Source organism: Bos mutus, chromosome 6 (assembly GCF_027580195.1).
Source record: "Bos mutus isolate GX-2022 chromosome 6, NWIPB_WYAK_1.1, whole genome shotgun sequence".
Lineage (NCBI taxonomy): Eukaryota > Metazoa > Chordata > Mammalia > Artiodactyla > Bovidae > Bos > Bos mutus.
In genome coordinates this window covers 41,891,130-42,179,487 of record NC_091622.1, presented here as the reverse complement: position 1 = coordinate 42,179,487, position 288,358 = coordinate 41,891,130, and the positions used below count along the sequence as shown (strand labels likewise).

Below are 288,358 nucleotides of genomic sequence, written 5' to 3'. Positions count from 1 at the left end.
TACCTTTGGCACAAAGTGTGCTATATAAGTATATTAAATTGTCAACTATTTGTTTACTGAAAATCTTTATTCCACTAGACCAGAACTGTTCTATTAGTACAAGCTACAGAAGAATAACTGTAACATTATCTCTGAAAATGGGAGAAGTTTGTTCTAATTAAGTCTACATTTCATTGTTCAGATTTCTTGTAGTTATAGATTTATGAGGAAAGTGAAAGTATTAGTCACTCAGTCTTGTCCAACTCTGTGACCCCATGGACTGTAGCCCACCAGGCTCCTTTGTCCGTGGAATTCTCCAGGCAAGAAAACTGAAGTGGGATGCTGTTTTCTTCTCCAGGGGATCTTCCTGACCCAGGGATCGAACCCAAATCTCCTGCATTGCAGGCAGATTCTTTACCATCTGAACCACAGGGAAGCCCTACAGATTTATAAACAGCTTAAAAAAAAAAAAAGTTAAGAATCAATGGCATCACGTTCTGCCATGTTTTTATACATAAAGACCCCAATTATACTACTTGGTTAATGCCTTCAAAAGTATTTTTGATAACACTTTAAAAGAGTTCCAACAAAAAAACTATTGTTTTCTCTAGGATCCAAGAAAGTTTAATTAAAATGCCAACATGATCAAGCAGGCTAAGAATGTTTTCTCATTATTTCAACTAAGAGTCGGTAAGATTTGATTAATATTATTCTGACCGCATTGGGTTCTGGCAGATCTGTATATTTTCATTTAGTTATTCAACTCTCAAATATCCTATTAATTATCTTTCTTTCTCTCTGCCTCTCTCTTCTTCAATATAACCCTTTTTTCAAATGGCCTCAAGAGTTTTTTCCTTAAAATATTAAGAATTATTTTAAGTGCTACAGTTAATTTTAGTCAAAACTTTAAATACCATTTTGAGTTGATTCATAGCTCAGGTTCTTCATATAAAAGGAATATGCAAATTTTTAAAAATAGAATTTCCATAGTCTTGATAGAATATGTAACTCAGTGTCTACCCGAGAATTAGAATGACTATTTATGTTCTCCAGACTCAGAGAATGAGGGAAACATTGAACTGTGCTGACTTTTTAAAAACAAAGTTGGAATTGTTCAGTAATACTTCATTTGCACGCAGAAAACACAATGCACATTAAAACAGGTACACACTTCTGTGTTGGTTTCAAGGAAGTGAAGGTGAGCCAGTTTATTGTCAAAGCTTACATTCAGTACCCACCCCAACATTACATAAATGAGATGCCACGTCGGAAATAATAAATAAATAGGAGTCTAAAACCCAAAGTTACGACTCCCAAAGAAAGGATAACTCATTTCTTCACATATTTACAATATTAAATCCTTGGCTACATATATAATTCTGAGTAGGTGTGCGAAACGGTTTTCTATGGGGAAATGCCTGGTTAGTAGTCTTTTTCAGCCTGGTAATTGTGCTGGTATTTTTAAATATGTTATGGTACCCAGAGGTTTTGGAAATGGTCATATGTTTTATTCACATATGAATAAATGTGAGTTAGAATTATACTGCAATTTCTGAGGAAACCATAATTCTGAATTGAATGGCTTTTTTGTGTTTTTAAACCTCACCTGCATAAACGTGAATATAAAATGTGAGTTTTAAATGAAGGTCATCTATAATTATATTCTAGCTCTTTCATGTACTTAGTTTCATGTCTGTGTGTGTGTGTTTACACTTCTGGTTCTATGGGGGAAAGGTTTCCCCTCAAATTACAATAATATTGAGAGACAATATATTAAACACAACTACATAAAAGAAATGATTTTTGTATTTGAGTTAGTTTCTTTTTTAATTTTTTCCCCTTATGAATTAGAAGAAGAAAATAAAATATACAGACTCTTTCCCATCTGCCCACTACCATCATGGAAGCTACAACACCTGGACCATATCACCCACCAGGTATGGGTTTGTGTTCCCAGAAGGTAGCATTCTTCACAGCAATTTTATACACAAAATACTTTTCAACTTCATTTATCCAGGCTACGCTAAGTAGAGAATGGAGAGATTGATTATGATTTGAATTATTATACTTTCACATGATAAAAAAAGCTTTAGTCTATCCTGTTCCTTATTGATGACATAAAGAAGGGAACTCTAAGTGATGAAGTATGTCTTTTTTAAGAAATGAAGAATTAAAAGTCTTGAATTATGTTAGTGGCAAGGAAAATTCTTCCTTGCAAAGAATCAAATACAGCATTCTGATTCATTCATTGATGCAAAAGGAAGAATACAGTGTGATACGGTAGTACTGTGATCATTTTATTGCAAAATGGATGAGATCCAGTCACTAACTGTGTTAAATCCTAATTCTCTCTACTGTGCTGTGCCTTCTTTGACTCATGTTTCAGGTTAAAAACAAAATGAAGAAAATACTTTTTTCTATATTGATGACAGTTCTCAGTGAAAAAAATCACATGAAATATTTAGCTAATGTTTGTTACTTAGTGAGTGCTTAGCAAATGATAATTCCTATTTAAAAATCAGGTTTTAAAAAATAACTTTCTGACCATCTCTCAGAAGAAATGTCCTTCTCTTGAAAATTTATACCTTGCTCCCATCTGCAAAATGCTAACAATATACATTACCTTAATAAAATATTTATTATCATTTTTCCATAATTCCTTTTAATTTTACTATTCATTTGCTTTTAAATTTATAATCATAAGAAGCACTCTTTTCTTTCCATTCCAAAATTATGTGTTCAGATTTTTATTTATTCACTAAGCATGTTTTGAAACCAAGTTCCTCTCCTTTAAACATAATTTTTCATCAGATGCACAACTGTTTTTGTTTAAGGAAGAGCTTTGTAGTTTTATGTTACTAGCAACTACTGCATCTCTAAATGGCAGTAGCATTTTTCCTAAACTGTGAATTCATGAGAACATAAGGTTATGTGATTTCATTTTCTTTGCAGATTCCTCGGTTTTGTTTTGAAGAAATTAAAAGCATCGATTGCCCTAAGCCTCCTGAACAATCAACAATTAAGGGACTTCCCCGGTAGTCCAGTGGTTAAGAATTCTCCTTCCATTGCAGGGGATGCAGGTTCCATCGCTGGTCAGGGAACTAAGACCCCACGTGTAACAGGGCACCCTACAACTACTAGAGCTCTGACACTCTAGAGCCAGTGCTCTCCAACTAGAGAAGCCCATGAACAATTTAGTTAAAACTCAGATTTAATAAACATTTTGGAAAGAAAATGAAATTATGTCAAAACCTCAAAGTCAGTTGGAATTAAGAAAGTGAGTAGGAAAAATTCTAAGTGACCAACACTTCCCAACTCTGTTTGCTACAATAAGCCCACCTTAAATATAAAGATGTGTGGGTGCATGCCAAGTAATTTCAGTTTTGTCTGGCTCTGTGCAACCCTATGGACAGTAGCCTCCCAGGCTCTTCTGTCCGTGGGATCCTCCAGGAAGAATACTGGAGTGGGTGGCCATGCCCTCCTCCAGGGGATCTTCCCAATCCAGGCCTCAAACCTGCATCTCTTACATCTCCTGCATTGGCAGGCAGGTTCTTTACCACTAGCACCACTGTAGAAGCCCAAATATAAAGATACATATAGTTTAAAATGTATTTAGATTAAAAGTAAGAGGATGGAGAAAACATATCATAAAAGTAACAATTTGTTCAGGTTGAACTTAAATGCCTCCCTTTGTGATAGTGCTTAATTTTAACTACGTAAATTGCATTCAGGATACATGAGCTCCTTTATCTAATCATAGGCTGCCAAGAATCTGTTTAGACATTCACCTGGGTTAATATGCATATTATTGTTCCTTAGTTTGGAAAATGAAGTTTCAGACAGGATCCATTATCTGTGTGTGCTGGTTTGCCTGAGCAATTGTTTCCCAAATGCATATTAATTGTATTTTTGTTATTTTTAGCTCTAATCTCTCTAGGTCCTTGTGCCCTGAGCCCTCAGATAAAGACAGCTCTAATAAGTTATGGGAAGTTGAGAAATAGGTTCCAAGAGTAAGTGGGTAACTCTCGGAGACCTTGACCATCCTGGGCTAGTGCTCTTCCATTCAGTGAGGGATACTGGGTAGCAAGCAATGAAGGCTTTTCATGTGTCTCCTCACTATTGGCAGTAAATCCCAACCAACACTAGCCCCCAAATGCCTAAAAGTTAGTGGTCCAATGTAGCTCTTTAGGAAGTAGTTCTTCCTTTAGAGCTGTATACTACAACTCCAACGGAGAGCCAACTTTATTAAAATTAATTTTTATTGCAGTATAGTTGATTTGGGCTTCCCAGGAGGCTCAGTGGTAAAGAATCTGCCAGCAATGCAGGAGACATGGGTTCAATCCCTGGGTCAGGAAGATCTCCTGGAGGAGGGAACGGCAACCCAATCCAGTATTCTTGCCTGGAGGATCCCACAAACAGAGGAGCCTGTTGGGCTACAGTCCATAAGGTCTCAAACAGTTGGACACGACTGAAGCAACCGAGCAGGTGCGCATGGCTGACTTCCAAGGCTGTTTTAGTTTCAGGTGTTTTACATATACACACACCCACTCTTTTTTAAATTCTTTCCCCATGTAGAAAAGAAAACTGCGTAAAGCCCCTTGTTCTATACAGTAGGTTCTTATTTGCTATCCATATTGTATATAGTAGCGTGTATATGTCAATCACAGTCTCCCAATTTAGCACCCCACCCCACCCCCAAATTTATTGGTAGCCGTAGGTTTGTTTTCTACCTCTGTGACTCTATTTCTGTTTTGTAAATAGGTTCACCTTTCATATTATGGATCATAGTAAGGCTCTGAGAAGGCATGAAAAGGTTTGTCTAACTTCGTTTAAACCAAAGTTTCCCCAATTATTTTTTAGGTATGGTATTGTCTTTATTGAATCATGATTAGCATAAAATATTAGCTTTAGGTGTACAGCATAGTGACTCGATATTTTTATACACTGTGAAATGATCACTACAGAAAGTCTAGTTACCATCTGTCACGATTCAGACTTGTTAAGAGTGTTGCTAACTATATTCCCTGAGTTTGTGTTACATCCCTGACTTATTTACTTTATACATAGAAGTTTATATTTCATAATCCCCTTCACCTACTTCACCTTTCTCCCCCCCACCCCCCACCATTCCACCCCACGTGGTGACCACCAGTTTGTTCTCTGTATCTATGAGTCTCTTTCTGTTTTGTTTGTTCCTTTGTTCTGCTTAGTTTCCACTTACAAGTGAGATCATATGGTATTCATTTTTTTCTATCTGATTTATTTCACTTAGTATAATACTCACCAGCTTCATCCATGCTGTGGCAAATGGCAAAATTCCATTCTTCTTTATGACTGAGTAATATTCCATCGTGTGTGTGTGTGTGTGTGTGAGAGAGAGAGAGAGAGAGATGTATATAGGTTGCTTCCATAAGTTGGTTCTAGTAAATAGTGCTGCAATGAACATAAGGGTACATAGATCTTATCAAATTAGTGTTTTCATCTTTTTTTTTATAAATATCTAGAAGTTGAATTGCTGGATCATACAGCTTTGTTTTTAGTTTTTTGAGGAAACTCCATACTGCTTTCCAAATTTATTTGAGCATTAAATATTTTAAGCAAAACAGCCATAAAGACTTTTCCCTTTTTACTTTTATCTGTTTTCTGAGTTTTCTGCAATGAGAAACAGTAGAAAAGAAAACAACCAATAGAAAGTGAAATAATTGAAGTTGCCACACTGGTGGTGTAGAATGCCTGTGAGCAGTCGCTGAGATCCTAACTTTCCTCACCACATTTTTTTCCACTTTGAAGCACAACCGCAATCACATTCTCTGACTCACGTTATTGTTTAAAGTGGCACTTCTCAAAGCATGTTCTATACACCATTAGTTTATAGATATGTTAATGAATGCTCCACAAAAAAAAAAAAAGAGAGAGAGAGAGAGAGAAAGCTTTAGGGTCAAAAAACTTAGGATCTATAAAGTTGTGATTGAACTTCTCACAACCTTTAATATTCTAATGCACATTGTACATTCCCAAAAGAGATGAATTTGCTGTGTTTCACCAAATTTGACCATTTTTTATTAGAAATATCTTAGGGGCATTTTTTCTACCAAATATACTTTGGAGAACACTGGTTTAAATTTTTAGCTTAGAAAGTGTTTGACAACACACTTGCCTGGAGAATCTCAGGGACAGGGGAGCCTGGTGGGCTGCCATCCATTGGGTCGCACAGAGTCAGACACGACTGAAGCAACTTAGCAGCAGCAGCTAAGACCCTGACTGAGTTAGCGACAATTTGGAAATCAAAAAGTGAAAGTGAAAGTCACTCAGCTGTGTCTGACTCTTTACAACCCCATGGACTACACAGCCCATGGAATTCTCCAGGCCAGAATACCAAAGTGGGTAGCCGTTCCCTTCTCCAGGGGATCTTCCCAACCCACAGATCGAACCCAGGTCTCATATGTTGCAGGCAGATTCTTTACCAGCTGAGCCACCAGGGAAGGCCAAGAATGCTGGAGTGGGTAGCCTTCTTCAGCAGATCTTCCCGACCCAGGAATCAAACAGGGGCCTCCTGCATTGCAGGCGGATCAAGGGACTTTGTTTTTATATGTCCAGGAAAGATAGATATATTTTTATAATGATGATAATGAATTTTACACACATAATCAAAATATATTTCCCTAACTGTATGAGAAACCGTGTGTATGTATGTGTGTTTTCCTTTCAGTTCATCAACCATTTCTATGCCAATTCTATTTTCAAAACAAGAGTCACACTAAAGATACAAAAACACTTAGGTGAGTCCATGACTTCTGAGGGTTTGTAGTTTTTGGTGTGGCAGCCAGACAAATAAGCACAAATGGTGATAACAAGCGAACAGTATGTCTAGATAGCCATGGGAGCAGAGATAAGGGACCCAGAAGTTTGAATATATTTGCTCCATGAAAGACTTTCTAGAAGAGTAAATTACTGAATTAAGACCCACTTCCAACTACTGCCTTCGTTTGAAGATCTTATAAAGCATGGAATTGCATTCTACAAATTTATTTCTTTTTATGTACCTCTGACAGCAATGGCAATTTCTACAAAATTTGAATTGAAAGCTCTGTTTACCCAGTGATAATGAAATAGTGTCATTAAGATAATAAATGCAACCTCCTAGGCTTTATATAGAACGAGAAATTATCACTAATGAAGACAGAAAAATAGTATTGGCTCCAAGAATGAGGTGGGCCTATCATTCAGATCATCCACGTTGAAGAAATACTGAAAATCTTCTCTTTTTGCTGACTGCAATCTGCTGTTGAATTGAACCTTTGAACCATCGGATCATTAATTTTAAAAAATCGCATTTTGCCAGCCAATTACTCAGCATTCCGTGACATGATCAATGATGTTAAAGGTTTTCAGCTCATTGTATTAATCAATTAAGCACAGAATATAAACAAAAAACAACTGTCAACTGATCTGGTCCATAGCTGATGAACTGCTGTTTAAAACAATTAATAATGAAGTAATGCTGGAAAACTAAGGGCAAAGGCCTAATTGATTTTTCAAAAGTAAGAACACTCTAAATGCTCAATTAGTTAATAATTTGCCTACTAATTGATTTCTTCAAGGTGTCTGACTAGCAAAATTGAGAAAGGTTCTATAATCACTATCCTTCTACAAAAAGCTTGTTCCTAGACATCTAGGAAGGTTAGAAGATCAATTTAGATTCCCATTAATAGTGTAGAAACTTTCTCCAAGGATGAAAAAGCAACTATCAAAAACAAAGAAATCATCAACTAATAAAACTCTAAGGAGCCTTCTATGAAATGAACCAATTTTGTGAAGAACATTAATAAATTAAATAGGGGAAAATAATGAAATGATACAAATATCTATTAGAAATAACAGACATTTACCAAATGCAGAAGGACAAGCTTGAAACTGAGAGACTTGTGATTAAAATGCTGTTAATTGCAAGTAATGAACTAAATAATGAGAAATTAACATATGGGCATACCAAGAATTCCTCAAATTATTTTCTATTCTCTAATTGTATCTTTTCACTGCATGCGGAAGGTTGCAAGATTTTCTGGTAATGGAACCTTATGAACATTGTTTCAGTGATGTAATAGAGATTATAGGCATTAAAAACAATCCAAAAACGCCCTGGGGGGTAGATTACAATGCTAATAGTATGAATAGTAGTAGCTAACATTTACTAAATATTTACTACAGGTCAGCCCTTTTCTAAGCATTTTACATAGACTGGCTAATTTAATAATTGTAAATTCCTGTGAGAAGTTGTCTTTCCAGAGAGTAAGTAGTGTTTCCAGAATTTGAATGTGGACAATCTAGTCACAGGATCCATACTCTTCATGTCCTGTTCTTTATGAAAACATTTACTATTTAAGCAATTGATGTAGATTTTCTTATTTATGCTCCAGCAACTCTATGTGTTAGGTACTATTTTATCTATGTTTTACCAGCTAAGAAATTCTGATTACGCAATTTGCTCAAGGACTACTGGCCCAATATATAGTATCATAGGAACTTACAGGATTACTATGAGAACACATGGTCTTTGGGCACAAATGTGGACAGACAGACCAAGCATCTACCACTAAGTGGCTGAACCTTAGATTTTTTAACTGAGGGGTTTGATTCAAACTCCTTATTGTTCTTCCTCCTCTCATCTTCTCACAATTTTAACACAATGATCTGACTTGAATTCTTTTTCCAAGGTAGTTTGAAAATATTTTTAACAAGCACCAGTCTGTGTAAAAATTATAAAGTAGAAAGATAATTGCACTAGTAAGAATTTATAGGCTTATATGTGTAAATATTCTAAGTTCATTATTGTAAATTATCTTATAGATAGCTAAATAACAATGTTAGCTTAAAATACCAAGCATACATTAGTTATTGAACTAACTGTCAGAATATAATTTCATCCCTAAAACCATTTATCAAGGCAGGGATACAGAGAACCAAGAAGTTGGAAGAAGGAGGCAGATGGGAGTCCACCCTGACTATAGGAGTAGGAGCTGGGACCCAGAGTGCAGATTTTGGTCTTAGCAGCAGCAGGAGCAGCTCCATAGGAACCTGTGATGAGCAGCAGCATCAAGAGGCAAAACCATGTGATCACCAGTTAACCCAAAGAAAGGTTGCAACTTTTTTCCTTCAGCCCTTCCTGTCTCTTGGTTTATCCTCTGAATAAATAAAGATGGAAATATAAGGAAGCCATAAACACATTTTAAAGAATCAATAATATCCATCCTTCTTGATTTATTTTATTCCTGAACAACCCTGTGTTGAAACTGTCTTCTGTGAATACAAAACAGGAATGCTTTTCTTCTTTTATCTTCATTTTTTAAATTTTTTATTGAAATATAGTTGATTACAATATTATGTTAGTTTCAGGTGTACAGCAAAGTAATTCACTTACACATATACATACATGTATTCATTTTTATATTCTTTTCCATTATGTTGTTACAAGATATTGAATATAGTTTCCTGTGCTATACAGCAAGTCCAAGTCCATCCATGTTGCTGCAAATGGCATTATTTCATTTTTTATGGCTGAGTAGTATTCCACTGTATATATGTCCCACATCTTCTTTAACCATTCATTTATCAATGGATACTTAAGCTGCTTCAAAGTAAGAATCCTTAATTAGGGTTTTAAAATTCTAACTCAAAATCCTTTTATTCTCCTTATGTGAAATCAAACATCAGCTTTCATACTGCTTTGTATAGTTAAGAGGATTAATCAACTAATTTATCCAGTGTGCATGGACATAGACCAACATGACTTTTAGTCACCCTCCCTCCCCCTCCACACATACACTCATCAGCTCTCCTTCCCACTTCCTTCCTCACTGCACTGAAGCGACAAGTGCTGCATCCTCGTGTTGCATTTGTCAGCCTTCCCCAACCTCCAGTCCCAGTCACCCAGTTCAAACTCCCAGCTGCACAATTTCTCATCATCTCTGCCCTTCCCCTTCTGTAGCTACCTATAGGTCTTTCTGGTCTGAGTGAAAATCTTGGATCCATTTTTCTTCTTCCCTTTGACCTTACTGCTATGCAGTCAACCATATGCATTGCCTGAGGGGGAGGATTACAAGAATACAGAGAACAAAAAATTATCCTGGTTTTGGAGTTTCAGAATTTGCTCCTGAACCTCATAGTTTAAATAATACACTTGAAATTATATTTTTTTAATTTATGAGTCCAAGGATTTTTTCTTCTCTCTCCAAAAAAAAAAAAAACCCACAGAAATTTGACTTTACGTATAGAAAGTTGCACTTCATAAAGATTGAGTCACAGATTATATGTCTAGCACTAGATTGGAAGACAGGTAGTGGAAGAACCAGAATCCAATCTGGATAGTAGGTGTGGTCTTCTGAAAGAAGAAAATACTCTCAACTGTTGGTATATGTCTGTTAGGAATTGGGGCAGACAAGGGGCTTCCCTGAGAGCTCAGTTGGTAAAGAATCTGCCTGTGATGCAGGAGACCTGGGTTCGATCCCTGGGTTGGGAAGATCCCCTGGAGAAGGCAAAGGCTACCCACACCAGTATTCTGGCCTAGAGAATTCCATGGACTGTATAGTCCATGGGGTCGCAAAGAGTCGGACACGACTGAGCGACTTTCACTTTCACAGCTGGGAAAGTAGAAAGGAGGTATGACAGAAATTACGGATGGGTTTAGTGAGAACCACAGGGAATGGCTACCTATTCCAGTATTCTTGCCTGGAGAATCCCACAGAAAGAAGAACCTGTAACCTCAGGCTACAGTCCATGAGGTCACAAAGAGTCGGACCTGACTGAATAACAAACACCTTCACTTTTCACTAGGGTAAAAGGACCTCAGCCAGTGCAGCACACTTTGGCAATGATACTTATAAAGATGTCACCACCACACCCAGGGGCAGCACCTGTGTGGTAAAGCAGCATCCAAGGAGGTGGCAGGCTATTTCTTGGCAGAGAAGACTTAAGTCAACCCACAGAGATTTCTTCAGCTCTGGGGAGCATATGAAAGCTTCCAAAAGTGTTTCTTGATCTTGAGAGACTTAGCGATTAAACAGCAACAGCAGCAGTTCAGTTCAGTTCAGTTGCTCAGTCGTGTCTGACTCTTTGTGACCCCATGAACTGCAGCATGCCAGGCCTCCTTGTCCATCACTGACTCCCAGAATTTACTCAAACTTATGTCCACTGATTCGGTGATGCCATCCAACCATCTCATCCTCTGTCGTCCCCTTCTCCTCCTGCCTTCAATCTTTCACCTACCGACCTGGGGAGTTCATCTGTCAGTGTCCTTTCTTTTTGCCTTTTCTTTCTTTTTTTTTTTTTTTTTTAATCATAAGTCTCTTGATGGAAGTTTCAAACGTGTATTTTATTCACCCTAACAAACATGGTAACGACATTTAAAAAAAAATGACAACGATATAATAGAGCACAACAACCCCATTTTGCTTATATTAGGAGGCTTCAAGGAAAAAAAAAATGTCTTGTTATCTTTGTGGAAATTCAGAAAATCTGAGACAAAAGCTGTGGATTTTTCCCATAGGCTGTCTGACATAGTGCCGTGCTGTGCAGGACCAAGAAAAACATAATATGCGCTTTTTTTTTTTAAATTTTTTATTCCTTTATTTCTCATGTGTTCCCCATCCTGAACCCTCCTCCCTCCTCCCTCCCCATACCATCCCTCTGGGTCGTCCCAGTGCACCAGCCCCAAGCATCCAGCATCGTGCATTGAACCTGGACTGGCATCTCGTTTCATACATGACATTTCACATGTTTCAATGCCATTCTCCCAAATCTTCCCACCCTCTCCCTCTCCCACAGAGTCCATAAGCCTGTTCTATACATCAGTGTCTCTTTTGCTGTCTCGTATACAGGGTTATCGTTACCATCTTTCTAAATTCCATATATATGCGTTAGTATACTGTATTGGTGTTTTTCCTTCTGGCTTACTTCACTCTGTATAATAGGCTCCAGTTTCATCCACCTCATTAGAACTGATTCAAATGCATTCTTTTTAATGGCTGAGTAATACTCCATTGTGTATATGTACCCCAGCTTTGCCTTTTCATACTATTCATGGGGTTCTCAAGGCAAGAATATTGAAGTGGTTTGCCATTCCCTTCTCCAGTGGACCACATTTTGTCAGAACTCTCCACCATGACCCGTCTGTCTTGGGTGGCCCTACATGGCATGGCTCATAGTTTCATTGAGTTAGACAAGGCTGTGGTCCATGTGATTAGATTGGTTAGTTTTCTGTGATTGTGGTTTTCAGTCTGTAAGCCTCTCTAGATTTGCTAAAATGAATTGGAAGTTTCATCACAATGAATTGAAAAATGGATATATTGACTGAGAATAACATCAATTTGAATACTCTTAATATGTCACAGATAAAAATATTTAGTATTCTCAATAGCAGAAAGATGGAAACAACCCAAGTGTCCACAAATGGACAAACAAAATGTGATAAATATACACAATAGAAGATTATTCAGCCTTAAAAAGAAGGGATTTTTGACACATGCCACATGGAGGAACCTTGAGGGCATTATGCTAAAAGAAATAAGCCAGTCACAAAAGGACAAATGCTGTATGATTCCACTTATATGAATAGTCAGAATAGTCAGATTTATAGAGACAAAAAGCAAACTGGTAGTTGCCAGGACCTAGGAGAACAGGAAAGGGGAATTGTTGTTTAACGGGTACAGAATTCCAGTTTTGCAAGATGACAAGAGCTCTATGGTTGGACCATGGTGATGATCCAACAAAGTGAATGTACTTAATATCACTGAACAGTCACGCAAAAGCAGTTAAGATGATACTTTTTCTATCGTGTTTATTTTACTACAATTTTTAAAAAATTAAGATTAAAACAAAAACAAAACACATCTTATAGAATGACAAGGAACTTCTGTTTGTCTCTACGCACACAACTCCTTCACAGAAATCTTTAAAATATATGCTTCTCTAATTTATGTGACTACCAGGGCTTTATAACTTCCAACTTCACATCAGAGTCTCTTGAATTCAAATCCAATGTTCCCTCCATCAACTCTGATTAATGTACGCTTGAGAATATGTAAAGGAAGTAACATATACACAGTCACACAAACACAAGTATGGTGTGTGCGGTTTTTATTAGGGGACAAAGTAATAAATGCATTTTGCTGAGCATTTTAGTGTTATTTTGGGTTTGTGAATTTTAAACCAATTTATTTTTAAACAAAAAGTATTTTCAGAATGTCTTTGATGACCAGTCATTTCAAGTGTTCTTATAGACTTTGTCCTTTGAAATGGTAAATCAGATTTAATAAGTATTTAAATACTAAATGGTTCATTTCATTGTCTCTAAATGAAGAAAAATTTATCCTTGCCTCCTCCACTAAAAGTGTGTCTGAATTTCATGTGCTACCCACTTTTATTGAAGTCCAATAAAAAATCTACTTATTGCATATATATGAAATAGGAAATAACTGTCATTAAAATTGAAAATTATTTTTGTATTTATACGATATTTATACATCATTAAAAAGAACACAATTTCTAACAAAAAGCTTACATTGCAAATGGTAAAAAGAACATATACTTGTGATTGTATGTTTAAGAGCTTATTTTATCACATTTTGTATTTATCTCATTTTATTTTGTTGTGGATTTAAAAAGAAATAGAACTTTTTGTTTCTCACCATTATACTTGGAAAGGAAGCAGCATTTTATGATAAAGAGCATTGGTATGGGACTTGGACATCCAAGCTTTCCTGCTGTGCCATCTCAGAGCATTATCTCCTTTGAGCTCCTTTTTGCCCACAATGAAGTAAAGAGAGAGTAGTTGGACTTGAATATCGTTCCATCTTTTATATTCCAACACTTCGTGCTTCTGAGGGGCTTCCCATGTGGCTCAGTGGTAAAGAATTCACCTGCAATGCAGGAGACACGGGTTTGATCCCAGGTTGGGAAGATCCCCTGGAGAAGGAAATGGCACCCCACTCCAGTATTCTTGCCTGGAGAATCCCATGGACAGAGGAGTCTGGGAGGCTATAGTCCATGGGGTCACACAGAGTCAACTCGACTGAGCGACCAAACAACAACATGCTTCTGAGACTGATGGGCACATCAACAGCCTGGGCCGCATCCAGCACTCATCATAAGGTAAACTTGTGCTCTCTCCTTTGACCAAGTTGGACTAAATCAGTTCAAGTCAATTTATAATTATTGATGTCCTTCATTAATGAAGACGATTGTAATGACAGGTATGATTTATTCAGCACTCACTATGTGCCAGGCTTCCCTGATGGCTTAGAGGATAAAGCGTCTGCCCACAGTGCGGGAGACCCGGGTTCAATCCCTGGGTAGGGAAGATCCCCTGGAGAAGGAAACGGCACCCCACTCCAGTACTCTTGCCTGGAAAATCCCATGGATGGAGGAGCCTGATAGGCTATAGTCCATGGGGTCGAAAAGAGTCAGACACAACTGAGCAACCTCACTTCACTTCACTTCATGTGCCAGGCTCTGACTGTTATAGATTGTTCCCCCAAACAGCCCCAGTTTCTCTACCCCACCCCATATCCACGCTCTTTGTGATGTGACTTTGGAGCTCTTTGGAGCTCTGGTCCCAAGGTGGAGTCTATCTCCTCCCTCTTGGAATCTGGGTTTGCTTTGTGACATACTTTACCCCACAGACTTCAAGAGGCATAGTGACGTGCCAGCTCTGAGCCTCGACTTCTGTGCTTACTCTTGGATCTCCACTGCCACCAGGAGAACAAGCCCAGGTTACCAGCCAGAAGATGAATGAACACACGAAGCAGAGAGCTGTCCTAGTCAAGGCTCAAAATGTGAGATAGGCCAGCTGATATTAGCACCATTTCCCAATTCACCCACGGCTCACCACAGACGCAGGAGTGAGCCTTGAGGAGTCTGGCTCTCCACTACCACTATGCTGAAATAATAATAGGTTATTACTTTAAGCCACCAATTTTTGGTGTGGTCTGTCTTACAGCATCATTGTGACAATAGATAATTTACTCTGCTGCAAACACTTCATATGGTTTTCTCATTTACTCCTCACAATAGCCTTATATGAGAGAGATAAGGAAACTTAGGCACAGATGGTTTAATTTGCCCAAGATCACAAAACGACTATACTTAACATATTATAAGACATCACCAATTGCAAGAGGCACCATTATTTTATATTCCACTGAGAAACGTGGAGTACAATTTAAAATAAGACACATTCTAGTTTCCAAGATGACAAAACATGAAAAAGTTTTCATGGTTTCATGTTTTGGTAGTTTCTAAGAGAGAAGAATGGAGAAGGCAATGGCACCCCACTCCAGGACTCTTGACTGGAAAATCCCATGGATGGAGGAGACTGGTAGGCTGCAGTCCATGGGGTCGCTAAAAGTCGGACACGACTGAGTGACTTCACTTTGACTTTTCACTTTCATGCATTGGAGAAGGAAATGGCAACCCACTCCAGTATTCTTGCCTAGAGAATCCCAGGGATGGGGGAGCCTGGTGGGCTGCTGTCTATGGGGTTGCACAGAGTCGGACACGACTCAAGCGACTTAGCAGCAAGAGAGAAGAATGAGCAGACGAAATACAGAGGAGTTGAGGGCTCTGAAACTGCTCTAGAAAATGTACAATACCGGGAATAAACACTAAGGTAGGTTATGGTGTTCGGGTGATTATGATGTGAAAATGTAGGCTTATCACTTGTAACAAATACCACTCTGGTGGGAAACAATGAGGTAGAGGCCTTGCATGTGTAGGGAGAGGGGGCATGTGGGAACTTTCTGTACCTTCCCCTCAACTTTTCTGTGACCCTAAAATTGCTCTTAAAATTAATCTATTTAAAAAAAATATGAAAAAGAGGGAATGTATCTTAGAACTGATAAAATAAAGAGGTTGTGGGACTGGGTCTTGGGGCTGGCCATTTTACTTGTTTGAAATAATTTAAGGCACTTGAGTATTCAGCTGATAATTTGTACAAGGTAGCCACCTTTTGTAGCTCTCTAGAATGGCAGATGTTGTGTAAGGAGCCTGAGCCTCTGAAAAATCCTTTATTAGTGCTCTGGGATTTAAATCTTTTCTCTGCCCAGTTCTGTGAACTGTATTGTGATCCTTTTGCTCCAACCAGGACTTCTATTCTTTGCTGTATACTTCATTGCTTGCATTATTTCATTAACATTTCTTCCTTCTAAAGCCCTCTCTGGTTGATCTTCTAAAAATTTCTCCAATTTATCTATGTCTCTTAAAAGAAATTAGATGCTCACTTACTAAATATAGTATTAACGAGACCTAATCACTAGTGCTGAATTAGATTAATTACCTTGCTTGTTTGGAATGTGACATTCATCAATCAATTAATATTCCACATATGTGTCACTGCCCCACTGTATTCCCTAAAATAGATTAGCCTGACTATGGTTTTTAGAGATAGAGAGACCCAGATCAGATATTGCTTCTTTCTGCCACTTGATATTTGTATAACCTTGAACAAGATACTTAACATCTTAAGATCAGTGTCTTCATATAAAAATGTATACAAACACATTGCAGTCTGTATCATTCAGGTTTTGTTCAAAAAAGCAGAATTACCAGAGGGAGATAGAGATAGAGCTGCAGATATAGATATACAGATAGACAGGTGATTTATTTCAGAGATTTGATCTTATACAGTTGTGGGAGCTGATTAGACTATCTAAGTGGGTCTGTTGCTTTTGTACATGCTGCTGTGGCCCAAAGTCTGCAAGTTCAGCAGTTTAGAAAAGGAGATAAGCATAAAATTGGGAAATAAGGACATATAGGAACCATTAAGGCTGAGGGAAATCCACGAGTCCTTCTGGAACCAACACTGGTCTTTCACTGTCTCCAAGCCTCCAGCATCAATGATAGGAATATCCTGCTGGATAAGCCACCTCCTTTATCACTTTTTAAAATGCTGCCTCAATATTCCACTGGCTATATATGATACATATTCTTTCTCCATTCATCCACTAATGGACACATATGTCAGGGACTGTCTGTCCTTCCATGCAGAGATAAGCTGTTGCTAGCACTGCCTCCTTGCCGGGGGCAGCAGGGACTTCCCAGATGGCTCAGTGGTAAAGAACTCACCAGTCAATGCAGGAGATGGGGGGCTTGATCCCAGGGTAGGAAAGATCCCCTGGAGAAGGAAATGTCAACCCACTCCAGTACCCTTGCCTAGGTAATCCCATGAACACAGGAGCCTGGTGGGCTACAGTCCATGGGATCTAAAAAGAGTCCAACATGACTTAGAGACTAAAGAACAACAAACAACAAGCTCCCACTGCCAAACCAATGAAAGAATGACCACCAAAATACTCTGATTTCCCACCATTCTTTCTCATACAAAATAAAGATAAGACAGTGTAGGATTGGAAGTTACACTGTCATATGAGTGTGTAGTATTACAACTGCCCCTGAAGAATGTGAGGGTATTTAAACTGTTCTCTGCACAAAAAAACTTGATCTTTCATAAACACCTCATTTATGAAAGAAATAGAGGTTCTCCCAAATGTGTCATATTACCCATACATACAAGCTGAGAAGCTGAAAGAAATTTTCAACACTTGAGCTAAGTATACACCTATCAGCAAAATTGAAGGAAGTGATATGGCAGTTGTCAGAGGTTCTGCAAATTTGACCTATTCCCACATCAAAGAATAAACCCATGTAACCTCTGCAATGTGTATGACCTACAACAGTACTGGGTGCCCTGAATTTAGTGTTGCCAGATTTAGCAAGTAAAATACACAGAGTGCCCAGTTGAATTTGAGTTCAGATAAACAGCAAATAATAGCGAATTTTTTAGTTATAAATATGTGCCAAATATTACATACAAATCCCTTTTTAATATAAATATGTTCCATGCAGCATGGGGACATATTTATACTAAAATTATTTCTGTTTATCTGAAATTCAAACTTAATTTGGCATCCTGTATTTTACTGGTAACTCTACATGTGCTGGCTGCCAGAGTATAAAAATATGACTGCTACTATACTTTTACCTTCCAAATTACACACAAAAATTCTCTTTTGGCAAATCAAAACCAAAATAAGCACATTACCTCAAATCAGTTAGGATGACCACCATCAAGAGAACAGAAAACAACAAATATTGGTAATGATAGAGACAAATTGGAATCCTCAAACTCTGCTGCTGCTGCCTCTGCTGCTGCTAAATCGCTTCAGTCATGTCTGACTCTGTGCGACCCCATGAATGGCAGCCCACCAGGCTCCGCCATCCCTGGGATTCTCCAGGCAAGAACACTGGAGTGGGCTGCCATTTCCTTCTCCAATGCACGAAAGTGAAAAGTGAAAGTGAAGTCGCTCAGTCATGTCCGACTCTTCACAACCCCATGGACTGCAGCCTACCAGGCTCCTCCGTTCATGGGATTTTCCAGGCAAGGGTACTGGAGTGGGGTGCCATTGCTTTCTCCGCAAACTCTGCTAGAAATGTAAAATGGTACAAACTACTACAGAAGCAGTACAGAGATTACTCAAAAAAATTAAAAATAGAACTACCACATGATCTAGCAATCGCACTTTTGGATATATAACAAAAAAAGTCAAAAGCAAGTTCCCAAAGAAATGTTTGCACATTTGTGTTTGTTGCAGCACTACTCACAAGAGCCAAAAGGTAGACAAGCAACTCAAATGTCCTTTGATATGTGAGTGGATAACCTGTCTTATATACACACAATGGAACATTATGCAGCCTTAAAAAGATTCTATCACATACTACAACATGGATAAACCTTGAGGACATTAAGCTACGTGATATACTCTGGTCACAGAAGAACAAATACTGTATGAGTCCACTCATATGAGATGTCTCAAGTAGTCAAAGTTATATAAATAGAAAGTAGAAAAGTAATTGCCAAGGACTGGGGGAGGGGAGGAGGGTTAGTGTTTAAAAGGAATAGAATTTCAGTTTCACAAGAAAAGGAGTTCTAGAGAGCTGTTGTACAACAACATGAATGTACAGACGTTCCCCAACTTAATGATGGTTTGACTTAGGATTTCTCAACTTTACAATGGTGCCAAAGTGATATGCATCCAACAGAAACCATACTTCGAATTTGGACTTTGACCTTTCCCCTGGACTGGCAATAGGCACTACATTCCTATCTCACAATACCCCGCAGCAGCAACCACTGGATCATGAGAATAAACAAGCAATATGCTTACAACCATACTGTATCCATACAATCATTGTTTTCCACTTTCAGTACAATAACAGTTTCGATAAAGTACATGAGATATTCAGCACATTTTTATTATAAAATAGGCTTTGTGTTAGATGATTTTGTCCAACTATAGTCTAAGGTAAGTGTCTGAGCACTTTTAAAGCAGACTAATAATAATAATAATAAGCTAATAATAGAATGTTCACTAGGTTAGGTGTATTAAATGCATTTTCAATTTAGATTAGGGTTTACGGGGATGTTAAGCCCATCATAAGTGGCGGAAGATCTGTACTTACCACTGTTGAACTGTACACTTAAAAAAAGCTTAAGATGGGCAGTGCACTCAGAGGTCTGTCTCTTGCTTCATATCTTGCTTCAACAGTGCTTGGTCAGAACAGACACAGGGATGCCCCCTGCTCCAGCCTCCGACCACCCTCCAACTTTTTTCTAGCCGCAACATTTGAAATCAGCCGCTCAGCTGTCCAAGATCACTGGGACCAGCCAACACCATTTTTTGAGCTTAACTCCTTATTACTGATCAACCATGAGCCCCCAAATTCATCAGAATTATTCCACCAAGGTGAGGCCACTGTCAACATTCATTTGAGGGCCTTCTACACCTACCTCTCTCTGGGCTTCTATTTCAACCACGATGATGTGACTCTGGAGGGTGTGGACCACTTTTTTGTGCAAATTGGCCAAGGAGAAGTTCAAGGGCATGGAGCTTCTCTTGAAAATACAAGACCAGCGCAGCAGCTGTGCCCTCTTTCTGGACATGCAAAAGCCATCTCAAGATAAGTGGGGTAAAACCCAGGACACCATGGAAGCCATCCTTCTCATGGAGAAGACCCCGAACCAGGCCTTTTGAATCTGCATGGCCTACGCTCTGCCCGCACAGACCCCCACCTCTGTGACTTCCTGGAGAGGCACTTCCTAGACAAGGAGGTGAAATTGATGAGTTACCACCTGACCAACCTCCACAGGCTGGCTGCTCCCCAGGCTGGAGTGGGTGAATATCTCTTTGAAAGCACCCTCAAGCACGATCAGGAACCCCTGGGGCCCTGTGGCCTTTGAGGAGCCCCACTAATATCAGAGCTTGTGCCTAAACCCCTCTCTGCTGCCACTGGGCAGCTATTTAACACACTGGAAACCTCTCTCAAGCCTTGGAGCAAATGGAAACAATAAAGATGGTTAATTTAATGTTATGTATTTATACTCACAATTACAGATAAGATAAAATTAATATGTAAATCTATTATGACCCATGCAAGGCTACATACCAGAAAGGAAATTCTGGAAACATAGCTCCAACTTAGCCAGTTTAACACAAAACAAATTCTCCACACAATGCGCTCTTACATTTGGAAAATTGAATTAGATAATGCATTTGAAACCACTTAGGTGGTTATATATGTAGGTATATGTTAGTACCTAATCTTTATTGTAGAGTATGTACATTTTCTTATACAGCAATTTTCTGGCCTCATATTGTTGCTATGTCACATATTATTCTCATTTGAAAACCCCTCATCAGTTCTTTCCAATAGCACAATTTTAAGCTCACCTTCCCTTTCTAGGACAGGGTGCTGTCCACCACCAAACTTAGTAAAAAAATGTGACTGAGCAAAACTATGTGTTCTGGGACAAATTGTTCTATGACTCAGAATTAAAGTCACTATGAGACTCCATGGATGGAATGGGAAGCCCTGCCTTTGAGAATAGGAAAATGGATTTTCTGTTGTGTGTCACTTCAGGAGAGCATTAGATGTCAAAGGATCCCAGATACTAAGAAACAAAACTGCCTATACCAGAAATAGAATGTGAGAGAATATCAGAGAAGTCAACAGGCCCTTCACAAAGTGTCTGCAGTGCAAGCCATCAGTGGAAATTATGAGGCCAAGAGAAAGGAAAGGGGCTGATAGAGGAGAACCATGGCCTGGGGATGAGAGTGTTATGGTCAGGCATGTACAGCTCCGGGCTCTCTACTCAGTGCTATGTGGTGACCTAAATGGGAAGAAAATTCAAGGAGGGGCTATATGTGTTAATATATGTATAGCTGATTCACTTTGCTGTACAATAGAAACTAACAGTGTTGTACAGCAACTAAATTTCAATAAAAATTAATTTAAAAATAAAATTACCTTTCTCTATGAAATAATGGCAATAGCCATTCCTTTTAAAACATCATCCCAATGTAGCCTTTCAATTAAAAAATAATAATAGCACTTTCCAGGAAAACACACACGCACAAACATACACATACCTTGAAAACATTATGGAAAAATTATACACCAGATGGTTAAAATGATTGTGTGAAGATACTGGGGATACTCAGTTTCAACTTTTATATATTTCTGTATTGTTTGAAGAGTTTTTATAACAATTATGTATTGCTGTTGTAGTTGGAAAAATAAAGATTTATAAAATCTTTTTGTAAAAGAAGGCACAACTACCTTACAAAATTGGCAAGTACACCGTTACAGTGAAAGATTTTAAAATATCTTTTTCAATGATTGATTGTAAAGAGAATCAGGATTTGTCACCTCAAAATATGACACTTTGACATAAGAATTATTTTGTTCTGAAGGCTTTTGAGTTTCTTCAATCACTCGTATGTCTAAAAGCAGAGCTTCCCAAAAGAGCTCAAGTGTCATAAACACCCTTCCTAGAGTAACTCTTAGTCGTCTCTCCTTAGAGAAAGTGACGACCACACCCAGACTGACATGTTACAAGCTGTCATGTTTCTATTCATTTTCCAGGGTGCATTTATCCTGCCAAAAAATCATTTGCCTTTCCATAAGTGCCCTTTCTCCCCCTCCCTTTTCCCCTACTAAGTTAGGTACGTAGACCCCAAATTTTAATCACCCTTTTAAGTTATTCATCTCTGAAAGCTCCCAAATATATGTATAATGTAGTGGTGCATGCTCAGTCATGCCCAACTCTTTGCGACCCTGTGGATGATAGCCCACCAGGCTTCTCTGTCCATGGAATTCTCCAGGCAAGAATACTGGAATGGGTTGCTATTTCCTCCTCCGGAGGATCTTCCCAACCCAAGGATCAACTGTCATCTCTTGTGTCTTCTTCATTGGCAGGCAGATTCTTTACCACTGAGCTACCAGGGAACAGGTATAATGCACATGTTAATTAATTTCTTTTTCTCTTGTTAATCTGTGTTTTGTTAGTCTAATTTACAGAGCCCCAGCCAAGGAACCAAGATGGGTAGAAGGAAAAGACTATGTCCTCCCCCACAATACCTAAAGTAGGCAAAACAAAACAGAACAAAATAAAAAATTGCATGAGTATAGGACATTTAAACAACACAATTAGCAAGCTGGACCTAATGGATACATGTAAAACTTTGTACTTAACAATTGAAGACATGAAATGCTTATACAAATTCCCAGGCACCAAATCATAAAATATATATATATATATTTTTTTAATGAACAACACCATACAAGATGCATTAGTTGACAAGAATGTAATTAAGATAAAACCCACAATGACAAAAAGAAATAAAAATGGAAATGAATAAACATTTAAACATACTGCTTCCAATGATCAAAAGTTGAAGTATACAGCTAAAGTGGTTTTTAGAGGGAATTTATAGCCCAACTCGGAGAAGGCAATGGCACCCCACTCCAGTACTCTTGTCTAGAAAATTCCACGGGCGAGGAGCCTGGTAGGCTGCAGTCCAGGGGGTCGCTAAGAGTCAGACACGACTGAGCGACTTCACTTTCACTTTTCACTTGCATGCATTGGAGAAGGAAATGGCAACCCACTCCAGTGTTCTTGCCTGGAGAATCCCAGGGACGGGGGAGCCTGGTGGGCTGCCAACTATAGGGTCGCACAGAGTCGGACACGACTGAAGCGACATAGCGATAGCAATAGCCCAACTGCAAGTCTATTAGAAAAACAAAGAACTTGAAAAAGTAGGTTTTAAGCATCTAAAATAAGAAAGGAAAGACAAAACTACAATAAACCCAAAAGAATTTTTTAAAAAAGAAAATATGCTGTACACCTGAAACTAACACAATGTTTTAAATCAACTATATGCCAAAAAAAAAAGTTAAAAAGAAAAGAAAATATCAAAGATAGCAGAAGGAATTAGTAAAATAGAAAAATATATAATAGTGGCATTCAACTCAGCCAAAAGTAAGCTATATGAAAAGATTAACTAAAAGGATAAACCACTGGAAAGATTGTCCAGGAAAAAGAGAAAGGATAAATAATTCTAGAAATTTAAAAGGGGACACAACCACAGATGCATTATGGATGAAAACACCACAAGGTTTTAAAAACTCTTGACCAACAAATTTTAAGACAAGTGAGAAGATAAATTTTAGAAAATATTGAATTATCAGACAGAGCTGACTGAAAAAGAAATAGAAGATCTAAATGATCCTAAATCCAATAAATAAAATCACTCATTTAAAATCTTTTCACAAAGAAGTACTATGTCAGTTTTACAGTAAACATCTATCAAATTTTTACTTCAATCTTACACAAAATCTGTGAAAGAATGAAAGAAGTGGGAGCAATTTCCAAATCATTTTGTGAGGCTAAATGACTGACACAAATACTGCCGCTGCTGCTGCTGCTAAGTTGCTTCAGTCCTGTCCGACTCTGTGTGACCTCATAAATGGCAGCCCACCAGCCTCCCCCATCCCTGGGATTCTCCAGGCAAGAACACTGGAGTGGGTTGCCATTTCCTTCTCCAACGCATGCAAGTGAAAAGTGAAAGTAAAGTCACTCAGTCTCGTCCGACTCTTAGCAACCCTATGGACTGCAGCCCACCAGTCTCCTCTGTCCATGGGATTTTCCAGGCAAGAGTACTGGAGTGGGGTGCCATTGCCTTCTCCTAGGCATGGACAATTCAAGAAAGGTAAATTCTAGACAAGTCTCACATACAAACACATATGCAAAAATCCCAAACAAAATGATGGCAAATCAAATACAGCAATGAATTTTTTTTTTTTTTTTTAAAAAGACATCATTGTTGCAGGAAGGGAGACCCCTTCCAGGGCCCGAAACTGGGCTCTGGTCTAACACTCAGAAATGAATCATCCGAGGAGACACATGTGCTGACAAAGCAAGAGATTTTATTGGGAAAGGGCACCCGGGTGGAAAGCAGTAGGGTAAAGGAACCCAGGAGAACTGGTCTGCCGCATGGCTCACAGTGTCGGGTTTTATGGCGATGGGATTAGTTTCCGGGTGGTCTTTGGCCAATCATTCTAATTCAGAGTCTTTCCTGGTGGCGCACGCATTGCTCAGCCAAGATTGATGCTAGTGAGAGGGATTCTGGGAAGTGGACGGACACCGGGTGTCTCCTTTTGACCTTTCCCGAACTCTTGGAGTTGGTGGTGGCTTATTAGTTCTGTATTCCTTATCAGGATCTCCTGTCATAAAACAACTCATGCAAATGATTACTGTGGTGCCTGGCCAGGGTAGGCGGTTTCAATCACTGTGCTTCCCCTAACATCATGACCAAGGTGGGTTTTTTTTTGGACAAGAGTTTGGTTGAATTTCAGAAAATCTTGTCAGGAATTATTTCTGATGAGATGGTGGGCTGGGCAGGTAGGCAGGTAATAAGGGTCACCAACTGATGCTTCCTCCAAAACCAACTGAAAATTCAAGATAACAGATTTTTAAAATCATTTTCCAAGCCTCAAAGGACTAGATGGAAAGTGAGTAACACTCCAACCAGAAACTAAGAGAAAGTGGGCACCCACTGAGCAATGGAACTTGAGCTAGCCTTACATCTGAGAGCATTCACTTAATCCTAGAAAATGAATCCTTGATTTATCACAGCCTTGCAAGTGTAGGAAACAAGGCCCAGTTCAGTTCAGTCGCTCAGTCATGTTTGACTCTTTGCGACCCCATGAATCGCAGCACGCCAGGCCTCCCTGTCCATCACCAACTCCTGGAGTTCACTCAGACTCATGTCCATTGAGTCAGTGATGCCATCCAGCCATGTCATCCTCTGTCATCTCCTTCTCCTCCTGCCCCCAATCCCTCCCACCACCAGAGTCTTTTCCAATGAGTCAACTCTTCACATGAGGTGGCCAAAGTACTGGAGTTTCAGCTTCAGCATCATTCCTTCCACAGAAATCCCAGGGCTGATCTCCTTCAGAATGGACTGGTTGGATCTCCTTGTAATCCAAGGGACTCTTAAGAGCCTTCTCCAACAGCATAGTTCAAAAGCATCAATTCTTTGGTGCTCAGCCTTCTTCACAGTCCAACTCTCACATCCATACATGACCACAGGAAAAACCATAGCCTTGACTAGACGGACCTTTGTTGGCAAAGTAATATCTCTGCTTTTGAATATGCTATCTAGGTTGGTCATAACTTTCCTTCCAAGGACTAAGCGTCTTTTAATTTCATGGCTATAGTCACCATCTGCAGTGATTTTGGAGCCCCAAAAAATAAAATCTGTCACTGTTTCCACTGTTTCCCCATCTATTTCCCATGAAGTGATGGGTCCGGATGCCATGATCTTCATTTTCTGAATGTTGAGCTTTAAGTCAACTTTTGCACTCTCCACTTTCACTTTCATCAAGCAGCTTTTTAGTTCCTCTTCACTTTCTGCCATAAGGGTGGTGTCATCTGCACATCTGAGGTTATTGATATTTCTCCCAGCAATCTTGATTCCAGCTTGTGCTTCTTCCAGTCCAGCATTTCTCATGATGTACTCTGCATATAAGTTAAATAAGCAGGGTGACAATATACAGCCTTGCTGTACTCCTTTTCCTATTTGGAACCAGTCTGTTGTTCCATATCCAGTTCTAACTGTTGCTTCCTGACCTGCATACAGATTTCTCAAGAGGCAGGTCAGGTGGTCTGGTATTCTCATCTCTTTAAGAATTTTCCACAGTTTATTGTGATCCACACGGTCAAAGGCTCTGGCATAGTCAATAAAGCAAGGGCCACCCAAAGTAAGGAGAATGGTAAGAAATACTCTCTCCCAAAGCTGGAAGCCCAAAAGGCCTCATCTTGAATCATAAGCTAGAAATAAAACTTTCATTCCATATCCTTAGGGATCTACAAGAAAAACTGCCTGTCTGAAGTCTACCTCTAAAAGGGAAACACACTCCTGACAGGTTTAACCATAACCAGTTCTGACATTGGTCTGCACCCCAAGATGTTTATAAATGGGCAGTCCAAAAATCCTCAAAGAATTTCACTTGCTTATTTTACTTATTTGTTATTTTAAGATTTTTTTTGAAATGAGCCATCTTAAAAGTCTTTATTGAATTTGTTACAGTATTGTTTCTGTTATTTATGTTCATTTTTTTTTTTTGCCACAAGACATGTGGAATCTTAGCTTTCAGACCAGGGATTGAACCCCCACAACCGTCACCCCACCCACATTGGAAGGCAAAGTCTCAATCTCTGGGAAGTCCCAAGAGTTTTGTTTAAAATCACCCTGGAAAAGGACAGAAGGGGCTGACATAGTGTTAGAGGGAAAGGACTTCATGGTGATTTCCATAATCAAAGGCTAGAAGGGAAATCTGGAAGGAGAAGAAAATATTTACATGAGCCAGAGATAAAAGAGGAAGAGTCCGAAAGGGAGAGTTTGAAAGGTGAAATCTACAAGCATCTGAGACGGAAGTGTAATAGCAATAGATGGGAGTTGGAAAAAGGGGGTTATTAACTATTGTTGGAGACAAGTGCTATAGAAAAGAAAATCACAGACTAAGAATTTTAATACAACATGCAACTACACTTAAGAATTATATTACTAGAAGGAAGAAGAGGTCTCATCACCCTGTGACTAGAGACTACCACATATCTATAGCTCAACATATAAAAAAGGTTTTCATTTACATCTGAAAACCCCTTCCAACATTGCCCTGGGGTCAGCAGGGAGAGGAAGGGTCTCTTGCTGGTCAGACACAGCAAATGAGACACTTTGATGTCCAGCAAGGGAGATAAAGATGGACTTTGAAAGGTCTTTATCTGCCATAAGTATTTATCTGGTAAAATATTTAGGCTTCCTAAGGAAAAACCCCGTGAACAGAGAAGCCTGGTGGGCTACAATCCCTGGGGTCACAAAGAGTCAGACACAGCTAAGCATCAAGGGATCACAGCTACTTGTGCAGAGATGTATAAAATCAAGGATTTTTTTTGATAACTGAGATTTTGCTTTTAACCATTAGAGCATGCGGCAAGAATTCCTGTTGAACGTGGAGGGGGTGAGTTCCACATCATACACCCTCTCAGGATAAATGAACCCGCCAGTTTTTACTTGGATGTTTATCAGGCTATAAATCTGCCTTTCCAAAGCTTGTAATTGCTCATTATCTCTAAATGTCCCTTGAGGGTGGTGAACACAGTCGAGCCAAGAAAAGAAGACCTTCCTACTGGAGGCCACAGAACAACCAAGTGGATTTCTAGTTTGCAGCAGTAATCCTGAGGTTATTTGCCCATCATTTTCTGAATCCTTGAGACTATGTTGTGGCCTCCCCTCGGAAAGAGGCAAAGGCTGCAAGATGCTCACCTTTTCCCATTTTAAATACGAGGCCAGCACCAAGTGTTTAAAAACTCAGAGTCCTTTTCTGCTTTCCAAATCTTAAGTTCTATCTGTGATTTAAAGAAATTCACCTCTTTTTTTGAGGTCATTTTGACATAGAAAAGATTTCGAGTTCACAGTTCTCTGGCTTATGGTGTTTGAGAGATTTATGAGATATATGGGTACACAGTCCACCCAGGTGCAAAACACTTTTAGTCCAGAATTCCGTAACACAGATCCAGTCTCCAGATGAAAAGACTCTATTGCTGCGGAACACGTGATTGACTTGACGGCACACATCCACGCAGAAAGGATCACACTTAGAACAAGGCTTTGTAAATGACTCTTCCATGGTCTCCCCCTTGGTGGGAAACAGAATATGAGGTGGTAACTTGTATCATTCAGGATGATTTCAGCAAGCTGAGTACCCCAGAGGAGAGAATTGCAGCTCACACATCCATCCTGATCAGGGGAAATTTGCAAGCCACTTCCGTATATCTTCACTGAGAAATGACTTGGTCTTTCTCAGTTTCCTTTCCCTACCTTGTCAGAGCACTGCGGGTAGGGAAAAAATTAGCTTGATATTTTATATATTTAGGATTTCACATACATACAGAAACCATATCCTATAATATGAGAACCTTGAATGAAGTTTACAATCCCCAGCAATAAACCTACTTCTAGAGCAAGTTATATTTTTTAACTTTTAGTGGTGTATAGTTGACTTATTAATACAACAGCATATTAGTTTCAGGTGTACAGTAAAGTGAATCAATTATACATAGCTGGTTCCTTTTAAGAAACCACTCAAAACCACTCTCTTTTAGATATTTTCCCCATATAGATCAACACAGAGCATTGAGTAGAGTTCCCTGTGCTATATAGTAAGTTTTTATTAGTTATTTATTTTATATACAGTAGGGTATATATGTCAATCCCAGTCTCCCAATTTATCCTTCCCTCTCTGCCCTCTGGTAACCATAAATTTGTTTTCTGCATCTGTGATTCTATTTCTCTTTTATCAGTTCAGTTCAGTTCAGTCACTCGGTCGTGTCCGACTTTTTGCAACCCCATGGACTATAGCAGGCCAGGCTTCCCTGTCCATCACCAACTCCTGGAGCTTGCTCAAACTCATGTCCATCCGGTCGGTGATGCCATCCAACCATGTCATCCTCTGTCATCCTCTTGTCCTCGTGTCTCCAATCTTTCCCATCATCACGTTCTTTTCAAATGAGTCCGTTCTTCTCATCAGATGGCCGAAGTATTGGAGTTTCAGCATCACCATCAGTCCTTCCAATGAACATTGAGGACTGATTTCCTTTAGGATTGACTGGTTGGATCTCCTTGCAGTCCAAGGGACTCTCAAGAGTCTTCTCCAACACCACAGTTCAAAAGCATCAATTCTTGGGCATGCAGCTTTCTTTATAGTCCAACTCTCACATCCATACATGACTACTGGAAAAACCATAGCTTTGACTAGACAGACCATTGTTGGCAAAGTAATGTCTCTGCTTTTGAATATGTTGTCTAGGTTGGTCATAGCTTTTCTTCCAAGGAGCAAATGTTTTTAATTTCATGGCTGCAGTCACCATCTGTGGTGATTTTGGAGCCCAAGAAAATAAAGTCTGTCACTGTTTCCATTGTTTCTCCATCTATTTGCCATTAAGTGATGGGACTGGATGCCATGATCTTAGTTTTCTGAATGTTGAGCTTCAAGCCAACTTTTTCACCTCTCCTCTTTCACTTTCCAGAGAAGGCAACGGCAACCCACTCCAGTACCCTTGCCTGGAAAATCCCATGAACGGAGGAGCCTGGTAGGCTGCAGTCCATGGGGTTGTGAAGAGTCAGACATGACTGAGCGACTTCACTTTCACTTTTCACTTTCATGCATTGGAGAAGGAAATGGCAACCCACTCCACTGTTCTTGCCTGGAGAATCCCAGGGATGGAAGAGCCTTGTGGGCTGCCATCTGTGGGGTCACAGAGAGTCTACAGAAGCGACTTAGCAGCAGCAGCAGCTTTCACTTTCATCAAGAGGCTCTTTAGTTCTTTACTTTTTGCCATAAGGGTGGTGTCATCTGTCTATCTCCAGTTATTGACATTTCTCCTGGCAATCTTGATTCCAGTTTGTGCTTCATACAGCCCAGCATTTATCATGATGCACTCTACGTATAAGTTAAATAAGCAGGGTAACAACATACAGCCTTGACATACTCCTTTCCTGATATGGAACCAGTCTGTTTTTCCACGTCTGGTTCTAACTGTTTTCTTGACCTGCATATAGATTTCTCAGGAGGCAGGTCAGGTGGTCTGGTATTCCCATCTCTTTCAGAATTTCCCACAGTTTGTTGTGATTCCCACAGTCAAAGGCTTTGGCATAGTCTATAAAGCAGAAGTAGATATTTCTCTGGAACTCTCTCGCCTTTTTGATGATCCAACGGATGTTGCCAGTTTGATCTTTGGTTCCTCTGCCTTCTAAATCCAGCTTGAACTCTGGAAGTTCACAGTTCATGTACTGTTGAAGCCTGGCTTGGAGAATTTTGAGCATTACTTTACTAGTGTATGAGATGAGTGCAATTGTGCAGTAGTTTAAGCATTCTTTGGGATTGGAATGAAAACTGACCTTTTCCAGTCCTGTGGCCACTGCTAAGTTTTCCAAATTTGCTGGCATATTGAGCACAGCACTTTCACAGCATCATCCTTTAGGATTTGAAATAGATCAACTGAAATTCCATCACATCTACTAGCTTTGTTTGTAGTGACTCTTCCTAAGGCCCACTTGACTTCTACTTCTAGGATGTCTGGCTCTAGGTGAATGATCACACCATTGTGGCTATCTGGGTCATGAAGATCTTTTTTGTATAGTTCTTTTGTGTATTCTTGCCACTTCTTAGTATCTTCTGCTTCTGTTAGGTCCATACCATTTCTGTCCTTTATTGTGCCCATCTTTGGTATCTCCAGTTTTCTTGAAGAGATTTCTAGTCTTTCCCGTTCTATTGTTTTCCTCTATTTCTTTGCATTGATCACTGAGGAAGGTTTTCTTATCTCTCTATTCTTTGGAAATCTGCATTCAAATGGGTATATCTTTCCTTTTTCTCCTTTGCCTTTTGAGTCTTTTCTTTTCTCAGCTATGTGTAAGGCCTCCTCAGACAACAACCATTTTGCCTTTCTGCATTTCTTTTCCTTGGGGATGGTCTTGATCACTGTCTCCTGTCCAATGTCACGAAACTCTGTCCATAGTTCTTCAAGCAGTCTATCAGATGTGTTTAATAAATAATTTCATTTGAACCATTCTTTTTAGATTCCTAATCTAAGTGGTATCAAGTGATACTTGTCTTTCTTGATCTAACTTACTTCATTCAGTATGACAATCTCTAGGTAGGTCTATCCCTGTTATAGAGCAAGTTATTTTTTATACTAATATCATCTGGAAAGTTCCAGCTGATCCACAGAGGAGATACAGAACAAGCAGGACATGCACGTAACCCCTAGGATAGAAAAATCATAGACATTTTCTGAGTGAATAGAGATCTCCCCCACCACACCCAATGGGACCCTTTGTTGCAACTGTACTGGCTTCCCTGCTTTATCAGTGTTGTAAGTGGTAGAAATGGGACAGAGCACACAATGAGATCATACTTTGGGGGGAAATAGAGCACTCTGTTGTTGTTGTTGTTCTATTATCCCCCAGTGAGTCACTTAGTGGAATAACTGGATGAGGACAAGGAGCAGGGAATGAGACTTTGGGAAGCTTATCTGGGTACAGACAGAGTTTGTGAACAGGGAGGACTACATGGCCGGCTGTGTGAACGTAGCCTTGTTCCAATTTGTAGATTAGGCATTTAGGTGTCAGAGAACAAAATAAAGGTGACAGTGTAGAAGGATGATATTCTGGGATGGAAGAGTATTTGAAGCTGGATCTCCTCAAGCTTGTCCTTTTAAATACTACAATTGGCTAATTCAAGAAATACAAGCTTCCTGGGTGTTATATAATTCTCATTACTTAAACTTTAATGCTGTGAACCTAATATCTTAAATGACACATAACTGTACATGATTATTTCTTAAAATCATAAAACTATAGTATTTAAATAGCCATTTCAAATTAGTTAAAAGATTGTCACTCTACTGGGCCATATTCTCCCATTTATTATTAGTATGAAAAGTGAAGTCGCTCAGTCGTGTCCAACTCTTTGCGACCCCATGGACTGTAGCCTACCAGGCTCCTTCCTCCATGGGATTCTCCAGGCAAGAGTACTCGAGTGGGTTGCCATTTCCTTCTCCGGGGGATCTTCCGAACCCAGGGATCGAACCCAGGTCTCCCTCATTCCAGGCAGATGCTTTAACCTCTGAGCCACCAGAGAAGCCCTTATCACTAGTATCAGATCAGATCAGATCAAATCAGTCGCTCAGTCATGTCCAACTCTTTGCGACCCCATGAATTGCAGCACGCCAGGCCTCCCTGTCCATCACCAACTCCTGGAGTTCACTCAGACTCACGTCCATCGAGTCAGTGATGCCATCCAGCCATCTCATCCTCTGTCGACCCCTTCTCCTCCTGCCCACAATCCCTCCCAGCATCAGAGTCTTTTCCAATGAGTCAACTCTTCGCATGAGGTGGCCAAAGTACTGGAGTTTCAGCTTTAGCATCATTTCTTCCAAAGAAATCCCAGGGCTGATCTCCTTCAGAATGGACTGGTTGGATCTCCTTGCAGTCCAAAGGACTCTCAAGAGTCTTCTCCAACACCACAGTTCAAAAGCATCAATTCTTCAGTGCTCAGCCTTCTTCACAGTCCAACTCTCACATCCATACATGACCACAGGAAAAACCATAGCCTTGACTAGACGAACCTTTGTTGGCAAAGTAATGTCTCTGCTTTTGAATATGCTATCTAGGTTGGTCATAACTTTCCTTCCAAGGAGTAAGCATCTTTTAATTTCATGGCTGCAGTCACCCTAGGCACAGCTTCCATCTCTACATGAAAATACCAATACTAATCCTAAAAGTCTGATTTTCTTCAACACCTCTGTGCATGTGTGCTAAGTAACTGCAGTCATGTCAGACTCTATGCAACCCTATGAACTGTAGTACACCAGGCTCCTCTGGCCACAAGATTCTCCAGGCAAGAATACTGGAGTGAGTTGCCATGCCCTCCTCGTCCCAATCCAGGGATCGATCCTGTGTTGCTTAAGTCTCCTGCATTTGCAGGAGGAGTTCAAGGTCTTCCCTGGTAGCTCAGACGGTAAAGCGTCTGCCTGCAATGCAGGAGACCTGGGCTCAATTCCTGGATTGGGAAGATCCCCTGAGAAGGAAATGGCAACCCACTCCGGTACTCTTGCCTGGAAAATTTCATGGATGAAGGAGCCTGGTAGGTAGTCCATGGGATTGTAGAGTTGGATACAACTGAGTGACTTCGTGGTTCTTTACCACTAGCAGCACCTGGGAACTCTAAATCTTCTCAAGTCGGAAAAACATTATTACACTACAGAAAACAGTGATCATACCAAGTAAAACATGACTAAAAGAGATTTATGCCAGAGGATGTTATTTGTTACTCTGATGGGATTTGCTAAGCACAATTTTTACTTGTTACATCAATGATTTCATAACTTCTATGATCGGTTAGCTCACTTTCACAGATTCAAATAATGTACATAATCTAATTCTTCAGTCTACCAACAGTTTCTGTGTTTGAATTAGTACACTTCAAGTTAAGTAAAATGTCTGTCTTCTTTCAACCTTAGAGACTTTGCAATTGATGGGATCCTAAGAAGTCGAACTTTAAATATTTTGGATCTGATGGTTCTTGCATTTTTTCATTCTTAAAACCATAAAATTTTTTAAAGTTTTAATATACATATATTCCCTGGTAGCTCAGCTGGTAAAGAATCTGCGTGCAATGAAGGAGACCCTGGTTCCATTCCTGGGTCAGGAAGATCCCCTGAAGGGCTAGGCTACCCATTCTAGTATTCTTGGGCTTCCCTGGTGGCTCAGATGGTAAAGATTCTGCCTGCAATGCGGGAGACCTGGATTTGATCCCTGGGTTGGAAAGATCCCCTGGAGAAGAGAAAGGCAACCCACTCCAGTATTCTTGCTTGGAGAATCCCCCTGGACAGAGTAGCCTGGAGGGCTACAGTATATTTGGGTCATATGACATGACTGAGCGACTAAGCATATTACTTATACATCATATGATTATATATTATGTATTGCTGATATAAACATATACATACACAATTTGAGTATTTCATGTCTGCTTTAAGATCACAACTTTACTCATATTCCCTTTGACTCAGAAAATACATTTATCTGAAGCATTTGCATTTTTTGTAATGTTCTATCCTCTTGAACAATATAACAAATTAGTCAATAACTCCAACATGATTGAATAAGACTCAACACTTTAAGTTACATTTTCTCTTTTGTACAAAATTATATACTAATGGTTTTTCAGATTTAATGGGTGTCAGTTGACCAGAGCCATTATCCTTTTTGGTGCTCAAATTGTCTCAAGTACACTTTAAATTGGTTCCTGTGGTCTTTTGACATAACACCATTAATCTTCGAAGGCTTCCTAGCTTTCTGGCACAACTAGTGCACCAGCTTCTCACAGAACCCTCCAGCACAGACGTGGAATCAACCTTTCATTCCAAGAGGCCCGACGTTCCTTGGCATCAGAGCACATCACAGAACGACATTGCTTCTGGGCCATGTCAGTGGACAGGGCTCAAAATGACATTTCCCCCACAGAATGGCATGAGTTCTTTTTTCCAGCTTTATGGAGGTGACCTGTTCACAGATTTCCAGTGCACAATGCAGTATTGTTAACTGTATCTAAACTGCACTCACCATGTCATACATTAGATCTCCAGAACTGATTCATCCTGAGTCACTGAAACTTCATAATCTTAAACAGTAATCTCCCCTTTTCCCCTTTCACCTCACTCCTGGCCACCATCACTCTACTCTCTGCTTCCATGAAACTGACTATTTTGGATGCCACAAGTAAGTCTGATTGTGCAAGTATTTGTCTTTCTGTGTTGGACTTATTTCTGTTAACATAATGTCCTCCAGGTTCATTGATGTTCATGCAAATGGCAGGATTCTCTCCTTTTTTTAAGGCTGTATAATATAACATTGTACATAGAAAGGCATATAGACATTTGCACTCTCATATTCATTGCCTATGACACACAATAGCCAAGATATACAAACAAATGTCCACTGATGGATGAATGCATAAATAAAATGAATAGTTTAAATAGGAATTCTATGCCATTAGAAAGATTAATACAAATTCATGCCTTTCACTATGGATGAAAAGGACAGACTTTTGCAGATAGCTAAAAGTCTCTGCCACTTTGATGGCTGGATGGCATCACTGACTCGATGGACGTGAGTCTGGGTAACTCCAGGAGCTGGTGATGGACAGGGAGGCCTGGCGTGCTGTGATTCATGGGGTCGCAAAGAGTCGGACACGACTGAGCGACTGAACTGAACTGAAAAGTCTCTGCCACAGTCCAAGCATCTGAACAATTATGAGGGAAATCATAGCTACTATGTAACTTTTCTCAAATTTAAAATAAATGATTCTTTAAGTGGGGAAATACTATATCCAAATATTGTTCTAATAGTATGAAAATAAAGGTAAGTAAATATTTCTGAAATGCTTTAATTTATATTTCTTTTACTAAACCACAGTCTATCTTTCTGAAATGTTTATTGAACTATCCCTTAGATAATGTTCAAACTCTTTTCAGCTTAGTGGAAATTAAGCATCAACTGCAAAGATTCCTCACAAAATGGATTTCTTTCATAACTATTGAAACCAGTAAAACTAAAAAATATTTTAAAAGTTCATGTTGACTGAAACAATAATTTCTTTTAATTGGCTTTATATGGGTAATATAATGTCAATTATTTAGAAAACTTTTATAGCCTATCATTTCCATGTAAATTAGGTGAGCCATTTCACAAACTAAATATATTATACAAGTAAAAGAAGCAACAATGCCAAGATATGACAATGGAAATTGGTGACTGAGTACATCAATTCCCTAGGAGCCTTAAACATGCCATTTCAATCTAATTTCTGTTTCTGCAGCAACAAAAGTAAGTCCAAAAAGGAGTAAATCAAGAAAGGCTTAGGAATTTCCCTGGCTATCCAGTGTCTGGGACTCTGCACTCCCAAAGCAGGGGCCTTGGTTTGATCCCTGATCAGGGAACTAGATCCCATATGCCACGGTTAGACAAATAAATAAATATTTTGAAAGAGAGAGAGAGAGAAGGCTTAAAGATTTAATCCAGTAATGTGGTAAACTAAATCAAAGCACTGATTCTTTGACACCCTTCCCATAGATAGTTCAGTCCTGGTGGCTAACGGCTGTTTGACCAATAAAATTTGAGGAAAGTGACAATGTGCTGATTTGTAGACCTGGAACTTGGCAGTTTCTACTTCCTGGTCTCTCAGAACTCTCATTTGTATAGCCTTTACCTACCCTGCAAGAAGCCTGATGCCTCTAACGGAAAAATTATGAAGATAGGCCCTGAGGCTACGTGGAGAGAGCAAATCAGCTGAGCCCAGACTTCCAGCTGTCCCTAACAAGGCTCCAGATGTGAGTAAAACCCTCCTTGGACTGTCTTGTCCAGACCAGACTAGCCTCCAAGTGAGCCCAATTGGACCATACAGGGTAGAATTACTCAGCTGAACCCTGTCCAAACTCCTGACCCACAGATCATGAGCATAATAAACTGATTGTTTTTACAAACCACCAAGTTTGGAACATTTGTTACACAGAAATAGATGAGGAGAAAAAGTAGATACAGTCTTAGGTATTTAAAATGGGAACTCTGCTTGTACTGTGCAAGCTACGTATCCTATAAAACCTCTTGTTGCAAATACTGGCTAAAACTTTCCCCAAAGTATTTTAAATGTGTAGCTAAGCTCCCAAGCGAATAAGAACACATTCGTAAGTGAAGGCGCCCACAATGAATCTGGACTAGTAAGTAACACTAAAGTTGGCAACTGCCCAAGGAAAGTGGTTCTAAAAAGCAAGAACCTTGGTTTTAATGGCTGAGAGAAAGTTTTGGGCCATCACAAAATGGAGAATTAGAGTAGAGAGGCTGATTAAGCCAGGAGTCCAACAGGTTGTGCCTTGAATAAGAGACTGAATAGAAAAATGTCAGTCCTGCAAAGGGATATTATTGGGAAACTATTTTTGGCCTTCAGGGAAGGAAGAAACTAAGAAGATATTTATTCTGAGAATCTGTTAACAAAAGCAGTCCTCAAACGGATTTGGGATTCCAATTCAAAACTACCTGCCTGTTCCAAAACAGCTAAGAAATTAAAGTGGTCTGAAATTGGAAACAGTCCTAGGTATCTAATTAAAATACAGGCTAGTCTCCTCTGAAGAATAGATTCCTGTCATGATCAAGTTTGAATTTCTATAGGTAAGGAAAGTAATGGGCTTGGAGCTGACCTGTGCCAACTCACAAAAGCCAAGTATGTGCATTTCTTCCCAAGTCTGCATTCAACAGTACCAGGTTGATAGCCTGAAATTGGCTAGGGGTGTGGAGATTATTCATACCACAGAAATTAGCAAACACCACAAATTGGGGCTCTTTTTTTTTTCATAAGTGAGCCACTTCATCAGCATAAAACTAGATTAAGGCTCCATAAACATGAGTTATTAGAAATATCACAACAAACCACAAACAGGAATCAGTAGAAAACAGCACAATTCACCTCCTAAAAGCTTCATATGATTGAACTGTAAGATAAAAAATATAAAATAAGAGTCTTTCAGATGCTTACAGGAAAGAGATTCACAGACATAGGCAAAAAATGAGAGATTATAAAAAGTGATTAACAGACTTTAAAAAGGTTTCACATATCTTTGTAAAGTATATTTATTGTGATTACTAATCATTTTTAGTATGATATAAAGATATAAGTGACTTTTATAAATTAAACTGTATCTTGAGAATTTGCTGAACTTATTTACTAGCTCTAGAAACTTCTTGATAGATTCCTTTGGACTTTGCACTTATAAGTTACCACCTACATGATTATGACATCGGACAAATTTCTTTTCTGATTTATATGCCTTTTGCCTTTAGACTAATACTTTCAGTACAATGTTGAATCAAAATAGTAAGTAAATATTCTCATCTTATTTCCAGTCTTAAGATGCTGCGTATGGGTATTTATTCTTTTACTATTAGTGATGTCAAGAGATTTTGTTGTAGATTGCCTTCTATCAGATTGAGGGAGTTCATTCCAAATTTTCTGAGATAGTTTTAGCATGAAATGGTACGATTTTCATTAAATTTTTCCCTATACCTAAGGACATGATTATACAGCTTTTCTCTTTTGTTAATGATGAATTTAATTGATTTTTTTGTGTTAAATCAGTCATGTACTCGGGTCATGCTATCTTGTACTTTTATATATTGTTAGATTCACTTTGCTAGTAATTTGTTGAGGATTTTCCTGTCTTTGTACCTGATAGGTGTGCTTCGTTGCTCAGTTGTGTCTGGCTCTTTGCCACCCCCTAGAGTGTAGCCCACCAGTTTCCTCTGTCCATGGGGATTCTCCAGGCAAGAATACTGAAGCGGGTTGCCATTTCCTCCTCCAGGGGTACATGACAAATACTGGCATATAATTTTCTTTCTTATAATGACTTTGTGCAGCTTTGGCGTCATGGTAATGCTGACTTAATAAAATGAGTAAGGAAGTATAAGTGAGCCACTTCAGCATTTAGCAGCTGAATTGTGCTGTTTTCTACTGATTCCTATTTGTGGTTTGTTGTGATATTTCTAATAACTCATGTTTATGGGGACTTTATCTAGTTTTGTGCTGATGAAGTGGCTCACTTATAAAAAAAAAAATTGATGAAGCACAAGCTGGAATCAAGATTGCCAGGAGAAATATCAATAATCTCAGATATACAAATGACACCACCTTTATGGCAGAAAGTGAAGAAGAACTAAAGAGCCTCTTAATGAAAGTGAAAGAGGAGAGTGAAAAAGTTGGCTTAAAACTCAACAAGCAAAAAACTAAGATCATGGCATCGGGTCCCATCACTTCATAGCAGATAGGTAGGGAAAAAATGGAAGCAGTGACATTTTATTTTCTTGGGCTCCAAAATCACTGCAGATGGTGACTACAACCATGAAATTAAAAGATTCATGCTCCTTGGAAGGAAAGCTATGACCAACCTAGACAGCATATTAAAAAGCAGAGACATTACTTTTTCAACAAAGGTCTATCTAGTCAAAGCTATGGTTTTTCCAGTAGTCATATATGGATGTGAGAGTTGGACTATAAAGAAAGCTACATGCCCAAGAATTGGTGCTTTTGAACTGTGGTGTTGGAGAAGACTCTTGAGAGTCCCTTGGACTGCAAGGAGATCAAACTAGCCCATCCTAAAGGAAAACAGTCCTGAATATCCATTGGGAGGACTGATGCCGAAGGTGAAGCTCCAATACTTTGGCCACATGGTGTGACAAGCTGACTCATTAGAAAACACCCTGATGCTGGGAAAGATTGAAGGCAGAAGGAGAAGCAGACGACAGAGGCGAAGATGGTTGGATGGGAGCACTGACTCAATAGACATGAGTTTGAGCAAGCTCTGGGAGTCGGTGATGGACAGGGAAGCCTGGTGTGCTGCAGTCCATGGGGTCACAAAGAGTCGGACACAACTGAGCGACTGAACTGACTTAACTGAAGGAAGTACTCCCTCATTTTCTTTACTGAAAGTTTTTTTATAAGATTGGATTTATTTCTTAAACCCTTGATCACATTTGCCAATGAAGCCATCTGAACTGGAACCTGTGGTAATATGGAATTTGTCTATTTTGCCTGGGCTGTTCAGTTTATTGGCAAAAAATTATTCATAATATTCCTTTATTTTTGTTTCAGTGTCTGTATCCTTGTACTGGTATCTTGTGTTTTCTCTCTTTTACTCTTGGTTATTCGAGCTAGAGGTTTATCAATTATATCAGTTTTTTTTTTATTCAAAGAACCAACTTTTGGCTTCATTGGGTTTTCAGTTCAGTTCAGTTCAGTTCAGTTGCTCAGTCATGTCCAACTCTTTGCAACCCCATGAATCGCAGCACGCCAGGCCTCCCTGTCCATCACCAACTCCTGGAGTTCACTCAGACTCAAGTCCATCGAGTCAGTGATGCCATCCAACCATCTCATCCTCTATCGTCCCCTTCTCCTCCTGCCCCCAATCCCTCCCAGCATCAGAGTCTTTTCCAATGAGTCAGCTCTTCGCATGAGGTGGCCAAAGTACTGGAGTTTCAGCTTTAACATCATTTCTTCCAAAGAAATCCCAGGGCTGATCTTCTTCAGAATGGACTGGTTGGATCTCCTTGCAGTCCAAGGGATTCTCAAGAGTCTTCTCCAGCACCACAGTTCAAAAGCATCAATTCTTCGGTGCTCAGCCTTCTTCACAGTCCAACTCTCACATCCATACATGACCACTGGAAAAACCTTGAATAGACAGACCTTTGTTGGCAAAGTAATGTCTCTGCTTTTGAATATGCTATCTAGGTTGGTCATAACTTTCCTTCCAAGGAGTAAGCGTCTTTTAATTTCATGGCTGCAGTCACCATCCGCAGTGATTTTGGAGCCCAAAAAATAAAGTCTGACACTGTTTCCCCATCTATTTCCCATGAAGTGATGGGACCAGATGCCATGATCTTCGTTTTCTGAATGCTGAGCTTTAAGCCAACTTTTTCACTTTCACACTCACTGGGTTTTAACTTTTTTAAATTAACTTTTACTCTTTAGTATTTGTTTTCTTCTCTTTTAGGTTTAACTTGTTCTTTTTCTTGGTTGCTAAGAGGGTGCTTAAAACATTGATTTTAAAACTTTCTATTTTCCTAATAACTATACATATCACTATGAGTACTGTACTGACTACATGTCATCAATTTTGGTATGCTTTTTTCTCTTTCATTCCATTCAAAATATTTTCTAATTTCTTTCATGAGTTAGTCTTTGATGCATAGGCTGAATTTCCATATATTTAGGGTTTTTCTGGATGTCTTTATTATTATTTGCCCACATAAATATCACTTTAATGCTTTTCATTTCCTTGTGATTTTCAGATTTCTACAAGATACCATTTATCTTCCATCTAAATAATGTCACTTAACATTTCCTATAGTGCAGGTCTGTCTACAATGCATTTTTTTACATTTTGTTTAACCAAAATTTTCTTATTTAGCCTTCCCTTTGAAGGAGATATTCACTGAATATAGACTTGTAGGTTCAAAATCTGTCAATGTTTAAAAATGCCCTTGTCTTCTGTCTGGCAAAAGTTTCTGTTGGCTCTTATCTAACATGGAGTGGGTTTTCCGTGCTCTTCTCCAGGGGATCTTCCTGACTCAGGGATTGAACTCATGTCTCTTACATCTCCTGCATTGGCAAGTGGTTTCTTTACCACTAGCGCCACCTGGGAAGCCCAATTCAGTCCATAGCAGTCTCTAAATCTTCAGATGGAAATCAAACCTTGGAAAGCTGGGTTCATGATGCCAGAGTAAATCACTTGGGTAAAACAAATGCACCTGGCTTACCTGTAGACTTGACGGTTTATTGCAACTAAACTACAACTAGTTATACGAATCATTGTTTTAATTTGCTGTTTGTTTCCAAATTGTTTATGCTTAGTGTTTCCCTGCTGCCCTATAACTTTGTCAGTGTTATTAGCTGTACTACTTACGTCCTGTCTATTTTGTAAGAATGTTTGCCCTTATCATACTCAATGTGTAATCAGACCTCCAAGGATTGGTGATGGCTAAACATCTTGAGAAAACAGATCACATTTATGATTTTTACAGAATGATTGTAATAATGTGGTTCTAGGTATAGGAAGAAGCAAAAAGGGAAAATATCTGCTGGGTCATAATTGACTAATAAGACAGAGGGTCCAGAGAACCTTTAATTGGCAACAGGGCTTGATCCAGAAATTGGCACCTGGAGTGGCATATCAACAAGAATTTTTGCTTGGTCTGGGGAGAGACTCTCAGCACCGAGGGACAAAAATTAGTCATGAAATATCTCCCAAACACTGGTCGAATTTTGGACCAAGAAAAGGAACTGAGAAATAAAATATTGCCCAGCATATCAGTAAGCAAAGGACGTTACAGTCAGCAATGGCAGCCCTCCAGTGTTCCGCTGGTGAGCCCTGGGGCAACCCTTGAAGGAAACAAAGAATACCTGCCATTTGGCAGCCATCAGACTACAGCTACTCTCAGCAGTAAGTCTTGAGGAGACTCAGGATATGAAAACACAGGATACAGCCCTGAAGAGCTGAGGCACATACCAAAGGAATGATTGGAGTGAGCCCAGACTCGCACTCGTATCTTCCCACATATAGAAAAGTGCTAAATTCCTTTATCTGGGATATTGTTTTCTTTTATTAAAAGTAATATTTTGTTCCTACTACCTGTGCTTTGTTGCAAAACTCCTATATATTTTAGGTCTCCTCTTGCCTCCTCAAAGCAGTTTTCTCAGGGGTTACTTGCTGCTTCCTGGGCTTAAAGTCCTCAGTGGTGGTGGTGGTTTAGTCACTAATTTGTATCCAACTCTCTGCGATCCCATGGACTGTAGCCCGCTAGGCTTCTCTGTCCATGTGATTTTTCATGCAAGAATACCAGAGTGGGTTGCCATTTCCTTCTACCAAGGATCTTCACAACCCAGGGATTGAACCCATGTCTCCTGCATTGCAGGCAGTCTCCTGCATAATATGTCTTCCAAATAAAACATAAGTCTCAAAAAGAAATGCAGAAACTAATAGAAGACACACACTGTTGCTAAGTCACTTCAGTTGTGTCCGACTCTGTGCGACCCCATAGACGGCAGCCCACCAGGCTCCCCCGTCCCTGGGATTCTCCAGACAAGAACACTGGAGTGGGTTGCCATTTCCTTCTCCAGTGCATGAAAGGGAAAAGTGAAAGTGAAGTTGCTCAATCATGTCCGACTCTTAGTGACCCCATGGACTGAAGCCTACCAGGCTCCTCCATCCATGGCATTTTCCAGGCAAAAGTACTGGAGTGGGGTGCCATTGCCTTCTCCAAATAGAAGACACACACACTCACACACAAATACCCTAATACAGATGTCAGAGTAGATAATTTTAGTTATATAAAAGGTAAGACAATAAGCATCCACTATGTATGCTCTTGACTGGAAAATCCCATGGACGGTGGAGCCTGGTGGGCTGCAGTTCATGCAGTCGCACAGAGTCGGACACGACTGAGTGACTTCACGTTCACTTTTCACTTTCGAGCATTGGAGAAGGAAATGGCAACCCACTCCAGTGTACTTGCCTGGAGAATCCCAGGGACGGGGGAGCCTGGTGGGCTGCCATCTATGGGGTCGCACAGAGTCAGACACGACTGAAGCAACTTAGCAGCAGCAGCAGCATGTATGCTCTAATAACTTAAAAGTGGATTGAGGATCTTTCAGAGCCTGTAACCTAGAAAAGCATACCTGCTCTATTTACATCAACATATTTTTGTGAAGACGAAAAATAATTAGCTAATGGTGGCTCCGATGGTAAAGAGTCTGCCTGCAATGCAGGAGACTGGGGTTTGATCCCTAGGTTGGGAGGATCCCCTGGAGAAGTGAATGGCTATTCACTCCAGTATTCTTACCTGGAGAATCCTGTGGACAGAGGAGCCTGGCAGGCTACAGTCCATGGGGTCACAGAGTTGGACAGGACTGAGCGACTCAGCACACACACACACAGAACACATCTAACATTGTATGTCTTCCTTTATCCCCCATACTCCAGCAAGAAGCACTAATTTGTAACTGGACATTCTTCTATGCCTCTTAGAAGGGAGAAAAAAAAGAAAGAAAAATTAATTTCATGGTCCACAAGATTTATTGCACAGAAAATTTGAGTCAAATTGTAAGCTTACAAAATTATAATAAGGTTCATAACCCTACTATTATCCTGAGTTATTGCCCTGAGCCTCAAATTTTATTTTTTAAAAATCTGTGAGGTAGGAGGAATATTTTTAGGAATAATCTTACTTTGTTTATAATTTTTAAATATGTATATTGTACATATCCTAACTTTACCTGTTGATTTGTAAATTAGTCATTTATACTTTCCAAAATGTGCAGGTCCTAAGGGCTGACCTTAACACTTTGATCTTTGTGAACCTCTGAATGTATCATTTTCAATAGAGATTTTCTTTTAAATAAATGCATGATTTTCTATTATGAACAAGTAATGCCAATGTCCAAAAATGACAAGAAGAAAAAAAACTCAATGCATCTATTTAAAGCCAAGTCTGAGAATATGTCATTTCAAAGTCATTTCAAGTAGCTAGTAACTGCAATTCTAAAATTAAGTAAATTTACATAGTCTAACACATTTTCCCTCTTTAAGAGTTATACAAAGAAACTGACTCTTTGGAAAATGTCATGCTTTGAACAATCATTTAAATTAATGTCCCATAAATCACAATCTTATTTAGCATATTAGTTCAGATAATTAGTTTACATACACATTGAAACAATAAAATGTTCTGAGTTATATAATTGTTCATAATTAGAATATTAAATTACTGCCCTAGTTTTTAAATTTTCAAACAAATTGTCTCATCATTATTTGGTATTTATTTAGCTTATGTTTTTATTGCTAAACTTGAGTTTCTACTTGGCAAGCTCAAATATAATTTGTTTAATGGAGTGAAGAAGATAAAACATTTAGGTAAATGTCAGTATAGCTGAATATGTAAATTTTAGAAATAGATGCAAAAGATTTGACTCCTTTCTGACAGCACCCTAAAATATAAAAAGGAAAATATATACATATACACATACATACATATCATTTTAAAAGGCTTATCCATGCCGAACACAGACTTATTACAGTTTTGTTTGAATTTGACTTTATGGTAATTCTATATCATTTGTCTCTGACAGTCATATCACCAGGGAAGAATTAATCTATCTGAGTTGCTGTCTGTTTCTCTTCTTTCTCTCCTCTATCTGCTGCTATTATTCTTTCTCCTCTCTTACTTTCCACTTTCTTTTTATCCTTTTCTTTCCTAATGCCAAAAAAGCTTATTTAATTAAGCCACAACTACTATGCCTGACCTCCTAGAATTCCATAATTAAAAGCTTTATCTTCACAGACATAATGTGTCTTAGAACATATGGTAGATCTAATCTAGAATGTTTCTAGCATTCAATAAGAATAATCAAATAACAGAATTAGTCATATTTCAACTTTATTATAAGAATTAAATACTGAAAATATGGAGATGTCATTTTTAGGGTGCATTTTAAGGCTCTACATGAAACCTTTAGAAAGCAATTTGATTCACTTCTCAGAAGGTAGCTATTATGGGTTCAGTTGTGTCCTCCCTCAAATTCATATATTGAAGTCCTAACTCACAGTCCCTCAAAATGTGACCTTATCTGAAGATAGGGTCTTTATAGAGGTGCTCTAGTTAAATGACATTAGGATGAGCCCTATTCTAACATAACTGATAAAAAGGGGAAATTTGGAGACACATGCCACATTCACAGGGAACCCCTATGAATATCAACACAGAGATCAGGGTGATGCACCTATAAGCTAAAGAACCCTAGAGATTGCCAAGCAAACCACCAGAAGCTCGAGGACAGATATGGAACTGATTCTTCCTCAAAACTCCCAGAAGGAAAAAACCTTGCCAAAGCCTTGATCCTGAGATTCTGGCCTACAGAACCATGAGACAATAAATGTCTGTTATTTAAGCCTCAGTTTGTGGTATTTTGTCATGGTAGCCCTAGAAAACTAATATAGTATCTAACTTTTGTTATTTCCACTTGGTAACTTTGTAGCTTCTAATTTTGATTTGTTTTCATTTGCATTGAAGATTCATTATACCAGAAAAGAAAAAAATCAGAATGTTAGGAAAAGTGAAAGCGTTAGTCGCTCAAGTGAAAGTGTTAGTCACTCAGTTGTCTCTGACTCTTTGCGACCCCATGGGGCCTGCCAGGCTTCTCTATCCATGGAATTCTCCAGGCAAGAATACTGGAGTGGGTTTGCCATGCCCTCCTCTAGGGGATCTTCCGAACCCAGGGGTTGAACCTGGGTCTCCTGCATTGCAGGGAAATTCTTCACCATCAAATGAATCTCAATTCACAGTTGGATTATCAAATATATCCTACGTTCAGACTGGAAAGGCTCAACAATCCATGCATTATAGAAAACATTCTCCTACATTATTATAGCAGCTGGTATTACTGATGTTTCGGCATTGTAGTGTCAAAAACACACAGGTTCAGAACTTTAAAACAAGACTTGCCCCAGGTTGCAAGGTTGATGTAACATCCAAAACTTAGTTAATGTAATACAGCCTATCAATATAATTAAAGACAAAAACCAAGCAGGCATCTCCATAGACATAGAAAAGTCATTTCACAAAAATCAGCCATTTCTCATAAGGAGAAACCAACAAACTAGGAATAGAGGGTAACTCCCTTAACTAAGTAAAGGGTACCTACAATAAAATCACAACTAACATCATACTTAATGATGGTATATCAAATCATCACACTTACAATTCCTAATTTCAAACTTATTATGAAACTGTAGTGATCAAGACAATGTGATAATGTCACAGTAGACATGTATGTTCTTGGAATAGAATAGAAAGTCAAAATAAATGGACACCTATATTAGTGGTCAATTGATTTCTAATAAGGGTGCCAAGACAATTCAATGGATATTGAACTGGATACCCAAATGTAAATGAATGAGGTTGGAACCATTCTTCACACCATATAGAAAAATTAACTCAAAGTGGATCACAATCCTAAAGGTAAGAGCTAAAACTATAATATTACTAAAATATAATGTAGGACCTTGAGTTAGGAAAAGCCTTCTTAAATATGACATCAAAATCACAAGCAATGAAAAAAGAAATAAATTAGACTGCATTACTCAGGATTCTCTGGAGAAATATAACTGACAAGATATATACACATATAGAAAGATATTTCTATACATACATAGAAAGAGAAAAACATTGGCTCATGAAATTATAAAGACTAAGAAGTATAAAGATTTTCAGTCAGCAATCCAGAGAATCTGGAGAATAGATGAGTTAAGTTCCAATAGCTCATATGCTTGAGACCCCAGAACAATGCTGTTTTGGTTTGAGTCCAAAGGCAGAGAAAGATTAATGGGCCAGCACAAACAGTTAGGCAAGAGGAGTTCCTTTTACTCAAAGGAGGGTGAGGTTTTTGTTCTATTTAGGTCTTCAACTGATTAGATGAGGCCCACTCACAGTAAAGCTTTTCCCTGATAGCTCAGTTGGTAAAGAATCCGATTGCAACGCAGGAGACCCTGGTTTGATTCCTGGGTCAGCAAGATCTGCTGGAGAAGGGATAGGCTACCCACTCCAGTATTCTTGGGCTTCCCTTTTGCCTCGGCTGGTAAAGAATCTGCCTGCAAATGTGGGAGACCTGGGTTTGATCCCTGGGATGGGAAGATCCCCTGGAGAAGGGAAAGGCTACCCACTTCAGTATTCTGGCCTGGAGAATTCCATGGACTGTCCATGGGATCACAAAGAGTCGGGTGTGACTGAGCAACTTTCAATTTCACTCACAGTAAAGAGGGTAATCTGCTTTTATCAGTCTCAGAATGTTTGACCAAATATCTGGGCAACCCCTCCACCATGACCTAGTTAAGTTGATATGGTATTAACCATCACATATACTTTTTTGAAATTAAAAATTTTTGTGCTATAAACATTAAATTAAGGAAGCAAAAGATGAGAGAAATCAAAGAAAATTAAAGAAAATATTTGCAAATCATATCTCTGATAAAGGTGTTTAAATCCATAAAGAACTCTATTAATGCAATAATAAAAAACAAGATTAAAAATAGGCAAAGTATCTGAACAGATAGTTTTCCAAATTAGATATACAAGTGTCCAGTTAGCTCATGAAAAGATGATCAACAATATTAGCCATTAGGGAAAATGCAAATCAAAACTACAATGTGATATTTTATAGCTACTTTTGTTGTTGTTCAGTTGCTAAGTCATGTCCATTGCTTTTGCAACCCCCATGTCAGACTCTTCTGTCCATGGGATTCCCCATGCAAGAATACTGGAGTGGAGTGCCATTTCCTTCTCCAAGGCATCTTCCTGACCCAGAAAACAAACCTGCATCGCCTGCATTGGCAAGTGGGTTCTTTACCAGTGAATCATTTACACCTGCTGCTGCTACTGCTGCTAAGTCGCTTCAGTTGTGTCTGACTCTGTGCGACCCCATAGACGGCAGCCCACCAGGCTCCCCCGTCCCTGGGATTCTTCAGGCAAGAACACTGGAGTGGGTTGCCATTTCCTTCTCTCATGCATGAAAGTGAAAAGTGAAAGTGAAGTCGCTCAGTCATGTCCTGCTAGGATGGCTATAAAAAAGTAAAAGTAAAACAATAAAAATAAAAACAAGAGTTGGAGAGGATGTGAAGAATTTGGAACTTTCATAAATTGCTATGAAAGTGAAAGTTGCTCAGTCGTGTCCAACTCCTTACAACCCCATGGACCATACAGTCCATGGAATTCTCCAGGTCAGAATACTGGAGTGGGTAGCCTTTCCCTTCTCCAGGGGATCTTCCCAACCCAGGGATCAAACCCAGGTCTCCCACATTGCAGGCAGACTCTTTACCAGCTGAGCCACAATGGAAGCACTCATGGGAGCGCAAAATGATGCAGTTTGGCATTCCTCAAAATATAAATATGAAGTTATACCAGGTGACCCAGAAATTCCATTCCTAAATACATTCACACAAATGTCTATGGCAGCATTATTCATGAGAGCAATAAATGGAAAACAACTCTAATTTACATCAACTGATGAATGGATAAATGAAATAAATGCATCTATATGATAAAAGAGTATTCAGAAATAAAAAGGACCAGAATACTGACACATGCTACAATAGAGGAATCTTGAAAATGTATGTTAAGTGAAAAGAATCAGTCTCAAAAGACACTTATTGCACAATTCTATTTATATGAGATGTTCAGAACAGGCAAATTTATAGACAGAAAGTAGACCAATGATTGCCTAGGGCAGAGGTGGGTTGGAAGGGAATGGGAAGTGATTGCTATAGGGAAGGAATTTCTTTCTAGGAAGACAAAAACGTTCCAAAATTGATTCTGGGAATAGTTTCCCAACTCTGTGAACATAATAAAAGCCACTTAGTTTTGCACATTAAATGTATGAATTGTATGATCTGTAAATTATATCTCAATAAAGCTGTTAAAAATTAAAATAAAATTTTAAAACATTTGTGATTGATTTGTCCCATTTCCAAGAATAGCATTGAAGAAGGAAAATGCTTATCCATGACCATCTCCTAGTTTTTGAACACACCAAAATTATAAACTTTTTTTTAGTACCTTAGTATGTCCAAGACCCTCTTCAACATCTGTCTTATACTCCACAAGAGAGAGGGTCTCTGAGATACTCTGATGCGTATCAGGGAAAGGGAAAGTTAATCATATCCCCCCAAATTATCTGATTTCAAAAGGACGATTTTAACATAGATTTGCAAGAAGTCACAGGATTTGTCCAGGGGAGTAAAATTGTTACTCTTTTTGTTATTTGAGATTTTCAAGTATTCTACTTGTAACTCTGTTGTTTATGAGAGTTCTGATAACCCTGTCAATCTCCCCGCTGGAGGTGTACAGATACACATATTTCACCGTATATTCTTTTTTTCTATATATTCTTTAACTGTAAATATGTCTTTCAAAGCACTGTCGTTTCTCACTATCATTTTAAATGTAACTTGAGGAAATTGGGCATGGCAAGAGGTGGTAGGGGGGAATGTTTCTGTAGGGAGCAGCAAACTTCAAACACAAGCAAGGTAAAGACACATCATGACATCTCCAGGGGTTTTCTAAAGTAGTTGTAGGGGGCTCCTCTGGTGGTGCAGCGGATAGGAATCCACCTGCCAATGCAGGAGACACAGGTTTGATCCCTGATCCAGAAAGATCCCTCATGCTGCAGAGGAACTAAGCCCTTGCACCCCAACTACTGAACCTGTGGCTCCAGAGTCTGGGAGCTGCAACTTCTGAGCCCATGTGCCACAGCCACTGAAGCCCATATACGCTAGAGCCCATGCCCTGCAACAAGAGAAGCCACTGCAATAAGAAGCCTGCACACCGCAACTAGAGAGTAGCCCCTACTCTCCACAACCAGAGAAAAGCCCATGAGGCAAAGGAGACCCAGCACAGCCAAACACAGATAAATAAAATGAAGTTTTTAAGAATTAAGATTGAAAAAATAAATAAAGTAGTTCTGAGGTTAATTCTGCTTCATCAACAGGTAGGTCTTTGAAAGCTGGGGTAACCACCTGGCAGCCTTTCTTCGAGGCTAGAGCTATGTGCTACAGAGAAGTGAAATGTGGGCGTTCCCTCCAGTATTGGCCTTAGATCGGGGCAGTAGGGCCCTTGCCCTATGTTTCATGGTTTAGAAGATGACTATAAAACACTCAAACCCCTAAAAGAATGAAAGAGAACGTGGGTCCTGCCTCACTTAGAACCAGAGTCTTACTACTGCTTAGATGCTCAGCAGCCTCTCTTGTGAGTAACACTGCTCAGGGCCCAGGAAAACACTTTTCTGTACTTCTTCCTTTGTGTTCTTGATGGTAGGGATAAGGATGAAAATTTGCGATTGTAAAGCTGATGATATTGAAGACAGACAATGCTTCAGTGTGCAGGAAGGATTTCCTCTCAGGGAATCAAATTAATCTATCAGATTCTTCCTCTCAGTGTGAATGCCATAGATACTCCCATAGCAAAGTACCATTTCCAATCGGTGTTCCAATATGTGCTTCAGGAAGTACCCAGGAATTAATTAGCATAGTATTTGCAACATTGCACAAGGCAGCTGATGGACATTTTGTAATAGTAATTAATACTGCTCTCAAAATTGCATTATATAATTTGAGACTCAAATGTGTGAAGCTTGACAACTTTATATTAAAAATTTGATAGACAGTGAACATAAGGAATGTGAATAGTTTCATTTTTATAAATGTATTTAACATGATTATATTTTCAAAAATTAATACATTTCAACTTTAGTAATTTTGAGTTAAAATATTGATGCTTATTGTTATTTGAATTTGTATTTTGGTTTTAAATAATTTAAGCCTAAAGTAACTTTTTGAAAACTTATGAAAATTATTTAAAATATTTGATACTTATTTTTTATTAATAAGAAAATATATTGAAATATATCCATTTTGGATATAACGAAAAAGTGAAAGTCACTCAGTCGTGTCTGACTCTTTGCGACCCCACGGACTATATCCAGGCCAGAATACTGGAGTGAGTAGCCTATCCCTTCTCCAGAGGACTTTCCCAACTGAGGAATCAAAGCGGGGTCTCCTGCACTGCAGGTGGATTCTTTACCAACTGAACTATCAGGGTACAATAGAATTATTTAATCTTTTATTTAACTGCTATTAACAGACTATAACTCAAGGGAGAAATAATTATTATAATAACATAATTATTGATATTGCTGAAATGGAGGCAAAAGAAAGAAATTTCATGGAAGAAGTTTATAATAATTTGTAAGTTTTAATTTATTCAGTCATCCGAAATCACCATTCAATCAGCATAACACCTAGACACATACAATTAATAGTTAAATTGAGTTGTTTTCAGTCTGTGGCTAAAATCACATAAAAACTATAGTTTTACACATATATTTGCTTCTTATTAGAAAAGTGTATTTGTTGAGATAGGCATTTAGAATATGTTTTACATAATATAGCTGGTTGGCTTAATTTAGGACTTTTAAATCTTTAAACCTATGGTCGGAGAAGGCAATGGCACCCCACTCCAGTACTCTTGCCTGGAAAATCCCATGGATGGAGGAGCCTGGTAGGCTGCAATCCATGGGGTCGCTAGGAGTTGGACACGACTGAGGGACTTCACTTTCACTTTTCACTTTCATGCATTGGAGAAGGAAATGGCAACCCACTCCAGAATTCTTGCCTGGAGAATCCCAGGGATGGGGGAGCCTGGTGGGCTGCCGTCTATGGGGTCGCACAGAGTCGGACATGATTGAACCTATGGTAAGTAGAACTAAAATTGTGCCTCTGGACCAGGATCCCAAAATGTTAGGGGCAAAACAATTCCCTTCTAAAGTTTGGAGGTCATAAAAGTTATTTTTTATTTGCATATTGTTTTGGTGGTGGTTGTAACATGTGTGTGTGTGTGCTTAGTCGCTCAGTCGTGTCTGACTCTTTGTGACCCGTGGACTGTAGCCCGCCAGGCTCCTCTGTCCATGCAATTCTTCAGGCAAGAATACTGGAGTGGGTTGCCATGCCCTTCTCCAGGGAATCCTCCCAACCCACTGACTGAACCCAGGTCTCCCATATTGCAGGTTGATTCTTTACCGTCTGAGCCATTAAGGGAAGCCAAGTAGTGGTAACATAATTTTCCTCACTTTCCATGACCTTCTTGCTCATTACACAGAGCAGACTTTCGATGAAATTTATGCATCCACAGGCATGATCAGCTACACTATATAGTTCTGGGAGTTCATAGGGCCGAGCTGACCCAGGGCAAGGCAGGTATATCTCTGGAATTTTTACTGACATAGACCTTGGCTGCAGACATGTGTCAAATTGGAGTTCAGAGTTGGCCAACCCACTCACATGCTGAAAATGAACTTGGAATGACAATGCACGTTTGACAGGGGCCACAACCTGCCTGCCAGTTGTTGGAGGGAAATAGTGGGAATACATGCTGAGGCCCATCTGGTGATGATTTCATATAGTCTGAGGCCCATAGTCCCTTGAATTGCATTTCCCATGTTCACCATGTTAGTTGGAAGTGCTTCACGCCTTTTATAGTTTTTTTTTGTTGTTTGTTTGTTTGCAAAGTTACTTTGTTTCCTATGGTTGCTGTCATAAATTTGCAATAAACTGTGTCTACAGCAGAAATTTCTCTCTTATGGCTCTGGAGGCCAGCAGTTAGAAATCAGTTGCACTGGGTCAAAATCAAAGTGTCTTCAGGGCCCTTTTCCCTCCAGAAGTTAGAGGGGAGAATCTGTTCTTGTCTCTTTCGGTTTCTGGTACCTGCCAGTACGCCTTGTCTTGAACCACATCACCAGCTTTATGGCCAGCATCTTCAATGCCCTCTCTGCTTTGATCACACAGCTTTGCTCTGTGTGTAATAAAATCTCCACCTGCCTCCTTCTTCCAAGGGTACACATGATTGTATTTAGAGTCCACCTGGATAACCTAGGATTCTCTCCTCACCTCAAGATTCTTCATATCATCCCATTGGCACAGACTTTGCTACAATAAGTAACATTTACAGGTTTCAGGAATCAAGACCCGATATCTTTGAGGAAAACATTTTTAACCAACAACAAGTCACAGTCCTTTCTTAATATCATGGTTTCTCTATTCTACTTTATCAGAGTTTTTAGGGTAGTATGAGGTACATAGTTAAAAATTATCTTTGGGTCTATGTACATATTTATGGAAAATTTACCATTAAAATGAAAATCTTGGTCTTGGACTATGTTACAAGAAACTCCAGCAAGTATTCTTGGAGTTTTGTTTTTTTCCCCCTACACTAAGGCACTTGCTTTTTGACAAGAAAATTCTGGCCACTCAGAGAACAGGTACGTGATAACTAGGACATGGGAGTGTCCAACCTACTAGGGAACATTAGTCAAGTCAGTTTGTAGGTGGATAAGGAATCCTACCTACCTTCCCAATGGTTTCTGCATAAGATTTGGTCTGGTTTCTCTGAGTTACATGCAGCAAAATTTGGGTAGTATGCACATATATCAGAAGAGCCAGGCCTAGATCAATCATCTTCTCCTTCTTCTGTTGTCTTATCTCTGCCTATGGGTGCCACTAGCTTGAATGCCTGGGTGAGGACAGGAATGAAGGTCTGGGAATTCATGGAAAGACCACGTGGGAATAGCCAGACGTCCAAAAGGTAGACAAAGCTGGCCTCAGACATCCAGGCAGCATTATAAATCAGTGTCCATTTCATTCAATTATTCAGTGTTGGTTTGTTTGGGCTGATAAAACACATTCTGTAGTAACTGTACTTACCACTATAACACCAATAAATTTCCCAATATTTTAAATCAGATTTTGAAATATTAATATAAAACATATTTTTCCAAGTATCCAAAGTTGAAGTACTAGTTGTAGAAAATAAAAGAGATTCAAAAATGAGTTATTTAACCAAAAAGAAAGTTGGTTTAATTCAACACGCCCCTTTCCCCACCTTTCATTCTAAAATCTGGACTTTCTGCTATGAGGTAAGATGGTTTTCTCTTTTTTTTTCATTAATACACATAGTGTTAAAATTTACCATCTTTATGTAGACAAGATTTTAAAGCATCATTTTTTCATTCCTTGTGTGACCCTGACTTTCAGTCAAACCTTTTATCCATTAGTTACTGTATGGTTTATTTTTAGCTGCCAAAAGTTAAATTTATCATGTTTGAGTTTAAAATTCTGTGAGAAAAATAGAATACTGTTTTAAAAACAGTTTATTTACTATTGATTTTGTGTCAGAGAAACAGCATCTTACCATGTGTATACCTCAATTCACATCCCAGTTTAACACTTCAAAGCTAAATTATTTTTGTTTGTTTAGTTTTGGGGATTTTTCTAATACCCAGTGTAGTCAAGAAGTCCCACTCCCTTTTAGATCTGCCTTGTAATCCGCAGAGGAGGAGACCCCATGACCCTCAGAAGGTTGAGATTTTGTGGCATTCAGCAAGGGATGGGGAAAGAACTTATTGTCACAAGCGCTTTTAAACTTCAAAAGACCATTTGAAAGGACTGTTGGCATATATTTGGAGAACTGTATAATACTTATTAAGTAAAACAGGATCTGTAAAGGGATTATAGTATTTGCCCACTGAAATAAAATATTGAAGATTTAGGAGTTGCATGACTGTTCAGGGAGCAAATAATTAGGGATCTCTTTATTCTTTGTGCTTTTTAAATTTTAGAATATGTGACACCAAGTTTTTTGATTATAGAGTGGTTGATTTTCTCTTGAGTGTTATCTGTTGAGTTTCACTTCTGCCATGTTAATTGTAACCTACTTAAAAGTCTTTGAACCCAAAGGCTTCCAACATGGAATATTAAAACCAACAAATGCAGGAGTACTCAAACAATGTATAACTGAAATCTGATTCATGTGATACATTAGGTACTCAAATACTACATTAAATAGGGTCCATGATAATACTTAGGGTCTTAGAATAAAAAATAATCTGGCTTCCCTCTTGAGGAGTCCAACTCCTGGTTAAAAATCAATGTGTGATTTTTCAGTTCTCATCATAGCCAATTATAAAGGTCCTACCTGGCAGGTCTCGTGGGGGAGAGCTGCCTGCCCCACTCCAGACTCGGTGCACAGCCAGTGCACTGCCATCTTTCAAAGGAGTTACAGTCAAAAACACAGGCACCCTCTGGTTGGTCATGCTCTTATGTTTATCTGCATTCTTAGACCAGGCTCCTATATTCCTAGGCTTCTTTGTTTGAAGCCTTGGGCTGAGGTCCTTTTAGGGTGCCTCTTCCAAGGTCTTCTTATGGAGTGAAAAGGAAGCCTTGAAGCCATTTTATTTACTCTTAGTATTCAGTAATTTCCCCCCTGAGGTTTATAAAAACGATAGAGCCTTTTTGTTCAGGGCTTCCTTAACAGTAGTCCCTTCCACTCGGCTCTGGACCATTGCACCAATTCGTAGGGAAAATGGAACAGGAGAAGTTGGCAATTTCTCTGATTTTAGCCTCTTTGCTTACATTATCTCAGAAACTAGTTAAAGACAACTCTTTTATCTTTCCTTGCTGCCTTAAATTGGTTACTCTGATACCCACAAGCTCAGCTCTCTTTTTCCCAGCTCAATTGAGCTTCTGATATCTTGGGGCATTCGGGTTATTATATAACATAAGCAACATTATTAAATCAACTTGAACATCCTTTACTCGAGTTTGTCAAGGGTGAGTCTTCCCAATAAATAAACTAGAATGGACACTGAGCAAGAGCTTATGATGAGCAAACCTGGGCACATAGTCTATGGAGTTGAGATTTCTTCAGTTAGGTTCAGTTCAGTCGCTCAGTCATGTCTGACTCTTTGCAACCCCATGAACCACAGCACACCAGTCCTCCCTGTCCATCACCAACTCCCCAAGTCTACCCAAACCCATGTCCATCGAGTCGGTGATGCCATCCAACCATCTCATCCTCTGTCATCCCCTTCTCCTCCTGCCCTCAATCTTTCCCAGCATCAGGGTCTTTTCAAATGAGTCAGCTCTTGGCATCAGGTGGCCAAAGTATTGGAGTTTCAGCTTCAGCATCAGTCCTTCCAATGAATATTCAGGACTGATTTCCTTTAGGATGGACTGGTTGGATCTCCTTGCAGTCCAAGGGACTCTCAAGAGTCTTCTCCAACACCACAATTCAAAAGCATCAATTCTTCGGTGCTCAGCTTTCTTTATTGTCCAACTCTCACATCCATACATGACTACTGGAAAAACCATAGCCTTGACTAGACAGACCTTTGTTGGCAAAGTAATGTCTCTGCTTTTTAATATGCTATCTAGGTTGGTCATAACTTTCCTTCCAAGGAGTAAGCGTCTTTTAATTTCATGGCTGCAATCACCATCTACAGTGATTTTGGAGCCCAGAAAAATAAAGTCAGTGAGATTTCCTAGTGTGGCTTTATTACTTATCTTGCAATACTATGGATCAAACACATTTGTATTCAAATATAAATACTAAGACATATTTCTTGTAGTCACAGAATCTTACCTTCTCTGCCACACATTAATATGAATATGTCAGAATGGTTTTGGTCTCAAGTAAAATAAAACACAGGGATGTCCCTAACTGTCCAATGGTTAAGACTCTGTGTTCCATTGCAGGGAGTGCCAGTTCAATCCGCATGCTGCCTTTGTAGTGCAGGCAAAACACACACAAAGTGACCAAAGTAATAAGGAAATTTTTTAACTGCTGTAAATGACAGACCATCACATTTGCAGCCTGGAATATACAAGCCTGGACTAAAAGTTCAGACAAACTAAGAGTAAAAGCATGACTGAGTTCTTGACTGCAACTCCCTTCACAGAGTGCAATGGCCATGCATCAAGTCTAGTGTGTGGAGGGCAGCTCTCCCCCTCTGAGACTCACTAAGTGGGACCTTTGTAATTGGCTATGAGAAGGCAATGGCACCCCACTCCAGTACTCTTGCCTGGAAAATCGCATGGACGGAGGAGCCTGGTAGGCTGCAGTCCATGGGGCCGCTAAGAGTCGGACATGACTGAGTGACTTACTTTCACTTTTCACTTTCATGCATTGGAGAAGGAAATGGCAACCCACTCCAGTGTTCTTGCCTGGAGAATCCCAGGGACGGGGCAGCCTAGTGGGCTGCCGTCTATGGGGTCACACAGAGTCGGACACGACTGAGGTGACTTAGCAGCAGTAGCAGCAGGCATGAAAAATCACACATTGATTTTTAACCAGGAGCTAGGCTTCTGGTCTGTCATTTAGAGTAGTTATGGTTTGATTAAAATGTCATCAGTCTATATCTCAGTCTTACTGTGATTCCTTTACTCTTTCTTTCTCTGTATATCCTTCTGATCGGCACAGAATCTTTACTAAGGAAACAATATGGCTTCCAGAGTTCTAGACTTTGTATCTATGGGTCATTTCATCCAAAGGAAAAGAAAGTCTTAGTTTTCCCAGCATTCTCTCTCTTTAATTATACTAGCTTTGGTCATATGCCAATTCCTGAGCCAATCTTGGTGGCGAGGGCAGTGCATTATTCCAACTGTCTTGGTCAAGGTGATGTGCTCTATTCTTAAAGCTGATGGATGGAGTTATCATCTTTCCTAAAACTGCACAGAATCCCAAACAGAAATCAGGAGTTACTGAGAAGAGGTGAATGGGTACTGGAGAGGCAGCTGTAACTATCAAATAAATCGGGTAATAAAGAATTGACTGCACTTTGTAATTTGGTCCAGAAATTAGCATAATAATCACAAACTCTCTGACTACTTCTAGCTTGCTTAATTAGTACAATGCATTTTGCACAACCACTATTTCAGAACCATATTTAAAGTAATGTACATCTTTAAAGCTGTACATTTAAAGTAATGTACAACTCTTTTTAAAGAAAATGCCTTTGCCATCAACAAATTACAAAGCACGTCATCATTGTAATTATTTTCTGGGGGAAAAATCTTTAAATTGTTAAAGTATTATTGGATAAATTAATGTAAATAGGATTATAGCAACTTCAAAAGTATCTCAGTTGCTTCCACTGCTAAAAATAAGTTGGTGATGAGCGATGACTTGAAATACTCAATAGACGACAGTGTCAATTGTATGTGGATTTATCTATGTACAGAGTTGAACAAAAATAAGTAGCATATGATGTTTGCAGTATGTAAGGCAAGAAAAATTAAAGGAACAGCCTCAAGACCTCCATAATGTCTTTATTCAGATCAGATCAGTCGCTCAGTCGTGTCCGACTCTTTGCAACCCCATGAATCGCAGCACGCCAGGCCTCCCTGTCCATCACCAACTCCCGGAGTTCACTCAGACTCACGTCCATCAAGTCAGCGATGCCATCCAGCCATCTCATCCTCTGTCATCCCCTTCTCCTCCTGCCCCCAATCCCTCCCCGAATCAGAGTCTTTTCCAATGAGTCAACTGTTTGCATGAGGTGGCCAAAGTACTGGAGTTTCAGCTTTAGCATCATTCCTTCCAAAGAAATCCCAGGGCTGATCTCCTTCAGAATGGACTAGTTGGATCTCCTTGCAGTCCAAGGGACTCTCAAGAGTCTTCTCCAACACCACAGTTCAAAAGCATCAATTCTTCGGTGCTCAGCCTTCTTCACAGTCCAACTCTCACATCCATACATGACCACTGGAAAAACCTTGACTAGACAGACCTTTGTTGGCAAAGTAATGTCTCTGCTTTTGAATATGCTATCTAGGTTGGTCATAACTTTCCTTCCAAGGACTAAGCGTCTTTTAATTTCATGGCTGCAGTCACCATCTGCAGTGATTTTGGAGCCCCCCAAAATAAAGTCTGACACTGTTTCCACTGTTTGCCCATCTATTTGCCATAAAGTGATGGGACCAGATGCCATGACCTTAGTTTTCTGAATGTTGAGCTCTAAGCCAACTTTTTCACTCTCCTCTTTCACTTTCATCAAGAGGCTCTTTAGTTCCTTTTCACTTTCTGCCATAAGGGTGGTGTCATCTGCATATCTGAGGTTATTGATATTTCTCCCAGCAATCTTGATTCCAGCTTGTGCTTCTTCCAGCCCAGCGTTTCTCATGGTGTACTCTGCATAGAAGTTAAATAAGCAGGATAACAATATACAGCCTTGACGTACTCCTTTTCCTATTTGGAACCAGTCTGTTGTTCCATGTCCAGTTCTAACTGTTGCTTCCTGACCTGCATATAGGTTTCTCAAGAGGCAGGACAGGTGGTCTGGTATTCCCATCTCTTTAAGAATTTTCCACAGTTTATTGTGATCCACACAGTCAAAGGCTTTGGCATAGTCAATAAAGCAGAAATAGATGTTTTTCTGGAACTCTCTTGCTTTTTCCATGATCCAGCGGATATTGGCAATTTGATCTCTGGTTCCTCTGCCTTCTCTAAAACCAGCTTGAACATCTGGAAGTTCATGGTTCACGTATTGCTGAAGCCTGGCTTGGAGAATTTTGAGCATTACTTTACTAGAGTGTGAGATGAGTGCAATTGTGCAGTAGTTTGAGCATTCTTTGGCATTACCTTTCTTTGGGATTGGAATGAAAACTGACCTTTTCCATTCCTGTGGCCACTGCTGAGTTTTCCAAATTTGCTGGCATATTGAGTGCAACACTTTCACAGGAAAGATACAAGCATCTGAATGCAGAGTTCCAAAGAATAGCAAGAAGAGATAAGAAGAAAGTCTTCCTCAGCAATCAATGCAAAGAAATAGAGGAAAACAACAGAATGGGAAAGACTAGAGATCTCTTCAAGAAAATTAGAGATACCAAGGGAACATTTCATGCAAAGATGGGCTCGATAAAGGACAGAAATAGTATGGACCTAACAGAAACAGAAGATATTAAGAAGAGGTGGCAGGAATACACAGAAGAACTATACAAAAAAGATCTTCACGACCAAGATAATCACGATGGTGTGATTACTCACCTAGGGCCTTAGAAAGCATCATGAAGAGATTAGATTTACCTAAATTTATAAAAGCCACACAGAGGAGGTAACACTTGAACTAGGTCTTAAAGTATGGGTAAGACTTTTGCAGTAAGAAGGGAGAAGGAAGGCAGGGCATTCTAAGAAAAAAGACAAATGCAGGCAAAGAAAAGGGAAAGTCTGAAATTTCTGCAGCAAAGGGTCCTTGGAGATTTCTGAACACTGAATTATGTTGGAATCTGAAAAAGACAGGTCGGTTCAGTCTCTCAGTCATGGCCAACTTTGTGACCCCATGGACTGCAGCACGCCAGGCTTTACTGTTCATCACCAGCACCCAGAGCTAACTCAAACTCAGGTGATGCCATCCAACCGTCTCATCCTCTGTCATCCCCTTCTCCTACCTTCAATCTTTCCCAGCATCAGGGTCTTTTCCAGTGTCAGTTTGCATCCGGTGGTCAAAGAATTGGAGTTTCAGCTTCAGCATCAGTCCTTACAATGAATATTTAGGACTGATTTCCTTTAGGATGGACTGGTTGGATCTCCTTGCAGCCCAAGGGACTCTCAAGAGTTTTCTCCAACACCAGAGTTCAAAAGCATCAATTGTTCAGTGCTTAGCTTTCTTCATAGTCCAACTCTCACATCTATATATGACTATCGAAATATTATTACTAGCTTTCACTAGATGGACCTTTTTTGGCAAGGTCTCTGCTTTTGAATATGCTATCTAGGTTGGTCACAACTTCTCTTCCAAAGAGTAAGCATCTTTTAATTTCATGGCTACAGTCACCATTTGCAGTGATTTTGGAGCCCCCAAAAATAAAGTCTCTCACTGTTTCCATTGTTTCCTCATCTATTTGCTATGAAGTGATGGGACTGGATGCCATGATCTTAGTTTTCTGAATGTTGAGTTTTAAGCCAGCTTTTTCACTCTCCTCTTTCACTTTCATCAAGAGGCTTTTTAGTTCTTCTTTGCTTTCTGCTTAAGGGTGGTGTTATCTGCATATCTGAGGTTATTGATATTTCTCCCAGCTATCTTGATTCCAGCTTGTGCTTCTTCCAGCCCAGCATTTCGCATGACATACTCTGCATATAAGTTAAATAAGCAGGATAACAATATACAGCCTTGACGTACTCCTTTTCCTGTTTGGAACCAGTCTGTTGTTCCATGTTCAGTTCTAACTGTTGCCTCCTGACCTGCATATAGGTTTCTCAAGAGGTAGGTCAGGTGGTCTGGTATTCCCATCTCTTTAAGAATTTTCCACAGTTTATTGTGATCCACACAGTCAAAGGCTTTGGCATAGTCAATAAAGCAGTAGATGTTTTTCTGGAACTCTCTTGCTTTTTCAATGATCCAGCAGATGTTGGCAATTTGATCTCTGGCTCCTCTGCCTTTTCTAAATCCAGCTTGAACATCTGGAAGTTCACAGTTCAGGTACTGCTGAAGCCTGGCTTGGAGAATTTTGAGCATTACTTTATTGGAGTGTGAGATGAGTGCAACTGTGTGGTAGTTTGAGCATTCTTTGGCATTGCCTTTCTTTGGGATTGGAATGAAAACTGACCTTTTCCATTCCTGTGGCCACTGCTGAGTTTTCCAAATTTGCTGGCATATTGAGTGCAGCACTCTCACAGCATCATCTTTTAATATTTGAAATAGCTCAACTGGAATTCCATCACCTTCATTAGCTTTGTTCGTAGTGATGCTTTCTAAGGCCCACTTGACTTCACGTTCCAGGGTGTCTGGCTCTAGGTGAGTGATCATACCATCGTGATTTTCTGGGTCCTGAAGATCTTTTTTGTACAAGAAAAAAAAAGACATCAAGTGTCAAAACATTAAGGCTTGAGACTTGATTTTACATGCAGTGAGTGTCAATAAAGTGTTTAAGAAGGAAATGGTACAATTGGTTTTGCTTTTAAGGATGACCCCAGTGGAGTGTGACTGTCAACTGTAGTAAGAATGGAGACCAGCCAGGGCCAATTTTTAAAATTTAGGTGAGAGATCACCCAGTTCTGCATTAAGTCCATGGAAGAGTTCAGCAAAGGGAGATTAGAATGCAGAGATGCTTCTGAATTTACAGCTAATAAGACTTGGTGAATGAACGAAAAAGGAACATTGAGTAGAAAAAAAAGAACACTAGATTTGCAGCGTAGGAGACCTGAGTTGACTTCAGGTTCTGCCATTAGTATTTTTTGACCTCATAAATTATTTTACCCTGATTACTTATAAGTTAGATATAACCATACCTCTCAATGGTTTATTGTGATTAAATATAATATTTATAAATCTCCTCCATATCATTAGTTTTATTATGATTATTAATCATAGTATGAGACAGAAGGAAATTCTGGGATGCCTTCTAGGTTTTTGACAGAAGAATGGATGATAAGGTCAGGAACTTAAAAAGTGATAGAACAAGTTCTTGAAAATAAGACTGAATTGTTTCCATTCTCTGTAGGACTCCAGGTTGAGGTGCCCAGGCATAGTTATTAACATGGGCCAGAAACTTGGGAAAGAAAGCATGAGATTTAAAATACTGTTTCTAAAATTTATCAGTGTGTATATAATGTTTGAAGTGGAAGTAATGGATAAAGCTTGTCAAAGAAAGAAGAAATAGCTAGAAAGAAGTATTTTGTGAACTAAGCTTATGTTATATGACCTTGAGTCCCACCCCCTCCAAAAATTATCTATGAAGTTCTTTAAGAAAGGTCTGTTACTTCAAAACTTCATTTTATATTAGCATAGGCTTGCTTTTGCCTTTAGGGAATCCGGACTCTCAGTTTGGGTAACTACTAGCTAGAAAAAAATGCAAAAGTGGAGCTAAAGCCGTGTTCTGGTAGTTCAGGCCCTTAAGAAGCCAGACTGAGCTGTGTAATGTAAAAAGTTGTCCTAGTTGGGTGCAAAGAGATGAATGCAGAGATAAATAGAGTGCCACGTGGTCTTTTTCTTCAGAGGAAACTCTGTAGTGGTCCTAAGTTGCAAATCAGTTGCCTGACCTGGATATAGCGGCAAAAGACTAATCGAACCATCTAGTATCTGGTTCCCTCTGAAGTCTCCCTCAGGATAGCTGGCACTCTCGCATGAACCATACAGTTTATCCGATTAAGCGAATGATTAGAGGTCTTGGGGCCCAAACGATCTCAACCTATTCTCAAACTTTAAACGGGTAAGAAGCCCGGCTCACTGGCATGGAGTTGGGCATGGAATGCAAGTGCCTAGTGGGCCACTTTTGGTCTTGGAGGACTCTTCTCATCAACTGAGTCCTCTCAATATTCGAAGAGCCTGATATGCCACTGAACTGAAGAAGAGTCTCTCTTTGCCTAGCAAGTCTTATCTCTGGATGTAGGTGATGTGGCCAATGAGGCCTTCTTTCACAGTGAGCTGGCTAGAGCTTTACAATCTTTTGGATAGTTTGGAAACACTAACTCCCCACCCCAAGTCGAATGAAAGGTGGGAAGTCGTTGACTTAGAATGCATCTTGAGATAGGATACAGACAGCCCCCGAAATAGCTCAAGTGAAACTGAGCCTCACAAGAAAGGGACCGAACCCGGTATCAAGGAGATGTCCAAACTGACCTTCATGGCAAGGCAGCAACAACAGCTTCTTCAAAGATGATTATTGGGGGAAGAGGGCGCGCATGCATCAAGTTCGTTCTGTCCATTCAACAAATGGTCGGGGCTATGGGAGGCTCGATATGGCTGCTGGGCCAGCCACTCAGGCGGTCTCCATTCTACTCAGCCAAACTCTCTCCCCACCCACCCACCCTCACACCCAGCCACTCCTCCCTGCCTTCCTTCACTTTCACCGGACATGGTGCCTTTAAGATGACTCTGATTGTAAATAGGCATTGACAGGAAGATTTCTTCAGTCTGACCTGTCATTCCTGTAACCCTGGGGTGGGGAGGGGATTATTTTTGTCCCCAAAGACCTCAGACCTCCTCTTTTTCTGGACCCTCTGAACCCTGGCCACTGGACTTCATTCAACTGCCATTTAGTAAGAGGGTCATTCAAACAGTCTTGGTATGGTAGGTACGCTTTCTGTGTGGGTTGAAGCCTTCCCACCCTCACTGCAAGCTTTAAAAACCAAATAGACAATAACAACAACAACTAAAAGGCAACAGTGTTTGCCACTTGGGGTATACCTTCCGCAGTCTCCAGTGATCAAGACACCCACTTCACTGGGCAAATCCTAGGAGCCTTCTCTTGCAAAATTTTTTGGAACCATCACTCTTCCAATCACCCTCAATCATCAGATCACGTGTACAGAACCGACGGAAAAATTGGACTCCAAGAAGAACAAGGAAAACTTCCATGGGATTGCATGAACTGATAAGTAGGATGATAAAATGTATGACTTTTTGTCTAAAATAGAATTGAATGCGAAATAGGGGCAGGGCGGGAAATTTAGGAGGTTGGGAGGAACATATACACATAACGATACATAAAATAGATAATCAACAAGCACCTACTACATAACACAGGAAATTATACTTTGTATTAACCTATAAGGGAAAAGAATCTGAAAACCCAAAACTAACATGATTCTGTAAATCAACTCTACTTCATTTTTTTTTAAATCCCTTAACCTGAGTGAAAAGTAAGAGAGGGACAGACAGACAGAAGAAAAAGAAAATAGGATCTACTGTTAAATCTTTTGCTTTCCAGATACAAGGAAAAACAAACGACCAAAAGAACACAACTTTTAAATTTTTAATTTTGAAAGATGGACATCCATTTGGTCACTTAATACCCCTGGCAGCAGAATGGAATCATTTATCTTTTTCTCCCTACCTGGTCCTTCCAGATTTCAGAAACTCTCAGTGACGATTCTTATCTCCTTGGCAATAGTTATTTTTATACATTCCTTAAGGGGCCCAAATGATGTTTCCATGAAACGGGGATGCACACTTCTGAATAGGAGATTCTGGTGCTATTTGCTTTCCTTTGTGTGTTGTTCTTAACCTGAAAGCAGGAATGAATCTTGAAGTTTTCCAAGTTGCCTCCAATATCTGGATACAACCCTCTCCATGCACATTTACCATTTTCTCTTACCCTTCTGATTTGGCATCACTGAGAATTCAAAAGGCCCCGTACCTAAAGCCCTGCAAGTAGAAACTAGAGGACCTGGTGAAATTTTCTGAGAGAGCTTCCCTGGTGGCTTACACTGTAAAGAGTCTGACTGCAATGCAGGAGACCTAGGTTTGGTCCCTGGTTCGGGAACATCTCCTGGAGGAGGAAATGGCAATTCACTCCAGTATTCTTGCCTGGAGAATCCTATGGACAGAAGAGCCTGGCGAGTCCCAGTCCATGGGGTCACGAGGAGTCAGACATGACTGAGCAACTCACACTTCACTTTTGGTCTTTTTCATCTGTGAATTTAACACAAAAATGTTTTTCCCTAGGTTAGCACAGTCTATAGAACTTCAGGCACACACTCTCACTTAGGGTTCACACCTAGTATCATGGCTTTGAATACAATGTAAATAGTGATGATTTTCAAATTTTTATTTACAGTCCAAACTTCTACATAAGCTCCAGACTCCTATATCCCACTGCCAAATCAACACCTCACTTGGATGTCAAAGAGGCATCTCAGAGTCAACATATCCAAAACCTCTCTCCTGATTCCTTCCTCCTTCTTCAAACTCTTCTCCTTGCAGTCTTTTCCATTAATAATTCAGAAAATGATAAGTCCATCTTCACAGTGGCTCATACTAAAAAAGCCATCCTTGATTTGTCTTTCTCTCACAATCCATAGCCAATGCCTCAGTAAATATTATTAGTTTGAATTTCAAAATAAATTCAAAATCTGCATGAGAAGTAGAGCTTTGGGAACTATTTAACACCCCACACCATAAATTGCAGAAATCTCAGTAGCCATTAACAATGCACCAGTAACATCCTAACTGAACTCCTTGTGTCTGTCTCTCCTATGACAGCAGCTGCTGCTTTGCTCCAAATGATCCCACTTTCTGATAGCCATGCTCACATGTAATCCCCTTCCCTTGATTGTGAACTGGACCTACCAGAGTGCCCCAACCGCAATAGAAGCAGTGGTATGGAATGTTCCTTCTGTGACTAGGTTACAAAGACTCTGGCTTCCATTTGGCTGAGATTTCTGGCTCTGGCTCTTCGTGCTTGCTTGCTCTGATGGAGAGGACTACCTGGCAAGGAAATGAGGATGGCCTCTGGCCATCAGCCAGTAAGTGACCCAGGCACTCATTCCAACAGCCCATGAGGAACTGAACTCTCCTCACAGCCACTGAATGAGCTTAGAAGTATATCATCACCCAGTTGACCTTGAGATTACTGAAACCCTGGCAACACCTCGACCACAAGCATGGGAGACCCCAAAGCAGAGGCCACAGCTAAGCTGTGTCTAAATTTCTGGCTCCTAGAATCTATGTGATAACAAATGTGTGTTGTTTTAAGTTGCTAAATTTTGAGACAATTTGTTACATAGCTAACAAATCTCAGTGAAGTAAATTTTGAAGGAGCAGCCAAACTGACTATTTGTGAAAATCATATCAAGGTGCTCCACTTAAAATCATTCAATGGCCAGAGATGAATCCACACACCTATGGACACCTTATCTTTGACAACGGAGGAAAAAATATACAATGGAGAAAAGACAATCTCTTTAACAAGTGGTGCTGGCTGTTTACAATAGCCAGGACATGGAAGCAACCTAGATGTCCATCGGCAGACGAATGGATAAGAAAGCTGTGGTACATATACACAATGGAATATTACTCAGCTATTAAAAAGAATGCATTTGAATCCATTCTAATGAGGTGGATAAAACTGGAGCCTATTATACAAAGTAAGTCAGAAAGAAAAACACCAATACAGTATATTAATGCATATATATGGAATTTAGAAAGATGGTAATGATGATCTTATGTGCAAGACAGCAAAGAGACACAAATATAAAGAACAGAATTTTGCACTCTGTGGGAGAAACCAGGGTGGGATGATTTGAGAGAATAGCATTGAAACATGTATATTACCATACGTGAAATAGATGACCAGTCCAAGTACAATGCATGAAACAGGGCACTCTGGGACAACCCAGAGGGATGGGATGGGGAGGGAGGTGGGAGAGGGGTTTGAGAAGGGGGGACACATGCACACCTGTGGCTGATTCATGTCAATGTATGGCAAAAACCACAATATTGTAATTAGCCTCCAATTAAAATAAATTAATAAAAAATTAAATAAAGTGAAAAAATAAATCATTCAATGGCTTCCAATCTCACTTGGCATAAAAGCCAACATCCTGCAATAGCCAATATGATCCTACCTGATCAGGCCTGATCCTACCTGATCCCCCTTCCTTAACAGTCTTAGTTCTCTGACTGTATCTGTGACTGTATCTCCTAGGAGTCTTTCTCTTGTCTTTGCTTCACACTGACCTCCTGGCTATTTTTGAACATGCAATCATCCGCACTATTTCAGAGTATGTGCGTTTGTAGTTTTATCTGCTTGGAAGGCTTTTCAAATATCCACATGCTTCTCTTCTTCAGTCTTTTCAGTCTCTATTCCAAGGTCTCCTTACCAATAAAGCCTTCCCTGATGACCCTACCAAGTATCAACCCTGATGACCCTCCCCTGGCATGTTCTACTTTTTTTCCATACTTAAAAAAAAAAAAATTTTATTGTGGTAAGGTCACATAATACAGAACATAGCATTTTAACCATATTTAACTGTATAGTTCAGTGGTACTAAGTACGTTCACATTGCTGTGCAATTCTCACCACCATCCATCTGAATTTTTCACTTTCCTAAACTGAAACTCTGTCCTCATTAAACACCAAGTCCCCATTCCCATTACCAACCCCTCACCTCTTTACTGTTTGTCTACTTATTTATAACATGTAACCTGTATCTTTTGGGACGATCCCCTGGAGAAGGAAATGGCAACCCACTCCAGTACTCTTGCCTGGGAAATCTCATGGACAGAGGAGCCTGGCGAGCTACAGTCTGTGGGGTTGCAAAGAGTTGGAGATAACTTAGCAACTAAACAATAACAACAGCCTACACCTTGACTTGTATATGAGTATATCGTCCATCTCCCCTTACTAAAATAAAAGCTCCGGGAATAAAAGAACTGATTTATTCACTGCCATATCCCCAGCACTAGAGCAAGGCTTAATGCATAGTTAGCATTCAATTTGTCAAAAAAGCTTCTGGTCCTTTTGCAGTAGAATTGGTACATTTGAAAGTTGTAAATGTTTAATGGGAGAGACACGAGGATGTCTCAGGGCTTTACGCAGGACCTGCCTAGCAAGCAATACATAAATAGCCATAGGAACACGAATTGCTATGAACAACATATCACTCATTAGGATACAAAAAGAAAGTGTTAGTTGCGTCTGACTCTTTGCGATCCCATGGACTATAGCCCACCAGGCTCCTCTGTCCCTGGTATTTCCCAGACAAGAACACTGGAGTGGGTTGCCATTCCCTTTTCCAGGGGAATTCCCAACTCAGGGATCGAACCCATGTCTCCCGCCTTGCAGGCAGATTCTTTACCTCTGCGCCACTATAGGCATTAATTTAATGCTATTACAAGCTAGTAATTTTTCACAAAAAGAAAAAAAAAATCGGTCCCATAATCACAGACTGTACCCCTAACCTTGGCTAATCATCTTGCAAATGCCTGCGATTAGTCACAATGGGTAATGCGAAGGGGACTGCCTGAGGCCCAGGCAGCACCATCCATCACCAGCGCAGGGGATATAACTCACATTTCGTGTCCTACTAATGGCAGGTCAGTTAGCATCAATTTTGTACTTGAAGGGCAATTCAAACCAAATTCCTTAAATGCACCAAAATTTTGATAAGTATTCTCTGCTAATACTAACATTATCTAGCAAAACTTTAACATGGGAAGAATTTGTAGCCGCCGGGAAAGCAACTGAATTAAAAGTATAAAAACAAATCAAGCAAGGCAATCTTGCTAGTTGTTTTGATGGAACGTCAAAATGTAATGGCCATTTAAGGGAACAGCATTTTATCAAAATGTCAGAAAATCTTACTCATTTTTTTTTTTTATGGATACTAACAATTTGATTCAAATTGCCCTTCAATACAAATACCAAATATCAGAAATGGGTCAAAAGGTATTATATTTATCCCTGTGTAGAACTACATTTGCACCTACCACAGGATGTAACATTTTAAGGCTGGAGGGTGAATATAAAAGAGTAAGAAGAACCTCTAAGAATACTCAGCAAGGCAGAAAACGAAGTGAATCAGGGTATCTACAGACATTAAAAATTATAGAAAGGAAGTTTTCAATTGTTGAGAGCAAGAAGAAATGATGGGATGGCCTACTGTTTAAAGAATATAATGTTAACAGGTGATAGAACACTAAAATATTTCTATTCAGTCTCCTTCAAGTTGGAAAGGTCCAATTTAAAGAAAGAAATTATAGCTCAAGATAGTCGAAAAGATAGTAAAAAGGGCACATAGGCACTTCAAGTGAATTTAAGTTTCTAAGACCAAGCAAATTACATTCTCAGAAGTTGAAGCAATTTCTAGATGGAATCTCAGGACCACTCTTTGACATGAAGAAAGGGGTAGAAGCCAGACAGTTGAAGGCAGCTCTATGTTGCTCTGTTTTCTAAAAAATGAGAAATACACACATATATGTATAGACATATATTTTTTAAGTGGTAGACAGAGACACAGATTGTGGGCAAAATCCAAGAGTGGATTTATTAACTACAGCCATTTTAAACCTTTAGAACATAATGCAGTGATAGATGCGCTGTGGCCAGAGTTTATAAACACATGGTCTAAATTGAAGTGATTTGCATTAGTGTTTTGCTTTTTTTTTTTTTTCAGAAGTTTCAGGTTTGCTAGAAAGAGTTTTGGAGGCAGAGAGCTGATCACGGATATAAATGCTGGTTCTACCACTGTCTTCCTGGGGGCTGTGGGGGAATTCTCTTCACTCTCTTTGAGTCTTGTTTACTTATAATACTGCCTCAAAGAGCTATTATGAAGGTCTTCAGGCTATCTACTGCACCTTACATAGATGACTTAGTGTTATGTGTTAGTGCAAATCCTCTATTTCTCTGCTTCTCTATTTCTCTGGAGAGAGACCAGCTATAGCAACTTTCCTTGCCTCTCATCCTGTCCATATTCCCCTTATTTGCGTATATGGGAGAAGGAAGTGGGCCTGTCCAGTTCAGATGCTTCTCTTTTTTCTCTTTTGGAATCAGAATATTGAAGGACACATGCATTCTGGTCGCCTTTTCTGCCAAGAAGAAAGCTTGTTCAGGCAGGTTTGGTTTGTACAAAGGGGAGGCAGGTGATTATCCAACAATGCCAAAATGTTATCCACATGGTGACCAGGTGGGTACCATGACCTATTGTAGAGATTAGAAGCCCTGGTGGCCGCAGATTGAAACACACTCTTTGGTTCAGTTTTTCCAACAATAAAGTTGATATTCTGATCTCCATCCAAGTCTGATTATTGTATCTCTGTCATTGGGGGAAATTTTTAAGGTTGGAGATGGAGAAAAAAGTGTTAGTTATCATCCCACTAGAACCTCAACAAGATGATGACAACAATGGTCACAAAACAAGTCAACTGGGACACTGTCATCCTGAGGAATTTTATACTTGGATCCCTATTCCTTAAATGACAAAATCGCCTGCTGCATTTTAGTGAGGAAATTGTTAAATGTCTGATAACTAGATAAGTAATAATTCTACAATACCAAGGAGGATTGATTAATAATACAGAATAGTTCCTTAGCATTTACGGAACCCTAGAAACTTCACAAGTTCTTCACATGTACCATCTAATTCCTCTCTGCAGTCACATGAAGCAAATATAATACCTCATTTTATAGGTGAAGAAAGGAGAGTTCAATGGTTAAATGATTTGTCTAAGGTCATGCAGTTAACAAGTAAAAAAATAGGATACAAACTTAGATCTAATTCCCGAGTTCATATATGATCCAGGGCTTGGCAAAACCCTACATCCTGCAGGCCAAATTCAGCCAAGACCACTTGTTACATATTGTTTATGACTATTTTTGCACTATAATAACAGAGTTGAGCAGGTGTGACAAAAAACATATGGCCTGTAAAGCAGAAAATATTTACTATCTTCACCTTAATAGAAAGTTTGGGCCTTCTGCTCTAGTATAAACCATTGTGAAACACTCTTTCAATTTAAAATCTTGAAGGTTCCCATCTCATGCCAAAAATATGATGTGAATGTTCCTTCACTTAACACTGGCAGACAAGGTAAAATTTGAGACTTTCTGAGAGATAAGAAAGCCTTCCTCAGTGATCAATGCAAAGAAATAGAGGAAAACAATAGAATGGGAAAGACTAGAGATCTCTTCAAGAAAATTAGAGATACCAAGGGAACATTTCATGCAAAGATGGGCTCGATAAAGGACAGAAATGGTATGGACCTAACAGAAGCAGAAGATATTAAGAAGAGGTGGAAAGAATACACAGAACTGTACAAAAAAGATCTTCATGACCAAGATAATCACAATGGTGTGATCACTCACCTAGAGCCAGACATTCTGGAATGGGAAGTCAAGTGGGCCTTAGAAAGCATCACTATGAACACAGCTAGTGGAGGTGATGGAATTCCAGTTGAACTATTTCAAATCCTGAAAGATGATGCTGTGAAAGTGCTGCACTCAATATGCCAGCAAATTTGGAAAACTCAGCAGTGGCCACAGGACTGGAAAAGGTCAGTTTTCATTCCAATCCCAAAGAAAGGCAAAGCCAAAGAATGCTCAAACTACTGCACAATTGCACTCATCTCACACGCTAGTAGAGTAATGCTCAAAATTCTCCAAGCCAGGCTTCAGCAGTGCATGAACCATGAACTTCTTGATGTTCAAGCTGGTTTTAGAAAAGGCAGAGGAACCAGAGATCAAATTGCCAACATCCGCTGGATCATGGAAAAAGCAAGAGAGTTCCAGAAAAACATCTATTTCTGCTTTATTGACTATGCCAAAGCCTTTATTGTGTGGATCACAATAAACTGTGGAAAATTCTTAAAGAGATGGGAATACCAGACCACCTGACCTGCTTCTTGAGAAATCTGTATGCAGGTCAAGAAGCAACAGTTAGAACTGGACATGGAACAACAGACTGGTTCCAAATAGGAAAAGGAGTACGTCAAGGCTGTATACTGTCACCCTGCTTATTTAACTTCTATGCAGAGTACATCATGAGAAATGCTGGGCTGGAAGAAACACAAGCTGGAATCAAGATTGCTGGGAGAAATATCAATAACCTCAGATATGCAGATGACACCACCCTTATGGCAGAAAGTGAAGAGGAACTAAAGAGCCTCTTGATGAAAATGAAAGTGGAGAGTGAAAAAGTTGGCTTAAAGCTCAACATTCAGAAAACGAAGATCCTGGCATCTGGTCCCATGACTTCATGGCAAATAGATGGGGAAACAGTGGGAACAGTGTCAGACTTTATTTTGGGGGGCTCCAAAATCACTGCAGATGGTGATTGCAGCCATGAAATTAAAAGACGCTTACTCCTTGGAAGGAAAGTTATGACCAACCTAGATAGCATATTCAAAAGCAGAGACATTACTTTGCCAACAAAGGTCTGTTTAGTTAAGGCTATGGTTTTTCCTGTGGTCATTTATGGATGTGAGAGTTGGACTGTGAAGAAAGCTGAGTGCTGAAGAATTGATGCTTTTGAACTGTAGTTTTGGAGAAGACTCTTGAGAGTCCCTTGGACTGCAAGGAGATCCAACCAGTCCATTCTAAAGGAGATCAGCCCTGGGTGTTCTGTGGAAGGAGTGATGCTAAAGCTGAAACTCCAGTACTTTGGCCACCTCATGTGAAGAGTTGATTCATTGGAAAAGACTCTGATGCTGGGAGGGATTGGGGCAGTAGGAGAAGGGGACGACAGAGGATGAGATGGCTGGATGGCATCACTGACTCGATGGATGTGAATTTGAGTGAACTCCGGGAGTTGGTGATGGACAGGGAGGCCTGGTGTGCTGCGATTCATGGGATCACAAAGAGTCAGACACGACTGAGCGACTGAACTGAACTGAACTGAGGTATACTTTTCTATTCAGAAACTTTAATTCAATAAATAATTCAATGGTCCTATAATGTTTTAGCTTTTTCTCCCTAGAGCCTCAGCATTGTTCTTAAATTCCAATAAATCTCTTAACAATATCTCTTGATTATACTAGATTTGACCTTTTCAACAAAGTAAGATAATTCATAAACAGTATAGCTGTTAGGAACAGCTTTCAAGTAGCAGGTAGAGTTTTATCTACTTTATATTATAAAAATTTTCAGATATATACAAAAGTAGAGAGAACAATACACTAACATTCCTTGTATCTATCACCCAGCTTCAAATTACCATCTTCAAGGCTAATTTTATTTCACCTATAAATCCTTCCTCCTCCCCAACTCCCACCAGACCATTTGAAACAAATTGCAGACATCATATCATTTCAGCCACAAATGCTAAAAATGGTTTTCAACACAGAGGCAGGGAAAATATGCTAATAGGATACCAGCACATAGAACCATATAATCCTTATATGGTTATATATATAATTATAATTCTGCTCAAGTTGAGAGTTTATACTAATTCTTTATAGGCACAATGTTTACTACATTTTTTGGTCAAAACAAGATAACATGCTATTCAAACTCCATTAAGGAAAAGAGTTCAGGAACCATGATAGCAGTTTATGTCATATGGCCTCAGGTGATCTCAGTCATTCACCCAGCAGTGAATCTTCAGAGGGTCATCAATAAGACAGAGTCCATGTAATAAATGAACATCAGGGCAAGAAAGAGGTCAATCCTGGTCATGGTATGCCAACAAAAATAATAAATATACTGCCTGCCATATATTCTTGAAAGATCCTGTACCAAGGTTACTGAAACCATTCATTATATATTTTCAAGATTACAATAATGCAACTGTTGCAGTTGGAAGCTGGCTTTTAAGTGTGTAGGGAGAAGCTATACTCTATTGTTTAAAGATGTCAGCACAAGTCAGTCATTTACAAATGTTCTTGAAAGCTACAGGTGTGCTCTTACTCTATGCACAACAGCAGAAAAGAAGTTGGTCAGTGCTGGTTCCTCCTGTGTCCCCAAATACTATTTGTGAGTAGGAAAAGCTAAGTATTTTGTTTACCATATTAATAGAGAACAAGCCTCCATGAAGTTTTGGTAATGTCTCAGTAGGGGAACAAAGTCAGAATTAATCAAGAATTGAGAACTGAAGTTTAGTTCTTTAGGTTTTTCAGTGCAAGAGGATTTGGCAAGAACTGTGTAAGGAGTAAGATATAACAGTCCAGTATTGTTGAAACCAGGAAGGCAAGGATTTCTGAGGTATGACATTGAGAGCATCTTAGAGTACAAATGGTCTGTTGATACTTTCTATTGTAGAATGGATGGGTCTTTTGAAGGTCATGCTAATGAAGGCAATGGAATAGTAAGCCATTTTAAAGTAAACAGCTGTGGGGAGCACAGAGAGTAAGCATTTTAATTTCTCAACATCCAGCTGTGGGTAAAAGTTGGTAGTTCCAGTTCTCAACTTTCATCTTCAAATTAGAAGCATGCATGCGTGCACACTCAGTCATGTCCAACTCTGAGACCCCATGGACTGTAGCCCGCCAGGCCCCCCTATGAATGGAATTTTCCAGGCAAGAGTACTGGAGCAGGTTGCCATTTCCTTCTCCAGGGGATCTTCCCAACCCAGGGATCGAACCTGTGTCTCTTGTGTCTCCGCATTGGCAGGCAGATTCTTTGCCAGCTGAGCCACAGGAGATATAGATAGTAGATAAGCTATGTAATGAGAGATAAATCAAGAATCTCTCTATATACATATTTGTTTTAATATAATGAAGTCCATATAGTGTTTTATCTACCATCTCTTTAAGATGCCAGTAAAGAGCCTCTGAATATGATTCATTAGGCATCTTTCTTCTTTATTTTGGAGTTCTGCCCATCATTTTTTGTCTCTGTGTCTCCAAGGGTGTCACCATCAATATCCTTCATCAGAGGCTTCTTGCCAACTGGGAAGAACATCCAGTATTGACAGAAAAATTTTCAATCTCTGCATCTGTACCTGCTCAAAGTTCAGATGTTAATGGAGATGCATCATCAACTATAACAAAAGGTTGGATCTTTAATTTAATTCTTTCCTTCTAAAGTTTGCTCTTAGTACCGAGAACCCAGAAATGTATTTTTATTCCTTTGTGTTGCACAGCACTTCTGAGATGTCATGGATATTAACACTGTCAAACATTGTGCATAAACACAGCAGATTAAGGCTTAGAACTCGGTGCTTCTATTTAATGTCAAGCCCATATTTCTACACTGAATTTCTGATATCAACAGATGACAAATTACAGACACATTTGAGACATCCTAAATCATTTTGGCATATCAGTTATGAGTGGGAAAAATTTTTTTTTAATTTCCAGGGTCACTTCCTTTAGTTAATGTTCACCGTTATTCAAGATTCATGCAATGTATATTCCACCTACCTTTGAAATGAGAAAATTCCAAACTTTCCTTAAGTTGTTAGCATTTTGGCTTCAAGTCCAATTCATTGGCTTCAAGTCCAATTCAGCTGGAGGATTCAGTCTCTTCAATCATGAGAGAACTAACTCCTGAAGTGGGACTTTTACTGATTTCTGAACCAACTCACTGTACAGCCTCCAGTAAAGAAGGTACTGGTTACTGTGAATGCCTCCCACAGCAGCCCCTTTCAATTGCCTTACCTGACTAAACCAGCTTCTAGCTTGACACTCTTACCCCCATTAACAGATCATACCTTCCCAGTTATTGTGTTCTGTATTTATTCTGTACAACCTCTCAGTGTCCCTAATACTCAGAGCGTGCTTCCAAATCAGTGACTTTTCCTTACTGATTGAATGGTTGGTCTTGACTTTCCTTAAAAGGAAAAAAAAAAAAAAAACAATTCTCCATGTAAGGAGCCACCAACTGTATTCTTTTCTTGTGTAAGGAAACCATTTTTACTTGTAATAAAATCCAAATTCAGCTTACCTCAAATTGTTGATTTGGGAATAATATCTGATGAGGTGAGATAGTCATATCTCAGAGACTTGGGTCTTGTTCTTGGAGATTTCTCATTAATTTCTCCTGCCACTTAATGAGAATGCTGCTCCCTCTTTGACATTTTCTTCCAGGATGGAATACAAGACTCATCCCTTAATTCTTCATAGCACAGCAAAAACCATGTTGAAAGATTAAAAATAATTTACTGAGTACTAAACAGGTATAGAAATACCAAAAGTAACTTGCTACAAAATACTCAATATTCTATTATATAATCTATTTTCTACTAGGGCTTTCTTGTAGAAAGTAGTCCTTTACTCATTCCTAGTCCCTGTCTAGCCCCAGATTTGCCTCAAGGGAACAAAGGTAATTTTCTCTTTGTTTGTCTTGTTAAGTCACTAAGTTGTATCAGACTCTTTTGCAACCCCATGGACTGTATCCCGCCAAACTCTTCTGTCCATGGGATTTCCCAGGTAAGAATACTGGAGTGGATTGCCATTTCCTTCTCCATGAGATCTTCCTGACCCAGGGATTGAACCAGCGTCTCCTGCATTGGCAAGCAGGTTCTTAACTACTGAGCCACAAGGGAAGCCACATTTTCTTCTTACTGCCTGGAAACCTAATTCTAATGCGTGACTAGATTCTTTGTAGACCAAAGCCAAAGAAAGGTGAAATGCTCCTTCACACTTGTCTAAGACCCGTCAAAGACAAAAACTGGACAAGCATGGACATTGATTTTATTCATACTATTGCAATAGGGAGAACAACCAGATCTGAAGATCAGAGCTTCTCATCAGGAGTAGTATGCAAGTATCAGAAGGTTATTTACAGTTGAAATTGTTTTATAGTCAAGGAAAGTCAATCATCTGAACAGGGAAATGTTTCTTGTCTAGTTAGTTTCAGAGGATATATATATATATTTTTTTTAATTGTCAATTTTTTTAGAATATTTTTATTTAATGTATTTACTTGCCTGTGCTGGATCTCAAATGCAGCACAAAGCATCTTCGACCTCCATTGCAGCATGCAGGATATTTAGTGGCAGCATGTGGGATCTAGTTCCCTAACCAAGGATTGAACCCAGGCCTCCTGCACTGGCAATGCAGAATCTTATCCCCTGGACCACCAGGGAAGCAGAGGATACATAGTTTTAATCTTAGCTAATCACTCATGAGACAACGAATGGGAAGTTAGCAAAGGGGGAAAGGTCTGTGTCTGCCTTGTTAGTAAGTCCAGACAATAGGGGAAAGTTGTGTTTGGCCTCGCCATACTTCTTTCCCCTGTTGTTGAAGACAGCCATAGGTTGTCCTTAAATAGTTACATCTGAAAACAAGGAGATGAGGAATGTCCAGCTCTATACCATTGTCAGTCCAGTTTCGATCCTGATGCGTTAAAACTATCAGTTGAAATTCAGCTTCTGCATGAGAAGTCAGTTGAAAGTGGAGTTGTTTTTAACTCTGATAGATCATAATACACTGCTGAATTTTGTTTCCAGATGATGGCTACGCGACAGTGTTAGGACTTAGGACTCTGAACAAGATTCATCACCCAACTGCAAGGCATAAGGTTACAAGCAAAAGGACTGATAATCTTTGCAATATACCTCAAAGCCAAGATCCTGCTTTCCATTTCCTGTCCAGGAGAACATGTCCTATTGGGCATTTGGGTCAACCTTAGAGAGTTGAGTAGCCTTGTCATTCAGTCTAGTGATGGATGACTCTACTCGGTCTGTGACGTTAATCCAAGTGCAGCAGGAAGCGTTGGCCACGAAGCAGGCACCTCACAAGCTAGAAAGGAGAAAGTCAAGTGCTGTGATTGTCCACAACACTGGCCGGTGAGTTTAGGCTTATCTGCAGTGCTTCCATCTGTGGTCCTATCTGGCTTAATGAGAGAGTTCTAACCACCTTTTCAAACTGTGTAATTCCCAGAGTGGGCACAATGACCCTCACAGCACACATAAAGAGAGAATCGATGATGTTTCCTAGGAGTTTTTCTGAATACCCTGTAGTTTCCTCATCTGGACATAACCATTTAAATCTATAGAGGGACACATGATCAACAGGTGGGCTGGTGATTTTGAGTAAGTGGAAGTCCTATAAAAGAGTTCCCGTATAAGGTAATAACACAGGAAAAACTGGGATATGAGGGAAAGGCAGGGGTAGTCTTGCTGACAAATAGTAATATCTCGGGAGGAGTTGCCCACAGACAGCTTGGGGGGATAGAAATTATTAATAATACCTGGGGTTAACCATGGGGTATATCCCTCAGGAAGGCAGAGTCTTGCTTAGAATTAAGCAAAATTTGTAAGCCTGGCTGAAAAGCAGTGGAGGAAAAAATGGTTATTAGGGATAAAAAAAAAAAAGTGTGTTTTTTCCTACATCCTGAGGAATTAAAGCTGCGAAGCTTGGCGACTTCAAGAGAAGCATAAATTACACTGGGAATTAAGTTTCAGTTAGCATCTACTGAGAGGTTGAGGTTGGTGATATGGGCGTAGTTGAAATGCCAATATGATCGTTAAGGGGAAAGTCTCCCTGAGATGTGTTGAAGGGAATGACAATTGGGTGTTCATCCTGGTGTCAGGTGGGGGGATGAGTGGAGAATGTAGGGATAGTTTGAAAAAACTGAGCCGACTTAACAAAGGAGTTTGCCCTTCCTGTGATGAGGATGCAAAGGAGGGAAAGGACAGAGCAAAGAAGGGCAAAGTCATTCATTTGTATTTTTTAAATTATGAAATATGAGCCCAAGATTGTACTAATTGTAGTTTTGTAGCAGTATTGGTAATTAGGAGAATAAAGGCTCCCTTCCACCTGGATTCAGACTCAATCTTTCAGGGCTATCTTTTCTGGAAGACTAGGTCTCCAACCTGAAAGTCATGTAAGAGCTGTGGTGGGATGTCCAGGGGAAAGACAGAACTGACCTGAATGTATTGAATAAATATGAATATGTTTAAGAAGACCTTGGCAGTGTTGAAGTACAGTGGACCCTTGAACAATATGGGGGTTAGGGGTGCCAAACTTCGTGCACTCAAAATTTCCTCATTTAACTTCACATTTGGCCCTCTGTATCCCCACTTCACATATATGGATTCAACCAACCTTGGACTATGTAGTACTGGACTAGGTGTTAATTGAAAAATCCAGATTTCCCTGGTGGTTCCAGAAGTTAAGAATCCACCTGCCAATGCAGGGGACACAGGTTCAATCCCTGGTCTGGGAAGATCCCACATGCCATGGGGCAACTAAGCCCTTGTGCCACAACCTACTGAACCCGTGTGCCACAACTAGAGAAGCCACCGCAACTAGAGAGTAGCCCCTGTTCGCTGCAACAAGAGACAGCCTGCACGCAGTGCTGAAGACCCAGCAGAGCCAAAGAAATAAATAAATGAGGAAAGTCCATTCCGTGCATAAGTGGACCCTCAAAGTTCAAACCTGTGTTGTTCAAGTGTCAACTGCATATTGGATTGAATCAGATTAGAGTCTCCCAAGGTGCAGGATGGGAAAGGGATCTTCCTTGACCTGTTGTAATTACTTCACAAGGGCCCAAGCAGGAAGAGCAAATGATTATCAGAGCTAATAGCAACACTTTGAGCCAGAATCTGAGGAACCATTGAGAACTGAAAACAGTCCATTTACCAATAATAGAGAGACTTGCCAGGGGAAGCTGGCTCTGATTCTTGTTTCTCCTTTACATGTTTACTAGGATTGTGTTTCTGGTGGATGATGCCAGTTGAGATTACCTGCCAATATGAGGGCTGATGCAATCTCATTATGATTTCTGCAGGAGACCTTTAAGATTTCCATTGCTATACAGGGTAATCTTACAAGGGGCTTTCCAGGTGGCTCCAGTGGTAAAGAATCCACCTGCCAATGCAGGAGACACAAGAGACGTGAGTTTGATCCCTGAGTCAGGTAGATCCCCTGGAGGAGGAAATGGTAACCCACTTCAGTATTCTCGACTGGAAAATCCCACGGACAGAGGAGCTTGGCAGGCTGTAGTCCATGGGGTCACAAAGAGCTGGACATGACTGAGCAACTTAGTAAACATCTAGTCTTACAGAGTAGTTGTTGTTCAGTCACTAAGCTGTGTCTGACTCTTTGCTAGCCCTTGGCCTGCAGCACACCAGACTTCCCTATCCTTTACTATCTCCCAGAATTTGTTCAAACTCATGTCCATTGAGTCAGTGATGCCATCCTACCATCTCATCCTCTTTTGCCCCCTTCTACTCCTGCCCTCAATCTTTCCCAACATCAGGGTCATTTCTAATGAGTCAGCTTTACATCAGGTGGCCAAAGTATTGGAACTTCAGCTTCAGCATCAGTCCTTCCAATGAATAATCAGGGTTGATTTCCTTTAGGATTGACTGATTTGATCTCTTTGCTGTCCAAGGGACTCTCAAGAGTCTTCTCCAGCAGCACAATTTGAAAGCACTCAGTCTTACAGAGGCTATGGGCTAGAGTTCAAGTGAGAGACAAAAAGAGACCAAGCTGGTGTCTCCAAAGCTCACTGACTGGATAAAAATCCATCCTGTTTTCAGGTAGCCTTTCCAGCTTCAGGTATCAGCAGTTGTTATGCCTTAAATTCCCTAAATAGAGTTTCTGTGACCAAAGGAAGTTGAGCAAGGCGAACTATGTTGAGGAAGAGTTTTCTTGGAAGCAGTTCCTTAGCATATTGTCAGTCAAGGAGTTTTCCTTAGCTTCACGGGTCTGGCTACTAGTCTGAGGTTCAATTTTGAAAATATTTCTTAGAAAGTCTGGAAATTACAGATTTTTATTGTGCCCTTGTCTTCAGAGTCTGAGGACCTCTTCTTAATGGTTATGTCTTTTGACTGGTCCTATTACAGAATTATTTTTGTAGAAGGCCCCATTTTGGTGTATATCTCAAATTAGGTAAGGACTGGGAATAAGAAATAAAGACTTGATCCCAACTCATAAGTTATTTTTACATAAAGGATGAATTTTATGGAGAAATAATGTTGATTTTCTAAATGAGGATCATCAGATCACCTTTGGTGTAAATGTTCAAAGGAAATTTGAATGATCTCATTGCTTAAATTTATGTCAGGTAGCCTAGAAGAAGCACAGATCATAGGAAGCCTGTAAAAAGAGATGAATCACATTCTATCCTACTTGACATTATATTGGCCCAAGGTCCCTTCAGGTTAAGGGCTCTGGAAGCATTTAACATGCATTTCAAGGATTCATGTTGATTTTTCAGGCAGATACCAAAAGAACTTCTTGGGTTAGACATTCTTCCAAAATGGCTCTAAGTGCTTATAATTACATTTCAAACATCTGCGGCAACAATCAGCTAGTTTTTGCAACACATGGATTGACAGGCAACTGTTCTGATTCAACCTCAGTTTGAGTGGTGAGAACTTGTAGTTAGGAGCCCTATCTGAACTGTCACCATTATGTCTTATCAACTCCAAGCAAATGGCCACCCCTGGATGTTATAGACCACTAAAACTGTCTTAAATAAAAATGTTGGAAGAACTGTTTCCAACATTTGCCAGATTTATTTATTTTTGTCCCCAGGGTTTAACATTTCCATTTTCAACAACTCGAATTGAATTTTCTAAATTAATTATTGTGGAAAGGGAAGGAGGTGGTGACAACTCAGGTTAAGACTTGCTGTGATGGTCCTCGTCTAAAGCAGAGGTCACCGCATCATCCAAATTTATGGTGCCCACAAGCTAAGGTGGCTTTTGCATTTTTTAATGGATGGGGAAAAAAGAATATTCCACAACACACGAAAATTGCATGAAATTCCAATTTCAGTGCCCATAAATAGTTTAATTGAAACATGGTGCTCTTTAATTTGTTATTTATCACTTTTTTTCACCACAATAGTTGTAACAGAGACTATAGAGCTGACCCGGGCTGAGATATTTACCGTCTAGCCCTTACAGAAAACGTTTGCAGACCTTTGCTCTAGTGTTAAGTCGCTCAATTGTGTCTGACTCTTTGTGATTCCATGGACTGAAGCCTGACAGGCTCCTCTGTCCCTGGAATTCTCCAGGCAAGAATACTGGAGTGGTTAGCCACTCCCTTCTCCAGGCCATCGTCCTGTCCCAGGGATCAAACTGATGTCTCCCAAACTGCAGGCAGATTCTTTACTATCTGAACCACCAGGGAAGCCCTTTGCTCTATACTGCTGAAGAAAAAAACTCCTTCTGGAAATCAGCCCTAATATTTATACCTACTTTTGTCCATAGGGAAAAATTTGCAGGAGACTTGTAAAGGACTAGACTAGATATTCATCTTTAAAAGACATCAGTGGGCAAAAGATGGCCCTGATTGAATGATTGATTATAAAGTATTTTTCCACTATGGCTTGATGACAACAGAATCCTTAGAGCACCATCTGGCACGGAATATTTAGCTCTGTCTCCAGAAAACTGAGTTGAGATGCAAAGAATAAAAAATAATAATTCTCTTGATTCCTGCAACAGCTGAAGAGAAGCCAGCTGGAATTTCCATACCTGCTAGGAAAACTCAGAGCAATCTCATAAAAAGTTGTACCACCAACAGTAAAGGATTCTGTTAGCACAGTGGTGGGACTGGGGGTGGAGGATAGAGTGCTGCTGGGTTTGGCAGATAGAACAGTTGATTTTGTGCTTTTAGTCTTGTTTCTTTCCTTTGTATTTAATTTCATGTTCCGGAAGGCAGTTTAAGAAGGGTTAAATTAAAATAGTAGATCTTGCTCCGATAAAATTTTCTTCAAATCTTATTTGTCACTAAGTGACCACTTGGTAGAACAATAATTAAATGACCTTACGGAATTATCACCAATCACTTATTACACCATCAGTTTTTTTTTTTTTTTCAATTTTATTTATTTTTTAACTTTACAATGTTGTATTGGTTTTGCCATATATCAAAATGAATCCGCCACAGGTATACATGTGTTCCCCATCCTGAACCCTCCTCCCTCCTCCCTGCCCATACCTACACCTTCAGTTTTGATACGCCCACCTCTTCAGTAAACAAAGGATGTTACAGCCATCAAGCCTTCAGCCACAGCTCCTCCTCCATGGTGCACCCCGAGGGGAATTCTGGATGTGGAAACGCAGGATACTGGCCTTAGATGGTTAAGATACACATCAAAGGAACAATTCAATGAGCCCAGACTCTTGCATCTTCCAATACTTAGAAAAGCTCTAAAGTCATTAGCTTGAGGTGTCTGTTTTCTGATTAGCAGTAATCTTTTGACATTGGATTACGTATTTGTTTTCCCAGCAAAAACTCTCCTGTATCCTGGTTCCTCTCTTACCTTTTTGGAACAGTTCATCAGAGTTGAGAGGCTACCTTCCTGGGCTATGTGCATGTTAGTCGCTCAGTCGTGTCCAACTCTTTGCAACCCCCTGAAGTGTAACCCACCAGGCTCCTCCGTCCATGGGATTTCCCAGGCAAAAATACTGACGTGGGTTGCCATTTCCTTTTCCAGGGGATCTTCCCAACCCAGGGATTGAACCTGGGTCTCCCACATTGCAGGCAGACTACTATGTGAACTACCAGGGAAGCTCTTCCTGGGCTATAGTTCTCAGTAAAGCCCCAAGTGAAACATGAAAGTGAATGTGAAAGTTGCTCAGTCGTGTCCAACTCTTTGCGACCCCATGGACTACACAGTCCGTGGAATTCTCCAGGTAAGGATACTGGAGTGGGTAGTAGCCTCTCCTTTCTCCAGGGGATCTTCCTCGAACCCAGGACTCCCTCATTGCAGATGGATTCTTTACCAGCTGAATCACAAGGGAAGCCCAAATGAAATATAATTCTCAACTTTTAAATTTTGCATTTTTTTTTTTCAGTACAAGTGACTTTCTCTAGTTACTCTGGTGCCAGCTCTTCTTATTCCTTATCTGCTGCTGCCTCCTCCTCTCCCAATATTTAAAAGCAGACTTTCTTTGCTAATCCCTATTCTTTTCTCACTTTGATCTTTCTATTTAGGAAATCTCATCCTCACCTATGCCTCTAATAAAATTTATAGGCTTTGATTTATGGGCTTCCTTGGTGGCTCCAATGGGAAAGAATCTGCCTGCATTGCAGGGACCCAGGTTCAATCCCTGGATCAGGAAGATCCCTGGAGAAGGGCATGATTATCTATTCCAGTATTCTTACCCAGAGAATTCCATGGACAGGGGAGCCTGGCGAGCTATAGTCCATGGGGTCACAAATAATCAGACATGACTTAGCATTCACACATACATTCTTGCCTGGAGAATTCCATGGATAGAGGTGTCTTGAGGGCTACAGTCCATGAGGCTGCAAAAAATCAGACACCACTGAGTGACTTACACTTTCACTTTCCCTTATATTAAAAAAAAAAAAATCAGTGGGAATGACCTGGCAATCCAATGGTTAGGACTCTATGCTTTAGTTACTAATGGCAAGGGTTCAATCCATTGTCAGGGAACTAAGATTCCCACAAGCCATTTCTTGTGGCAAATATATACATTTGTCTCTCCAGCCCTTGCTGAAAACTCCAGGTGCACATTCAAAGCACCACCTGAATGATTAAAACAAACCTCGGTCTCAACATGTCCCAACAGCACTCGTGATCCTCCCAGTCAAACTGCTCTTCCTCCAGGGTTTCTTGTCTTGGTGAATGGCATCATCACACACTCGGGTAAACCAAAACCTGGAAGGCATCTTTGACATCACCCCTGTCCCTCATATCCCCAACCAAACAACCACAGAAGTGAGTCCTGTGGTTTCTTAATTACAGTGTCATTCATATGCATCCTCTTTTCATCTCCATTCCCAACGTCTTGGCTTAAGCTACCAGAATAATTTCTCACCTCTGGCTAAAGCACCTAATTATTTCCCAGAATCTAGTCTTCTGCAGTTCCCCATTCTCCAAGGGAGTACATAAAACTGCAACTTTTATGGTGTCTTCCCTCCACTTTAAACCCTTCAATGACTTCCAAATGTTACTAAGGTGAAAAACATTCTCTCAATGAACAAAGCCACAGTCCCAGCCAGATTTTACCTTTTCTTACCTCACCAGTGTCATTGGCTGGCTCTCCTCCTTCCATTTGAGGCCCTGCTAGATTTGCCTTTTAACTTTTTCCAAACGTTCCATTTTCTTTCCAGCTGCAGTAGCCTTCCACAGGCAGGTCTCTGTCCTCTCAGTTCAGTTCAGTTCAGTTCAGTCACTCAGTCATGTCCGACTCTTTGTGACTCCATGGACTGCAGCATGCCAGGCCTCCCCGTCCATCACCAGCTCCCGGAGTTTACTCAAACTCATGTCCATTGAGTCGGTGATGCCATCCAACCATCTTATCCTGTCTTCCCCTTCTCATCCTGCCTTCAATCTTTCCCAGCATCAAGGTCTTTTCAAATGAGTCAGTTCTTCGCATCAGGTGGCCAAAGTATTCAGCATCAGTCCTTCCAATGAATATTCAGGACTGATTTCCTTTAGATTGGACTGGTTGGATCTCCTTGCTGTCCAAGGGACTTTCAAGAGTCTTCTCCAACACCACAGTTCAAAAGCATCAGTTCTTTGGCACTCTGCTTTCTTTATAGTCCAACTCTTACATCCATACATGACTACTGGAAAAACCACAGACTTGCCTCTGTTGGCAAGTAATGTCTCTGCTTTTTAATATGCTGTTTAGGTTGATCATAACTTTCCTTCCAAGGAGCAAGCATCTTTTAATTTCATGGCTGCAATCACCATCTGCAATGATTTTGGAGCCCCCCAAAAAAGTCTGTCACTGTTTCCACTGTTTCCTCATTTATTTGCCATGAAGTGATGAGACCAGATGCCATGATCTTAGTTTTCTGAATGTTGAGTTTTAAGCCAACTTTTTCACCCTCCTCTTTCACTTTCATTAAGAGGCTCTTTAGTTCTTCTTTGCTTTCTGCCTTAAGGGTGGTGTCATCTGCATATATGAGGTTATCTCTGCCTATCTCTGTCCTCTGCATATCTCTGTCCTCTGAGTTGCACTAAGTATTACTTAAATGCCTCAAAAGTACCAAAGTCCTTCAGAGACTGAAAGCCTTTGAGCTTCAGAGAGGGACTTCCCTGGTGGCTCAGATGGTAAAGAATCTGCCTGCAATGCGAGAGACCTGGGTTTGATCCCGGGGTCTGAAAGATCCCTTGGAGAAGGGAATGGCCACCCACTCCAGTATTCTTGCCTGGGGAATTCCATGGACAGAGAAGCCTGGCGGGCTACAGTCCATGGGGTTGCAAAGAGTTGGAAGGGACTGAGTGACTAACATTTTCACACACTGAGCCTCAGAAAGGTACTGGTCTTAAGAGCCTGTATCCCTAGGTGTCCAGGAATCTTCTTTGTTCCTATGCAGACTTACTCACCCTTCCCCCAGTGACCTGATCTACATTTGAAGGGATATTAAAAACAGAACTTTTGGTCAGAAGAAAAAGGCCTCCCTTGGGGCAATGGGTACCTGCTTGCTTCATAGTGTTTACACTTACATAATCAAAATTTTTACATTTACAAAATTAAGAGCATTTCTTCAAGAAATTTTTACTGGGAAAAAATAGGACAGACTTTGATAATTTGCAGTCTACTAATGTCAAAAAAAATTGAATGAAAAGTTATATTTACCATATTTGCTCTCAACCTTTAAAATCATCTTGCCTTTTAATTAAAGAGTGAATGGGTGGCAAAGTGGTAAAGAATCCTCCAGCCACTGTAGGAAATGCAAGAGACTTGAACTTGATCCTTGAGTTGGGAAGATCCCCTGGAGTAGGAAACAGCAACTCACTCCAGTATTGTTGCCTGGAGAATCCCATGGACGGAGCAGCCTGGCGGGCTACAGTCCATGGGGTCACAAACAGTGGGACATAACTGAGCACGTGCACACACACACACACACACACACAGGTTTTTAAAAAATCAAATAATAAAAAAAGTATAATGAAATGTAAGTCTCCTCAGCAACAATCCCTTTCCGAGATAAGGTGGCCTTTATAACTGTTTCTTTATATCCTTCTAGAAATATTCCATATACTCATAGTACAAATAGACACACATACACACATTATTTCTAGAAATGAGGACCAATGGCTTCTTCCACAGATCAACAAACAGAGATCTTAGTCTCTTTCCTCAGGTCTTCACTTGAGGTGAAGTGCCGCCCATTTGTAATTTGTTATAATTTGTTGAACCCATTTTTCCATTCAATTTATTAATAGACATATTATTTCCAATTTGCCGTTATAAAAAAGGCACCAAGTTGTATCACTAATTTAGAGCATAATGATTATAGCTAATAATAATGTATCATAGATTTTACAGCCAAGAGACTAAATCTTTAGCATTCTCAGTACAAAAAAAAAAAAAAAGGTAACTATGTGTTGAAGAAGACAGAGGTAGTAGCTAATATTTAGTAATAATCACTTCGCAATTTGTAAATGTAACAAATCAACATGTTGACACAAATGTACACAATGTTATGTGTCAATTATATGTCAATAAACTGGCAGGGGTGGGGAGGGAACAAAAAAAATTTTTTATCAATTTGTATTGCCTTCAACCATGTAGGGAATCGTTGACTTCTCCACACAAGGAAGTTATGAAATGCTATTTTATTTATTTCACGAAATGCTATTTAATTTTTTCCAATTTGATGGCTAAAATTAGTATTTAGATTTTTGTTGGTGGGTTGGTTTGCTTGCATTTCTTTTTTGTGAGGCTGAACATCCTTCCATATTACACCTTTTATTTTTCCTTCTGTGAGATAGCTTTTCTCTATTTTTCTTAAGTAATTGAAGGTTTTCTTACTGATTTGTAAGCTTTGTAAATATAATAAAGAAATTATTCCTCTACCATATACATTGCAAAGCTTTTTAGCAGCTTGACTTTTGATTTTTTTTTTTTTTTTTTTGACTTTTGATTTTTTTTAATAGTATTTGTTCAGGCAGAATTTGTAACCTTATGAGATAAAACTTACCAATTCAAGCTTTGTGTCTTGATGTGGTACATATGTGCACACACATATATACATTTATATGATCATATATATGCATTTAAATACAATGTTTAAAACACTTTATGATTATATTTTTATATATTTAAACCTTTGATCTCTGTTGCAGAAGAGAGGAATTTGGTGATAAGCAGTGAGTAATAATAGCTGGTAATTTTTAAATAGTAATTATCCTTTGCAGAAGGAATTTAAGGACCTTTACAATAGTAATTAAAGGATTATATATTTGTCTTCCCCATCTGACAACAAATGCCTTGAAGGTTTTACCAAAGGCTTTTTTGCACAATGCAGCAAGCCAGACACTGAGAAGCCAAGGTTTGCCTCAAAGCGAGGATTTATTCAGGAGGCAATCAATGGAGGAGAAAGAGAATGCATCTCAAATCTGTCTCCTCAAAGGCAAGGGTCTTGGGGTATTTATGGGATAAAGCTGAGGTGTGGGGAGAGGCGAAGGGTGATTAGAGTTAAGTAAAGGCTGAGCCAAACTTTCTGTACAGGCGCAACTAAGCTACCTGCTTCTCTATGGGTTTTTTTCCCTACCTTTAATAACATATTTGGAGAGAATTCCCTGGTGATCCAGTGGTTAGGACTCCAAGTTTCCACTGTTGGGGGTGTGGGTTCTATTCCTGGTTGGGGAACTAAGACTCCACAAGCCTCAGCACACAGCCAAAAAAAAAAAAAAAAAAGAATGTATTTGGAGAATTCAGCTGATTCTACACCTGTTTCAGAGGTATGTTTTCAATTCAGACCAGGCAGTCAGAGGACTTCATTGTCCCCGCCCCTTCTTCAGGGATGTGTGACACAGACAGGCCAGTCATATCCCTCACTGGGAACCCTGTGTGTGGAGGGGGGATTGTTGTTTTCTGTTGTTATTTTTATCTTTTTGCTAGGATTTTACAATGTGAGGATGATGTAAAGGTGAAGCTGCCTGTGACTCTCCAATTATGAGTAATTCTTGCCAGAGAACGAAGCCAATAAAGTGCTAAGAAATGAAGAGAGAAAACTGGGGACATCATTTCAGCTCCTTGATCCAGCTATGCCTGAAGCAACATTCTAGCTACATGAACGAATATATTTCTTTTTGTGTATAAACTATTTGGAATGGTGTTTCTGTCACTTTCATCTGAAATGGTTTTGACTAACATAAGACTAGTTTTGATAGCATTTCATGGTGCTTTGGCAAAGGATCTATGAATGCCTGACTCTTGACTCCCTCCTTTCAGAGTTTGAGTGCAAGAAGGAAAGGAGGGGAATGAATATGCACACAAAACGAAATAAAAGCAGGAAATATTCTTAGCCAACTGAGTAATGAGTAACCCTGAAAGGCTCAAGCAGGGTGAAATACAGTATGGAATAGAATCACTCTCTCCCCTTAAGATTCTTTGTGTCTTGCATTATTAGTTGCCAGAGAGGCTGTTTTATTACATATGCCCATCAGAAGGGGCTGAGTTTTATATAATGAAGATTAGAGAAGCTAATTAAGTGAATTTAGAATTTATATACAAAGCTTTCACAGCCAAATAGGCTTCATATGAGTGAGTTTCCTGATGGGGAAAGACTGAAGTCAGACTGTTGGGGTTTTTAACATTTATAATCTATATCATCAAACATTCACTTAAGGAGTAAGTGCAAGTATGAGAAATTTCAATGCAGCCAATTGAGCCAAGAGATGAGTTCATAAATATAAGTTTTGCTTGACTTACCATATAGCAAATAAGTTATGGTTATTTGGCAGTCATGAAAAGACAAATTAATCAGTGGAGAAATATTACCTCTTCTTTTGTTCACTCATTCATTATTCATTCAACAAATATTTATGGAGTGCCTATTGCATGTGCGGCACTGTTCAAGGTGCTAGGATACAGTAATAAACAAGGCAAAAGCTTTCCCTTCATGGCAAGTACCTAAAGAAGCATCTTGATTATACTGAACTGAACTTAGAATATACATACATTAATCAGTATGTGTGTGTGCTTAGTTGCTCAGTTCAGTTCAGTTCAGTCGCTCAGTCGTGTTCGACTCTTTGCAACCCGATGAATCGCAGCATGCCAGGCCTCCCTGTCTATCACCAACTCCCGGAGTTCACTCAGACTCACGTTCATCGAGTCAGTGATGTCATCCAGCCATCTCATCCTCTGTCGTCCCCTTCTCCTCCTGCCCCCAATCCCTCCCAGCATCAGAGTCTTTTCCAATGAGCCAACTCTTTGCATGAGGTGGACAAAGTACTGGAGTTTCAGCTTTAGCATCATTCCTTCCAAAGAAATCCCAGGGCTGATCTCCTTCAGAATGGACTGGTTGGATCTCCTTGCAGTCCAAGGGACTCTCAAGAGTCTTCTCCAACACCACAGTTCAAAAGCATCAATTCTTCGGTGCTCAGCCCTCTTCACAGTCCAACTCTCACATCCATACATGACCACAGGAAAAACCATAGCCTTGACTAGATGAACCTTTGTTGGCAAAGTAATGTCTCTGCTTTTGAATATGCTATCTAGGTTGGTCATAACTTTCCTTCCAATGAGTAAGCATCTTTTAATTTCATGGCTGCAGTCACCATCTGCAGTGATTTTGGAGCCCAAAAAAATAAAGTCTGACACTGTTTCCACTGTTTCCCCATCTATTTCCCATGAAGTGATGGGACCGGATGCCATGATCTTCGTTTTCTGAATGTTGAGCTTTAAGCCAACTTTTTCACTCTCCTCTTTCACTTTCATCAAGAGGCTTTTTAGTTCCTCTTCACTTTCTGCCATAAGGGTGGTGTCATCTGCATATCTGAGGTTATTGATATTTCTCCCAGCAATCTTGATTCCAGCTTGTGCTTCTTCCAGCCCAGCGTTTCTCATGATGTACTCTACATAGAAGTTAAATAAGCAGGGTGACAATATACAGCCTTGACGTACTCCTTTTCCTATTTGGAGCCAGTCTGTTGTTCCATGTCCAGTTCTAACTGTCATGTCCAATTCTTTGCGACCCTTTGGCCTGTAGTCCTACAGGCTCCTCTGTCCATCGAATTTTTCAGGCAAGAACACTGGAGTGGGTTGCCATTTCCTTCTCCAGGGGATTGAACTAAGTCTCTCAATTCTCCTGCCTTGCAGGCCGCTTCCGCTGAGCCATCAGGGAGGCCCATTAATCTGTACAGTGAAGGGTATTCACTTGCAAAGGGATGAGGATGACTGAGGTAATTATTGGACAAATAGAACTGTAAAAGCCGGGTAGGATGAAGAAAGTCAGCTGGCTTCCTCCTGAATTTTCTGTATGATTATCTCGATTCTCCATTTTGTCTTCCTAGTAGAAGCATTGTCTGAGTGTTCACAGTGTTTATTTTGGAGGAATTCAGAGCTCCAGAGATGAAAGGAATTGATACGTATATAATTGTAGTGTTATTAAAGATGAAATGCTTTTGTAGCTTATAATGTTTATAATGATATGCTATAATTACATGAAATGTTTTTCCCAGTGATTTCCTTCACACATCACACATCACTTCTTTACATTTCCAATAATACTGGAATGTTAGTGTATGTGTGTGTGTGGGGGGGCAATTATTAGTTTCTCAATTTTGCAAGGTAGGGAAATAGATATTTAGCAAGTGATGTTTAAATCATAACTCTTAACCAGGTTTATAAGAAAGCTTGGTTACAGGTTTATAAGAGAAACCAACTACACCTGCAAAGTTTTCCCAGCTCTCTGGTTCAGGCTTTCATGTGCACAAAGGGTTTGATTTGAGATTCATTTAACCTCCTTAGATTTCAGCTTCATCTGGAATATGAGGCAATGGGCTAGATTCAGGATCAGCTAACCTTCAACAAGTACTTACTATGTGCAAGTCGTATGTTAGGAACTTTCAATGTAATCATAATAATTCATATTAAATTTTAAATTAAATCCTATAACAGGTTAAGAAACCTAGGCCCCAAGAAATTTGGCAGCTTGCTTAAGTCAAAGAACTAATTTGTATCAATAATAATTAATTTAAATCAAAATAATTTAAATTAATTTATTTAAATATAAATTAAAATACATTAATTAAAGTAATTAAAATTTATTAATTTAGATTAATATATTAATCCTATCTCTGACTTAAAAAAATCAATGCTTTTCCCTCTATACTTTCACACTTTCCTCCGTATTTTAGCATTATATACAATTATAGAAAAATGTATATGAGCTTTGATTTATTGATATATAAACTAAAGTATTCCTATTACCCAAAATACACACGAGTAAAATAATTAATATATCTAAATTGAAATTTTAAAGTTTGACTGAGTTTATATAATCAAATTGCTTGACTTACTAGTGTTTGAGGTTTCTGAGTGACATGGGAATCTGTTTTAAAACATATTACAGAAATCCAAACAGCAAGATATTCCATGTGTTATCAACATACAGATTCAGAGACTGAGTCAAAGTAGTGAATTCTTGATTGAGAAATGCATAATTTCAAATATAGATTCTCATTCTGTTCAGCTCCATGAATGGATTTTAATATGTTAACTGACCCTAAGAAGGAAGAAGACTACTATTTTTAAAAAAAATTTTAGATGGAAATTTCATGATTGGTATATCTGCTATTGTGTCTACCATTAATAATTATTAGTTGGTTGATAGATTTTAATCATTATATTGGCACATAGGAATACAATGTATAATAGCATAGCTGATATAACAAGACATACATCATATTTGGGAGATAAATATTTAGGAAATACTGCTATTTGGGAAAGCAATATACATCTCTGGTGTGGACTGTATTTCTAAATTTCCCCAGAGTCTGCTGTTTCCTCTATTATGTACCATGTTTTATGTTATGCACTATGTTTTAAATATTTTAAAACATATAATTCTGCTATAAAAATAATAGGCAAAAAGGAAGGAGAATTGATGACACTAAATAGAGAAGCAAAGACTGTGTGAGACATGGTAGATAGAGAAAAAGAAAGTAGAGTACATGTGGGATGAGCAGATAAATATGATGGGACAAAAGAGAACAAGATGAAAGGATAAATATTTAGAAAAGGATGAAAGATAAATATTTATGATTCACTAAATGTGCATATGGCATATGAGACACTCAATATATATCGGATTGAAAAACAGCTGCTCATTTGTGACATCAGATTTGGCCCCATGTTCCCTCTGTCCAGGAAGCACAAATAAAGTCCATAGCTGCTTATTGGGCGAGTTATAATCATGGCCAGGTATAACTGCCCCTGCATCTCTAACAAAGCAGTGAGATGTTGGTCCCAGACATCTTAAATCTGTTAGGTCACCTTGCTTAAAGTTCAGCTGTGGTCCTTGGAACTACACCAGCAGTGGGGAAAGTTGACGTGTCTGAGTTGGAAGATAGACCGATGGACTAACTCAGTTCATATGTGCATTGTATATGTTGAGGTGATAGGTCTTTCTTCTGTTTGCATCCTAATCCTTGTGGGTTAACCTAGCCCAACTCTTTCCCTGCTTCTCACTGGTCCATGTGTTTTAAATGGATATAATAAACTGTGTGATTTGAGCATCTTAATTTGCACTGTGAGCCTTCCTGTTCCACCACCTCTGTGCTAACCTGCCTGGTCATGTACTTGGAGACTCCTATTACATCAAGGTAATTCCCCACATGGCACTGCTGGCCAATTTTTGCCTCATATTTCTTCTTTATATTTACAACTGATGGTAATTACACTGCAGTGGGTAGAGAATATACCATTTCAGAAAGATATTTGGTCATCTAAAAAGAGCATTTAACTGTCACAGGGATACATTCCAATAATAGTCTGGCTGCAGCAGACAAACAATACAAGAATTCATGGTTTAGCAGGATAAAGTCAGAGCACTTTAAAGCTGGTTCCAGTTCAAATTCTCATTTCAGAAAGACGAGATTTAGTGACTTGCTGAAGGTCACTATTTCTAGTAACTAGTAAGGCAGAACAGGAGCCAATGCTGTCTAAAGACGTTATGGGGTTATTTGAGCTACTGCTGCTTCTAGCTGGGTCCTGGGTAATAACCAAGCATGCATTCCAGCACATGCCATGTAATGACTAAAAATATAAACTACAGCTGTCACAACTAATAGATTAACATTAAATGATGCAAAAATAAACAGAGAATGTCTGTTTATTAACAGGGTTTATAGAGGTGTCACTGAGACATTTCAAGTGCTAAAAATTGCTGTTCTTCCCATGTCAGTTTAATCATGACATTACACATTCCCCTTTGATTCTGGAAGACAGGACATTAGTCAATCTTCTCAACACTCACTAGCTAGTATATTTGAAGAACTGTGTTAGATGTTTGCCACATAAAAATGAGTAAGGTATAAACTATGAGAATCAACACTTCAGACTCCCTTCCATGTGCCAGGCACTGTTGTAGGCACTAGAAAACCAAAACAAGTGTCTTAAACCAGAGAACATTCATAATAAAAATAAGTCCAGAGGTTTGAGAGGCAGCTCAACGATGACCTTGGGGACCTCTGTCTTTCCATTTCCTCCTATTATTTCAGAATTTTCCTTTGTTCCTTTTGCTTGTGGTTTCAAAAGGCCTTGCTTCAGCTCCATGCCTCACGTTCTCACAATACCATTTCCAAAGCAAGAAGGATGAGGGTGGTGAGACAGATCTCTTGTAGGTCTCTATTTATCATCACAAAATTTCTATCCTGAAGTTTCTTGGCAAACTCCCCTCAGAATTGTGTTGAAGAGTAGAACTTTCTGTGAGTTGAAACTCTTTCATAATTTGTGCTACCCAAAATGGTATCCACCAGCCACGTATGGGTAGTGAGCACTTGAATTATGACTAGTGTGACTAAGGAATAGAATTTTTCATTTCATTTAATTTTAATTAATTTGAGTTTAAAATTTAAATACATGTGTCTAATGTCTACCATATTGGACAACACTGCCTTTAACTCTTTCTGGGTAGAACTACAATATGGCCACCAGTAGTTCCCATATTGTGTAGCTTTTTCAGCCTCCAAAGGAGAAAAAGTTGGGGAATGGCTCTTTGGCAGCAACTAACAGAAGAAAGTGAAACTGTTAGTCACTCAGTTGTGTCCAATTCTTTCCCTCCAAGGGACAATGATTGCGTAGCTTTTTCAGCCTCCAAGGGAGAAAAAGTTGAGGAAAGGCTCTTTGGCAGTTACTAACAGAAGAAAGTGAAACTGCTAGTCATTGAGTTGTGTTTGACTTTTTTCGACCCCCATGGACTGTAGCCCACCAGGCTCTTCTGTCCATGGAACTCCCCAGGCAAGAATACTGGAGTGGGTTGCCATTCCCTTCTCCCAAGGATCTTCCCAACCCAGGGATTGAACCCAGGTCTACAGCAGTGCATCCAGATTCTTTACCATCTGAGCCCCCAGGGAAGCCCAGAAACGAACAGAGTCTGCCTTAAAAAGTAAATAAGACAAAGTGTCATAGAGCTGGTATTGTAATGGGGGAGGCTAACATAAAAGTATAAACAAACTTTTAAAGGTAGCTATCTTCAGGTTGGAACAAGCCATGTTATCTAGATTCAGTCTAGATGACTGGTCTAGATTTTAGAGTGATGTAATAGGGAGTAATTGAAGGTGGGAGGGAGTAATTTAAGAAGGGGTGGGAAAAATCTCAAGAAGTTCATCGTCTGGTAGAAAAGGAAGAAGACAGCCATATAAAATTAAATTGTTAATAAATAGGGTGTTATATACATACATAAATCCATGTATTTATTGCATAGTAAATATATGTACATATGTATTTACTCATGTACATAGCTAATACAGAGTCTACACTAGAAGGATAAACAAAGCATCTTTGAATGTTTCCCTGGTATCTCCTACAAGCTTTACATAACATAGCAAGACAGGATTCGCAGCATAGAAGCCTTGGAATGTGGTCCATCTACCACCCTTAAAGCAACAGTTGACACAATACAACTTTACAGGACTATGTGTACAGGAATTATGGTTAATGAGTGATTTCTCAAACAGTTCCTATAGGATGTTCTAAAGTGGGATAATCAACAACACAGTGAAGACTTTGAAAGGACCTATTAAAGTAACTTCAAAAGGTATAATGTTCTTGATGCCTGAGGGGGGATCAGCAGTAGATAGACCTGTCTGACAAGAGACTGTCAGGGCTGGGGTAGCTTAATTAAAGCGAAGATTTTGGTGTGACTGAGGGTTAAAGATGGTAAGTTTCAGACAGTGTCATCCTCAGAGATCTTCGTAACTGGGGAAAGGATCATCTGCCATGTCCTTATGAACCCATGCTGGTACAGAATGATAACCCAGGGTTGTGTGCTTTCCAAGGACTACAGGGTTGAAAGATAGACTTTCTAAAGCCTTTTCAAGTTTTAATATACTATATTATTATTTTGTGACTTGTAGTGATTTTTTTCAAAGACAGTGATTTCTGTGCCAGAATGTTTGAAATCATCCATGTATTAAAACATGTCCTTCATAGTTTTCCTTGGATTCAGGATATTACTTGAGATATCTCTGTGATAATTCTGTGCTTTCTACAGCTTTCTCAACTACAGTGAGGTAAAAAACAGGATATGTATCAAATTGGTGTTAATACGGTAAACAAATTTCAAAACAGACATGCAAATTTATTTCAACCATAGGCTGAAGTAGAGTGTGTGAAGATACAGATTCTGAGTTCACATGACAGTTGTGGCTCTGACAACAGTAACATGGCTAATAAACTTCCATTTAGCCATGAAGTTTTCATCTTTATAGAGAAAACTGATGACAACAATGATGATTTTATTAGGGAATAAGAATTCTTTAAATAAATTCAAAAGAATTTATTTAATTATACCACTTAAGCTTATTTATAGGTTTAAAGCTACTTAATGGTGATGGTGATATCCCACTTTTTCCATCCATCAGTGTCAAGAACTGCACAATTCAACAAGGTAGTCACTAAGCACCTTGGACTTGAAATTTGAATTAAATTAATTAAAGGTAAAGTGAAAAATTCTCTTCTGACCTCACACTAGCTACTTTTCAAGTATTAAATAGCCACCATACTGGACAGTGCAGATCTAGAATATCTTATTTCAGAATGCACTGTTAGCAATAGACACCTTCAGGTTCACATCGTTGGTTTTCAAAAAATGTTGATCAAATGAAGCACTATTCAATTTAATGCAACAGTGTCTGTTAAATAGACATCATTTATTTACTATCGAGAAAGTTTTAGTCATATAAAGAGATTCCTAGAACTGGTGCCTAAGATAGATTCTGTAGGGGCCTTAGTCAGTAATGACCTTAGACTTGGTGAAGAAAAACCCCTTTCTAGCTCTGCATGTTATTTTATTTTTGGCTTTATTTTTATTTTTTAGCTGCACCTGGCAGCATATGCGATCTCACTTCCCCAACCAGGGATTGAACCTGTGCCTCCTGCAGTAGAAGCCAGGAGTCTTAACTGCTGGACCACCAGGCAAGTCCCTGAGTCTGCGTTTTAGAGGGCACCAACCAAGCTCTCCTCCCCAAAGGGTGAAAAATCTCCAGGGCCAAGGGACTTATTCCCTAAGAGCCTGTGTCCCCTTTCTGTCACTAGACCTTGTCCAAGGAGCCCAGGCCCCTGGAATTCAGTGACTGAAAATTCCCAATGCTACTTCCAGGGCCTGTGTGCTAAATCGCTTCAGTCCAGTTCAACTCTTTGCGACCATATGGACTATAGCCCGTCGTGCTCCCCTATCCATGCCATTCTCCAGGCAAGAATACTGGGTTGGGTTGCCATGCCCTCCTACAGGGGATCTTCTCCACCTTGGGATCGAAGCCGCTTCTCTCGCGTCTCCTACATTGCTGGTAGATTCTTTGCCCCTACTGCCACCTGGGAAGCTCTATAAGGACTTGAGCAGGCCTCTTTCCAGAATTTTCCTCTTCAGGGAGGGCCAAACAACTGGTATTTGCATTCCTAGGCCTGAAGGGCTGCCAATACCACTTGAGGGTGTGCATGAAGCTTCGTTGAGAGGTGTACAGAAAGCTCCTCTTGTTCATGAATGGTGCGGGCACAGGAAGTTAAAGTCACATAAGTGTGTAGAGCAAGTGCTGGGACCTACCACTTATGAGGTGTAACTCCAAGGTATTTGAGAGCTCGGTACACACACCTGGCATTCCAGGTTGTTATTAAGGAGTATTTCTCAAGATGGGAGCACAGAATATATATATATATATTTGAAGGTCTGACATACTCCTTGTAAATATTTAAATATAGGGTAGGTGAGCCCCGGTGTTCGGACTGTTAGCGTGGGGTTGGCAGCACTGCCTAGAAGAAAAATAGCTTCCGCTTGAGTTTCTTGGCTGGTTTGCTCGCAATTGATCTAACTGGTTATATCTGAGGTATCTTTGGATACCAGAGGGAAATTTCCTTTGCCAAAGGCTGCCGGTCCATCGAGGCCCCACTGCATCCTTTGCAGTGGTTATAAGTGGAATTGCTGAAGGCCAGAAACGGCTTTGGGGGGTCCTTTTTCTGGGACAGGACCCTGTTCCCAGCTCGGATGTATCTGGGACAAATGAGACTACGGAGTGTCTAGAAGGAGGTTCGAGATGTCTGCAGAGAGGAGGGAAGGCGATTCCTTTGAAGACTGTTAGTTTGGGGGCACTCTCTTCTTTCTTGGGTGCTCCAAAGAAACTGAACCCTGCTCTCCTCCCCTTCCCCAAGCCCAGGACTGGGGCTCGCCAGGCGGAACGCGCGGCTCCCAGGGACACACGGGGCGCCTTTGTCTGGAGGGTTGCGGTGGAAGAGTAGAGAAGCGTGCGAGAGTGGCCACCGTGGCTGGAGTTTGGACTAGAACTTTCTTCCGCCCTCCCTACGGGTACGGTACTCCCGCTGACCCACAACTCCGGCCCAGAAGCCGGGAGCGCCTAGGTACCGGGGGTCCGGCTCCGCGGCGGGCGGCGCAGGTCCCCACGCACGCCCCTCCTTCCCGGAGCCGCGGGCGGCGAGGGGAGCGGAGAAGACAAGGTAGAGGAGGAGGAGGAGGAGGAGGAGGTGGAGGAGGTGGCGGAGGGGAAGGGGCGGGGGCGGCGGGCTGGGAGGAGCCGCCGCGGGCAGTGGCCGGGGGAGGCGGCGGCGACTGAGGAGGAGGTGGAGGAAGCGGCGGCACTCCCGCCCCGCCGTAGAGCGGCGCTGGGACCCACGCGGCCGTGACCCCGCGGCTCCCCGGAGGCCGAGCGCGGCAGCTGCGGACAAAGGAGCATGTCGGCGCCGAGGAGGGCGCGTCCTCCGGCCACCACGAGACTCCGGGCGCCACCGGGCCCGCGCTGCGCTCCAGTCCGCCGGGGCACCAGGGCGGCCCGCTAGGCCAGCGCTGCGTCGCTCGGCCCGCAGGCCCCGGCCGGCCGCCCGGCCCGCAGCATGGAACGGCCCGGGCGCCCGCGGGGCCGCCCGCCGCCGCCCCTTTTGCTGCTGCCGCTGGCGCTGCTCGCGCTGCTGGGCGGCGGGGCCGTGGCACTGCCCCCAGGCTGCAAGCACGACGGGCGGCTCCGAGGGGCCGGGAGGGCGGCCGGCGCCGCCGAGGGCAAGGTGGTGTGCAGCAGCCTGGAGCTCGCGCAGGTCCTGCCCCCGGACACGCTGCCGAACCGCACGGTCACCCTGTGAGTAGCCCGCGGGGCGCCCCTCTGTCCTGGCGCCCGGTCTCTTCCGTCCCAGCGCTTTCCGTCGTGTTGCTTCTCCTTTCTCGCCACTTGGAAGAGGGTCCCGCCGCCACCCCCGCGCCTTTGTGTGCGTGGAGCCGCTGGCGGGGGTGATGCTGGGGAACGAGCGGGCTCGGCCGGAGGCGTTTCTGTGGCTGGCGAGCGGATGTGTGCCGGCGTCGCTCCGCTAGTTTGCAAAGTAAAAGTTTTAGGGTTCCCCCGCGCGGTCCCGGCGCAGTGCTTGTGAGCTAGCTGCGCGGTGCCACGTGAGGATGCAAGTAAACATGCAAGCCGCGGAGTTAAAGCTCATTCATCCGTGCTTGGGCGCAGGAAAACAGCTGGGCTAGAAGGGCCAGCCCTTCAGTTACTTGCAAGTTAAGTTACTCGAACACTAGTTTTCAGGATACTAAAGCCACACAGGGACTTTGAACGCCACTGTGTGTGATCTCCAAACTTCCAGACTGTTTCCTTTGCTTTTGCCGGCTGAGTTTTATTACATTAAAGAGCACCTTGTAAAATAAGAGTTTTTTTTTTAAGGGCCCAGAAATATATTTGAGATGAAATCGTGCACCTTCGACCCCCGGTTTCTTGGGTATGAGAACTTATCTTTAAAGCCGAGAACTTCACATTTGCAAACTGGGTTTGTTGAGCCTTCCAACTCAAGGGATTTTCGGATTGAGTTTCCACCTGGAAAGAAAAATTTTTGGTCTCGTAACTCACTTTGTGCTACGATTCACTGTCCAGTTTTGCCGATTCTAGCTGAACCCTTGGCCCGGTGACTCTTGATTTTATTTTCTGAACGAGGAATTGGTTTGGGACAGTTTAAAAGTGTTTCTAATGGGTATTTTGTCGAACTGAAATATGAGTCCCTCGGCGCCGTGTGCCTCTGTGTTGTTTTGGTTGGTTTCCTAAAAAAGAATCAAGGCTGCCAGTATAAAAACATGAAGGCAAGAGGAACAGCGTGACCTGTGAAAGAACTTAAAATATGGTTTTTAATTTAGCCCAGAAATATGGTTTTTAATTTAACCCAAATTAACCCTAGCAGGATTTATGGGTAAGTACAGATTTCATTACTAACACGTTTGTTCTTCGTTTCCATTTGTTTGAATTAGGAAAGGTTTAACACAGGAAAACTGTGTGTGTTTCTGTTTATGGAGGCCTGAAAAAGGTAAAAGAGTTTTTGTTTTGTTTGATTCCTTTACCAACACTTGACCACTTGGTAGTGGCAGCAGCTGTATTTATTTCTTAGCCAGATTCTTTGAAGTGGAAATCTTGAGTATGGGCCCGTAATTACAGTCTGGAGTCAAGTGGAGAAAACCTTTGTTTTGGAGATATCCTCTGTTACTCTGAAGAAATTAGTCCTATATTTGGCTTCTGAATCAGTGGCACTTAAGCTGATTCAAGTTTAGGTCGATTTTTCCTGAATTGTCAACAATTGTAAATTGTTGATTTCACAGGGAGAAAAAAGTTGATATTGTAGAAAATAACTTTTCAGCATATGATCAAACTATTTCATTGAATGTTAATGAACTGATTAAAATATGTGCCTTTGAAATGTCATTTTAATTCTTTTTTTTGCACCTGAAAGTCCTTTAAAGTAAAAGTAATACAATTTAGTGAATGGGAAGAATTATAATTGAGGATCAGATAAAGTTGATGTTCTGGGTGAAGTTGGTTTCAAGTGTATCAGAATGGGGGTGGGTGGGTGTGTGTGTGTGTGTGGTGTTCTGGGCCAGTTTCCTCATTTTCCTAGAGAATAAATTAGATGGTCATAGTAGATAAGTGACTTGCCCAATTCCTATGATAAATTTATAGCGAGGGGATCCGTGCCCTGGATTCTTGTCCTGCAGTTCACATGCTTTTTCATCTTCATTCCTTGTCTTCATCTTCCTTAGTTCAACACAGGTTTTTTTTTTTTTTATTAAATCATTTCTAGATCATTGGCAGTATGTTGAGGTTTGGACTAGGTGTTATTTTCCTAGGACTGTGGTAGATTAATCAGTAGTTTGATGCCTTAAGACAGCAAATTTCTTCTCTCACCATTCTGGAAGCCAAAAATCCAAAAGCAAGGGTTTTAAGCAGGACCATGTTCCTGCCAAGGCTCTGGAGAATCCTTGCCTCTTTTCAGCTTCTGACTTTCCTTGGCTTGTGGCAGCTCAATTCCACTCTGTTTCTGTCTTCCTGTGGTCTTCCCTGTGGTGTCTTTCAAATATTCTCCTTTCTCTTATGAGACACCAGTCTTTGAATCTAGGGGTCCACTGGGAAGTCCACGAGGCTCTTTTCTCAAGATTCATGACTTGGTTTCATCTGCAGAGAAACCCACAAAAACCAACCCTATTTCCCAGCAGCGTTATTTTCAGAGGTACTAGGAGTAAGAACTTGGACCTTTGGTTTTGGGGCACACTCACTTTTCAATTCATACAGAATATAGACAAAAACATTATCTTTCTTCTCTAGGAACTCACAGAGATTTGAGGAGAAAGTTTCATGAAGTCTCAGGACACTATGGTAAACACTCTAATATCAGGGAACACAATTAGCAAAAGGAACCCATAAGAGGGCAACCGAGGTTCCTCTGGGGCATAATGGGTAGGATCGAGGATCTGAGAACCCATAGCCAATTTGAGAAGTATGAGAAAGATACTGTGGAGGAAATGAGGGGATGAGAGGTGGGCATCCCCGGCAGGCCCAGGATAGTGGAGATGCTTGAGGAATTGTGTGTTTGAAGTTTCTGGAATGTCAAGGACACATGTCTAGTGCTTGGAATGGTGGTGGTGGTGGTAGGGGTTCAGGGAGCTCTAGGAACAAGTCAAGGATAGGCAGGCTCTCTAATTCCTTCGGTGTGGCCAAACGTTTTCAGCTGAGTTGTGATGTGGCTGCCGAGTGGAAAGTTGGGGGTTGAAAGGATGGCAAGGATTGAAGTTTTCTTTCTCTTTAATAATTAAAAATAAGATTATTTCTTCTTAGTGGATTTCTTTCTCAGATCCTTCTGCTGCTGCTAAGTCGCTTCAGTAGTGTGTGACTCTATGAGACCTCATAGACGGCAGCCCACCAGGCTCCCTGGTCCCTGGGATTCTCCAGGCAAGCATACTGGAGTGGGTTGCCATTTCCTTCTCCAATGCATGCATGCATGCTAAGTTGCTTCAGTTGTGTCTGACTCTGTGTGACCCCATGGACAGCAGCCCACCAGGCTCTGTCCATAGGTTTCTCTAGGCAAGAATACAGGAGTGGGTTGCCATTTCCTTCTCCATTAGATTCTTCTACGATCTTAGTGAACAACACTTATTTTCATAGCCATGTTTCTAGAGAGGTTTGGCAGAAATCCTCAGCTTGACCACACTTGTTCCTTGTATCTTATATAGCCTTCTGCATTAAAGGATTACGTTCCATTTATTATTTTACGCACAAACTGAATACAAATTTAACTGCATTAATGCTTTTGTTGGAAATCTATTTCTATGTTTCATGTGAAATGCTCAATATTAAGTTTTAAAAATTCTGATGACATCAGTGGTAGAAAGTTTCACAGATTTAGTCGTGGTCTTCCAATAGTGTTTTCCTGGTGGTGCTACATGGTGATTGTAGATAAAAGGTTTCTTTTAAAAAATTTTATGATTTGTTAAGTAATTTTGGGACAAAATCCAGATGTTTTTCAGACTGTTTAACAGACTAAAATAATGCTCGGGTTTGGTTTTTACTTTTATAAAATGTTAAGTTCTTTTGCTATCAGAGGACTGATAATTGGACATCCCCAGTGTATGCAGCTCAGTGCCAGGTACACAAAAAGAAGTGCTGGTGTTTGGAAACTTCAGTCTGGTTGGAGAGGGAAGATTTGCACCGAAGCAAAGCAGACATCTAGGGAATAATCTCAGAATGTCTGTAATTAAGTAATAAATTCTGTACTGCTGATTGTTTAAATGCTTTAGGAAGCCTGTTAAGAGGAGAGAGCTGTGAGGCTGTGGAGGCCTGGGAGGGTATTAAAATTTTCCTGGAGAGGTTGAGACTTGAGCACGGCCTGAGGGAAGGGAAAGGTTTGGGTTTTGAGCTAGGGGAGAGAGGGCGCTCTGCAGTTGAAATGAGGCGTGGTGATGAACTGGCCCTGCTGAAAAGCAGGGAAGGTTTCAGAACCATTGGTCTGTCTGTGGTGTTTCAAGCACCAGGCTGGTCCAGGTCAGTTAGGAGAGTGTGTCCAGGTGGGAAGGAGGAGGGGCCCAGGCTGAAGTCCCCTGGAGCAGTAGAGGGGCCTGAGAAGGAAGGTGCAGCTGGTGAGGTTGAGGGGCAGCAACTGGGGAGTATTTGGTCAAAGAAGCCAAGGGGAGTTCAGGTTTGAAGACAGGATGGGGGCGCCCCAGTGGAGAGATGCTGCGAGGTCGGGAACAGTAAGAACAAGCTAGACTTGACAGCTTTGGTGCCCTCCGTGGGCCAGAGGCTGCAGGAGGCAGATTGTGGTAGATTAAAGGGAGAACTGTGTGAGGATGGTGGTGTTACCTTGATGAGGAAGAAGTTTGGTGTGAGGAAAGAGAATCTTTGCATCCTGCTGAGTATGGTTGGCAATAGTTGGGGAGAGGGAGAAATGGATGATGGAAGGTGAGATATGATGGGAGCTGGAGCCCAGGTGGGGTGTGAGGCTTTTAGATGGAGGGGGGTTGTTCCATCCCCAAGTGGTGACTGGAGGGAGCTTGGGCAAAATGGTGGGTGGGAGACCACCGAGGAGGGCATGTGGGATGAAGAGGGCTTTGCTGTCCCCTGGCATTTATTTTTTCAAAGACCTAGAGGCAGGGTGAGGGAAGAGGGTGAGGAGATGGCGTGAAGAGGAAGTGAATGAAGAGTGAAGTGGCCCTTTTGGAAAGGACCTGGGGATTGTAGAAGTGTCACCCAGGTGGAGTGGTGTCCGTTTTTGCCTTGTGATCCAATTCAGAGGGAGATGGTCGGCATGTTTTTTTTTTTCTTCTCTTCAGCTGCTTTCAGCTTAGAGATGAGAACAGTGGATATTAGCCAGGCTGCTTCGCCAGGTGAGGACAACAGAGGAGGAGAAGGAGCAGGGAGATTTTAATGAACATCACGGACAGCTGCTGTGGTCTGAATTCATGTGGATCCAGGTTTTTATCTTTGAATGAAAGGTCTTCTCTGTAGCCATATTTTCTCATTCTCAGCACAGCCTTTTTTCCCCGTGCACATCTATTGAGACACTGTTAATATTGTACGCGCAACTCTGAGTGCTAGGGATGGCTCTGAGTGCTAGGGATGGCTAGAATAAGCCATAATTCTTTCATCCAAGGATCAATGCTGCTGCTGCTGCTAAGTCGCTTCAGTCCTGTCTGACTCTTTGCGACCCCATAGACGGCAGCCCACCAGGCTCCCTCGTCCCTGGGATTCTCCAGGCAAGAACACTGGAGTGGGTTGCCATTTCCTTCTCCAATGGTGAAAAGTGAAAGTGAAGTCGCTCAGTCATGTCCGACTGTGGGGAGCGAGCTCCGCCCCTGGCAAAGGTCATGAGGAAGGAGGCTTGACATATGCAAAGGCGGGATCAAGCCTCAGGAGTCTCCCTGGAAATTCTCAAGCAATCTACCCCCAAAACCAGAGTCTGCCTACTTTCTGCTTTGTGCTGTCACCTACACCTCTGACTTTACGGGGGGCTGTCCCCCACTACCTCTCTCTGAAAAAAGAGTTAGCTTACAGCTCCCGTTAATAATTCTTGGGTGTGACAGTGTTTCAACCTACAAACTCCTTTGGAAGTCCTCTAGCCTGCCTGAATAGGTTTTTTCCGGCCACATGTGATTGTTCAGAGCCTCCCAACTGTGAGAGGCAGGAGATGTTCTAAACTGTCTAAACACAGATTCCTTTGAGTAGTTAAAAGATTGATTAGAAATTGTATTGGTGAAGGGTTTTTCACTTGTTGGGCCAATGTTTGCTGCTAAGTCTCCATATCCCTTACCTACTGTGTCCTTGGCGGTGTATTGATTGATATAATGGGTGTATAGAAATGTAAGCAGTTGCCTCAATGTTTGTAATCTTGGACCCTTGAGTTAATTCTTTTCTTGATTGAGCCCACCTCACCTTTGCCCTATAGGAATGCAACTTTCTCCAATGCTTTTTGAGGCTGGCGCCTGACTTTAGAATAATCACCTTTAGAGAAAATAAGTTTCTTAAAATGTTAACAGGCTTCCTGGCCAGAAGATGATGTAAATCACCTAAACTTTTGCATATGATAAGTTTGAAAGCCTGACTTCGATAAGGATCAGGAACTGCTGTCTTTGCATGCCTCTACCCCTTCCCCCATTATCCTCTATGCACAACTTAAGGTATAAAACTGCTTTGGAAAATAAAGTATCTCCTTTTGTTCACCGGAATTTGGTGTCCCCATGTCGTTCTTTCTTTCACCTTCTGGCTGAATTTTTCCTCTGAGGCAGGGAAGCTTGTCAAGCCTACTAATTTTGCCTGGGCTTCTAAGATCCGACCGGGGAGGCCTTAGTGTCTCCTCTCCTTCGGGAGAACGGGAGGACGCCTGCGGCCTTCGTAGGTGACATTAATTCCCTGCTTTGGAATTTTATTCAGTCTCTTTTCTTCACTGAATTTTCCTACTGAGCTATCCTTATTTCAACCGCTTTTCTCCACTAAATTTCCTCACTGAGCTATCCTCATTCTATTACTCTTTATATCCTTAATTAACATTTAATTAAGCAATTGTCTCCTGATCTTCGCCTACGCCGTCTCTCCTTCGAATACCCTGGATCAGCCGGGGCTGGTCCCCGGCATCCGACTTTTAGCGACCCCATGGACTGCAGCCTACCAGGCTCCTCCGTCCATGGGATTTTCCAGGCAAGAGTACTGGAGTGGGGTGCCATTGCCTTCTCTGCGAGGATCAATAATATACCCCAATTCTCTGCTTCACCACAGCATGCGTCTCATTGTCCCCTGAGCAGATTTTTATGTATTTGCTTCCTGTATGCCTCGGCTAAGTTTGCCACTCTTGCCTGACGCCCCTTTCCTGGTAAAAATCTGGGTTCTCATTAATCTAGCCCAATTGCAGTGGCCTCTTTTGTACCTCTTCCAATGCTCTGATCCTTGTCTTCTCTAAACTTGGGAAGTGCTTCTTATCTGTGCTCTTACGTCACTTTATGGGATACTTGATACGTTCCTAAAGCATGTCCTGTCAAAGGAAGGGCTCTGAGACCTCAGTGGGTGGGAATGTAATCACTCTTTATTGATAAGAGTAATGCCAGCAATGATAGGACTGTATGGTGGGAGGTCAGGACAAGCGGAGAGATGTGAATTCAAAATTTTACTCTTTTATAGCCAGTGAAAACATTTCATTAGTTTAGGTCAGCATTTCATGGCTGTTGGGTCCCCGATTCAAGAACAGATATAAATATGGGCATTTACATTTGACCTACATGATCTTATGTGTGTGATAAGCACACATTGCCAACATCCATTGGATCATAGAAAAAGCAAGAGAGTTCCAGAAAAGCATCTACTTCTGCTTTATTGAGTACACCAAAGCCTTTGTGGATCACAACAAACTGTGGAAAATTCTTAAAAGAGATGGGAATACCAGACCACCTTACCTGCCTCCTGAGAAATCTGTATGCAGGTGAAAAAGCAACAGTTAGAACCAGACATCGAACAACAAACTGGTTCCATATTGGAAAAGGAGTATGTCAAGTATATTGTCACCCTGCTTCTTTAACTTCTATGCAGAGTACATCATGGGAAATGCTGGGCTGAATGAAGCACAAGCTGGAATCAAGGTTGCTAGAGAAATATTAATAACCTCAGATATGCAGATAACACCACCCTTATGGAAGAAAACGAAGAAGAGCTAAAGAGCCTCTTGATAAAAGTGAAAGAGAAGAATGAAAAATCTGGCTTAAAACTCAACATTCAAAAAACGAAGATCATGGCTTTCGGTCCCATCACTTCATGGCAAGTAAATGGGGAAACATTGGAAACAGTGAGAGACTTTATTTTTCTGGGCTCCAAAATCACCACAGATGGTGACTGCAGCCATGAAATTAAAACACGTTTTCTCCTTGGAAGAAAATTATGACCAACCTAGACAGCATATTCAAAAGCAGAGACATTACTTTGCAGACAAATGTCCATATAGTCAAAGCTATGATTTTTCCAGTAGTCATGTATGCATGTGAGAGTTGGACTATAAAGAAAGCTGAGCACTGAAGAATTGATGCTGTTGAACTGTGGTGTTGGAGAAGACTCTTGAGAGTCCCTTGGACTGCAAGGAGATCAAACCATTCAATCTTAAAGGAAATCAGTCCTGAATATTCATTGGAAGGACTGATGCGAAAGCTCCAGTACTTCAGCCACCTGATGCGAAGAACTGACTCATTTGAAAAGACCCTGATGCTGGGAAAGATTGAAGGAGGAAGAGAAGGGGACAACAGAGGATGAGATGGTTGGATGGCATCACCACATCGATGGACATGTGTTTGAGTCAATGGACATGAGTTTGAGCAAGGTCTGGGAGTTGGTGATGGACAGGGAAGCCTGATGTGCTGCCGTCCATGGGGTCACAAAGAGTCAGACACCAACTGCGTGACTAACTGAACTGAAACACTCACGTAAAACAGTGTTTCGGCAGGTTGATCAGAAATACTGAAGAGTTTTGGGCAGACTTAGGCATTTGGTCTATGAATGCAAGTCTTGGTGGTGGTGGTTTAGTTGCTGAGTTGTGTCCGACTTGTGACCCCATGGACGGTAGCCTACCAGGCTCCTCTGTCCATGGGGTTCGCCAGGTAAGAATACTGGAGTGGATTGCCATTTCCTTCTCCAGGGGATCTTCCCAACCCAGGGATCAAACCCTGGCATCCTGCATTTTAGGCAGATTCTTTTCCAACTGAGCTACAAGGGAAGTGTTTTTTCCAATCTGGTGAGGTTTTGCATGACCCAGCCCCTTAATCTTGTTGCTTCTTACCTGCTTTGGAGTCCTCCAGCATCAGGAGTATTTGATGAGAAGATGGTGGGTTTGGCAATAAATCAGAAATAAAATACTAGAAAGAGACATAGGAACTTTCCAAACCTATAAAGGTGTTTTTTTTTTTTAAATAGGCAAAAACAACAAAGTAAAAACTCCTGAAAGTACTCAGAAAACAACACAGGGTGAAGTTCCTTAGAGTTGCATTTAGGACTTTTGTTTTCTTCCTGTTTAGTTGCGTCTCTGAAAATAGTTGCTTTCTGTATTGGCTCTCCTCCTGTGGAGGAATTTTTTTTTTTTTTTAAATTATAGCAGATCTATTTAGCTGTGTCGAGTCTTAATTGTGGCACACAGGATATTCATTGCATCAGGCAGAACTTCTGTTACAGAACACTGGCTTCAGTAGTTAAAGGCTCATTTGCTCTGCTGCCTGAGGGATCTTAGTTCCCCTGCCAGGGATCAAACCTGAGTCCCCTGCATTGCAGGGAGGATTCTTAACCACTGGGCCACCATGGAAGTCCCTCGCATGAAAGTCCCAGAGAACATAACAAATTCATTGTTCTCAACATTTTTGTCAAAAACAGACAAAAAAATAGAGTACAGAATTCTTAAAATTTTAGTAACTTATTAAATCAGTTTTTTTTTTGCCAAAATTAGGAAGCTGTAGATGCAGACTTGCTCAATGAGTTTTTAATAGTTGCCTAACTAAATTTATTTTAATAAAATTTTTAATGCTTCATGGATGGTTTAGCTTGTTTTTATGTTCATGTGCAGATAATTTTAGTCCAAAGAGGGAGTTTTAAATTAAGCAGTTTCTCCCAAGCTTTTTTAAATTTAATTTTGCATGTGTGGTGAGGGAAACTCCTGCGTGTTGGATGGGACAGAACAGAGGTGTAGCTGTTGCCCCACAGAAGAGACAGGTCTCTCCTGACCACCACTTGTAGTGCCATGCTGAGCACCTTGCACGCATTTCTCTCAGGTAACCTTTTCTTGTCCTCAGAGCCTGAAGGGAGTAAACGGAAGGGGTTGGTGTAAGAATCATCTAGGACTTCCCCCATCCCCCTGTGCCCACCCAGCTTCCCCCCAGCACCCTTTGTCTGCAGGTTGCAAGCCCAGGTTTAAATCTGCTTTCCCACAACAGCAGGGGCCTTCCAAAGACCAGACTTTTGGTAATCACTCTTCTCTAGTGGCTGTCTTCGTAATTCCTATCCTAGTTTTTAAAACTGCTTGCTTTTGTGTTCGCTCGGCAAATAGTTATTTCCTGCCTACTCGGCCTGTTGTCGATGTAATTTAGGTGTGCTTGTGTGATTGTTTTTGGCCATTAGACCAGTTTTATCGTAGGCTCGTGTGCTTGTATTCCTTTCTGGAACTCCACCTCTTGCCTTCCAGAAACACAACATCTCCCTGGTCTGCCGCCTTGTGACACAGTTTAACCTGCATCCTCTTCCTTCGCCACACTCTGCTGTGAGAGCTGGAGATAACGGGGTTGGGGGTGGGAGGGGGAACTGGTGGACTTTCAAAAATTATTATAGGCGTTGAGGTTTCTAAAGAGATATCCACAAGACTGGTTTAGGAACAACATAACCAGTGGGACTGATAGACCATGTGGGCAGTGGCCGCCTTTGCTTCCCCTCACATCTGTCTGCTGGGCACAGAATCTTTCACTTCATATGTCTCTGATCTCCGTAGCACATAATCACCTCCAGTACTCAGAGCAGTTCTTTCTGAGGATTTTCATGTTGTGACACACACACAGTGCTAAGGTTTGTGTGGAGGGTGCGCAGGTGGGAACCCCACTGAGCCAGACCCTGCATCCCAGCCCAGCTTGGGGAGGGGTTTGGGGGAGCAGTTATTTCCACCTTCCTGTAACCTGGTTGCTGAGTTTCCTGTTGAGACTTTTCACCTTGCTTTGAATCACCTAGGAACATTAAAAGCTCAGATGCCTGGGCCACAGGTCTCATGATCTGATTTGACTGTTCCAGGATGGGGCCTGGAAGTTGGTATTTTTCACAGCTCTGCAGGTGATTGTCTTGTCACCTGGGCTAAGAATCTGTTTTCTAGGTGTTGTCTTCACCACTTGTCATCTGCTACGACAAAAGAAGGTAGAAGAAAGAGGAGTGGAGCAGAATGAGGACAACTGCCTCAAGGGAAGGGGGCTGTTCCAAGTGGAGCAAGGATGAATGGAAATCAGGAGATGTTTTTATGACACAGAACTGAGAGCTTTAGGTTGGGGCCTTATTCATAAGAGAGGAGAAAAGTGACTATATGTAAAGTGGGGAATGATATGCCGAACTAGGATTTAATATCAAGTCATGAGGTTAACGGCTTCCCAGAGGGCTCAGCAGTAAAGAATCCGCCTGCAATGCAGAAGATGCAGGTTCGATCCCTGGATTGGGAAGATCCCCTGGAGAAGGAAATGGCAACCCACTCCAGTATTCTTGCCTGGAAAATCCCATGGACAGAGGAGCCTGGCGGGTGACAGTCTGTGGGGTTGCTAAGAGTCGGACACGACTGAGCGACTAAACAACAGCAGCAACAGCATGGGCTAAGGACAGTAAGGTTGTGGAGGTGTGTTGTGGCACTGAAAGGATGAACTGAGAGAGTCTAAGGGCAGCAAACCAGCATTTGGGGGCCTGATACTCAGATGGAGCAGACAATGAAACACATAATAGCCCCTTCCTTGATCTGCCTTAAATCCTTTATTGTATATTAAATTTAAAATAGAGATTTATTTCTGATAATAATCCATTATTAATATAAAATAGTAAGAAAGCGTAGAGAATCCATGAGAGGCCCAATTCCCCAAGTATCTACCTACTGAGAATTTTTTGTTTGGTCTTGTCTAAGTTATTAAAAAAAAAGCGCTTATTTTAATTTACATCCTCATTATAAGTGAAGTTTCATATATTTTTGACACATCTGCAAAAGGGTCATTTGTATTTGGCTACCTTCTCTGTACATTTTTAGTTTCCAGCAGTTTTTTTTAGCCCCCAGTTGACACTTAGATTTTTTGAGTGACCACTCATCATCTGAAAATGTAGTACTTTCATTATTTCTTGCTGCTTTGGCTGGTACTGAGGAGGCAGGATTGTGGACACCTTTGTCCTGTTCTTGACTTGATAATGGACAGGCATGTTGGGCAGATGAGGACAAGAGATATTTCCTGGCAGGGCACATGATTTTGTTGAGAGGCTAAATCCACTCATATAGCAGGCATTTGCTAGTTGCTTTTAGCTCTTTATCAATTCACATGACTGACATTCTTGGTTCTTAGGTTAAATAAAAGATATCTTTTGCCCTTCTTTTCCTTCCCATATTTTGCCTTGTGATGTTTAAATTATGTAATGGTTGAATTGTACATATTTGAAATCTTTTCTTCCTGAATAATCAGTATGGGGGGGAAGGGCATGCCTGTGGAATGCAGTTTTATACAAAGAAGGCTCAATTGACAGTCATCCTCACTCTCTAGTTCTTAGGCTATTTTTATTAAATTGTTTTGGATGACAGTGGCATGAGCATGAAGAAAATCTTCTGGCAGGATTGCTAGCTCTACAAGCAAAAACGGTGCTTCCACCTAGTCAAGAATTGTACAGTAATCCTCCTTTGTACCTAGCTTCAGTTACTCGTGGTGAACCATGGGCCACAAATATTAGATGGAAAATTCCAGAAATAACTCATGAGTTTTAAAGTGTGCACCGTTCTGAGTAGTATGATGAAGTCTCGCTCTCTCCTGCCTGGGATGGGAATCATCCTTTTGTCCAGCGTATGCGCCTGTTAGACACTTGGTGGCCGTCTGGGTCATGTGTCATCAGATCGATTGTCCTGGAAGCTCAGTGCCTTCTGTTCCAGCCACCCTTGTTTTACTTCGTAATGACCCCTCAAGTATAGGAGTATTGATGCTGGCAATGCAAAGGTGCCAAAGAGAAATCTGTAAAATGCTTTCTAAGTGAAAAGGTGAAAGATTTAACACGGAAAGAAAAATAATCATATATACTGAGGTTGTGAAGATCTAGAGTAAGAACAAATCTTTAGCCATGAAATAGTGAAGAAAAAAGAATCCGTGCTCATTTTGCTGTTGCACCGTAGACTGCAAAAATTATGGCCACAGTGTGTGATAAGTGCTTAGTTAGATGGAAAAGACCTTTTTCATTTGTGCAGTGAGATATTTTGAGAGGGAGACCACCTGCATAGAACTCTGATTACAATATGTTGTCATAATTCTCTTAGTTTATTGATGATAATCTCTTATGTGCCTTCTTTAAAAACTAAACTTTATCGGAGAATGTATATAAAGCAAAAAGTAGTACATAAAAGACACTGAAGTTGGAGGCGTCCGCTGGGGGCCTTGAAGCGTATCCCCTGTGGATAGGAGGGACTCCTGTACTTGCAGGCCAAGATGTTTCCCCAGAATAGGAACAAGCACATCCGCCACCCAGGCTGGGGAGAAATAAAGACCCCTGTGGGTAATCTAAGCTCCCCAAGCTGCACCCCTACTCCTCTCCCCTGCATCCTCCCAGTATGGGACATAATATACAGTAGGTGATTGTGAGTTAAATTCACTCCCTATATGAAGACATTTCTGAATTAGAGAAAATAGTTCCGTCTCTGTGATCTTGCCTCCCCTAGATAATGGAGCTTGGAGACTTTTTTGTCCCCTCCTGCCACTCTGGCACCTAGAAGAGTGGTCGGCTTTTCATTGGCATTTCTGTGATCGCCTCCTATCGTGAGCTGGATAGAAAGCAGGTTGTAAATTGTGTTAGGGATGACACTTCTGCCTAAACCCTCCTGACATTTAATTGAAGGAAACTTAAAGTGGGCTTTGGAGATGCAGCTGTAACACAGACTCTGTAATGCAGTTGTTAAACTTCTCTTTCTTCAAGACTGCTTGAATCTAAGTCTAATTAAATTGATTCATTTCCCATCAAGATAAGACTTAAAAGCATTCTTTGTTTTATTGTGCAATTCTTCCCAACTCTTTTCTCATGAAAAGGCAAAGAGTAATTGACTAGGGGTGTATTCATCTCCAGTACCATGTTTAAGGCAGATGGGCTTTCTATTAGATTAAAAATTTTTTTTAACCTTCGTTTTGTTTGTTTGAAACAAGACCAAGTGTAAACTCTCCCTTGCTGGTGAAGATTTGATTAGATTTCTCAACTCTAAAGATGGTAACAATAACCCTGTATGTGAGACAGCAAAAGAGACACTGATGTATAGAACAGTCTTTTGGACTCTGTGGGAGAGGGAGAGGGTCGGATGATTTGGGAGAATGGCATTTAAACATGTATAATATCATATATGAAACGAGTTGCCAGTCCAGGTTCGATGCACGATACTGGATGCTTGGGGTTGGTGCACTGGGATGACCCACAGCGATGGTATGGGGAGGGAGGAGGGAGGAGGGTTCAGGATGGGGAACACATGTATACCTGTGGCGGATTCATATTGATATATGGCAAAACCAATACAATATTGTAAAGTTAAAAAAAAAGATTTCTAAACTCTTTCCAATACCATGGAATTTGCAGTCCACCTTGGCAATCAGTGCTAGGCTGGCTCCTCCATTCCTTGTACCCGCATCCAGCCTCATCCTTTGCTTGCATTACTGCAGCTGTCATAATCTTTGGAATTATTTATTTACAATCCTTTCTGTCTTACCAGACTCTGAACTTTTAAAAAAATTGATGTATGTATAGTTGGTTTAGTTTCAAAATGTCCAACATAGTGATTCAGTATTTTTGTAACTTTAAATGGACTATGCCTGTGTATATACTAGTTTCAAAATGTCCAACATAGTGATTCAGTATTTTTGTAACTTTAAATGGACTATGCCTGTGTATATACTAAGTCACTTCAGTCATGTCTGACTCTTTGCAAACTTACGGATTGTAGCCCTCCAGTTTCCTCTGTCTATAGGTTTCTCCAGGCAAGAATACTGGTGTGACTAGCCATGCCCTCCTCCATGGGATCTTCCCAACCCAAGGATCAAACTCGTATCTCTTACATCTCCTTCACGGGTTCTTTACCACTAGCATCACCTGAGAAGCCCTTAAATGGAGTATAATCTATAACAAAATAATGGCCATATTTCTCTGTGCTGTACAATATATCCTGTGGCTTAATTTACTTTATACATAGTAGGTTGTATCTCTTAATTTCCTACCCCTATTGTGCCCCTCTCCCCATTCCTTCTCCCCATTGGTGATCACTGGTTTGTTCTCTGTATCTTAAAGTCTGTTTTTTGTTTTGTTACATCCATCCCTTTGTAAATCAAACCAGTCAATCCTAATGGAAATCAACCCTGACTATCCATTGGAAAGACTCATGCTTAAGCTCCTATACTTTGGGCACCTGATGCGAAGAGCCAACTCATTGGAAAAGACCCTGATTCTTGGAAAGATTGAGGGCAGGAAGAGAAGGGGACGACAGAGGAAGAGATGGTTGGATGGCATCACCGAGCCAATGGACATGAGTTTGAGCAAACTCCAGGAGATGGTGAAGGACAGGGAAGCCTGGCGTGCTGCAGTCCATGGGGTCTCATAGAGTGAGACTTGACTTAGTGACTGAGCAACAATGAGTGATAACATAGAGTGTTTGTCTTTCTGTGTCTGACTTATTTGTCTTAGCATGATAATCCCTAAGTCCGTCAACTTTGTTGAGTTTCCTTCTATTTTGTGGCCTAGTAATGTTCTTGTATATATGTACCACATCTTCTTTATCTGGTCAACTGTCGTTGAACACGTAGGTTGCCTCTCTATCTTGGCAATTGTAAATAATGCCGCTACGAACGTTGGGTGCATGTATTTTTTAAAATTAGCATCTTTGTTTTCTTCAGATGTATACCCAGCTGTGACATTTCTGGATCATGTGGTTCTGTTTTTTATTTTTGAGGAACCTCCATAGTGTGTTCATAGTGGCTGCACCAGATTGTAAACTCTTGATGGTGATATTTACCTCTGTATCCTCAGTGTCTATCACATAAACACTTAGTAAGTCTTTGTATAAATAAGGCCCATGTTCCCCATTGTTTTTCTTTTTTTCCTAAAGTAGAACTAGAAGAAGAATCTTGCATTATTTTTAACACAGGATGATGACTCCATCACTGATAAGCTTGAGAGTCTTCAAAGCGGAATACCCAACCTACAAGGTCGAGGCTTAAACTCCCACTCTGTATTTGATAATGAAAAGCCTTTCTCTCTTACCCATATTACTTTGGTTTTTTTTTTCCTCCCCTTTTCTTGATCTGCTTCCCTTCTACTTTTGGAGAGACTGTCACTTACCTTTTCTGTTTTAAGCTTCTCTCCTTGTTTGTGATGTTTCTCCTTGGCATACATAGCCTCTGTTAAAACAAAAACAACAAAAATCTCGCCTCCCTCATACCACCCTTACCGCAGCACTATGTAGGTACTCTTCTTATTTCACAGTTAAGCTTCTTAAAAAGCAACATGAATTCACCCTGGCATTTCCTTACCTTATTTCGGTTTCAGTCCATTGTCTCGTTTCTGCACTGTGCCTTGCCTGAAAGCAGCTAAACTCAGAGCTCTTTTCATTCCTCCATCATGTGTAGTCTTCTCCTGGTCACCACCTCTGTTACCATGCTCATTTAATGATTAAACTTCAGCAGTTTGACATGGTTTGGGCTCAGCAGCTCCTATGAGGAAGTGGCTAGCTTGGCTGTATGGTTTCCTGCCAAGATGACCACAGGCGGCAGTACCTCCTTAGGGGATGGTGTTTTTTTTGAAGGCAAAGCCCTACGGAATGCGTATTGTCCACCCTGAACCACCATAAACAGAGATTGTCTACTTGAGATTATTGCCTACTTAGAGAAACCTAGTTAACTGTCTGCCTTGGCTTGATTTTTTTCAGGGATCCTTACTAGGGGCGGGAAGGGAACTGTCTTGGAGTTCTTCCCCCAGGGATAAAGTTGAAAAACTTGTCCATCAGCTTAACTAGAACAGCTTAGCAACCACAGACTGGGGCCATGATGTAAGGACTTTGTCAGACTTTCCCTTTTTAAGCTTTGTTAGTGTTTCCATTGTTTTTCCTTTTAGTGTTTTATAGAACTTTAAAAATTGCAGATGTTTTGTTTTCACCACATGGAGCACAGATGAGGGGGGATTTTGGAGACCTCCTACACTAAGTCTTAACTTTCACTAAGTCTTACACCATCTTAGAGTAGATGGTGACAGCTTATAAATGGAAAGAAGCTGTTTATTTTTCTGTTGGGAGGCTGATAGTAAAGCCAATGTGAAGAACCTTCTTGTTTTAGGAAAAATAGGATTTCAGAAAACCTCTTAGCTTTCTGTTAAACCTGCTGTTTCTACTTCTGATGTAACTGTAAAGAATCCATGATTGAGTTAGCTAATGTAGGTGGTTAAAAACTTTTGTTTTAATGCTGGTTCAACTTTCTCCCAAAACCAGCTTGATAATTGCCTTAAACTACCATGAATAGCACAACTAAGGTGTAGAACTCTGTAGAACTCCTTGGCCTCCAGAACTTTACATAGTTGACCCTTGAACAACAAAAATTTGAACTTCGTGGTTACATTTATGAGTGGAAGTTTTTCAGTAAGTACTATAGTACAACATAGCATTCAACATTCAAAAAACTAAAATCATGCCATCTGGTCCCATCACTTCATGGCAGATAGATGGGGAAAAAGTGGAAGCAGTGACATTTTATTTTTCTGGGCTCCAAAACCACTGTGGACAGTGACTACAGCCATGAAATTAAAAGACGCTTGCTCCTTGGGAGAAAAGCTATGACAAACCTAGACAGCGTATTAGAAAGCAGAGACATCACTTTGCCAATGAAGTTTCATCTAGTCAAAGGTATGGTTTTTCCAATAGTCATGCATGGATGTGAGAATTGGACCATAAAGAAGGCTGAGCTCCAAAGAATTGATGCTTTCGAATTGTAGTGCTGGAGAAGACTCTTGGGAGTCCCTTGGACAGGAAGGAAATTGAACTGATCAATCCTAAAGGAAATCAACCTTGAATATTCATTGGAAGGACTGATGCTGAAGCTCCAATACTTTGACCACCTGATGCACAGAGCCAGCTCATTGGAAAAGACCCTGGTGCTTGGAAAGATTGAGGGCATGAGAATGGGTGACAGAGGATGAGATGGTTGGATGGCATCACTGACCCAATGGACATGAGTTTTAGCAAACCCCAGGAAATACTGAAGAACAGGGAAGCCTGGTGTGCTGCGGTCCATGGGTTGCAGAGCGTTGGATACAACTGAGTGACTGAACAACAACAATAGAACGACATGATCTGAGGTGGGTTGAATTCATAGATGTGGGGGAACCATGTATACTGAGAGCTGACTCTAAGTTGGATTTTCCACTGAGTGGAGGGTAGGTGCCCTAACCGCCATGTTTTTCAAGGCTCAGTTGGGTATAAGTGCCCTTAACTGATTTTGAGTTCAGTTCAGTTGAGTTGCTCAGTCGTGTCCAACTCTTTGAGACCCCATGGACTGCAGCACTCCATGATTTCTTTAGAGCTGGCTGACTGATGGGGAAATAGAATAACTGAGACTTTAAATACTTACCGTGTCCTAGTAACTCAGGTTCTAATTGCGATATTTATCATGTGCTGGGTACAGTGCCACATGCTCCACGTACACATCTTAGTTGTTAAAATAACTTCCTAAGCTTGGCATTGTCCCCATTTTTCAGTTGTGCCATCTGAGCGTGGACAGGTAAATTGATCCTCTCAGGTTACATGCTGTGTACGCTCTGGCCCTGGAATGTGGCCTTTAAGCTTGTAATTCTCACTATTGTTCTGTTCATAAAAGTCACTGAGAAGCTAAATGCTCATGATGGCAGTAGGGGTTGAGGGTAAGCCTTTGGAGAACAAAAGAGATGGGGAACTTCTTTACCTGAACCATTTCTTTAGAGTTGGCTGACATGGGAAAATGGAATAATTGAGACTTCTCCTTCAGTACTTACTGTGTCCTAGTAAATCAAGGGCAAACGTAGTGTCTTGTTTTGCTATCAGCAAGTGGTTATGGGAACGATCAGAGCGTCATACTTAGTCCTCTTACCTGTGTTCCTGAGATCAAATATTTTATCCTAGAGTGATATCTTCGAGTCATAAATGACCTACCTCAGGCGTTACTGCTCTGTTAAGATGAAAGCAATAATGACATCATAGGGGGTAGTTGCATGTTTGATAGGTCTCCATGGGACATGAATCCATCACACACAGTCTTCTCAGGGAGCACTCACATCTACCTGTCAGAGTTGTGCCTGAGTAAGCAGGGAGCTGGCGTGCCTATTCCATGTTTGACAAAAATGCCCAGAAAGCAGGATACAGAGGAATTAGCAACAAGACTCAAAGTGTTCAGGAGCACTGAGTAGAATGTGACCCTTTACACATCATAATTTTTCTGGCTATCGCTTTCCTGAAGAGTAAAATAAGATTTTGAACTAGGTTATCTTTAAGTCTCTTTAACTGCTGAAATTCAAGATTACTGAGATATTTTTAAAAATCCTCAGAGTTCATATGCATATTTGATGAAGCTCAAATTGTGTATTAGAAGGGGTTTGTTGCATTATAATAGCAGGGCTGTTTTCTTGGCGGATGTTGGGGCTGTGCAGTCCTTAGTATCTGGCCGCATGCCTTTTCTCACCAGTCTTAGGCTGATTGCCCATCAGTTGCGGGCTGAGACCTGCCCTTGTTCCCTAGGGCTAAACCAACATGGAACTTTGTGCTTTCATCCTGTTAGCTGGTTTTGTTTTGTCCCTCAGTTAGATCTGAATCCACTGAACTCTGGCTATCTTTTTGCAGATCATCATTCTTTTCCTCTGTTAAATAAATACAGATTATTAAGTCCCAGCCCAGGTAGTCTACCAGTCTGCTTATCTGAGTTCCTGAGTATCACAGGAATGTACAAAGTGTCCATAAAGTTCAGAAGCATACTTTGTTAAAGCAACGTGAAAATGAGCTTTTTTTGACTTTATGCATACACAGACACATGGATATTTTCCCCTTTATTTCCAGACTGTATGGATATGCTGCAGATTTTATATCACGTGATTGTTTTTCTTGCCGGCATGCCCCCCACCCCCTTACTGCTTTGCCCAATTGCCACACGTTTGTTATGCATCCTCTGATGCCAGTGTTCTGACTGATTCTACTTCACAGCACTTCCCTGTTGACTCTCTATACACAGTTCACCTTCAGTGGGCAGGTCAGTGCCTGGTCACGATGCCTCCACCAGTTATAAAAAGTACATTGAGGTCATAATTGCTGTGATAGAGTTTCTGTTGTAGAACCACTATGGTAAATAGATTCCTTGAATGACAACATCTGTGAATTGGGAGCAGCCATTAGGAGTGTGGCCTGAGCTTATCAGGAAAGTGCCAGTTCAGATGTCTGCTCTGGCACAGGATGGGGAGGTGGTGGCACACATGCCCTTATTTGCCAATGGCCCTGGAACCCCAAAACTCTGTTAATTACTGGATTGTTTGGTTTTATAAAATCTTGGAATCATATGGGTTTTTGTACATACCCAGGTTCTTTCCTGTTTGATAACAGTTTCAACAGCTACATGGAAAGAGTGTCTCTGAATTTTACAAAAGTCTCAGGAGATTTCTTTTTTTTTTTTTTTTAGGCATGTGGGATCTTTGTTCCCCAAAGTATGAAAGTCTTAGTCGCTTGGTGGTATCCAGTTCTTTGCGACACCATGGATGGTAGCCTGCCAGGCTCCTCTGTCCATGGGGATTTTCCAGGCAAGAATACTGGAGTGGGTGGATATTCCCTTCACCTGGGATCTTCCAACCGAGGGATTGTACGCAGGTCTCCTGCATTGCTGGCGTATTCTTTACCATCTGAGCCACAAGGGACACCCCCTGCCCCAGGGATCAAACCCATGCCCCCTGTAGTGAAAGTGCAGATTCTTAACCATTGAACTTCCAGGGAAGTCCCAGGAGATTACTTACTGAAAGAATTAGACAATTCTTTGCTTAGCAGTGAGCACTTAGCTTGTCAGAAGTAATGATTTCACTCCTTGGTAATAGTTTCCGAACTCTAAGTATCTTCTAACAGAGACTGGCACCCAGCATTTGGGCCAGCTGCCCAAGAATTTTTGGAAGATCGTAATTAGTGAGAAGACACAGATAATCCATTCGAAATATGGGCCAGTAATAATCAGTAATGTTTGTTGAGTGTGCCAGATCCTGTCGTAAGTGTTTTTAAGGGTTGTGTTGTATTAGTTGATTCTCATAATTCCCTCATGAGGTCATTATTATTATGATCCCTCTTCTGTGCCTGAGCAACGGAGGCATAGCTCATTAATTTTCCCTAGGTCACCCGGGCAGTAAGAGGTGGAGCCAGGCTGTGAGCTGAGGCAGTCTAACCTGAGAGTTCACACTTAACAACCAGTGTGTTATAATGATCAAAAGACGTTTGCACACCTTCACAGGAAGGGAACACAAATTCACAATGGGAAGTGGAAATTACAAGGTATCACCTTTTTTTTTTCCTGTTCAGATTGAAGCATGATTCTAGCAAGAGTATTTCACAGGTGATATGTGCACTCCTTTCCTTCCTTCCCTCCACTCCATTCATTAACTTAGGAGCATCCCCTCTATTGGTACCCAGGTGCTGTGCAGCCACTTCCCACCCTGAGCAGAAAACCCACATACTCTGGGCTGGGCTTCTGACCTGCAGAGCTATGTGCTAAGTAATAGGTATTGATTTAAAGCATTAAGTTTGTGGTAATTCGTTATGCAGCAAAAGAAAATAATACAGAGAGTTTATCTCTGTTTAAAAGGATTTTCCCCTTCCTGTCTGCACTTGGAATTCTTCCTCATTTAACAACAAAGTTCAGAAATGTTTCCCTTATTCATTTGCATTTCTGCAACATTTAAACTCTGTATTTTCTTTGAATCCTACAGTCCTCTTGTAGCACTTTATACCAAGATTCATGTATTGTATTAGCCCTTGAGACCAATTACTGTGTCCTTTAATGTAACTCCCAGCACACTATAGATGCGCAAATACACTCAATTAATGCGTAGTAGGTTCATTGTGAATTTCAGCTTAAAAATCAGGCTCAAAATCCTAGAAGAAACTCATTCTGTTCCCAGGAGAAAGCCCTCTATTTGATTAAAATGCCAAATAAGCATGCTTTTATTGTATTCATAAATATTAAGTGTCCAGTGTTCTTTATGATGTTAAAGACACCTTGAAAAATAGGCTTTCTTTTCTCATTGAGCTAATGTGTTCCTAAATAAAATGAAGTGTTATTTAATAAGCAGTTTTTCATTTTTAGGCATTTTGGAAACAATCAGTTCAGTTCAGTCACTCAGTCGTGTCTGACTCTTTGTGACCCCATGGACTGCAGCATGCCAGGCCTCCCTGTCCATCACCAACTCCTGGAGTTTATTCAAACTCCTGTCCATTGAGTCGGTGATGCCATCCAATCATCTCATCCTCTCTCTTTCCCTTCTCCTCACACCTTCAATCTTTACCAGCATCAGGGTCTTTTCAAATGAGTCAGTTCTTCGCATCAGGTGGCCAGAGTATTGGAGTTTCAGCTTCAACATCAGAGAAGGCAGTGGCAAGCCACTCCAGTACTCTTGCCTGGAAAATCCCATGGATGGAGAAGCCTGGTAGGCTGCAGTCCATGGGATTGCTAAGAGTTGGGCACGACTGAGTGACTTCACTTTCACTTTTCACTTTCATGCATTGGAGAAGGAAATGGCAACACACTCCAGTATTCTTGCCTGGAGAATCCCAGGGACAGAGGAGCCTAGTGGGTTGCCATCTATGGGGTCGCACAGAGTTGGACACGACTGAAGCGACTTAGCAGTAGCAGCAGCAGCTTCAACATCAGTCCTTCCAATGAATGTTCAGGACTGATTTCCTTTAGGATGGACTGGTTGGATCTCCTTGCAGTCCAAGGGACTCTCAAGAGTCTTCTGCAACACCACAGTTCAAAAGCATCAATTCTTTGGCACTCAGCTTTCTTTTATAGTCCAACTCTCACATCCATACATGACTACTGGAAAGAACATAGCTTTGACTAGACTGACCTGTGTTGGCAAAGTAATGTCTCTGCTTTTCAATATGCTGTCTAGGTTGGTCATAACTTTCCTTCCAAGGAGTAAGTGTCTTTTAATTTCATGGCTGCAGTCACCATCTGCAGTGATTTTGGAGACCCCCCCCCCCCAAAATAAAAAGTCTCTCACTCTTTCCACTGTTTCCCCATCTGTTTGCCATGAAGTGATGGGACCAGATGCCATGATCTTAGTCTTCTGAATGTTGAGCTTTAAGCCAACTTTTTCAGTCTCTTTCACGTTCATCCAGAGGCTTTTTAGTTCTTTGCTTTCTGCCTTAAGGATTGTGTCATCTGCATATCTGAGGTTATTGACATTTCTCCTTGCAGTCTTGATTCCAGCTTGTGCTTCATCTAGCCCAGCGTTTCTCATGATGTACTCTGCATATAAGTTAAATAAGCAGGATGACATATACAGCCTTGACATACTCCTTTTCCTATTTGGAACCAGTCTGTTGTTTCATGTTCAGTTCTAACTATTGCTTCCTGACCTGCATACAGATTTCTCAAGAGGCAGGTCAGGTGGTCTGGTATTCCCATCTCTTTCAGAATTTTCCCCAGTTTATTGTGATACATGCAGTCAAAGGCTTTGGCACAGTCAATAAAGCAGAAATAGATGTTTTTCTGGAACTCTCTTGCTTTTTCGATAATCCAGCAGATGTTGGCAATTTGATCTCTGGTTCCTCTTGAACATCTGGAAGTTCACGGTTCACATATTGTTGAAGCCTGGCTTGGAGAAATTTGAGCATTACTTTACTAGCATGTGAGATGAGTGCAATTGTGCAGTAGTTCGAGCATTCTTGGCATTGCCTTTCTTTGGGATTGGAATGAAAACTGACCTTTTCCAGTCCTTGTGGCCACTTCAGAGTTTTCCATATTTGCTGGCATATTGAGCACAGCACTTTCACAGCATCATCTTTCAGGATTTGAAATAGCTCAGGTGGAATTCTCCTCCACTAGCTTTGTTTGTAGTGATGCTTCCTAAGGCCCACTTGACTTCACATTCCAGAATGTCTGCCTCTAGGTGAGTGATCACACCATTGTGATTATCTGGGTCATGAAGATCTCTTTTGTACAGTTTTTCTGTGTATTCTTGCCACCTTTTCTTAATATCTATTGCTTCTGTTAGGTCCATAACATTTCTGTCCTTTATTGAGCTCATCTTTGCATGAAATGTTCCCTTGGTATCTCTAATTTTCTTGAAGAGATCTCTGTTCTTTCCCATTCTATTGTTTTCCTCTATTTCTTTGCACTGGTCACTGAGGAAGGCTTTCTTATCTCTCCTTGCTATTCTTTGGAATTTTGCATTCAAATGGGTATATCTTTCCTTTTCTCCTTTGCTTTTGGCTTCTCTTCTTTTCACAGCTATTTGTAAGGCCTCCTCAGAGAGCCATTTTGCTTTTTTGCATTTCTTTTTCTTGGGGATGGTCTTGATCCCTGTCTCGTGTACAATGTCATGAACCTCCGTGTACAATGTCATGAACCTCCGTCCATAGCTCATCAGTAGTATGGCATTTAAAAAAAAAAAAAAAACCCTTTAGTTTTTCTTAATTAACCAAATGCTGTTTGATTACTGGAGAAGGCAATGGCACCCCACTCCAGTGGGGTGGGGAAAATCCCATGGACGGAGGAGCCTGGTAGGCTGCAGTCCATGGGGTCGCTAAGAGTAGGGCACAACTGAGCGACTTCACTTTCACTTTTCACCTTCATGCATTGGAGAAGAAAATGGCAACCCACTCCAGTGTTCTTGCCTGGAGAATCCCAGGGGCGGGCGAGCCTGATGGGCTGCCATCTATGGGGTCGCACAGAGTCAGACACGACTGAAGTGACTTAGCAGCAGTAGCAGCTGCATTTGATTACATGCGAATTTACTGCTTAATGCAAAAACAGAAATATAGATTTCCTTCCTATTTATAAAACTACTGAATAAAGTGGAAAAAAAGTGGAAGTGTTAAGTTGCTCAGTCTGCTCGTGGCAGCCCCCTGAACTGTAACCTGCCAGCCTCCTCCATCCATGGAATTCTCCAGGCGAAAATACTGGAGTGGGTAGAATTCCCTTCCCCAGGGGATCTTGCTGACCCAGTGGTCAAACTCAGGTCTCCTGCTTTGCAGGCAGATTCTTTACCATCTGAACCACCAGATCAGCTCTTTTATTTATAAAACTACTGAATAAAAATTCTGAAATAATTATAAGAAAAAGCAGGCCTTAAAATGTCAGATTTTTGATAGAAATGCCTGGAAACTTGAAAGATTATTTAATGAACCATTTGAGTATTAAGGATAACCATATGCCCAGGTTAACACCTGTTGTCTTGCTGTAATTATTAATGTGAATGTAAGCATCAAGTGTCTGGTGATAAATTATATGGTGACCCTATAATAATATGTTAGCTGGTGATATCTTTGACTTGCTGTCTAATTTTTAAATATTATTCAGGGACTTCCCTGCCAGTCCAGTGGTTAAGAATTCATGCTTCCATTGCAGAGGGCGCAAGTTTGATCCCTGGTCAGGGAGTCGAATCTTGGTCTCCTGCACTGCAGGGGCTTGCCTTGTAGCTCAACTGGTAAAGAATCCACCTGCAACGCAAGAAACCCCGGTTTGATTCCTGGGTCAGGAGGATCTCTTGGAAGAGGGCATGGCAACCCACTCCAGTATTTTTGCCTGGAGAATCCCCATGGACAGAGAAGATTGACAGGCTACAGTCCATGGGGTCACAAAGAGTTTTACAGGACAGAGTGACTAAGCACAGCACCTGCACTGCAGGCAGATTCTTCACCGTCTGAGCCGCCAGAGAAGCCCGAATAAAGCCAGTAAGAGCTTTTAAAGTTGTTCAGTTGAGCTTTGTCTTTTAATAGTGGCCAGGTGAGGGAACAGAATTACAACTTCCCTCTCGCACCCCCTTCCCCCCATATGACTCCCCACCCTTGTTTAGCCTTTGGGGGTTGGATGCTGAACCAGATGCCTGTGGCACTCATGAATGGGTTTACTCAGCGACACCTGATTGTTTTACAGGGCACCTGGAGCTTTACCTTTGGTGGACGTATGAGGCATTGTTTTAAGCGGGTCCCCTTGTGATTAAACGTCATCTTTCTTCCAGGTGAAAGGTGGTTGAGATTTTTCTATGGGTTTTGGCAACGTAAAGGGAAAGGCTAGCCTCCCTGTGTGCGGGGCTGGGATGGGCCAGACAGGAAGTCTGACCCCAGTCATGTAGCATCGAGAGAGGATGCAGGAGAGGAAGGGAGCCCTCCACTCTTAGGAAATGACTCTTTTACAACCCCCTCAGTGGATATACATTGAACCACACTTGTTTACTTTTTCTTCTTTCCTTCCAAAATTCTGTTGAAAATGACAGCAGAAACATGAAAATATGAACAGACCCATAACTAATGGGGCTGAAAACTGAGAAAGGTGCTGCAGTGCTCCAGGCGCACTGAGGATGCAGTGGAATAAATAAAACAGATGGGATCAGACTGATGGTGAAACTGCACGGCGCGGGAACTTACAACCCAATAGAGACAGAAGAGGGAGTAACTGCGCAAATGAATTTTTCTTCACAGGATCCTGGAAGATTCCCAAGAATTGAAACTCCAGGGAGTGGCAGCATAAGTGGTGAGGAGAGTGATGGGCAGGGATGAATAGCTTGGAACCAGCTCTCATTGAGTTTGACTCAGCAGGCTTGGTGGTCGGGTTCACCTCTGCAGCAAAGCCCTTCAGCGGAGTTCTTAGTAAGCTGGGAGATTTGTCCAGGCAGAATACCAGTAGCTTACTGTAGCCAGAAGTTTAAGTTTTTGTCACTGAGGACCCCAGGTTTGTGTCCCTACCTTCCAAGGGTTATTAGACTTTGTGCCTTGAGATGAATGCTTTTTGCTCAACTCCCTTTCCTGCTTATTCCCCATTGTTTTCATGTGCGCTCAAGAAACCACCTGCAGCGGGGAATCTGCATTGATCCAGACCCCCATTTGTAAAGATGAGCAAGCAACCATGGGTCATCAGGCATGTGAGAGGAAATCAGCAGGATGATCAAGAAGTTAATACAGGAAACTTTTAATTCCTAGTCTCAGATCCAAGAGAAGGACAAATCCAGAAAGCAACAGCTGTTGAGGGAAAGGAGTTACAGAGAAAAGGAGGCAATTGGAGACATTAACCGTGAGGTTGTAATGTTAGACTGTGGCGGCTGGGGCAGCACATGGGCTCGAGATTAAAATAGGAACTGCATCAGACTGAGAAAATTAGTGGTCGGGAAAACTGAGCCTAGGATTTCTTCTAAAATTCAAAGCAGAAGGTTTAAGAACTATGAAGAAGAATTGAGAGATGTGAAGGATGGGTCTACGAGAGCCTGTATCCAACCAACTTGAGGAACAGATGGAGAAGAAAAAAGCAGCCAATATTTGCTGCTAAGATGCCATCAACAGTCAGATGCCTGTTTCCAAACAGCTTTTTTCTAAGGGAGCTAATTTCTCTAAAAATGTCGGTGTTTTTTCCCCACACCATGAAATACCACTTCTTCAGTACTGAAGTGGACACCCAGCCATCTCATTTAGAAATCTTCTGAAGCACTTGACCATTCTTGTCATGCATAGTGTCATCTTAATACAAAACTTTCTATACTGTCCTCTGAAAATAATTTCAAACGTGAAAGTTGAAAGTAAGAATAATGGGCAGAACCCTCATTTTATACCCAGATTTGCCAGTTTTGACTATGAATAACATTTTACCCCTTTACCAGTCCCCTTTTCTTTTCTGTGTATAAATGATAAATGTATTTTAAGATATTGGACAGCATGGTGCATGTATTGTAAACTACTGAGCTTTTTATAAAAGTGATCTTGACTTTTTCTTTTGCATCTTTAGCCTTGGCAGTATAATTTGGCTGTTTGTAAGGAATATTAGGGTTTTATTTGTACTTTTTATTTGGTTAATTTAACAAACTTCCTCCACCTCCATTGAATCATGCTTCATTGAAGTTTAACTGCTTCCCTTATAAATTCACTGCAGCTTATGAGAGATGGGAGCTGCTTGAATGATAGTTCTCCATGACACATGAATGAATCCCACCAGCCTCTCCTAAATGTTAAATTCTGGGAGATTTAACATTTCTGCTGCCTTTAATTATGCTGACTGTCATATAATATGCAGTCTCCCATTACATGACTTTTTATTTCAGTGCTGTATCATGGTGAAACCTTAATGTATCAACATTAAGCCATCATTAAGGATTCAGACTTCACATTCAGCCACAGTTTGTGTATTTGGCAGTAAGAACAGCTACTGATAACTTATTCCTTTTTCTAGCAGCTGGACATTTTTTTTTTTAATCTCTATTTTAAGATGCTCCTAATTTTAGAAGGGTTAAAATGTGGGGTAAAGTATATTAAGACAACTTTTACTGCAATATTAAAAGAGGAAGGGGCTTCCCAGGTGGCTCAGTGGTGAAGAATCCGCCTGACACGCAGGAGATGTGGTTTCAATCTGTGTGTTGGCAAGTTCCCTTAGAGGAGGGCATGGTAACCCACTCCAGTATTTTTGCCTGGGAAATCCCATGAGCAGACGAGTCTGCATTGGGTTGCAAAGAGTCAGACACCACTGAACACACACATGCACATAGAAGAAGAAATCTAGGCGTATTCTGGTAGATGGTTTTTTTATTCCTGCCCCTGTCCCCTCCAAACTTTTTTCAGTAGGTCTCAGAGAAGAAGGAATGAGCATGGGACTGAAATTTATGTCTCATCTGTATGACTGGGTGCTTGGATATTATAGATGTTGTATCATTAATCTGTTATAGAGGGATCTTTGAACACAGAACTTTAAACCCAGCCATAATTTTATTTCACTCATTTACCGGACAGAAATTGTAGGTGTCTTATCAGTTGGATCCTCTGGAAAGCACATGCCGGAGTAGGGTTAGAAGAATAACTCTGGAAACTATCTCGGGGGGTAGGGGAAGAAGGAGATGAAGCAGAAGTTATGGAAAGCCTCTGGATTGGGATGCAAGTCTAGCACCTGTGAAAGGAGAGGGAAGGAAGGATGATTGGGTGGTGCAGACTACCTGCAGCTATGAGAGGGTTTTGGCCACTTGGCAGGAAGCTCTGGTGCAGAGCAGGACCACTGTGGAGTCTGTACCGACCAGGGATGGAGAACCTGCTTATCACTGTGGAGCTCAGTCCTGGACTGGCATTGCTTGCAAAGTGGGTGGCCTCTGCTTGGAACTGAGGCAGATCTTCTGGACAGTCGAAGCTGGAAGTGGTCAGTTGCCTGCTCTTCTGAACAGGGTCTGTCCGGAAGGGAGATCTTAGTACTGCACCTCCCTTAGCCCCGTGAGTCTCTCGTGTATCAGGCACTGTTTGACTCTTCACTCTGCTACTTGGTCTGAATATGAATCTGCGCAAGTTGCCCAGCTTGCAAATTTTCTGTTGTTACTGTCTTTGAAAAAACAATAGTGCCTGTTTCATAGTGTTCTTGTGAGGAGTAAATGAGTGTGTATCCATATGGAAAAGAATGGCTGCAAGATAGACTCTCTCCAGTGTTCACCATCATGATCTTTTTTTGTGGGGATGTGGTGACAGTCATGTTGAAAAAGATCCCCTACGCTTTATGGATTTTACCTTGTCATAGGAGACATGTAAATAGACCAATATCTGAGCAGAGTAATTTCAGATAGTGAGAAGTGCTGTTAAAACAAGATGATGTGACAGAGCGAGGACAAAACATTTTTTGACCCACAGAGACAGAACATACCACCCAGAATTCTTTCTGCAGGAATGAATGAATGCATCCAGTTAACAGAAGGATGCACTGATGAACAGATAACATGTGGGGCAAAATGTGTGTAATTGCTGATGCCTTGCAGAATTAAATGTGATTTTAAAATAAAGATTATTCAAATCAATGGAGAGTTTTGAAATGCAGTAGATACTCTTATTCTTACTTGGTAGGAAGAATTAATTTAGAAATTAGCATTTGATTTTCATTTGCCTGGAAACAGAGAATAAGCTGAGACAGAGTACACTAAGACAAGAGTTGGCAAACTTTTTCTGTAACGGGCCAGACAGTAAATATTTTAGACTTTCCTGGCCAGTCTCCTTCAGTACTCCTCAAGTCTGCTGTCAGCATCAAAGCTGCCATAGACAGTATGTGAACAAATGGGCATCGTCGTGTCGCAATAAAACTTTAAGAACACTGAAATTTGGATTTCATACATTTTTTCGTGTATCATAAAGTATTATTCTTTTGGTTTTCTTTCAGCCATTAAAAAACATAAAAAACCATTCTTAGAGCCCATGGGTTGTCAAGAAAACAGGTGGCGGGTTGTATTTGGCTGCCCCCAAGAGAACATGGGAAATAACCAGTTTTCATTAATGGGATAAATGAAGCAAAGTACTAAACATTCACTTCTGAGGAGTTAACATTTCTGGTTTTAGCTTATCGCAGGTGGCCCTAAAGGTTTAGGCAGTGTGCCCACTGTGTAAGTTAGTGACTCAGAAGCATAGCCTAGTCATATTGTCTATTTTTCTTGCACTTGATAAAGATGTAGCAATAACAGGTGCTCTTCTACATGATAAATCTAGTAGAAAATCAATTTGTATTATTATTTTAGCAAATCAAAACTGTCAAGGGATGGGACTGTTTAATATGTAAATATATGCCCTCGGTCTTCAGTGTGTCTGATCTGTATGAATAGCTAAAAGCTTCCTCGCCACCACCTCTGCGCCCCCATCCCCCATTCTGCATGGTATCCATTTAATGGAGGACTTAAACCAATTCCATATTCCTGGGGCCAACTTAAATATTCAGTAATTAGCTTTTATAAACAATAGAGCAATGCATAATTTTGTTATCTAAATATATAATTATATAATATTTAACGTGTACTATATTTTGTATATGTGCAAGTATGTCTTTTGGAGAAGGAAATGGCAATCCACTCTAGTATTCTTGCTTGGGAAATCCCATGGACAGAGGTGCCTGGCGGGTGGGCTACAGTCTCAAAAGTGTCAGTCATGACTCACTGGATTAAACAACAGCAACAAAGTATGTCTTTTGGGTAAATTTCCAGAAGGGGAATTAATGGATCACATATTATATATGCATTTGTGCTTTTGCCCTCCATAGTGATTGTACTAATTTATTGCTAAATGTGAGTGGCTGTTCCCGTCTGAGTCCAAATGTGATACCACATTTTTCCCCATTCTGATAAGTGATTTATGGCATCCTCTTTTACTAAGTTGCGTTTCTTTTGTAATTAAGGCTGTATATCCCTTCATGTGGTTGTGATCTACTAGTGTTTACTTTCAATGAACTATCTAGCTTTTGCTAGATTTTCTATTGGGGATTTTTTTTTTAAAGAGCTCTTTATACATTTGGGAAATTAGTCCTTTGTCTTTGATAGTGGTTGTAAATATTATGTATTTTTTAACAGTTAGAACTGGACATGGAACAACTTACTGGTTCCAAATAGGAAAAGGAGTTCGTCAAGGCTGTATATTGTCACCCTGTTTATTTAACTTCTATGCAGAGTACATCATGAGAAACGCTGGACTGGAAGAAACACAAGCTGGAATCAAGATTGCTGGGAGAAATATCAATACCCTCAGATATGCAGATGACACCACCCTTATGGCAGAAAGTGAAGAGGAACTCAAAAGCCTCTTGATGAAAGTGAAAGTGGAGAGTGAAAAAGTTGGCTTAAAGCTCAATATTCAGAAAACGAAGATCATGGCATCCCGTCCCATCACTTCATGGGAAATAGATGGGGAAACAGTGGAAACAGTGTCAGACTTTATTTTTTTGGGCTCCAAAATCACTGCAGATGGTGACTGCAGCCATGAAATTAAAAGACGCTTGCTCCTTGGAAGGAAAGTTATGACCAACCTAGATAGCATACTCAAAAGCAGACATTTCTTTGCCAACAAAGGTTCGTCTAGTCAAGGCTATGGTTTTTCCTGTGGTCATGTATGGATGTGAGAGTTGGACTGTGAAGAAGGCCGAGCACCGAAGAATTGATGCTTCTGAACTGTGGTGTTGGAGAAGACTCTTGAGAGTCCCTTGGACTGCAAGGAGATCCAACCAGTCCATTCTGAAGGAGATCAGCCCTGGGATTTCTTTGGAAGGAATGATGCTAAAGCTGAAACTCCAGTACTTTGGCCACCTCATGCAAAGAGTTGACTCATTGGAAAAGACTCTGATGCTGGGAGGGATTGGGGGCAGGAGGAGAAGGGGACGACAGAAGATGAGATGGCTGGATGGCATCACTGACTCAATGGACATGAGTCTGAGTGAACTCCGGGAGTTGGTGATGGACAGGGAGGCCTGGCGTGCTGCGATTCATGGGGTTGCAAAGAGTCGGACATGACTGAGCGACTGATCTGATCTGATCTGATGGATTTTTAAAAGTAAAAAAATAAGCTTTAAAAATATAAATACACTACGTTTAAGAACATAGTTTTGTTTACACTTTTCCTTAGATCTGGAAAATCTTTGATTATTATGCCTGTATATTAGGTATATCTGCCTATCTTCCATTTTCTCTTTTTCCTCTTTCTGAGGTTGCCCTTGTTTTCACATGTGCCTCTGAGTCCTCTTTTCTTTCTCTTCTGGGACACCCGTCACTGTGTTTAGAGCCCAGTCTAATCAGGATGGGTTTTATCTTGAAACCCTTAACTTCATTGCAGATACCTTATTTCTAATTAAGGTAGCATTCACAAGTTCTTGGTATACCTTTTGGAGTCTTCCCTGGTGGCTCAGTATGTAGAGTCTGCCTGCAATACAGGAGACCTGGATTTGATCCCTGGGTTGGGAAGATCCCCTGGAGAAGGAAATGGGCAACACACTCCAGTATTCTTTCCTCGAAAATTCCCTGGACAGAGAAGCCTGGTGGACTATGGACCATGGAGTGACAAAGAGACAGACATGACTGAATGACTAACACTTTCACTTTCATACGTTTTGAGGAACACCATTCAACCCACTCTAATGAGCCTATTTATCTTTTTTTTTTCTTATTTATCTTTTTTGACCATGTTTTTTTTCTTTCAGGAAATTATATTGATTTTAAGAGTTATATTCCTAACGTTTGCTCTGAATATTTAATGCTCTTGAAATACATTTTCAGTTCCTCTTAAAAGGAAAATGATTCTGTGTCTTCTGCCATACAGAATGTGGATGCTGTGAACAGCATTCCATTCTTGGAGTTGAAATAGCATGCAACTGAGGAATTGTAATGCTGAATTTTTATTTCTTTCTGCTCCATAACCTTTTGATTTAAAAAAAACATGTCTACATTGTGTCTTATTCCTTTTTTTCATGTTTCAGGCATAAATTACACACCGAACTAACTTCTTTCTGGGTTAAATGGTAGCAGCGGACATCAAACTCTTCTTGTGTTTGAATTTTAGAGGCAGGAACCCATAAAAGCATTCCTGAGCGTTGCCCGTGGATCGTGTGGTGGTAACGTCATCAGTATAGAACAGAAATGAGTATATATAAGCTTTGTAACTCTGGTCAAGTTTACATTTTTCATTTAGTTACCTCTTAGAAAGTTTGAAATTTCAAAGGTTCCAGCAAAAATATTATGAATAGGTTTTAGGTTTATAATGATACATGATATTATGCACTTGCTAGTTCCGCAGTCCCTCTGTCTCAAAATTGAGTATAAAAACTGTCTGCAGAGTAGATTTATTCATACCGATCCTGTTTTCTTGAAAAAATCCTTAAACACATCAAGTAATATGTAGACTGAATATATTAACATGAGGTTGTAAACTATATTTTTAAGGTTACAGTTATAACTTTTTAAGTGTGATAAAATGTCTTCCCTTTTACTCTCGTCAATAAAGTCTGTCATTTATCATACTAAAGCCTTTATGACTGAGCAAATGACAGGCCTTTTGCTGAAGCAATACCAAGTTTCACTGAGTGTAATTCAGTCCGCATCCTGGCAGTTTTTCCCAAGATATGTCTGTGTGTAGGTTTCATTCTTCATTCTGAAACAACATAGTGGTGGCAGTGAGCTTGGTAGCTTTGTGTAGTTTTCCTTTATTTCCTTACTTTTGGTTCATTGCTAGTAAATTCTCAGTCACCATCAGTTTCTTCAGCTTTGCTCATTACAACATGAATAATTATAAAAAATTAAAAATAAGTTGGGAGGTGCTTCTTTTAAGAATGGAGATCATTCTTGCCTAATCTCTTCTGTCTTAAAAATGATGAAACAGAAGTCTATGTAGAAAAGTGAAGTGACTTGTCAGAGACTGAGTCATGTATTACTGGTGATGTCTCAAAAGCCTGAGATAGCAACCACATTGTTCTTTGCACTACTTTTACTGCCTTTTAAGTTGCAGTCACTACATAAACCTTTTTTGAATGTAAATAATGAAATGTGAGCTTTTAATCTCAGCAGAAATAAAGTATTCCCTACTTCAATGTTTATTTTAAGATATACTCAAAATCAGCTCAATTTGAAGCTATACTTGGTAATTAAGATTCTTATGTTTATCATCAAAGTCTGTTTCAAAGAGAAGAATCATTCTAGATATTTCAAAATACTTCAGGATTATAAAGACTAAGAGAGAAGTAGGAACCTCATCACCAAGATAGTGATCATTGTGATCTATTTCTTCCAAGTCTTTTTTGTCTCTGCATTATATTCATTCCAGTCAATGGTGTCAGTTTTGTTCTTTGCTTTTTAACTGATTATAAGCATTTTCCTTTTTATCAAGTTTCCTTTAAAAGTTTCCTTTAATGGATGGGCACAATTTTGTCGTTTGATATACCATCATTTGTTTAACTCCCCCTCTTACAAAAGCTGAACTCTTTGGTATAAATCATGCTTAAATTAGATCATTGAATATATTTCTTGTTGGATTTGGTGACTTCTTAGCTTAGGACCCCTGCCTGTTTAGGAAGGCAAGGTTGGTAGCTCTTGGGTATGGACTGCCGGAGAAATGCCGTTACAGTGACCTCCGTGGCCTTGGCCTTGTCCAAGTCCATGTTTGCTTTTGCTCACGCCTACTACTTTACTTAAAGTCCTTTTGCAGCTTTGATGAGATAAAATGATGTTTCAATTGGCATGTTCTTGATCACCATGTTTTTCTTGGTTCCAGTGGTTCAGGCCTTATCCTTGCTTTAGTAACAGGTTGGAGGAGAAGGAAAATAACTCCATAGTGATATGCTTTGATTGCCGGATGCATTTTGATGTCAGAAACATTAAAATGAGGGAAGATGTGTGTCTTAGAACCAAGGAAATAGAATTTGCAACATTACACTCATTGAGCGTGTTAGGTGTTTTCTGCTTTCTTTCTAGAATTATATGAGGTATCAGTAGATACTGTTCTTCCCATTTATAAATGAGGAATTGTGTTACAGAGAATGGAGTGACTTGCTCATGACCAGTGTAATTGAACATGATAGAGCTGGGCTTCAAGCACACATAAGCTTGACTTTATCGCAAAAATGCTGTGAAATGTTAATCTGCATTAGCTGTTTTTTTTTTTTTAACTTCAAACTAAAGAACATCAGTCAAATGGCTATTTCTTTTTGCTTGCTTTCATACACATAATGGACTCTTTTGTTCTAAAGAAAGATGAGAGTAAACAAAATGAAAATGAGTGCCTGAAACCCCATGACCCAGGGGTGTTCTGTTAACATTTGTACGTACAGTATTGCCCATTCTGGACTGGGGGCAGCCCTCAGCCTGGACCCAGTGTGAAGGGTCTGCCCCTGAAGTTGTACAGCACCTTGTGGGATGGAGAGTTTTCTGCCTAAAATGCCAGTAAGGGTGTCTCTAGACCAGCATTGGTCTGTATTGAAGAACAGGGGGTTTGGAGTGAAGTGTGTACCAGGGTTCCTATTCCATCTCTACCATTTCCTAGGATGGTCTTGAGCCATTAATTGAACTCTTCTAAGGCTGTTTTGATTTTTTTTTTCCATTTATTTTATCTCGTTATTTCCACTCTCCCAAGTAAGGTAGCTTTAACATTTCCCCCTTCTGTGTGGAAATTCCTTATTGGCATGCAAGATGCAAAAGGAGCATAGTTACAAAGCCTAGAGAGGAAGCAAGACTGTGTGCGCATTGTCTGGTCTTAGGCAAGTTCTGCCACGGTGGTGGCTCGACCAGGACTTCTTTTAAATCATTTTTTTGTTTCCAGTTTTTTTAAAGAACATCATCCTAATCCATGAGTTGTAGTATTGCAATACAGCTACCTGTTTCTGCCTGTGAATGTGTGCAAAAAGTATAATATTTTCACACAAACTTATATGCAGAGTACATCATGAGAAACACTGGACTGGAAGAAGCACAAGCTAGAATCAAGATTGCCGGGAGAAATATCAATAACCTCAGATATGCAGATGACACCACCCTTATGGCAGAAAGTGAAGAGAAACTAAAGAGCCTCTTGATGAAAGTGAAAGAGGAGAGTGAAAAAGTTGGCTTAAAGCTCAACGTTCAGAAAATGAAGATCATGGCATCTGGTCCCATCATTTCATGGCAAATAGATGGGGAAACAGAGTCAGACTTTATCTTTTTGGGCTCCAAAATCACTGCAGATGGTGACTGCAGCCATGAAATTAAAAGACGCTTAGTCCTTGGAAGGAAAGTTATGACCAACCTAGATAGCATATTCAAAAGCAGAGACATTACTTTGCCAACAAAGGTTCGTCTAGTCAAGGCTATGGTTTTTCCTGTGGTCATGTATGGATGTGAGAGTTGGATTGTGAAGAAGGCCGAGTGCCGAAGAATTGATGCTTTTGACCTGTGGTGTTGGAGAAGACTCTTGAGAGTCCCTTGGACTGCAAGGAGATCCAACAAGTCCATTCTGAAGGAGATGAGCCCTAGGATTTCTTTGGAAGGAATGATGCTAAAGCTGAAACTCCAGTACTTTGGCCACCTCATGCAAAGAGTTGACTCATTGGAAAAGACTCTGATGCTGGGAGGGATTGGGGGCAGGAGGAAAAGGGGACGACAGAGGATGAGATGGCTGGATGGCATCACTGACTCAATGGACATGAGTCTGAGTGAACTCCGGGAGTTGGTAATGGACAGGGAGGCCTGGCGTGCTGCGATTCATGGGGTCGACTGAACTGAACTGAACTGAAGTTGCAAATGGAGAAGGCAATGGCCACTCCAGTGGTACTCCCCACTCCAGTACTCTTGCCTAGAAAATCCCATGGACGGAGGAGCCTGGAAGGCTGCAGTCCATGGGGTTGCTGAGGGTCAGACACGACTGAGCGACTTCACTTTCACTTTTCACTTTCATGCATTGGAGAAGGAAATGGCACCCCACTCCAGTGGGTTTCTTGCTTGGAGAATCCCAGGGACCAGGGAGCCTGGTGGGCTGCCGTCTATGGGGTCGCACAGAGTCCGATACGACTGAAGTGACTTAGCAGCTTAGCAAGTTGCAAATAATATTCAGTATTGTTGAAATGGCATCTAGAAGATACTATATTTCTCTTTTTAAAACTGTTTTACTTATTTATTTATCTGTAATTGGCTGCGCCGGCTCTTTGTTTCCGTGTCGCTCCTGTCTAGTGAGCAGGGGCTGCTCCAGATGTGGTGTGTGGGCTGCTCGTTGCGGTGGCTTCTCTTGTGCAGCACGAGCTCTGGAGCACGTGTAGGCTCAGTAGTTGTGGCTCATAGGCTCAGTTGCTCTATGGCATGTGGGCTTCTCCTGGATTAGGGAACAAGCCAGTGAGTGTCCCCTGCGTTGGCAGGCCGATTATTTACCAGTGAGCCACCAGGGAAGCCCTGTATTTCCTTCCAAGTCAGTGCTTGGTAGAGCTCTTTTTGTATTAAGTTTCCAGTTTTTAAGTAGATATTCAGTTTATATAAATTAATTTTGTAAATGTATATGACATTCTTTATTCTTACACTGAACTTAGAGCTGTTTTATGTTGACTTTTTATTTCAAATGTCTTGGTTTAGGGTGACAAGAACAATTTAAGATGTGACAAGATGTGCAAATTAGCTATTTTGGGTTGTTTCTCAAAGAGAAGGAAGCTCCAATTTTTTTCAGGCATCTCAAAAATTCTTTGGGTAATAAGTGACTTCTTAGACTTCCTATAGTTTAAACTTAACAAGCTAAATTTATTTGATATTGATGATGTACATATATTAGGCAACTTACCTTTTTTTTTTTTTTTCATTTTTAGGATTCTGAGTAACAATAAAATATCCGAGCTGAAGAATGGCTCATTTTCTGGGTTAAGTCTCCTTGAAAGATTGTGAGTATTTTTTTATTATCATCTCTTATTGGTATTTTGTTTAATACATTTCCAATGTAAGTCTGTTACTAAGCTATCAACTTTTCAAAATAAAATTTGTTTTCCCATTATGAAACATATGAGAATTTTTTTTTTTTTCAGAATTGAATTTTAAAAAGCAATACATTAAAGCAGAGGAGGGCGAGCTTTTGATAAGGGCCAGATAGTAAATAATTTAGGCTTTGTGGGCTGTGTGGTCTCTGTCACTGTGACCCAGTTATGCCACTGTCTGGAGAAAGCAGCCACAGACAGTACATGCACGAATCAGTGTGGAGGTAACTGTGCTTACAAAACAGGCTGTGCAGCATGGTTTGATGACGTGTGGCTTTTAAAGCCTCAGTGCTGTTTTGAAATTCTGTCATGAAATGTGTGTAGAATTAAAAAAATTAAAAAAAAAAAAAAAAACCTCATCCAAGGGGAAGTACTTTTGTATAAACTTAATATTTTATTCAGCCGTCTTTGAATGGGATCCTTTTGTTTTGCTTAACAGTTAGGTCTAGTTTTGCTTCTGACCAGAAGTGTGACAAGTGTCACTTATTTTTTGCCTTGGTGAATTTTGCACAGTGGATCTTTAATTTGCTTGTATGCTGAATGCTACTCTAGGATCATGTTTCCAATTCCCATATTACTCATATGCTTCAGATAACGTTTCAGATACAGCAGGGAGCTGGTCACACAGTGAGCATCTCCGTTTCTGTTGGATAACAGACTTCCTCATTTTCTTAGCTCTCATTTCTTCTTTTTCTCCACTCCTCTGTGGCCTTTCCTTGACCGTTTGCCTTGGTGTCTTCTCCCACAACTGATTCCCACAGGACTTCATTGCTTTGATCTCAGATGTGTTATTTAAGCACATAGCATCTAAAATTCTTCGTCTTTTTCTTTCATTGAGATCAAATGTCTTTAAATTAGGTTATATTAGGGCCTCCCAGCTCCCCTCTACTCATTTACACATACAGCAATGTGTTTACATTTACCTATGTAATATATGCATTTACATGTATATATAGCAGTGCATTCATGTGTGCATGTGTACATATAATCGTGTATATACACACATGTGTACACATACACACCTATAAAATGATCTTTACACAGTAGTGCTTAATTCTCAGATTTTTTTTTTTTTTTTCTGTTTTCATTTGAGGCTTCCTGTCTTGTTCCACATTGTCCGTTTGCTTCCAAGGATGCTAGCTGCACCTCGTGTCCAGGCCTTTCCTTGAGAGAACCATCCACTGGTTCTCTGGTCCAGTCACTGGTCCAGTAATGGGTATTTGACACAGTTGAATCCAGTTGAGATTTGCTTGGGGCTTTGGGGAGAGGAGTTTGCTCCCTGTCATCAGAAAGATGGTTGGACTTCTGGTACAGAAGCCACCATGCTGCGGGCTTGGGCAGAGCTGACGCACAGAGGAGAGTGGGGTAGGCCTGTTGGGTGAGTGGAGGGGAGCTGGCACGACCTCCCTGAAGCAGGACTCCCTCTGGACTGTTGGAGTCGTAAGAGGTGGCATGATCCTGTTTAGTTTTCTATTCCTTGTAATAAAAGTCATCGTGCTGACAGATACCCTGTCACACGCAGCACAGTATCAGGCCCTGCATATAGGTGCTCAGTGATGCAGGATCAGTGAGGTTTGCCCTTTCCAAGAGAAGGGTAATGGGCACTCCAGGGAGCTGTGGTGTCTCTTGTGTTCAGAAACATAAGTTACTTTTGGCACCAGGATTGCTCTGGTGGTTCATGCACATCAGAAGTGTGGACAGCATTGTGGTAGTGGGGGTTTTGACCTCAACATAGAAAATCCGGGGGTACACAATTCAGCCTGTGGCAGTGATGTAGTATTTTGATAGATTCAGTTCAGTTCAGTTCAGTTGCTCAGTCGTGTCCAACTCTTTGCGACCCCATGAATCACAGCATGCCAGGCCTCCCTGTCCATCACCATCTCCCGGAGTTCACTCACGTCCATCGAGTCAGTGATGCCATCCAGCCATCTCATCCTCTGTCGTCCCCTTTTCCTCCTGCCCCCAATCCCTCCCAGAATCAGAGTCTTTTCCAGTGAGTCAACTCTTTGCATGAGGTGGCCAAAGTACTGGAGTTTCAGCTTCAGTATTATTCCTTCCAAAGAACACCCAGGATTGATCTCCTTCAGAATGGACTGGTTGGATCTCCTTGCAGTCCAGGGGACTCTCAGGAGTCTTCTCCAACACCACAGTTCAAAAGCATCAATTCTTGGGTGCTCAGCTTTCTTCACAGTCCAACTCTCACATCCATTCATGACCACTGGAAAAACCATAGCCTTGACTAAACGGACCTTTGTTGGCAAAGTAATGTCTCAGCTTTTCAATACGCTATCTAGGTTGGTCATAACTTTTCTTCCAAGGAGTAAGCGTCTTAATTTCATGGCTGCAGTCACCATCTGCAGTGATTTCGGAGCCCAAAAAGATAAAGTCTGACACTGTTTCCACTGTTTCCCCATCTATTTCCCATGAAGTGATGGGACCAGATGCCATGATCTGTGTTTTCTGATAGATTAACCCATGTATATTTTCTTTACCTGTTTCCTAATTGCTCTGCCTCAGGAGAATGGATAACAGAACAGAAAAAAAGACTCTTTGACCAGTGAGTTCCTGAAGTCTTAGTCCAAGTGTATAAAAGAGGTTTCAGTAGGTGTGAAAAATTATTCCTTACCTTGATACATACTCTGTGGGCTAATTGGGGAGTTAGAGGGAGTGTAGATAGAGCTTACATGCTGGTGGGTCCCCAGGAAAGAGCTCTGTCTTTGTCTTCCTCCCTGTTCCTCCCTGGGATGAGGGGGAGACAGGTGAAAAGACAGGGAAAAAGATCACGTGAAGTCAGTAAAAGGTTCTGTATCCAAAGGGGATCTGAGGCCTCTTTCCTGGGGAAGCAGAATCCCAGATTTCCCAGGACCCAGCATGACGTGGGAGCAGGAGAGCTGATTGTGTAGCCATTGAAATGTGTGGGCTAGGACCGTCTATTGAAGGGTTTATCGAAGGGTTTGTCAAAGGGTTTCCTCAGGGAGCGGCAGGATAGGTTTGGGGCTTGTTATCAGAGAGAGGGCGCGCGCTCTGCAGAATCCTGATGGTTGCCAGGAAGTACTTGAGAAGCGTCCTGGGCTGGTTCTGGGAACCCAACTTAAGACTGAGCTAGCCGGATAAATGACTTCTTGTTTGTATAAATGACATCATATTCAAATCTTTCAAAAATTACCTGAAAACACTGTAGCAGACTTATTCCTTTAACACTTCCCAGAATGGGATGTGGTATAAAAAGCAAGTGGTAGGTCAAGGAATTATTCAGACTAGGGCCAAAACTGTAAAAGTCTGGCCTTAAAGTTCCTGTAGCCAGGCCATGCAGAATAAGAGAGGGGCTTAGTAGTGCTGGGTAGTGTGCTTGGAGTAGAACAGTAGGGGCTGGCTGGGTTGAACTAGCTGGCACGTGTGCCCCAGCGATGGAGTAAAACCTGCGAGGCAAGCGGTCTTGGCAGTTCTTTTGGGTTGAAGAGTGGATTTCTTAAGAGGATTAGTTTTCTCTTTTTTTCCACAAAGTAAAACTGGTGCGGGTGGACACACTCCTTCTTACAAACTCCATCTAGAAAGGAACCTTTTTCTTTAGGCTTTGTTCTTTGAAATGTTTGGTTTTCGTTTGGGAGCTTTCTTGTTTTCCATCATTTGTATTTGCTTTTGTCCCTCATAAGAAAGTAGCAGAGTGTGTGGTGTGTGTGCTTGTCTTTAAAAATTTTTATTTGAGTATAGTTGATTTTCATCATTGTGTTAGTTTCAGGTGTACAGCAAAGTGAATCAGTTATACACATACACACTCTTTTATTTTTTTAGATTCTTTTGAGTTTTTCTTCAGGGTTTGGGGTTTTTATTTTTAGGACATAATACCTCTTTCTGACATCTTGGAAACTAGTTTCCTAGTGATAATCTACTTTTTTAAAAGATAAATTGGCATTCTTTTAAAAGTGTGTGCCATGGATAACTGATGTAGATTTATTGTATCATGTTAATTTAAACCATTAAAAAGGTAAATGGTCTAACATCAAGGCTTGGTACAAGTATTGTCTCAATCATTATTAAGTCTTTCCTGAGTAGCTAATCTAAATTTGTTTAGCAGATATTTATTAATTGCCCACACTGTTTTAGGATTGGGATTCATTGGTGAATCCCAATCCTTTGTTGTCAAAGGTCCTGTCTTTAAAGAGTTTATGTTGTGATGGGGAGAAATAGAATAGACATAGCAAGCCAATTGATAGCATAAGTACAAGTGCCCCTGCTCCAGGTTCCATCCTGCATGGTATGGAGGACTGACTCTACTATACCATTTTACGTAAAGGACTTGAATGTCTGGATATTGGTGTTTGTGGGGGTCCTGGAACTAAAGGAATGACTGTACTATGGGTAAAGAAACACAGAGCAGGGAGTGGCGTTTGTGCACCTATGCACTGTGTATGTGAGTTTTGTGTGGTGATAGTGTGAAGGCTTAGAGCAAGTGATTGAGCCTTGAGGAAAGAATATTATAGGCAGCCGGACCTGTAGGTGCAAAAGCTGTGCTGTGAAACGTGTTGCTTGTGTTTGAGGAGCAGCAAGGAGACCAGAGTGAGGCCAAAGAGGTATTGGTGGGACAGATTCTAGAGGGTTATTGTAAGGACCTTGGCTTTCACTGTGAGCTACTGTGAGCAGTAGTCATGTATGGATGTGAGAGTTGGACTATAAAGAAAGCTGAGCGCCGAAGAATTGATGCTTTTGAACTGTGGTGTTGGAGAAGACTCTTGAGAGTCCCTTGGACTGCAAGATCATCCAACCAGTTCATCCTAAAGGAGATCAGTCCTGAATATTCATTGAAAGGACTGATGCTGAAGCTAAAGCTCCAATACTTTGGGCACCTGATGGGAAGAACTGACTCACTGGAAAAGACCCTGATGCTGGGAAAGATTGACGGCAGGAGGAGAAGGGGATGACAGAGGATGAGATGGTTGGGTGGCATCACTGACTCAATGGACATGAGTTTGAGTAAGCTCTGAGGGTTGGTGATGGACAGGGAGGCCTGGTGTGCTGCAGTCCATGGGGTCACAAAGAGTCGGACATGACTGAGCGACTGAACTGACTGACTGACTGACTGTGAGCAGAGGGGCTTCCCAGGTGGCGCTAGCGGTAAACAACTCGTCTGCCAGTGCAGGAGACGAAAGAGATGCAGATTTGATTCCTGGGTCCAGACAGTCCCTTGAAGAAGGGCATAGCAACCCACTCCAGTATTCTTACCTGGAGAATCCCTTGGACGGAGGCGCCTGGCAGGCTTGATCCATTGGGTCTCAAAGAGTCAGACACGACTGAAGTGACCTAACACGCACGCACTGTAAGCAGATACTCTGGCTGCTGGAATGAGGGGTTGGGATAAGGAGGAAGTAGGGAAGTGAAACGAAAGTTGCTCAGTTGTGTCCGACTTTTCGCAGCCACATGGACTATACAGTCCATGGAATTCTCCAGGCCAGAATACTGGAGTGGGTAGCCTTTCCCTTCTCCAGGGTATCTTCCCAATCCAGAGATCGAAGCCAGGTCTCCCGCACTGCAGGCAGATTCTTTACCACCTGGGCCACAAGAGAAGCCTAAGAATACTGGAGTGGGTAGCCTATCCCTTCTCCAGCAGATCTTCCCCACCCAGGAATCGAAACGGGGTCTGCTGCGTTGCAGGCAGATTCTTTACCAACTGAGCTTTCAGTTCAGTTCAGTCACTGTCCAACTCTTTGCGACCCCATGAACCGCAGCATGCGAGGCCTCCCTGCCCATCACCAACTCCCGGAGTTCACCCAAACTCATGTCCATTGTGTCGGTGATGCTATCCAACCATCTCATCCTCTGTCGTCCCCTTCTCCTCCTGCCCTCAATCTTTCCCAGCGTCAGGGTCTTTTCAAATGAGTCAGCTCTTCTCATTAGGTGACCAAAGTATTGGAGTGTCAGCTTCAACATCAGTTCTTCCAAAGAACACGCAGGACTGATCTCCTTTAGGATGAATTAGTTGGATCTTCTTGCAGTCCAAGGGACTCTCAAGAGTCTTCTCCAATACCGCAGTTCAAAAGCATCAATTCTTAGGCACCCAGCTTTCTTCATAGTCCAACTCTCACATCCATACATGACTATTGGAAAAGCGATAGCCTTGACTAGACAGACCTTTTTGTTTTTGAGCCTTCAGGGAAGTGTTAAATCTAAGGTAATTTAAAGCCCATAATCTCTGTTTAGAGACTAGTGCCTCACCTGGACTGGTGGTTGTCCAACTTTGTGTGCAGTAGAATCACTTGGGAGGACTTGATAAAGCACAGACTAGAGCTCCTGATACTGTGTTGGTTTTTGATGTGGCTGTGAGATGTCCAGATGTAGGTGTTGAGTTAGACAGCTGTGTATGCAATAGGGAACTCAAGGGAATGATGAGGTTGGGCTACAGATACAGTTGTGAGCCTAGAGAGGGGTGGTGATGATTGCCTCAGAGAAAGTAGTTGTGGCACACAGGCTTTAGTTGCCCACGGGGTGTAACATCTTCCCAGCCTAGGGATCAAACCCGCGTCCCCTCCATTGGCATGCAGATTCTTACCCACTCTCCCACCAGGGAAGAAAGACTTAGCTCTTTTAACAACTGTTAAGATACTCCTTTAATTTTGTTTATGCAATTCTTGTGTGCCTTTTCATTTATATTTTAATGATGCAACATTCAGATTTAGCTGTATATCCTCAACTTAGACTTGTGTTTACTAAGTCTGGAAGTTGTGGGTTGGTAAAGGCAGGGAGGGAGGGCAATGTTAAATGAAAGAATTTGACTATAAATATCTTTTGGCAATGCCTGATTAATATGGCTATTATTAAATATTATATAATATGTCAAGGATTTTTTATTATTGAAGAAAAAGTGCATCTTTAAATCATATTATAGTCCTCGGTTATTCATGAGAGGTATTTTGTAGAAACACATGCAGTACATCATTGACCACAAATTTATGTACTGCTTTAGCTAAATCACTTCCCGTTGTAGATACTCTTTAAAATCTGATAACTGAAACATATGTATTAAAAAAATAGAACTGACATTGTATATTTCTTTTTGCAGAACTTTTTGCTTATATAGGTCAAAAACATTGATTCAGGTTTTTCCTAAAATCATATCTTTGCAATAAAGAATTGGGGTCGGTTGTGGTGGGGAGGTGGGTGGGGAGATGAGAACTAATAAATTGAGCCTGAGGACTAGTTGTAATTCATGGGACTAAAAATAGTGGGAACAGAATTTGTATTAAAATTTTCAACATACAGAAAATTGAAAGAATGATGTAGTAATCTCCCACATTACCAATTTACCTACTCAGTCATTAATAACAGCACGTCATCATTGTTTTCCTTTATATTGGAGTATGCCTACATATACATGTTTGCTGAATGATTTGAAAGTCACTTGCAGACATCATGACCTTCTGCTTTTATTGAGAAATATTAGTGCTTATGAATGAGATGCAGCAGTTTCTACATTGTCTGACTGTGAATATATCCTAATGATTTTGTGGCTAGCTGTAATTGACTAAAAAGACTTATGGTGAGGGTCAGGTAGTGTAATCCTGTCTCTCAGCCATGGTTTACTTTTCCATCCATTTATCATCTGTCCCAGCCTGTTCTGGCTGCTGTAACGAGATGCCATGAGCTGGGTGGCTTATGAACAGCAGACATGTATATCTCTCAGTTCTGGAGGCTGAGAAGTCCAAGGTTTGGTGTCTGGTAAGGGCCCACTTCCTACTTGGCCATCTTTTTGCTGCAGTTTCTCTCATGTAGTGGAAGGGGAAGCGGGAACTCTCTGGGCCACTTTTACAAAGGTATTAACCTCATTCATGAAGTCTCTACTCTTATAACCTATTCACCTCCCAAAGGCCCCATCTTTGTGGAACATAAAATCTGAGTTCTGATTAATGAAATACTTACGTAGTAATGGTAACCAGAATAGACTCTATACTATGTTAAAAGAATGTTTCCTGTATTTTATAAATACAGGTATTTCAAGGTACTTGGGGGTTCAGTTTTATGTAGAAGAACCTGTCTCTGATTTGTAGGGGGGGTGGAGTGGGATTGCGGTTTTGCTGCTAGCTTACAGAAGAAGGCTTAATGCATAAGGTTGAGTGTGAGACATGGAGAAGGCAGAACAGGGTTTGTTGGTGGATGTTTATGTGCACAGGCGTCACTGGTTGCGCCTCCAGGGAAGAGTTCTTGAGAATTTCTGGTCAACTTCCATCGCCCGGTATGAAACAGCATTGAGAGCACAGGAGGCCAGTGTGGATGGCACTGGGTTGTGGAGAGAGTGTGGGTTTTCAACAGCGACTGACCAGTGCAGTGAGGAGCAGAGAGCCAGTTTCTTCAGGCTGTTTTTGTGAAATTGCCAGGAAACCTGCCTACAAACCAGTCCTAGTGGTGCAGCTTTGTCTATATTGATCGTTTGAATGAGCCATTAAGGAAAAAGAGCATGTTATGAAGCAGGCCAGACAACGGTTAGTTTTCATCCGCTGATGTCAGTAAAATTGAACGTGCCTCCCTCACTTGATGACAGGAAACACGTGGATCTGAGTCCACTGCAGTGACTTCCCCAGTGTCCTTTTCTTAAGCGCCAGTAGACCAAACAGGTCAGATGCCTGAGGAAGTGAACTGAGTATTTTTCTGTTGAGTAGTTTAGGCTGCTTCTCACAGGCTAGACTGCCCATGGTAGGGCAGTAGTGACAAATGATCCCAGAGACACGTCACCTCAGTGTTGTGATAACAGGCGGCACCAGTGGTCCAGGATCTGCTTTCAGGAAAGCTTTTTATTTCTCAAATAAGTGAGGTACTGAAGGACCCGAGAGGTACATGCTACCCTGGGTTTGTATTGCCCTTTGCTCTGCATTTTTGCATTGTTTCACCAACTCAGTGTGTGGGGGGGTGGGGGTGGGGGGTGTAAGTCACTTTAGTCTTGTCCAACTCTTTGAGACCCTGTGGACTGTAGCCCATCAGGTTCCTGTGTCCATGGGATTCTCCAGGCAAGAATACTGGGGTGGATTGCTATGCCCTCCTCCAAGGATCTTCCTGACCCAGGGATTATGTTTACTGCATTGGCATGCGGGTTCTTTACCACTAGCTACCTCGGAAGTCCAGTTATGAGAATAATAATGGATAATTAGGATTGACGTCAGAAGCTCACACATACATGGAAGGGAAAATGTTGCCTTTGTTTGGGAAAGACTCCCAGGTGAAGAGAAGTTGGGAAGGGTTTCTGTTCACAGTCTGACCTGAGGTGCTGTGAGAGATGACCAGAGGCCACTCAGGCCTCCAGTGGGCAAGGTTATGAGTGAGTCCTGATGAATGGGCCCACTTTGGGTGTCTAGTAGAGTTGAACTGTGGGCCAGCCATTGGCTGGCCTGTGGGTAGCGGGCCACTATTCTCCTTCTCAGTGCTCCTGCGGCTGAGGATCGCTCTCTACAGATGTTAGCTGGACTCTTGTGTGGGGTGACTGGAGAGTTTCAGCTGAGCCCAAGCAGAACCTTTGAAAGTGAAAGTTTCTCAGGTGTGTCCGACTCTTTGCAACCCCATGGACTATACAGTCCATGGAATTCTCCAGACCAGAATACTGGAGTGGGTAGCCTTTCCCTTCTCCTGATCTTCCCAACCCAGGGATTGAACCCAGGTTTTCCGCATTGCAGGTGGATTCTTTACCTGCTGAGCCCAAGCAAGCAGAACCTTTAGTGATGGGCCACATCTGCCCTGGAGGAAGGATCTGGCTGTGATGCTCACTGCTGCCCCCAGTGGTGGTGTGCTGGCATGCAAGGGCCAAGCACTGGAGGAGAGTGGGGATACAGTAGCCTCCCCACCCCATCCGAGGTTTCAGTTTCCACAGTTTTATTTACTCATGGTCAACTACAGGTGGAAAATATTAAATGGAAACTTCCAGAAATAAACAATTCCTATGTTTTAAATTACACACCATTCTGAATAGTGTGATGAAATCTCACACCACCCCACCCAGGGCTTGAATCAACCCTTTGTCCCTCACATCCTGCTCCTCAGTCCCTTAGTAGCCGTTTCCGGTTATCAGATCCACTGTCAAGATATCTCAGTTTGTGTTCAGGTCACCCTCATTTTATTCAGTAACAGCTCCAAAGCACGAGAGTACTGATGCTGACTGTTTGGATGTGCTGAAGAGAAGCTATATGACACTTCTTTTAAGTTAAATGGTGAAAGTTCTTGACTTAATAAGGAGAGAAAAAACTGTATGCTGAGGTTGCTAAGATCCATGGTAGGAATGACTCTTTCTCTAAAATTGTGACCAAAAAAATTGTACTCGTTTTGCTGTTATATCTCACATTGCAAAAGTTATGGTCACAGTTGTGGTAAGTGCTGAGGGAAAAGGCATTGCGTGCATGTTAAGTCACTTGGTCGTGTCCGACTCTGTACAACCCTATGGACTGTAGCCTGCCAGGTTCCTCTGTCCGTGGGATTTCCCAGGCAAGAATACTGGAGTGGGTTGCCATGCCCTCTTCCTGGGGATCTTCCTGACCCACGGATCAAACCTTTGTCTCTTATATCTCCTGTATTGGCAGGCAGGTTCTATACCACTGGCAAAAATGGAAAAGGCATTGCATTTGTACAGTAAGATATTTTGAAAGAGAAAGACCGATTTTATAAACTTTTATCATATTGTTATAATTCTGTTTAATTGTTGTTGATCGCTTACTGTGCCTAATTTACAAATTTTGTCATAGATATGTATGTATAGAAAAAAGGCATAGTATATAAAGGATTCGGCACTATTTCAGTTTCAGGTGTGCACTGGGAGTCTTGGAACGTATTCCACATGGATGGGGGGACTGCTGTCCGTTGTGATTGCTGTCACATGCCATTGCATGGAGGACTGGTGCATCTTGGCTTTGAGCTGTATACTGTGAAATAACACACTGTTTTATAGAAAGCCTCGCCTTAGAAGTCCTGGGAGGAAGAAATATTAACAACCAAATGGTGTGAATTTTAGAGTGTATAGTTTTGAAAACGATTTGAAAATTTTTAATTTAATTATCCTTGTCACCAATACAGTCTGATTTATTTCGATAATTAAAGTGTAACATACTAAGGAAGAGACTGTAAAAATAATGTATAAGATTGTCATTTAGTCATAACTTTGAATTGGACTAATGCTATGCTATGCTAAGTCACTTCAGTTGTTTCCAACTCTGTGCGACCCCATAGGTGGCAGCCCACCAGGCTCCCCCATCCCTGGGATTCTCCAGGCAAGAACACTGGAGTGGGTTGCCATTTCCTTCTCCAATGCATGAAAGTGAAAAGTGAAAGTGAAGTCGCTTAGTCCTGTCCAACTCTTAGTGACCCCATGGATTGCAGCCTAACAGGCTCCTCCGTCCATGGGATTTTCCAAGCAAGAGTACTGGAGTGGGGTGCCATTGCCTTCTCCGGAATTGGAGTAATACTAAGATGCATATTGCCCCACACAAATGGCTTCAGAACCAGATTTCTTGATTTTGAATTCTTGCTCTTCTACTTACTACTGGGCTGATTTTAGCTTAGCCTGTTTGGCCTCAGTTTCCTCCCATTCCTATTACTATCATTGCTGTTTTCTGTACAGCAGATAAGTGCAGTATGCCTAAATAGTTCTTACAGTGTTGAGATGTAAGTAACTTTTATTTTGTCTTTAACAGGGACCTCCGAAACAATCTTATTAGTAGTATAGACCCAGGTGCCTTTTGGGGACTGTCATCGCTAAAAAGATTGTAAGTGTTTGAATTGCTGGCTTATGAATGTGAACCATTCCTTTTTAAGTAACTGTTAATGTACTTCAAACTTTAACACGATAAAAAAGTGGCTTTTTAATAATTTTTAGAAGTTCGTCTAGCCGGGTCTAAGATAGAAAAGCAGACTGTTTAAAGTAAGTAGCTCAGAAGGCAATTTATTTATACAGCAGTTTGATTTGTTGGTGGTAGATGGTTACATCCCTCTTATGGTAATAAAATGATTATGGTTGGCTTTGCCAGTGGGCATGATCTGTAGATGAGTTTCACTTTACGAATGCATTTAAACAATCTATTGTAAATGCCCTAAAAATTGAGGCCTCTTTCTATTAATGATTTCAAAATCTTGCCAATTTCCTATGTATTTTATCTGTATGTTATTTCAAAATCTAAAGACCAGTTTTTATTACTTCCGAGACTAAGCACTCTTGCTTTCCTTATCGTGTTCTTGTCACAACTACTTTGTGAGAGTGCTCATATTTTAGAGGTCACCTGGTGCTTAAGCCATGTGGACCGCGCCACTACCCTTCATTCCTTCTGAATGCGTTTATTGAGTGCTGACTGCTTACTATGCTTGGACTTCCCTGGAAGAACTCACAGACTCTTAGGGGCAAATCGATAGTGAAAATACATCCTAAATAATGTTACTAATCTGCCGGGGAAAGGAGGGACCACCTGAGATGGGAATGACCTCCATGAGAGCAGCCAGCCTTTAGACTTGACTTTGCTCCTGAGGGGTGAGTATGTATTGAAGAGTAACAGAAAGAGCACTGTAAGCAGAGTGGACACAGGTGTGAAAAGAACATGTTCTTTGACCAAAGCATTAAGTAGAAAGGGGAAAAGAACATTGGAATGTAAGGTTAGTCAGAAAGAGACCAGGCTTTTGATGACCTCCTGCCATGTTGAAGAATTTCGAATCTATTATTTAGACAGTGGAGGGCTGGCAAAACTTTTTCAGTATGGAGTTGATGTGATCAGATTAGTGACATCAGGGCTGCAGTGGATCAAGCTGGGTTTAGACGTCAGTGAAAGTATTATCAACGTATAGAAATGTAATTGAAGTGGAAGGACAAATCGGCATCAATTCAGTTCAACAAAAATTTATCAAGTTCATCCTCTGTGCCCAGTAGTGACCAGCCTCCAGAGATACAAAGGTAACTAACTCAGGAACCGCTTGGAAGGTTTGCAGTCTAGTGGAATTATGTACACCAACCAAGATCTTGGGTTTGGGTTTGGAATATACTTCCAGAGAGATGGAGCCCTAGCTGGTGTTCAGCTGTTAAGGGTCTTTGAAGCTGTTGGGACTTGCCAGACTGACACAAGCAGGAGCATGGAACGTGGCCATCAACAGGCTACATGCATCCCCAGAAACAGTCCTTAGGGAGTGGAGGAGCAGCAGCCAGCTGAGCTTGATTTATAACAATGAGTCATTTTCTCTGTGCTTCTTACTGGGACAAACTGACCCCTTGTTTGGATGGAATGTGAGTCCTCACGTAGGGAGAAGGAGTAGGAGTGTAGCTGCTAGAGCTGCCCTATCAAGCTCTGGGGCTGAGGCTAAAGCATTTTTATTTCAACTGTCCCTCCTGGTGATTCTGATGCTAAAGCTGGAGAATTACTACAACTAGTTGTTCCAAGAGGAGGGAGGAGGGTGGTATCATATGGCCAGACAAGTCCACTTATTCTCACCTTCTCTGATCACGTGACCGTCCGTGTTCTGTTTTCTGATAATAGGGAGCTTAATATGATAGTATCTGCATGTTGAGGTAGAGATTGAAGGAAACTCAACTCTTAATAAAAAGCAGCTTCATCAGGCTCTTTCAAGCATACTGCAAAATAGCCTGTGTTCTCCATCAGTTCTTTATCCTTCAGTAAATAATTTTTCACATATTGCTATCCAAAATGAATTTAAAATTTTCTTGCTCAGTAGCACTTAATTTAATTACCGTGATTGTCCCAGATGTTGCTTTAGCATTTTTTCATTGCATTACACATTAAGTAGTCTCTGGTGCTCATGTCTAGGAAGGTAATTGTCATTTATAATCTTCCCACTAGAAAATTCGGTCTTAATTCCAAACAGCTAACTTGGTATACAGCTTGCAAGCTGAGAGAGTTCTGTATGAAAACTCCATGAGATAGAAAGGTATCTGCTAGTCACTTCTTGACTACAGGCACTTTTTCTTATGAGGCCTTAAATCATTCAGTTGTGCATCTCACTCAGCAGCTGCATATAAAGTGTTTCTGTCAGTGTCCCATGCCTTTACTTTATAGATAATTTGGATCAGGAAGATTAAGTCAGTGGCTTTCTGGAGAATAAACTATCAGAAGTAGGTAAAACCTAGACCCATTCAGTTTCTCTTTTGCTTTATCAACAAAATTCAAGCTGATTCTCAATTCAAATGAAAACTCATTATCAGTACCTAAATTCCATTTTAAATAGGTATAGCTGTAATGAAATTGTTTCCCAAAGAATCAATGGTAATTACACCATTTAAAACTCAGAACTGAGACAAGATAATGAATAGAACTCAAAATGCTTGTTTAAGCAACACTTCACACGATGATGCCTCATTTTCTTAAATAGTAAAGCCCAGAAATAGAAGGAAAATCAGCCGGAATAAAGAAAAGTCCCACACGATTAAATACTTAGCTTTAATATTCTGAGGAGCTAGAGCATAATGAATGTAGATAAAAACTTGTATTGCTTAACATATTTTTTTAAATCAAAAGTTGCCATAAGAAAGGGAAAACAGAGCTATGAAATTTTTGAATACTAGGGATTACCTAAACTAGCTTTTAAAATATCTAAAGGAAAAAATTAATGAGTGGGTACTGAATTCAAATATGAAGTCTTTGTAATTTCTATCAGACTAATACCTCCCCCCCCATTACCAAGTGTATAATTTAGAATCTGACAGTTTTAGTTTATAAATGGTTGGTATAAGTCTCTAAAGAGTAACTCAGTGAAATTCAAAGAATATGTCCTTCTCTATTACAGAGAATAATACAGACAGTGAAGAAAATACGAGAAAAATATTTTTTAAAGTTTGGCTTAGAAAGCTTGTTTTACTTCTTTTATTGAAATAAAAAATGACCAATAATCCCAAATCTTAATAACTGAGAAAAACAAAGATTCATTGTTTTAGGGCTTTCATAGTAAATCCACTGATGGGAAATGATGAAAGCTATGCTCTCTTATTTGAAGAAATAGTTATCTCCTAATTAAAATAAATCTTAATTGAAGTATAAAATTGTGTTCACTGTGCTTGGTATGAATAAAAATAGTGTGGAAAGAACAAAATACTAAACTTATTACAGATAAAAGGGAAAAAGTTACCTACATTGAGGAGGAGAAAAAAAAAATGGTTTCAAAGTAACATTTGATAGGAACTATAAGAAGTTTAGGAGTGACTGAAAAAATATGGGCCATTACCTAGATATTGTGATAAAGTAATTTGGCTTGGAGCCTAAATGACAGATCTGTAAAGTAAAAGCTAGCTCAGTTGTTTTTTCATTACAGTCAAAACTTCTGAGTATTTAAGGAATGAAGTTAGCATTAAGTTTCACTTGTTCTTGAGGAAATAAAAGTTTGGGGATTGTGATAATGTACCTTTTTACCCGTTGTCTCTTGGATGTTGCCTTAGATCAGCTCTGTTCCCTAACTTACCAGCGTGATGAGCTGTGTATATAATCACAGGCAGTAAGATAGATTGGTTTTATCTTGAGTCATTTTCCAGGAGTAAATGGCTTTAAATATTGAGGGCACTGTAATTAAACAGCGGTTAGTTTTCTACGTGCCAGAAGTAAGTGAAAGCAAGGATTATTTCTTCTCTCAGTGCTGTACTTGAGATAGGTGAATATGTTAGAGATGCTTAAAAGAAAAGTCCTGTGTGATACCTGGGTGCCATTCTTGAATATGAAATGTATGAAACCTTCATTAACCAGGAGAACTAATTGAAGATACTTTTCCCCTTTCTCCTTAGGGATCTGACAAACAACCGAATAGGATGTCTGAATGCAGATATATTCCGAGGACTCACCAATCTGGTTAGGCTGTAAGTACCTCTGTCTTCCATATTATAATACAAGGAAGCATATGAATCAGTACCCACATTTTTATGACCACTTATATGTTTAACATTAAAATAGCAACTGTAGAGGTTATAGAACTGGTAGGGGGATAGTTCAGTTCAGTCACTCAGTCATGTCCAACTCTTTGCGACCCCATGGACTGTAGCATGCCAGGCTTCCCTGTCCATTACCAGCTCCTAAAGCTTGCTCAAACTCATGTCCATTGAGTTGGTGATGCCATCCAACCATCTCATCCTCTGTCATCCTGTTCTTCTCCTGCCTTCAACCTTTCCCTGGGAAAGATTGAAGGTAGGGGATAAGGAGCTGGAAATTTAATCATGGAGATATAATGTCATCAGAATATAATAATGCATGACATCCACTGCTCCACATACACATGCACACACGCGATGTAGTATGTGTGCATATTGGACCTAGAGAATAGGTCCATATTGAGACACATGATCAAAAGCCTTGATGGTTTGGGAAAATTTCTTTGAAGAGGTGAATATTGAGCTAATGGTCCAGATCCTTAGAAGGGAAAAGAAGTCAAGCAAATGATAGAAATCAGAGCGAGGTCAGTTTGTCAAGGTGAAAGCTGATAGTCTTATGCATAGACTGACCATTGAAGTCACTCCTCTGACCTTGTGTTTATAGGTGACCTCTCAAGCTTTTCTGTTTTTCATCTGTACAGTAGGATTAATAGTACCTCAAAGTTATTAGAAGGATTAATTAGCATTTGAATTATCTATACCTGTTTCTTATAATTTATATCTAATATAAATGGAGAACTTTGTATATATCATCAAATATATTTTAGTTTTATTTTTAAAGTTAAGAATCTGAGAATAACTAGAAGTAAGGACAGTTACCTGTAATAGAGCTTTATGCAAGAAAGGCAGACTGAAGCTTAGAACTGACTCAATCCTAGGAGGCCTCTGGAAGACATTGATGTGGGGAAATGGCATAAATCATGATTTAGAGAATAGCAATCTAGAAACAGGGTGCAGCATGCAAGGCAGGATTTTGAGGTAGAAGTTCTAGTTCTGAGATTGCCTATGCTGGGCTCTTTCCCTTTGTAGCTTCTTAGGATGTTTCATCTGTTGTGTTCAAGTTAACTTTGAAAAAGCCATATGGGCTTAAGTACTGAGGTTATTTCATCTCTACAGTAAGCGATGGGTCTCACTTGTCAGAATAGAACAAAGTACTCTTGCTCCTCAGTCAGCAAATTCGTATTTTTCAGTGTGCCCTTTAGCTCCGGGGGAAAGATAGATGGCCCCAGTATATGTTTTTAAATAAAAGATTGACTTGGTGTATAGCTTTACTCATTGCTAGAAATCAGTTAAATCTATTACAGTGTTCTTTTTTTGTAGGTGGATTACAGTTTTGTTTCAGTGCCTTTATTATATCGAGAGTTTTTAATTTTTGTTTTTGAGGAAAGTGTAAGAATTGGCAACCTGAGGCATTTATGGAGAAAAATGTGTTATGCTTTTGAGTAGTTATGAATCAAATAGTGAAAGAAGGAGTCTGAGGTTTACCATTTTCTTGACTTTAGTTCCAGATGGATTTATAGCTTTGGTCTAGGGATTTTTGACTCAACAGCAGAAGTTCTTTAGGCAAAAGTGTTGTTTTGGACAGTGCTTACATTAAAGCAGGTTACTATACACTTACTTTCTTGTTTTTGCCTCCTGCCTTAAAATCTAATATTGTTGCAAATTTTAAAGCCTGGATTGTCTCTTACGTTTTTACCAATTCTCTGATACCTGTGCGAGAATTTACAGGACATAGAACATAACGGACATATATCCAGTGAGTCATTAAAACATAGAAATAACACTACCAAGTTTCCTACTTTGTGATTGATTGGGATAATTTTGTAGTCCATGTAATAGTAGATGATAGCCCTCTTAAATGCAGCAGTATGGCACATATAGAACTATACCTGACATATCCTTCAAATACTGTTCTAAGAAAAATTAAGACTTCCTGCATGGCTCTTTGGGTAAAGAATCCACCTGCAATGCAGGAGACCCAGGAGACATGGGTTCAATCCCTGAGTCGGGAAGATCCCCTGAAGAAGAAAATGGCAACCCACTCCAGTATTCTTGCCTGGAAAAATCCATGGACAGAGGAGCCCGGCGGGCTACAGTCCATGGGTCACAAAGAGTCGGACACGACTGAGTGACTGAACTGAACTGAAGAAAAATGATCAGTACTAAACACATAAACATAAACACATAGGAAAAATTAGCAGTTGTGGTAGCTTCTTAGCATTCAGGAATGCTTTGCAGTGGAGTTGCTTGTGATCATTTGGGTTGACATAGTTCTCGAGCATTGAATCAGGAACCTTTGGATGGGTGTTCTGTGTGGGCTGCATAGCTTTCTGGGCTGTCTAAGCCAGGTTGTATGTTGCTTGTAAAGGCTGATAGCATTTGGTATTTCAGATATGGAGAATAACATTTTCATTCTAGCAAGTGGAAAAGAGAGTCTGATTAGTTAAGGGACATGTAGTACATTTTTAGGTTAAGAGTCAGAGAAGCTCTGTATTACTAATATTTCCCACCCTATAGAGTAAATGTGCAAAAGAAATAAGTCTAGAGTAGATTACTGTTCTAGCTCTTTCCTCTGCTACCTCTTCAGCTTAACTCTTTGGGTTACCCTGGAACTTTGGACCCTTAGACTCACTTGGCCTCTTAGCCAAGGAGCCTGGAAACCTTGGCAGAAGGCCTGTAGCATTCCCACCCAGACTTCTCATTGGCGATTTAGTGTAAAAATTGAAAAATGACATACGTCAGAGTGTTCAGTGGACTTGGGTGTGGTAGGCAAATTGATTGAATCTGTGTATTGATCTCTGCCTTTATTGATGGAGAAGTTCTGGGAAGTGAAGCCATCCTCCCAGAGGTTCCCACTCTAACCCTAGGAGTAACTGGCAGAAAAAGGATGGAACTAATAACGGACTCCAGTGAAGTCTCTGTCGTTCACTTATGAAGTTAGCTTACAGAGTAGTTGTTAGGAGATCCAAAAAAATTAAAACTTTGCTTTTAATTTTCTTTATGAATTTTGATCAATTTAAAACCTGTGTTTTTCCTCTAAGAATTATACCTTTAATATTTTTCTGTCAATCGAGTGATATTTATAAGAACTTCCTTTCTACAATTTAAAAATTACTGTTGTTAAGTAATAAAGCCATATAGAGAGATATGTAGGAAGAGTTGAATTTCCCCTTCATCTGTTCAAACATACCCTTCTGAGATAGCATATACTGTCCAGTGTATATATTCTCAGACTTTTCTATTGCCCCTGCAAATGTGTAGGCATCCGCACAGGGCTTTAAAAATGTGCTATACTCTGGACTTCCCTGGTGATCCGGTGGTTAAGACTTCACGTTCCGGTTCAGGGGGAAAGGGTTCGATCTGTGGTTGGGAAGCTAAGATCCCACATGCCTTGTGACCAAAACCCCAAACATAAAATAGAAGCAGTATTGTAAAAAATTCAATAAAGACTTTAAAAATGATCTACATCAAAAAAAATCTTTAAAAAGTGTATTCTACTTGACAACTTACTTAAAAAAATTTTACCAAGGTACCATTATCTTTTTAGGAGAATACTTTTTAGGAGAATACCGTTATCTTTTCAGGAGAATGTTTTTGTTCGTGCTTCTGACTAGCTAACAGAATATTCCACAAGTATAGAACAGTGCGCTGTGCTTAGTTGCTCAGTTGTGTCTGACTCTTTGCAACCGCATGGACTGTAGCCCTCCAGGCTCCTCTGTCCATGGGAATTCTCTAGGCAAGAATACTGGAGTGGATAGCCATGCCCTCCTCTGGGGGATCTTCCCAACTCAGAGATTGAACCCAGGTCTCCCACACTGCAGGTGGATGCTTTACTGTCTGAGCCATGACGTAAAAGAACAGTATGATTTAGTCAATTATTCCTAAGTTAAAGGAGGTACCATTTGATTCATTACCTCCTCCTTTAACAAGTCTGCCCTAGTAAACATGCCTGTACATACACAGATGCTGCATCGTACCCATTTAACTTACAGGAATGCAAATATCTATTTAACAAAAAGTAAGTGAGTAAAAATTAAGTGAGAGAGTAAGAAACAGCATGAGTGGGAGTGGGTGGATAATTCACCTGCCACTCCATTCAATGAGCTGTTTTAGGACACAAGAGAGTGACTTTGCTGTGAACATTGTCATTCTCAGTCCCATGATGCTTTTTTTGGTATAAACATTTCAGAGTTGGAATGTGCTTTTAATGTATTAAGGGCTTCCCTGGTGGTTCAGAGGGTAAAGCGTCTACCTGCAATGCAGGAGACTCAGGTTCGATCCCTGGGTTGGGAAGATCCCCTGGAGAAGGCAATGGCACCCCACTCCAATACTCTTGCCTGGAAAATCCCATGGACAGAGGAGCCTCGTGGGCTGCAGTCCACGGGGTCGCAAAGAGTTGGACACGACTGAGCGACATCACTCTCACTTTAATGTATTAAAGTATATGTGAATTTTTATGGTCATCAGCCAGTTACTTCACTTGGTGTCTAGCCAATCAAATAGCAGTTTGTTCCAACACTGGGGGAAAAATTGCTTTGTGTTGGGATTTACTGGGAGGATGGCATGTCTTTCTCCAATGTGATTCCTTCCTCAGTGATTTCCAAGGAAAAACAAATTAATAGTACCTAATAATTACCATAAAGTTACCTAGCAGTTAGAATCTAATGGTTCCTATAAGATACAATCATTTTGTTTATACTTAAATCCTATACTTGTAATATATATTTTTATTTCCAATGACTACACTCTTTCAAACATCTAAAAATTACAAATAATTGTACAGGGAATCTCCATGTACCCATCAGTCAGTTTCAACACTTAGTAACTCAGAGCCTATCTTGTTTTAGTTCCACATCACATCTCTTATCTTCCCACCTACATTATTTACAGTAAACCCCAGTAATCTTATAATTTCACATAGGGTACCTTGATAAAAGTACAGTTGTTCATTTTAATTACATCCAGGTTACTTTCTTAAAATGTTATGATTTGCATTCCATCAGCTGTAATACCCTTTTCAAAATCCACATTTGGTGTTCACTCTGATAAGCCAAAAAAGAAAAAGGCATTGCTTTCATGATTCTTTAATGTAAAAGTATTCTTTTTATTTTTTAAGTTCCTTGGCAATTCTTTTATGAAGATCAAAATTATTTTACTCAGCCTCTTTTCTATTAAAAAAATTATCCTAAGATATATGTAAAATGAATTCAATAATGTTTTTACTGAAGTCCATTATATATTACTTTTGAGGGATTGGTGTTTGTGCAATGTTAAGTCTTCCCATCCAGAAATACGTCGTTGCAGATGTCATGGAAACAGCTGACCTCTGCCCTCTTCAAGTCTCTTCCCTCTCCCCACTGGGGAATCCTTCTACTCAGGTGTCACTTTTTTCCATGCTTAAAGGATTTAACTCAGCCTCTGGACGTGAAGCAGGCCTCCCTGCGGGTCTCAGGACTTCTTCGGTGAGAATTCTAGGTCAGACTATAGCATTCTTGATACTACAGCAGGCACTGAACAGATCTTGGTTGTGGTTGGGTCATCCTGCCGTTTTCCTGGAGCCCTTGGTAGCAGCTCCTAAAGCTGGGGTCCATGTCCTGAACAGCCAGCCACTGCAATTGAGCACCTTCTGTATACTCTGGCTTCTTACTGGCTTCCAGAGGTATCCAAGTAAATAAGACACACAAGCCCTTTCTGTCCTGGAGCTTATGAAAGTCGAGCATGGAAGAAATCACAAAAAAATGATTTGTACAAACTACTCATATAATAGCATAAGGTGTTCTACAATTTATAGCAAACTCTGTAAGTGTTTATATATTTATTAAAGCCACGATACAAGGGGAAACCAGAGAGGTTAAGTAATCTGCCCAAGGGCAACACTGACTTCTATCCCAAGTCTTTGATTAAACTCTGGACCCGTTTCACTCTTCCAATATATTTTAGTAGGTGACTGTCAGCTGCTGCTGGTTATTTGTACCATCCTTTTCTTTGTTTTTTAATTTTTGTTTCCTTAAATGAAACTGAGTGAACTCCTGAAGAGCAGTTCTAGTTGCAATGAGAGCATGATTGAAAATCAGGTTCAGGAACGTAACTTGGAGGTTCTACATGTTATTTAACAGAAAAATCCTTATCCAGCAGTAATTTTAATTAATTTTATTTATTGCTTTATATAAGGTTAATTTTCTTCTTCAACTTTGGAGAAAATATTTACTAGATACTTCTTTCTATGAGATTTAAAACAACCTTCATAACTTCTTAATAACAGTATTTAATGATAGGATGTTTTAGGAAATATAATATAAAATGATATATAATTGTTCGCCTTTCTTACAGTAAAGTTATTTCCTTTTTTCCAGAAACCTTTCAGGGAACTTGTTTTCTTCATTATCTCAAGGAACTTTTGATTATCTTGGCTCATTACGATCTTTGTAAGTAAGAATTTTTTCTTCCTGTTTTTGTAAATGTATCTGAGTGTCTGAAAATTAAAAACAGTTATTATATGGCTTAAGAGACTTCATGGGAAAATTTTGTGATTTTGCAATAATTAGAATCTCACTTGAGAGTTTGCATTCACATTGAAAAACATACCATAAACCTTAATAATGTGTGTCAGGCTAGAGCAACCATTTTCTTCTTAGAATACTCTTATCTCTCTAATTTATATTTAAATAGGTTGGTAATTTTTTTCTTTGTGTTTCCAAATTAGAAAATATTTTGTTTACCTAATTAAATCCCCAAAGTATAAAATAAGCCTCCCTTCTTATGAAGAGTTTATAGTTAAGACTTATGTTGTACTTTGAGAGCTTTCCTGGTGGCTTACATGGTAAAGAGTCTGCCTGCAATATAGGAGACCTGGGTTCCATCCCTGGGTTGGGAAGATCTTCTGGAGAAGGAAATGGCAACCCGCTCCAGTATTCTTGCTTGGAGAATCCCATGGACAGAAGAGCCTGGAGAGTCTCAGTCAATGGGGTGGGTCACAAGGAGTCAGACACAACTGAGCGACTAACACTTCACTTCATGTTATGTTTTAGAGATTAATTTTATCCTGTGACTCCATCCCCAGACTGAATTCACAGCTTATTGCTGATATTTTTAGGCATGCTTATGTAGAATGTCTGCTTTATGAAGTCAGTGTATGGTCATATTTACACAGTTCTCTGTAGCTTTAAAATTGGCTGAGTTTTTTTTTTTTTACACCCAAAACCAGTTTTGTTAAGTGAGAGATTAGATTGTCTAGGAGTTACTTTCGAAGCTTACTGTATTTTCAGTAGCATTAATATGTCTCAAAGCATAACTTTTACTGATTCCTATTGGAATTACAGTTAAATACAATGGTTTTTCAAATTTTTATTGTGACATACAGACTTGAGTCTCTTTTTCCAGTGAAAGATGTCTTCTCTGCCAGATGCCTGTTTGATGTATGCTCACTTCTTATCTTTCCCCCCTTCCCCTCCCCTTTCTTTTTCCTTTCCCTGCCCTCCTCTTCATCTTTAGTTTTGTAAATTTATCATTTCAGTCTCATTTAGCAGCTTTCATTGGAATAAAGCCAATGGGTTAGGTGCTCAAGGGGCTTCTCACCATTATGGCAGACATATGTATGTACTTCTAGAATCCCTACATCAAACTTTTTTTTTTTCTTTTTTTAAATTTAATTTTATTTTTAATACCCAAAGTATTTTTTTATTGAGGTATAGCTGATTAACAATGTTGAGATAGTTTCAGGTGAACAGTGAAGGGATTCAGCCATACATATACACGCAACCATTCTCCCCAAACTCCCCTCCCATCCAGGCTGGCACATAACATTGAACAGAGTTCCATATGCTATACAATAGGTCTCTGTTGATTATCCATTTAAAATATAGCAGTGTGTACAGGACCTTCCCAAAGTCCTTAACTATTCCTTCCCCCCAGCAACCATGAGTTCTGTTTTCTAAGTCTGAGTCTCTTTGTGTTTTGAAAGTAAGTTCATTTGTATCATTTCTTTTAAGATTTCACAATAAGGGACGTCATGTGATTTTCTCTTTCTCTGAGACAGATAATAATTATCGCATAATTATAAAAAATAATTTTTTTGACAGGTATTATTTTCATATGCTTAAAAATTTGCAATCATTTTTCAGATCAAAGTAAAAGCCACTAACTTGCCATAGTGAACAGGCTTTGGATCATCTTGTTCCCTGACTCTTCCCTGATCTCAAGTCCAGTCAAGTCCCCCTCTTCCATAGTAATCCTCTAAGATGCCAGGCAGACATGCTTCTTCTGCCTCAGGGCCTTTGCACCTGTGAGGCCCTTTGCCTGGAAAACACTTCCACCAAGTATCACCCATGGCTCTGGGACTTCCCTGGTGGTCCAGTGGCTAAGAGTCTGTGTTCCCATTGCATGGGGCCTGGATTCAATCCCCAGTCACGGAACTAGATCCCACATGCCACAACTAGGAGTTGTGGCTCCTACACTCTGCTTCAAACTCTTATCTGGTCTTTTTGGTACTATTAACATTCTTACCCAGAAAACTGCTTTTTAGTGAAGACATATCCTTTTAGTGGGCTTATGTCAGCCATTTCTGTGAAGTTTAGGAAATAAAGACTGCAAAAATGATCTGACTTTTGAAACCCGAGATAGCAGGAATGTAAGAAGTATTTTCATGCAAAAATTGAGCAAAATTGTCAGTGCTTATAAAAGATAATGCTGTAAACTCACCAGAAGGTGGTTCTTAGGAATTAGAAGTTAGTCATCCTAATCAGAAAAACAGAATATAACCATGCGAAGCAGTCATATGTTGCTTTATGCTGTCAGAATTAAGAGTTTGCAGACATTTAAGCCAAGAACATGGCAATGATGCTGGAAGAAATGGGGAAAGCTTCAGTTTCCAGTAATAGTGCCACAGCCCTGATGACATATCCATACAAGTTTGATAGACAAAAGGAATGTGGATGTGATATTCCAGTACCCTGGGCTTCAGAAGTATGTTTCATAGATGATGAAACGATTTTGTTCACATACCATCTTTGATTGAAAGCCGAGTCAGTCCAGGATCAGGTGGGAAGGGATTTTGGGGTCAGACATTCGACATCATCTTGCTGGGAAGGAAACCATAACCAGTTGATGGTACAGTATGTGCCCTAGGTGAGATTAAGCAGCTGTGTGCTTGTCACGCAAAGACTAAGCCAATGTAAAGCAAAAGTGCAATTTAATTCATTAACCATACTGTCTAAATTGCATTTTGTGTGCTACAGAGAATTTCAGACTGAGTATCTGCTGTGTGATTGTAACATACTGTGGATGCATCGCTGGGTAAAGGAGAGAAACATCACGGTACGGGACACACGGTGTGTTTATCCCAAGTCTCTTCAGGCCCAGCCAGTCACAGGTGTGAAGCAGGAGCTGTTGACATGCGGTAAGGAAGAAAAGCTGAGAAACAGTTAACTGTGTTTGCTTGCTGCCATGTGTTTCCTGACAAACTTCAGAATTCTTTTTATATGTTGGAACCGATTGTAGCCATCACTCTTCATGAATTTGATAATATTCAGTTTTTGTCAACAGTTAAGTCAGTTGAATTAAAAAATGTTTTTTTCAATTGGCATTTAAAGTTCTTAGGTTCTGAACAGCTTTCTTAATGAAATTCAATTTCAATAAATAGTATAGATCTTCATATTTTCTAATAGCAAATCAGTAATACGTTGATAGTGCTAAAATCTCAGGATGCAATCATGCATTTTATTGATAGGGTATGAATTGATACAGCCTTCTTGAAGGGTGGCTTGGCAGTATCAGTGTTCTTAGAGAATTGGTACAACTTGATATAGCTAATTCTGCAAGTAGGGCTTAATTCTTGAGAAATCATCAGCTATGTGTGTAAATCTTCAGATTTTATATAAGAACATATCTTAAATTCTGGAAAATAGGGCATTGGCTTACTTATGACAGTCCATTCAATGAAATAGCATATTTGTTGAAAATCATGATTTTCCAGAATACCTGAAGACTTGAGGGAAATAATACATTTACCATGTGTTTAATGAAAAAGAAAAACCAGAAAAAACAAGAAACAGTCCTTATAATGATAGAGGGAGGTTCTAGTTTAGTCTCTGTGCTTGGAAATAAACAACCCTATCAGTTTTTTCCTTTTATTTTCATCATCATTGTTGTTTCACATGTGAAGTATGCTCATTGGATTAAAGATTTATGAAAAGAAATAATGTGTACACATAAGAAATCACCTTGGTGTACACTTTAAATATCTTATAATTTTGTCAATTATACCTCCATAAAGCTGGGGGGAGAAAATGAAAAAACTGAAAGAAGGAAAAAAAAAAACAAAATCCATACTTAACATTCTTATCACTCATAGGTAGCTAACATCAAAGATACCTTGGTATACATATCAATTTTCTACCTTTTTATTATGTTTTATCCAAAATACCATACTCTAATATTATTTTGTATCATTTTTAAACTTGAAATAATGTAAACTTGTTTCCTCATCATACTGATATAAAAGATGCATACCAATTCATTATATATATATAGCCATAACTTTTATTTTTACATTATAGGGATATAGCCACAATAATTTCTTTATTACTGCATATTTAGGTTGTTAATTTCTCTCTCCATAAACATTAACAAGATTAATTTCCTTACGTACATCTTTACGTATTAGCTATTTAGGATAGCTTGCTACTAAAAGTAGAATTGTTATGTTAGAGACTGAATATTTTAAAGGTTTTTAATGGGCCGTGATATTTGTGTACGTTTTGGCATATGTAGTTTAAGATTTCCTTCTTTTATTTTTCTTATTGGAAAGAAATATATCAGCTTTGTAAAAGTGACGTGAAATGGTTTAATTTTAATTTTATTTAATGGTGTTTTCATCTTGGATCCTCTTAATTCAGCAACATCTTTGTTGATGGTAAAACTAGAATGCTGATTACTGAGGAATTTGTTTTTCCATTTTTAAGATTTCAATTCGAACTTCTATAATTTTAAGTTCTGTAGTGTGAATATAGTATTTGTTTACTGAGTCTTTGTTCTCCTGTCTCTAGACCCTCCCCTTGAATTACCATCTTTCTACATGACTCCGTCTCATCGTCAAGTTGTATTTGAAGGAGACAGCCTTCCTTTCCAGTGCATGGCTTCATATATCGATCAAGACATGCAAGTGTTATGGTATCAAGACGGGCGAATAGTCGAAACTGATGAATCCCAAGGTATCTTTGTTGAAAAGAACATGATTCACAACTGCTCATTGATTGCAAGGTAAACTTTTTTAGATGAGGAATTGTCTCTGTAGATTTTATCATCTCAGAAATTGTAATGTTTAGTTGACGTTTAAATTAATATTTTACCTTCTTGCATTTAAAAAGCAAATGTCTGACATTTCTTTTTCTGATCGTTATATATCTTTGAAAGTTATCTTTTGTTTATCTTTTCCATCTAGTTTTGGAGGTAAAAAAAGCATAAGGTAGAAGGGAAACACTTTAAAAGCTGGAGACTTTTTGTTTAAAGTTTTAAGAGGAAAAAATGTAACCTTTTTTTTTTTTTTTTTTTTTAACCAAACTTAATTTCCAACTATTTCCTGCTGCTATTAATAAGCGCAGAATTTCACTTCTAGGAATCACCTAATTTTCACTGTCTTATGATTAATGTTGCATTTTAAGATACTGCCTTTTTTCATCCTGTTAGTATAAAACAGTATACTACCTGTTAACCTCATGGTTGGTGCAAGTGCCACAATAGTTAGTTTGAATGAAGTTAAAGTACAAAAAACAGGATAAAAATAAATGTTATCACTCATTGTATTTTATTTTGGTGATATGTTAATCTGTAGGCATTGAATTTTCTCTTTCCTGCTCTCTGCCTCTGTCTCTGAGTATCTCTCCAAGCCTTTTCTATGTTTTTCTCTTTCCTTTTTATCAATTTTATGACGTTAGACCTCAACTTGAATATTTAAGGATAGAGCTATAACTTTCTACTGAGGTACTTTATGTAGTATTACAAAAGTGCATGAAAAAACTACCAAGAAACTAATAGTTCTCTGAGTTCAGTCTCAAGTCTGGGAATTTTGAGGTTTGAATATTCTGTTTCATAATTTCTCTTTCTCTTCTGAGATTTCCTTAGAAGCATATTTTCATTTATGTCTTTGAACTTTTATAGTAGAAACCCTTAAATCCTTGCCTCTTAGTATCTGGGTTATATGGGGGTCATCGCCCTGCTTATTTTTTATGAATATGGTTTATATTTTCTACTTTAAAAAGTATTATTTATATGTCTGGTAATGTTGGATTGTATCCTAGATATTGTGAATGATTTGCTGTGGAGAAGCTGACAAAGTACAGCTTATGGGACAAATCTGGCCTATTAATTTTTTTTATAGTTTTAAATGGTTACCTATCAAATGGTTATACAGATACCTTCCAAATAGTATTGCTTCTCAGTCAGCAAAACCTAAAGTATTTACTGTGTGGCCTTCAAAGAAAACGTTTGCTGACCCCTGACTCTGGATTCTTTTGTATTCTTCTCAAAGACAGCTGATTTTGTTTCACTGAGCAGTTAGCTTTTGGTTAAGCTAAAACTCCTGGACCTGGCTTTTGTGTAGTAGGCAGCCACTGAAATCTGCTTGGTGTTTGCTGTGTCTGCATGTAGGTCAGGGCTCAGTTAAAGAACTGGGTGAATTATATATGCACAAGTTTGGGCTTCTAGCCAGGCTGCTTTCACCTCTGTCTCTGATTTTTCAACCACTCAGATTTTGAGTTTCTTTTTGAATAATGCCTGCCCTTTGGCAAAAGTCATTAAAAAAATTTCCTGGTTACTCCCCAGTGCCAATCTCTTTTTTCTAAAGTCAGTTCCTCTTTGGCTTCTGCTCACTTTGGACCACTCACCATGTGTTCAGATAGTTGACTGTAGTTTGTCTACAGCTTATAGCTGTTAAATGTCGGGAGTGTGGTTTGATAGGAGCCAAGAAAGGAATGTCAATCCACTCCAGTATTCTTGCCTGGAGAATTCCACGGACAGAGGAGCCTGGAGGGCTACCGTCCATGGGGTCACAAAGAGTCAGACACGATTGAGCAACTCACACTTTCTTTGACTCTACTATTACCAGAAGCAGAGTTCGCTTACTAGGGGTTAAGACTGTTAGGAATGTTTTGTGTATTCTTTGCATCAGTGTATTAAGTCCCAGTGAGAAGAGTCTGTTACATTGTTTTTACTGTGGTGATAATTTCACAAGTGTATACATATGTTAGAAGTTACCAAATTGTAGACTTGAAGTAGTTTATTGTCTGAGTAGACAATAATTGACATATAGTATGCACCCCACTCCAGTACTCCTGCCTGGAAAATCCCATGGACAGAGGAGCCTGGTAGGCTGCAGTCCATGGGGTCGCGAAGAGTCGGACACGACTGAGCGACTTCCCTTTCACTTTGACTTTCATGCATTGGAGAAGGAAATGGCAGCCCACTCCAGTGTTCTTGCCTGGAGAATCCCAGGGACGCCGGAGCCTGGTGGGCTGCCGTCTATGGGGTTGCACAGCATTGGACACGACTGAAGCGACTTAGCAGCAGCAGCAGTACAACAGTAGGAGAAGGCAATGGCACCCCACTCCAGTACTCTTGCCTGGAAAATCCCATGGACGGAGGAGCCTGGAAGGCTGCAGTCCATGGGGTAGCTGAGGGTCGGACACGACTGAGCAACTTCACTGTCACTTTTCACTTTCATGCATTGGAGAAGGAAATGGCAACCCACTCCAGTGTTCTTGCCTGGAGAATCCCAGGGACGGGGGAGCCTGATGGGCTGCTGTCTATGGGATCGCACAGAGTCGGACATGACTGAAGTGACTTAGCAGTAGCAAAGCTTTAAAAATGTAATAGAACTCTTGTCTGAATAAAAGCTTTATTTTTTAAAGTTTTACTGAAGTTTAGTTAATTTATAGTGCTGTGTTAATTTCTGCTATATAGCAAAGTGCCTCAGTTATATATATACATACTTATACATATATATATACACACACACTTTTTCAGATTCTTTTCTATTATGGTTCATCACAGGGTATTGAATATAGTTCCAAGAGCTTCAATTTAGGCTTCTTCAATTTTGTAACAAGTAACCAGATTTACTTTATAAATTCATTTCTCTGTCATGTTTAACTTAATCTAAATTCCATTAGCATTAAAAAAATTAATTCAAAGGATAGCAACTTCGCACAATGGTTTTTTGTTGATAGGAATACTTACTAAAGTGAAAGTCTTTCATATGAAGACTGGGAAGTCCTTTACCTGGAGTTAGCTCCAGAATAATAGAAAGTTGTAGGAGAAGGAAATATGTGGTTATTGGATTGGGTAGCCTCATAGACCTCTTGATTCTTCATTGGTCTTTGCATGTCATTGAGCCTTCATTAATAAGAACTGGAGTTTGTATTTTTCCTGGACATTGAAATTGAAGCTACCCCTTCTCCTTAAATCTCCTAATGTGTTGTGTTGAGGATTCTTGAAAAATTTATTCTGATAATTGGTTTTAGACATTGAAGGTATTGCTGAAAGTTATCTTTAAAAAATGTTAGGACCATTTTCCCCAGAGCGTGTGCTAACATGCTCTGGGATGCTACAGTGAGTGGACAGAGGTGCTGTGGGGTATTTTGAGTGTTTGAGCATAGTGATACTGGACATTCCTGGACATCTCACAGCTACCAGCTCCGGGCAGTTAGGGTGTTGACATTACATCATGCTGCCTCCCTTTTGTTTGTGTCGCATCTTAGATACTGGTATTTTGACAATTACTATGGTACAAAGCAAGTACTGTATGAAAATCATTGTGGAATAAGAAATAGAGATATCATTGTCTGATCTGTATCTGATTAATTTTGGAGTGCCCAGTAAGCATGCGCAACCCATTAGGAAGCAGTTGTGGTTATGTAAGAATGAAATATTTATTTTAAATTGATTTTTTTTTTTTTCAAATGGCTGTAAGGTATTAGGACATATATACACAGTTTTAGGATTTCGTGTAGTCATTGCAACCACCCTAGGTGTTTCTTTTAGGCTAGGGGCACTGTGAAAGTTATCTAGTCAGTGAAGGTACCATGAACTGAGAAAATATGGGGACTTCTGGATTTGAGAATGCTTTTTATTGCCCAGAATTTTTATATACTTCTTCCTGGTTCAGTAGAGTCATATAAAGTAGAATTCTAGTTGGCAATGTTTTGGTTATTTAAATTTAATGTCAAACTCTTCTGTGTCGTTTTACCTTGAGTATACCTATTTTAATATGTTAATGTATTTAACTTAGTAAAGATGATAAACATTTTCTTTGGTTCAAAATCACAGTCCCTCAAAGTCTTTATTAGAGCATTTATTGTTGTGTAGCCATTAATGATTTAGGAAGCTACAAAAATGTATAGTAACTTCAAGACAGTCTTTAGTGAGTTAATTAAAATGATACATGCTTTATGTCTAATGATTTATCTGTATCTACATAAAAGCAAAGTATGATAGATCATGTGGGGGGAATAAAGGTTAATTGAAGATTCTGCCATTTGCTCTTAATTAATAGGTTTTATATTAGAGAATTATGATGTCATCTTGAAAGTTGAATTTTCTGACAGCTGTTCAGAAATATAGCTGTTATTAGAAGTTGAAGTATACTTTTAAATGAAAAGCTACTTTTTTAAAAGCCTTAATTGGTAATTTATTAAATCTTTTTAGAGACTTAATAGGTTTCTCCCCTTTTCCATAAGATATTTCATTTTAAATATTAATTACACACTTTATATTAGTCTCCTTCATGCTTGAATATTTTCCCTAGAATTCCCAAGATGTAACTTGGTAACTTCCCTGCTAGTTTTTTAATTGTTAGGCTTTTGATTTTTTTTTTTTTCTCTTTTTTCTTATTGCAGTGTAGTTGATTTACAACGTTGTGTTGGTTTCAGGTGTACAAAGTGATTCAGTTAGACCTGTGTGTGTATAGATATATTTTCCAGATTCTTTCCCTTATAGGTTATTACAAAATATTGAGTATAGTTCCTGTGCTATACACTAGGTCCTTGTTGGTTGCCTGTTTCATGTGTAGTAGTATGTATATGTTAATCCCAAACTCAATTTATCCTTCTTCCCTCCTTTCCCTTTGAGAACCATAAGTTAGTTTACTATGTCTGTGGGTCTGTTTCTGTTTTTATCCCTTATATGTGAAATCTAAAGAAACAGATACGAATGAACTTAGATACAAAACGGAAAACATAGCCTCTCCATTAGTTTTGCTGAAGGCAGTGCTGTGATGTTTCTGTTTTGGTGCTTGGTTTCCCTCTGTGGCATGGCCTGCTCTCCCTTTTCCTGGAGTCTCAGTGCCACTGCCCTCCATTCATTCTTATGTTACAGCCAGCTCTTGACTTGCTGCTGAAGTACTTAAACGGAGGGATCGTTTTTTTAATTCATTTTTATCTAGCAAGCGCTTAGCCTCCAGCACACATTCATGTTTGCTAAATGCATGATCGAAGCACATGTTGTCTCCCTTCTTGCCTAACCATATTTTCTCTCTTTAAACTCTTTCTTCATGCAGTGCCCTAACCATTTCTAATATTCAGGCTGGATCGACTGGAAATTGGGGCTGCCACGTCCAGACCAAACGTGGGAACAATACAAGAACCGTGGATATTGTGGTCTTAGAAAGCTCTGCACAGTACTGTCCTCCTGAGAGGGTGGTGAACAATAAAGGAGATTTCAGGTCAGTGACTTGAAGAGTGCTGAAAGGGGCTGATTTGCCCCAATTCTTTTTATTCTCAAAGGCATAAGTAAGTAAGTGAGTAAGTGAAGTAGCTCAGTCGTGTCTGACTCTTTGGGACCCCATGGACTGTAGCCTACCAGGCTCCTCCGTCCATGGGATTTTCCAGGCAGTAGTACTGGAGCGGACTGCCATTTCCTTCTCCAGTGGATCTTCCTGACCCAGGGATTGAACCCAGGTCTCCCACATTATAGACAGACGCTTTACCATCTGAGCCACCACGGAAGTATAGATGTATGCAATTGGTCTCCTGTCTTCAGTAAGAATTTGAGAAATGTATTCACATATATAATAGGATCACTCTAGTGGCTCAGGACGGTAAAGCGTCTGTCTGCAATACAGAAGACCCAGGTTCGATCCCTGGGTTGGGAAGATCCCCTGGAGAAGGAAATGGCAGCCCACTCCAGTATTCTTGCCTGGAAAATCCCATGGATCTCGGAGCCTGGTAGGCTACCGTCCATTGTGTTGCAAAGAGTCGGACACGACTGAGCGACTTCACTTTGACTTTATTCACATATATATCCTTATATATCTAAGGACTGCCCTTTAGAATGGTGATTTCAGAATCATTTATGGAAACTAAAAGTAAAAACAGGTGCCTGAACTTTATCTCAGATCTATTGATTGATGAGTCTCTGAAGGTTGAGCCAGAAGTGTTTATTTTTATTTTGTAGTTTTGTTGTAGTAGTTAAGAACCACTACCTTAAGAAACATTTTGGAAATTCCACTCAAATAATGTGAAATTCAGACAGGTTAACAGCATTTCCTGTTTCTGAGGGGCTTTTTTTGGATGGCCTTTGGAAGGTTTTGTTGTGTTAATTCAGTTTTAACTGCAGACAGTCAGTAGACATTGTACTTAGCAGAAACACACACCCAGTCAAGAAAGCTGTTGGGTGGCCTGAAAGCTGGGGAGCCTCTAGTGTTGGACCCTGTTAGGATAAGCAGATTGACTTAAATGCTGTGGTTTTGTTTTTGCTTTTTAATAGAAAGTTTAGAATTTGTGAGCGGTAACAACTTTTACTTTAGACTCCCCTTTCTTTCAAAGTTGCTTTAAAACATTATCTTTAAACTTATTATTTACCTAAAATGCTTTATGTTCAGGATTTTAATAATCGGTTTATAGTTAATATAAATGAAGGGAAATATGTAGCTCTTTAAAGCAGCATAGAGATTTTTGAATACACGGTTGGTTTACACTGTCTGTGATTGGTATTTTTGCTGCCTTGTGGCTATAAATCTGATTTTTAAGGATAAGAAAAAAACTCTTTGTTGTTATTCTTTCAAGTCCAAGGTGAAGAAGCAATGACAACTTTAGCTCAGCTAGTTCTTCATTGATTTTTTTTTTTTAAATTGCCTTTTGACTTTCCTTTCTCCTCCCCCATTTAAAATTCTTCTGGATAATGTGTGCGTGGAAATCATAATTTATTGTTGCCAACAGATAAGTCTTTTATGTGGATTAACTGTTAACTTGTAATATTTATACAGTATACTTTGAAGTGAAATAGATACCATTTGTTAATTTTGTTACATTCAATGCCTTTATTAAATAATCATAGGATATTTTCTATTTATGGTGTATTATCTGTCTTTACTCATAGTTTTGGAGTGTTTTCATTTTTAAAAATAGAAGAAGAATCTGTTTAACTGATTAATGAATTATTTATCTTTTGACACTCCTTAAGATATAATACAGTTAGAACTTCTACTGCATTAATAAAATTTAGTTTAGCATTGCTTGATCTATTTATACAGTTTTTGATAATGCATTACATTTTGGTGTGGCTGATATTATAATTTAGAAGTTCATATGTTGTAAGTCATCTGTAGCTTTTATTAAATACATTATTTTCATTCCCAGTTTTGGAGAAATAGAGCTCAAATAACAAAGATTTCTCCCAGTCCAGTTAGTGCTGATTTCACGCCAGCAGGTTGGTGTAGTCACTTGCACAGTACCTATGCAATTTATCTGGGTTTCACTCAGATAAATTTGGTTGTATATGTTATTGGATGTTTTCAAGACCACCTCCCAAGTGCAAAAGTTTGTTGAAAGGACTCACAGGACTCAGCATGCAGCTGTGGTCACAGCTCAGATGTAGTGATGTAGTAATATACCTAGCCGGATAATAAGGGGAAAAGACACAGATGGATTCTGGGGCGATCAGTGTGTAAGTTCTTGATTATCTCTGCCTCCCAGGAGGCTCATGCAGAGCCTACCCCTCCTCCAGCCTTGAAAAGGCAGCAGCCTCTGTATAGTTTTTTTGCCCAGGGAAGACGATTGGAGTCTCAGCATCCAAAACTCCTGTTGGGAAATGTTTATAAAGGCAACCTCTGTCTATCTCATTCCAAAACTTTAGACCTTCAGGGTGAAAGCAGGTGCTCAGCACACACCATATGGCTTCCCCAGACTGTCTAAGTAAAGTGAATCACTCTTACCAGTTAACTGTGAACACAAAAAGCCCCAAATTCCTGGGTGCCACTGAAGGGCCAGCATTGCAGGCAGGCCACTTTAAGGATGGCAGTCCTTTCTGCAAGTATACTGTCTTTCTGTGAAAGGCCAAATTCTATTCATACTGGAAAAGATTCTGACCCTATATACCTAATGATTGTATAAGCCAACGATACAGTAACAGTAATTAAAGAAACATAAGACCATTTGGTGCACCATTTTTCTTTTCTGCTTGATAAGGTACAATTTCCGTGGTTGTATTTAGAATATTTTAGGAAAATATTCTGTTATGGCATTAAAATTTTTTCAGCTGATACCTTACAATGGTTTTAGTTCATTTTAGCTTTTTTTGTTTTTGCCTTTATTGTTAAAGGAGTTCTGTTTCTTCTGGATTTTCCTCTGATTCCGTGCGACACGTCCTGATCCTCGATTTTCCCCTGCTGTTACTTGTGTCAGCGTAGGTTCTCTCGTGTCTTCGTCTCTCTAGGTGGCCCAGAACACTGGCGGGCATCACCGCGTATCTGCAGTGTACTCGGAACGCCCACGGCAGTGGGATCTACCCTGGGAACGCACAGGATGAGAGAAAGGCCTGGCGCAGATGTGATCGAGGTGGCTTTTGGGCGGATGATGATTATTCTCGCTGCCAGTATGCGAACGATGTCACTAGAGTTCTTTATATGTTTAATCAGGTAACTGGAAAGTCTTCAGATCTGCTGAGGTTGCTAATAAGACGTGGTGCTCACACCAAATACATAAGTTTTTTTTACTATTAGTAAAGCGTAAGGATTTGGTGTCTATACTTTCGTGGACTGTGTCTTTGGGATCAGACCTGTTCTTCTCAACCAGTATTCACAGCCCTCTCTGGCATTACTCTTCCTTTCCAGGTATGGCCTGGCTTTATGCCTTTGCTTGAATAACTTAGCATCTGTATCCCCAAACAGAATCCCAACCATTCTTCAAGAGCACCTGGGAGGCCCCCTCTTCAGTTCCTTTTATAATCCCTTTGTCACAAGCGATCCCTTGTCGTGCTTGTCTTTTTAGTGTGCCTTTTCTCATCTCTGCTTCTATGTCTTTTTAAAAACCATAGCCGATTATAAGCAGCTGGCAGGTGGTTTCTTTTACACATTTTCTTACGCTTCTTTGCACCTGGTATACACTTTTTGTAATGGTTGGTGCTGAGTTGTGTTTAAGTCAATAATAAACAAATGAAAAACATTACAGGCCGTGCATGGCAGTATAGATAAGTGCTAAATAAGTGGTTCATACTCCCAGGTGGCAGGAGTTCCAGGGGAGATGTTGATCCCTCCTGGCTGGAATACTTGGGAAAGGTGTTACTAGGCAATTGGAATTGAGTATATATAGGATTTGGATAGATACAGATCAAGAGATGGTGCAGGCCGCTTCCCTGATTTTTCTTTTTCTTTTTAAACTTTTAACTTTGTTATTTTTATCTTTTGGCTGTGCTGTAGCATGTGGGATCTTAGTTCCCTGACCAGGGATCAAACCCACATCCCCTGCATTAGAACCACTGGACCACCAGGGAAGTCCCTCCCTGATGTGTTTTTATGTGCTGTTTTATTTCATTCTAAGTTAAAAAAAGAAAATTCCTTCAGTTAGTTTCCAATAAAATTTGTCTTAGTTTTGGAAAAAGCATTTTGCGAAGGTCGTAGTGAATCGGTGATAAAGAGTTTTGAAATTGCCATGTTTTGAAATGCAAAGATAAGGTGCAATGTGGGAGACCTGGGTTCGATCCCTGGGTTGGGAAGATCCCTTGGAGAAGGGAAAGGCTACCTACTCCAGTATTCTGGCCTGGAGAATTCCATGGACTATACAGTCCATGGTGTCACAAAGAGTCGGACACGACTGAGCGACTTTCACTTCACTTGCTAAGTGCTTCTTTTTTGCCTTTTTAATACAGATGCCCCTCAATCTTACCAACGCTGTGGCTACAGCCCGACAGTTATTAGCTTACACTGTGGAAGCAGCCAACTTTTCGGACAAGATGGATGTTATATTTGTGGCTGAAATGATAGAGAAATTTGGAAGATTTACCAAAGAGGAAAAATCAAAAGAGGTATTTTCTGGTTCAGATTTGTAGCATATAGTATGTCAGCAAATGGTCATGTGATAGAGCTGACTCTCTATTTTTAAAGCCTACTTATGTTTGCTGTATTTGAACTAAATATACCTTTTAATTTCCAGAATTGTCATTGAGAAACCTATGCTCCATCTGTCATGGGAACTTGTTGGGAGGAGTAGAGGTGGATTGTTAGTTCTTGGCAATAAGGTACCAGGGTAGGGCAGAACCAGCCTGTGAGAAAGCAGCTTTTTCTGCATCCATGGTGTATGTGAGTCGGGCTGCATCTCTCAGGCTGACTGGGATTTCCCTTCTCCCCACTGGTGTGTTTTCATCTTTCTTCTTTGTTTTTTTTAAAAATCACCACTTAAATTTATTGATTGAAGATGTCTTTGTATGCTTAACAATTTACAATGTTCAGAAAGTAGAATCTTTTTTGTTCTTCTATTTATTTTTTTAAATTTAATTTTAAATTAGAGGATAATTACAATATTGGGATGGTTTCTGCCATATATCAACATGAATCAGCCATATGTGTAGATGTGTCCCTTCCCACCCCCTCTCCACCCCAGCCTTCCCGGTTGTCACAGAGCACTGGCTTTGGGTTCCCTGTGTCATACAGCACGCTCCCCCTTGTTCATCCTTCTTCATGAGAGTTTTAGTTCCCCAGATCTTGTGTTAAATTGCTTTGGGAATGTCCTAGAGAAAATGTAAGACTATTTTAGCACTTTTAAAACAAAATTCCAAATGATTAAGATACACGAGGCATGAAAATTTAGTGACTTTGAAAAGAGGCCATGTTCAAACTATGATATTCCTGTCCACATGATACCCTTTAGGGGAAGACATTGACAACTACTGTTTTCAGAATCAGTGAGCAGCAAATAATGATTTGAATAAGTTTTTAGCTGCAGATTAACATGTTCTTAAACTTTATTTCCAGCCAGGTGAGAGCTTTTATATAAACTGTTTCTCTTGTGATGGAATCATATAAGAATGAATTTTTGAGCTAGAATAAACCTAGATTAGGTCATACACTGAAGCCTAAAGAAAATTAAACAATTTCTCTAAGGTTTTAGAGCTAAACTATGCAGGGCTGAAAACAACTCGAGAACTTTGGCTGTCTAATCCAGCAGTTTTCTGCTGTATCATATTTACTTTCTAGAAGAGCTTTGCTCTGTCATAGTATTCCAAAAGTACTGTGGGGAAGACACTGAACTAAACAAAGTCTTAATATATTTCTTTATGTGGGGCATCTCAGATTCGTTAATGTGCTAAAAGGTGGTATTGGTTTGGCTAAAAAGTTCATTCAACTTTTTACGCACAGTGGTATGGATAAACCCAAATGAACCTTTTGGCCAACCCAATTAATATCCCTTGTTTCTCTACATAATTTAACCAAGGGAGTTTTTTGCATGTGGTACCTATTAATATCTGGCATTTTGGTGATAAATTTTGAAATTGCAGCTCTGTACATTAGGTACTTTACTTGCTGTAGTGTAGCTGATAAAGGAAAGAAAGTAGTGACATGCTTATAAATGGGATTCAGAACACCAGACCACCTAATGATGACATGGCATTTCACTGTTGCTATCTAATCTTCAGGCCTTAGTTTCCTAATGAATTGTTCCTTTGCTTGATTCTGTCCTTGGGCCATAGCCCGCTTCCCATGATGAATTTTTCTGGTGCCGGGAGGAGCCGTGTGAATCCTGGCTCTGTGGTAATCCTGCTCTCCCTTGTTGATTATAATCATAGGTTAGCTGCCCACATGATTAGAAGTCATTCATGGAGGCTGGATGTTTCAGGGCACTAGAGTAATTGGAATGGCATTTGGAATCTGGACATAGGGAAAGGTCCTGCCATCGTGTGATAGACCAAAGTTTACCCCCTTGCTGCCCTGTTCTGGTGTGAGGGACTTCTGTACACTTCCCAGGTCGGGAGCAGCAGTGTGGTGCCCTGAGGTGTACGTTTCATTGTGTTGCTGCTGTGTGGGAAGAATGGTCTGAATCTTTGTTGCTTTGTCATGTTCTTAGGGGGAAGCATCTTGTTGAAGACTGGAAGTGGACCTGGTTTGTGAGTTATTAACCATGGACCCTTTGTTTTTAAAATGAGACATGATGCTTGCCCTGTTTAACTTGCAGTTAAACTCACTGTTTACGCAAGAGAGAATATAGGTGAAACTATTTTTATCATTGCAAAGCTAGGACATACTTTTTATAGGGTTAAGAAATTAGCATTTTTTTTGTACGTGTGAGGAATTTTCATCTATCTATCTATTTTACTTGAAGTTGAGTTGATGTGCAATACTTTCTGTTATAGATGCACAACATGCAGTTGCAGTTCAGTCGCTCAGTCGTGTCCTATTCTTTGCAACCCCGCGGACTGCACCATGCCAGGCTTCCCTGTCTATCACCAGCTCCTGGACCTTGCTCAGACTTATGTCCATCAAGTCAGTTATGCCATCCACACATCTCATCCTCTGTCGTCCCCTTCTTCTCTTGCCTTCAATCTTTCCCAGCATCAGAGTCTTTTCCAGTGAGTCAGTTCTTTGCATCAGGTGGCCAGGTGGCCAACATATTGGAGCTTCAATTCAACATTAATCCTTCCAATGAATATTCAGGAACAATTTCCTATATGAGACTGGTTTGATCTTCTTGCAGTTCAAGGGACTCAAAAGAGTCCTCTCCAACACCACAGTTTAAAAGCATCAATTCTTTGGGACTCAGTTTTCTTTATGTCCAACTCTCACATCCATACATGACTACTGGAAAAACCATAGCTTTGACTATACGGACCTTTGTTGTATATATATAACATAGCCGTTCACAATTTCTTTTTTTTAATTTATTTATTTTAATTGGAGGATAATTACTTTACAATATTGTGATGATTTTTGCCATATATCAACATAAATCAGCCATAGGCATACACGTGTCTGCTCTGAAAAGTAACATTCTTATGATCTCAGAAGCTAAGAGAGAAGTCCTTTAAAAAAATACCACCAGACTGCTTTAGTTACTTATCTAAAAACTTACTTTGAAGGAGATTGTTGTCACTTTCACTGGCTGACATAGAAGGTGAAATTTTAACTATCTTTGGAAACAAATGATGGCAACCTATTAAGTATAAATAGAAAAAACAGGAAATTATTCAGGATTGAACAATTGAGATATAAATGTAAGATTACCTTTGATGCAGTGACAGACATTTGATTCTTTGGAAGCTTAAAATTGCAGGCCAGAGCTTTCCCGGTTTATTGCTATGTTAAGAAGAAATCATAAGGCTTAAGGGCTCCATTTTAAGTTAATTAACACTGCATAAAATTATGCTAAGGTATCTTAAAATGCATATAGCATAATTGGGCAATTAAATTGATTTTTGTATTATATCCAGAAAGTTGTTGTGCTGTGGATTTTTTCATAAACAACCTGGGATTGAGTCTAGCCAACACAAGCTGGTACTCTTGTTGTCTTAGGGTGGGTGCTGAAAACTATCAAACCGCCAGATCTAAATGAGGTATTTACTGGGGTCTTTTAAAAAGAGCCGAAGGTTCTCTGTCAGATAGTGCGTGTTCCATATTTACTGTAGTGATTTCTCTTATGGAAACAAGCATATATCCATTTTAAAAGATGAGAACATCTATGAAGATTAGAGTTAGTTATGTGTTATAATTTTCTTACTGTGCTCTAGTCTTAAATATGTAAGGCATGCACCTCACATTTTTATGTATAGAATTTTTAAAATTCTTTCATTTATTTACTTTAAGGTATAATCACATCTGTACTGGTGAGTTTCTTTTTTATTTTCAATATTTTTAATGGTTTTTTCCTTGATCTTACTTGTCAGACTTCCTGATACTGTTTATATTTTCAAAGACCCAGCCTCTGGCTTTTTGATCCTTCTGAGAACATGGTTTCTCAAACTTGCATGGGGCCCACGATTGGTACCAGGTTCCGGGTGCGGGAAGCCTGAGGATTCGTATTTCCTCTAAATTCCAGGTGATACTGGGCAATGTCTTTGGCACAGGCTTTGAGCACCTCTGTGAAGTGAAGTGAAGTGAAAGTCCCTCAGTCGTGTCTGACTCTTTGCAACCCCATGGACTGTAGTCCATGGAATTCTCCAGGCCAGAATACTGGAGTGGGTAGCCTTTCTGTTCTCCAGGGGATCTTCCCAACCCAGGGATCGAACCCAGGTCTCCCACATTGAGGACCACTGTAGTATATTTCTTTTCTATTCTTAACCTCCTTTTAAAAAAATGTTCTCTTTGGGTTTAACTTTTTAAAAACTTTTCAGACACTTGTTTTTTTATTAGAAAATTCCTAAAATGTAGGAGAAGGAATATTACTGTTAACACTCTTGTTTTACCTTTCACTGAATTTCGACAGTTTTCGGCACTTATCAGTCTTGCTTCATCTCTCCTGTCCACGCTTTTTATGTTTTCTGCCCCTCCTTCCTTCTCTCTTCCCCTCTCCCTGTGTCTCTGTGTGTCTCTGTCTTACTCTGTGTCTTTCTGTCTTTCAATGCCGGAACATTTAAGAGCACATTTTAGGTGTCATATTTCATCCATAATTTTTTTTTTTAAATTGTAAGGAACTTTAAAATAGAACCATGATATGGTTATTATATCACCCAAATGAACTCAAGTCCTTAATATTATAAAATATCTAATCCGTGCTGTTTTCCTTGATTATGATTTTTCTTTAAATGTGGACCTTGTGTCTGGTTTCCTTATGAAATTCATTCATATAATTTTCTAGTTGGTTTTGTGGGATTTTCTAGACAGACGGTTTTGTCCATAGACAGTAGATAACAGTTGGTTTGTCTGTTTCCGTATGAAACACATCCTGTTTTTCTGGTTATACGTCGGTGAGGACCTCCAGAACTGTGCTGATGCGTGTTGGTGACAAGTGGTCTTCATGAGAGTGGTATGATGTGTCATTATTATGACATGATATATGGTATGATGTGATACTTATGTGCTTCTGCTAGGTGCTGGGGGGCTATATCAGTGTTAGGGGGTCACATTGGAAGTAGTTCTCAGCTTGAGGTTTCTCAGACCACAGAAAAAATGAGAACTCTGTTCTCAGTCCTGTGTGAAGGTCGACTTGTGTTGACAGATGGACAGGGAAGAGATTTTTTTACCTCTTTCCTACCTTGTGCCAAAGTCAAGATGGGCAAGTTTCAAGTTTCCTTGCGATTCCCTTCCTTCCAGGAGGCTGGTTTAATGCTGGTTGGCCCTGACCCTGCTGGTGTCCCCTTTGGCTTATCAGCTTTATGCTGTGGTTTTCTCCTGTTAGCCTGTGTTGGCAGGGCCTGGGTCTTACATGGAAGTCAGAGCATAGTCTGTGGTCAGCTGAGCTCAGCCGCAGAGCTCTTCGGATTCCTGTTGTTTTGCTGTTGGCCTCTCGTGGAGCCTTTGTTTTCTGAATGGTCAGTGGTGCATTTAAAAGGTAACTTTTTTCCCTTTACCATTTTTCACTTTTATCAGGAGAATTGTCCATAGTACTTAGTCCTCCATGCTTCCAGAAAGGGAGATGCATGTACAGTTTTGTCATCGGAAAAACAAGATCTGCTTCCAGTGGGAGAGTTGGAGGGATCGTACAAGTTAAGCCTTGCCATTTGTTGTGAAGGTATGGCTGAGGATGTTGAGCATTTCACTTGGTATCTCTTTAATAGTGTTCTTCACGTGTTCTAAGAATTTTCTTTATGAAAGTGACTGTCTACTTGGAGGAAATATTCTCCTTTTCATTAATAATTGAACAGTTATCTTCACTGCCTTGACTAGAAACACGTCAAGAATCAGTTTTTCCCCAGTCCCATTAACTCTGCCATTGATGTGTATTTTAACTTGAGTCTTTTTTTAAGCCTGTGTTTCCCACCAGGACTTCCCTGGTGGCTCAGACAGTCAAGAATCTGCCTACAATGCAGGAGACCGTGGGTGTATCCCTGGGTTGTGAAGATTCCCTAAAGGAAGGAAATGGCAACCCACTCCAGTATTCTTGCCTAGAGAATTCTGTGGACAGAGGAGCCTGGCAGGCTACAGTTTGTGGGGTTGCAAAGAGTTGGACATGACCGAGTGACTTAACACACTTTCTCACTCTCTATGTATGTTTTAATTTAAAAAGAATTATCTTTTAAACATTGTTAGGCTATTTCAGATACTTTCTATAAGGCAATAGAGAATAAATGCAACTTTTATTCCCTGTGACATTGTTTTCAGTCTTTTCCCCTCCCCACTTGTTTTCCCATCGCCATGCTCTTTATTTTTGTACCAGAGTGACACCCGAGCTTTCATCTGATGACCATCACATTTGGACCTTTTGAACACTGACTACTTACCAAGCTGAGCAGCGTTCAGTTGGGGTCCCCAGGCCCTCAGGATGCTGAAGCTGGTTAATAATGCCATAAACACATTCTTAAAAATTTACTTTCATAACAGAGCAATTCCTTCATTAAAGTAATCAGGGCATATAGCATACTTTGAGATGGGAATGATATCAATACAGCTATTTATAATTAGGAAAAACCATGAAGTTTACTTGAACTAAAATAATGACATCAACTGAGTTATTATTTAGTCGAGTTTGAACTGTGTGTCAGTTCTGGACTTTTCATCTCCATCTCAGCTGTCCCCAGACAACTTCTCAGCATACTGCCCTGTGGTATATGTATCTCTAATTTTTGCTTCTCTGGTTATTAGAATTGCTGAGGTACCCCCTGCTGACTTTGTGCTTGAAACAAGAATGTGGGAAGGGGCCTAGATTTCTTGGCTTTTCTCAAAAACTATATGAATTGCTTAATGAAGATATTTGCCTTCTGTTCTCTCTCTCTCTGTCTTTCTTAAAGACAGTTTTCATAGGGTTCTTGGTCTCATTTTGCAAATGGGCAAACAGAGACTTGGAGAGGATAAATAATTTGCTATGGACATTTAACTTGTAAGGGATGGTTGAACTCTTAACCCAGGAGAACTTAAGTCCAAGGCACATAAGCATACTCGCTGCAGTGTTATTTTATTCTCCTGTTACATTAAAATCAAATACATCAAGTTGAGTTTATGTGTTGTGTGTTATGTGAACCAACATCAGAAATTCATGAAATTTACAGGTGATTTTAATCTAGTTTTGCCCGGGATTGCAAACATAAATATTGAAAAGAGCATGAAATATTCTGCCTCTTACCACAGATGACATTTAATGGTTTCATTGTTGTTAATGTGGCATTTTCATTTCTCTCCCCTTTTATCTTGGATGAAGTGCGTTCACAGTGTTTTCGTTTGATCCTCACCCTGTGGTATGACAGATGGCAGAGCAGGTGCATGACTCCTCCGACCCTTCCGTGGCTGGCGTGGCCTTCAGGGAATGCGGTCGAAGAGAAATACGGTGCTTCCCCGCACATTGGTCACGGTTATTAAACTGTACCTGTGTGTCACATTTCAGGGATGCTTTTTTAATCCAGTGTAATTTTTCATGTACTGTTATTCTTTTTGTGTCCTTTTTTGCCACCATGAAGGATTCAGAACTACTTCCATAACCAAGCTCCAGAAGCATGTAGTGTTTCATGATTGCTTGCTATAGGGGATATTTTGGCTACAAAACTGTTTCTTTAATTCATAGCCTTTTATAATGAAATAATGGGAAAAAAAAAGCTTATCCTCAGCTAAGGCAACCACTTTTATTAGCTCTATACTTTCTTACAGATACTACTACTACTTATTTTTTTTTTTTGTTTTACAGTTATTGACACATGTCAAATTCCTTGGCTGGCATTATCTAGTGACCCATGGCTGTAGTTCCTTGATTAAAAAATAAACAGCTTTTCAAAAGAGATGATGTATCAGTTAGGTCTCATGTTAGAGTTTCATAAAGCCCATACATGTAGAACTTGTAAAGAAATTTCCAAGCTAGTTGTAAAATTGCTGATTTTTTTGAATACTTCATAAATATTTGAGGAGGGCCTTGGAGGAGAATTGGTATTTTCTTGTATTTGATCTTTTAAATTTTTACAGGCAATGGCCATTTCTTTTCTGATAGCTATAGAACATATCATACAGTGTCATCTCTTATTTATTTTTGTATACAGTTTTGAAAATACAAATTTGAAAGGTAAGAATAAGAGGTAAAAATGTAACCAAATTCTCTAGCTTCTCTGAATTGCCATTAAGAGGTGGTAGTTATTATTCCAGTTGCTGTATAAGTGGCTGATATACAAATGCAGGCGTCACCACCCATCTTCATAACTCCAGAAATAAGCACTTCTGTTAAAGTGAAATTTACCCCCATACCTATTGTTTTTAGGAATATATTCTGAGGTGCTGGTGTTTTCATGAAAGTGAAAAGAAAGTGAAGTCGCCCAGTTGTGTCTGACTCTTTGTGACCCCGTGGACTGTAGCCTACCAGGTTTCTCCGTCCATGGGATTTTCCAGGCAAGAATACTCAAGTGGTTTGCCATTTCCTTCTCCAGGAGATCTTCCTGAACCAAGGATTGAACCCGGTCTCCTACATTGTAGGAAGACGCTTTACCATCTGAGCCACAGGGAAGTCTGGTGTTTTCATAAATTGTATCAAATGAACAGACTCAGGATTCTACATAGTTTGATTATAGGTTCTTCTTCATTCTTTGTCAGTTGATCTTGTTCATGTCTTGGGTTTGAATGAGTTGCCTCTTGAGAGAATATGTGAGTCCATTAAAATTGGGTTTTGCGGTTAAATTCCATTACTATCTGTCATTTATTACTCTGTTTATTTCATCTCTTGCAGGTATCACAACCTAGTCACTTAAAAAAAATGTATTTAGTTGCTTGTTATATATTTTCTTGATAGATACAAACTCCAAAATATATCTTCTATGTTTCTCTCACTGCTGTATCTCCATTGCTTGGGGATAGTGTCTGGCTCACCTTGGTCCTCAATAAATATTTAGTCAGGGAGTGAATGGCTATTATATAGCTGTTGGCTTTTATACGAGGAGTTACTCTAATGAATGAGTATGAATATAAGTAGGACATTGGGGGCTGTCCCTGCCCCCAAGATGTTTATACTGGAATTAAAATAAGGACAGAATTGTGACACATGATGGTAACGGCAGTATGAAGTCAATTAACTGTATTTGAGTTGGATAAGATGATGGGGCTTTACGGAGGAGATAGAGGCAGTTTTGCTGGGTACATTGTTCCTCTTTATATATGAACATGTAGACTTTAAAAATGTACCCCTCTTAACACTTCTAGAGCCTGTCATTCTCAGAAAGACTTATTTTGGGATGGAAATGGAAAAAAAAAGGAGCAGTAAAATTAGAGCTGTGTTTTGAATGCCTGCCATGTGCAAGGCATAGTTTGAGGAGCCTTATAGTTATTAGTGGAGCTTAATCTTCACAACATTCAGAAAAGACAGGATGGTTATTATCCTTGTTTCACAAATAAAGGAAGGTACGGGAGGTGCCAGCCCTGCTCCATGGCTCGGGGGTGGAATCCGGTAGATTTCCGCAGGCTTGTCTTTTTCCTGAAAAGAAGCATGGGTGGAAAGGACTGATCTTTTTCCAGACCCACCTCAGCCCTCATAATTACACACCCTGGGAAGAGTATTGGAGACAACAGGGTTGAAAAGCTCAGCTGGACTCTTCTGGGGTGATGAAAAGACATCTGCTGAAATGGCCTTGGCAGTCTGGCTTGGCTTTGGGGCGTTTGAGGCTTTTTTCTTGGTTAGAGGACCTGCCAGCTTGTCAGCCCTCCAGTGCTACCTCCAGAATGCTTGTGTGCTCTAGCTCTTGTGAATGGTTTGCTCAATAGTAGACCCTCCTGGCAACAGGCTTTCTCCTTATCCTGGACTGTTCAGTGCACTTTTCTGAAATGAGACATACAAGTCACCAGCAACGACAGCCCATTGATATTTCACTGGTGTTGCCTGACAGATGTTTACATCTGTAAGTTACGGACTGACCTAATGAAAATAATTCAGGAAATGAAACAAACAAGCAGTGGAAAAGTGGACACTTATTGGGATTCATTTGTTTTTGTGACCATGTAAATCTAAAAGCATCCCTTGAGTTGGGAGACAGGGAAGAATCAGCTCATTCAAGATAAAGATAAAGGGAACCATGTGTGCACAGACTCACGTGACGGCCCAGCGCATACAGAGAACTCACAGTAGTTGGACATACCTAGGGTTTTAAACATGACAGGATGCTAAAGAGGTCACCAGTATATTCTTTAATTTTTAATTAAATTTAACTGAAGTATAGTTGATTTAATGTTGTGCCAGATACTTCTTGATCGTATTAAGTAATACTTACGCAAAAAGAAGATAAGTGTTTTTCCAGAGTGGAGATCTGTTTATTCTGAGAATCATGTGATTTTCTTCCCCTTGATTAATATAAATGCCTTTCTCCCCCGACTCCCTGACTGCACCCCCCAACCTATCAGTTTAAGTACTACATGTCACTCTTTTCCCTGATGATTTGGTGGTTACGTGAATACACTGTTTTGAGCTAAATATTACCAAATGGTTATAATGACTGTGCTCTTCCTATCTGAAGATGCCTTAATGAGAAATGAGTCAAGTGCCTGTTGGGTTTTCCTGTGGAAATTTAGACTGAATGCCCAGCTTAGTGTCTCATTAGGATTTTGATGATGTAAAGCCTCCTGTGTGGGCTTTAAAGATCTTCCTTTTCTCTCCTGCATGCCTGCTAGCTTGGCGATGTGATGGTTGACATTGCAAGTAACATCATGTTGGCTGATGAACGCGTCCTGGGGCTGGCGCAGAGGGAGGCCAAAGCCTGCAGTAGAATCGTTCAGTGTCTGCAGCGCATCGCCACATACCGACTGGCAAACGGAGCTCATGTTTATTCAACAGTAAGTGTCACGTTATCCTAGATTTCTAAGGAAAAGGTTCATTGAAAGCAGCTCTAACCTCAAAATAGATAGGTCTCATCGCCATTATGGGGTGAGTATTTTGTCACTGCTGATTATTACAGAATTTACTGTTCTCAGACATTTAAAAAGACAGTTTTGCTTCTGAATAGTCTGTTTTCTTGGTAACTGGGCTTAATTTGTAATTTGAACAGTTACCACCATCTCATCCTCTGAAACTTTCCACAACACAAATAAGAACACCATAGCCTTGCCCTCCTGCCACATGTCCGTCGTGCATCCTAGCTGATATTGTCTTCTGGGCCCTGAAGGATGTTTTGAGACAGTGCTTGATTGCTTGCCCAGGTTTCAATTTCAAAAGGGAGCTAGGATTCCCCCAACTCTTGTGAACCTATTGACATTTTTCAGTCAGTTCCACTTTGGGGGAAGTGAGTGATTTATATGTAATAACCACTCTTGGGCTTCCCTGGTGGCTCAGTGGTAAATCCGTCTGCCAGTGCAGGAGATGCGGGTTCAATCCCTGGGTTGGGAAGATCCCCTGGAGAAGGAAGTGGCAATCCACTCTAGTATTTTAGCCTGGGAAATCCCGTGGACAGAGCAGCCTGGCGGACTACAGTCCAGAGGGTTATAAAAGACTTGGACACAATTTAGTGGCTAACCAACAGCAATGATCACTGTGTTAAATAATCTTAAATTTTGTTTGGGTAGAGTTTCTTGGTGTACTGCTTACTTTTTTTGTTCTAAAATGTAGATATGATAAATGTGGGAACTATGATAAATAATGCTTTATTTTATTCTTTTAGCAGTCATATTCTGCTCTGGCCCATGATTTTCATTTTCTAACTATTTTTAGTGGGTTCGTTGAATGTTTTCTACTTCCTCCTGTGATTTTATACAATTCAAAATTACTGTCTTTAACTGATGGAACCTTTTTGGTGAGACCATGTTTTATTGATCCTTTTGTTCAGTTAAGTTTAGTATTACTTTCTTGAATAATAAACAGAATGGAGGCCTAGACTGGCTCCTGTCAGGACAACATAGTTTAGGGTAGGTGCTCTCTCTGACCTTACTTGAAATGAGCTTGCCAGTTTGGGGGCCACACTTGGTCCTCCCAGATCATTTAAACCCATTTCCATCCTGTGCTTCAGCCTTGCTTATTACTCAGCACAAAGAGCTTCCTTCATTCTCCTGAGAACCCACAGGTATAATAGAGGGTGTAGTGGGTATTTGTACACCACTTCAAAGTATAAAAAGTTCCTGAGAAACAATATATCTACTTAGGACATGGCTTCAAGGGCACTTCAAAATGGCAGTTTTCTTTCAACTGAGGTTTTACATGTTTATCATAATTATAATGTGTCTTTGATTAATAAAAAATTTCAAATACAATTTGCTGGTAAGTATGATTGAATTTAGTACGATTTTTCACACTGTGTCATCTCTGGGGCAAAACTAAATGCAAAGATTTCTTACTCTTAAAAATTTGGGGAACCACCAGATATATTCTACTATATATATGGTACTTGAAAAAATTCTACCTTCTTATATTTAAAAATTTTAATCTTCCTGATAGATTCTGGACACCTTACATGAAGGTCCAATATTAAAAAAAAAAAAAAATGTTTAAAGGAGAACTTTGTCCACATGTGGCACTTAGAATGGTGCCCTGCTTCCATAGTAAACGTAGAATTTACCATTCTTAAAGGAAGGAGTTTACCGCACATCCTGTCATCTTGCTGGATGTGAAAGAAACCGGTCAGCCTGTCACTTCTTATGTTAGCTCTGTCGTGGTTCTAACAGGCGGGAGTGGTGCCAGAAGCTCCTGGACGTGGGTGGTTGGTTGTTTGTATCGGCAGACCGTGGGTTTTGATAGACTCGCAAGTTCAGTCGCACTCTTGCATTGCTTAACATTGTCGGGACAGGTGCCATCTTTTTCAGGTGACTTTTCTGGCCTAATTCTCCCTTCAGAATCTGTTCATTTATTTCTATTTGGACTAGCACCTCCCTTCCTTTTCTGAAGAAAACTTTGCCATGAGTCTGTGTAAAGATTTTATTGGTGAAACTTAATGCTAAGTGTTGATGTTCCTGTGAAAGGAAGAAGTGTAAAGATGTTATGAAGCGTTGAATAAGGCAGCTTTTAAGTGTACTAAGATCATTATGACTTCCCTGGTGGCTCAGACAGTAAAGCGTCTGTCTACAATGCAGGAGACCCGGGTTCGATTCCTGGGTTGGGAAGATCCCCTGGAGAAGGAAATGGCAATCCACTCCAGGACTATTGCCTGGAAAATCCCATGGACAGAGGAGCCTGGTAGGCTACATCCCATGGGGTCGCAAAGAGTCAGACACGACTGAGCGACTTCACTTTCACTAAGATCATTAAGGGGGTCCACTGATTTCTCCAGCTGTTTTTTTTTAATCAGGATACTTCCATTTTCAACTTATAGATTCCTGCAACTACTCTTCAAATTATTAATTGACTTCTCATTTATATCTGATCTTCCATACTTCGTGACTTTTTTCCTCTTCGTGGGTATCTTGCTATTCTAGGACATCCTTCTGTAGTTGGCATCTTTTTTGATTCTGCCAGTTATCTACACAATGTCTTTGTTTAGTAAGAGCTCAAGCTTTGTCTTCTAGCTTATGTAGTATTTTGTGTTTTAAACTCTTTGAAAGTGCTTTTTCCCCCTATGTTATAAATCTTTTGTAACTCCTGTTTGATTGACTTTTGAAGTATTCACCCAATATTGCTCTGGAAGCTTATGTCATCAAGGCTACTGGCTTTACTGGGATGACATGTACCGTGTTCCAGAAAGTGGCAGCCACTGACCGGACAGGCCTTTCTGACTATGGGAGGCGAGATCTGGATGGAAACCTGGATAAACAGCTGAGCTTTAAGTGCAACGTTTCGAATACATTTTCAAGTCTGGCTCTGAAGGTACGTTATATTCTGTAGTCATTTAAGACTTTGTAGTTAGATTAGAATACAGTACCTCCATATCCATAGGTTCTGTATCTACAGATTCAACCAAACTGCAGATTGAAAATATCCAATTTAAAAAAATATCCCGAAAAGTTCCAAAAAGCAAAACTTAAATTTGCTACATGCTGGCAGCTATTTGCATAGGATTTACATTATATTTACAGTTATTTGTATAACACCCGCAGTAGGTATTTTAAGTAATCTAGACATCATTTAAAGTAAGTATACCAGAGGGTGTGCCTAGGTTATATACAGATATTATGCCATGTTAAATAAGAGACTTGAGCATCTACAGGTTTTGGTATCCGAGAGGATCCTGAAATCAGTCCTTCGAGGGTATGGAGGGTGCTGCACTTAAGTGCTCTGCTTTGCAAAAATAATCTTATGAAAGGTTGTTGGGAGGGAGAAGTGTATTAGAATTGCCTTTGTTCTTGTTTTGAAAGAAATTCAGACCAAGAAGGAACACATCATGGCCTTCATGGGCCTAGGCATTTTTGCCCTCTGGACCCCTTTCTGCATATGAATATATCAAAATTAAATTTTATGAGTGGAGTGGTAAAAGCATGAATATATTAGTTACATATTGAGACATTTTCTTTGACTTTAAAGTTCATTTTTATGCTGCTGATTTTAAAGACATGAAGACGTTTCTGTAGACTTCCTAAAAGTATTTGGTGCCTGTGGCTCTGTGCTCCTGGGCCTAATGGGAAAGTCCAGGCATTTAATCAAGCCATCTGTATATCAAGATTTTTTGCACAGAAGTGCACACACATGTGTGTTTAAATTGGGGCTCCCCTGGTGGCTCAGATGGTAAAGCATCTGCCTGCAATGTGGGAGACCAGGGTTTGAGCCCTGGGTCAGGAAGATCCTCTGGAGAAGGAAATGGCAACCCACTCCAGTACTCTTGCCTAGAAAATTCCATGGATGGAGGAGCCTGGTAGACTACAGTCCATGGGGCTGCAAAGAATCGGACATGACTGAGCGACTTCACTGCAGCAAGCAAAATTAAAAGCATTTTTATTGGTTTTTAAAATTGGGGGTTTAGGCGTGTTTTATTAAACTACATTGAAGCAAATGTTGGAAGTACAGTTTGACACCCTAATGGAGCTGTATTTTTTCATTGAGTTTTGTATGGCTATGTGTAATTGTGTTCTTGGTGGTTTTTAATTACACAGTACTTTTCTTTTTTTATAGTTTTTTCTTAATTATATTGCAAACAATATTCCATCCATTCCAGTCTTAATGCCTGATAGTAATCAAATAGGTCTTAGGTGTCCTGGTACACTGGAAATGCAATGAATATTGAATGAATGAATGAATGGATAAATGAAGAATTAATATATTTTGTCATACTTGGGTGGTTTAGTCTGATGGTGGGTTAGTCGCTAAATCATGTCCAACTTTTGCAATCCTATGGATTGGGAACCTACCAGGCTCCTCTGTCCGTGGGATTCTCCAGACAAGAATACTGGAGTGGGTTTGGAGTCACGCTTTACACTTGTGACCTCCATAAGGACAGCCAGTTTGCCTAATTTAGAAATAATCTTAACTTCTCCCACTGCCCAAGACAGCTATCTCAACTATATCAGAATGTCTAATGATAATATATTCCGAGGAATATTAGCAAGATGTATTTATTACTCTTGACTCTTGGAGAGTGTTTGCACCTAGCAGTGCAACTCCTTAATGTCTGCTCCTTTGCTTAGAGTGTAGTATTGGTAAAAACGTACTGCAAAAGGCATCGAAACAGCATCACACACAGGCCCACGAGAGAGGGGTGTGTGTCATTGAGGAACACTTAAAATTGATGAACCCTTCTATCTTAGATGATCACAGTTGGTAGGAAGGGATTAAAAATGATGAAACTCAACATTTCATCAATTTCACAACCTACCCCTCTGGGTAAGGAGGGTTTCTACCTGCTGAAGTAGAAAGCTTTAAATGAACACTCTTAAATTTGTCAATTTCATACTGTTCCATCATTTTAAGATCATCTTGTGGCCAGAAACCAAGGATGCATCACACTATTATTCATGCTTCATAGCTGGACATGCTTACACCGAGTGAAAAAGGACCATATCCTTCGTGATACAAAAGTCAGTTAAAAAATTTTGCATTGACAATGCAAAATGCCTTAGCATTTTAACAGAAAACTTTTACATTTTAGACTTTATATTATGGCAATTTTTACTCTCTTTGCTTGTGCTTTTTTTTTTTTTAAATGCCATCAGTGGACTAACTAGACATCCTGAAGATGTCATAATTGATTGTATTGCCCTTGGATGGGAGAACACGCTAGCATATAAAGTTAAACCCTTAAGAAGGCAGTCCTTAGCTGTAGGAGCCTAACTGGAGTTGTTTTCTACATATTTTTTGAATCTCTATTTGTCCTGTCTTTACTCTCTTTATTCCATCATAGCCCAGTTTGGACTTTCATTCTGTATTGCCCATACCATTGTGAGCTTCTGTTTAGTCTCTTGTATTTCCAGGTTCTTCTTAAAAATCTATGCTTTTCTGAAGCAGGGCACCCAAAACTGGTGCTCTGTGACAACCTGGAGGGATTGGGTGGGGATGGAGGTTGTGGGGGTGGTTTCAGGATATGGGGGGAGACATGTATGCCTATGGCCAATTCATTTTGATGTATATATGACAAAATCCATCAAAATATTATAAAGTAATTATCTTCCAATTAAAATAAATTGATTAAAAAAATATCCATGCTTTTCATACAGGTTGGTCTGCCTAGGGCAGTATTCAGCCAATGCATACCAATCCAACCATGGCAGTTAGTAAAATACTGAAGTGCTTCCTTACCCTTTAGTGAATAGCTGTGCCGTGGCCCCGCACCACCAGCCACACCCCCCACCCCCGGCCCCCACCCCAACCCCCGTCTCCTGAGTCCCTCCACAGCTGACATTCTGGATACTCTCCAGTCTGTCCACCCTTTAGCAACTGAAGGACCTGCAGAGCCAAGGACCTATAGGACCTTCCCCTCTCTTCACACTCTTTGATTGTGAATGTTATCCCTGGATCTGTCCAACATGGAGATGACTCTTGCAGATCCCACAATAAATTCTTCATGTCCTTTAAGGAGGCTGGCTGTCAGTTAACTTAATAATTTGGGATTTATCTGCCCTTGTCTAGTAAAAGAAAACTTCCTTTGTTGTCTTCTTCCAACCACTGACCAATTTTACTTAGGCCAGGCTCATGCTAATTCTTCTACTAGAATCCCTGCTTCTCTACTCCCTCCCTTCCCCAGCTGCTTGGTTCTGTGATAACACCCAGCAGAAAGACGTAACCTTCGAGAATCCTAACTAATTCCATCTGGTCAATCCTTGCCTCTCCCATCCTCATCTTCATTTCTCTTCCTCACTCTGCTCATCTCTCTGTCATCGCATGTTACACACAGGGGCCCGATGGGCTTCTTATTCCTGCACTGGACTGAGGGTTGCTTGAGGTCAGAGCTGCTCTTTACGTCATTGATGAACTCCAGTGCTGGCTCTCAGTCGTTCAACCATTTGGAGATTGAATTACCTGTGGTGTGACTCTTTCAGCACCTGATCTAAATTTTTTCTTTACCAAATGCTTCCTTCCACTGTTGGTACCATAAGTCAGATTTGTTAGCATCACAAAATATTGCTTATTTTTTGTTAAATATTAAGAGCTTTTAGTAACTGTTGGTGTTTTGAATTCAGAAGGAATTAGTTCTTTAAAATTTTCTTGGCAGGAATTTGGAAATCAGGTTTTCTTTATGTATCTCACGTTTCTGTTGTCCCATCGAGGGCTTTAGCCCAAATAAAGTTTTCATTTCCAAGGCAGTTGTGTACATCTTCATGCTTCCTTCCTTCACATGTGCCCCTTTTCATGCCCTCTGTCACCCCCCTGCTCAGGGAAATCCCTGTTACTCTCTTCTAAGAACCAGCTCAGACGGCAGCTTCCTTTTTTTCCTCAGACAGAATTCATTGTGGCCATTAGTTCGTAGTGCTTTGTTCATTGTCTGGAATAAATAGAAGCTGATATGCTGGTGAGTTGAGTTAGAAGCTAGAAGATATGGCTACTAAAATGTGTTCATGTTCTGCTCCTCGACTTAAAAGCTGTGCAAACTTGGGCAAGTACCTTAACTTCTCTGAATGTCAGTTCCTTTCTCTTACAAAGGAATCATGAAGTGGTGTTAAACTCAAAAGGTTATTGAGAGGGTTTAATGAGGCAAATACGTAGACACACACAGCAGTGTGTGTACAGGACTAGCACTTAATAAACGTTAAGCTTGTATTGTTGTATTATTGTTGTTGTCTCTTCCTTGCTAAATTTTGAATATTTGAGGTCAGGGACCATGGCTTATTTCATTGTTTATCTCCAGATTCTGCACAGCGCCATGAGTAGAGGAATGAAACATCTAATAAACATCATTGAATAAAAATTAACGGCCAAACTTAATTAGTGAAGTCAGTTAAAAAAATTCTAAAGGCAAGCATAATCCTTGTTAATCTTCAGTAGTGAGATAATCAAAAGATAGAATGCAGTTAATAACTAATTATACATAAGAAAATAATTAGGATGTATCTGAACACCTATCTGTTTAAAATCCAGTGAATAGATAGTCAAGAAAACTTGAACAAATTACTGTTTCAGTCAGCTAGCTCTTTGACTCATTCTAATTTTATTGTTAAAATTCTAGAGACTTAAACAAAATTAGGATTTCAAAAAATTTTAATTTCTCAATTACGTAGTTTTTGGAGTCCAGATTTCACAAGGAATGATAAAATCTAATGGAAATATTTGAGTTAACCTCCCTTAAGATACTTAACCATGTTCTTCGTAGTGTCATTCTAAATAAGCAAAAATGCATGCAAATAAATTCATGATAAGAGCTCAGTGATGACATTAATTTCATGTGTGTTTATAGTTTGTCAGTTTTGATTATTTAAAACTAATTCTGAACTGTGAAAGTCAGAACGTGAGGTTGTAGATGATTGTTGGTAAGTCAGTTACTTCAAGGCATTTTCTCTCCCCAGCCTTCAGATAACACCTGCTACCCTGCAACAGTACAAGCAGATCTTTGAAATATTGTAGGTTCGATTCCAGATAATTGCAGTAAAACAAATATTGTAATAAAGTGAGTTACATGAGTTTGTGGTTTCCCAGTGCATATAAAAGTTACATTTACACTATACTGTGGTCTATTAAATGTGTGATTGATTATGCCTAAAAAATAGTGTTGTTCTTCAGTTGCTTAGTCCTGTCTATCTCTTTGCGACACTATGGACTACAGCATGTCAGGGTCCTCTGTCCTCCCCTGTCTCCTGGAGTTTACTCATATTCTTATCCCTTAAGTCAGTGATGCTGTCTAATCATCTCATCTTCTGTCACCCCCTTCTTTTGTCTTCAGTCCTTTCCAGCAGCAGGGACTTTTCCACTGAGTCGGCTCTTTGCATCAGGTGGCCAAAGTATTGGAGCTTCAGCATCAGCCCTTCCAAAGAATATTCAGGGTTGATTTTATTTAGGATTGATTGGTTTGAGCTCCTTGCAGGGCAAGGGACTCTCAGGAGTCTTCTCCAAAACCATAGTTCAAAAGCCTCAATTCTTTGGTGCCCAGGCTTCTCTGTGGTCCAACTCTCACATCCATACATGACTGCTGAAAAAACTATAGCTTTGACTATACAGACCTTTCTTGGTAAAGTGTCTCTGCTTTTTTTTTTAATACGCTGTCTAGGTTTGTCATAGATTTCCTTTCAAGGAGCAAGCGTCTTAATTTCATGACTGCAGTCACCATCCACAGTGATTTTGGAACCAAAGAAAATAAAATCGGTCACTGCTTCCACTTTCTCCTCTTCTGTTTGCTATGAAGTGATGAGACCAGAAGCCATGTTCTTAGTTTTTTGAATGTTGAGTTTTAAGCCAGCTTTTTCACTCTCCTCTTTCTCTCTCATTAAGAAACTCTTTGATTCCTCTTCATTTTCTACCATTAGAGTGGTAGCATCTGCATATCTGAGGTTGTTGATATTTCTCCCAGCAGTCTTGATTCCAGCTTGTGATTCATCCAGCCTGCCAATTTTGGATGATGTACTCTGCATAGAAGTTAAATAAGCAGGGTGACAGTATACAGCCTTGACATTCTCCTTTCCCAAGTTTGAACCAGTTCATTGTTCCATGTAAGGTTCTCACTGTTGCTTCTTGACCTGCATACAGGTTTCTCAGGAGACAGGTAAGGTGGTTTGATGTTCTAATCACTTTAAGAATTTTCCATAGTTTGTTGAGATTCACATAATCAAGGCTTTCATGTATTCAGTGAAGCAGAAGTAGATGTTTTTCTAGAATTCCTTTGGTTATTCTATGATCCAGCAGATGTTGGCAATTTGATCTCTGGTTCTTTTTCCTTTTCTAAATCCAGCTTGTATATCTGGAAGTTCTCAGTTCATATACTGCTGAAACCTAGCTTGAAGGATTTTGATCACAACCTTACTAGCATGTGAAATGAGCGCAGTTGTACGGTAGTTTGAACAGTCTTTGGCATTGTCCTTCTTTGGGATTTAAATGAAAACTGACTTTTTCCAGTCCTGTGGCCACTGCTGAGTTTTCCAAATTTGCTGGCATATTGAGTGTAGCACTTCCACAGCATCATCTTTTAGGATTTGAAATAGCTCAGTTGGAATTCCACCACCTCCACTAGCTTTATTTATAGTAATGCTTCCTAAGGCCCACTTGACTTCACACTCCAGGATGTCTGCCTATAGGTGAATAACGACGTCATCATGTCTATCTAGGTCATTAAGACCTTTTTTGGACAGTACTTCTGTGTATTCTTGCCACCTCTTCCTAATCTCTTCTACTTTTATTAAGTCCTTATTGTTTCCTTCCTTTATTGTGCCCATCCTTGTATGAAATGTTCCCTTGATACTCCAGTTTTTTTGAAGAGACCTCTAGTCTTTCCCATTCTGTTGTTTTCCTCTGTTTACTTGCATTGTTCATTTAAGAAGGCCTTCTTATCTCTTCCTGCTCTTCTCTGGAACTGTGCATTCAGTTGGATATATCTTTCCCTTTTTCCCTTGCCTGTCACTTCTCTTCTTTCCTCAGCTATTTGTAAATCCTCCTCCCAACCCCTTTTGCCTTCTTGAGTTTCTTTTCCTTTGGGATGGCTATGTTCTCTGCTATGGCTATGTTCCTGTACAATGTTAGGAACCTCTGTCCATAGTTCTTCAGGCACTCTGTCTTCCAGATCTAATCCCTGGAATCTAGTCATCACCTCCACTGTATAATCACAAAGTATTTGATTTAGGTCATACCTGGAAGGCCTAGTGGTTTTTCCTACTTTCTTCAGTTTAATTGTGTAATAAGGAGCTGAAGATCTGAGCCACAGTCAGTTTCAGGTCGTGTTTTTGCTGACTTTATAGAGCTTTTCCATTTTCGGCTGTGAAGAATACAATCAGTCTGTTTTTGGTATTGACCATTTGGTGATGTCCATGTATAAAGCCATCCATTGTGTTGTTGGAAGAGGATGTTTGCTGTGACCAGTGTTCTCTCTTGACAAAACTCTGTTAGCCTTTGCCCTGCTTCATTTTGTACTCCAAGATCAAACTTGCCTGTTACCTCAGGTGTCTCTTGACTTGTACTTTTGCATTCCAGTCCCTTGTGGTGAAAAAGACATTTTTTTTTTTAATGTTAGTTGTAGGTTTTGTAGGTTTTCATGGAACTGGTCAACTTTAGCTTCTTTGGCCTTAGTGGTTGGGGCATAGACTTGGATTACTGTGCTGTTGAATGGTTTGCCTGGAAATAAGTGAAGATCATTTTGTTGTTTTGAGATTGCTACTGCATTTCAGACTCTTGTAGACTCTGGTGGCTGCTACATTTCTTCTAAGGGATTCTTGCCCACAGTAGTAGGTAGGTCATCTGAATTAAGATTCACCCATTCTCGTCCATTGTAGCTCACTGATTCCTAAGATGTTGATATTCACTCTTGGCATCTCCTGCTTGACCATGTCCAGTTAACTTGGGGAGCCTGGCATGGTGCAATTCATGGGGTCTCAAGAGTTGGACACAAAATAGTGACTGAACAGCAACAATGAACCTAACATTCCAAGTTCCTGTGCAGTGTTATTCTTGATGACATTGGAGTTTACTTTTACCACCAGATGCATCCACAGCTGAGCATCGTTTCTGCTTTGGCCCAGGCTCTTCATTCTTTCTGGAGCTATTAGTAATTGCCCACCAGTCTTGCCCAGTAACATATTGGACACTTTCCGACTTTGGGGGTTCATCTTCTGATGTCATCTTTTTGCCTTTTCATATTATTCATGGGGTTCTTGTGGCAAGAATCTTGGAATGGTTTTCCATTTCCTCCTCCAGTGGACCACATTTTGTCAGAACTCTCACTATCACTTGTCCATCTTGAGTGACCCTGCACGACGTGGCTCATAGCTTCGTTGAATAATGCAAGCCCTTTTGCCTTGGCAAGGTCATGATCCATGAAGATGAAAAAATAATGTACATACTTTAAATAAAAAAATACTTTTTTTTTTTTTTTTTGCTAAAAATTGCTAACCATCTGACAGTGTAGGATTGCCACAAACATTGCATTTGTTAAAATCAAAGCAAACAACTCCTCCCACCCCCAAAATGCAGTATCTGTGAAGTGCAATATAACAAACTATGCCTGAAATAATAATAAAAACACCACCCACAGTTCCATTGCCTTTCATGCTTGTCATGGTTATGATCCCATTTGGTCCTCACAACTATTTGTTAGGAAGGTCGTTAGGTATATGTAACAAATGCAACTCAGAGGGTAGACAAAATCTTGCAGTGTCTAGCCACTGCTTTCTGGTGATGCTGGGACCCAAATTGTGGTTTCTTGTTGCAGATCCCATGTTCCCCCCCTCAGGGGTGGCATATAATCTTCAACAGATATTATAATAGACCCCAAAAACATGTCTTTCCAAAAGAGTTGTTTTTTTTTTTAATTGAAGGATAGTGGATTTGTGGTAATTTCTGCTGTACAGCAGTCATTCAGTTATATCAATACATATATATATTTATATTCATTTTCATATTCCTTTCCATTATGATTATCACAGGATATTAAATGTAATTCCTTGTGCTATACAGTAAGACCTTGTTTACCTCGTCTATATATAAAGGTTTGCATCTGCTAACACGAAGATTAGCAGCCCATCCTTCCCCTAGTCCCTTTTGGCAGCCTAAGTCAGTTCTGTGTGTGTGTGTGTGTGTGTGTGTGTGTGTGTGTGTGTGTGTGTGTGTGTGTGCTGTTGTGTAGGTAAGTTCATTTGTGTCGTATTTTAGATTTCATATGTAAGTGATAGATAAGATATTTGTCTTTCTGACTTACTTCACTTAGTGTCATAATCTCTAGTTCCTTCCTTGTTGCTGCAAATAGCATTATTTTATTTTTTGTGACTGAATACTGTCTCATTTGTATGTATATACCACATCTTCTTTATTTATTCATCTCAGTGGACATTCAGGTTGTTTTCACATCTTGACTATTGGGAATAGTGTGCTGTAAACATAGGCGTGCAGGTATCTTTTTGAATTTTGTTTTGTGGGATATATGCCCAGGAGTAGGATTGCTGGATCATATGGCAACTCTATTTTTTAATTCTTTAAGGAACCTCCATACTGTTTTCCATAGTGACTTCATCAACTTACATGCCCACCAACAGTGTAAGAGGGCTTCCCAAAGGTTTTGGAAAGAAACTTTTCTGACTTAGTAGCTATAATTCATATGTTTTATGTCAATTTCCATTGCTGTAATCCATACATTTTAAAATGAATATACGGTTAAATGAAATTATTGCCTTTGTGTTTTTGTCTTCAGGCTAAGTGGCAAATGTATAGTCACAATAAATGTATCAAATATGTCCGTTAGTTTTGGACATGCCACATAGCATGTGGAATCATAGTTCCTCACCCAGGGGTCAAACCCTCACCCCCTGCATTGGAAGCACAGAGTTTTAACCATTGGACTGCCAGGGATGTCCTTCTTGGTGAATTTTTTCATTAGATTTACAACCTTTCTGTAATAAATGATCAGGACTTCTTTTAAAGAGATTAAATATTCAAGTGTTAACATATTTACTATAAAAATATTTTTGATACAGGTGAAGTTTGCTTTTCCATCTCCCCTAGGCTACCCCAAGGGACCTATAATTATTATTTGGCAATACTCGTTATTGAACTTTGAAGGATATCTTACAAATTATAAATTATAAGCATGTAACAGCCTTGAATTTGTAGCTCTCATCTCTCAGGGATTTGTCCTTACTCCAGAGTTTTTTAAATTTGTTGTTGTTGGGTTGGTTTTGCCAGTTTAAATTTGTGTAGAAAAAAAATTGGACTTGTAGAAACTGTAATTGTCATTTCCTTTTTCAGCTGTTTTTTAGAAAGTAAAGTATGACTTTCTTTATTAAATTAATTTGATTTATCATAAGGAATACTTTCCCAGAGAGCTGTACTTTGTTTTCAAATTATTTTGTGTTCATAATAGAATTATTTTATGGACTTTTAAGTACTTAAGTTTTAATAAATGTCCAGCATGTAACATTTCATCAGGATTTTGACCTTCTAATTAAATTGATCTATTGATGTTTTTCCATTTTGGCGTGCATCTTTATATACTTAGGATAAATTTATATGCTTAATAGAAATGTACTATGTTAGTGAATGAATTGGTAATATCTTTATTTGCCTATCAAGTTGTATTTGGGAGAATAGTAGAAACCTTATTATATGTTTTCTTAGATGTAATATTTCTACTAAATATTTTCTTGTTATCTGCAATTTAAAAGTAATGTTCACCTATCAATATTTAAACTTCAAAAATGCTCTCAGCAGATATTTATGGTTATCTGCTGTGTTACAACACTGTTTTAAGCACAGTAGTTAAGAACTAATTCTGAAGTCAATCGTTTGCTTCAGTAGAACCTTAAAAATGCCACACAGACTTTCATTAATTTCATAAACAATGGGCTACTTTTGTTAATGCTAGTGCCAGGAACTATTATTAACATAGGCAGTCCCCAAATAAATGAGATTATCTGCATTCGAAAGTTCTCTCACCCTAGTTAAGAGGAGTAGACAGTCGGTTACACTGTGATACTTGAGGACTTTAGTTATGCTGTGCTGTGTGCAGAATGCTGCCTGAGCCCAGAATAGGGAGCAGTACCTGGAGCAGTGATGTAATTAATCACCCCCAAAAGCCCTATTAATAAAACCTTGCAAAGTCACTCTCTTCTTGGCTGCCAGCCTTTCTCATCCTGATTCATCCTTTGCAGAAGCAGCAGAATTAACTTACTAAAAATCAGATCTAACCAGTTTGAGCTTACCAGATAAAAGAATCATGGGGCATTTCAGCCAGAGATACTGGCATGTGCACAGTGGCATTTAAGAATCAGGGGATGGGGCTTCCCTTGTGGCTCAGTGGTAAAGAATGCGCCTGCCAATGCTGAAGACACGGGCTGGATCCCTGATCAGGCAGATGTCACATGCCATGGAGCAACTAAGTGCTGAGCCTGTCCTCTAGAGCCCGGGAGCTGCTATACTGAGCCCATGTGCCACGGTTACTGAAGCCTGAACACTATAGAGCCTGTGCCCCAGAACAAAGAGAAGCTACTGCAGTGAGAAGCCTACGCTCTGCAACTGGAGAGTATCCCCTACTTGCCACAACTGGGGAAAAGCCTGTGTAGCAATGAAGAGCCAGCACAGCCAAAAAAAAATAAGTAGAAAAGAAAAGAAGAAAAAGCAGGGGATGTCAAAAAGTGATAAACTCGATTCGTGTATATTATCATATGTGAAATAGATCGCCAGTCCATGTTCGATGCATGAGACAGGGTACTCAGGGCTGGTGCACTGGAATGACCCTGAGGGATGGGATGGGGAGGGAGGTGGGAGGAGGTTCAGGATGGGGGACACGTGTACACCCATGGCTGATTCATGTGAATGTATGGCAAAAACCACTACAATATTGTAAAGTAATTAGCCTCCAATTAAAATAAATAAATTAAAAAAAAAATACATATTTTTCTGTCAATGTCACCCCCCCGCCACCCCCCCCCCCCGCCAAAAAAAAAAAAAGTGATAAACTCACTGTGGCCCAGTCATAGGTTGTGGTGTAGGGAGTGTTAGGAAATGAATTTGCGGCAAGGATTTTAGCCAAATTATATGGCATACTTAAGAATTTTTGGCTGTATTTTCTAAACATTTGGGAGCCAAGGTGTTACTTGAACTGAGATAACAACACATTTGTTGAAGAGGAAATTCTGTTGGCATCATGAGCATTGGGTTGGAGAGAGAGGTTGGTGCCAAGAGAAAGGCTCTGTGATGAGTCCTTAAAATAGGGAAGTTTTTAGATTATTATTTGTCTTCTTGGTGTACAGATTTATTTTTCATTACATGCTGAATAATTTAAAAATCCCTAATAAATAACCTGAAGAACATCCAGTGCCTGGCCAGCATTTTCACTTGTTCCTCTTTGTGACTGTGTTTTTATAAACCCAATGTGTTTCTGAGTCTAAAGTTCTGTTGTGTAATTTCTTCTGTTCTTTGACAGTCGGAATCTATCATAAATCACCTTAAAGTTTCACAAGCCCAAATTAATTATATTCACATTTGCGATATGCTCCCTTTGTGCTCATTCACCATATTTTGTCATTGTAAAATTCATAGGCAGAGTGATCACTGAGATCTTGTTCTGTTTAATGCAGTTTACTTCAGCAGTGTACAGTATCAGGGGAAAATTCACTTTGAAATAATCCCTTGTTTACTACTTTAATGATTTGAAATAGAGTTTGCATTTCTCTTTATTTTCTGGTGCTTTTGTTCTATGCTGTTATATGATCTTTAGGCATTTCACTTAATGAATAAATTGTTTTAACTACTAACTCTCACTCATATTTAAAACCTGTGTTCAGCATGTAACTAGTCAGTATTCATAACTGTCTGAAATGTTTCTGGTTTTAACCTACTAAGATGTCAACTCTTCTTTCTTTATTTTTTTTTTAATATATTTTCAGAACACTATTGTGGAGGCTTCTATTCAGCTTCCTCCTTCCCTTTTCTCACCAAAGCAAAAAAGAGAAGTCAGACCAAGTGATGACTCTCTCTATAAGCTGCAACTCATCGCATTCCGCAATGGAAAGCTTTTTCCGGCCACCGGGAATTCAACAAATTTGGCCGATGATGGAAAACGGCGTACAGTGGTTACCCCCGTGATTCTCACCAAAATAGGTTTGTCTGTGGCGTATGTCTTCCTGTAGTCACTGGACAGCACGACTCGATAATTCCCTGCTCCTAAAGATGCTTATTTTTGTTCCTTCTCATTTTAATGAGTCACTAGAGAAAAAAAGATATTTGCAGATGCCCATTCTTGTATGTTGACATTTAATTGTTCATGAAATTTGTTTCAGAAATATTTTTATTTCCCGTTTCCTCCAGATGGTGTGAACATTGATACCCACCACATCCCCGTTAATGTGACACTGCGTCGAATTGCGCATGGAGCAGATGCTGTGGCTGCCCAGTGGGATTTCGATTTGCTGAATGGACAAGGAGGCTGGAAGTCCGATGGGTGCCATATACTCTATTCGGATGAAAATATCACTACCATTCAGTGCTACTCCCTTAGTAACTATGCAGTTTTAATGGTATGGCAGTTGTTAATGCATAAACACTAAGCATTCGAATTTCTTCCCTATGCATAGTTAAGCTCAAATGAAGACTTTTTTTTAACTTTTAACGTAAATTGCTCCCTTAATTAAGGAAGAGGTGACATTTGGTGTCATTCTGATTTTAAAGGGAAATTGAGTTACTACTAAGTGAAATGTATTGGATTGAATTTGGTACGGGAATTTTCAGTAAACTTTAAGCCAATCAATTCAACTAGACCTTGACCTTAAAATTTGGAAACACGCTGTCCAACTCTTAATCAAGAGTGATTCATTTGCCCAAAGACACACAGTAAATAGGGCTTCCCTGATGGTTCAGCTGGTAAAGAATCTGCCTGCAATGTGGGAGACCTGGTTCGATCCCTGGGTTGGGAAGGTCCCTTGGAGAAGGGAAAGGCTACCTACTCCAGTATTCTGGCCTGTAGAATTCCATGGACCGTATAGCCCATGGGGTCGTGAAGACAAGGCGGAGCAACTTTCACTTCCTCACCCAGTGAATGGGGCTTCCCTGGTGGCTCAGACGGTAAAGAAGCTGAGTACAATGCAGGAGACGTGGGTTTGATCCCTGGGTCAAGAGATCCCATGGAGAAAGGAATGGATACCTATTCCAGTATTCTTGCTTGCAGAATTCCGTGGACAGAGGAGCCTGGAGGGCTACAGTGCATGGGGTAGCAGAGTCAGGCATGACCGAGCGACTAACTTTCACATTCACACAATGAATAGTGAGAGATTTTCCTACTTTGCTATTTAGTGCCTCTCCGACTACACATCGTAATTTTTTAGATTCCTTTTGTATTTAGAGTAATGGTGATAATTTCAGTTTAGTTGCTGCAAGCAGCAGCACTGACACAAATGTCTTCAATTTTAATGCTAATCAAGTTAATGTTTTCTGTTATTTACTATTTTTGTATTTATTAATTTTTTTGTGAAATAGCTAGTTATTAGCGTATCTTTTTATTAATGAGTCATTTATGTGAATCTGATCTCTGAGTTGATAATTATGAAATTAGCCGTATTAGTTTTTATTGCATATTGTGGTTATTCTAAGATACTAACATCCTGAAGTGTGTATACATTCATTTAGAGCAGAGTGGAAGAAATTACTGATGAACATGAAGGACATTTCTTAGCAATGGCCTGAGGCTAGCCTGGGAATGAGGATGCCTACGTTTTGATTTCTGCCACCAGCTCTGAATCTTCTGTTATCTAGATAATATTTTATCAAAGCACCAAATAATCTTGAAACATGATATATTTTACTCTAAGTGAATTTTCTTTTCTTAAAACTACAAAAGAGCATTTTCACTGGAAATGGTCTTGAAGCATGCTTTAATTGGAGTAGATTTTCTTCAGCTCTGTGTTTTGGTTTTCTCTTTACTTCTCAAATTAGGCTACCTACCTAGTGTCCCGAACAGGTGAAGGAGTAAGTAGATTATCAGGCAGGGCAGAAGGATTAATGTGTGTGTTATTTAACCCAGCAGACAGTGGGTGGGGTCTACACTAGGAAAGAGCTCAGCTGTTTGGATCTAAGCCATCTCTCCTTTTGGGTTTAGTGTTAATAGTATAGGATTCTCTTCACAAATAGATGTTTGAGTTCTGTAAGTCTGAGTCTGGTTTCTGTAAGTTCACGTTTTATTGTTTTGTAGTCAGCTTTCAAAGAATGCTTGAAGCAGTAATTAAAATATGAAGCATTTGCTCTTTCAGTTTAAAAGTGTTTTCTCATTCAGGTTTTGATTATAAAATAATGTGGAACTGAGAAGTACTGAAGGAGAAATAAGAGAGAGGTAGCATTGCGGAGAAGGCAATGGTACCCCACTCCAGTACTCTTGCCTGGAAAATCCCAGGGACAGCGGAACCTGGTGGGCTGCCGTCTGTGGGGTCGCACAGAATTGGACATGACTGAAGCGACTTAGCAGCAGCAGCATTTGAGGAGAAGGCAATGGCAACCCACTCTAGTACTCTTGCCTGGAAAATCCCATGGACGGAGGAGCCTGGTAGGCTGCAGTCCATGGGGTCACAAAGAGTCAGACACGACTGAATGACTTCACTTTCACTTTTCACTTTCATGTGTTGGAGAAGGCAATGGCAACCCACTCCAGTGTTCTTGCCTGGAGAATCCCGGGGACAGCAGAGCCTGGTGGGTCACACAGAGTCGGACGCGACTTAGCAGCAGCATCATTTGAAATTTTTTTAGTAGTTAACTAGAAGAAGTTGGGCAAGAGAAATGAAATGCAGACTCAAAACAAAAGGCATTTTATAAGCTTCAGTGTTCAAGACATGATACTGTACCATGTGAAACTTTTATTTAATACCAGTTAAAATATCTATTTTTGAACTTCCTAGCAGTTCTTCTCCACAGTTTAAATTAGTATAATCCTTTTCTTGAAGAAATAAGCTATTTTTTTATCTTTCATACTTTTAATCTTCTAAAAAACGTAATACACTATTCTTAAAGCTAAAATACAGCACTAAGTTTTTTTTCTGTTTTCAAAGAATATCCTTTCTCTTTTCTTAAATATAACTGTGCCACCTAGAGGTAGCAAGGTGAAAAGGATCTGAAATTGTTGACAAAATTGTCAAAGTTAGTATATGGCATTTTTAGAGTTGCTGATGAAATGTGAAGGCAAAGTTAATGAAATCATACCTACTCTTAAATAAAGTCATGTCTGAGTTAGAAAACATAGCTTTAGAAATTGGAAGTCAACGTCTTTTTTTCTTTGCCTGACACTGTTTTGAATAATAGATAAAATCCTATTTTTTTTTTTTGGAGAACTGCTTTAATGTAGGATTTTATTTAGCAAGTCTAAATTCCTTTATTGGCAGCTAGCTCATAAAGCTTTTCCTGCTGTGGTTTAAAAAATAATGTGTATTTAGAAAATGAAATGAAAAGAATATATTTGTTTTTAAATCTCAAATAGATATTCATAGTTCTAGACAGATAACATAGTTCAGTAGGCATCCTGTAATAACCATTTATATTCTAAGTTCTCAGAGAAAAAAGTTAGGTAGAAATAGAATTTGTTTGAATTATGTGATCAGAAATAACCAATTGACCGGAGGTCAGTAGGGAACAAAAAAACTGAATGAGGAGGGCCAGACTATTCATGGTAGTACTTACTACTTAATTGGTATTAGTAGTGAAGATAAAATAACCACTATATCTTGATTCTCCTTTGTTACTATATTCACCTAGAAACACATGAAACCAGAGAGCACTCATTTGTTTTTACATCTCTAGTTTTTTTCAAGGCAAACTGTGGTTTCATTTACTCTATAACTGAACATGAATGTTAGCATTGTTTATATAATTCTTAAGTAGGTATTATACTCACATGGATCAAATGTTTGAATTATTTCTAATTAATGTACAGTGAGAAATTAAACTCCTGACACTCTGTTGTCTCTTCACAGAATCAATTGAGTTCAGTTCAGTCACTCAGTCATGTCCGACTCTTTGCGACCCCATGAACTGCAGCACGCCAGGCCTCCCTGTCCATCACCAACTCCCAGAGTTCACTCAGACTAACGTCCATTGAGTCGGTGATGCCATCCAGCCATCTCATCCTCTGTCGTCCCCTTCTCCTCCTGCCCCCAATCCCTCCAAGCATCAGTCTTTTCCAATGAGTCAACTCTTCACACGAGGTGACCAAAATACTGGAGTTTCAGCCTCAGCATCATTCCCTCCAAAGAACACCCAGGGCTGATCTCCTTCAGAATGGACTGGTTGGATCTCCTTGCAGTCCAAGGGACTCTCAAGAGTCTTCTCCAACCCCACAGTTCAAAAGCATCAATTCTGTCTCCTTTAGAATGGACTGGTTGGATCTCCTTGCAGTCCAAGGGACTCTCAAGAGTCTTCTCCAACCCCACAGTTCAAAAGCATCAATTCTTCAGCGCTCAGCTTTCTTCACAATCCAACTCTCGCATCCATACATGACCACTGGAAAAACCATAGCCTTGACTAGATGGACCTTTGTTGGCAAAGTAATGTCTCTGCTTTTGAATATGCTGTCTAGGTTGGTCATAACTTTTCTCCCAAGGAGTAAGCATCTTTTAATTTCATGGCTACAGTTACCATCTGCAGTGATTTTGGAACCCCAAAAAATAAAGTCTCTTGCTGTTTCCACTGTTTCCCCATCTATTTCCCATGAAGTGGTGGGACCGGATGCCATGATCTTCGTTTTCTGAATGTTGAGCTTTAAGCCAACTCTTTCACTCTCCTCTTTCACTTTCTTCAAGAGGCTTTTTAGTTCCTCTTCACTTTCTGCCATAAGGGTGGTGTCATCTCCACAGAATAGATAACCCTTAATAGTTTTTTTTTACGCATTATCGAAGGACTTTCACATATGTTACAACAAAATGAATACATGGTCCTATTTTCTTAAATTTTTATATGAAGGTAGCATGCTGCAAACATTCTAAACCATTCCTGTTTCCATGAAGCAGTGTATCTTACACAAGGATGATGCTAACCATGGAACAATATGTCCTAACACTGACGATGCTGCCTTGTGTTGGTGATATTCTTCGGATGATATGAGGGTAGTGATGGCAGTGGTTAATTTTTATTAAGTACTTAATGTACCGGGTTCTCTTAAATCTTTACCTACATTAACCTATTTGGTCATCATAAACACAGCATGAAATGTGGTGCTGCTATTATTACCCCCAGTTTCCAGATGGAGAAACCAAGGCATAGAGAAGTGAAGGACCATGACCAGGTTGACAAAGGTAGTCAGTGTGGAGTTGGAGTTCAAACTCCAGAAATGTCTTCTTAATCCCACTACTGAATTTCCTTTCTGAACACTTCCTTATTAGTGTTAGAGAGCTTTCTCATTCTTTTTTATCTCTGAATGTTACTTTATGACCTCACCATCATTTATTTGGGCATTCTTCTATATTGTTTGTGTTATAATAATTTCTGTGTGTAGAATGATTTTACACATTAGAAAATCTGTATCATAAATTATCTGAAGTAGAATTGATAATCAAAGGGAAATCAAAACTTTTTCTTTTTTCATTAAATTGAGCTATTGATCGATGTTCATAGATCTTAACTATATAGCTTAATGGTATTTTTACCTGTGAACCTACGTGTTTAGCTGCCATCAGGACTTTTATTTGAGCACTCAGAAGCTCTGATATGTTTCTTTCTAGTAAATTTTCACTGTCATTTGAAGAAATAGCCTTCTGATGTGTATCACTAGATAAGCTTCATCTGCTCTTTAATTCCATATAATTGGAATTGTACAGCATGCACACTTTGTATCTGGTTTCTTTCCCATCATTATGTCTGTGATATTCATCTTTGTTTTTACATGTGGTAGCAGGTTATTGTTTTTTCGTTTTCCTTCATAGTAGGCCATTTTATGGGCTTCCCAGGTCGTGCTAGTGGTAAAAGAACCTGACCGCCAATTCAGGAGATGTAAGAGATGTGGGTTCAATCCCTGGGTCAGGAAGATCTCCTGGGGAAGGCATAGCAACCCACTGCAGTATTATTGCCTGGAGAATCCCATGGACAGAGGAGCCTGGTGGGCTATAGTCCCTGGAGTCACAAAGAGTTGGACATGACTGAAGCGACTTAGCATACACACAGGCCATAGTATGAAGATATCAGAATTTGTGCATTGATGGATTTTTGAGTTGTTGTGAGGTTCTGGATATCAAGAAAAAGCTGTTGTAAATATTTGTGGACAGTGACTTCAGCCATGAAATTAAAAGACACTTGCTTTTTGGACGGAAAGCTATGACAAGCCTGGACAGCGAATTAAAAAGCAGAGACATCTCTTTGCTGACAAAGGTCTGTCTAGTCAAAGCTATGGTTTTTCCAGTAGTCATGTATGGATGTGACAGTTGGACCATTATGGTCCTGAGTCCTGAAAAATTGATAATACTTTTGAACTGTGGTGCTGGAGAGGTCTCTTGAGAGTCCCTTGGATAGCAAGAAGATCAAACCAGTGAATCCTAAAGGAAATCAACACTGAACATTCATTGGAAGGACTGAACCTGAAGCTCTAATACTTTGGACACCTGATGTGAAGAGCCAACTCATTGGAAAAGACCCTGATGCTGGGAAAGATTGAGAGCAGGAGGAGAAGGAGGTGACAGAGGATGAGATGGTTGGATGACGTCATTGATTCAATGGACATGAGTTTGAGCAAACTCTGGGAGATAGTGAAGGACAGGGAAGCTTGGCATGCTGCAGTCCATGGGGTCGAAAAGAGTCAGACACGACTGAGTAACTGAACAACAACAACAAAATAATTTAGGAACATGTTTTTTGATGGACATGTGCATACAGGAGTGGAATTGCTAAGTTGTAGGCATCTGTATGCTGTGAGAAGTAATGCCATGCAATTGATCAAACTGGTTTTATTGGTGTAGTCTCACCAGTAATGAGTGTTAATTGCTCTATATCCTTCCCAGTGCTTGGTATTCTTAATCTTTAGTTTTGGTCTTCTGGTGGCTGTGCTGTGATAGATCATTGTGGTTTTAATTTTTTAAGTTTTTTCACTTTTTAAAATTTTTTTAATTTAAATAAGATAAAAATTAAAATTTTTGTTTTTTGGTAACTGATAATATTGAGTACCTCTTCATTTTCATATTACAGTTTGAGTAGCCCTTTTGTGAAGTTATTCCTCAAATCTTACATATTTTTAATTTGATTGTCTGTTGCTTTCTTACTGGCTTATAGGAATTCTTCATGAACTCTGAATAGGATCTCTTTGTTAGATTTATGTGTTGCAAAAATCTTCTCCCAGTTCATGACTTGTTTTAATCAGTTCAGGCTGCTACAACAGAATATCACAGACTAGGTCATTTACAAACAGAAGAAAAAAAAATTTTTTTTTCATAGAATAAAAAAAAAAACAGCCTCTGGCAAGGGCTGCAAAAGAAATTTATAATTGTTGGTAAACTGGATGCTATAAGGCATGAGACTCTTGGAACAAGTCCAGAGGGAACAGTTCATAACCTTGAAAACAAGATATGATCCTGGGGTCGGAAAACTGACCCCAGACTGTTTCTCAACTGTCGTCTCAGAGTCACATGTTTTGTGTATCTGATGAAAAAATCTATAGATAAAAATATTAGTCTTAGTTACTGATTTGTTATTGATTACTGTTTCGTAATTACTCAGTGGTTGATGATCATTTTGTTCTTTGGCCCTGAAGGCCACATGAGTTATAGTTTAACTCCCCGCTTATTCTTTCATTCACAGCTGAAAGTATAATAAAGCTGCCTTGGATTCAGTTTCGGGACCTTCACCTTGGAGCCACGTTGGTCCCCTGATCCTCGTTTTTCTCTAAATTCTTGTGTCTCGTTTCTTATTCTCTGACTGTATTGTGCTTTCAAAAACCCTGCTTGTCAAGCTGGTCTTGATAGTTTTGGAGGCTTAAGTCCATGATCAAGAAGCTAGCAGATTATTTGTCTAGTGAAGGCCTGCTTCCTGCTTCATAAATGCTGTCCTTTCTCTGTATCCTCTTGTGGTGGAGGGGGCATGGGAACTCTCAGGTGTCTCTTTTATAAAGGGACACTAATCCTGTTTATAAGGGCTCCACGCTCATGACCTAATCACCTCTCAGAGGCACCGCCTCAAGATAATATCACATTGGAGGTTAGGATTCAACATGTGAATTTTAGCTGGGTGACACAAACATTTAGTCTATGGGCATGCCTTTTTCCCTTTTTTCTTAATGTTGTCGTTTTATAAGCAGAGTTTCTAATTTTTCTAAATTTTTTTAGTAGTTAATGGGTTTTATGTCCTATTTAAGAAGTCTTTGCTTACCCCCAAATTATGAAGTTATTTTCCTTTATTTGCCTTAAGAAGCTTTAAATGTGTTTTATCTATTTAGGTCTGTGATTCAACCGGAACTGACTTTTGTGTATGGTGTGTGTTCAGTTCAGTTCAGTTGCTCAGTTATGTCCGACTCCTTGCGACCCCATGAATCGCAGCACGCCAGGCCTCCCTGTCCATCACCAACTCCCGGAATTCACTCAGACTCACATCCATCGAGTCAGTGATGCCATACAACCATCTCATCCTCTGTCATCCCCTTCTCTTCCTGCCCCCAATCCCTCCCAGCATCAGAGTCTTTTCCAATGAGTCAACTCTTCGCATGAGGTGGCCAAAGTACTGGAGTTTCAGCTTTAGCGTCATTCCTTCCAAAGAATACCCAGGGCTGATCTCCTTCAGAATGGACTGGTTGGATCTCCTTGCAGTCCAAGGGACTCTCAAGAGTCTTCTCCAACACCACAGTTCAAAAGCATCAGTTCTTCGGTGCTCAGCCTTCTTCACAGTCCAACTCTCACATCCATACATGACCATAGGAAAAACCATAGCCTTGACTAGATGGACCTTTGTTGGCAAAGTAATGTCTCTGCTTTTGAATATGCTATCTAGGTTGGTCATAACTTTCCTTCCAAGGAGTAAGCATCTTTTAATTTCATGGCTGCAGTCACCATCTGCAGTGATTTTGGAGCCCCCAAAAATAAGATCTGACACTGTTTCCATTGTTTCCCCATCTATTTCCCATGAAGTGATGGGACCAGATGCCATGATCTTCGTTTTCTTTTTTTTTTTTGTAAATCAGCTATATTTTTTTTTTCTTTAATAGAAAATTATTTAGTTAGTATACATGTGTTCCCCATCCTGAACCCTCCTCCCTCCTCCCTCCCCACACCATCCCTCTGGGTCGTCCCAGTGCACCAGCCCCAAGCATCCAGCATCGTGCATTGAACCTGGACTGATCTTCGTTTTCTGAATGTTGAGCTTTAAGCCCACTTTTTCAGTCTCCACTTTCACTTTCATCAAGAGGCTTTTTAGTTCCTCTTCACTTTCTGCCATAAGGGTGGTGGTGTATGTTAGGAGGATTAAAATCTTGAAATGATTCCTTGTTTCTTAGGGGAAAAATTAAAAGAAACAGACATAGTCTCAATTTTTTTAAAGACATTTTTAATTTTAAATCTCTTCTAAAATTTTATTTTATTGCCAAACTCTTTTTAAAATACTTATACTCTGACAGAGGCAAACTGAGATGTTTTTCTTTGGTCTTCCTTCCATTGTTTAGATCTTGATGAGTTTAAACCATAATTAATTTATAATTATTATTGATGTGATGCCAGTAAATTATTTAAAACTGCTAGTGCACCCCACTCCAGTACTCTTGCCTGGAAAATCCCATGGACGGAAGAGCCTGGTAGGCTGCAGTCCATGGGGTCGCTAAGAGTCGAACACGACTGAGCGACTTCACTTTCACTTTTCACTTTCAGGCATTGGAGAAGGAAATGGCAACCCACTCCAGTGTTCTTGCCTGGAGAATCCCAGGGACAAGGGAGCCTGGTGGGCTGCCATCTACGGGGTCACACAGTCAGATACGACTGAAGCGACTTAGCAGCAGCAGCAGTGATCTTATATTTAGTAATTCTCAGGCTAAAACTATGGTATCAATCTCTATCAGGTTAATAAAAATTTCAAAAGCTCTTCTTCCGTTTATTTGGTTCCTTAATAATAAGTACTTTTGTAGTTTTTAACACACTTTTTACATGTTTTAATATTCTCTGAATTGGTGTAGTTTATTTTGGTGAACTTCACTTTCCATTTTCTGGCCTGTTTTCTTAAACTTAGTAGTAGTAGTAATAACACTTCATTTGTGTCCGACTCTGCAACCGCATGGACTGTAGCCCACCAGGCTCCTCTGTCCATGGGAATCTCCAGGCAAGAATACTGGAGTGGGTTGCCATTCCCTCCTCCAGGGGATCTTCCTGATCCAGGGATTGAACACACGTCTCTTATGTCTCCTGCTTTGGCAAGTGGGTCCTTTACCACTAGCGCCATCTGGGAAGCCCTTAAACTTTGCACCATATGTAAGAGTGACTAAGATCACCATTTAGTGATGGACTGTGGTTGAATAAGCACCAGAGGCAGACTTTTCCTATGTTATGTATCACGGTATTGCAAATGTGAATGACACTTTGTACTTTTCTTCCATGGGTGTCTCCTAGTGGCCATTTGGACAATGTATTTGGTAATTTTTTTGTAATGGAAGTGATTTGATTTATAAAAAGAATAAAAGCAAGAATCATGGGTTTCTGTGAGATTAAAGAGATTGAAGTCTTTTGATATGTGTCTTTCTGAACCGGTAGATTTTTTTTTCAGTAGAGGTATAATTGACATACAACATTTTATTAGCTTCAGGTATACAATGTAATGATTCAGTATTTGTGTATATTATAAAATGATCACCACAATAAGTCTAGTTAACATCCATCAGTATACAGTTACAATTTTTTTCTCATATGGTATAAACTAGCTTTACTCTTTGAGCAGCTTTCAAACTTCTGTATTATTATTAACTGTAGTCCCTTGCTGCACATTGCATCGCCAGGGCTTCATTTGTTCTATATTTGGAAATCTGTGCCTGTGGACTCCTTTCACCTGTGTTTTTGTTACAGTATCACAAAGCCTCTATTTGTTGATGGATATAATTGAAAATAGTTTTAACTTAAGATTTCTACTTTACCTCTTTTGTTTTAGTCTTTAACTTCTCTTCTTTCCTATCCTGATCTTCTCAGTTGTCTTATACGGCCTTAAATTCTCTTACATTTTGTCATCAAGATACAAGATCAAGTTTTTATTAACTTGATTTGTCTCCTTTACACCAGTAATGGAGTCTGCAAACCCTGGCAAATATTTGATCCACAGGCCTGTTCCAGTCAGCTCTCATTTGTTTGTTTGATGTTCTAAATGCTGGAAAGCTAGAAATGGTTTCCAAGTTTTAAAGATTATATTTTAAGTGGTTAATAAGTACCTGCATAATAACCTCAATTTTGCCTTTGGTCTGCAAAGCTTGAGCTCTTAACTCTCTGGCTCTTCACACCTTGCCAGGGGTTCTCTTTCATTTAGAAAGGTCTATTTATTGTGACAACAAAAATGCCCCTGTGCGACAGTCAGTAGTACTTGCTCCTTCCTCCAGGACTACTTTGGAGTTTTAACATTCTGGGTCCTCTGTGTCAACATCCAGCTTCCTGCTCATGCTATGTCACATTCATTGGCTTTTGAAAAAACTGAATTCTTTTAACCATAAATATTGTATAAAATGTAAGTGAAAGAGGAGAGTGAAAAAGTTGGCTTAAAGCTCAACATTCAGAAAATGAAGATCATGGCATCTGGTCCCATCACTTCATGGGAAATAGATGGGGAAACAGTGGAAACAGTGTCAGACTTTATTTTTTTCAGCTCCCAAATCACTGCAGATGGTGATTGCAGCCATGAAATAAAAAGATGCTTACTCCTTGGAAAAAGTTATGACCAACCTAGATAACATATTAAAAAGCAGAGACATTAATTTGCCAACAAAGGTCCATCTAGTCAAGGCTATGGTTTTTCCTATGGTCATGTATGGATGTGAGAGTTGGACTGTGAAGAAGGCTGAGCGCCGAAGAACTGATGCTTTTGAACTGTGGCGTTGGAGAAGACTCTTGAGAGTCCCTTGGACTGCAAGGAGATCCAACCAGTCCATTCTGAAGGAGATCAGTCCTGGGTATTCTTTGGAAGGACTGATGTTGGGGCTGAAACTCCAGTACTTTGGCCACCTGATGAGAAGAGCTGACTCATTTGAAAAGACCCTGATGCTGGAAAAGATTGAGGGCAGGAGGAGAAGGGGACGACAGAGAATGAGATGGTTGGATGGCATCACCGACTCGATGGACATGGGTTTGGGTGGACTCCGGGAGTTGGTGATGGACAGGGAGGCCTGTTGTGCTGCGGTTCATGGGGTTGCAAAGAGTCGGACATGACTGAGTGACTGAACTGAACTGAACTGGCAGTTTGTCTGATGTTTTGTTGGATAATATCCAGCCACCTGTGTTTTGTTATTCTCTGCAAAGGCCTGTGGAAGGCAAGCATACACAGGTTCTGCCCCTTCCCCAGACCCTGCCAGATGAGATGACTGTGGTGTCTCCATTTTACTGTGGGGTAACTGCCCCAGATCATACAGCTAGTGGTGGCAAAGTGTTCTTGGAACATTTCCTGAAGGATTGAAAAACAGGCAGTGCACAGAAAGAGTGAAGAGACCACATCCTAGACGCTGAAAGTTTGTCCTCATTTATTCTCCACGGGAATAGAAGCTTTTCATAGAAACGAGGGAGAATCTGTCCACTCCAGCTAGCGTCTAACTGGCTCTTGTTGCCCCAGTCGTCTTTGAATTTCTCTTCTAACATTCTGGATTTTTAGCAGAATGCAAGTATTGATATGTTGAAACTGTGTACCATAGACCATGGGCATCTTACAAGGACAGGTTGTTCAGAATGGTGGCTGTAGGTTTCTGTCTTGTATTTTCCCTTTCGGGTCTTAGTTTATAGACTGTCAGCCCCCAAGAGATCCTGTGTTTCCCTGAATACCTGGTACTTGGCATAGTGCCTGGCCATGGTGGTCACCCAGCTGGCATTTATCAAATACGTAGATGAAGTACAGGCTTGTGACTCCTGACCGTGGGCTGGAGTGGAATTTCCCCTGCTGTGCCTCCAGTTTCTCATTAACTCTGACTTTTGTCAGGCTCTGTGGCCTCTGTTAGTCATTTGTTAATGATGAAGGATTTGCGAAGGTGTTCGGATAGATCTTTCTGGCTGTGTAATTATACACAATTGAGCACTGATTCTCCCCAGGAAAGTGTGCTGTTTCCCTCCCTCCTCCTCCTCTGTTGAGCCGTCAGTTTCCTCGTGTGTCTCACCCATTCCTTCCTGTCTTCACATCTTGGTTTTTCTAGTTTTAAGAATTATCTTAATAACTTCCTGACTAGAGATGCATCCCACTGTGAACTCCTTTCCACGTCCAGCTGTCATTTTCTAGCTTTCAGAATCGGTGTAGAAAGAGAATTTGGTGAAAGGACCTGGTGAATCTGTGGCTTTGTCTCCTGACACCCTGGTTGTCTGGCTTGGGGTCCGGGGCCCCGGGAGAGACATCTTCCAAGCCTGCCCCAGTCCTTTGTCAGGAAGGAAGCCTTCAGGTGAATGGTGTTTTCGTTTTAGGACGTCACTGTCTGCTTTGTTTTAGGGAGCAGAGCCTTGGCAGCCACAAACTCTTTCAGATCTGATCTTCCCAGCCCTTAACCTCTTTGTGCCTCAGTTTTTTAAGCTATAAAACGGGACTAACAATATACCTAGCTTATAGGGTTATTCTGTGTAGGGTGCTGGCACGGTGCCTGGTTTAGGATAAATGCTCTGTGAGTGATCTGCTATTCTTATTTGTTATTACTGGTATTTGATCTCTAAGCGCTCAGTCACAGGGCTGCCCTTATGTTGATCAAACATGGTTGTGATCTCATTGTGTGTCTGAGGACCCTGTGACTTCTCAGCTCTTCAAGAGCAAGAATCATGGGTTAGCATTGCATCCCTGTCCTTCGCACAGTGTCTGGTCCATTCATATTTGTTGAACTTGACTGCGGGAGGTTAGGCTTTATTGACTAAGAGATACTGCTGCTGTCTTGTACCTTATTAGCTGGTGAATATGCAGAGTGACACGTTGGGTGAAAGTGAAGTGCTAGTCGCTCAGTCACTTCTGACTCTTTGCAACCCCATGGACTGTAGCCCACCAGGCTTCTCTGTTCATGGGATTCTCCAGGCAAGAATACTGGAGTGGGTTGCCATTCCCTTCTCTCGGGGATCTTCCTGACCAAGGAATCGAACCTGGGTCTCCTGCATTCTTTACCGTCTGAACCATCACGGAAACCGAGGGCATTAAAAAGGCTGAAGTCTGTGGTTGACCTTCTAAATCACTGCTTTCCCTCAACACTACCATCAAAGGAGAGTCAGTGTTCACGTTTATAAAGCAGATAGTCTGTTGTAAGAAGAGTGTGTGTGTATGTGTGCATGTATGTGTCTATACATACTACATGAGTAGTTAACACAGTACAAGTTAGGAGGGCATAGTAATGTGTGAGGAAAATGGCATGAAACATAGCCCTTGGATACAATGAAGAGATCCAAGGGCCAGAGTTCTCTTTATCGGTATATTTTAGCCCCTGAGAAAATCCCAACAACTTTGTGCAGAGCAGCATTCCTAGAATAATGCTTTCATTTTCCCTTCAGGATCTGACGGGATCCGAATTCTACACCCAGGCAGCCCATCTCCTGCACCCTGTGGTCTACACGACTGCTGTCATTCTTCTCTTGTGCCTCTTAGCGGTCATCGTCAGTTACATATACCATCACAGGTAAGAAATGAAACCGACTGCAGAGGCCTGTGGACGTTATTTCACATTTAATTAGGATAAAATGTTATCCTAATTTTATACCTAATTTAATACCATGCTGTCCTTCCAAAGTAAGGGCAGTTACTTTAGAGTACCTCCAGGCCTTCTTCATGCAAGTCAAGACATAAATAATAAGTGCATGTGGTGATAAACTCATCTTCTGCAGCGTCCAGTCATCCTGCTGGGTTTGTACCTGGCAAAGAACATGGGAAGTGTGTGTTGGGGAGTGGGGCATGAGGGTGAGGTCAAAGTGGAGCCTGGTTACCTGCAGAGGTATCTCCCTGAACCAGACTGTGGTATTATTTCTATTTCATAAATTTTTGCCTGTTGTGATAGTCTCTTTTACACATGGCATTTAAGAAAGCTTGTGGCATTTAAGTGTGGGATATGGTTTTTGTTAATTAGAGGCAAAGGTACAGAAATTTTTATTTTATGGTAAGATATAATGAACTGAAAGGATTTGCTAAGCAGAAATACATTTTCAAGAGGTTTTGCTAGAATGTATTTTCCTCTTTAAGCTGGACATATATGACATTTCTTGACATTTAGTTAAGAAACAAGGAGATTTTGATATAAGAAAGAAAGACTTGAGCATTTCATTATGAAAGGCCACGAGGAAATGCATTGGTTGTTTAGACCGTGTTATCCTAGTAGGTCAGGAAAATTAGAGATTGGCACCTTGTAGAAATTTCTGGGAAGCAAACAAGTAATCCATCTGTCATAAGACATCATAACTAACAAAAGCGGACGATTTCTTATTATGGAGAATTTGTGTAGCCTTTAGTGGATTGTAGTAGTTCCATTTGACTTGTCTTTTTTAGTGTATAAAGTTAAATGTTAAGAAACTGTATTGTGTTGAGGGATTTCTCAAAACCTGTATGTGTGTGTGATAGTATGTTTTAATAAAATGTTTGCACATTTACATTTGGCCTTGTATGAATTAGGTATGTTAACTTGGAGATGTCCAGCTTCAAGTATATAACCCGAGTATTAATTTTTTCCCTTTTCTTTTAACAGTTTGATTAGAATCAGTCTCAAAGGCTGGCACATGCTTGTGAATTTGTGCTTTCATATTTTTCTGACCTGTGTGGTCTTTGTGGGAGGAATAAGTCAAACTAGAAATGCCAGCGTCTGCCAAGCTGTAAGTCAAAGTGAAAAAGTAAAATAAAAAAAATATACTGGTATTAAAAAGTAATTTCATATGTTTCATTGACTGTAAAAGGAAAATTGTTTCTTTAAAGCTTTTTTTCCTTAGCTAATTAAAGTTAACCTGAATGTTACTTAAATAATTCAGCAGTATACTTCAAGTTCTGAATTATAATTTCACAACGGATATATGACTTATGGAGCTTGTCTTTTTATCTTTGGGAATTTTGTGCTGCTTGTTATGTCTGTTATAATGACAAACGTTGAGTTTTAAAAGTTTATAAAATTCTGATATACCTGAAGAAGTAACATTTTCTGACAGGATTTTAAAAATCTTATCTATTTATGGAAACAGGAATTATAAAGATTTTAACTATAAGATATAAAAACAAGAAACTTCCTAGGTATGGTAAATATGAAGAATTTAAAAATCTTCAACTCTTAATTTCAAGTAAATGATTACATATATAGCATTAGTAAACAGTGTTCTAATAGTATAAGTATAAAAAACAAAACTTTTTAACATATGAGTAGGAAATACATAAAATTGTATTTATTTGCATATTATTTTCTATGTGCATCATAGCAAACAGTGTCACATAGAAATTCACAGTTCAGATTACGTGGATTTGGATGTCAGTTCTGCTTTTTCCAGTGTTTTTATGGGCAATTTGTTCAACTTTTTTTTAATTGCAGATAATGAGATCTACCCTCTTAACCAATTTCTAAGTGTGTTGTATGGTGATTTAACTCTAAGGACATACAGCAGATCTTTAGAACTTTTTCATCTTGCGTGGCTGAAACTAGACCTCCGAAACGGCCACCTCCTGTATCCCTTCCCCTCACCTCCTGGCCCCACCATTCTACTTTCTGTCTCTGTGAGCTTGACTTCATAAATACCTTATATCAGTGGAATCATGCAGTACTTTTCCTTCCATGATTAACTTATTTCATTTAACATAATATCCTCAAGGTTCATTCATGTTGTAGTATGTCACAGGATTTCTTGCTTTTTAAGACTGAATACGTATGTCATTGTATGCATACACCACATTTTCTTTATCCATTCATCTATCAGTAGACATTTAGATTGTTTCCAGCTCTTGAATGTTGTAACACTGCAGTGAACATAGGACTACAATTATCTTTGATCCTGATATCAATATTTAACATTTCTGTGTCTCAATTTTCTCACCTGTAAGTTAGGAATAATAATTGAGTTGTTGTCAAATGATGAGACTATTTGCATTAGAAAAGCTAAAGTAATTTACAGATAAATTATTAGAAAAATAGGAAAACTTGTTTCCTATGTATGTAGTTTTTTTATGTAGTTTAATATACAAAGTGTGCTGCTAGTATGCAGAAATGTAACCAAGAGAAAACATAATTAATGAGAAGGTAACATTTATGTAGTATCAAAAAATATCCAGTACTTAGAAATAATAAAAATATTCAAGATTTGCAGGTAAAATTTTAGTGTATATTAAAGAAGACCTAAATAAATGGAGAAATACACTAGGTCCAAGGATAGGAAAAGTTAAAGTCAGAGAGGTAGCAGTTCCTCCTAAATTAATCTGTAGATAAGAGAATTTTTCATGAAACTCAATAAAATGGTCCTTAAATTTATATGAAAGTAAAGAAGGATCAGTGATAGTTAGGATACTTCTGAAAAATAGTAGAGTAGGAATTCTTCTTGGAGAAGGTGATGGCACCCCACTCCAGTACTCTTGCCTGGAAAACCCCATGGACGGAGGAGCCTAGTAGGCTGCAGTCCATGGGGTTGCGAAGAGTCAGACTCGACTGAACGACTTCACTTTCACTTTTCACTTACATGCATTGGAGAAGGAAATGGCAACCCACTCCAGTGTTCTTGCCTGGAGAATCCCAGGGATGGGGGAGCCTGGTGGACTGCCGTCTATGGGGTCGCACAGTCGGACACGACTGAAGCAACTTAGCAGCAGCAGCAGAAAGTCTTCTAATCACCCAAACTGTTGAGGCTGTTGGAATTAAAACTGTGCATCAGAGTAGGGATAGATAAATGGACCAGCACAGTAGAATAGCAGCCTTGGAAGCAGACCCATGCAGAGATTTGGTATGAGACAGATGTTACGTGTCTCATCAGCTGGGGAAAGACAGACCATTGTCCAGTTAAGGGAGCTGAGGAAAATCTATGTGGAAAAAAAGATTAAAGTGGATCTGTACTTCATGCCATGTTAAAAAAGTCAGCTTTGGGTAGATTAAATATTACAAGTCTAAATGAAAGTGTTAAAATTTATATTAGAAAATATCATAATCCTTGGGATAAGGAGGGATTTCTTAAATATGACTAGAAAAGAAAGAATGTACTTTTGACTAAAAATATCTTTTTCTTTAAAAAATGAAGATTCGTAAGGAAAGTGAAAAGACAAGTTCCACATTAGAAGACACTATTTTCAGTACATATGGGCTTCCCTGGTGGCTCAGATGGTAAAGACTCTGCCTGCAGTGCGGGAGACCTGGGTTCAATCCCTGGGTTGGGAAGATCCCCTAGAGAAGGGAAAGGCTACCCACTCCAGTATTCTGGGCTGGAGAATTCCTTGGACTGTATAGTCCATGGGGTCACAAAGAGTCAGACACGGCTGCGCGACTAAGCATATCACAGCATGAATTCTCAATACATAATTACTGACAGAGCATTAGAATTAAAAAATGTATGTATTAAAAACTAATCAGTGAGAATGCCACAAACAGCCCAGTTGGAGAAGTGGTGAGAGTGACAGGCATTTCATAAGAGAAGAGACACAGGACCAGCGTACACGGCATTGGTGGTGACGGAGGTGCAAATTCAGATCGCTACCATATTATGCCTTTTCTGTCAGCAAAAATTAAGCCTGGCAGTGCCAAGTATTGAAGAACACGTGGATCCACATATTTTATACATACTGGGTAGGAATGTAAGTGGATGACTCCAGGAGCTCTACCTTATACAGGTAAACTTTTACACAGTCCCACTACAGGGCTTAGAGTGAGTGCCTGTGAATATTCATAGCAGCAGTCTACACCGTAGCGGAAACCTGGAAGCAACCCAAGTGCCCATCACTGAGAGAGTGAATGAATAAATGGTGATATTATGCAAGAGTCAAAGTTAATGAATTACAACAAGGCGTAGCTGTGTGAGTCAGTCTCAGGAATATAAGTGAAAAAATTAAGTCCCATAAATTACATTCATCCTGATATTCTTCTTTATAAAGACAAACATAACTAAAATGAAACAGCGTACTTTTAATGAAAACACATAGGTGCAGTAAAATCTTAAGAAAGAAAGCAAAGGGATGATAAGCACAGGATAAACGGTGATGATACCTTGGGTGAAGGGGTTCTTAGGTGCTGATACAGGCTTTTGTCAAGATCCTGCCTTTTGTCTTATTGATAGGTTCGTGGACACATAAATAACTATTTAAGAAACTAAATAAAGGCAGGCCATGCTTGTGTGCTCAGCTCAGTCATTAGAATGTGTCATTAACCTAAGGCTGATGATGAATCCAATATTTTCTTCATGTAAAACAGTTTCAAATATGTATGTGTGTGTGTATATAGGAATTGTTGAGAGAATTAAATGACTCCAGAGTACCAGGTATACAGTAAGTGCTCAGTAATGTAAGCTATTATTATGATGGTTATTGGTATAATTATCTCTTAGCTGTGCAGAATATTCCCCTGTATTAGGGCCATTACTATACATCTGAAATCAAACTTGTTTGAAGCCTACAAGAAGTTAGGTAATGGATCCCAAATCAACTTAATACGTGTACAGAAGATAGTGCTTCTCTTTTCTCAGTGTTTTCTCCCTTCTTCACCTGGGTGACTCCCACTTACTTTGTAGGTCTCAGTTTACTGTTTTAGAGATGCAGTCCCTCCACCTCTTCCCCTCATTATCCTTTGCTGCTGATTAACATTCCATAGTGCCTGCAAAACTTTGTAATTGACTGGCATAATTGACTAGCATTTACCTATTTGTTGTCCCTGGACTCGAAGCTCTACAGGGACGGGGATTGTACTGATTCAATTCACCAGTGTTCATCCAAGGATCAGTATAAGACCTGACACATAGTAGGTGCTCAGCAGATACTGGGTAAATGAACAAAAATGGCCTCTGTGTGCAAATAGTAGAACTCATTCAACCCTGGAGTTGTTTTGAACGTAGACTATTAGAGTACTCAACACACAATGGTGGTAATAGTCTCAATTCTGTCTAAAAATACTCATTGATTTCTGGAAGTAGACACATAAATTTATTTCACTAAGGAAATGAACAGAAAGAGGCCATAGTAGAAATGACTGCCTTTCATCATCCTGAATGGTATTTTATACCATTTCTAGAATGAAAAGGATAGGAAAGTACACTGAGTTTTCAGGGCCTCAAGAATGAATGTCTATTAGGTAAAGAATTACCTGAAAAAGTGTGAGGTGGGCAGGCTTCTAGATGTTTTCATATGTTGTTTTCTTCTGTTTTTTTTTTTTTTACAGTGTTCTTCCTCTGTGAAAGACATAGATAGCATCATTCTTATTATTTCTGACTCAGACATGACTTGCTTCACTTTATCTTTCTAATACTTATTCAGTTAGTAGCCAGCTGTGTCTGCCAGAACGGTCTGTGTGGCTTGTCTCTTAACCTCAGTTCCGTTCAATTGCTCAGTCATCTCCGACTCTTTGCCACCCATGGACTGCAGCATTCCCGGCTTCCCTGTCCATCATCAACTCCCAGAGCTTGCTCAAACTCATGTTTGTCATGAACAAACCTAGTGGTGGTGGTTTGTTTATTCAGTTGTGTCTGGCTCTTGTGACCCCATGGACTGTACCTGCTAGTCTCCTCTGTCCATGGGACTTCCCAGGCAAGAAATGCTGGAATGGGTTGCCATTTCCTTCTCCAGGGGATCTTCCCAACCCAGAAATCAAACCTGGGTCTCCTGCATTTCAGGCAGATTCTTTACCTACTTAGACACCTGGACAGCCCCTTAACCTAGTAGGGGCTTCATGTTTCTTCTGCAAAATAATGGGGTGGGCTCGTCTTCCGTCTCTAAAACTGAACCCTGAAGTGTGCATCTTCTACATGCATTTCTTAGGTGCACATGATCGGTGGTGTCTTTGGCATATCTCCCTTTTAGAGCTCATGTATTTTATGAATGGTGTGAACAGGTTCTAATGCAGTTTCTTCCCTGAAGTAATTGGCCGAGGTTATTAAAGGCCCCACCAGCCAGGGACTTCGCACTCTGGTTCTTATGTCATCCTTTCTGGGTGGTGCCATGGGTGCATGCTGTAGCCTTGAACTTTCTTTTGCAAAAGGAGCCAAAGGGAAACTGAGAAGTTGAGTGATAGAGTAGAAGAGGCTGTTGACTCAACAGGGTTTGGAGGAGATCTGGGTTCTGGGTCAGGATGTGCTGCCAGATAACTGTGTGATCGTTAGTTTTTGGTCCTTGGTTTCCTAGCTATGCAGTGAAAGGATTTGGCTACAAATATTTAGGGTACCATGTTGCTTTACCACTCCATGATTTCATCTGTTAACTATTGTGCCAGCCGACCTTCTCAGGTGTCTTCTGGTCTGTTATCCAGAGGACTGCTGCACGGGCACATAGGATACACAGGGAGATTCAATCCATGGATGTTAAGAGCTTTCTACTTGCCAGCTACTGCAAGTATGTTATGTTAACTTTCACATTAACCCTAGGAGGTAGTTCTTACTCATATTTATTAGTACGGAAATTGAGTCTTAGAGAATTGAAATAACTTGCCCCAAGTCTAGGGCCTTTGGGTGGCAGAGCCCTGATTCAAATGACAGTCTCTTTGAGTATTCCTTGCCAATCCCCACCCTTAACACTGCCTTCTTATTATTGAGGACCAGGATGATGTAATAGAAGAGTCTCAGGCTTTGGGTTTGAGTTGCTGCCCCACCACTCTCCATGTGGCCTCTAGAGGATGATTTAACTTCTTTCAGCCTCCATCTCCTTGTCTGTAGCACTAAGCAAATTGTGACACTAAGAGGATAAAATAGAAGCACATAAAAAATTGTCTAATACATTTTGGCATACATAGCAGGCATTCTAGAGAAGGCAGTGGCACCCCACTCCAATACTCTTGCCTGGAAAATCCCATGGACGGAGGAGCCTGGTGGGCTGTAGTCCATGAGGTCGCTAAGAGTTGGACACAACTGAGCGACTGCCCTTTCACTTTTCACTTTCATGCATTGGAGAAGGAAATGGCAACCCACTCCAGTGTTCTTGCCTGGAGAATCCCAGGGACGGGGGAGCCTGGTAGGAGGCCGTCTATGGGGTTATGAGGTTGCACAGAGTCGGACACGACTGAAGTGACTTAGAAGTAGCAGCAGCAGCAGCAAGCATTCAGTAGTGGATGCTCTTAATTTTTATATGTATTCATATCAGACTATGAGTATTAAAGATGATTTTTTTGCACACTTGCTGTGTACGCTGCATTATTATAGGTTTTGTTGGTGGTTAAAAACCCAACTGTTAAAATGTCTCATCTCTGGTATGTGAATGTTTATGGTTAGGTAACATATAAAGTCCAACTCTTCAAGATAATTTTTTGTATCCATTTTGCACCTTTGAAAATTGATATCTTGAGGTAAGGTGACTTTCTTAAGTTCTAATCTGTTGCATTTAATGAATCATTTACATGCCCTATAAATTAGATTATTTCCAAACTATTTACAAATTTCCCACATGTATCTGATTTATTTGGGAGAAATTGTGACAGAGAGGTTGTATTTCAAGTATAGCCCAAGTGTCCGATGGAGAATAAAATAGGAAGCACATATGTGTGCTCAGTAGTGTCTGACTCTTTGTGACCCCATGGACTGTAGCCCACCAGGCTCCCCTGTCCATGGGACTTTCCAGTCAAGAATGCTGGAGCGGGTTGCCATTCCCTTCTCCAGGAGATCTTCCCAACCTAGGGATCAAACATGCGTCTCTTGCGTCTCCTGCATTGGCAGGTGAATTCTTTACTGCTGAGCCACCTGGGAATCCCAAATAGGAAGCAACTTTTTCCAAAAGATAGGAATACCATTGCTGCTAGACTAGACCTCAGTGCCTCCTTTATTCTGTCTTATGGAACGTTTGGTGAGTTGCTTATGTGACTATTACCAGGTACCATTAGACCCCTAAAATTCCACTATTGGTAATAATTGTTTAACTGGAAGGCTCTAGTATCTTTTAAGTATGAACACTTCTCTGCAAATTTTGAAATGCCATAGGAAACACTTCAAAATCTAAAGGTTGAGTTTTACCTATTAGATCTAAAACAAGAAAATTCTCCATCTTGCACCTCCTGTGTTGAAAATATTTTTAACTTCTGTTTTGAAGCTTATTTGAAGCCTTGTCTCATTCTTTTGACCTCTACATCGGAGAACACTGTAGAAACAGAGGAAACCATTTTGAGTCAATATCATTGATTGGTTTTGAATGTTTTGGTTTTTATGCACCAAATCCAATTATACTATTTTTATTTACAACATTTGATGTGACTCCAGATAGCTCAGAGGGTTATTTTATGCTTTTTGTTCCACTTGCATCTGTAAGCTTTGCTTTTCTAGTGCAGTGAGTAAAACTAATAGGAACCTTGGAGCAAGTTTTCTGCGTAAGAAGAAGAGATTGTGAGGACTTTCCTGGTGGTCCAGTGGTTAAGAATCCATGTTTCCATTGCAGGGAACATAGGTTCGATCACTGATTGGGGAACTAAGATCCCTTGTGTTGCAAAACACTACCAAAATACAAATAAATAAAAATTAAACAAATTTTTAAAAGATGAAGATACTCTGACCCTCTGGTTCAGCCAGGCTGGATCACCCTCTTAGCCCTTTCAGTCACTGAGAGGACAGTGACTTCCCTGGACAAGTGACCACCCTAGTGTTTGCCCTGCAAAATAATCTGTGTACTTCCATGTCACCAAGTTTAATGAGGTTCATGTCTCATTAACATGAGCCTTAGACAGCAGTCTAGATTGTTCTGTTACTTACCTAGGATTGATGATGTCAATTTGATTTTCTTGAGATTGGAGAGTCATCCTTTTTGAATTAAAAAAAGTTTTCTTTTTCCTTGGAAATTTTCATTGATAGAAGTTCACGTGTAATCATTGTGTAAGAAGAAAGGATCAAAAGATAGATAAGAAAATTGAATTATGTCCTTGCTGCTCCATGCATTTATTTTTCTTAAAATAGATTTTAAACCTCTCTTACCCCATATTTGTCTATCTAGAATTTTATTTCTAACTGCTGTTGCTTCAGACACAGTTCACAAGGTGAACGTGCCCCCCATCATCCCTCTGGGAGAAACTCAGTGTCATCACTTACCTATATTGCAGTTCTCCATCACCTTTCGAGTACTTATTATGTCCCAGATATTGTGCCCTTTCAGTCCCTACAAAAACCCCTAGGGATGCTTATGGATGTATAGTCTTTCTACTATTCACATGAGGAACATTAATTTCAAGAATGTTCACGTTATTTTCTTAAAACCATACTCCTAATAATAATAAAGATATTGCTGTATTTTTAATCACGTATAATGTACCAGGCAAAGTGCTAAATGCTTTATATAGGGTGTCCTATTTAAAGCCTTATGGTACTTTAATATTATCCTCAGTTTACAAATGAGAACAGTGCTTGAGATATTCTGCGAGTTTGCTTAGGTGTCACAAGGGGTAGATTCTGGTTTTAAAACCAGGCAAAATTGTTAATTCCAGAGCTAACTCATTTCAAATAATCACCGATCTGTTATACTGCTCGCTTGCCATCCATTTTGATACATAAAAGCTGTGAATTAGAACTATTCAGGCCTCTGACTCCAAAGTTTATTCTCTGTTGACTGTGACTTTTGCCCTCCAGTTACCCTTGACGTCCCCCTGATAGCTCAGTTGGTAAAGAATCCACCTGCAGTGCAGGAAACCCCAGTTTGATTCCTGGGTCGGGAAGATCCCCTGGAGAAGGGATGGATGGGCTACCCATTCCAGTATTCTTGGGCTTCCCTTGTGGCTCAGCTGGTAAAGAATCAACCTGCAGTGTGGGAGACCTGGGTTCGATCCCTGGGTTGGGAATATCCCCTGGAGAAGGGAAAGGCTACCCCACTCCAGTATTCTGGCCTAGAGAATTCCGTGGACTGTCCATGGGGTTGCAAAGAGTTGGACACGACTGAGTGGCATTCACTTTCACTCTCACTTACCCTTCACCTCTGCATTCCTCTTTAAAATAGACTTTAGGAACTCGACTCTAATTTATAGCATAGCATCTATGAGAAACATGGCTTTGGTTTACTGTTGTCCAGGAGTGAATTCCACGATATGTTTAGTGTCATCTTAGGTATAAGTTGTAGTCTATGGGCCTCCTATATTCAACTATAGATTCAGTCCTCTATTATACGCCTTTTAGAGTGCTTTCTTTGTTCATTAGCGGGCAAAGGAATGGATCGGTAGAATATACCTTCGTACAGTTTCTGAGTCAGAAATTCAAAATAACTTAGCAATCTTTTTGAGGAAGCTTACTGGCAATTATTATATTTTGATTGTAAAGGGGATTTTTTTTTTTTTTTTTTTAGTTCATGTATTCTTCTTTCTAGGTTGGAATAATTCTTCATTATTCCACTCTTGCTACAGTACTGTGGGTGGGAGTGACAGCTCGGAACATCTACAAACAAGTCACTAAAAAAGCTAAAAGATGCCAGGATCCTGATGAGCTGCCACCTCCACCAAGACCAATGCTCAGGTATCTAATATCTTCGTGTACTATCTTCTGTTAAATGTCCACACATATTAAATTTAATGAAGTATGGTCATAACAAAAAATTGCTGAGTGAACTTTGGAACGTGGAAGAATAGACTTGTAAGCAGCCTTGCAGCTGGGAGTTCTTTGTGAAGTTCTGTATCCTCTCTTGTCTTTCTATCTCATCTAGAAAGTGGGAATGATTCTCTTTCATAGACTTGTTGTGAGGCATAAGTGACTTAATGTGTAAAGCACTTCAGACGGATGGTACTGGCCATGGAATAGACTCTGAAAATATTAGTTTTTATTTCCTTGAGGTCGTTTAGTAGATTTCAGTCTTCTCAAGTATGTATCAGTGTCATTATTCTCCAAGAAAGAAAAAACAGTTTTGGTGTCATGCTATTCCTAATATCATAATTTAAATCAGTTGTCAGTGAATTATTATTCTCAATGGGTAGAAGACCTGTCTTTGAGGTCTTTACAGTCTGTGAGGAGACAGGTGTGAGAAGAACTACTGTAGCTGTGTAAGAGCTGGAGTGGAAGTACATTCTCTGAAAGCGCCAAAGAGGAACTGTAATTCTGAGGGGTCAGGGAGAGTGGGGGGCTATTAAGAATTGCTTGACTACCACATAAAGGGCAGAGGTGGCACTTCAGATACAGGATCATATTGCAAGCTGAACAGATTTGAGAAGTGCGGTTTGACTGTGGCTGGAACCTAGGGTTTATGGTGTAGAGTAGCGTGATTCAGAGTAAAAGCTGAGTTTCAGGTTTTAGAGGGCCAGATTAAATTGTGGGCTATACATTAGAATGCCCGAAAGTAGGAGACATCTACAAATAATTCTGCTGAGGTCATTAGGAGATCCTCATGAGTACTGCATAGGGTCTTTTGCCCATTTCAAAACTGGGAAAGGAGTATTTCAAGGCTGTGTATTGTCACCCTGCTTATTTAATTTATATGTAGAGTACATCATGAGAAACGCTGGGCTGGATGAAGCACAAGCTGGAATCAAGATTGCCAGGAGAAATATCAATAACCTCAGGTATACAGATGGCACCACCTTTATGGCAGAAAGTGAAGAAGAACTAAAGAGCCTCTTGATGAAGGTGAAAGAGGAGAGTGAAAAAAACTGGCTTAAAACTCAACATTCAAAAAACTAGGATCAGGGCATCCAGTCCCATCACTTCATGGCAAATAGATGGTGAAACAATGGAAACAGTGACAGATTTTATTTCCTTGGGCTCCAGAATCACTGCAGATGGTGACTTCAGCCATGAAATTAAAGATGCTTGCTTCTTGGAGGAAAAGCTATGACAAACCTAGACAGCATATTAAAAAGCAGAGATTTTGCCGACAAAGGTCTGTGTAGTCAGTGCTGTGGTTTTTCCAGTAGTCATGTACAGATGTGAGAGTTAGACCATAAAGAAGGCTGAGTGCTGAAGAGTTAATGCTTTTGAACTGTGGTGTTGGAGAAGACTTTGGAGAATCCCTTCGACTGCAAGGCGATCCAACCAGTCCATCCTAAAGGAAATCACTTCTGAATATTCTTTGGAAGGACTGATGCTGAAGCTGAAGCTCCCAATACTTTGGCCATGTGATGTGAAGAACGGACTCATTAGAAACAACCCTGAGGCTTGAAAAGATTGAAGGCAAGTGGTGAAGGGGGTGACAGAGGACGAGATGGTTGGATGGCATCAACGACTGGGTGGACATGAGTTTGAGCGAGCTCTGGGAAATGGTGAAGGACAGGGAAGCCTGGCGTGCTGCAGTCCATGGGGTCACCAAGAGTCAGACATGACTGTGTGACTGAACAACAGATGAGGACTTCCACCGGCACAGTGGCATGGAGGTTAGAGAGGACACGTGTTCAGGAACTTGAGGCAGTTTCTCTAGGAGTGATGACTAGCTGCATTTGGGAGCTCTGTATGGGGATTTGAAGGTGGCTGCAGGTTGTCTGCTCCAGTTGGCTAGGGTCCTTCTGCAGATGGTGCATCCATCAACTGAGAAAGTCACAGAGGAAAAGTGGGTGGGGGGACCCAGGGAGGGTAAGCACAGGGGAAGTGGGCTCACCCATACTTTCTCATGGAAATTCTACATTTGGGGAGTCTAGTGCTCAGCAGAGAGGACACACTCTGTGTCCCCTTGACAGGACAGGAGATGTGTTAACATGTGTTCATTGAAGCACTGATAAGGAATGAGCTCTCCCAGGGAAAAGTCAGCTAACAATGATCCCTGGGCCATATCAGTGTTGAGTAGATGGGCCATAGCAGATAAAGGGAAGAACTGAAAGAGAACATTGAAGATTGAGGGGAGAGTGGTTCAGTGAGCGGCAAGGGACAGAAGGAGTGCTTGGCCACAGCCAGATTCTAGGATGCGATTTGACACCCCTGTCACTGGTGTTAAAGGACCTGAGGGTGATGGTGTTTGGCCAATAGACAGGGATCCATCCTCATGCAGCTGTTTGTTTCTGTTGGGTTTCCTCTCTGTTCGGTGATTAAAAACACAAAGGGTTTAGTAAAAGGCAGCCTGAGCGCCAAAGCCTATGTAGTCCTCTGTGGCTGGTAGGTACACCCTTTGCTTTAGACGGTCAGGTTCACCCTGTAGGCTGCCGTCCTTTCCCTGAGTTCTGGAGCTTAAGGAAACTCAGCATCTGGGCTACATGGATGATGGGCAGGGACTTGTCCTGAGTCTGCTGGCCCCAGAGAGGGCAGTTTCAGTAGCATGGTAGCTTGGAAGCAGTGTCACCTCGCAATAAATGTGAGGCACATGTTGGTGCTGTTGTTTCCAGGTGTTTGTCACCAAAGGGAGCAAGAAAGAAGGTGGTAGTTGAAGGAAAGTTTTAGGATGGAGAAAACGTGAACATACACATAGGCTGGAAGGAAGAAGCAGTGGAGAAGTAGATTTAAAGCTTTAAAGTAAGAATTAGTTGGTAGCAGGCAGTCCTGGAGTAGAGGTGGGGAAGGAGTGGCAGAGAGTACTGTGGAACTCGAGACAAATTTGGGTGAACTGGTGCTTCTTTGTCAGGTCAGAAGCAGCTATGAATTGGTTCAACAGGAAGAAGGGCAGGGTCACAAATGCTGGCCTTCCTCTAATCTGTGGAATAAAAGACATAGTTATAGTTTTATGGGAGTAATTAGCTGTCTTTTTCAGCAGTAATATCATATTGAAGATTTTTAGTACCCATAAGCATGACTTAAGAAAAAAATATATGGGAAAATGCGTTGTGAACATTGCCTTTATCAAGCCAATTCAGCATGTTGACTGTGTCTCTGGACTTGGCAAATGCAGAGTTAAGACTGGCGTACCCAGGGGTAGCTCACCAGGCCAGGAAGTTCCCTAGGATCTTTTCAGAGCACTCAGAGAAGCTGCTCCTCTCTGCCCCAAAAGTTGTTCTTCAGAGGACCAGCTAGCACTCCGTCTTCCTCAGTTCCTCCCAGCAGGTCTGTGGGCAGTTGGTGAGGAAGGGCCCAAGTGCTGTGGGCAGCTGGGATCCAGGTACCTTCCTTACCTCCATTTCAGCTGACTGAGGATAAGCATACATAGCAGCAGGACATTAGATCTAGCAGGTCCTGCTAAGCATTAATATGCAGGTCTAGCCTGGCATTAATGAATAAACGATGTTGTTACATTTTTAGTGTGAACAGTGGCACAGTGGGATCTTCAAGTCCATTTTGCAGTGGACTAACTTTCTGCTCCACTGGCTGAATCTAAAAGAAACAAGTATAAGCCAAAGCCCTACCTGCAGGAACTGGGTGTTACTTCGCCTGCCCACAGGGTGGCAGAAGCTGATCAGCTTTCCTTCAACTCAAACTTGGTAGATCTTCCGCTTTTTTAAACTAAAGAAATCAAGAATAAATAAAAACTTAAAAAAAAATGTTACTGTTAACAAAGGAGCCTGCAAATGTTAACCTCTCCTGAATTATTGAAATAGTGACTAATCTTTAAGGAATAACTTCTGCAGAAATGAGATCCTACAATGTGTACACCTAAAGCAATTAGATTGATGAGCTGTTGTTTCCATCGTTGCCCCTACTAGGTTCTACCTGATCGGTGGTGGTATACCCGTCATAGTTTGTGGCATCACTGCAGCCGCAAACATCAAGAATTACGGCAGTCGGCCAAATGCACCCTAGTGAGTATTCAGTGTTCTCTTTGTACCTGAGTTGGTTCCTTGAACTGTTTCCCAGGAACTAAAGCTTACTGCAACTTTTTAAACACTTTCTTGACATATGGAGCATTTGAGCTGGTTCTCCGTTTTCTTTCCTAGTTGCTGGATGGCGTGGGAACCCTCCTTGGGAGCCTTCTACGGGCCCGCCAGCTTCATCACTTTCGTAAACTGTATGTACTTTCTCAGCATATTTATTCAGTTGAAAAGACACCCTGAGCGCAAATACGAGCTGAAGGAGCCCACCGAGGAGCAGCAGCGGCTGGCAGCCAATGAAAACGGAGAAGTCAATCATCAGGACTCCATGTCCCTGTCCCTGATTTCCACATCGGCCCTGGGAAACGAACACACCTTCCATGCTCAGCTTCTGGGGGCCAGCCTTACCTTGCTCTTGTATGTCGGCCTGTGGATGTTTGGGGCCTTGGCTGTTTCTTTGTATTACCCTTTGGACTTGGTTTTTAGCTTCTTTTTTGGAGCCACGTGTTTGAGCCTCAGTGCGTTCATCGTGGTTCACCATTGTGTCAACAGGGAGGATGTCCGGCTCGCATGGATCATGACTTGCTGCCCAGGACGGAGCACCTATTCAGTTCAGGTCAACGTGCAGCCCCCCAGCTCCAGCGGGCCGAGTGGGGAGGCTCCCAAGTGCACCAACAGCAGTGCAGAATCTTCATGCACAAACAAGAGTGCTTCAAGCTTCAAAAACTCCTCCCAGGGCTGCAAATTAACCAACTTGCAGGCTGCCGCGGCGCAGTGCCACACCAATTCCCTACCTTTGAATGCCACGCCTCAGCTCGACAATAGTCTGACAGAACATTCAATGGACAATGATATTAAAATGCATGTGGCGCCTTTAGAAGTTCCATTTCGAACAAATATGCACCCAAGCCGCCATCATAAAAACAGAAGTAAAGGGCACCGGGCCAGCAGACTCACGGTCCTCAGAGAATATGCCTACGACGTCCCCACGAGCGTGGAAGGCAGTGTGCAGAATGGCCTGCCGAAAAGTCGGCTGGGCAGTAATGAAGGACACTCTCGGAGTCGGAGGGCGTACTTAGCCTACAGAGAGAGACAGTACAACCCCCCCCAACAAGATAGCAGTGATGCTTGTAGTACGCTTCCCAAAAGCAGCAGGAATTTTGAAAAGCCTGTTTCAACTAGTAGTAAAAAAGATGCAGTAAGGAAGCCAACTGTAGTTGAACTCGAAAGTCAGCAGAAGTCTTATGGCCTGAACTTGGCCATTCAGAACGGACCAATCAAAAGCAGTGGGCAGGAGGGACCCTTGCTGGGTACGGATAGCACTGGCAATGTGAGGACTGGGTTATGGAAACACGAAACTACTGTGTAGACTTGGTGGGCTTCCTGGGCAAGAAATCCATATAAACTGTGATAGTCACATTCCTTTAAGCTATGAACATGTAAAAGCAGACTGTTTACAGCCACCTTAGGGATTCAAAAGAATTTTGAATAAACTTTTAAGTTTTGGATTTTGTGTATTTTATATCCCCCAAGTGTTGCATTTTTATAAATTTTGGAAAAAGCCTCTAAAACAGTGTTTCACATGTCAAAGCACCAGCAAGACATTTTGGGAATCTGAAGTGTAATTTTCTTGAAATCTGTACTATCTACTTAACGTTTCAGGCTTGTATTTAATACAATAAATAGGTGTTTGTCATTGTGTCAATCTTACATTTTTACATTTTACAGTCCCAGAAGCATTTAGTTCTAATTTAATGAAGTTTGTGCATTGGGATAATTTAGCCAGAATTATACATAAATCAATTATCAGATTTTTTACATGATTAGCTTCACTAATGATGGCATGTAAATCAAATGGCTTCTGGAGTGACGTATTTTGTAAATACTGTTTTAAATACTATAAGTTTTTTTTTTTAATCTCACAATTTTTTTTGAAAATGCAAATGCCTAAAAACTTTGCCTAAATTACCTTATTTTCACCCTATCACTTTGGTCATATTAATACCATTTTTTTATATTTATGTGGCTTTCAGTGGTTTATATATTGGTTTACTTATTCTTTTTTTTCAAACACAAGTTATTTTTTTTTCTTTTTTTAAAAAAATATTTATTTGGCTGTGCTGGGTCTCAGCTGTGGCATGTGGGATCTTTAGTTGCTATTTGGCTTCGCTGGGTCTCATTTCCAGCATGCAAGATCTTCAGTTGTGACATACAAACTCTTCAGTTGCGGCATGTGGGGATCTAGTTCCTTGGCCAAGGATCAAACCCAAGCCCCCTGCACTAGGAGCAAAAAGTCTTAGCCACTGGACCACCAATGAGATCCCTGTTATTTCTTACTAATTGAAGTATAATTTGACTTACAATATTAGTTTCAGGTATACCACATAGGGATTTTATATTTTTATACATTACGAAGACAATGATCACCACAGTAAATCTAGCTACCATTTGTCATTATAAAAGCACTTAAAATATTATTGATTCTATTCCCTATACTGTACATTGCAGCCCCATAACTTACTTGTTTTTTAACTGGAAGTTTATGCCTCCTTAATCCCCTTCCCATATATGAACCTGAATGAAGAAGAGTTATCATATAAGGTTCACATTCATTTATTTTGGATTCTTTTGTGTTGGCAATTACTTTGTCCTTAAACAGGTAAAGTTCCTCAGGTTCATGTTAAAGTGCTAATTTTAAAATTCCATCCAAAGGGCAAAAACAGGTCTGATCCAGAAGTTCTCATTGGTTGTTGATGCACCCCAGTCCTTATCTGTCTCTCGTTTCCAGTCTCACTGCAGTCATTCCTGCAAACGTCAGATGGGTCTTCTCCGGCTGCCTTGCGCATGTGCTTCCCCTGATACGCAAGACAGTGCCTGAAACGGTCGGCAGAGCTTAGATCTGTTTTTTGGCATCAGTCTCAAGGTTTGAATCAGATTAGATTCAACAGTATTGGGTGGGCTAAGAAGTTCCTTTGGTTTTCAAGTAAAAATTGAAGACACATTTTAAATTTTTATTAAACAACATATTCACTGTTTTGTTCTACTAACTTCTGCCATTTTTCAGGCAACTTCACAGTTCTGTCTTCTCCCAATTTTTTATCTTCTTGAGCAAAGAACTGTTGTAGGTGCCTTTTACAGTCTTCCAGGGAATGGAAATTTTTTTTCATTAAGAAAATTTTGTAAAGACTGAAATAAATGGACATTTGAAGGCACAAAGTCTGGTGAATATGGTGGATGAATCAGAACTGTAGCGGTTTTTGCCTGATTATCAGTGCTTGATTTGGATATTTTGAGTGTGTTGGTTATCTCTAGCATGGTATAACATCAATTGTTTTCTACTGATGTCTCGATCGCTATCAATTTCAACTGGTCTGCCTGACCATGGAGCATCATCTATCGAGAAATCTCCAGCATGAAGCTTCACTAACCATTTTTGACACAGTCACAGCACCTTCTCCATACACTACACAAATCTTGTTTTGCATTTTAATTGCGTTTTTACTGTTCTTGAAATAATAAAGCATAATATGCAGAAAATGTTGCTTGTTTTCTTCCATCTTCAATATTAAAATGGCTACACAAAAATCCACAAATTTTGATAACTTTTTGTAAAATGCATGCTGATAAGACAGCTGTCACAATACAACCTACAAAATTGTTTTGAATGAGGTTAAAGACAAGCACTATTGGAGCCATCCTAGGAAAAAACTGAACCAACCTTTTGTCCAACACAGTATATGTTCAAGAAATGCTAAAATCAAGAAGCTTGATAAACCTCAAAACCTGAGAGACTTAGTATTTTCATGCATCAAGTAATTCTCACAGGGGACGACAGGCAATCACTCATTATGGTGAAAATGTTCACTTTTCATTGAGTTACTACCTTAGAAATAAGTTATTTTGTCTTAATAAAACTGGTAGTTCTATATAGGCCTTTTGTTAGCTCTTGGTTTTAAAAACATTCGTTTTGGTGGGGAAAAGAAGGCAGTTGAGTGGATAAATTTGGCACCTGTTCATTTAACTACTTCCTGGCCCAGGGTCTCCAGGTAGGTTCATGAATTTGTGCAGGATAATGTTTAGAAATGACCAAGACAAACTAATAAGAAATGGAATAAATCATTCTTATTTATTTGAATTGCTATTTAAATTTTGCTCTGTTATTTTGCAATATATCATTCCAATGGTTAATCTGCATCTTTGACCCATAGATCTAATAGAAAAACAACTTTTTTCTGCTTTTTCTTCCTCCGCAGGAAGTGAGGAGTTGCCCTACCTGCAAGTGTTCACTCTTAAGTAAGCACTTTTTAATTTGAAACATAGCTTTTTGTAGGTAACAGAAGAAAGAGAAGCCTGAAACTTGGAGAGGTGGAGACTGGAGAGAAAATTTAGAATGAAATGAAGATTCCACTAAAAATATTCAAGAGTGTTTTGATGCACAAATCACAGGTGATGAGCAATGACTTAATGCCTTATATTCTTAGTATTTGAATTGAAATTTGATGTTTACAAATAGTAAATAAAACATTGCATTCTCCCCATATTATAAAAGATAAATCTTTGACTTCTTGCTAGTTGAGATTTCTCTATTTTTCATAGAATCATAAAGTCTTAAGATACGTTTCAGCTTTCTTAAGAGATCAGGTCATTCATTTTTCTCATTTAAAATTTTTAGCAGCTGAGGCTCTAAGGATTTCTGACCTGCTGAGCATGCCAGTAGGTTATGCCACATCGAGCACCAGGTCTGTGTTCCCTGCTGCCATGGCCACTGTGTTTTGCACATTGACTGCTTCTGTGAAGGCAAACACTCCTGCTCTTCACAGTGTCTATTAGCTATAATTTTGCTAGACATCTTTCTCATCCCTGTTATTATGAGTTAATTTCATATTGTGAAAATGAAAGTTGCTCAGTTGTGTCTGACTCTTTGCCACCCTATGGATTATACAGTCCGTGGAATTCTCCAGGCCAGAACTGGAGTGGTTAGCCTTTCCCTTCTCCAGGGGATCTTCCCAACCCAGGGATCGAATCCAGCTCTCCCGCCATTGCAGGCAGATTCTTTACCAGCTGAGCCACAAGGAAAGCCCCATAATAAGGTATAATTGGTTATAGTCAACTTAAGGAAACATATGATTTATTTCATAAAAGTTTTTTCTAAAAATCTGTTACATAATATGTAAGGTATGTAATAGGCACATTACATATATATATGTTTCACTTCGTTGCTCAGTCGTGTCTGACTCTTTGCGACCCCATGAATCACAGCACATCAGGCTTCCCTGTCCATCACCAACTCCCGGAGTTCACTCAAACTCATGACCATCGAGTCGGTGATGCCATCTAGCCATCTCATCCTCTGTTGTCCCCTTCTCCTCCTGCCCTCAATCCCTCCCAGCATCAGAGTCTTTTCCAGTGAGTCAACTCTTCACATGAGGTGGCCAAAGTACTGGAGTTTTATTAGCATCATTCCTTCCAAAGAACACCCAGGACTGATCTTTAGAATGGACTGGTTGGATCTCCTTGCAGTCCAAGGGACTTTCAAGAGTCTTCTCCAACACCACAGTTCAAAAACATTAATTCTTCAGCACTCAGCTTTCTCCACAGTCCAACTCTCACATCCATACATGACCACAGGAAAAACCATAGCCTTGACTAGATGGACCTTTGTTAGCAAAGTAATGTCTCTGCTTTTGAATATGCTATCTAGGTTGGTCATAACTTTCCTTCCAAGGAGTAAGCGTCTTTTAATTTCATGCCTGCAGGCACCATCTGCAGTGATTTTGGAGCCCCCCAAAATAAAGTCTGACATTGTTTCCACTGTTTCCCCGTCTATTTCCCATGAAGTGATGAGACCAGATGCCATGATCTTAGTTTTCTGAATGTTGAGCTTTAAGCCCACTTTTTCACTCTCCACTTTGACTTTCATCAAGAGGCTTTTTAGTTCCTCTTCACTTTCTGCCATAAGGGTGGTGTCATCTGCATATCTGAGGTTATTGATATTTCTCCCGGCAATCTTGATTCCAGCTTGTGTTTCTTCCAGCCCAGCGTTTCTTATGATGTACTCTGCATATAAGTTAAATAAGCAGGGTGATAATATACAGCCTTGACGAACTCCTTTTCCTATTTGGAACCAGTCTGTTGTTCCATGTCGAGTTCTAACTGTTGCTTCCTGACCTGCATACAGGTTTCTCAAGAGACAGATCAGGTGGTCTGGTATTCCCATCTCGTTCAGAATTTTCCACAGTTTATTGTGATCCACACAGTCAAAGGCTTTGGTATAGTCAATAAAGCAGAAATAGATATTTTTCTGGAACTCTCTTGCTTTTTCGATGATCCAGTGGATGTTGGCAATTTGATCTCTGGTTTGTGTGTGTGTGTGTGTATATGTATATATATATATATAAAATAATGTTTTATGCTAGTGTATTCTAATCTATTTTTAGGTAACAGATTTGTGTGTGAGTATTTTTGTGATTTATGTACGTGTGTAAATGTTAACATTTCAGGTTATTAGGTGGCAACTGATTTCTAAATCTCAGGCTATTTTGTACATGTAACTTAATTTACATCTATGTTTAATCTATTTATATAAATAGGTATAATCTTATAAAGAAGGCAATTTATGTGTAAATGCTGAGGTTTAGGTTGTATTCTTCATTGAGAAATAACAATGTTAAAACATTTAGATCTATGTGTTTCAGGCATTTAATTCAAATTCTCAAATTGAAGTTGGTTGAGACCATAAAATTGGGGAATTAAAAAAATTAACTGAATGCATTTGATGCAGGAATTAAGCTAAATCATCAAGGAAAGTGATGCATACACAGCAATCAGAAGTTTAAAACAAATGTTAATTCTATTTTTCCTTTCATATTCCCAGAATAATTTAATTACTTTAATATTCACTTCAAAGCTCTTAGCTAAGAGATGACTTGATTATAACTACATATGATATTTTCCAGACTTAAGTCATTCTATCAGTTTTGACAATTTTGACGTATTTTCCCTAAATTTACATTAATACCATCATCTGGGTCAACTCACATTTTCCCTCTGAAATATAAAAAGTAAACCAATAGATTTATTTGTATAAATAAAGCACTCCTGAAAGAAATATGTAATTTTATAAGTTTGTTGGTAATAAGAAATCTCTAACTCTGTTGCTTGATTTTAGACAAAAATGAGATTGCAATAAGATTTTCTTTTTTAAGTTCATATTAAATGAATCTTCTTCCCAACCTACCTGCAGGTTTCCAGTCTAGAGCTATCCATTAGAAGCTTCAAGCCAGTGTAATTTTGAAATTCTGGAGGCATCAATTCAGAAACACAAGTGGTGTATTAACTTAATCATTGTAGGTTAATGGTCCTGTATTTCTAGCTTCTCTGGTATACCCTTCTCTGTGTGTGATGAAATCTCAGGCAGCCTGTGGTTATAGATTTTTTTCAGCCTCTTCACTGGGGACATCAGTGCCTCAAAGGTGGATACTGAATGTGAACTTACAGGACCATATTATTAAGAAACCCCCATTTGTATGGTCAGCGATGGACCCCTATCTTTGCTTATAGAGTTAGATGCTTAGAATTAATTCCTGGCCAAAACTTTGTTAAACTTTTGTTTGAAACACACACTGTCCTTCTTTGTCATGTGTATAAAATAGTATTCAATGGAAGGAAACAGTTCAATCTGTTGTCTGCTACTACCATCTAGTTTGAGCAGATACTGATGAAGGCTTTGATCAGAGTATTCCAAGTATATTCAAAAAGTTCAAAATCTTTTCAGAGGGCTCTTCAGATACATTTCCAAATAGATAGTTTAAATAAATAATTCAGCTAATCACATTTTCAGTTTTGCAATCATTGTGTTCATTCTGTCTTGGCATATACTGTTGATGACATTTTGTGTGTACAGATAAATTGAATGTTCTGTGTGCAAACATGCAATTTATGATTGCTTGCAAAGCCAGGTATACTCACATGTACCAACTCAGGCTGAAGATTGCAGCTAGGAAGATACTTCACGTGAAAGCAGTGAACTCCAGTTCTAAGCAGGCATTTTGTTATCAGCATTCGTTCCTTTATGAAACTGAGTAAAAATGTTAATTTAGTGGTCAACCATGATTAACAATTTTTTTACTGCTTAGTTTTTTTTAAATTTTCATGTGGAATCTTGGTGAACTGTTTTTTAAAAATCAACATTTTAGAAGCTTAATGCAATAAAAATTTCTTAATAGTCTGCCATGTATGTTCCTGGTATGGCAGCTCTTCCAGGAGTTCTCACCCAGATTTCTGCCCTTCTCTCAGGTAATTCCTCAGAAGATGGAGGATAGCACATGGGAGGATTTTAAGGATCAGGCCTGGAAATGGCATATATTGTTTCAATCCACAAGTCATTGGCCAGTGCAAGGAATCCAGGAAATGTAGTCGAGGTATGTGTCCAGGAAGGAAAGGTAGATGGTTTGGTGAATAATCAATCAGATTGCCACAGGGATAAATTCCTGGTATGCATAACAGTGAGGTTTAGTCCTACCTAGTCTTCATGTTTTTGTTGTTGAATTGCCAAGTCATATTTGACTCTTTGTGACCCCATGGACACCAGGTTTCCCTGTCCTTCACTATCTCTGAGTTTGCTCAAATTCATGTCCATTGAGTCAGTGATGCCATCCAACCATCTCATCCTCAGTCGCCCCTTTCTCCTCTTGCTGTCAATCTTTCCCAGCATCAGGGTCTTTTCCAGTGTCGGTTCTTTGCATCAGGTGGCCAAAGTATTGGAGCTTCAGCTCCACCTCCAGTCCTTCCAAAGAATGTTCAGAGTAGATTGCCTTTAGGATGGACTGGTTGAATCTCCTTGCAGTCCCAGGGACTCTCAAGAGTCTTCTCCAGAACCACAGTCCAAAGTATTCTTCGGTGCTCAGCTGTCTGTTTGTCCAGCTCTCACATCCTTACATGACTACTGGAAAAACCATAGCTTTGACTATATGGACCTTTGTTGATAAAGTAATGTCTCTGCTTTTTAATATACTGTCTAGATTTGTCATAACTTTACTTCCAAGGAGCAAGCATGTTTTTATTTCGTGGCTACAGTCACAGTCCACAAGAAAATGAAATCCGACACTGTTTCCACTTTTTCCTCTTTTGCCATGAAGTGATGGGACCGGATGCGATGATTTTAGTTTTTTGAATCTTTAGTTTTAAGCCAGCTTTTCCACTCTTCTATAGTTTCACCTGTAGTTTCTCTTCACTTTCTGCCATAAGGGTGGTGTCATCTGCATATCTGAGGTTATTGATATTTCTCCCAGCAGTCTTTAATTCCAGGTTGAGCTTCACCCAGCCTGGCATTTCGCATGGTGTACTCTGAATATGTTAAATAAGCAGGGTGACAATATACAGCCTTGACGTACTCCTTTCCCAATTTGGAGCCAGTCCATTGTTCGATGTCCAGTTCTAACTGTTGCTTCTTGACCTGCCTACAGGTTTCTCAGGAGTCAGATTAAGGTGGTCTGTTGTTCCCATCTCTAAGAATTCACACTAAAGCTTTAGCATAGTCAATAAAGCAGAAATTAATGTTTTTTCCAAATTCCCTTGCTTTTGCTATGATCCATTGGATGTTGGCAGTTTGATCTCTTTATGAGTACCAAACAAAAAAGCTAGGTTTCATGTCAGTTTGCAAATTATGTTTCCTTATGAGTCCTCTACCTTGGTACTCTGATCTAACACTGTCTTTCCTTTCTTTCTGCACATCCCTGGAGTCTCTAATGTATCCAGACTTCCTCTTTTAAGGACACTAGTCAGATTGGACTAGGGCCGATTCTGTTCATCTCTTTAAAGGTCCTGTCACCAAATGCAGTCACAGTCTGAATTGAGGGGTCAGAGCTTCAACATAACAAATTCTGGGGAACATAATAAAGTACATAATAATTATTTTGGTTATTTGGGATTACTTGAGATTCCATATGACTTTTAGTATGGATTTTTCTATTTCTGCAAAAATGTGTTTAGATTTTAATAAGGGATTGCACTAAATCTGTAGGTCTCTTTGGGTGGTGTTGACATTGTAGTAGTACTAAGCCTTCTAAGCTGTGAACTCAGAATATCTTTCCAGTCGTTTGTGTTTTCTTTAGTGTCTTTGGGCAGTGTCTTATAGTTTTTACTATATAAGTCTTTCACCCCCTGGTTAAATTTATTCCTAAGTACAGCTGACCCTTGAAAGACTCAGAGTAGGGGCAGTGTCCTCTGTGCAGTTGAAAAGCTGCCTGTTTCTTTATAGTCAGCCCTCTGTGTCTGTGGTTCCATGTCCACAGAATGGTGTAGTACCACAGTACATGTTTATTGGAAAATATCCATATATAAGTGGACACACACAGTTTAAACCTGTGTTGTCTTGTTCCAAGGGTCAACTGTATTTCTTTTTAATGCTATTATAAATGGAATTGCCTTCTTAAAGCATTTTTGGCTTGTTCATTGTTATTAGAAACACAACTGACTTTGTGATTTGATATTGTACCTTCTACCTCTGTTGAATTTGGGTACCTTTTGTTTCTTTTTCTTATCTGCTTTGGATAGGACTTCCAGTACTATGTTGAATAGAAGTGATGAGAGTTAGCCTCTTTGTCTGATATTTTTTTATTGTAGTATAGATGATTTACAATATTATATTACCTTCAGGTGTGCAGCATGGTGATTCAGTATTTTTTTAGATTGTTGTTGTTTAGTCCCTAAGTTTTATTGAGTCTTTTGAGACCCTGTGGACTGTAGCCAGCCAGGCTTCTCTGTCCATAGGATTTCCCGGGGAAGAATATTGAAGTAGGTTGCCATTTCCTTCTCCAGGGAATCTTCCTGACCCAGGGATCAAACCCACGTCTCTTGCATTGGCAGGTGAATTGTTTACCACCAAACTACTAGAGTTTAATAGTTTATATTAATAGATTATACTACTATATATATTATATATATAATACATTTTTATTATATTTTATACATGTATAATATAGTATAATCGATTATACTATTATATATACTATATATATATATATATATATATATATACACACACACACACATACATACACACTGCTGCTGCTGCTGCTGCTAAGTCGCTTCAGTTGTGTCCAACTCTGTGCGACCCCATAGATGGCAGCCCAACAGGCTCCCCCGTCCATGGGGTTCTCCAGGCAAGAACACCGGACTGCGTTGCCATTTCCTTCTCCAATGCATGAAAGTGAAGTCGCTCAGTCATGCCCGACTCTTAGCGACCCCATGGACTGCAGCCTACCAGGCTCCTCCGTCCATGGGATTTTCCAGGCAAGAGTACTGGAGTAGGGTGCCATTACCTTAGGAGTTTAATAGATTATACTCCATTTAAAGTTATTGTGAAATATTGGCTCTATTCCAATTACATTATATCCTCTGCTGTATATTACATCCTTGTATCTTACAACTGCTACTTGTTACCTCTTAATCTCCTCCCCCTATTTGCCACTCCCCCACCCCTTTCTCACTGGTAACCACTAGTTTGTTCTTTATCTGCTTGTTTATATTTTGCTATATTCATTTTGTTTTATTTTTTTAGACTCGACATATAAGTGAAAATTTTGAGCATTACTTTACTAGCGTGTGAGATGAGTGCAATTGTGTGGTAGTTTGAGCATTCCTTGGCGTTGCCTTTCTTTGGAATTGGAATGAAAACTGACCTTTTCCAGTCCTGTGGCCACTGCTGAGTTTTCCAAATTTGCTGGCATATTGAGCGAATCACTTTCACAGCATCATCTTTCAGGATTTGGAATAGCTCAACTGGAATTCCATCACCTCCACTAACTTTGTTCGTAGTGATGCTTTCTAAGGCACACTTGACTTCACATTCCAGAATGTCTGGCTCTAGGTCATGATCACACCACCGTGATTATCTGGGTCATGAAGATCTTTTTTGTACAGTTCTTCTGTGTATTCTTGCCATCTCTCCTTAATATCTTCTGCTTCTGTTAGGTCCATACCGTTTCTGTCCTTTATCGAGCCCATCTTTGCATGAAATGTTCCTTTGGTATCTCTGGTTTTCTTGCAATATGTGAACCGTGAACTTCTAATGTTCAAGCTGGTTTTAGAAAAGGCAGAGGAACCAGAGATCAAATTGCCAACATCCGCTGGATCATGGAAAAAGCAAGAGAGTTCCAGAAAAGCATCTATTTCTGCTTTATTGACTATGCCAAAGCCTTTGACTGTGTGGATCACAAGAAACTGTGGAAAATTCTGAAAGAGATGGGAATACCAGACCACCTGATCTGTCTCTTGAGAAATTTGTATGCAGGTCAGGAAGCAACCTTAGAACTGGACATGGAACAACAGACTGGTTCCAAATAGGAAAAGGAGTTCGTCAAGGCTGTATATTGTCACCCTGTTTATTTAACTTATATGCAGAGTACATCATGAGAAATGCTGGGCTGGAAGAAACACAAGCTGGAATCAAGATTGCTGGGAGAAATATCAATAACCTCAGATATGCAGATGACACCACCCTTATGGCAGAAAGTGAAGAGGAACTAAAAAGCCTCTTGACGAAAGTGAAAGTGGAGGGTGAAAAAGTTGGCTTAAAGCTCAACATTCAGAAAACGAAGGTCATGGCATCTGGTCCCATCACTTCATGGGAAATAGATGGGGAAACAGTGGAAACAGTGTCAGACTTTATTTTTCTGGGCTCCAAAATCACTGCAGATGGTGACTGCAGCCATGAAATTAAAAGACGCTTACTCCTTGGAAGGAAAGTTATGACCAACCTAGATAGCGTATTGAAAAGCAGAGACATTACTTTGCCAACAAAGGTCTGTCTAGTCAAGGCTATGGTTTTTCCAGTGGTCATGTATGGATGTGAGAGTTGGACTGTGAAGAAGGCTGAGCGCCGAAGAATTGATGCTTTTGAACTGTGGTGTTGGAGAAGACTCTTGAGAGTCCCTTGGACTGCAAGGAGATCCAACCAGTCCATTCTGAAGGAGATCAGCCCTGGGATTTCTTTGGAAGGAATGATGCTAAAGCTGAAACTCCAGTACTTTGGCCACCTCATTCGAAGAGTTGACTCATTGGAAAAGACTCTGATGCTGGGAGAGATTGGGGGCAGGAGGAGAAGGGGACGACAGAGGATGAGATGGCTGGATGGCATCACTGACTCGATGGACATGAGTCTCAGTGAACTCCAGGAGTTGATGATGGACAGGGAGGCCTGGCGTGCTGCGATTCATGGGGTCTCAGAGAGTCAGACACGACTGAGCGACTGATCTGATCTGATCTGATAAGTGAAAATATATAGTATTGGTCCTTCTCTGTCTCTGATTTATTAATTTTTCACTAAGCACAGTAGAATGGGAAAGACTAAAGCTCTCTCCAAGAAAATTAGAGATACCAAGGGAACAATTCATGCAAAGATGGGAACAATAAAGGACAGAAATGGTATGGACCTAACAGAAGCAGAAGATATTAAGAAGAGGTGGCAGGAATACACAGAACTGTACAAAAAAGATCTTCATGACCCAGATAGCCACAATGGTGTGATCACTCACCTAGAGCCAGACATCCTGGAATGTGAAGTCAAATGGGCTTTAGGAAGCATCACTATCAACAAAGATAGTGGAGGTGATGGAATTCCAGTGGAGCTATTTCAAATCCTAAAGTTGATGCTGTTAAAATGCTGTACTCATTATGCCAGCAAATTTGGAAAACTCAGCAGTGGCCACATGACTGGGAAAGGTCAGTTTTCATTCCAACCCCAAAGAAAGGCAATGGCAAAGAATGTTAAAACCACCACACAATTGCACTCATCTCACAAGCTAGCAAAGTAATGCTCAAAATTCTCCAAGCCAGGCTTCACCACTACATGAAATGTGAACTTCCAGATGTTCAAGCTGAATTTAGAAAAGGCAGAGGAACCAGAGATCAAATTGTCAACATCCGTTGGGTCATAAAAAAAGCAAGAGAGTTCCAGAAAAACATCTGCTTCTGCTTTATTGACTATGCCAAAGCCTTTGACTGTGGATCACAACAAACTGGAAAATTTTAAAGAAATGAGAATACCAGACCACCTGGATGCAGGTCAGTAAGCAACAGTTAGAACTGGACATGGAACAACAGACTGGTTCCAAACAGGAAAAGGAGTACATCAAGGCTGTATATCGTCACCCTGCTTGTTTAACTTATATGCAGAGTACATCATGCGAAATGCCGGGCTGGAGGAAGCACAAGCTTGATCAAGATAGCCAGGAGAAATATCAGTAACCTCAGATACTTAGATGACACCACCCTTACAGCAGAAAGTGAAGAGGAGATCAAAGTTTCTCTGATCTAGGAGAAACTTTAAGTTTTTCACGATCAGGTATGATATTATCTGTGGGCTTTTCATGTATGGCTTTTATTATGTTGAAATAGTTTTCCTTTATTCCAAGTCTGTTGATGGTTTTTTATGAAAAGGTACTGAATTTTATCAAGTGCTTTTCCTCCATCAGTTGAGGTGATCCTGTTTTGTTCCCCTTTATTTTATAAATGTGATATATTACATTGATTTTCATGTATTGAATCCTCCTTTCTTTTCAGGAATAAATTGTACTTGGTCAGTGGTGTATGTTCTATTTTATGTGCTGTTGGTTTTTTTGTTAGTATTTTATTGCAGATTTTTACACTGATAGACTTCTAATGCTTCATCTTTTGATATGCCATTGGATTTAGGTATTTTGTAAATAGCCTTTATGATATTATGGGCCAAGTTTTAACATGAATGAGATTTGGATTTTCTCAACTATTGAAATATTTAAATTGTTTTCTCTTTATTCTGTTACTGTAGTCAAAAACCTTGACTGAATTTTGAATGTTAAACAAACCCTGCATTTGTGGAATAAATACTATTTGATCATAAAATATTAGCTTTCCAATATATCACTGGGTTTTATTGCCATATGTATTTTTAAATTTTTTGCATCTGTGTTTATTAGAGAATTTGGTCTATAATTTTGTTTTAATAATCGTTATTGGGTTTTAGATGAATATTACACTGCCCTCTTAAGATGAACTGTGCTCCTCTGAAAGAGTTTTTATAAGATTGGTATTAGTTACACGTCTTAATTTGGCAGAATTTTCAAGTGAAGTTATCTGGGCCTGTTTTTATTTCAAGGGTAGTTTTTTTTATTATACATTAAATTTTCTGAAAAGTATTGAGTTAATAAAGATTTTCTGTATCTTCTCATTCAGTTGTAGTGAGTTGTATAATTTTCTTTGGAAAATGGAATGGAATCTGTCCATTTCACCTGAGTTGACACATTGATTATCATAAAGTCCTTCCTAATATCCGCTCACCCTTTAAGGTGTGTACTAATTTCATCTTTCATTTCTGATAAAGCTGTTTTATGTTTGCTCTATTAAAAAAAAAATCCATGTTCCTAGAGGTTTTGCCACTTGTGTTAACTTTTTCAGGAAATCAACTCTGGCATTGTCCATTTTCTCTGCTGTGTGCTTGCTTTCTACTGTCACTGTCTTTTATTCATTATTTCATGTTTTGAGGGGCTTACATTGCTGTTCTCACTCTAGCATTTTTAAATGGAGTTAATTCTGTAATGTGCACTTAGAACTATACGTTTCCCCATGAACATTGTTTGAAAACTGTGAAGACCAAAAGATTATCCATCTAAACCTTGTAAACTGTACATAAATGCCTTCATGTCGTTTTCTATTTTGTTTGTTTATTTTGAGGAAAATATTACTCTTTCTATTTACCCTACTTAGAATGAGAAATTATTAAAGTTTAATCCTTTATTTCTATTTTTAACCCTCCTGCCTAGGATCCTCTTATCTCCTTAAATTTCATAACTCCTTATTTTGGTAGTTTTTTTTTCCATGCTGTTAGAAATTACTGTGGAGGGTGGGTTGGGAGTGTTATTCCATTGTTTAAAGATGCCTGAATGTGCTCCTATTTGAAGATACATTGCATGGGTATCTCCTCAGTATAGGCAGGACACTAAGAGACCTATAGACCAATTCTAACTGTGTTTCTGGAGACATTTAGATCATCTTATGTAGAATATTACCTGAAATAGCAGCTTTATGAGAAGCTAAAAAAAACCCTGTAACTTTATAAATTATAATCAACAACAAAAGGAAACTTGAAAAGACTGATTAGAGTCACGTATATAGATTTTATGTTACAACTGGAGTGTTCCTAACATTGAATGCAAATTGTGTTTGAAGTGGTTTCTACATGAGATTTCCATACATTTTACTGCTTTCAGGGTTAAATTGGCAACCTGATACCATGACAGGCCTGGAAGATTTGGCTGGTTTTGTTCACTGAAGGACTTGGCATTCATATAGGGATAGGACAGAAGGCTTGGTGCTTAGAGAGATAGGGATTTGCAGCCAAGATGAGTACACGAAGCTGAACCCTTCAATGTGCTACATCCACAGGAAGAAATCCCACCCACATTTAGAGACAGAGAGCAGGGGAGTTTATCAGTCGTGACCTGGGCTGTGGTTTGTTGCCTCTGCAAGTTGATAGCCACATAGCTTTAGTGTTCATATTTTTACTTCTTGCATTCTTCTATGCTTCTCCCCAACAAGAGATGGTAGCATAAAAACATGGCCTTGCTGGATGCCACTTCAGCAGATGGAAGAACATGCACCCAATGACCTATAGGTTTTACGTTGCCCAGGTGTGAACTGTCTCTTACTTAGGTATTCAGCATCATTCTATCTGAACACTTTTGGAATGACCTGCTATTGTTGTCTTTATTGCACCCCTCCATTTCATCAATACCATCTGAATGCAGTGGGATCTGCCTGTAGTTAATTATTCCAGAAATGGATACATGGCCCCAGCCAGGGCAAGCAGTCTCTTCCCTGGGAATTGGAATGAATAAGTTCCTCCCTTGATAATTTGAAGACTCAGGATCCTTTGGCTGTTGTATATTCTGCCGTGTAGCCCTTTTGCCAGAGAGAACAATGCAGAAAACCAGAGGGAATGAAGACCAAAAAAAGAAAAAGTTTCAAAGGCTTTAGAGTGCCTGGGTTTAGAAATATCTTGAAATCTAGTTGCATTCCCTACTTCCCAGGTGGCGCTAGTGGTAAAGAATTCTGCCAATGCAGGAGATGCAAGAGGCAGTAACTGATTCCTGGGTCGGGATGATCCCCTGGAGTAGGAAACAGCAACCCACTCCAGTATTCTTGCCTAGAAAATTCCATGGACAGAGGACCCTAGCAGGTTACAGTCCATGGGGCCGTAGAGAGTCAGACACACACCCGTGATTTCCATGACATCCATCCTGTCGCCCAGTTCCTCTACCACTGGGTCCCTCCCACTGCCTTTTTTTTTTTCTTTTTCTTTTTCTTGTTTTTCAGTTGCTAAACCGTATCCGACTCTAAATGAAGCTATAGTTGATTTCTGTTACTTACATTTCAGAAGAGTTCAAGCTAATACATCAGTAGAGCCTCCATCTCATTTTTTGGTGTGCTCTCAAAGATCAGACATCTGTTTTTGATGGAACGTTTGGAAGAAATACTCCAGATCTGACAAGCAAAGGCTGAAGCTGCAATTGCATTTTTGGATAAATACTAATTCATTTTCATCATTTGAGTAAAAATGCCTAAAAATAATGTGAATGTAATTTTGGCACCATTATTTTGTGGATTTTATAAATGAGTTTAGCCATTATACTAATAGAAGTTTAAGAATGAGAATATACATTTCTTTAGGCAAAATAGTGTGCCAACATCACGTTGCACATTTAATATTTTGCAGGTGAGATTTGCTCTCCAGCTAAAATTAATTCTTTTTCATATGAACAGAAGATTGGTTGAGTGATAGTTCTTAATTCAAGAAGGAACATCATAACTGAAAAGCTATTCAGAAGCAAAAATACTCTCCTAAAAATATTTTTGCATTCTATTAAACATTGTTCATTTAATATTCACCTTTGAATATTGAAGCTCCTGTTGACTCATCAAATATATTTATTCTGTCACAAAATAAGACATGCTTTAAGAATTTAACAATTCTTGAAGGTCCGGTTATAATTTCATGTTTTGACTTGAGCGAAATAGAATATTAGGATGGAACTCTTAGGATATTAGAATGGAACTCTCCCTGCCTCAGTTTCAACTAAGGTGCCAGTTTGATAAATTAGGATACTAAATGAAGTGAAAGCATCACATGTAAGTTTTATTAAAGAACTGTAAAGAAATGTGTTCCGCAACTCTATATCCATTTGACAGACCTAAGGATCAAAGAAAAGGTCAGATAGGCACTTGTGAAGAGACTGGAGAAGAGATCTTTGGAGGACTTGTTGCCATCCTTGGACAGGGAGTGGAGTGTGCTACCATCTATACTTCAAGCCTAGTGGGAGTGATTTCCATGAGGAAACCTAGAAAGGCTACTTTAGGATCCAACTCACCCCTGCCCCTCAGAAACATAGTAGACAGAATGCATCAACAAAATAATGGACCTCCTAAAGATGTCTACATGCTAATCCCTGGCCCCAGTGAACTTGTTACTATACATGGCAAACAGGACTTTGCAAGTGTGATTAAGGATCTTGAGATGGGGAAGTTATTCTGGATAATCCATGTGAGTGCAGTGTAATGAAAAGGATCCTTTGGAAAGGGAGGCAGGAGGATCAAAGGAGGTGTGATGATAGAAGTAGTGTGACGCAAGCCAAGGAAGGCAGGTGGCCTTCAGAAGCTGGTAAAGGCAAGAAACTGGTTGTCTGTTTCCTCACCGACTTCAGAAGTATCAGCCCTGCCAGCAGAGTTTAGCTCTGTGAAACTGATTTTGGACATCTGACCTCCAGAAGTGTAAAATCACAGATTTGTGGTAATAGGAAACTAATGCACAGAGTGATGCTTCGGCGACAGAGTTCGGAGTTCTGCTGCTTTGAGGTAGGTCAGCAGGCTCAGAAAGTGGGGAGAAGGATGGCTGAGTACTTCCCATGGACCATATGGGGACCTCACAGGAGAGAGATCTGGCAAGGGGTTTTCATTAGACTTATCCAATAGTGCCTCTGTAGGAGCAAGGTGGTTTCAGCGGGCACAGTCTGGAGTATACCGTTGACTTCCTGTTATTAAGGAAGGAATTCCAAATGACTGTGTGCATCTTTATATCAACAAAACTGTAACAAAGTATGGGCCCAGACAACTCAAGGCCAACATATGACAGTTCCAATTAAAATTTCTCTTGTCCCTTTCTCCGACGTGTCATTTCTGATAGAAGCTAAAGGAACCTTCATGTAGATGGGGAAGATAAGGTGCAGAAATAGAGAAACTGGTCTCCCATGCCTTTCCTATTGCTGACTTGGAACTATTGTAGTTACAGCAACCTACTGCTGCTGCTGCTAGGTCACTTCAGTTGTGTCCGACTCTGTGTGACCCCATAGATGGCAGCCCCCCAGGCTCCCCCGTCCCTGGGATTCTCCAGGCAAGAACACTGGAGTGGGTTGCCATTTCCTTCTCCAATGCATGAAAGTGAAAAGTGAAAGTGAAGTCATACAGCAACCTAGAAGAAAGTAGATTAGACACTAAAGCAAATTCGCAGCTTTATTATATTGAACTGGACTTTCTGGCTACTTAATAAAGAGTTGTTCATGGTATAAAGGGACTGTAGAACCTTCTAGAGTTTTCTCTCAGGGAATAGTTTTGTCTCTCACCAAATAAAGTGTAAACAAACAATAGGGGACAAAATACAGTTACATCTTTTAAATTTTATGAAAGCTTCCAAACATGTAAAAAATTAGAAATAATAGCATGAATTTCCCTCTATGATGGACTGAATTGTGTCCCCTCTTCCCCTGCCCTGCAAAACTCATATGTTGAAGACTAACTTCAATGTGACTGTATATGAAAATAGGATTTTTAAGAGGTAATTAAGGTTAAATGAGGTCATAAGACTAATATCTTAGGACCTTAGATGAAGAGAAAGAGCAATCCCCTCCCTCCCTTACTCTCTTAGTCCTTCTCCGTCTCAAAATCCTCTTTCTCTTCCCCTGACCCCCTGCATATACTCTGAGGAAATTCATGTAAGAACACAGTGAGAAGTTGGTTGCTCACAAACCAGAAAGAGCTCTCTCCAGAGAGCAACCATGCTGCATCCTGATCTCAGACTTCCAGCCTCCAGAATTGTAAGAAGACATCTGTTTGCTAAATCTCCCGGTCTGAGTGTTCTGTTATTGCAGCCCAAGCAGATGAGTCCACTCTTTAACCATCCCTCAAAATCAATTATCATTAAATGTCATGATTCCTTCATTGACTTTTCTCCTTTTTGTACCCCCTCATCCCTACTGCCCATTTTATGAAGACTATTTTTATATCAAACTTAGACATCATTGGGCTTCCCTGGTGGCTCAGAGGGAGCCACATGCCTGCAATGAGGTAGACCTGGGTTCGATCCCTGGGTGGGGAAGATCCCCTGGAGAAGGAAATGGCAACCCACTCCAGTATTCTTGCCTGGAAAACCCCATGGTCGGACAAGCCTGGTGAGCTACAGTCCATGTTACCACAGAGTTGGACACGACTCCACTTTCACTTTTTTTAGACATCATATGATATTTACTTCTAACATCTGCATCTCTAAAGAATAAAGGTGACTTACCACCCAACCCTTGTGGCATCATCCTTGCTATCCATTAGGATCTTGCTTCCCAAACATGTTGGATATGCTAGTAATTGAAGTCAGTTGTGGGCATGCAATTTGTTTTCACTTCCGAAATAAAAACACAAGTAACATGTATCAGGTAGCTATTACTGTGTAATAAACCATGCCAGAATGTAGTGGCTTAACAGGCATTAATTTTTTTCACAATTCTGTGGGTTGGGTGGGCATTTCTTTTGTTTTGAGACAGTTTGGCTTATCTCTATGGTCAGCTGGCAGCTCTGTGTGTGGCTGGATGGTGCAGGAAGTCCCCAGTTGGGGCGATCTGTTTGACCATATGTTCTTTCCTATTAGTAGACTAACTTTGGATTCTGCATAGTGTGGTTCAAAGAGCATGAAGAGAAAGTAACCTCCAATGTAGACGTGGTTTTGATTCCTTTTGATCAATTTACTAATGTCCCATCCACCAAAGTAAGTCATATGGCTGAGCCCAAATTTAAGGGGACAAAAATAGACTCCCTCTCCTGTTGCAAAGAGCTACAGCATTGTCATATTTCACAGGAGTGTGCATACAAGATGAGAAGAGTTAATATTGTAAAGCAATTATCCTTCTATTAAAAATAAATAAAAAGATGGGAAGAATTTGTGTCCATTTTTGTAACCTATAGTAGTGTGAGACTCTTCCTGAGTGATAATTAACTGAGGGTTTTGTTTTGCATACAGTATATGTGAAGTCTGGATAACAAATTAACAGTTGAGAATTGGCAGTGGAACAAAGCAAAACAGTGTTAAGAGGAAAGAAAGAATGCTTTCTAACCATTCATTGATGGTATATAGGAAAATTGTATGTATGTAGTTATATGTATATTCCTGAAAACTTGATAAATTTACTTAAAAATTATAGTAACTTCCTTAAGATCTTCTATATACATGATCATGTGGCCTACAAATACAGTTTTAACTCTAATGTGTATGTGTTTACTTTCTCTTGCCTCATTTCTAATATAAAGAAAAAGCATTTAGTCTTTCAACATTAACTATGTTAGGTATACAGTTTTTATAGCTCCCTTTATCAAGTTGAGACTATTCCTTTCTGTTCTTAAGGTGGAAATTTTGTTCATTGATGTTATTATTTTCTTTTTTCCTAAGCATTTAGAGCTACAGTTTCTTCTAAATTTTATTTTAGCTTGTTCCTCACAATTTTTATGTTTTCTTTCATTTTTAGCTGTTTAAAATATTTAAAATTAAAAAAAAATTTCTCATCATTTCTTTTTTGACCATGTGTTCCAGAGAAGTGTGTTGGGAGATTTTCCAGGTATCTTTACTATATTCCTAATTTAATTCCTTTGTCATCAGAGAACACACTTTGTATGTCTTAAGTCCTTTCAAATTTGACTTATTTTATACTCAGCATATGTCTTGTTGAATATTTAATGAACATGTGTAAAGAATGTACATTCTACTGCTGTTGGATAGAGTATTCTATAAATGTAAATTAGGTTAGTTAGATTGGTGGTATTTGAGATGTCCGTATTCCTGATTTCTGTCTGGTTGTTCTATCACTTGCTGAGAGAGAGGTATTGAAATCTTTAACCATGATTTTGGATTTGTCTACTTTTTCCCTTTCTGTCATTTTGTTGTTAATATATTTGAAACTTTGTAATTAGGTGCATACACACTAAGACTGGTATGTTCTTTGAATTAATTTGTTATAAAATATTTGTGTTTTTATTTCTGATTACTTTTATGATTTTCTTCTGTCATTGGTTTTCAGAAATTTTATTATATGTTTGGTGTGGTTTTTGTTGTGAATGTATTTGTTGGATTTGTGCAATTATTGTCTTCATAAAACTAATACAATCTGTAGCCTTATTCCTTTGAATATTTTTCTTTGTCCTACCTATAAGTTAGTCCACAACTGCCCCCAAATCCTGAGTTCTGTGTCTTGTTTTGTTTTTTGTCTATTTTTCTCTCTCTTCTTCAGTTTGGATATTTCCTATTGCTTTATCTTCAAGTTCACTGATTTTTTCTTCTAGAGTTTCTAATCTCTCTTAAACTCATCCAGTGGATTATTTATTTTAGATACTGTATATTTTATCTCCAGAATTTAATTTGATTCTTCTTTGTATTTTTTCATTTTGTGTATGTTTTTCTGTACAATATTAATTATATTTATAATAACTCTTTTAAGTCTCTGTAATTCCATCCTGTGAGTCATCTCCCGTGATTTTTTTTCTATTGACTGACTTTTCCCCTAGTTTTTGAAGTACATTTTTCAGCTTCTCAGTTTATTAATTTTAACTGAAGGTTGTGCATTGTGATTCTTTGCTGTTGAGTGTCTGATTCTTTTGTCTTTAGGAGCATTCTTTTTTTCTGGAAGACAGCTACATTGCTTGTAGATTTGTTCAATTCTTTAGATGGTTGTTTGTGAGGGCGTGTCTAGTGTACTCTTACTGTAAGGCTGTTTTACCTCTACCACTTAGCAGTGACACTTCTCAGGTCTCCACTCTCAGTGGGCAGAGCTCTCAGTGGACAAAGTGGCCTGTCTACACTGGCAGGTTAAACTCAAACATCTCTCAGTCCTACACAAGAGGTGATAATTTCTCAGTTCTTTCCTGATTTGGTGAAATTTCAACCTAGGTGCATTAGGATCTGGAGAAGACTCCTATGCAGATTCCTGAAGCTCTTTCTTTGTGTAACAGCCTCCTCTCTGGTTCTTTCCAGAGAAAGAACCACATGAGCCTCTCTGAATTCCCATCTTCCTTTCATGAACACAGTGACACTTCTGAGCTATACTTGGGTTCTCTCTTCCAGCGTGGTCTGTAAAGTGCCTCCAGGCAGAAAGCTGGGGTGACTATATTGCTCACTTTGATTTTTTTTTCTCCTTTGGGGAAGTCATGGTTTTATGCTTTATGTTCTCTAATGTCCAAAAACAGTTGTTTCACATATTTTATCCCTTTTTCTAGATCTTTATTATGGTAGACGAGTCTGATCCCAGTACTCTAGTGTAGGTAGAAGGGAAGACCTCATTCCATTAGACTTTAAGAGAAATTATTAAGTGTCTTTAAAATTTTCTCCAAGGTATATCAAACTGCTCAAAATACATTTACTATTCATAAGCAAAAATTTTATCAACTTTTGAAAATCAGAGGAGCTAATTGTGATAAAGCTATAGATCTTACAGTAGAAATGGAAGTCTCAGTAATTATCAAGAATGTTTTTATTAATGAGACAAAATCATATAATGAAGTACCATTAAACTGGTCATGGAAGCATAACTGTAGAGTATCTATGTAATTTTGCTATTCTCTTCTGAATTTAGCAAAACTTTTTTTTCTGTTGTCCATGGGAATTATAATAATGTCATTGATTTTCATATTTTTTAAAGGGTGAACTTGGTTATATTAGGGGGACTCATTAATTCTTGGTTTACATGGCTTTTAGAAACATACTTTTCTGGATAAATTTGACTAATTTGAATTGATATAAATTTCTTTTCTCTCCTTTCTTTAGTTTTAGTTAAAGACCCTAAGGGGACATATTTGGAATTATTCATTCATTTAGAGAAATCAAAGAATGTCTGTGAGAGATTTGGTTTCTTTTCATCTTTAGTTTTAGAAATTGTATTTTCACAGATTTTGACAGTATTGGACTCCTAATAAGTGAAAATATACAAGACTAGAATTTTTGTATGAATTTTAAAGCAAGTAGAATCTTTAAAGGATGTTACTAAGGATACAAAACAAACATAAACATTAAAAATGCTAATAAGTGTCCCAGATTCTGTATTTCTTATCATACTCATCCCTGTCATCTCATACCCAATAGAAATCTCTTAATGAACTGACCATAATATTAAAAAACCCACCTTCTACACTGCTGCCACTAGTACAGACACAATCATCCAAGAACAACTGAAACCAGAACCAGGAACAAATTCAGCCAAGAATCAGATTTTGCACTCTGCAATTGCCCAGTTACTTAACCTGTGGCTCAATACAAGGAAGCGTGTATGGAAAAATCATGGATATGACTTTTAGGGTGCAGAGTGAACCCAGATAATGTTCAAAGGACATGCACATACAGTAAATATCTTCAGATTTGGGGACTTCTCATCTTCCACAGCCACGTGTACCAATCCTTGATAATAAATTTCTCTCTCTCACCCTTAGAGAGATACAGAGACATAGTCATGGATATACATCTATATATCTATATCATATTGGTTCTGTTTCCCTGGAAAACCGAGGGTAATGATAGCTTATGGTGAACGATGTTGGATTTGTAATCTCCGAAGAAGATTTAGCTTCGGGACCAGGGACCAGCTTGATCACTCAAGAGCTTTTGTGTAACAGAGTTTTATTAAAGTGAAAAAGGGAAAGAGAAAGTTTCTGACATAGGCATCAGAAGGGGAACCCATTCCCACAGTATACAAGTTTTAAGATAAGATTAGTCACAAGGTTCTTGTTAAGGAGAAATAAATCCTTGAGCAAGATACATTGTTATATTGACTAAGACCAAGCAATGTAGAAAAAAAATGTTTGTCTTTTTCTCCTTCTTGAGAGCCCTGGACTCCTTTATCCTTCTCCAGGGCCCTGGACCCCTTTCTTCTCCTCAGGGACCCAGGACTTCTCATCAACCTGCCTAGGAATTAACTCTCTCAGTACTACAAGTGCTGAGCCACTTCTGAGTATTAAGATTAGGACCATCCAGGAATGGCAAAACACCAAGACAAAAGGACCTGGAATCACCATATTACCTTGTGGAACAGAGATTCCTACCTACCCTGGACCACTTGCCACCTGAGCTGCTATATGACAGAGCCAGAATCTTCTGTCTTGTTGCAGCCATTGTGTTTGCTTCTCTGTTAGAGTTGCTTAGCTTATGCTCCAACATGGTGCCAACAGTCAACCTGGGTACATTTGTTCTTCTTCAGGTTAGTATTTTTCTTCTCTTAAGTTTGCATCATTGACTACAAAAATTGGGAAATTAGACTAGCTATGTGTCCATGGCCTCTTTGCCCAACTCTGTAACCCATCTGGATAGCTATAGTAGATTTGTAAAGAAATTCATGATGTGTTCTCACAGTTTGTAATTGTAATTCATGTACTTATTAATTCACACTTCCACTGTATAGTCATAAATGATTTGATTTAGGTCATACCTGGAAGGACTAGTGGTTTTCCCTACTTTCTTCAATTTAAGCCTGAATTTTGCAATAAGGAGTTCATGATCTAAGCCACAGTCAGCTCCCAGTCTTGTTTTTGCTGACTGAATAGAGTGTCTCTATCTTTGGCTGCAAAGATATAATCAATCTGATTTCAGTATTTACCATCTGGTGATGTCCATGTGTAGAGTCTTCTCTTGTGTTGTTGGAAGAGGGTGTTTGCTATGACTAGTGCATTCTTTTGGCAAAACTCTGTTAACCTTTGCCCTGATTCATTGTGTACTCCAAGGCCAAATTTGCCTGTTATTCCAGGTATCTCTTGACTTCCTACTTTTGCATGCTGCTGTTGCTGCTGCTGCTAAGTTGCTTCAGTCGTGTCCGACTCTGCGACCCCATAGACGGCAGCCCACCAGGCTCCCCCATCCCTGGATTCTCCAGGCTAGAACCCTGGAGTGGGTTGCCATTTCCTTCTCCAATGCATGAAAGTGAGAAGTGAAAGTGAAGTCGCTCAGTTGTGTCTGACTCTTAGCTACCCCATGGACTGCAGCCTACCAGGCTTCTTTGTCCATGGGATTTTTGAGGCAAGAGTACTGGAGTGGGGTGTCATTGCCTTCTCCCCCTATAATGAAAAGGACATCTTTTTGGGGTGTTAGTTCTAGAAGGTCTTGTAGGTCTTCATGTAGTGGATTATACAGTGGAAGTGACAAATAGATTCAAGGGATTAGATCTGATAGAGTGACTGAGAACTATGGACAGAGGAGGTTCTTGACACTGTACAGTGCCGGGGTCCAGCCCCGGTGGATCCAGGGAATTCGAAGTGGGGACGGCGTCGGCGATCAGGAAACAATAGCTTATTTAAATATTAATTAAAAATATAAAGAGTGGTTAAATAAGGATAGCTCAGTGAGAAAATTCAGTGGAGAAAAGAGGCTGAATAACTTGGTTTACGTGGAAAGCCAATAAAATTCCAAGACAAGGAATTTGCGTCACCTACGTAGGCCGCAGGCGTCCTCCCTTTCTCCTGAAGGAGAGGAGACACTAAGGCCTCCCCGGTCAGATCTTAGAAGCCCAGGCATAATTAGTAGGCTTGACGAGCCTCCACGCTCCAGATGGGAATTCAGCCAGAAGGTGAGAGAAAGAATGACATGGGGAGACCAAGCTTCAGTGAACAAGGCCCGCACTTTATTTTCCAAAGTAGTTTTTATATCTCAAGTTGTGCATAGAGGACAACAAGGGAAGGGGTGGAGTCATGCAAGGACAGCAGTCCTTGATCCTTATCGAAGCCAGGCTTTCAAACTTATCATATGCAAAAGTTTAGGTGATTTACATCATCTTCTGGCCAGGAGGCCTGTTAACATTTTATGACCCTTTCTTCAGAAAACTTATTTTTCTCTAAAGGTGATTATTCTAAAGTCAGGCGCACCCTCCAAAAGCATTAGATAAAGTTGCATTTCTATAGGGCAAAGGTGTGGTGGGCTATAACAAGAAAAGAATTAACTCAAGGGTCCAAGGTTACAAACATTAAAGCTACTACTTACATTCCTATACACCAATTACATTAATCAATACACTCCCAGGGACACAGTAGGTAAGGGATATGGAAACTTAGCAGCAAACATTTGCCCAACAAGTGAAAAACCCTTCACCAATACAATTTCTAATTAATCTTTTAACTGCTCAAAGGAATCTGTATTTAGACAGTTTAGAACATCTCATGCCTCTCACAGTTGGGAGGATGTGAACAATCACATGTGGCCGGAAGAACCTGTTCAGGCAGGCTAGAGGACTTCCAAAGGAGTTTGTAGGTTGAAACACTCTTGTCACGCTCAGGAACTTTATTAAATGAAGCTGTAAGTTAACTCTTTTTCAGAGAGAGGTGGTGGGGGACAGCCCTCCGGTAAAGTCAGAGGTGTAGGTGAGAGCACAAAGCAGTAAAGTAGGCAGACTCTGGTTATGGGGGTAGATACTCGAGAATTTCCAGGGGGACTCCTGAGGCTCGATCCTGCCTTTGCATATGCCGAGCCTCCTTCCTCATGACCTTTGCCATGGGCGGGGTTCCTCACGCTGGCTCCCAGCAGTACAGGAGACAGTGACCAAGAACATCCCCAGGAAAAAGAAATGCAAAAATGCAAAATGGTTGTCTCAGGGGGCCTTACAAATAGCTGTGAAAAGGAGAGAAGTGAAAGGCAAAGGAGAAAAGGAAAGGTATACCTATTTGAATGCAGTTTCAAAGAACAGCAAGGAGAGATAAGAAAGTCTTCCTTAGTGATCAATGCAAAGAAATAGAGGAAAACAACAGAGTGGGAAACACTAGAGATCTCTTCAAGAAAATTACAGATACCAAGGGAACATTCCATGCAAAGATGGGAACAATAAAGGACAGAAATGATAGGGACCTAACAGAAGCAGAAGATATTAAGAAGAGGTGGCAAGAATACACAGAAGAACTAAACTATACAAAATAGATCTTCATGACTCAGATAACCACCATGGTATGGTCACCCACCTAGAGCCAGACATCTGGAATGTGAAGTCAAGTGGGCCTTAGGAAGCATCACTATGAACAAAGCTAGTGGAGGTGATGGAATTCCAGTTGAGCTATTTCAAATCCTAAAAGATGATGCTGTGAAAATGCTGCACTCAATAAGCCGGCAAATTTGAAAAACTTGGCCATGGTCACAGGACTGGAAAAGGTCAGCTTTCATTTCAATCCCAAAGAATGACAATGCTAAAGAATGTTCAAACTACCGCACAGTTGCACACATCTCACACACTAGAAAAGTAATGCTCAAAATTCCCCAAGCCAGACTTCAAGTATGTGAAACATGAACTTCCAGATGTTCAAGCTGGATTTAGAAAAGGCAGAGGAACCAGAGATAAAATTGCCAACATCTGTTGGGTCATTGAAAAAGCAAGATATTCCAGAAAAACATCTGCTTTATTGACTATGCCAAAGCCTTTGTGTAGATCACAACAAACTGTGGAAAATTCTTAAAGAGATGGGAATACCAGACCTGCCTCCTGAGGAATCTGTGTGCAGGTAAGAAGCAACAGTTAGACCCAGACGTGGAACAACAGACTGGTTCCAAATCGGAAAGAAGTATGTCAAGGTTATATATTGTCACCTTGCTTATGTAACTTATATGCAGTGTATATCATGTGAAATGCCAGGCTGGATGAAGCACAAGCTGGAACCACAATTCCCAGGAGAAATATCAATAACCTCAGATACACAGATGACACCACCCTTATGGCAGAAAGTGAAGAAGAACTACAGAGCTTCTTGATGAAAGTGAAAGAGGAGAGTGAAAAAGTTGGCTTAAAACTCAACATTCAGAAAACTAAGATCCTGGCATCTGGTCCTTTCACTTCATGGCAAATAGATGGGGAAACAATGGAAACAGTGAGAGTTTTATTTTGGGGGCTCCAAAACCACTGCAGATGGTGACTGAAACCATGAAATTAAAAGACGCTTACTCCTAGGAAGGAAAGTTATGACAAATCTAGACAGCATATTAAAAAGCAGAGACATTACTTTGCCAACAAAGATCCATCTAGTCAATGCTATGGTTTTTCCAGTAGTCCTTTATGGATATGAGAGTTGGATTATAAAGAAAGCTGAGCGCTGAAGAATTGATGTTTTTGAACTGTGGTGTTGGAGAAGACTCTTGATGTCCTTTGGACTGCAAGGAGATCCAATAAGTCCATCCTAAAGGAAATCAGTCCTGAATATTCTTTGGAAGGACTGATGCTGAAGCTGAAACTTCAATACTTTGGCCACCTGATGTGAAGAACTGACTCTTTTGAAAAGACCCTGATCCTGGGAAAGATTGAGGGCAGAAGGAGAGTGAACAACAGACGATGAGATGGTTGGATGGCATCATTGACTGGATGGATATGAGTTTGAGGAAGCTTCAGGAGTTGGTGATGCACAGGGAAGCCTGGTGTGCTGTAGTCCATGGGGTTGCAGTTTCGTTTCATTTGAAATATATTGCAAACTTCCAGTTTATATGCATTCATGGAATAGGGCCACAGTGTAAGTATCCTAAATTCAATTCAACCGGTGTTAATTGGGTAAGTATAATATGCAGGCATCCAGTTGGTCCTATTAGGGGACACAAAGTATTATAAAATAAATCTCTCATCCTCACAGGGGTTAATATTTTAATGAGGGAGAAAGGATATTCATAATTTTACTATAATTTCCCCAAGTGGTTATTTCAATAAAAATAATAATATTCAGTTTTAGAGGGAAATGGACAATGATTATGCATTATCAAAAAAAAATGATGCAAATGTTATTTCTATACAGTTTTTGGAATGCATGAAATTTTCATGGAATCACATGGAAAATTTTAAACCTGGGTGTATTCAGATCGCACAGAGAGGGAGATAGGAACATGACCTCAAAGGTAGAGAGTTGCTCTATGAAGTATGAAAAATCACTATTAAGGGCTGTAGTTGTTAACTGAGAGTTAACCTATTTACCTCCATTATAGCTTTCTTTCTTTCATTCTTTTTTAGGCATCTGTATCATCATACCTTTCTTTACTAAAGTTTTGCTATTCAAGTACTATGAGTAAGCCTTACTCAGCCAGAAATGATATACAGAATAATTAGCTTAGAGTTATAATATTTTCTTTCTGATTTCATGAGAAAGAGAAAAATAATTCTGATTAGACTCATACCTGGATTGGTAGAATCCTCATGATGCCTCAAATATAAGAAAAGTTTGTTGTGACACATTATTTTGAGTGCAGTTTTTAACCTATAAAATTTCCTTTCTTCCTTTTGTTTGGTGGTATAATGGTTAGTGAAGTTTGCATATGCAACAAAGTCTATATGGTATGAAATTAAGTTCAAAAGGATGAAAAGATAAGAAGGCAAGTAGCAACAATCAGCTGCTATAAATTATAACTTCCTGGCCAAAGTGACTTGCAATGCAGGCAACTAAAATAAATTGTGAGTGAATCCATCAAACTGCTATTTGAGGAATTCTGAGGAATAGAAAATTCAGGAAGAATCAGAGTTGGGTAAGTTTATTTCTGATTTTTTTTTTTTTTTTTTAAGTGAGATCTTCCACACACTGTCAAGCTTACCCACACTCAGAAGACAAGGAAAAGCCAAGACGTGACTGATCAACCAGTCCAGACACAATGAGGCACTTTTAGGATTAGACCATCTATTACTTACAGACAGTAGGGAGCTGAGTAAGCTGAGGAACTGGCGCCAAAGTCTTTGGCCCCTGCACCAAAACAGGAAGGGGCAATGAGTCCATCTCGGGTGTTCCATTGCTAAGTTGCCTGTGCTTCATGAGAACCCAGGAGATGATGAGAATCTGTCTCATAGTATCCTTTCAGGGAGGTAGGGAGTTAAGTGGGAGATGGCTTCCTAACAGCTCATTAGAGGCATCCAAAATTTTCTCCATTCCAGGATGGCATTCAGCCAGGACTCAAGTAATCTACAGTTCAGGCTTTGTTTATACCAGTTCTTGCAAGGTTGCCAGGGCAAAGCTGTTCCTCTACACAAATCAATAAACTTGGATGGGTCTAGAGTAAAATCTTAAACATATTATTTACAAGTGAGATAACTTGTAAACACAAAGATAATGATGATGAAGATGCTGACAAGGTAAAATTTAATATAAATAAGTATGTAATTATGGCTTTGTTTCAGGGAACTGACTTTCCAAACTGAGAATGAGAATGGGTTTAGCAGAAATCCTCAAAGAAATAGACTTAGGGGTTTACAAAACTCAAGGGTTTTATTGGATAACTTAATAAGAATATATTATGATCTGAGTGCCAAGAGAGTAAATGGGCTCTTAGGTCCTAGTATTAGGATATTGTTTTCAGCCCCATGGAAGTGATATGCTTTGTCTAACTCATGTACAGGAACATGACTAGGGGATCACTTGAAGAACACACAATTTAGGTTGAGGGGGCTGAAACCAACACTAGATAGGAAGTAAGGATTTTGTAGTTCAGAGGAGAATCAAGTGGAGTTATTATCATTGTTGTGAATTAGATTCCTGTCATGTTCTAGATACTGTTACATGCTTTACATGAATTATGAATGAAAGCCTCACAATACCAACAATGGCCATTATTACCCTCATTTTCCACGTGAGACAGTGAAGACTCCATGAGGTTAAATGGCTGCCCAAGGTTACCATGATGTTAACTAGTGCCCGAGCTGGGGTTTGAACTGGGGTGGACTACCCCAGCTTCACACTCCTATGCAGTATACTGTGATATCTCACTGACACTTGCCAGCATTTGAAGGGCTTTAATATTTAAATGGAGTATTAAGGACTGAATGGTGTTCCCCCCAAATTTATATGGCAAACCTCTAACCCCCAATGTGACTGTGTTTGGAAATGGATCTTTAAAGAGCTAATGAATGTGGAGTTCCTAAGCCAATGGGACGGATGCCCTTTTAAGAAGAGATTCCAGGGGTCAGCACACAGAGAAATAGCCATGTGAAGGCACAGCGAGAAGGTGGTCTCAGCAAGCCAAGGCCTCAAGAGACACCAAACCTACCAACATCTTGATCCTGAACCTCAACCTCCAGAGCTATGAGAAAATACATTACTACCATTCCAGCTACTAAGTCTGTGGTGTTTTTATATGGTAGCTAGAGAACTAGCATAAGGGGTTAAATTAGTTTCATAATTGACAAGCAGTGAGCTGAAAGTATGAGATAGTGTGAGATAGTATGAGATGGGGGACCCTGGCCCTTGACCTAGTGACCTACAAGGACCCCAAGGAAAGTGTCAAAGTGGAAGCTGTAGAGAGACAACTTTAGACTATGACGGGAAGAACCTTCTTTAAAGGGGCTCCAAAAATATCCTTATTAAGTTGTCTTGGCTTTGAGATATTTCTGATTAAAATGAAATTGAATTGTATTTAGCCTGAATGAACTTTTATAGATGATGCTGATAAAAAGATTTAAATGTTCAACAGTTGGTTGGACTAGATAATCAGGACTTCCCTGGTGGCTTAGTCAGTAAAGAATCCACCTGCAATGCAGGAGAATCCAGGCTCGATCCCTGGGTCGGGAAGATCCCCCAGAGAAGGAAATGGCTACCCACTCATATTCTTGCAGAATCCCATGGACAGAGGAGCCTGGTGGGCTACAGTCCATGGGGTTTCAAGAGTCAGACACAACTTAATGGCTATTCCACCACCAGATAATCTGTAAAGTCTCACAATTCATGCCTCTCTTATCTTTGCACTTTGTACCCACTGAGGTTTGTTTAGAAAGATATATTTTGTTAAAATACTTTTAGATTTACAAAAAATTGCAAGGACAGCACAGAGAGTCCCTTCATATCCACACCCAGTTTTTCCTTGTGTTACTGTCTCACATTATATGGTATTTGTCACAATTAATGAACCAATATCCCCACTGAACTTTCAAACTTCTTTTTTTTGAGAAAATTTCAACTTTGACTTTAGTTTAATCAAATGGAACCTTTTCTTTGTATTGAAAGTAACTATTGAAAGTATAAAAATACCGGTTGCTTCTGAGACTTCTATCTGGGCAAAAAAATTTGAGGAAAAAAGCAAAAACTCACTCCCCAAATTTTAGCCAAGTAGGCAGGACAAAAGCTTTAGAATCTTGAGAATTATTAGATAGCTCAAAAATGGAAACTGGGTAGAACTTGAGAAATATATGTATAGGAGGGGAAAGAGCAACAAAATGCTGAGAGTTGCTCCTCTTCTCTTTTTATTTATTTTTTTGGTCATTTGTTAAAAAACATAGAAAAGCCATGGGAAAGCCAGATTTTATTTTGCTTTCTTTGTGCATACATAGCAGTTGTCGCCCCCTAAGGAAAGGGGGAGAAATCTGGAAATTCTTCCTGATTGGCAGCAGAAGCTTCTCAGGCTGTTGGGGGAGGATTTCTGACTTTGTGTCCTGTCACACACACTGCAGCTCCTGGCATGCAGGTTCTGTAAGGGTCTTTCTCTGGACACCCTTTACCTGACACACCTTGACACATGAGCACAAGAGTAACTGTCTGACTCTTCCTTTAGGCACTGTTTCTGTAGTAAGAATTTTTAGAATTAAGAACTATACAAGGAAGGATATAAAGATTTCATCCCATGATTCATTTATTTTCCTAGAGAATTAAATTATCACTGAAAAAAGTGTTTGAAAAATTATCACTGTCTCTCTACAGGTATTGGCATGTTGAAAACAGCCTAAAAGATGGTATCAGTTCAGTTCAGTTCAGTAGCTCAGTCGTGTCTGACTCTTTGTGACCCCATGAATCGCAGCACGCCACACCTCCCTGTCCATCACCAACTCCCAGAGTTCACCCAGACTCACGTCCATCGAGTCAGTGATGCCATCCAGCCATCTCATCCTCTGTCCTCCCCTTCTCCTCCTGCCCCCAAATCCCTCCCAGCATCAGGGTCTTTTCCAATGAGTCAACTCTTCCCATGAGGTGGCCAAAGTACTGGAGTTTCAACTTTAGCATCAGTCCTTCCAATGAACACCCAGGACTGATCTCCTTTAGAATGGACAGGTTGGATCTCCTTGCAGTCCAAGGGACTCTCAAGAGTCTTCTCCAACACCACAGTTCAAAAGCATCAATTCTTTGGCGCTCAGCCTTCTTCACAGTCCAACTCTCGCATCCATATATGACCACTGGAAAAACCATAGCCTTGACTAAACGGACCTTTGTTGGCAAAGTAATGTCTCTGCTTTTGAATATGCTGTCTAGATTGGTCATAACTTTCCTTCCAAGGAGTAAGCGTCTTTTAATTTCATGCCTGCAGGCACCATCTGCAGTGATTTTGGAGCCCAAAAAGATAAAGTCTGACACTGTTTTCACTGTTTCCCCATCTATTTCCCATGAAGTGATGGGACCAGATGCCATGATCTTCGTTTTCTGAATGTTGAGCTTTAAGCCAACTTTTTCACTCTCCACTTTGACTTTCATCAAGAGGCTTTTTAGTTCCTCTTCACTTTCTGCCATAAGGGTGGTGTCATCTTCATATCTGAGGTTATTGATATTTCTCCTGGCAATCTTGATTCCAGCTTGTGCTTCTTCCAGCCTAGTGTTTCTCATGATGTACTCTGCATATAAGTTAAACAAGCAGGGTGACAATATATACAGCCTTGATGTACTCCTTTTCCTATTTGGAACCAGTCTGTTTTTCCATGTCCAGTTCTAATGTTGCTTCCTGACCTGCATACAGGTTTCTCAAGAGGCAGGTCAGGCAGTCTGGTATTCCCATCTCTTTAAGAATTTTCCAGAGTTTGTGGTGGTCCACACAGTCAAAGGATTTGGCATAGTCAATAAAGCAGAAGTAGATGTTTTTCTGGAACTCTCTTGCTTTTTCAATGATCCAGCGGATGTTGGCAATTTGATTTCTGGTTCCTCTGCCTTTTCTAAAACCAGCTTGAACATCTGAAAGTTCACAGTTCACGTATTGCTGAAGCCTGGCTTGGAGAATTTTGAGCATTACTTTACTAGCGTGTGCTGCTAAGCTGCTACGTCACTTCAGTCATGTCCGACTCTGTGTGACACCATAGACAGCAGCCCACCAGGCTCCCCCGTCCCTGGGGTTCTCCAGGCAAGAGAACACTGGAGTGGGTTGCCATTTCCTTCTCCAATGCATGAAAGTGAAAAGTGAAAGTGAAGTCGCTCAGTCGTGTCTGACTCTTAGTGACCCCATGGACTGCAGCCTTCCAGGCTCCTCCATCCACAGGATTTTCCAAGCAAGAGTACTGGAGTGGGGTGCCATTGCCTTCTCCTACTAGCGTGTGAGATGAGTGTAATTGTGCAGTAGTTTGAGCATTCTTTGGCATTGCCTTTCTTTGGGATTGGAATGAAAACTGACCTTTTCCAGTCCTGTGGCCACTTCTGAGTTTTCGAGTGCAGCACTTTCACAGCATCATCTTTCAGGATTTGAAATAGCTCAACGGGAATTCCATCACCTCTGCTAGCTTTGTTTGTAGTGATGCTTTCTAAGGCCCACTTGACTTCACATTCCAGGATGTCTGGCTCTAGGTGAGTGATCACAGCATCGTGATTATCTTGGTTGTGAAGATCTTTTTTGTACAGTTCTTCTGTGTTTTCTTGCCACCTCTTCCTAATATATTCTGCTTCTGTTGGGTCCATACCATTAGGAGGAGGCTTTAGTATGTTTAAATGGCAGCATCCAGTTGGGCACTGAATTATGTGACACATCCTAAAGTAAAAGCTTTCTGCCCATTGATGGAAACTCAGACATCACTCCATTTAGCAGCCTTTCTTTTCCTCTAAAATGGCAAAGCTATCTCTTCACTTTGTCATAACAAAGATGATACCTGTTCCCAGGTGGTCACACTGGAGATGGCTAACATGTTCACCAAATTGGAAGACAAACACATTTTAATTCTACACAGACTTGTGCGGTAGCTAAGAAAAATATGAATAACCGGAGTTACAGATCCATAGTTGTGGAAGATCTTAATGATTGATTAAGATAGTCTAAAAGTATTTTTACATTAGCGATCAGCAGAATCAGCATTACTACCTATGAGACAAGATGGGAATCAGCAGATTCCATGAAAGTAAGACAAAGAAAGAGGAAGATTTATGCGTAACAGGACAAAAACGTGCCCCCAAACTCACCTGGATACAATTTTCATTAATCCTTGAATGAGGAGGGACTAGATATTAAGTATAGCTCCTAAACATCTACTGTAAATATGTATTCTTACATTAACTATTGAATAAAAGGCAAGTGGTAAGTTCATTCCATATTTCAGATTCAGTCCTTAACTAATCCTTGTACTGGGTTCCAAAATCCCTTCATTGAATCCCTCAGCTACGATTGAGGGAGGCCCCTCGACTGTGTCCTCACACACTTTGCTGTCAGTCAATGGCTGGTCTGCACAGTAGGCAGAACCAGGTACGTGGCCATCTGTCTAGGTGCTCCCTGCGCAAAGCATCCATGTCAGGACACAGCCATACGACTCTCTGACATCTTTGATCTGCTTTTCTCAGGCTGTGGTGGGCAGATCACGTGCATCAGAATTCCCAGAGGGGCTTAATTAACATACAGACTCTAAGTCCCCCTTCCTGCATCCCGAGTATGAATCAAAATCTCTGGGAATGTCATTTTAAAGACAATTAACTGCTCTGAATGAGCAAACAAGAGATTGAGAACTACTGTTTCGGATTCTGCCAACATTAAAGGGAATGCTATATAGAAATTCTTTGGGAAACCAAGAGATAATTGCCAGATTTTAACATTTCCCCGGGAACTCTTCTATTTGTATCCATAAATGATTTTTTCAGGAAGGCTTCACTTGGATGTTGAAAATATTTATAGTATGTATAGGGAGGTTACCTATAATTACCTACCTGAGAACCCATATGACAGAACCATGCTATATATCTACAGATAATTTTTCTAATTGCTCAAGCAATGTGGAAAGCACTTACTTAAAAACTAAACTGAAGTCATACGACTGAGACAAATCTATTTTGTTGATTCCCACATTTCTCCATATATCTAAACCCAGTACACATTTCCACAGCAAGTTACATGTGGTTTTATAAATCATTAATGTAATCAGAGTAATGTACTAATGTTGTTCCACTCAGAATCTTACAGAAAATATTCTCTATGATTATGTTCACTTGACAGCAACAATTATACTGTGTACTTTTGTAGCTGGACTAATATATAAACCAAAAATCTTGACTTTTAATTCACTGACTTGTATGAAATACTCTTTCTCTACAAGGTCATAATATAAAACTATATATGTATTTTGAAATATAATCCAAAAGTATTGTGTTAGAAGAAACCATATTTCAGCAAAACTAAAAATATATTCTTGAAGTATGGTGTGATGATTAAAAGTATAGACTGTGGAACTAGAATTTCTAGACTCAAAATTCCAGTTCTCACACTTCTTAGCTGAATATCCTTGGACAAATAACTTCTCTATGCCTAAATTTTCTTATCTGTAAAATAGCAAAAATAATTGCACTTCTCTTGTTGGTTTGCTGTGATGGTTACTTGAGTTTTATATATATGGCCAATAGGACTCAAAGTTAGTGTATTATTATTATTAATCTATTTGATGACATGCCAAAATTATGCTTCAAGTCATTAATCCATTTTTAGTGTATTTCCCTACCCCATTTTGCTCTTGAGGGTTCTTTTCAAAATTATTGAAATCAACAACATAACATTGATTTCAGATGTATAATGTTATGATATGATATTGTATATATTGCAAAGTGATCACTGTAAGTTCAATTTGCATCTGTCACCATGCATAGTCAACACCATTTTCCCTTGTGATGAGAACTTTCAAGAGCCATTCTCCTAGCTACTTTCAGCTATGCAAACAGTGAAAGTGAAAGAAAGTGAAAATTGCTTAGCGTGTTCAACTCTTTGCAACTCCATGGACTATACAGTCCACGGAATTCTCCAGGCTAGAATACTGGAGTGGGTAGCCTATCCCTTCTCCAGGGGATCTTCCCGACCCAGGGATCAAACCCAGGTCTCCCACATTTCAGGCAGATTCTTTGCCAGCTGAGCCACGAGGGAAGCCCAGGCAAACAGTAGTATTAATAACTATGGTCACAATGTTGTACTTTTCACCCCCTGACTTATTCATGCTGTCACTGCACATGTGTACATTTTGACCCCCTTCACCCGTTTCACTCACCCTCCCCCCAACTCTGGCAACCAGCAATCTGTTCTCTGTGTCTTATGAGGGTTCTCCTCCCACCCCTTCAGCCCATATCAATGCTGAAAAAAAGATTAAAAGTTACCATTGACTTGAATGCTAAAGGAGGATTCTTGGGTCAGTTTTTATATTGTCAGTGATAAGCTTGAGGGCTTGGGGCTGGGGAAAGGCCATAATGGTGACTAGAGGGAAAGAACTGGAGGAAGAGATTGGGAGTCCGCGGAGTTGGAGGGAAAGAAAAGGCCCTTCATCTGGAGACAACTCCCAGTGAGCACGCCATCTGTTGTGGACACCTGTCCTTCCCATCCCACAGGCAAACTGCTCCCCAGCATCCCTGACACATAGAAGCTTCTGCTAACAGGCTGGGGAACCTGGCCACCCTGCATGAGTTTAGGTGTTTGAAGGGAGAACCTCAACCTTACAGACTCAGTTGTGTATTGAGCCAGTGGGGATGTCCCTAAGAATGGAGCAGTGAACAGACAATTGCTGTTACAATTCAGATACATGCATCTACCTACGTACTGGAAAAATGCTACATTGCAAAAAGGTCAAGCTGGAGTTTGGGTGTTTTTAATTTCCATAGTCTAGAATTATGAGAATTAGGTGGCTACACTGATTAATTATAGAGTAGTTTTGAGTAGAGTAAAAAAAACGTTCCTGCTCAAATAATTCTTCTCTAGAACTTTTAATATTTCCCTCTTAAATGAATCATTTCCCTTTGTCCTTTAACAAAGATAGGCTTTTAAAAAAATCTCACAAATTTTTTTCTCATGACATAAATCTCAACCTCCCACCACCAGTAACCATGTCTCATAGTTTCTATTTGCACTTGGGATGACTAGTATCACACTGCGAGTTTCATATTTCCACTATTCGCTCCTACATCTGTACATAGACTTAAATGTGGGAGTATAGGAAATTAAAAGACGCTTACTCCTTGGAAGGAAAGTTATGACCAACCTAGATAGCATATTCAAAAACAGAGACATTACTTTGCCAACAAAGGTCTGTCTAGTCAAGGCTATGGTTTTTCCAGTGGTCATGTATGGATGTGAGAGTTGGACTGTGAAGAAGGCTGAGTGCTGAAGAATTGATGCTTTTGAACTGTGGTGTTGGAGAAGACTCTTGAGAATCCCTTGGACTGCAAGGAGATCCAACCAGTCCATTCTGAAGATCAGCCCTGGGATTTCTTTGGAAGGAATGATGCTAAAGCTGAAACTCCAGTACTTTGGCCACCTCATGTGAAGAGTTGACTCATTGGAAAAGACTCTGATGCTGGGAGGGGTTGGGGGCAAGAGGAGAAGGGGACGACAGAGGATGAGATGGCTGGATGGCATCACTGACTCAATGGACGTGAGTCTCAGTGAACCCCGGGAGTTGGTGATGGACAGGGAGGCCTGGCGTGCTGCGATTCATGGGGTCTCAGAAAGTCGGACACGACTGAGCGACTGATCTGATCTGATCTGATCTGATGATAATGTTTGGAAAATTGCATTTCCCAAATTAATTAAGCCCTTAGCTGTTCAAGTCGATTTCACTCATTGCTTTCCTTGACTTTTCAGAAATATCTGACACCAATTCCCTTGTCTACTTTTCTTGAAATTATCTTCCTTTCCAACATAGTAATATGATGATTTTCTTTCTTTCTTTGTAACTCCTTTGTGGAATCTTAGGGGTCATCCTTGACCTCAAGAAACATAGTCTAGTGTAAAAACCAACATTCTGATGGACACTGCTGAGTGGCTGACCCAGTCTCAGTGCATAAACCTCTTCTCCTCAGCCATTTTCCTTTATATAATCTACTAGCCATCTATGGGGTCGCACAGAGTCGGACATGACTGAAGCGACTTAGCAGCAGCAGCAGCAGTACACAATTAAGTATAAAATCTGTAAGCAGTAAAACTATCTACCAAAAGAGCAGGGGTGGGGAGAAGCCATTTAAATGGCAGAGATGGGGAAGCTTTCTATAGGAGGTGACACTTGGACGAACATCTAAAGATGGAGAAATTTCAACAGTAAGAAGTAAAGATATTCCACATGGATGAAACTACTAGAGCAGTGGCACAGAAACAGAAAAATACTAAAATTCTTAACAGTTCTAGGATGAAGAATGATCACCAGGATGAAGTGACAGATGTGAACCTTGGTAGACTGGGGGTGGGGTGGGGAACACGTAGATCATAGATAAATGCTATGGAATCTGGTTGGCTTTATTTAGATAAAAGGGAGTCTTTGACAGTTTAGGGAGAGGAGTGTCACAATAGAGCTATGTATTAGAGAGCTCAAGTATCAGTGTGGAGAACACAGTGGAGGATGAGAGAGTAGAGGTGGGGCATCCTTTTAAACATATCTCATTTAGTATCAGTCATACGTTATTCTCCCATATTTCTATGCTAAATATTTCTATGCTAAATATTTAGTCATGCCTTGCCTTCTAAGAGCATAAGCTCTTTAAGGCAAGAGCCAAATCATGTTTTTCTTTCAAGTATACTATCCCAGATATTATCACCCTGCCTTGTAAATTATCTTCATAATTTTCATTGTTATATTAAGTAACACTGAGCATTTGCCACATACCAGTTGTTTGTGTCTAGCCACTAAGTTGTGTCTGACTCTTTTGCTTCCCCAAGGACTATAGCCTACCAGGCTCCTCTGTTCGTAGGATTTCCTAGGCAAGAACACTAGAGTAGGTTGCCATTTCCTTCTGCACATACCAGACACTATGCAAAATCAATTACATGCATTATCTCACTTAATCTTTAAATATGACTGTCTCCAGTTTACACATGTGTAAACAGGGACTTAGAGAACTTAGTCCTTTGCTCCAAAGCATGGAGATGGTAACCAGTAGAGCCAGGTTTCAAAACAAGTTCTCTGTGACTTCAAAGTTATTAACAACAATGTACAATGGACTCCCATGGTGGCCAGTCAATGAATACTTTTAAATGGTTGGGTAAATAAAAATGGGGGATCACAGAATGAAGACACCAACTCGTCATTTGAGTTGATCTATATAGGCAGTTAAACATATCCATTCATATTGGGAATATAGCATGTGTTTGAATTGTGCAAAGCATCTCCTGTATTTTTAAAATAATAAGTTTAATAAACAATGGTATAAAATATTACTCATGTAAATGAACATCATTTACATGATGGAACATGGTTCCATCATCCTGGAACCAAGTAGTAAATAATGTCAGAACTGTATCCATATTCCCTAATGTCTCTTTTCCTGTTCCTGTGTATCCCCAGACTTTAATATGCTTTTATTCCTATCATTCCATAAACTATAGCAATTTGGGATGGGACTTTTCTTCAATCTACTGGTGGTTTCTTTGACTAAACACGTGGGAATTTATGTCCTCCTGGGTTGAACCTTTGCTGATGACTCTTTGCCAGTGAATTTAAAAGTCAAGCACACTTGACTCAGATAACTCTAAATAACTTCCTTTCTAAATAACATTGAAACGTGTATATTACCATATGTAAAATAGGTGACCAGTGTGAGTTCAATGCATGAAGCAGGGCATTCAAAGCTGGTGCTCTGGGATAACCTAGAAGAATGGAGTGGGGAGGGAGGTGGGAGGGGAGCTCAGGATGGGCAGGACACATGTATACCTGTGGCCAATTTATGTTGATGTATGGCAAAAACCATCACAATATTGTAAAGTGATTATCCTCCAATTAAAATAAATTAATTTATAAAAAAACTTCCTCTCTAGAGTTTACCATAGGAGCAAACTGAAGCTACCCTGTGCCGGACTTTGAGATCACACCTTTATTTGACTTCATTCCCTTCACTTCCTTGCTTTCTTCAGCATTTTATTGGTTTTGCTAATGAGATTTCCTTGATAAATCACTTGCATATGAACCTTCATCTCAGGATCTGCTTCTGGGGATATTGACATATGAAAAATGATACATTAAAATCTACTGAATATGTTAATGTTTCCCTTTAAAATAAATAATGGTTTCTTTTCAATACTTAACATGGTGCCTTCTTCATTTTAGGTGGGAAAAAATCAACAGTATCATGTTAGGATGCCCTCTGTTATCACTTAACTGTTTATGAGATTTGATTTTACCTATGATAATTTTCATAGCAAACTACATGGAAGAAAAGTTTTCTGCTGTGTTCCTGTATAAAAGTGCAACTTATAGACATTTCGTTGTATGAAAACTAGAAATTGCCTTAAAATTTTCACTATTGAATTTCTAGGAGTTTTATTTTCTAAGTTCTTAAATTATATTCTAAATATAGAAAATGTGCTTTAAGTGGGTACATTTTGAATTCACATGGTTCATATCATTCCATTTCTTCTAGCATTATGAGCAAAACATTAATATGTTTCTTTTCTTCATTTTCCAAGCTGAACATTTTATTTCCTCCAGCAGGATCATAGATAAGCACATCATTCCAAATTTAGTACACTGGAAACCTCTCATGTTTAAATCATAGATGGTTTTTATGGGCTTTGTACCTTTTGCTAATTTATCCCACAGTTTGCTTCAGGTAACATTCTGAATGATGGCAGTTTCTTCTGCATCCAGACTGGTGATGGTGTTGAAATCTCCAAATGGCCAGGTCATAAATATGTCTTGTATTCTTTAAATAGACTCAATAGTCCTCATGATTTGCAAACTCACTGGCCCCTCTTCCCTCCAGTCACCTTCCTTAAGTTATAAGTGACTCATGTGACCCCATCTTCATCTAATCCTACTTATGTGACTGACTACTGCTGACATGGAATAAAGCTACCTAACCTAGAAATTCTCTTTGAACTTGTAACGAAAATAGACATGGGAATTTTTAGCTGATATATTTTTATATTTAAGCCCTTTGAGATACATCATGTTAACTAATTCCTCTGTCTTGGAGATTATATATTGAATCCAGATTAGAGTGTACTCTAAAGCCTTTAAGTGGAGTGAATGTTCTTCTCTTAAGTGTTAGCTGACCCTCCAGAAAGAAGGCCAGGGAGTGGGAATGCAGAGAACCTACTGTAAGATGGAGAAGCAGATGGAAGACAGAAGACTGATATGCAAAAATGACCAAGGAGAAATCTATCACCAAATTCCAGGGCCTATTGGATGCTGGGCGAGAAAGATGAAGCTAAAAGGGCAGAAACTGAGGAAAAGGTGAAGGAAGAAGCAGGAATGAGGAAGAGGTGGACTTTTCCAGTGTTCTGAGCTGAGATGACTGCCTTCTGATGCCTTGGTGGTTTGATCCATGTTAAAACTGCGGGATCAGGCAAACAAGTACTATATTAAAATCCTCTTATACAACAATTAAGAATGATTCACTCTTTATAATTGAAGGGCACTGCAGTAGGCAACGGGGTTGCAAATAATAATAATGATCATCATCATCATTGTGATAATAGTAACAAAAATAGCTCGCACTCCCATAGAGCTTACTTGTATGGTGTATATTATGTGCCAGATTCTTCCCTAAGGGCTTCACATATATTAACTCCTTGCAACAACTCTATGGGGGTGCTTCCATTCTCTTATTTATTTACTTTTTTGTTTTTCAGGTGCTACTGTTCTAATTACCGTATTATGAATGATGAATCAGAAATACAAAGAGGTAGAGCCCTTTGCTCAGTGTCACTCAGCAGGTAAGAAGCAGAGCCACAATTTAAATCCCAGGAAGTATGGATTCAGGATCTGCAATAAACTGCCTTCAAATAAGGTGCTGTTAGATGGAGAGGCAGGAAATGTCCATAACCATATAAATGACCATAAAACCCATTTTGTCCTAAATATTAAGTTAATGCTACACACAGTGGATGCCTCAGAGGGCTGGAGCTGGGAGCCAGTGTTGTGGTTGGCTATTTGTACAAGTTATAGAACATCCAGGAGTCAAATACCAAACCCAGACTTTGAGAAACAAAGGGGGTTCACTGGTGACATAACTTAAAAACCGCAGAGTTTTGGCATGACTGTCATAGAATGCAAATGATATTATCAGTATATTCTCTCCCTTATTTTGGGTTTTTTTTTCTTCTGTCAGCTTAATCTCAGCAAAGTCCTCTTCATGTGGGCCAGATTGCTCCTAGCAACTTCAGAATTACATTCTGCCTGTTTACCAGTAAGGAGGTTGTCCTCTTCGGTGTTTCTAGAAACATTTCCAGGATTGATACTCACAGATTCTAATTTCCATGGCTTTAGTGATGTATCTGCTTCCTGAACCAATTACTGTGCGTGGTCTGGTTTATTTATTCATTCCTCACACCAGAAGTGTGCTCCTCTGAATCTGTATGGATTAATAGCCTAGGAGAGGTGGTTTCCCAAAGGAAAATCTAAGTGCAGTTGGTGAAGGAAAGGGAAATGATGAACTTTGGAAGAAAATAAAGCAAAACAACAGATCCCTTGTCCCTATATTACCATGGGACATTGTATTGACTAACCAGGTTAAGTACACATATGACTATAGAGAAGGTAAAGCTGAAATTTTTTATTTTGGCCAGATTATGGAGAGACTAAGATATATGTAGATTTTATTTTGTAGGCAATGGATAGATAACCATTGCATGTATTTCTGCAGTGAAGTAAGTAAATCCAAAACTAATGTAAGATAATTAATCTAGAAGAGATAGCTAGGCAATCATGGGTTCCCAAATCATTTACTAATTTCATGAGATTTTTAGAGGAAATCATACAATATATTAGATTGATATATTGATAAATTCATGTTCATCAAACTCAAGTGGATACACAACACTGCTCTGAAAATCTTATTTCACTGTCTTGAGCAATGGTCACTTTCTGAGATGGGTATTTCATACTGTTCCCTCCATTGTCTAAACTCTAATCCTTTCTCTTGCCCTTCAGGCCTTTCTGAAGGCCTCCATCCTGACAGCCACCACATCAGTTCAAATTCCCTTTCACTCCCACTTGAACTGTTGCAGTATCTCATTAGAGGCTGATGCCACCCTGGTTTTGTTATGGCCCCATTCCATGGCTTTAACCCTTGGTGATGGGTACTAGGTCCTAGGTGTGATGTGGTGGAGTCGATCATTAAAAAATCACTTAATGAAGTCCCACAGTAGAGGAAAGGTAAGGAACAAAAAGGTGAACGAGGGAATATTGAGCTTGTTTTTTGGCTGAAGAGAAGAAACCAATAGAGAGAATTATGATGCAAAGAAAAAGAAGGGAAATATTTAATGGACCAAGGCCCCATAGTGTAGAAATGTATTTCAGTAAAGACATCTTCTTACTCTGAAACAGCTGAGAAGTAACAAGGATTTGTTGAGTGTTGTATTGACAAATCGATGCACTTACCTGTTCTGCTGGCTTCCTACCCTGAACTCAAATCTGAAGATGCTATGGGGGTGAGTAGGTACTAGACAAATTTATTCAATACTTTGTTTAATTACTTCCTAGGCCTTTCTATGCCTATTGGAATTTGACTGTGACCCACTGAATGTGAATCATTGTGGAATGTACATTGTATTAGAAACTGAAAAACTAAAGGAAATTTAAGTCAAAACCACAATGGGTTATTACATCTGTCAGAATGGCTGTCATCAGAAAGAACATGTAACAAGTATTAGGGAGGATGGGGAGGAAAGGGAACCTTCCCTCACTGTTGGTAAGGATGTGACTTGGTGTAGTCACTGTGTAAAACAGTAGAGAGGTTTCTCAAAGAACTAAAAACAGAACTACCATATGATCCAGCAACTCCACTCCTGGGTATATATCTGAAGATGTAAAAATAATAATTAAAAAAGATACATATACCGCAATGTTCATAGCACTATTATTTACAATGGCAATGAAATGGAAGCAAACTAAGTGTGTATCAACAGATGAGTAGATAAAGAAGATGCAGTATGACAATGGAATACTACTGAGTCATACAAAGGAATGAAATCTTGCCATTTGCATCAACATGGATGGACTTAGAGTTCATTATGCTAAACGAAATGTCAGACAGAGAAGAACAAATACTGTATGATATTGCTTATATGTGGAATCTAAAAAATACAACAAACTACCGTTATTAACTTGATGGCTTATTGCTTATGCCTGAACCATTGCAAACCCACAGACTCAGTTCATCTTTGGGCAGGGTTCTTGGTGTACAGTTTTTTGTAAACAACAGGTATGAATCTTTAGTTTTGGAGTAAAAGTTGTAATGTTTAAATGGTGCTGAATTTCAGCTTAGTTTGGGAGCACTGAACATTAGAAGCAGGCAAAGAGATTGGGATCAACAGCAACACTGCATATAAAAGGACAATAGAGTTGTGAATCCACTCTACTTCAGTTTCAAAAATGACAGAGGTAGTATACTAGTTTCTTAGAAACTTATTGATCAAACAGACATTAGCAAGCTAGAAAGTTTGAATAACATAGTTAATATATCCAGGATAATAGATTTATACAGAAATAGAAATGTAATATATGCATAGAAAATTTTTGGCATTGTTAAATCTTCATAAAACATTAACAAAACTGTATAAATACTATGTGACAAAGAAATTTCAGTAAATAAAAGAATACCACACAAAATAATTCAATCAGATTAGAAATCAATAGCAAAAGGAAAAATAGAAAATTGGCACATGTTTAGAAACTAAAATCATACCATTCAATATCCTTGTGTAGATATTTCATAATTAGAATCATTATGAATTATCATTCATAAATTATTAGTACTAATAATTTCATAATCTGAACAAATATATGAAATTGTTACATGATAAAATTTATGGCATATAGTTAGAGGTAGTATTCAGTAGAAAAGTTAGAGCTTTAAAACATTTGCTACAGTAAAAACAAAAGTCAAATGAACTGATTGGTCTTCTATAGAAAGAATTAATAATGTATGAAAGAGTTAAGCCTGAGTAAGAAGTAAACAAGAAAATTAAAATTATGACAATAATTTTTATATGTAGCATTTATTGACCCATTCTAATGTTTTACTAATTTGAGTCACAATAATAAAGACAAATGCAGAAATTAATGAAATTGAGTAAAAATGGTATAGAACATTAATCAAACCGAGTTTAGCCATTTTAAAATATAAATTAATTTAAATTGAATAAAATCATTTTTCTGTTGAGCTTTATCAAATTATCAAGGAAAAGATAATTCCTACCTTACTAATTTTTTTTAGAAAGCAGATATATGCCCAATTCATAGTATAACTGGCTAGAAAAACCATTCTTCCAAACATGAAGATGATATGAAAAAGAAAATTTTAGGCCCCTTGCACTTAGAAATGTAAGTGCTAAAATGTAGTAAGATACTAATTAAATCTAACAATGTAACATATCATGATTAAGTAGAATTTATTCTAGGGATTCAAATGTGATTTAATAACAGAGTTTCTATGCTAATGGATTAAAGAAAAAAAATCACATTAATTGAAATAAAAATGGTATGCTGTGCTATGCTATGCTATGCTAAGTCACTTCAGTCGTGTCTGACTCTGTGTGACCCCATAGACAGCAGCCCACCAGGTTCCCCCATCCCTGGGATTCTCCAGGCAAGAACACTGGAGTGGGTTGCCATTTCCTTCTCCAATGCATGAAAGTGAAAAGTGAAAGTGAAGTATAGAAAATGTATTTGATAGCATCCAATTACTGTTTGTGATTTAAAAGGTCTGGACAACTAGATATAAATGGAAAATTATATAACTCAATAAAAAGCTTATTGGTGTTTAATAATACAAAATTCCCCACTTCCATCATTACTCTTCATCACTGTATTGGAATTCCTGACCAATGCTCCAGATAAGATAAACAAATAAGAGACATGTCAATCAGGATAGGTTAGATTATGCCACAAGTCATAATAACTAAACATTTTAGTTGCTTAAAAGCCACAAGAGTTTATTTCTTGCTCATACTAAATGTTCTTTATGGGTTGGCAGAAAGCCTGGACTCATTGACACTCAAAAGAGGCGGACTGGTGGGATAGCTACCATCTTAAACATTGCTAGTCATTGTATCTGAGGGAATAGGGCAACTTGGGAGATTCTGGTGAAAGTATTAGTCACTCAGTCATGTCCAACTCTTTGCAATTCCATGGACTGTGGCCCACCAGGCTCCTCTGTCCATGAAAAGGTCTGGTATCCACAGTTAAATGTTCTGATTACAAAGTGATAATATGTCACCTGTCTCAGAACTCAGTTGGCCAGAAATAGTCATATGGTTCCACTGAAGAAGGTCCAGAGAGATAAGATATGGAAATATTGGTGGATATTACTAATAACTACCACAGAAGGATATTAACTGAAAAAGAAGACAAAAAATTGTCTTTTTTTTTGTAGATTTAAGAGTGTTTACATAAACTGACAAGAAATACAAAAAAAATTGACAGTCCAATTATCATAACTAATAAGATCTTGTAGCAATGTTGCTGAAAATACATGATCAGCTCACAAAAGCAAATAGTAGTGCTAAACATCACCTGTGCATATGTCCATTGCCTTTTCTCCACTAACTGTGGATGAATATTTAGTTTCATGGCCACTTTAGAGCCAGATTCTAATTTCTCTCACTTATTCAAACAGATTACAACTCTCTATTCTTATTCATTCTGGAATATTTCCAGAACTCAAGCATTCTACAAGTTCTTGCAAATCTTAAAATAATCAGCAAAGTTCTCAAACATTCTATGAATGCTCACATCTTAAGAATAATCCTGTTTGTTGATTGCACATCCACCTCTAACTCCCATCCCATTTTATTGTTACAGTTGAGAGTAAAACTTGAAAGAGCTGTCTGCTCTTGCTATCTCCAATTACTCTTCTTTCTCTTTATCCTGAATCCATAATCTTTTACCATTCTTTCCATGATGGTTAATGGCTTCTGTGTGGCTAATCCTGTAGTTACTTTTCAGGTCTTTACTAATTTGACCTATCATTGGTATTTGATAAAATGAATTACTTCCTCCTCTAAACCTCTGTTCACTTGGCTTCTACAAAATAGTAACCTTGTAAGTTTACTCCACTGTCACTTGTCACTCTTCGTAATCTTTGTTCATTTTCTCTGCATCTCTGGAGATACAGATGTGGGAGTATACCAGGATCAGTCCTTGGACTTCTTTTTTCCCCTTTTCTCTGTTCCTTGGTGATTTACTATAGTCTTTTAAGTTATACGGTAATGTTACTTAAATTTATATCTTAGAGACAGATCTTGCCTCTGAACTCCAGACTCACATATACAACTGTCTATTCCAGTCTCACTTGAGTGTTTCATGACATCTAAAATGACCTTTTAGATCCCTTTTAAAAAAGACATCTAAAAGATGAAGGCAATTTTTCTCCCTTAATTTGTTAAGTAGTCTTCCATTCGGTAAATGGAAACTCGATTCTGTAAGTCATTCAGGATAAAAATTTTGAGATCATCAATGATCCTTCTTTCTCTCCCATATTCCAATTGATGAGTTGTCAATGAATCCAGAGTCTGACCCCTTCTTTCCTCTTCCGTTGCTACAAATCATCCAGATCACCACCATCTCTTATTTACCCTGTTGAAATCATCCCTAACTGGCCTTTTTTTTTCCTACTCTTGCCCCACTTGCAGCTTAATTTCAACACAGTGTCCAAAGTAAATCTGACATGTGAATCAGTCATGGTTCTCCTCCTATGTCCCAGCCCACTCAAAGGCAGTGCAGGGCAGTGTGTAAGAGCAGAGGCTCTAGAATTAGACTGTTGGGTTGGAATCCCAGTTCTGTCACTCACCTGCTGCATGACCTCAGGCAAATTCCTTAAGCTATGAATGTATGTGCATGGTTTCTTCTCCTATAAAGTAAGGAATGATAGTAGTAACTATCTCACAGTGTTGTTGAGGGGATTCAGTTCAGTCCAGTCGCTCAGTTGTGTCTGACTCTTTGCGACTCCATGGACTGCAGCACTCCAGGCTTCCCTGTACATCACCAACTCCCAGACCCTACTCAGACTCATGTCCTTCATGTTGGACCATCCAACCATCTCATCCTCTGCCGTCCCCTCCTCCTCCCACCTTTGATCTTTCCCAGCATCAGGGTCTTTTCAAATGAGTCAGTTCTTCACATCAGGTGGCCAAAGTATTGGACTTTCAGCATCAGTCCTTCCAATGAATATTCAGGACTGATCTCCTTTAGGATGGACTGGTTGGATCTCCTTGCAGTCCAAGGGACTCTCAAGAGTCTTCTCCAACACCACAGTTCAAAAGCATCAGTTCTTCGGTACTCAGCTTTCTTTATAGTCCAACTCTCACATCTATACATGACTGGAAAAACCATAGCTTTGACTAGATGGATCTTTTTTAGTAAAGTAATGTCTCTGCTTTTTAGTATGTTGAAGGGATTAGATAAATTAAAATGTTTAAAACCCTTAGAATATTGCCTGGCAAATAATACAGGATATGTTTTAGCTGTTACTGCTGTTTTAATAAATACTTATATTGACTTTTAAGACTTTATACCATCTACCCATCCTAAGATAAGCTCTGTGGTAATCAGAAACTTTTGTCTGTTTCCCCAGTACACAAAATAGTATCTTTTTAATAAAGGTGCTCAATAAATATTTGCTAAGTGAATTAATGGATAATAGAAGAAATGAATTCAAAAGGGCCAGTTCAATATAATAGAGATCCCAGAATCTAGTCCTTATTAAATGCTATAAATTGCACCATGAATCACAGGAAACAGAAGGACTTTTTAATTAATATTGTTGAAGGCATTGGCTTTTTATGTAGAAAAAATGAACACTGGTATTTTTAAAACCTACATCACATAGAAACCTAAATTTAAAAACCGTGATTTTTTTAGATAAACCCCTAAATCACAAACCCTAACAATCAAAAGTGGGTTGGGCAAAACTAGCAAAAGTAAGAAAATAATGATTAAAGCATAGATAAATAGAGAATAGAAAACAGTAAGAAAAAATAGCAGTGAAACCAAGAGCTGGTTCTGTGAAAAGACCAGCAAAACTGACATTGAGTAAAGTCACTGAGGAATCTTGGCACAGGACACCTAAGAAGGAAAATTGTATGTTCTATTGGTGTTAGTTGCTCAGCTGTGTCCGACTCTATGACCCTGGTCTGTAGCCCACCAGACTCCTCTATGCATGGAATTCTCCAGGCAAGAAAATTGGAGTAGGTAGCCATTCCCTTCTCCAGGGGATCTTCCTGACCCAGGGATTGAACCTGGGTCTCCTGCATTGCAGCAGATTTCTGTCTGAGCCACTGAATAGGATTGGGGCTATTATAATTTGAACAATAAAAGAAAAATGACTTTTTATACCCAAACTGATGAGGGAATACTTGTTACTGATCTTGTGAGTCATTTTATATAAATAGGATCATAATATGCATACTGTTTTATAACTTACTTTTTTTCTTTAACAATATGTTGTGAACATATTTCCATGAAGTAAATATATAAATGTGAAAAAATTAAGGATCTCAGGAAAAAAAGTAGGTTGGATTGACTACATTTAAATTTAAGTTTTGTTTGTCAGTGAAGGACATTGAAGATAGCAGACAACTGACAAATTGGGAGCTGAGAACCATAATCATAACACTGGAAACCAAGGGATTATTATCTAGAACATAATAGAAATATCTGAGTACCTTTGGACCTTCAGTTAAAATAAAATAGAAAATAATTCACAAACAAGGAAATCGGAATGTCTTATAAGAGATTCTTACCCTCATTAATAATCAGAGAAATATAAGTTAAAAATCATATAATCCTTTATACTTTTCAGATTGGTGATATAATACTGATACCATCATTAAAACTCCTCAGATTGGTAATTAGACATTAGGATACTAGCAAACACTGGTGGTGGTAATGAAATGGGAACCCTCATATTCTTCTAGAGAAAGTGTTCAGTTCAGTTCAGTTGCTCAGTCGTGTCTGACTCTTTGAGACCCCATGGACTGCAGCATGGGGTCCATGGGGAAAGTATAAATTGGTAGAAACCTTGAGGGGAGAGAAATCTGACAATAGCTCATGAAATAACATCTGTGTATCCTTTAAAACTCCTACAACCCTGTTCTTGGTTACAGACTCCTCTTCAACATGTCTAAGGATGTAGCCTGTGTCGGTCACTATTTGTGGTGGTGGAAACAGGAGGAAACTGTCACTGGGGAAATAATAGGTAGAATGAGGCTGATGCACACAGGGATCTGTTGTGTAGCATTTAGGAGCAATAATTAAGTAGCTATCGATCTATCTATCTATATATACATATATATTATATATTTAACTATGTGTTATAGTTGTTTTTATATATCTATGTATTTTGAAACCGTATTATTGAGTGGAAAAAAACAGAACCATATTCAATGAAATTTATTTAAAATAAAACCATATATTCACATGAAATGATTCCTATTATCTTATAAAAATATATATGTATCCAAGGTAACATGTTAGAGATGCAGAGACCAGAGAGAGAAGGAATGTGGTGAAGGTGAAATTCCCAAGTTGAGAAAGCCCTTTGGAGATCTCTGGTGATGGCAAGGTGTGTACATCTACTATGGAGGAATGAAGGGCAAAAATGAAGATCATCTCATGGCAATAACTCTTCTTCAGTGATTTTGCACCTGACTACTTCCCTGTGTGTGTGTGTGAGGAGTGATGCCCCCAACACCAGACCAGGCTGCAAGGCCAGTGCTGTATCTGTATCTGATGTGCTTATTATGGCTGGAGACGTGAAGACCATTGAGAAGACCTCTGCCCATCAGTGCAAATAACACACCTGGATCCTCCAAATGCCTTAGTCTGGAATTCCTTCAGAAATGAGGATAAGAAGTACAGATTCACAAGAAATCACATTTCGGGCCAGAAAAGAAATTGAAAGCATAAGGAAAAAAGACCTCTACCTTTTTATGTAAGTAATTAAATAGGGCAACAATTTCAAATCTTTACAAAGTTCAATATCTAAAAACACCACCACCATGTCTTAGATTGTTCACATCAGACATTAACCACAGTTTTGGACTTTGTCATTCTTAAGATATAGCCACTATTGCTTAAGTTCTTACTATGCTCTGGGATACACAAGCTAAAAGCCATCCCTTCTCTCCATATTTCAATAAGATCAATGTAAACAGTTCATAAATTGCCTAGAATACCTGTCAGCACACGTCTCTGCCAGTTTGACCTGTGATTGGACTTGCGTTTAAAAATTTAAGTCCCTAGTATTATAGGCAACTCCCAAATATTAAATCGATTTTATTTCAAAATTTATTTTATGACCTTATTGTTTGGAAAGCAGATTGTCTTAGCAGATAAAAGGATTGTTATAAATGGTGTAACCCACTTTCCTGGGCACTGGGCCCGCTCTGAGCAGAATTCTGAAAGTATGAATCTTGGCAGTTCCCCTGCAATACTCATAGGTGATGCTTCACGTGCCTGGCACACCCATCCATGCACACACCTACCCAGCAGGAAATCACACCGATGCTTCAGCTAAAGAGCTGTTCCGGAGGAATTACAGGTGAAGAAATGGGATGTACTGTTTTTCTAAATCCCTGGATCTCAATCCTGCTTTTCAGAAGAAATCAGAATCCTGGCAGGTGGGTGTTCGGTGCAGAAGCTGCCCAGGTGATTCTGGGTCCCACTGTGTTGCCAACCAGCACCAAAGTCATTCCAACACTGTTCTCTTTCCTCCATGCCTGCAGGAGCAGCAGGCAGCGCAGGGGGCCTCTGGCCTGAAACCCAATGTGCAGGGGGATTTAAGACCTCACCCCTACTTCCTGTGAATCTGGCAGGTGTCCAGAATGACAAAGTCTTATCCACAACTTTACCCTCACTTTATTGTCTAGTCTAACACTGAGGTTCTCAGAACAGGACACCTTCTCTGGTTTTAGAAATAGGTGATCAGGATGTGACTTTTGTTTCTTTTTTCTTACTTTTTTATTGGAATATAATTGTTTTACAATGTTGTAAAACATATATATCCCCTCCCTCTTAAACTACCTCCCTCCCACTCCGCTCTCCCACCCCTCTAGGTTATCGCTGCAGGTTCCCACTAGAAATCTATTTTATGCATGGTATTGTATTTATGCCAATCCTAATCTCCCAGTTCATCCCATACTCCCCTTTCCCTTGCCCCCATGTCCACAAGTCCATTCTCGACATCTTCTCTATTCCTTCCCTGCAAGTAGGTTGTCTGCACCATTTCTCTAGATCCCACATATATGTGTTAATATATCATATTTGTTTTTCTCTCTCTGACTTAACTTCACTCTGTATGACAGACTCTAGGTCCATCATAGAGTCTGACCTTTGATTCTGATGAGCAGAAAAAAAGAAAAGTCAGACCACATTGTCTGAAGTGAGAGGGAAGGGGTCAGATTCTGATAAGGGCTCCCAGTGGACAGCCAGGTCACCATTTGTGCGTTCCTCCGTGCAGTCTGCCAACAAGCAGTGAGATAAACAAAAATCGCTCTGGCCAAACACTTCTCTAGTCTGGCAATATGGAAGGGAGCAAAGCAGATGCAAGTCTGCTTATAAGCAGGTAAAATAGGTAAAATATACATCAGGCAGCACTAAGTGATAAACAGAAAAATAAGAAAGGGCCCCAGGAATTTCCCATGTCATGGAGACTGATAAAGAAGGCCTTGCAAGAGGGTGACATTTGTGTAAAGACTTAAAAGGGTGAAAGTGAGCCATGTTGCAAAGGCAGGTGGCATGTCTGGTATAGGGGAGGGACATCAAGGAGCCTGGAATGGCCTGAGTGGGAGCGAGTGAGGAAGAATCTGAATAGAAATAATGAGAAAGGAGGTTTATTTGATTCTGAAAAAAAAAAAACAAAAACAACTGCCGTGAGAGCGAAAGGACGCAATTCCCTTTCTCTTGCCGCTAACTTGAGTTCTGGAGCTTTTGCAGCAAGACTGAGATGGTCTGCATCCCTATTTCCCCATCCCCTGAAAAGGCACTGTATTGGTTTTTACCAGGACTTAAACTTTGATCCAACCAGTCCATTCTGAAGGAGATCAGCCCTGGGATTTCTTTGGAGGGAATGATGCTGAAGCTGAAACTCCAGTACTTCGGCCACCTCATGCAAAGAGTTGACTCACTGGAAAAGACTCTGATGCTGGGAGGGATTGGGGGCAGGAGGAGAAGGAGACGACAGAGGATGAGATGGCTGGATGGCATCACTGACTCGATGGACGTGAGTCTCAGTGAACTCCAGGAGTTGGTGATGGACAGGGAGGCCTGGCGTGCTGCGATTCATGGGGTCGCAAAGAGTCGGACATGACTGAGCGACTGAACTGAACTGAACTGAAACTTTTTTCCTCCAATACCCCCATATCCCCAAATGTTTTCTTCTCTTCACATTAAACAATATTCCTTGCTTCCATGAAGATGAAAACAGCTTTCCGTTAGAAGAAACCAGTAAAATAGGGTTCTCGCTTATGAGCTTGTCAGTAAGAATAAATCTCTAGTTGATGTAGCATCCAGCACCAGGAGGAATAGAGTCCCTGACCCATTGCCTTCACCTGTGAGTTGTTTCTGAATCAGGGGCTGTAGCTGGTGGTTCAGTGTCTTTTCCAGTTGTTTACTCTGGAACCCCCAGGCTCATCGGGAACCCTGCTTGATGTCTTTTGGAAGTGATGGCACTCATTTTACGGTGGGAAGGGGCAAAGATGACAGGCCTTGGACCAAAAAGGAAGCTCACCTGTCAGCTGGCATTTGCAGTTTGCTGCCTGCTGTACTTGCCAAGCTAAAGGCAGGGCCTAGGGGAATTCAGGGGCCCAGGCGCCTTCTGAGAGCAGACTTCCCAGAAGAAATGCCCCGGACCTTTGCTGTTATGGTGGTGAGTCAGGGAGCAGGAGGTGGGGGGCACAGCTGGGGTGAAAGCAGAGAGGATAAATTAGTCCAGGAAACAGCAGGCCAAGGCTTCTAGAGGAGCTGCTACCACTACTTACTGCTTCGAAGTGAAAGAAGGCCGAGCAGAGTCAGATGGCTCAAAGGGACCCAGAGGTGAGAGAAGAATCATTCTCAGGAGCCTCAGCACCAAAATAGTTGCATTCAGGATGACCCAACCCAGATTTAGAGTCAACCAGGTCACACCTACCCCCGCCACACA

General features: G+C 39.9%; 1 protein-coding gene, 1 long non-coding RNA gene and 1 pseudogene across 5 annotated transcripts; all 3 read left to right on the top strand.

Annotated features, from left to right (window-relative positions):
- The first annotated feature begins 19,736 nt into the window (after window positions 1-19,736).
- Window positions 19,737-20,266, top strand: LOC102281540 (ferritin light chain pseudogene; annotated as a pseudogene).
- A 78,755-nt stretch (window positions 20,267-99,021) lies between these two features.
- On the top strand, window positions 99,022-233,908 carry ADGRA3 (adhesion G protein-coupled receptor A3). 4 transcript variants are annotated; one of them, XM_070372204.1, is made up of 19 exons: window positions 99,022-99,541; window positions 137,725-137,796; window positions 149,544-149,615; window positions 153,614-153,685; window positions 160,108-160,179; window positions 162,988-163,148; window positions 164,797-165,010; window positions 170,301-170,465; window positions 173,456-173,657; window positions 174,887-175,042; window positions 185,730-185,891; window positions 188,719-188,844; window positions 201,915-202,128; window positions 202,336-202,544; window positions 216,648-216,772; window positions 217,829-217,952; window positions 227,560-227,705; window positions 231,737-231,832; window positions 231,968-233,908. In XM_070372204.1, the coding sequence occupies exons 1-19, from the start codon at window positions 99,303-99,305 to the stop codon at window positions 233,208-233,210; spliced, it is 3,870 nt and encodes a 1,289-aa protein (XP_070228305.1). In that variant the 5' UTR covers window positions 99,022-99,302; the 3' UTR covers window positions 233,211-233,908. The 4 variants fall into 4 exon arrangements, with proteins under 4 accessions (XP_070228305.1, XP_005897160.2, XP_070228307.1 ...); XM_005897098.3 differs by having other exon boundaries at window positions 188,641-188,844; XM_070372205.1 differs by lacking the exon at window positions 99,022-99,541 and adding an exon at window positions 100,570-100,634 and having other exon boundaries at window positions 188,641-188,844.
- Window positions 175,083-185,722, top strand: LOC138988218 (uncharacterized). The gene is made up of 3 exons (XR_011464481.1): window positions 175,083-179,970; window positions 180,534-180,675; window positions 183,506-185,722. It is a non-coding gene; the product is annotated as an uncharacterized lncRNA (long non-coding RNA).
- Window positions 233,909-288,358: the final 54,450 nt, after the last annotated feature.

What these genes read in the sequence shown, in the direction of transcription:
- ADGRA3 (XM_005897098.3), top strand. Translation starts at nt 99,303, where the DNA reads ATGGAACGGCCCGGGCGCCCGCGGGGCCGCCCGCCGCCGCCCCTTTTG. An exon ending in AAGAGGAAAAATCAAAAGAG is followed by an intron (nt 175,043 to 185,729) that starts GTATTTTCTGGT and finishes CATGCCTGCTAG; the next exon opens with CTTGGCGATGTGATGGTTGA. An exon ending in GAGCTCATGTTTATTCAACA is followed by an intron (nt 185,892 to 188,640) that starts GTAAGTGTCACG and finishes TGACTTTTGAAG; the next exon opens with TATTCACCCAATATTGCTCT.